This window comes from Rissa tridactyla, chromosome 12, assembly GCF_028500815.1.
Source record: "Rissa tridactyla isolate bRisTri1 chromosome 12, bRisTri1.patW.cur.20221130, whole genome shotgun sequence".
In the NCBI taxonomy this organism is placed as follows: Eukaryota; Metazoa; Chordata; class Aves; order Charadriiformes; family Laridae; genus Rissa; species Rissa tridactyla.
In genome coordinates this window covers 12,936,753-13,189,634 of record NC_071477.1, presented here as the reverse complement: position 1 = coordinate 13,189,634, position 252,882 = coordinate 12,936,753, and the positions used below count along the sequence as shown (strand labels likewise).

Genomic DNA, 252,882 nt, shown 5'->3' with positions numbered 1-252,882 from the left:
CTTTTAAGATTCAGCTGGACAGAGTGCTGGGCCATCTTGTCTAGTCTATGCTTTTGCCAAGAAAGGTTGGACCAGATGATCCTTGAGGTCCCTTCCAACCAGGTATTCCATGTTTCTGTGTTTCTATGAACCCCACTTCTGCCTCCTGCGTGCCCCTCCTCTGGCTCCACGCTCCCTGCCCTGGGGCACACATACACAGCAACAAGCATCTGAGCAGCCGACGAGGACCAAGCCCCAGGGACACATGAGAGCTGAGCCCAGAGGAGCCCTTCTTGGAGCCAAAATCTAGTGCACTCCATCCATGCCCTCCACCATTTTCTCCCTGTTCCTCTCCCTTCCCTTCTGCAGGGGTCACTTCATCTCTGTGTGGGTGGGTGCCCAAGTAACGGTTTGATGGTTGAACATGCTGGTGGAGTCACTGCTGGTCGCTGGTGGAGCCTCCAGCTCCTCACCCAAAATACAAACTTCACGCGTACAGGGTGTTTTCTGATTATGGAGGAGGGTTTCTTTCACCCTCAAAAGCCCTTTTGCTCCTGCCCCTCTCGTGGGAGTGGACCACGATGTCATTGGTTGATAGGTCCCACAGCTCTGAGAAGAGAGGAATGGCAGCAGAGTTCCTCCAGCATTTGTCAAGCTACTGACCTCTCGCCGTCGGCGTGTGCCTGTCCCAGCCAGGCGTGTGGATCCCAAAGCAGAAAGGAGAAAGAAAAAGGGTCACTGGAGAGGGGGGCCATTGCAAAAGCAAAGGGGTGAGCTGAGGTGGGATTTGAGTACACAGATGGGTACAAAGATGTAGGTGGAGAACATCGATGCTGCCATCAAAATAAGCTTTTTCTGAAACAGTCTGGAATATGTGATGTGGAGCATCCAAGGTTCATGAGGCCGAGACAGCCAGCTGTGGCCACAGCCAAGGTCTCTGTCTCCATGAGCGTGGGGAGAAGGCAGTGCCATACCTGCCCCTCTCTGAGCTCCGGCACCAGCAGCAGCACGTGGAGAGGAGCAGGCTCAGCCCTCACCTCGCTCCGGCTCCCACTGATGTCTCGTGGGGTGGCACGGCGGTCCCATTGGGTGACATGGCAGTCCCATGGGGTGGCACAGCCATGCGGGTGCATGAGGATAACAGACATTTGACATTGCCCTCATGTCTCAGGGAACAGACCCAAATAGAGGTCCCCATTGTACTTGAGGAACCATAAAGACACAGAGAGAGAAATAAATCTGTTCCCTGGTGGTGCAGAGGGGGCCTTTGTTTGCCTCGGTTTCAGAATGAGAAGGTTTAGAGGATTGCTGCAGCACATGACCAGAAGCTACGAAGCTGCAGACAAAAGCCATTTGGAGCAGAGCTCAGACTTTGCCACGGCGCTGGCTTTTCAGAAGATTTCTGCTTTGTCCACGTTAAACCTGCTGCTCTTTGGGCATTTATTTTGCTCACTCCGCTGCATCCCCTGCTTTAAAGGCTGCACATCTCCCACGACACTGGGTCGACGTCCGCTTCCAGTAGCACCAGCACAGCATCAAAATGTCTGCTGCGGCAGGCTGGAGGGGGCCGCCTGCCTTTCAAGCCCATGTCACAAGGATTGCACCAACAGCCACGCTCGTTCCAGCCCCGGACAAGTTTAGAGGGCAAAGCCTCGGTTTCTCGCTCGGCTTTGCTGAGCGGGCTCGTTTCGCAGGCTCGTGGCACGGCAGCCGCCAGCCTGCATCGGCAGAAACGCGCAGGGAAGCGCTTGAGCAGAACTGACAGCGAGACAAAGCCCGTTGGGGCTCTCTGGATCATCGCTGGCTTCACCGCGGATGAAAACCACGGCCAGCCAGATGCTGGGATGCCCTGTCGTCCCTGCGCAGCCTGCTGCCAGGCGTCACGGGGGAGGCAGAAATGCCAGGCACAGTCCCTGCTCCCCGGGAAGCTGGGGCTTGGAGGGGCTGTGCCTGGGCAGGACTGGGGGATTTGAGGTGCAGGGGCTCAGAGCACGCTCTGCTCCTGCAGCCCTGCTCTGCACCCTGCGGGACCAGGGCAAGGAGCCCTTGGCTGCCCTGACTTTCCCCTCATTGTCACAAAAAAAGGCACAAATCGTCTTACAGCCTCAAATATACTCAAGCAGGAGCTGTTTCTGTTCACAAGGGCCGGGGGGGGAAATGCTGAATTACATTTAAAATCTCTGCAAAGTTAAAGCTTCATAAAACGGTTTCCTTCATCATGTGCCCTGAACCAGAGAAGCTTTGGCCCCTGAAAAACACAAAGACAGAGGACAGCTCGGTCTGTGAGCATCCCGCATCCGCGCGCAGGCAGCTGCCCGCAACGAGAGGCGAGCAAGGAGCGCGCTGCGCTGCCGCTGCGGCATGGCAGCCGTCCGGGCTGCCTCCGTTGGCGTCCTGCCATCCCGATGGGCAACACGGAGGGGGAAAGGACCCTAAAATCACCGCCTGAGAAGCGGATGCGAACCACAGACGCGTTGACCTCGCAGGGCTCCTCAGCTCCCTACTTTCTCCCAGGATCCCAGGGGTTCTCTCATCCCACACGGGGCAGGGAGAACACGGGCTGGATCTCCTCCCGAGCTGGTCCCTTCCCAGCTCCCTGGGGAGAAACCTGGAGCAGAGAGCTGCCGGCACAAGAAAAGCAGCAGGTAGCCACGAAGGAGCGGCTCCTCGCCCAGCTCTACCGGCCGGGCGGGCTCCCCGCAGGCCGGGCCGGGCCGCGCCGTCGGGCGAGGGCGCTGCGCCGCCGCCGGGAGCCGGGCTGTGCCGGGGGGCGGGTACGGGGCGGGGAGGGGCGGAGCGGGCTGCGGTGTCTGCGGGCGGGGCGGGGATCGCGGGACACCTGCACCGGGACGGGGATGGGAGTGAGGATGAGGATGGGTGTGGGGATGAGGATGGAGATGGGGGTGAGGATAAGGATGGGGATGGGGATGAGGATGAAGATGAATGGGGATGGGAGCGAGGATGAGGATGGAGATGGGGATGAGGATGGAGATGGGGGTGAGGATAAGAATGGGGATGGGGATGAGCATGAGGATGGAGATGGGGTGGCGATGAAGATGAATGGGGATGGGGGTGAGGATGAGGGTGAGGATGAGGATAGGGATGGAAATGAGGATGAGAATGGGGCTGGGGATGAAGATGAATGGGGATGGAGGTGAGGATGGATATGGACATGGATATGGGGATGGGGATGAGGAAGAAGATGGATGGGATGGGGGTGAAGATGATGGTGAGGATGAGGATGGGAACGAGGATGAGGATGGGGCTGGGGATGAAGATGGGGATGGGTGTGAATATAGTGATAGGGAACTATAGGGATAGGGAAGGGTTGGGTTGGGAATGAGGATGAAGATGGGGCTGGGGATGAAGATGGGGATGGGGACAGGGACGGGTGTGAGGATAGGGATAGGGATGGGGGATGAGGAGGGGGATGAGGATGGAGATGGAGACAGGGCGCAGCTGCATCCCCCCAGAAAAGGGGGCCAGCATGGAGGGAAACACGACTCATCGTGGGGGGCACGATGCCCCCCACCCCCACCCATGACACCACATGTCCCTGCCCCTACGTGTAATAAGCCCCACAGCTCCCCTGCGCTTTCCTTTCGGAAGCTTCCCAGGAAACCACCCAAAATACTGTTCTCACTGGGAAAGCATCACCCCCCTCCTGCCCGCAGCCCCTTTCCCCGGCTTGTGCTAAACGCCCCCCCCGCTCCTCCCCGGTACCGCATTGCGGAACTGCCCGTTACCATCGGGGGCGAGGAGGGGAGTCCCAAGGTGGGGGTCGACACCATTTGGGGGCAATAAGAGGAACCCCGCGGGGACCTCTGCTGTGCCCGGGCTGCCGGTGGGCATCATGAGTCCCCCCTCTATATCCATCTCCATCATCTCCATCTCCATCTCCATCCCCATCCCGATCCCCTCTGTACAGTGGTAACGGGTGGGCAACGAATTAGTTGTTGGGGCTTTTAAATTGGTGTAAATGGAGGTGGTTTTAGTCACAGGTGCAGAGCGGAATGAGTTTAATTCAAGCCAGGGGGGACCCCTAGCCCATAATTTCGTTTATTTCCCCTCCCCTCCCCTGCATTTTTTTGTTTGAAAAGATTCCCCCTCCTTTTTCACAAGAACCTCCCCCTGCCCATCTCCTCCGAGCGCCCCCCTCCACGAACCAAGCCAGCCTCGTCCGACTATGTTTTCTCTTTATTGTTCGATATATTTATGTACCACATTATATGTTAAAGATAGAATTATTTTTTTTTTCTGATATACATTTTTTTTTCATCTTATTTACCACAATGACACCACACGTACATTGGAAACAGCTCCACGGATCTGGTAGATTGCACAGAATGAATTGTGTCGTAGTTTTGTTCCTGTATCCTGAACGACGTCAAATCCAACAATATATTAATTATTTGTTATATATTTTTTTCTTTTAACTTTTCATAATTTAGAAGTAACGATCGTTAAAACAAAACAAAAGTCACCGAGAAGCGGACTCCCCGGGTTTTCCATGCCAACCAGAGGCAAAATCGTTGTAATCGATGGGAAGCGCCGTTCCTCGGTGGGAATCCGGATGGAAGAATTAAGCAGTCCTGACATCTATGTGACTACGGTGTAAACATTGCATGTAACTGGCATCGCTGGTCATCAGCCGCTGCTCGGACTTGTTGGGCTGGTCGTACAATCTAGGTCTCACCTACATCCATCTCACACAGTGTAAAAACGAAGGTCCCTGCTCCCAGCACCCACAGCTGGTTGGCTTCCCTCTGTGGGCGCGGTAACCCAATCCCATGGGATCGGCACCTGTGTTTCAGCTCCTGAAACACTGAATTGCATATCTGTAAGGAGTAGTGAAAACTGCGACTGTTTCCCAACAGGTCATTCGCGGGGGAGCCAAGCTTCAGGCAACAAGTGAGGAGATAAGGGTGGGCCACCGGATAATTTCCTTCAAAAAATTCTAAATAACAAAAAAATATATTTAACTCTCAGCTTATTTAAAAAGACACTAGGGCGAACAATTTCATCTCTTCTTATTTCCTTTAATTTGCAGATTCTATGACATAGAATTTGTTGGATGCACATAACGAAAATAATGACTCTTTCCATTAAAGGGATGCAGAATTATTTGGCTATGCGGATGTTCGATGCGATTCTCCTACTGCAACCAGCTCTGGCCTCTCCTTAGTCTTCAGCGTTGGTTCTGAAGGCCTCTATGAGGCCTTCTAAAGAGTGGATGAACCCAGAGACGCTGCAGATACCGCCTATAACGAAAATGGCGACATCGAAGAAGACGTGGTGCCACAAGAGCTTCCTCCACAAGAGTTTGAGGTGGAAAAGACTGGGGAGCAGGAAACAGAGCCCTGCGCCTGTGAGGCTCCCAGTAAGACCCATCAAGAGGGCAAAATGTGGGACATAGATAGCCATGAGCAGGGTGAAAACTACCAGGGCACATCTGAGGGTGAGTCCCCAGGATTTGAGACGCCCGTCACCCCCATAGCAGTTGGGGAAGAACGCCCTGTTTCCATCTTGGAAAAGGGACCGCTCCAGGACTTCCACGGCCGCAAAGAACGGCAAGGGGTACGATAGCAAGGCTTTGGCCACTAAGAAAATGTTGACTACTGCCCTAATGGTGGATGGCAAGTTGTCTGTAATGACTTCCTTGGTCTCATCAGCCCAGGTCAGATAGGCGACCAAGGCAAAGAGTCCCTTAAGGATACAAGCTGCTATGTGAGTCCAGTTCATCATGCAATGAAACTCCTTGGGGTTCTGCATGTTCCCCTCCAAGGAAGGCAGAAAGATCTGGGAGGTGTAGCTGAAGACAATGATGCCAATGGAGATGGGAAACTTCTTCACATCAATGTAAAACTTGACTTTGTCCCAGGCCCAGTCACGTGCCCTGGAGAGGCAGTAGGCAATCACCAAGATGTTGATCACAAAATGGGCTAAGGTGCAGAGCAAGCTGAACTTGGAGACTGCCTTGAGGTTCTTCAAGAATGCACAAGGCAGGAGCACTGCCGTGGCAATGATGGACCACGACTTCTGGGAGACGGGCAAGTTGGGGAAGCTGTTGTACATCAGGTTCCCACTGACCACCACATAAAGAATGCAGGTCATGACCAGTTCAATGATCTGAGCCACGTTCACAATTCTGCCTCCGAGGGTGGGGAAGCGAGGCGCGCAGCACGCGTTTGCTATGTCCACGTAGGAGTCTCTCACCCTGACTATCTCCCCATCCTCATTCTCTTCATAAAGACAGGCAATTAGGATTTTCCCAGTGTAGCAGCAAACCACTGCAGCGAAAATTATTAAAAAGAGTCCTAGGTATCCACCATGAAGGATGGCATAGGGCAGGCCCAGAACAAACATCCCCTAGAAAGAGACAAAATGGAAACCGTGTTGCTCGTCTGACGGAGGGGCCGGAGCAGGCACCCGTACCCCGGCATACGCAGTCGCGCAGTGGCAGTCGCATGCCCGCACTCGCTGTCTCGCTTGCACACCATCACACCCACGCAATCGGTCACACAGTCACGCCATGCAATCACAGCCACACACCATTACACACACCCCCCGCCATTTCTCTCTGACGTAGCACCCACACACACACAATCACACCCCCGCAATCACACCCGCACACTCACGCACACCCGCATAATCTCACCCTGGAGCACCCAGAACAAGTGAGACAATTTCGGCACCTGAGCTTTGTCCCAGTCTCTGCCCTCTCTGTCCCCAGACTCCCAAGACCCCCAAGAACCAGTGGGGGGCCGGCCATGGCCCACCCTGGCGCAGCACCCCCCCGGGGTCTCCCCTCGCCCCTGGCACATATGGGGGGGCAGCCCCATGGGGTGGGGGGGACACCCGCCAGCCCGTCCCCATGGGGAGCAGCAGGACAGGGCTTGGGGCCCAGCGACCCTCCCTGGCTCTGCGCCATACTCTGGGGGTGGGGGGTGGGCAAAGCAGAGAGCCAGGTTTGGGGTTTTTCCTTTCCTTTTTTAAATCTTTTTTTTCTTTATAATTTCCCCCCCTTTTTTTTTTAGTTTTTCTGTCTTTCCCCTACTTTTTTTTCCTTCTCCCCCTTTTTTCCCCTCTTTTTTCTTCTATTTTTCCGTATTTCCCCCCTATTTTTTCTTTCTTTTTCCCCCTTTTTCTCTTTTTTCTTCTATTTTTCTCCATCTTTTCCCTATTTTTTCTTTCCTTTTTCTCCTCCCCCCCTCCCCTTTTTTTTTTTTTCCCCTTTTTTCCCCCAATGGCTTTGCGATCTCCCGGGCGCTACGGGCGCGACAGGCGGGGAGCGGGGAGCGGGGACGGTCGCGGGGCGGGGGGGGGGGGGGGCGGTCGCGCTCCGCGGTGCCCGCGGGTGGCGGCGCGGCGGGGGTCGTACCTGGATGGCGTTGGTGACATTCCAACCCGCCTCCCAGGCCGTGATCTTGGGCTTGCCCTGCCCGGAGAGCTCGGAGCAGACCCCCCCTTCCTTGGAGGCGGAGGGCGGCAGGGGGCCGGTGCCGTCCCGCTGGTAGTGGATGTCCCCTTCCAGGGGGGGCTCGGCGCCCTCCTCCCCGCCGTCGGACTTGAGGATGTCCATCTGCAGCCCCTGCCGGTGCTCCATGTCCAGGTCGTCGCAGTGGGCGAACCCCACCGCCTCCTCGTCGGTGGCCGCCTGGAAGCCCATCCTGGCGAACATGCCGCTCATCTTCGCCTGGGACTTGTTGGACACCGAGGTGGCCACGTTGGAAAGCTTGCTGCGGAGGAGGGTGGCCATGGTGGCAGCTGGGCTGGCTCCGCGGCTGGGCGATGGAGAGACCCGACGGGGCGGGGAAGCGGCGGGGTGGCGGAGGGGGGTTCAGCGCCCGCCGAGGGTCGGTGGCCGCTGCGGGGGGGTGTAAGGAGGGGGCTGCTCCGAGCCGCTACCTCCGTGTCCCGGCGCAGTGCGAGCGGCTCCCCGCCGGGCTGCCCAGGGGCATGACACCGCTGCGGGGGGCTGCGGGCCCCGCCGCCCGCTCCGCGCTGCTCCGCGCCGCTCCGCGCCGCTCCCCGCGGCGGGATGGGGTGGTGGGGTGGGGGTTGGGGGGGGGGGGCGAGTTCGGGCGGGGATGGGCGAGTGGGGGGCTGTCAGCAGCCGGTGGCTGTCACCAGACGGGCAGCGCAAGCCCCTGGCAGAGCGCTCGGCGTCTCCATCGCAGTGCGCCCACCTCGCGGAGAGAAGAGGGAGAGGGGAGAGAATTGCTGCATTTCTGGGGGAGGTACCAGCCTCCCCGGCCAAGCCCAGCCTTCCCCCCCCCTCCCCGATATCCACCCCCCCCGCCCCACCCACGCCCGCCGGGCCCCGCCGGCAGCGCTGCAGAGCGGACCCCCCCTCCTCTTGGGCTCCGCAGCCCCCTGCGCTGCCCACCCTGCCCCATACCCGGCCCCACAGCCTGCCCCACAGCCGCGCCGCCGGCCCCCGGCCTCCAGCCCCGTCCCCACGGCGAAACAAAAGAGTCCCACCGAAGGGGCGGACAACCCGCTCTCCACCGGGGCTTAACGCAATTTTCCTCCCCGCACCCCTTCCTTTTTCTTTTTTCTCCCCCTCCCCCCCAAAAAAGCCCCATTCGGAGGCTGGGGACAGCAGCGAGTCCGGCCATGGCTGCGGAGCGCAGCGGTGTACGTGGAAATCCGCGCACAGGGAAGAAGATTTCGGGGTCTCTAACGACTCCTGTGATCTCCGAGCCCCGAAACCGGAGGGAAACGGATTCCCGGTCCCGGCCGGGGCTCGCAGCCCGGCGGCAGCGCCTCTGCTCCGCCGGGTGGCTCCGGGCCCCCCCGTGGCTGCGGGACACCGGCGCCCTGCGGGGATGCCGGGCTGCAGGCTTCTCCCCTGGGTCCCCGCCACCTAATGTAGACATTCTCCCTTCTTTAAAAAAACAATACCGCTATTTTCGTTTTGCTTCCAAATACTTCTACTCGTTTGTAATTCAAAAGCCCTACGAGTTTTTCTTTATTTAAAATATTTCCCAGGTGAGCTGCCAACAACGGCAAAAAACGAGAAATGCCTGTCCCGCCCTGTGGCAGACAAGTGCAGGGTGGCAGGGGGAGCGGTGGCATTTTGGGGCAGTGTGTGTGCCAGCACGTCCCCCTCCGCTGCGGGGGGAATGTTTGAATCGTTGTTTAAAAAAAATAAATAGATATTTCTTAAAGGGCGGGGGGGGGGGGGGCGGAATCTGTATTTCGTTTGCCGCTTTAGCAAGTAAAAAAAAAGGACATTTTTTTTATCTACAGATGGGCGGAAAAGCCAGCGCTAAATTATTTCCTAATATCGTTGTTGAGGGAGCGGGGAGGGAGCGCTCGGGCGGCGGTTGCAGGTGGGATGCGGCACCGAGCAGAGGTGGGGAACGAATTCCCCACCGCCCTCCCCCCCCGCGCCGGGTCCTAGGAAAAAAGCCTTTAGACACCTGTATTTTTATTTTTTTTTTTTCTACCAGAATCCAAAAGGAATTTGGGTGCAAAGCGGCTGAAATGCGTCCAAAAAAAATTTAAAATATATGTATCCCCGGTGAGGGCTTTACCCCTAAGGAGAAGCCCAGGCCGGCGGGGCTGCTGCGGCAGGTGCCTCCTCCCCCCCGCAAAAAAAGGGGCTTTTTTTACAGAACCGCTCCTCCGCGAGGGGAGGAAGGCGGCTAAACGAGGCGCATCCTTGGCTTTGCGGAGGAATTATTACATATCAGTGCACAAATAGGTCGAGAAGCCGCTGCTTTCGCCCCGGGTTCAGCAGCGTCCTGCCCGCGGCCGGGGCCGGGCTTGAACCGGGGAAAATTAACATCCAGCGGGGCAGGACGCGGGGGGCTGGGGGCCATCACCGCTGCCCTCGGCTGCCGCAGCGTCGGCTGGAAAACGACTTTCCAGTCCTGGAAAACGACTGCTACGATGAACACCTCGGGGGGTTAATTCAACCATTTCTTCCCCCCCTCCCCTTTGTTTTGCTTTCCTTTTTTCAATTTTTTATTTTATTTCATTAATTTAGCCTAAGACAAGTTCATTGTGAAAGAAGACGCGAAGGAGACCTATTTCTGGAGGCTGCAGGGGGCATCAGGGAGGAAGGAACGAAAATTCACCCAAACCGCTGTCTGGTACGTGAATATTTCCTAAAATCCTCCCGGCACATCCCCCCCCCCCCCGCCCCGGCACCCCCAAACCCGGGTCCTGCCCCGGCTGGGAGCCGTCGGGGCACAACAGCGGCCCTCAGTAGCCCCAATGCCTGTCCCCCCCCCCTCAACTCCAGCACCCCTCGATGCCGGGGAGGAGAAGGGGGTCCCAGCCACCGGCATCATTCCAAGGGTGGGGGAGACGGGCTTTGGGCTGCTCGTTGAGCATCCAGAGTGTTAGGGATGTGCCGGGCTCGGGAGACACCTCTTAGGTTAAAAAAAAAAAAAAAACAAACAACAAAACAATAAAAACAAAACAAAAATCCCCAATCCAAATTAAAAAGCCCCCCAAAACCAAACGAAGAAAAAAAAACCAACAACGCCCCCCCCCCCAAAACTACAGGGAGATTAAAAATAAGCCCCGCTTCGCCGAGAAGCGTGACCCGAGGGAGGGGATCCCCGCGCGGGCCGTGGGACCCCCCCGTCCCCGCCTGCCCGAGGGACCCCTCAGCCTGACACCCCCGGCAAAGCACCGACTGCCTGCCGAGCCTTGGCGGACACCGGGGGGGGAATGGGATATGGGGGGGGTGCAGGGGATGCCAGGGGGATGCGGGGGATGCTGAGGAGCTCGGGGGGGTGCAGGGGATGCTGGAGATGGGGGAGTGGGGGGTGTCGGGGGTGCCTCTCGGGAATCCCACGCCCCGTTCTAACGCTGGGAAGCTGAGCCCGTACCCGCCGCCTCCGCCCGCCGCTGGTGGGGGGCACTTCGGAGCCGCCCCCCGCCCCGGCAGCACCCTGCCTGGCCAGAAACACCTCCCCGGGGATCCCGCTGCCCCCGGGACGGCGGCTCGCTCCCGTCCCCATTCCAGAGGAGGAAGAAAAAGACTTTTTGCAGCAGCGGCTGGGGAAAAAAGATTAAAAAAAAAGACCCCCATAATTTCTACCGGCGGCTAAAAGCGGGGATAAAGCACACCGAGAAAGCGGGGGAGGGGAGGAAGGGGGGATGGGGGGAATAAAGGAAAGAGGCAAAGGAAGAAAGGAGAGAGAAGCCCGGAGAGAGGGAGAGGAGGGTCGGGGCATTTACCTCTGCTTCTCTCCCCATCGCCGCCCGCAGCGCGCCGCTCCGCCGGGGAGCCGGAGTGGAGAGAGCAGGGGGGAGGCTGGAGGGGCGGGTGGAGGGATGGATGGGATGGATGGATGGATGGGATGGATGGGATGGAGGGATGGATGGGATGGAGGCAGCCGCGTCACTCCTGGGCTCCCCCTAACTCCTAATTAACCCAAGCAGGATAACGGTGCCAAACCTTATCCAAAGGTTAGCTGCTCTCAGGGGGGCGTTTGAGCTGCAAATCATTTCAGATGAAGCTAAAAAGGAGAGAGTGCGCTTGCTAACGAGACGGACCCCCCCCCCCCCCCCCCAACCTCTGCCCGGGGCTGACGCTGGGGGTTTCTGGCACTAACTGCTCTCTCTGCAGCCGCTCTCTGGGGCGGCCGGAGGGTCTCATGTCCCCCCCCGCCCCGCCCCGGACAGCTCTGGCAGGGCTCGGGGGGTGCAGCCCTGCTCCTGCGGGGAACGGCTCGCCCAGACCCCCCCCATCCTCCCCAGGCACCAGTAGATCCAGCCAGAGGAGCGACTCTGCCTTATCTCTTCTGAGCAGGCTCGGGGGGGGGGGGCGCGGAGGGGGTTGTGGTTGGATCTTCTGATTAATAAAGTGAGGGAAAAGAGCTATTCAGGCTTAAAAATCATTTAAGGCAGGCAGGAAAGGTCAAGCCCGGGTGGGCTGCCTTTCTGCAGCCCCTCTCCAGGCTGCTGGGCTGCAGAGTGCAGCAGCAGTTGCATGAAGGTGGGATTATTTGGGAGTGGGACAAGCACCATTCCCAAAGGTGTAATTATTTGGGAGCGGGACAAGCATCAGGCTCCCAAACCCCAAAGGATTTGATTTTCACGGGCTTCGGTGGGCTGTGAACTGCCTCAAACACACTGTCCTGCAAATCGTGTCTGTACGAAAAAGGGGACTTGCAATTGCCCCTCTGTAATACTCACGACAAGCGTGGGCGTCCGAATGCAGGTGAGCATCCCCCCAGTTCCCGCGCAGCCTCCTTGCTCGTGCCACAATATTTCCCCACACCCCTAAACCCCACTGCCAGCCACCATCAGAGCTGCCAGCTGCAGAGAGGGAAAGGCTGGGGAGGGCACCTTCTGTCTGACCATCCGAGAAGCTTCCCCGGCCACATCTGCCCAAGGACCAGCCTGCCCAGAGCAGACCTAACGCACGTCAGCCCAGTCGCTCGCTCTTGGAGAAGCAGCCACCCCTCCCGGACACATAATGCCTACGTAGAGATGTGATGGCAGGAGTCAGAAGCGGTCCACCTTGCCCCCAGCCCTTGCTAAAAGCACCTCCTGGGTTTATTTATTGCCCAGGCCCTGACCGTTGCCGCAGCATCCGAGGTGCACAAGCTCGTCCTCCTCTCTCGGCCGCGCCGCAGCGAGCTTCATCCCGGCTCTGCCTCCCTGTCCCCCCTCCGGCACCGCGCAGGGCAACGCTGACAGGATAATAAAGAGTTGCACAATATACTATAAAAAGGCAATTAGCTAAACTGCTGGATTGGGACCAGCTCCCGTGACCTAGTTAATAGCTCTGGGAATTTGGGGAGGGGAGGGAGGGAAAAGGCAGCGGTGTCAGTCGGCGGTGCAGGGTTTTGGAGGGAGGAAGGGCTCCGGGAACACCCCGAAAAAGCACCCCCCAGAGCGTAGCAAACATCCCTGCCTTGGCTTACACCTTCTTCTTGCCCATGGTTAGAGCTCGCCATCAGCATTCAGGGTATAAAGCGAAAACGCTGGATATAGAGTCCAGTCTCCCACAAGCTGCTGTTCGGTTCGTGCCCTGGATGTCGAGGCTGAACTCACACACAGCGTGGTGTTCAAGACAAAGACAGCGGTAGCCAGAATCGCAGATACTGTGCACTAAGATCACCATAACGGAGTAAATTCCAAAAGCAAAGTCTCCAGGAGAAAGCCCGCAATAGATGTCCCCTCCTTATTTCATTTTTTTTTTTTTTTTAACTGAACACAAAATGGCTGCCTAAATTATAGAGACATAAAACAAAGAGCATATAAAAGGCTGGGAGTATCATAATTTTAGATTAACATGTGTTGCAGTAAGAAAATTCACCTGAAGAATACATGAAAACTAAATAAAGGCTTCTGGATTTAACCTCACTGTTCCTAAAATAGATGATTTCAGATCTGTAATTTGGGAGACGGTTCGTACACAGATTTCTGTGATTTTCATTTCTCAGAAGGGAAGAGCCCTGATAAACCATTATCGTCTATAAACTAGAAATTCATTTGCAATTTCACCAGGAACGTGTTTTCAAATATGCTTCCACTAAGTTGGAATTAAATTTAACTCCGAGTTTGTCTTTATTGTCGACATAAAAATTAAGTGATAGCCATTGGTTACTTGCGATGCCAAATTCCCAGCTCGCTGTGCAAGTAGCATTGTTCCCACGAGCTTAACAGCATTTTCATTGACTTAATATATAAAGCTTCATCACTGTCAAATTAAATATTCATATATGTACATGCTCTTGTATTTCATAGGAAACGATTACGGACCAGGGAAGCCAAGCGCTTGCTTGCTACATGCCAAGCTTTTTAAGGTCAACTTGCAAAATAGAAAGCCCTTCTCTCCTGCTACAGCTGTACAGACCAAGGGCTGCTTTTTAAAATTAGATTGTTGTGTTCTCCAGCCCCAGATTATCTGCTTTCCTCCAGCATAAAGTTATTTTTTGGTTGTATTTTTTCCTTTTTCTTCGTGATTTTAAACAAAACGGGTGGCAGAGAACTGAGCGTTACGGATAGCTACGGGATGCACAGCAGCATCCCTGCCTGTCTCCCCCAGTGCAGCCCGGCGTATTCCCAGCTGAAGCAGGGACCGGCAGCCTGCCCGGGAGGGCACGTGTGTGGCCACTGGGCTCGGTCAAGGGGCAAGCGCTTACGTTGTCCCTTGCTTGCTCTGCTGACCCCGGCCCGGCTCCCTGCCGTGAGCTCGGCTCCTCGCACAGCCGCCTCCGGGCCCAGCCACCGCTGCTGCATCCCGCCCGCCGCCTCCTGCTCCCACCCCTGCTCCAATCCTGGCTGGGAAATGATGCTTCAGAGCATGGAAAAAAACACTGCTGTAATGAGTGGTGACTGGTCTCTACAGGAAATTTCTCCTTAAGCAGCCTGCGGTCAGGTGATGCCCCAGTACTGGAGAGTTTTTATATCATATGTAGGTTTTTTTTTTTTCTTATGTTTTTTCTACTTTTTTTTTTTAAAATGATTTTTTCTTAATTTTTTTAATCAGAGCAGGCCTTTTAATCAGAGCAGGAAGGGCCTCTCGGAGCAGAGGGACGGCGCCAGCAGCCAGCTCGCCTTTGGGGTGTTTCTTGTCAGAAGGGCTCAATCTCAGCCGGCTCCATCCCCATCTGCCCCTTTTCCTTCCCCGTTTTGTGTCCCTTTTCTGACGAAGGCGAGTCGATGACACAGAGCGTTGCTGACACCTCTTGCAAACATCTCCCAGCCCCGTGCAAAAGCCACAACCGGCCCATTGGGAAAACCTGGCCCCGGCTTTGCGATATTCCTGGCAATTCAGCCATGGCTAACAAGGCAGCAGGCTCAGGCTTGTGTATCTTCCTTTACCAGGACCTTGCTCAGTATTTGGGAGTGACTTACACCTAAGCCAGGCTCTGGTGGTACCGGCAAAATTGCAGTCGGGTCTCTGAACCCAGCCCCTGCATCGCTCTGCGGAGCCTGGCAGGAAGGATGCTATTCCCAGAGGCAGGATTGGGATGCGCAGCCTCTGCCTGCTGATATCATCAGTTAGTTTGTTGGGTTTGTTTGTTTTTTTTTTTTTCTCGCCAGGGGCCAAAAATAAAAGCCACGTAAAGGATACAGTCAAAATCTGAGCCGAGAAAAATGCCGCGCGAGGCTGTTGCGGTGTTGTAAGGAAAACCAAAGGGCGAAGTGAGGTACGTCATTGCTAGAGCCGAAGGGAATAGATGGCTCAGCCCACTGCAACGCTCCCAGCGCCGCTGCGTCCGCTGCTGGGGAGGACGGGACGGAAAACCTCACCTCGTGCTGGTGTTTGGGAGTCCTCTGCATGCCCACGGCCGGCAACTGAGACACGGGTGCTCGCGGGCGAGGACGGGGCGCTGCCTTTGCTCAGCAGGGCGGGCACAGTCCTGCTCTTAAACAAAATAACAATAAAGCAAAGGGGGGGGGGGGGGGGGGGAAGAAAACCTTTTTTTTTCTTTTTTTTTTTCAGAAAGGCTGCACACGCATCGTTCTCTTTCATCCCACACGTACCAGTGTGAGCACTGCGATGCACAGCGCTGGGAAAACAGCCCAGGGAGGGGGAGAGTCCCAAAGGGACTTCTTCCCTGGGGCTACTGGTGTAACTGGGGGTAAAGGCAAGGAAATAGGGTTTACCCACGTCTAACGCAAACAATAGAGAACCTGCTTCTTTCTCACACGGCTCAAAGAGACCAGCTAATCACGGCGTCTCAGTTTGCCATTGCATCCTGCCTCCGGCCAGCGTCTAATCCTCAGCACGGCGGAGCAGCCCGTCATCCCACGCCACAGCCGGCTCCTCCGCGCTGCCTCCCGACCCGGGCACAGCACGGGTTCAGTACGGTGTAAATGTAGCATTTCTATACAGTTTATCAAATACCCTGGCCTGGAAATCTTTCCTGCCAGCACTTGCGATTAGGAAAACTGGGACGGGGGAATATTCATCGTCCTTACAAGCAGGCGAGCAGTGAGCCACGCTGCGGGAGCCGCTCCAAAGGGCACCGACGGAATCCAGCCAGCACCAGGGGGCTCAGCATCAACCCCACATACAGGGAAGACCGGACCATTGCAGAGAGTCTCCTCTTCTTTCATCTAGTGTAACGCACAGAAAAAAACCCCAGCTATTGGGATGTGATTGAAATTATCCCTTGCCAGGAGACAAGAAGGAGGGAACAGACCACGAGCTGTGAATCACAGCTGTAGCAGAGGATGTATTTTTTTCGGTGACTCAGCAGCACGCACACCGTGCGGCTCACATTGACCCGCAGCAAATAGTTCACCAAAATAGACATTTCACCTCTTACCACTGCTGAAAACCCCGCGGGAGGTTCGCTGCCAGGCTTCCAGGCGAGATGCCCCGCAGCGGGGAGAGGCCAAAACGGTCCCAGGAGCGTGCGAGGTGCAGGCAGGACGGTCCTCCCCAGGGGTCGGCTGCCAGGAGCCCAAAGGTACCCGGGTTAATGTATGTTACAAGGTCAACTTTGTGCCCTTTCATGAATTTACCTTAAACCTTTGAATTAAGAGAAGGCAAACAGGATTTAAAAAAATACTTACAAATAGTAGTGCTTGGCACCCTCCCCCCATTCAAAAATATCAGATATATCTATAAATGTGCATACACAGGCATATATATACCCATCGTGACACGTACCTCCTTGCACATGCAAAACCAGGCAAAACCTCTCCTATTGCCATCAAGAAAGTTAAAAACCCAAGAACTCGCACCCGGGGGATGCTGATTCCCGGCTCTCTGGCCCCGTCCTGTGCTGGCTCTGCCCAGAGGTGTTTTTTCGGCCCCCACCCCAGCGCTGCCCGGGCGTTTCACGGGGACGCTGCATCGTGCTGCCGGCGCTGCCATGTGGGAGGGAAGCACTATTATTCTGCCTTTCAGACGCGATAAATGGAGGCATGAAGAGACAGGTACAGCGGGTACACACGCATCGAACTCCCACATTCCCCCCTGCAGAAAACTGCAGTTAAGCACTTCATTATGTATATACATTTTGGCCTAAATTACTAGTACAGACAGAGTAACTTTTTTCCCCTGATGCCAGACATCACACTAATAACGTCTGAATCCCAAGCCTGTGCCTTTGTCACAGAAGCACCCACTTCAGCCATTGGCTCTGATTCCTTTTTTATATGCCCTCCTTTTCCACAGCCTGAAAAAACGTTTTTAAAAAACTATTTTTTGTTTGTTTGTTTGTTTTTTGCATTTTCTTTCTATTGCATTGACCCTATTTTAGCTTTAAAACCCCATCGTGGCAAACAGCCCGCTGGAGCAGTGGTCACACAGTAGCCTGGGCTACCTTCTGCGCACCTCAGCAGCATTTCTGCTCGCTCTCTCCATCCCTGCTGGCGAGCACAGGGTGGCTGCCCGAGGCTCAGAGATGCTCGTGGTGCCACTGAGGCCACTGTCACCCCTCCACTGAGCAGACCAGGAGCCCAGCCCAGCGCGGTCCATCCGTTCGGGACACTCCACAGGTTTTGGAGAGGGTTTTACCCTCCCGTGCTGCTGCTCTTCCATCTTACCCCGCGCTGCAGGCTCAAACGCTGGGGAATCTTGCCGCGCTGATTTGCTGTTCTCCCCCACTGCACTCTCCCTGGGGAAGCTCCCGATAGAAACAGGGGGACACGCTGCTTCGTGAAGGGCATCGTGTGTCCCATGAAAGAGTCCATGAGTGCACCAGCCGGGCTCACTGCCTTCGTGGCTCAGGAGCTTTCCAAAGCCACTCGGGACCACGACCCTGCAGGTGTCCGCACGGCTGCAGACAGCAATTCAGGATCAGTTATGGCTGTCCAGACAATTCCTGTTGATAACTGCCCTGTGAAGAGCAGCAGGCTCTTGGGTTCTCAATGACCATGGAGCTTTAAGGCTAAACGGGACTGAGATTCCCTCTCAGAGCGTATTTTAGAGGACCGTAAGGCCCATCACCCTGAATTTATTCAAACGCTGCTAATGCTCGGGTGACCAGACTGGCTTGTGTGGTTTCCTTGGCACAGTTCCTGGAGGAGAAAACAGTTTTCCAGCCCCTTTGAGTCTCCAGTTCTGCTGGAAACCCCAAAGGGAAGCAGGGGTAGGAATTTATGGACTGCTCCATCTCTCCAGCATCTCAAGTGATGTCTCCATCACAAAACAGAATGAAAGGCAGAGATCCCAAAGTACTAAAGGCCCAAAGTCATAAGTCCAAAAACCAGAGCTTTGACTTACCAGTGCGTGCCACTGTGGTCTAACCACGTCAACCCACCCCAGAAGCAGGTCTGGTGAGGTGTTGCACTGGGCTGAAACCATGCCGTATAAACACCGGAATTAAAGCTGCATTTGATTTGATCCAAAACGTTATCGTCCCGTCAATGAATGCCCATCAAGACTCCAGTTACCACTCCTGCTCTGCACAGGGATCCAAGGGTCTTCAGCAAATACAGTAACCAATCTTTTAGCCACCTTTATAAATTTTCACCTATTTGTACCTCAGTTTATACCTCTGTAAATGGAGAAATATTACTTTCACAAGGGAGTCTTAAGCATGGTCAAAGCCTTTAAACTTTGAAGAGGAGATAGCTGCTCGTAAACTCAAAGTATTACTATTAAACAGACAATTCTCATAGTAAACCTTTTGGCATCATAACACTATCTTATTTTAATAGAAAAGTACTTCTTAAGCAATTTAGTTAATTTGATTTATGAAAAAAGAAAATTTGGAGAGTGGAAAACCTCAGGAAAAGAACAGCAGGGAAGGGAGCTCTGTGATTACCTCCCCCTGCACACATGTAAACTGTGGCTGAGATAAATTAATGATGAGACTTAAAGTTACTACTTCTCCACGGAGCACGTCAGAAAACAGAGTGAAAGATGACTGCAAGCCTGGGAAAGATGAGGGCTGTGAGGTCTTGTCCTGGCCTGAGTGCAGGACCGTGATGCAGGAACTCTCTTCCAATACCGAACCACCTAATCTTATGATTAACTTATTGATTAAACTATTTTGGTGATAGCTAATTAAACTTATTTTGGCGATTGCATGGGGTAGAAGACCTTCAGAACTTGTTCCTCAAGACTTGCAGGTGTTGTTAGACTTAGAGCTGAGGACGGCACCCACTCAACATCTTCAGGAGGAGCTGGCAACCTTCTCACCATGTCAGGTCTGGGGCTGATAAAACTGGAGGCTTCGTTTTACCAAAAACTGCTTTACGTGTTACGAACCCCCAGTGGGGAAGGGGCCACCTGGGATCCCAGACTCAGCCAGCTTGTACCGATTTCCCTCTGATATTCCCTCTAACCTCTGGCTGGCTGCCATCCCAAACAGAGCCCTCCGCAGGGATCCCCACCTCGCCCAACAGTTCCGCCTGGCTCAACCACTAGCCGTGCTGGAGGCTTGTGCCCATCCCAGTTCATCCTCCCCCTCCCACTGTCACATCTGCTCTGCCCCAGGAGGTATCATCCATGATGTCCCCACTCCTAACACACGTGAGGTGACCTGAGTGATACTGCTAAACTAGAGGGGCCAAAGGCAATGTTGACTTGTTCTCATTAACAGGTAATTACTGAGGGGTCTGAAGCTGACAGATCGGATACATGGACATTAAAATATTCCTGATCTTCTTTCATTTTTCCAGTTTCGTTCAGAACAGGGCTCTGCTCACTGAGTCCCAGCCTGGGAGGACTGAGGGTTACCTTATAAGTCCCCATATCACGGATGAAAGCTTGAAGTAACACCTCCTCTTGCTCTGAGTCAAACCTAATATCTGTTCAGATCATCACCCATGGTTTCTCAGTTGTGTTTGTACCCATCAGTCAAATCGTTCTGAGAAAATGCAATCTTTAAAATGATTTTCCCATTAACCTTCACCACAGAAAGCCACCTGAAAGAGCAGTAAAACCTTTGAAACTGGCTCTCAGGGCAACCAAACGGCTGTGATGTGGCATCTCCCTGGGGCAACGTGAGAGGCTACAGCAGCCAAAAAGTGACCATTACTGAAAAAAACTTCTTGAAAGCACAGTTGTGAAGCGGGGAGGAGTTCAGAGCAGATACGTCCATGTCCCCAGGAGTTCAGGTGTTGCCCCACGAGGAGACAAGGGTGTCCGCAGAACCATCGCTAGGGCTGAAAGCAGGGACATAAGTCAATAATGGTGTAATCAGCGGCATCTTACTTTTTTTAAAATGAACCTGTAGGAAGAGGATTTCCCCCAGTGCCCTTCCTCTCCTCTTTTTCCAGAGCTCATCTTTCACTTTGTCATGCAATTCCCAGCTGGCCGGCTGCAGCCTGCCTCGCTCCCTTTCCCATTACACACTCGGCTGAGCTGAGGATGAAAGGGCCCCTGGATTCCAGCGAGAAGGTAATTAATTGACTTTCTGCTCTCGTTGCTATGCGGCAAAGGTGGAAGCCGCAGCAGCCACAGTTCATTTTTAATCCTGGAAGATTAGTCACAAATAGCATCATTACGGAGACGATGAGCTGCCCGCAATAAAGACGCTGGCTCGACGAAGGGGTGCTCTCAGGACAAGAAGGGACGTAACGAAGAGACCGGGAGCTGTGAGTAACGCGCGCCCTGTTAGCCCATCAGCCAGGTATTGGTATTTCCAGCTCCTCTCCTGGGCAGTCTTTCTCCTTTTCATCTTAAACCTCTCCTTAAGCTCTGGGTTGGGCAGAGATCAGAGCCACCGCCGCTTTGGTGGCTGGTGTCACCCCCCAGCCGTGCACTACAGGTCAGAGCAAAAAATATCACCTTTTGGAGCTGTAGGTGAAATAAGTGGCGGATTCTGCACCGTGCCCAGCTGAGGTGAGCGCCTTTCCCCACTGTAAGAGCAGTGCCGTGCCCACAGACATCCCCAAGATCAGCTGCTTAGCGCGATGCAACTGAGGATTCCACTGAAGTTTGTTAAGAAGATCATTTTTCAGCTGAAAATACCAAAAACTATCCCATAGCCTGAGCCAGCAGGACCCCTCACACGCAGAAAATTACACATATGCTGAAAATATGTTTGAATTTCAACTCTGGGCTCACACTGGAAATGAATTCCTCTCTCTTCAGCAGCAATGAGTAACAGCAAAAATAAAACCATTTTGCTGCTGGAAGGAAAACTGCTAACCCAGGGGGATGCTTCCATCCTAAGCTTTAAAAAGTTTCTAGTAAACCTGAATAAGAGCAATTGTCTTGTTAATTGTGCAAAAGATCTTACTCTTCAAGAGTTACGCATTTGCCTGATGGTTTTCACCTAAGCTGCTCTTCCCTATCTGCTAAGTCACTGTTTAAGCACTTGATCAGCAACCGCGTTCCAGATTTAAAGCAATTTGATAAGGAAGTCCCCTGGGGCAGGGGACTGGGGACACTCCGGCATCACAGGGATGCCCAAAACTCTTCCTGATGGTGTCTCCAACCCGCGCCAGCACCTCTCCTCCCGCAGCCAAAGCCAGGTGGGGAACGATGGCTTCTTTGGCCAGACCTCACTCAAAATCCAAGGGGGTTATTTGGGCACGTTCATCCAGATAAGGCCTTCTCACTGCGCTGGAATTTGGGGAATTCATCATGCCCGCGCTGAGCAATCAGCTGCTGCTCCACAGCCCTCTCCGGCTTGCAGTGATTTCTCAGGTCCCCTCAGGGTCTGGAGCGCTATTTGCCTGAGAAGGTCAGCAGCAGAACAAATATTTGCCCTTCCTGCGTCTCATTCAAGGGTTTATAAGAATTAAAGTTTTATTTTATGATCAAAATCTGTATCTCTTTTTTTTTTTCTTTTTTTTTTTTTCTGGTTCCCTGTTACTCTGGGACCTTTTCCTTTGATTTTCAGTTAATACCAATGCCTTTTTTGCCACCACACGCAAAAACTTGACAAGCATTTTGTTAACCTAATAGTTCGGGATGTCAGCATCAGCCTAAGAGTTGAGCCCTAAATGCAGCTTTTATGGCCTGAACTCGAAGCAAACCTGCTTAAGTAGCAGCATTTAAGCGCACGAATGCATGCTGAGACAACGGCAACGTTACAAAGGAGGAGTGAGGGGTGTCAGGTCAGACCGAAGAAGTCACACTATGGACAGATGATGGCAGTAAGTGGGTTACGAGAGCAAAGTTACCACCCATCACCCAAACCTCAGCAGCCAGCTGGGCAGCCAGCCCCAGCCTATTCCTGTTGCACAACAAACCCTGTTGGCTTCAGCCATCACGGCTGGAGACCTGATGGTTCAAAAGCACCTGCAGGTGCCTTCAAGCCACCCCAGAGAGCTCTCTGCAGGGTGTTCCCCACATGCAACCAGACCCCACACTCACATCAATAACCGCAGAAAGGCTTTTTCTACTTGTGTGCCTTGTCCTCAACAGCAGGTTCAGCCTCTTCCACTCACCAGTGTCCCGAGACAGACTTGTTGGTCAACCTTTCTGGTCAACCTCTGCAGCCCGGCGTGAGGAGCGTGCAGGGGTTCCCGTGGAATGAGCTGAGGAAGGATGGAGGGATGGAGGGGAGGATGGAGGGATGGAGGGAGGGAGGGAGGAAGGGAGGGTTTACCAGCCACGAGGTGAAATCTGTCACTGGAAACAAGGCAGGGATCCTCCTCTTGTTTCTGCTCGGGGCCATCACCAAATTTACAACGCCTGTAAAAGCGCAAGGCTGGCTCCCCTGCCAGCCATCTCATTTCGCCGAGGTGACAACTGCTCTCCCACATGGACCTGAGCACAAACATCGCACACGGGGAGCTGCGGAGGGGTCTCAGCTGCAACAACACCAGGAGTAAAAGCACATTGTTAAAGGTGTCAGTTTACAGCATATGGCTGGGTCGAGGCAGAGATTCATTTTCACCTTTCTGAAATCGTTGCAAAGCCTAAAAGTAATCTCCTTCGCTATTCTTTGAGCATCGTGAACTGCTGCCTTCATCCCTGTATGGTGTTTACCCTGAAACTTAATGAGGGTGACCTGTATGTCCAAGTTACTTGCAAACAGCTGTTTTTCTGGACTCCTCACAAACCATGTGGCTGCATAATCAGTGGTTCAGCAGCAGGAAAGTGTGCAGAGAGCAGCAGCATCTCAGGAAGGTACCTTCAGATGGTCCCAACCCCCCTATCCATCACCACGTCCAAGGGATTTCTGCTTGTGTCATCAATAGCATTAATATACTTACCTGCATCATCGCTGTGCTTCCCCCGTCTCCTCCCCAGCACTCTGCTATCAGAAACCGGAGAACAGCTCTGAGGTGTTCTCTAGAGTGATACTGAAAAAATACTGAAAAAAATTCAGAGCTAAAATGCGCTTTGCTGTTTGAACGTTTATCGCCTCACACAGGTCTCATCAGCTTTGAATCTCCAACCCACTGCACGTTTCCCATGCTTGAACAGACATGCCGTGAGTTGTGGTTTGCATCCAGCTGCCCGACCGGAGCGTTTCGCTGTGCCCGCGGTGAGACGGGTGGAATGGCTGTGCCGTGTCTCCAGGTGTGATTTGCATCAGCCAAAAACGATGCCTGAGGCTGTAAAGAGGCGTTTCTGAACGGGCACGCACCCTCCGGCAGAGCACCGCCTTATGAAAGAAGCAAGTTTATTGCCTGAGACGTAATAAAATGAATTGTCTTTTAAAACATGGAGGTGGTGAAATGTAGGGGTATGCCCTGTGGGTAGACGTAACTGCGGTATATATGAGAATACTTTGCGTACAGCGGGTCAGCTTTTTTCCCCATGGAGTTACGGTAGGGTACGATGCAGTTCATTTGTCTGATGCCCTTAGATTCTCTCCAGGGTGCTTCTCTGTAGGTTACCGGGCAGATACTGGAGGCACAGCTACTCATTACCATCCATCCATCCTTACTCCAGTTGTCCCTTTGCTCAAGGAATTACGTGGCTCTTTGGGGGCCCATAACAGAGGAGCAGCCAGAGCCAACCCATGTCGTTCAAAACAGTTGAGCTGAGCCGATTCCGAGTGACGAGCCCAGAACATTTTGTTGTGCTGCTGATACGCCACACCGGTATTGTTGTGAGGGACCGCCAAATGCTCGGCGTACACAGATGGAGGGGCTGCGATGGTGTAGATAGGAGGCCCGAAGCAGCAGGAGGCAAAGGGGAATTATTCCTTGCCTTATCTCCTCCATTCAGCGTACGTCATCATTTCTGCCGTTCCCCGATCTGGCAGGTCCCAGAAGGACTCATCTGCCACTGCTGCTCTCCTGATAAGGGAAGCTCCATCACGTACATTTGTAGTTTCTTTCCTTGCATACTCTGCATAGACACAACTGTTATTCTGTGTTTCTTACGTCTAAGGAGATTTAGAAGGAAACATGTGCAACTGATTCTAATTAAAATGTGTATATTGGCTGCTGGTGTCACAGCATTCACAGTGGAGACCAGACCTGGAGACCTGAGAGTTGCACGTCACAGCGTTACACGTACCTTTATGCCGAATGTCGTGATATTTGGTGGGAAGCAATACGGTAATTACTCCAGAAAAAAAACGGTCTGCACAAAAAGGCGTGGGGCTCATTCCCCTCCCTGTCTCCCCCTTCCCCTTACTTTAACAGCAGAGATGAGATTTAGCGTAGGCGTTTTGAGATGCCCCGTACAGAGCAGCCCATCCCCACGGGCACCATTTTCCCTGCCCAGCCTGCAGCACCCACCCCAGTCTGAGCAGGGGCCTCTGGTTTCCTCCTGCAGTTGGGGTACGCTGTCAATAACAAGCAGAGCATTTTAAGGTACCGTAACCTCTTCCCCAGCACATTCCTATGACTGGGGACCACTGGTCTCCATCACCACTGACTCTGACATCGAAACCAAAAAGCAAGCTACAAAACAGGTCAAATATTTATAGTTACGGACATATAGAATCCTTATCCTATGTACATAGTGCACGGGAATATCTACCTACTTACCCAGGGGTATTTACTTGCCCACGGCCATCAAATTACCCCCGGCTACAGGGGATCTGCAGTGCCCCGCGGGGGGACGCTCTCAGCCAGGGCCAATTGTGACCATACCCAGTGAAGATGTCCATCTTGCACCAGTCGGGATCTGTATTTTGAAGGGTCCCTCTTTCGCCCTGAGCTACAGAATATCCAGGAAAAAAAAAATAAATAAGGGGTGTCAACCTGCGATATCTCCTCAGCTGGAAAAGAGAGAGACTGGCAAAGAAGTTTCCATCAGCTCATTTAATGGCCAACACCTGATTCACAAGAGTGGCTCTTCTCGGGCTGAAGCCCCTAATTAGTAAATGCTGTACGTATCGAAGTCAACATCCACAGTGTCAGACTCCCACGGCGCCCATCAGCTCTTGTGCTTCCTTTATAAAAGGAGCCCAGGGTGAAAACGGGACAATAGCATGGGAAGTGAGATGTCCAGGTCTCGTTGGCTGGGGAAATGCACACCACAGAACAGCAGGATATTTTCTGCCTTTTTGTTGGAAATGGACTAAAAGCAACTTCTAGACATCAAATTAGGAAAGGAAAAACTCTGGACAAATAAGATGTGCCTAGTTACTCTATTCATAGATAAGAAAAAGTCCATATTCGCTCACTTTAGAAAAACCTGGCAAAACACCTTACATCTTTTTCTATGCCTCAGCATGCCATTTCAAGGAAAGGCAACACTAAACCTTATTTTATTCACAGGTTTTGGGGAAGATAAATATTGTGATCTCTACCGTTAAATCACCATGCCCTCGGTATTTCTTTCCCTGCTCCCTCCTCTGGTCCCACTACAAGAGGTGGGAGAATTTCCGTTGCTTCCAGGGGGAGACGGATCAGGCCCATGGGGGATTGCAGACCTTGTCTCTTTTCTGCATTTCAGGCGCGTGCGTTTAAGAATTGGCTTATTGTCGAGCCTGCTAATGTTTTCAATTATGTGAAGCCCAATTCAATGTCTCTACCTGATTGGGAGGCAGCAGGAGTTGGCTTTTTGTGTTCTCTGACCTAGAGCTGACTCCATTTGCTGCCTATCTGACTAACTAGTGAAGCAGAAAATGCACACAATACAGCACAATTAATGACAGAGTCTGAAAAACACACCAGATCCCAGCGGAGAGGAAGAAATTAGGCTCTTGCACAGTGAAGGAGTTTGTTGATGATGGTTTTCTATTTATAACATTTTAAAGGGCGGGGGGGTGAGCTAGGCTTAGTGGAAAATCCTGACTATTTATTTTTTTTTCTAAAATTAGCTCAATTTTTTTTTTTAATTGAAGATTGTAATATTAAAATTCACACCAGCTGTGTGGCCCTGCGGAGTGCCAAGAGAGGGAGAGAGGCTTTCTGGCCTTCAACAATCTGTCTCCCTTGGCAAATATGGCAAAGTGTCTAAATCTACATAAAGAGAAAAATACTCTTTAAAAATAACTGTGAAGTGGTATAATTTGCTCCTCTACCATGTTGCTATACTACCATTAAACAGGCTTGTATGGCAAAGATATATATGAAATACATGGTAGTTTGACCCTTTACTTTTTTTTGGCACATCCAAAGAGAACTACAAAGTCAGATCTACTTTCGTCCTAAACACTGTGTTTGTTGTGCCATATTGGCGTCAGCCGACTGTTTGTCATTATGAACCCTAGCAAAATGGCAAACCTGGCACTGATTTTGTTCTGCTGAGTTACACACGTGCAGCCAGCCCTTGGCCAGATACAAGAAGAGATGTGGGCAACAGCTACCTGCCATCAGCACATCTTCAGCTAAGACCTGGACTGTAAACACCTCAGTTTGTAGGAAAACACTTACACTGTGTTAACAATCACTAATCCCATTAATTTCACTAATGGGATGGGCCTTTGTAACCACCCGGTCTTTAGCTCTTACATACAAGATGCCTTTGGATGCTGTGAAAGAACCAGTACGAGCAGCATAAGCTTGTTAATGTGACGATAACCGAGTGAACAGGACCCAAGGTATCAAAATGAGGTGTGCCAAAGGGAAAGGGCAGACAGACGGAGCTCTCTCAAGACATCACCCTTTGTAAATCAGGAATGTACTGACGTATTTACTCCGCCCTTCTTTTCAGGCTACTTTATGAGGAGTAAATCCTATTTCTGCAGATGTCAGTGGGACACAGATAGTCCTTACCCATCTTTTTTAAACACTGGCTGCCACGTTTAAATATCCAACCTAGATTTTTAGATAATTTTATGTCCCCACCCTGGAAAACTGCCACATGCCCTGCACTCTCCCACAGTGAGGGTTTCCTTAGCGGGGCTGTTCCCACGCTCCCTTGTCCTCACCCCCCACCTGCGATGTGTTTACCACAGCACACAACATTTAGAGGTGACACAGCTGGCACAGGATACCGTGGGTTGCAACAGCACCTAATCTCTGCTCCTGTTGGCTCCAGTGTAGCAGCAGCAGCATCGAGGTCCAGAAGCTGAAAACTTCTCTGCAGCATCTTCGTCAGTTATCCTAGAATGGTTTGGGTTGTGAGGGACATTAAAGCTCATCCAGCTCCACCCCCCTGCCCTGGGCAGGGACACCTCCCACCAGCCCAGGTTGCTCCAAGCCCCGTCCAACCTGGCCTTGAACCCCTCCAGGGATGGGGCAGCCACAGCTTCTCTGGGCAACCTGGGCCAGTGTCTCACCACCCTCACAGCAAAGAATTTCTTCCTGATATCTAACCTAAATCTCCCCTCTTTCAGTTTGAAACCATTACCCCTTATCCTATCCCAAGGCGCGATGATATGTTCACCAGATCTACAGCATTCATATTACTTTCTGAAATAGAAATGCTTTTAAAAAAACACTGCACCACGTCAAAGTTATATGGAGCCGAGATCTCACACAGCATTAGAATTATTAAATAGTGGCTGCGCTGCCTCCTGAATAACCACACCGACGCGCTGCCCGTTGGCTCTCACAAGGGATGGCAAACCAAGACCAGTACAATTGTCTCTCTAAAGGCAATGAAGTACACCAGACCACAATCGCAGCAGTTGGTGGCCATTGCAAAATGAAGCGCGCAGGAGACCAAAAGCATCCGAGTTGAACTGCTCCCTACAACCTTAATTCAGCATCTTTAAGCAGATCCAAAATTCGGCCTTCCAATCAACACACTTCTTTATGGGTCCGGCTTCACATCACACATGGAAAGGGTGACGCCCCAGGAGAGAATCAATAGCAACATTTTCATTTATTTTCACTATTCACTACGTGGCCACAAGCTTCATTCATTGCATAGAGGTAGACACGACTCTGAACGTACAAGTATTTGTTTCCCCCCAGGCCATTTTCATGGCCAGCAGAGCAACCAGATTTTTCAAGCACTAACAGATGTATCTGCACAACAATGCAGTAGGACACAGCAGCATTACTCCCTTCTTACCCGTGAAGTACGGTGCTTAATTGTATAGTTAGCTTGAAACACACAGGATCTCACATTTTTTTCCAATGGAATTTAATACTCTACCACAACTGGTACATTCAAAATCCAAACCCTGTTGGCTTTAGGTTGGAAGAGCTGTACTACTGAAAAATCAGGTCTTGGGGTTGTGAAACAGTTGTGAAATATTACCATAGCTCCGCGTGTGTTCTTTAATGAAGAGTTTTTGAAAAATAAATATTCTTCACAGCTTGACAACATTTATTTTAATGCAAATATCTTTTGTTCCTCCTCTCTGGGGAACAAACAGCGCAAGTGACAAGCAGGAATGTGTCATTTGTCCCCTTCGAATTTTGCAGCATTTGCATATTTTGGCACTGAATTTCTAATTCTCTCCTCTTTACAAGAGCCATGGAAGTTTGGGGTTTTGTTTGTTTGTCTTTAATGCTAAATTAGTAATAAATTGTTTGGTTTGGTACGAAAAAAAATTGAAAATACTTCAGAAATTTCCCCTACCAAAGACCACTCCTGCTTTTCTGCACTTTCCAGCTGTTTATTAGGGAGACTTCGCACTGGATCCAAGTGGCAATACAGGGCCTCAAGAGAGCTCACAAATGGATTCTAAATTGATGTTTAAAAGCCTTTTTTTTTTCTACATGGGAGAGGCTAATGAGTATTAATTCCTTGGAAGGTCAGCTACTTCAACAAAAAGGGATTTTTCTATTACTAGCAAGTCTGGTTTACTTATTTATGTATGTCCTGACCAAAAAGCATTTGATTAAGGCTGTGTTTTGTTATTCAAGAAATTACATGGAGTGCTGCCGGAGCAGCTTGTACTCTGTAAACATTCAAAAGGAAGGATAGGTGGAATGCAATAAATATAGTTGCCGAAGGCCAAAATTTGAGCATTCCTACCAGCACCTTGGTATAGAAGCAATTTTCATATGCTCCGAGCACTAAAAAGCCCCACAGAGTGGCTTAGGAACTACATGAACCACCGCAGCTAGGTCTTGCTCCCACACTAAAGCCAAAAATAAAATTTTAGATTTCAATACACAACTTGGTCTCTTTACCTGGGCGTTACCATGTCTGCCCATGGTCTGGGTTTGCAAACCTCACATTAATATCCAGCTCCGTCAAGATTCTGCTGCAAACCATTCCAATGAACATCACTAAGTAAGGGAACACCAGAGGAGAAGGCAACTTCAGGGGGACGGGGCACATGGCCCCTGATTCTCCCTGAATATTTCGAAGTTGGACAGTCCTATTCCTTATTGCTTAAAAACACGAAGCCAGAAAAATGAATGTTCCCACTAACATTTAGCTAGGCAAAGGGATTCCTGATGCCTACGGAGTGGAGGAGCTCTTAACTGCTGCTTTCTCCATGGAGATCTTGCAGCCGTTGCAAATGACTTGCTGTTCTGCCCCAGAATAAAAAGGTGACACTACTTCTTGGAGGAGTTGTGTATCTCTGTTCAGCCATACACCAGCCAGGGGAGAATAAGTTATTTCACTGCTTTCCTCCCTCCAGCCTGGAGAGAATCGTTCTCCCTCATCTTCAGTCCCATCCTTTGTAGAAAAGGATCCCAAAGGTGACAAAAATTTTCCCAGTTTCAAGAACAGAAAAAAAATATATATTTCTGCCTCTTGCCACCTCCCCTGGGAGGGAACCTGCAATGCCAAGTAAATGGGTAGAAGAAGAATGGAAAAACCTGCTGTCCTCCTTAAGGAACAGTGTACACTGGAACATGGTTTGGTGGTCTGGACAGATTTCAGCTGCTGATGGAGCACAGGAGAGCCCCAAAGAGCACTGGAGGGGAGGCTGAAGCCCTTGATAATATACCAGCAGGAGCAGAAAAGAAAAAAAAAAGGACAGACGTGAGGCAAGGATGATAAACCTGTGCTGGAGCCCATGAACCCAGGGGATGTCCCCCACTGGAACTCCCTCTTGACAAACATGGTCCAAGTGTGGTCCACGCAAAGCAGCAAAGCTTTGACGCTCCCTCCCAGGCACGCTGTAGGAAGAACGGCATGAGACAAGAAGCTTTGCTTTCTGGTCCCTGTGTCCCCAAAGGGCAACGCTCCAGAGGTAGGTAGAGGGAATGGAAAACTCTGGAAGAGACTAACCGTGGAGGGATGACACGACACCTCTCCCACCAATGCTCACCGCACGACTGCTGCGCTCAGCGTCTCACGGCCGTGGTGCTGCCCGGTGAGGACCCCCCACGCAGGGACAAGGGGGTCTGCTGGGTGCCATCCCCTTCCTTGCATAACTGAGGAGCTGCAGGGGAGAAAACCAAAACTAGAAGCCTCAGGAGTGAGATTTATTGCTTGGTTAATAACATCCTTCCCTTCCCAATGACCCCAGTGAAGAAAGGAAGGGCTGAGTGGCTTTATCTTTATTCAGTGCCATGGTCCTTCTGGGACACTTGAACGTGATTGCATCATTTTCAGTGTCAGACTTGATAAGACGCTGATTGTGTTTCCGCGATTTTCCGTGGCGGAGGACTCCCCCGGCAGCCTGGATGGTTAATGGGAACTGACTGGCTCTCCATGCGCGTCAGCGCGGCTCCCTTTGGCTTCCTGCTGTAGCACATTAACACAACAAATTAACATTGTAATTGCCTTTTAACTGTTTATCACTGTGGAAAAGGGGAAAAAAAAAAAAAAAAGGAAAAAAGGAAGATGACAGGCGACGACCCAAGAGATATCTTCAGAAGGCAGGTCTCTGTCTGCACCTCCCTTTATTTCTATTTATAGCCAGCCATTAAGTTATGCTAATAAACAGCCAACTGCACGGTACGGCAAATCCCTTGCTCAGGCACAGAAAAAGCACCGCGTTAAATCTATTCGGCTTACCCAGCTCACAGGAGCGGTGTGACAGCTACTGAAACCACGGGGATCTAACAGCAGCTTCAGCAGCTTTCACTTGGATCTCTTGACGCAGCAGAGCCACTGCAAGAGCACGTACGTTTGGCACATATATGTATGTAAATCAGGCACATGATAAATAAAACGAGGAAATTCAAACAAAATACCCAGTATTAGTGACTCAGACCTAATCAATTGTTTTGGCAAAGGGCAATTCACTGCAGTTCATAAACTGATTCATCTGGGAGAAAACAGCCCTTTTATCCAAATAGCGGCATAACGCATCTGCCACCAATTTCTCCAGAGCAATTGCACCAAGAATAGCATTTATTGTAAATCTCCTTCGCCTATAATTGGTTGTTATGCCATTTTCAGGTATATGCAGCAGTTTCTAAAGGGGATTGCATCAGGTCCTCGCATAACCTATATATTTAATCAGATTATCCAATTAAATAATACAGCTTTAAATGAAAAGTCTGATATTCCCTGGAGCATTTCTAGGAAAGCTTTCATTGCTTGTTCTTGTACTTAAAATGTACTAGGAGCACTGTCTTCCACAGCTATTTTTAGGTATCCAGACATCTGTAAAGCACCCATCCCTAATTTCTAGATGCCGATACTTTGTTTTCCTCATTGAATTACAGCAGTCGGAAATGTCACGTTAATCTGTGAAGTCACAGAGACCACAAAAATAACTTGATCTTTTCTGACTGCGAGCAAGCACAGGATGAAAGAGCAATTGCTGACCACGGAGTTTTTGTGGAGAAAGGAGGGGAATCCCACCAGGGTGATGTGACTGCCGTCCCCCGCGGGGCTGAGGCTCGTGCCAGCCCACGTGCTGCGAAAGGTGCCAGCGGAGGAAAGGTACCTGGTGGAGCAGCAGCCAGGGATCCTGGGCAACCTCTGGGATTCCCTACGGCTTCTCCCGTGGCTGTCCTGATGAGATGTTGTGTGATGGATTCAGTTCTTGAGGCGACTCATCCCTGGCCACCCCATCCTGGCCTTGGGACCGCACCAGCCCTGCTGCGGGGGGCAGGAGCCAGAGCTGGGTCATCCTTCTCTGGGGCAGAACCTCCAGATTGGAATCTTTCTGCAGCCTTTGAAGCAAGGATATACAGGCAGGGAAAGGCCTTTTATCAACCCTGAGTGGGAAGTGCTGGAGTTTGCAAATCTTTCCTGGAGGATTTCACACGTGGAAGGCCATTGCAGAGCTCTGCTACAGAGATCATAGAATGATTTAGGTTGGAAGGGACCTTAAAGACCATCCAATTCCACCCCCCTGCCCTGGGCAGGCACACCTCCCACTAGACCAGGTTGCTCCAAGCCCCGTCCAGCCTGGCCTTGAACCCCTCCAGGGATGGGGCAGCCACAGCTTCCCTGGGCAACCTGTTCCAGTGCCTCACCACCCTCACAGCAAAGAATTTCTTCCTGATATCTAACCTAAATCTACCCTCTTTCAGTCTGAAACCACTACTCCTCATCCCATCATTACACTCCGTGATAAAGAGTCCCTCCCCATCCTTCCTGTAAGATAACTTCTTCCAGCAGTAAACCCTATGAGGACAGTAACGCCTCTGGTTATTTTGCCTCTCAGTCCCCATATCTGTTACGGTTGAATCCAACGTCTCCAAATCATTTATTTTAGCAGTGATTAAATAGGTCAGAAAATCCTGCCGGGAGAAAGGCTGGGAGGTGTTAGAGCACAGCGGCCTCCGGAGCAGCGGGGGAAGCAACGTGGCGGTGCAGCACCGTGGTTAAGTGAACACAAACACCAAGTGTTATAACACGGTGTTTTCCCAAGGGCAAAAATCAGGTAAAAGTGACAAATTCAATCTAGATGGAGCACAGCAAGCAGACTGGTTGACCAGACTCTGCCAGCTACCCCAGCACCCAGGTCCCTCCAAAAACCAGTGGCAAGCTCCAGGGATGCCCGTGCAAGCAGCTCCGCTGGGATGCCGCAGCAGGACTCCCCCCGTCCAAGCTGTGATGGAGAGCAGTTGGTGCTCAGGGATTTCTGCTGGTCTGGCTCTCACATGCTGCCCAGGCTTGGGCAGATTTGTCTGTGCTGGTCAGAGCCCCAAAACACGTTCCTTGTTCGTGTGGTTTTGGTGCAACTGGTGCCTGAACAGAATCAGTTGCCTGTGTACGGCACTACCGAGTAGAACAAACAATTCCCTGGCCACTTTTCTCCATCCCTGACACTAAAAGGCAATTAAAAAAAAAATATTTAATTTGGTTAATCAAAATATCAGTCCTATTTCTTTTTTCCTCCCTACACCACACCCCCCAGTAAAGCAGGTGAGAGCCATTCACCCCTGTGCCGGCTCTTGGACATTCCCCAACTTCCCAACCCTCTCTTTCCCCCAGAGGGAAATCAGGTGGAAAGGGGGATAATTTTGCAGTCATTAAAAATCCCTTCTATTTTTAAACCAGACGCACTGCCCTTTCAAAAGCTCCCCGGTGAGAAGGGGGCTGTCGGTCCGGGGCGGGGAGCGCGGGGGCCGGTGGGGATGCAGGAGGCAGTTTAAGGCAGCAATTGTGGGAGCGGCGGCGATGCTGTGGGCTCGGGGAGGGCTCGGCTGCTTGCCAGCCTGCTCCAAAAAAAATAGCAAAGCTAATAACCTCAATTACAGCCCAGCCTCTCTTGGGGGTAGCTGATGATGCCTTTGTTTATCTGAATCCCAACGTGAAAGCAAAGATTGTTTTCTCTCTGCAGGGGCATACGTTGTACAGACACTAGAGAAATAAGCGGTCCACATAAGGGAAAGAAAGGGCAGCTATACTTACTTTCTTCCAAAATTCACCTTAGATAGGTGACAGATTTAATTCTGGCTCCTTTGGGCTCACAAATATTTCACTTTGGCAACAACAAGGTAATAAGTCACCCGGAAGGTGGCTATTGATGATTCAGCTTTGTCTGAAACAGGGATGGGCTTTCACCCCCTCCCACTGCGGCTGTACCACAGCCTGCACTTCCACCGTGGCACCCATCGCAAAAACAGGTCTTATGGCTTTTTAAAGACTCTTGGAGCTGTTCTGTAACAGTATGCGGGGGCTGATTACCAAAATATTTCTTTCATGCACCTATTAGTTAGATAGGGATGCCTAGAAGGAACAGGCAGGAAGAACACAGCCATGCCTGTTGAGATGCAGCTGTTGAGCTATATCTTAAAGACTATTTGAGTCTTAAGCAACATTATTAGGCTTCTTGCAATTTTCCTTCTTGGTTACAAATCTAATCTACATTCAGCAAAGCTGGAAGGATCAGGTAGAGAAACCACTACCTTCATCATCAGACACGGGACCAGAAAATGGAGTACACAGCATCTGTGTTGTAGAGGCGAGGTCTGCCTGTATCACCCTGAAAAAAAAAAAACTAACTACAATAGATTTCATAGGAGATGACTGTCACTATAAAAACCTTTGTCGTATTTAAGCACTGTTCCTGCTGATACAATGACCAATGCTTTGGTTTACGCATGGTTTCCCTCCGTGTGTCACTGGCCAGTGAGCCCTGCAGGCTCAGCGATTCAGTTGGGTCTGCCAGATGGTCCATACGGATGGTCCTACATTGCAGCTTTGACACCGTTTACTGTGCTGCATCTTCATTTTCTTTTCATATGAAAAGCCGTATAAAGAGTAAGGCTTCTCCAGACCAGCAAAGCCTGTGGTGTTACTCAGTTGCAGGTTCCCTTCAGCCCGTCAGCACACCCAGACCTGCCACCTAAAGGTGCCTGCAGCAATATGCCTTCATGCCTTCAGGGTGCAGCTGTATAAATCTCAACGCGGGTGGACTTACGCAACGGCAGTTAAATTTTCTCAATTCCCTTAGGAAGCAGAGGCAACCAGCCAGCACTCACGGCCATGTCGCAAGCCAAGTCCATGCCCCATATAAACACACGAGAAACACAAGCCTTGTTCATCTGCAGTGGCAGAAACCTGAAAAAGACATCTAATAATTCCCAGTTCCCACTCACCAGATACAGAGAGAGAAACCACTTCTCCCTGGTACAGGTCAGTAAAAGCGTACCGTGCCACCCATTCTTTGGTAGCCCAAAATTGGACGGGCTACGGATAACATGTTACCAGGGTGTGTTAGATCAGGTTTACGCAGATTGACTAAAACCCACCACTCCTCGCAGCACAGAAGGATAGGGAGGTTATGCTGTCAATACGTTCTGCCTATGAAAAACCAGAATCTAACAAGCAATTTTACAGCTCAGGTTAGATACTCCTGCCTCAGGCAAAGAGCGAAATCTCTCCTTGGCTAAGGGAGTCTTGCAATTTAACCTCCGCCTGATCTCACACGACTGGCTCTTAAAAAAATTACAGCAGAAGAACTGTGAAAAAAGGAGGACGAGTTATTGTGCCTTTGACCTTGTTTGCTCACATTAAATAAGAAAACACAGAAGGGTGGAGGGCTGGGGTCTGGCACAGCCAGGCTAAACCTCACCGTGGCCACATGCTGGTTTTCATTAGCCACAAAGGGGCATTGGAAAATTCATAGGAAGCAGTCATATAAGACCCGTAAAACAAAGCAGATGTCATTGCCTTGTCCTCATTACGTAGCTGAGGATCACCAGACCGCAGGTCTCCGACCGCACCACACCAGTGCTGCGCTGCCCACCGGTGCCTGGAGCCTACACCCCAACACCTCGGGCTCTGCCTTCTGGCTTCAAATCATTTTTCCTCCTTTAAAGCCAGTAAAAGTTGCACAGAACTTAGAGCTGGAGGTTTACCCTGCACGTATTACCTGATTTTTCAGTAAAACCACAGAAACCTCAAACACATGCTTAGGTTCATTAGCCAAACTCTCCCTAGACACCATCTCCCCTCCCAGGACCCCACGGCCTCTTCTGCCCCGACACTCCTGCAGAAGCACTTGCTATTCCTGCCACATTTTGGCAACGCGATGACAACTGTGATATTAACGGCCCAGGCAAAGGCAGCCAGAGCGGCAGAAGAAATAGGAGTGGTGACAGGAATGCTGAAAGAAAAGCTGGGTTTTGTTCATGTGGGTTTTTAACTAAATAATCCAAGGAACATCAAGGTCAATGGAGGCTTGAAAGGGTGCACCCAGCACAGGTTAGGTACTCCAGTTCAAAACGCCTGCCTGGGTGATGGAGCAAATTACAATTTGGCCTATCCTGTAGATGTGGTTCTCGCTACAGTGTCTTTACTCTCGTCCTTCGCTGAGGAATTACAGTTTTTCACACCGGACCCTTGGCACCTGCAGAGCTGCTGACCGAGCTCCACGGGACACCCGCACCCCAGAACCGGGTCACCAAATAAGTATTCTGCACTAACAGGGAAGGTGACCCAGAGGTGACACCAAGCAGCCAACGGCCAGCCTGGGCCTCCAAGGGAACAGGACTCGCAGCACGTCCCCTAAAGTGGTGACAAAGCCAGGCTGGAAAGGGGGCTCCACCAGCCAGCACCACGGCGCAAGCGCTAGCGCTGGCGTTACTGGTGCCAGAGGGAGAACTGACCTTACCATTTGGAGACTGAGCAGATAACTACGTGCCCCGTAACTCCAAATTTAAGTAGCTCTGTGCTTAAAAAAAAATAAATTAAGGCTTAGCTAAATGTCAACGTCCCAACTTAATGAGCATAATAAATTGTGCTTCAATTTTTAAGCTTAGGGAAATTACAGGCAGTAAAGGATGCTTCCCCCTCAGTGCGTTGAGAAGGGAAGAAAGCAGAATGTAGATACTGTTGATGTTTCTGGGAGATCCGTGCGCTCGGGGTTGATCAGCAGTTGACAGGGTCCTTTCTGTGTCAGGAGAAGATAAGCCGGGAGCAGAACACTGCAGGCAGCCGATGGCAGCCATTCCCAGATCAAGGCTCGTCGGGGGCTGAGGATGCGGAGCAGGGAAGATTTCCCGGAGAAAATGACTTGTGATGCTGAATGGTTCTGAAGTTTGTGGAAAGTGCCTTGAGCCTACTAAATAAAAACATGTCACCGAAATCTTCTTCTCATCCCTACGGAAAACAGCTTTGTTTTAAATAGAAAGCAGTATCTCCCCAATTCAAGCCCAGATATGTTTCAAATGTAATTAAATTTGCCAAATAACAACTCCTCAGCCGTCACTTACAACCCTAACTACTTAAAAACACACAAGTTCATTCTTGAAAAACATCATAAATCTTGCACTGCCTCCCCATACGCTACCCTCCATCAATAAAGGGACACAAATTTCATTATAACCAAAAAAAAAAAAATCAGTTTTAAAACAAAGTAGTCATGCGCTGTCTTGAGGTTTACATGAGAGTGTAAGTGACCGTAAGGACCTATAGGTATTTGGGGGTTTTAGCCTTTTTTTTTTTTTTTCTTTAGGAAAAAAAAAGCTTCAGTGTGAAGTTTTTAAGTAAAATCAAGCATTTTATTTGTAGACCCACACCACTGTACAGGGGTGCAGAGTACACGCTGGTAACTTCCAGATGACTCTGAAGGTCTCTATCGCCGTCTGTGTTTCTTTCCAAGGATGCTGTACACATTATTCTATCTTATTACAGTCCAGAAAGTTGAAACAAATCTGATTTGAACCAAATCCTTTATAAACACACATACTCCTGCAAAATATCCTATTAACTGCACTCACCAAAATACACCAAAGGAATATTACACTATCCTATTCTAGACATGATATCAGAGACGCTGAGAGGGCCGGTGACGTGTTCAAGGTTGTAATGATGTTTATAATAAAATGAAACGAAGTCCAACCCTTGCAGCTCGTCAGCCTCATCCCATTCACTCAGCACGCGGCTCTGCTCCCTGGTCTTCCTGGGGTCTGAGCTGTGTCAGACTTTGGGTTCTTCCCCTTCCCCTGACTTGGTATTTCTGAGCTTTTCAAGGGAAGCAACAATTCAGATAATGCGAGTCCTAGACCTACAGAGTGCTCGGGTGCGAAGGCACCAGCTCTGCGCCACAGACTGGGGAGAGACAGGTAACTCGGGAAGGGGTTTGGTTGGCCCCAGGGATGTAACTCCTCTCCTCTATCAAACATGTTCACCACCGCCAAAAGGACAAAGAAGCAGCCCTAGCAGCTCCTCGGTCTCGCAAAGTACTACAAACTCTTAGTTGTTAAGGAAAATAAAGAGATGGAGAGTTTCCAAGCCCCAGGCAGGACCGGTCTCCCCCGGCCAGCTGGGCAGTGGAGGGGCTCTGCATTTCAGACAGACCATCAAGCTCATTTCTGTCTAATAGCCCTATAATTTAGACATCAAGCCCAGGCCAATGAGGGCTCAGCAGCCACAATCACCGCGTTTTTAGCCAGCCAGCCAACCTAGCACAGAAACCCTTCTGTAATCCCCTTTTCCTAGCACATTATCTTTAATCATAGGCATAATAGAGATTCAATTTGAGCCCTCAGCTGCATTTTCTTCCTTATTATTCACAGTGCTGTATTTTCCTCGGCAATAAACAATTTTCCCCCATTCCGCTTTGCATTGATCTGCCTCAAAGTTCAAAGAGAGTCTTTTAAGGTTTTTATAGCTCCGCGTGGAAGCTCCTGGCCAGTAATGAAGATAGAAAAACTCAGGGCTTTTACCCAGAAAATTGAATTGCACAAAGCAACTGCCAGGAGAGCACCCGCTTTCTTTGTTCTCCTTCAGATAACATCCCTGGAAATTTGACAATTATTTGCAGCCATTTGCCAGCACCCATTTTTTTCATCCAAGAGCCCAAATCCCACCATCAAGGGCTGCTCCAACATGTGCAACGTGTGGCTGCTCGGTCTGTCCCACTCCCAGAGCAACGTGTCCACCTAAAGGCTTTGTTGCCAGAGGTCTGTGCTTCATCTCCTTCCTCTGGTACCTTCTCCGGTACTTTCTGAAAAAGCAACCTCTTTAAGCAATATCAGTAGTCTCAACTGTTTAAAAAGAAAGTTGCCAAAACATGAAATTAATCCAGGCTGTGTAAATACACAGCTTCCCCTTAATTGACTCTTTAAATGCACCTGTGTCAATGCAGGCACCCCAGCGATGTATCAGCTTGCAAGACTGAAAGGTCTGTTCCCCCCTAGAGGCATCTGGGCTAACATTTCATAAATTACAATCATGTTTTCCTTTTCTGTTAATATTTTCATTCCAAAGGTCATTTACCACACACACGCATGCACTCACAAAACAGGGGAAGGTGATGGAAGCTGCTTGATACCCAGACTCGGGGAATCACAGTCGCTCCATTAGCGATGCAAATCTACAGCCTTACTACAAAGATACATCTATCTACAGCCAGCGTACTCACCTAGAAAAAGCTCTGTTGTTCAGATCTGCATGTTTATGAAGACCCAGGCTATGGGATCAGGTGTCACACAGGTGACGTCTCTTCTTCCCCGTGGTGCAGAAAAGACCAGGCTCCACAGCAGCAAAAGAGGGACCCCAAAGGTGACCGGGGTACCGAGTCTGACCTATTGCCCCGGTATGAACTGGGGTCTCTGACAAGGGATGCTCGAGCCCAGCAAACCAGCCGTTGCCTGAGCAGCATTTGGGTGCAGAGAACATTGTTTATATACACATGTCTGGAAGCCTGCCATGAACGGTTAATTCACTTTCTGAAACATCTGAGGAACAGTACAATTTCTCTTATCATATTAGCCTGCGAAGGTTTGCGTGCCCCGTCCTAGAGGGTGTCAGAAGCTTAATATTAATTAAAATAGCAGATTTAAGGTTATTTCTCATAATCACAGCTGTGATCTGAATTATTGGTTGATGATATTCCACTTTTGCCCGCTTGCTGCTTTTGATTGATTATTTGCATTTGCTGGTTTATAATGTCCGTGTATTGCTTCGAACAGAGGCATCTTTTTTGATTCTAACTGCATTACATTCTCTGGTCAGATGATGGATTGGACTTTCGAGCATACCATAAACACCAGCCGGTTCTTGCCAGCATGATATGTATCTATATTCCATATTCACTCTTCAGTGTATCCTGTATTCAATCATCCTTATATTCATTTCTCCTGATATTATTATTATTAGCCTTGGGGAACTTGTTTTATAGGCTATTTAGTTTGAATTAAGCATGTATGTCAGTCATTTCTTGTTTCTAAAACAACACAGATGATAAATGATAGGATTTACGCCTAGACTCAGCTTTGGACTAGTTTCCATCTTTACCTATATCTAAGTATTATTACAATTAGTTAAACAACTGGATTCTTTATCAAAGCCTTCCCCGCATGCATTTTCACAGGCTTTTTAGTAGATTCATTAGGCACAACTGGAAATTGCTTTTTCTTTCTACCAACTTTCTGGTTTAATCAGATACAGTCTCAAGAGAAAAAGGTCTTCTGCCATTTTTTTTCCCCTGTAAGGCTCACTGCCGCTTCCCAAAAATAAATTCAAGGATTAATCAAGATATTGATCGTATTTCAAACCACGTTTCATCTTAATTTTAAGCTGTTTATACATTGAGACGTACAGAAATTTCTTTTTTTTTTTTTAATTAACACACCTGGTCATCTACAGAAACAAGCAAATGTGTAGACGCTTAGTCTGGATAACAAGATCAAATGAGTGTACTGTTAGTGTCAATTGATACGCACAGAGAGGCAAAAGACCCCGTGTGAAAGTTATAATGAAATATTCAGACGTTCCCCCACGCTCCTCTTGATGAGGCTTCGTTAGATTTTAATGCTTTATCCCCTTCCCACAAGTTTTGTAGCAAAAAGCATGCCTCAGATGACACGATGCTCAAATTGTTCCCCCCATCATCCCCGTACTTTCGCCACCCACAAATGACTCATGGAACGGTCTCGGGGGATTTCTCGAGTAGCTGGCATCCTTCGCGAGGGCGGGCAACGCGCTGCTGCCTGCGGCTCTGCATCCCTTGGAGCAGGAGTGAGTCGCCGTACCCCGGTTTGGCTCAAAGCCCACAGATCCCTCTAACACTACTGAGAATGGTCATGGTGCAGTCGGAGAGCACGGGGAACGTCCCTGCTCTGCTCTTGCCCTGGTTACTACCCAAACTCACTGACTTCTACTCACTGTTGTATTTATTCATAATAGATATTGACTATCTATGTATCCATACAAAGTTTTTCAGGGTGCTATCCATGGGGTTTTTTTGTGCCTTTTTGCCTCAGGTTTCCAACTCATACTAAAAATCACAACGATGCCTTTACAACACACCCACTTTCTGGAGGCGTTTGCCCTTTGACTTCGCCAGTGCGGTTGTGTCACATTCCATCGGACAAAGCTATATGTTAGTCATCCACCGATCTCCAGGAACAGAAGTGAGCAGCCTAATGCGCGGAAGGGGATTATGAAACTATTTTGTCACATCTGCACTGGAAGATTAAAAGCTGTCAAATGATTATCATCATGGAAATGGGTTCCTGAGCAAGGTGAAGATTGGAAACAGCTGGGACGCCACCACCAGAGCTGAACACTGTTAAAACTGGCAGACTGACTGCTTTCTCTATCATTTCTACATATGCTTTCAGCTACCTGACCAGAGATTAAGGCAGGGAAACCTTAAACCAGGTACAATTTTTCAGATAGAATTTTTCCCCAGCCATCAGCATGCAGCAGACAGGATATTTGGGAAGGAAAGGCAGACAAAGAAGTCTTATCCCTCCAAATATGGTCAGAAAGCAAAGAACGCGTGAGCCAAAACATGAACAGAAGAGAAAAACATCAGCACCCACAATCAGAGGCTGTGCCTGAAAATACTACAAACGACTGAAATGACAATTCTTTCTCTTTCCAACTCCGTAAGTAGTGTATCTAAACAAAATGAATGCCCACGCACTGGCAGAATGCCTTTAAATCAAAGGAATAAAAAAAGAAGGCAAGGAGGAGTCAGCAATGCGCGCTGCCGGTCGGCTGATGTAACAGCAGGCATCCCTTGGTGGCACGCTGCGATGCGACCCTTGGACTATGCTGGGGACTTAGTCAATGCCCCTGCAGCCAAATCCATCAAGCGATGACTCAGAAATGGCTTTGAGAGCAGAGACATCCTTGCGGATAGGGCTGCGGGAGGACGAGGCATAACGCATTCTTTCCGTTTAATCCTTGCCAGCGTAAGCAGGCTGTAGGACTCAACTTATTATGGCAGATGTAAAAAAAAATAAAATCCTTTAGCCACCAGAGAAGCGATATTTGTCCCTGTGTATTGCGTCTGCATCCTGCTGTAGATACTCACGCGTGCGTATGCCCATGCCCAAGGCGGTGCGGGCAGAGCAGGAGGAACAGCGTGCGCTGAGCAGGAGCGGTGCAGGGGATGCAAGTTAAGATTAATTCAGTTTCTGTCTCATTAGCCTGCCAGCACTCTGATGGCAGAGATACTCGCCAAGAGTCCTGGTTCGTTGGGTCATTGAGATCACGGACTTTAGGACAGAGGGGAGGAAGAAGGCTGGGGGTATTTTTTAATGGTTTATTTTTATGCCTGACCTTTCTCAGAAGGTCAGGAGTTAAGGGTTTGTTTCTTTAAAGATCCGGGTCTCGACCTCAGAAACAGCCTTACTGAAATGCTGCAGCACTGAGAGACAGCATCTGTAGGTACCCACACCCGCAAGGTAAGGACACACCAAGTGTCACAGGCACATCCCTGTCCAATACAAAAACCATTATTTGTAGTAACATAAAATCATGAACAGGCAGTGAGGGACCTAACTAGAAATTCTCAGTAGCTCTTGCAGACATATTTTTGGATTTGGTTGTACCATTATCCACAGCATCACTGGAGACAGAGCCACCCATAGCTCCAGTGTCACCCCGGCCACCACTGAAGCCCATCTCAAATAACAAACTCCACATGTAAGGTCATCAGCAGACAAAAGACCCCAAGATTTTGGCACAGCTCTTCCTGCCAAGCTGCAGAAGGGCAAGGTCTGTGTGGGAAGCCTGTTCAGAAACAGTACATCTACCCAGGACCTGCAGCCTGCTGTTGTGGGCTTTATTTAAAGTACAAGATACATAAAACATCTCATGAATTCCTGGGGATTCACAGTGGGAGCTTCTAATAAGTAAGCACTCAGGAACATTACGAAAGTTAGGACTCTTAAACAAACATTCATGCTGGGCACCTGATTTATACATTTACTGTTCAACCAAAATAAAAGCAGAGCCAGCCCACCTCCCCGGCCAGCCACCGGGAAACCTCCCAGCTGGGGGCATAACTCATGGCAGGAACAACCTCCCTGCCCAGGTACTCACTAAAGTTAGCAAACAGATACATCTTATTAGTCAGATCGATAACGCTTTAATCAAACTTAATATTTTGATTAGCAAGGAACAATCCCCAGCGCTTCACAGTCCAGACAGAAGAGAGGGGGGTATCCTTCTGCCAAGGACTAATCAGAAAGGAAACTTCACAACAGAAGCCTGTTTCCCAATCCCTGTATATTAACAACAATCTGGCTATTCCATCTTTTTGCAGCTTATTTACATTTTTACCCTGCTACCCTGAACACGGCAGATGCAGAAGAAAAGACCCTCCTGAGCTGGAGAGCCCAAAGTTTCCATAGTGGAGCAGGACACAAAGCAAATCAGATGAGCTTGGTTCTTCAGCATCATCCGTGCTCCAAAGGGGGATAACACAACTTAAACCCACCAACATCCCTGCTTGAATATCCATAGAGGGAAGCAGGAGATAGGTGAATGTAGTTACACATTCCAGTTGACCTGCTTAGTGTCCCACATGGTTTGTAAAAGGTGTTTTCAACAAATAGTATTAACTCACTTTGTTTCCTACAAGATACTGATTTCCAATATTTTTAACAACTCCTTTGAAACACCCTGTGATGTGTGTATTTATTGCTTGACTGGGTCTGAGGTCTCAGGTGCAAAAGGCTGCCTGGGGCTACACACTTCTCTCCACCGCGAACTCGATTAAAGGAAAAAAGCAGACCCATACGCAGAAGAACAGTTTTACGGTTACAAGAAACAAAACTGTTTGAATGAGAGAGGAGCAGGATTTTTTTTTTTTTGCCATATACATCTCCGAGTGTTCACTTACCGCCAATAGTTCAGCAGGAAAATATTGATTATAAGATTTGGTTTCTCAAATGAGCCTTTCATTTGGCAGGCCTAAAAGCCACATTATTCTCTGCACTCCTGACTGAACTTGCCTGTGTTCCTTTCTTTGAAATAAGCTCTCTTCCATGCAAAATCTGCCAGGCTGCCTTATTTATTATTGACCCGTCACAGTTTGGAAACATAGCTTAAAATAAATGAGCCTGAATGCCACGGCTGTAGAGTTATTAAATTGCCTGGCATTGAGGAAATTGCTTTTCATAAACATCCTGAGCTCCTATGTTTTTTTTCCTTAAAGTGTTTAATACAGTGAGAGTCCAAGTTAATCTGAATCAGTCTGCAGAGTGAATTGCTAATGACAAGGGAAGATGTATTATTGTTCAATATTGAAAAAACTAGAGTTAGAGGACAGAGCAAAGAAAGGAGTTTCACGATATACAAATCATATCCTTTTTACTCACTGTCACTTGATGCACCAGCTAATCAGCGAAAGAAAATGCTTCCATCTTCTCAGTAGGCGAGAGCACATCGAGGATGTTCATTTCAGGTCTCCTCCATCACAGATCCCAAATCTCACTGCCAATACCAGCACCCTTCCGCCGTTATCTGCAGACCCTGCCAATACAGATGTAAACAGGTGAACCAAAAAAAACCCAAAAAACAGTGATTTCCACATTACTGTACACAGCCTTAGAAGTGTACAATAAATATTCTGTAGTAGTTAATTCCTTATTTAATATCTTCCCTTGGTAGCACTCAGGCATTCCCTTTCTGTGCCAGCCCCGTCTCAGGCACCCAGAGAGGGGTGTACGAGGGTGGGTGCTCCAGTCCGGCCCAGTTTGTCTGGAAAGCCAGATACATTGTCCAGATGAACATGGACAGCATGCTTCCTAGTTACCAAACCTAGACAGATTCCTTAGGGATGCCCACACGATGTCTCAGCAGCCCGGTTCCCCTCTCAGGGTGGAACGCCTCTACCCCGCTGCTGTTATTACACAACACACACCAAAGCTGAAGTTTGAAAAAGCTCTTTGCGCCCCTTCTGTGTGAAACAGCTAGAGCTGCAGCAGGACAAGGAGACAATGGGATGCTTTGTCCTACCTCCACCCTTGGCAATCCCACTCCTTAGTGCTGGAACCCATTTCTTACTTGTGCCACCTAATCATGTTACCCTTCAAAACAATCCTGGACAGTCTCCGCTCACCTCAACCTCACCATTTAGGATTCCAGACAAGAAGTGAGGTGGTGAATCTATTTCCTATCCATACATCCAATGCTCCTTAGCAGCCTGAAAGGTATTGCAGATTCAAAGGGGCTCAGAAGCCTGACCACTTCCCCAGCCTGACATGGAGATGTAGACACAGAACCACCCTGCTTCTGTGCCTTACTCCCTAAACAGGGCTCGGAGGAAAGAGGGAATACCATCACCCTTCTCATCTGTAATAATAAACGTGATATCAGGGAGGGCTCCCTGGAGATGCCTTTACATCATGTCTGAAAGGAGAGATGAAATTTCCAGTCCTCATCCCACTTTGAGACCCAGCAGGACAAAGGGATGAAAAACAGCAACTGAAAACACAAACAAAACCTGGAGCATCCCAGGTTCATTCAACTTGTGAGTTTGCACCTACGCGATACTAACACGAGGCCACCACCGCCTGCCATCTCTTTACGAGATGCAAAACCTAAGTGAATCCTTTGTCAATAATGAATTCCTGTTTGCAATGCCTCTAAATTGAAGAAAATGAGTATTTCTTTTTCCTCTCGGAAAAGCAGCGCGGTACCCCAATCGGGGTTGCTACGCAACCGCCTCCTGCACATGGCTGATAACACTCACGGCATTATTTCCCCGCCTGACTGCGCCATCAGAACAAAGCCCGGCTAATGAAGCTTTCAAATGCTCTTGGTTCTGCCTTTGACGGTTCAACACGGGCTTTCCTTGCATGTATGTGACAGTTACAGCAGCAACTCGACGTCCCCTCCAGCCAGGGATGTCTCCGGAGCCGGATGGAGGAAAACGCCTGATGGAGAGCAATGGACACGAGCGGAGGAGAGCGGCAAAATGCCCAAAAGATGCAACCAGCCTCCAAAACAGAGGGCAGCCAGGCACACCACGAAACAAGGCAGTGATGATGAGACCCCCTGAAACATAGAGCCATCGGCATTGCAGACCAAGCCAGACATCCTCCGGTGCTCATTTATCCATCAGATGGAACACCCTCATCACAGCGCAGCTGCTGCCCGCCTGCCTGTGGGTACGGGTACAGCAAGGATAAACCCCCCCACTGGCATACGCAAAAAGGGACAGGACAAAGACAACTCTCCAGGTTAAGCAGGTCCCATCCCTTGAAGTACTTACAGGTTATTTATTTTTTTTAATGATCTGTTGAAATAAATTTGCTTGTAATTCTTACACGGCACGTGTAAGCAAACCTGCCTTCTGCTAGTGAGTAGGCATAGCAGGAACCACTGTCATTGGCAAGGAGCACCAGCTTCCCCCATAGACATCTTCATCCCCCTGTAATGGCAACCAGCTGATGCTGAAGCAGTCCCATTTTGTAACATTCTCTCCCTCCATCTCTGCCAGATCTGCCCTTCATGGATTCAGTCACAGGGACAGCGCCAGTTCTCAGAGAAGACACACAGTTACCCTCCTCATCTTCATGCTGATGGCCACCGTTGGTTTCTTCTTCCATAGCAGATCTACCTTTCACCAGTTCATTTCACAGGGCAGCAAAATACAGTGAAGTGGAGAGCATCTCCTTGGCCCTCCAGTGTCCTGTCTACTTAACGGCACCACCTTAAATACATTTGTGGATGCCACACAATCGTGGAGCAATAAGGCAGCAAGGATGGGCTGACAGCACACGCAGGGTGAGCTTGCCAGCATGCACAAATGTACCCCAAAAGCTTAAAGAGGGACAAATCCCAGTAGATGAATGCTTTCTAGACAGCATGTGGCTCCAAGTATTGTTTTCATTAGGAAACTACCATGAACTAAGTCAGGGCAGGAATCCAACGCCCAGTGACTATTCCGCACCCCGTGCTATTTCAGCACATTGGGGATGTGCTAGGTGCAGCCCAAGAGATGCCAGCGTAAGGCAGGTTCCTGCAAAACAGCAGCTCCAGAAGAGTTATTTAAACTCCTTTCCTATGTGAGCAACTGGTAGCAGGTACCGATTACCTGGAAGAAGAACTGGGGACAAGCTCTTCCCACCCCAGGGAGGTGGGAGGGCTGGCCGGGGCTGGAAGCGCCTCCACCCTCGGGCAGCAAAGCGGTACGAGGAGCAGCAGCTGGGGAGCTGGAGCAGGCAACATCTGTCAGCCATAAGACAACCCGAGGGATTAATCTGGCTCTCAAAGATGTAAGTTCTGCAAACAACCAGATACGAGTCACAAGAGAGTGCGGCACTCAGGGAATCCAGCCCACCCCCCTCCAGGTTTAGGTTATAATAAAACAACCCACCTGGCTACTCACCCGCCGGGACTCTCGCCTTGCTGGGCTGAGCCGAAGAAAGCGCAGCGTGAGGGCTTTTTGTTAGAGACAAAATTACCTAACAAGAGACAATTATGTGACATTACCATTAAAAGCAGCGTGTTTTAAAAAAAAAAAAAAAAAAAAGCGTTAAGCCTGTGTATCCTGATGTCTACAAACCCCTTTCTCTACCATGGTACTAAATAGGTCTCATTTAGCCCATTTGTCCTGTCCCAGCCAGGCAAAGTTAAAGTAGGGTTGATCGATTTGTTAATTACAGTAATTTTATCTTAAATACAGACAGCTGAGTGTTCATCAAGTCACAAATTCGCCTGTTACTGAGAGACCTCCCCCCTGCTAAATAATTAGGGATAATAAGTGGCTCATAATAAATGCAACCCACAACAACACGCACCAAGAGCGCAGAGCAGAATCAGGAGGGCTATTAGGGAACCCCGAGGTCTATTTCTCCTTTTGAAGACAACAATGCAATATCTTTAATTGTCTCACTTGAAACCCTGAGCCAGCTCTGCTGGTTTGTTATAAGTGAAAGGCAATTATTCCACTTTCTGACTGCCTCTTGTGTCCAGAGAAGGCTTACTACAGAGTCATCAGCACAGATAAGAGCAACTTTCTCTGCCTGCACCCACTCGGCACATAGAAAGAGCTGAGACAGGAGGTAACACAGGTGGGTTACGTATAACCACGTTCCTCAAGACTTTTAAAACTCTGTGCGAGGCTCAAAAGATTCAGTTTCAACCCAAGTCACAAGTTGTCCATGCGCAGCTTGGAGCATCCATCCACACGCGTGGACCAATGCGAAGCACGTTCGGAACTGAAGGCTCACATCACCGTCTCGGCACAGAAAGGGCAGGCTGGCAAAAGCCAAAGGCAAGGGAAACCAGCCTTTGATTTTCAGCCTGGAAAGGATGGGGAACCACTGGAGCAGGTTTCTACTGCAGCCTGCCAAGAACAAGGTTTGGGATGAGAGAGGAGAGAACAGCAGCGCTCGTGTGCATCAGCATCTCTTCCAACCCCTGCAAAACAAACAAAAAGCCAAACAACTCCCCACAGGTATACCGACACCCTCTATTTCTGTTGGTATCTTTCCTTTTTCCTCCTTTATCCCCTAGTTAATTATTCCTTCAACTTCACTAGCCAGGCAAATAGGGACAGACAAGAGGGTCAGAGAGGTGAAAACATCACTACTTCAAGTTTCCTTCCAAGATTAAGGATAAAAAGAATTCCTTCCCACCCTCACCTTCTTTAGGCCAGCCCTTGGATAGAGCTACATAACAGAACATAAGTGGGGAAAAAAGTTGCAGCCCCTTGAGCTCAGTAGATCCTGCCAGGTCCAGACGCTGGGGAGCAGCTCCTCGGCAGGTGAGGTCACCCCGTCCCCTGGACAAGGAGGTGCTGGGAAGGGACAGCCAACACAAAGCTGCTTCAAGAAAGAGTTTGTCACCACACACACACAGATCCATACAAGCCTGAGCTCGTAGGGAGTAGAAATGGCTGGGGAAGACTATAGGAACTGATCCCACCATGACCATTTCCTAGATGATAAGTCAGCGCAGCTGCACGTTTTCTTTTCTAGCAACCTAAAATGTCGAACTACAGCCTCTTATTTTCTTGCCCCAAGGTGCAGACATATGCAATCCTCATGTGCAATCAAGACCAGACAGGATTTGAAGAGAACTTTAAAGTGGCATTCTCTCATCAGTTGTCTTGTTTTCAACGCTGGGGAGTGCACCAGAGGAAAGAAACAGACTTAATCAAATACAACTGTATTTTTGCCATCATTTACTTACTTTGCTCCAGGAAGTATATTTTGTTGTTTTCCTACAGCATTTCCCTCCAAGGTTTGAAGCTTCATTTGTTCTTATGAAGACCCTGTATTGCTGTAAAGCTTCCCCCCACCCAAAGCAAATTATTTTTTTTTTAATATGTGGTATTTGTGGATGAAGTGGAACTGAAATATGTTTAACCAGCATTTGCAAGATTCTTTTATGCTGTGTCCTGTTATCTCGGCACACCCGACTTTAAGTTGCATTCAGAATAAATACTGGGCTTTTCTTCTGAGCAGGGGAGATAGCCGTGTAATGATCAATCAAAAAACGCCCATGGGGATGGGAGAGATTAGCACTTTGATACTACTGAAGATGAATGGGTGAAATGAGTTTGATAAACTGGTGTTTTCCTCAGATAATTGCTCTGAAAGCTTTCTAAAGCTGCTTAGATCCTCCCTTTCCCTTTGTTTCTGGATAGGGTAGCAAGTCCTGCTTCTCTCTCAGTAGCACTGGACAGGCGGCTGCTGTTACTGTTTTTAAACAAATAGCAGTGGATTTATGCCACGTTTCATCACTGACTGTTGAACACTGAAATATTAGTCACAGTTTACCAGAGATTCGGGCTGGATTCCTATTATTCTTGGCCAACTTGGCTAGTCCTGCCAGCAAGTACGTCACTGAGCATGGGACCGAGGAGGTAGGTATGGGACTTCTCATGGGACATGGCCATCTTTCCTCAAGCTCAAATCTTTAACAGCCTCTCTTCTTCCTTCAGAAGTCACTAATCCTTGGTGCTCGCAAACTTCAGCCCCCTGTCAACCTTTCTCTGGGCTGTCTATACCCAACACTGACCTCCTCTTCCTCCTCCTGGATCATTCCTTCACACCAAACCCACGGGATCCTCTGAAAAGGAACTTCTGAAGCCGTAATATGGAACTCTTGCCACACTCACTTAGACCCCAGACACATCCTTCTTCAGGCACGAGGCAAATCCTGCTGGTATTCACGGATGCGGTGCCAGTTCCTGTGCTAACTTATTCTCAGCTGCTAATGAAATTGAAGCCAAAAGATTTTACTAGATTTTTATTGTTTCATTGAATAAATGAATTTTAAATACAGAATTCATAATTTGTAAAAATAGTTATTAAAAGCCAGCATTCAGAAGTAGGTTGCACATCAGTGACTGGTACAAAGATAGGAAAGAAAAATAAAAAAGCATATTCATCGTCTGGAAAGAGATGATTTGGGTTTTTTTATGTTTCCTTTCATATTTGAGAACTGATATTTGTCTCATGAGATCTCACCCCAACCTTGTTTTTCACAGCACTGATTCACATTATTTGCTGATGAAAAAAACTGCTTTGTTGACAGAAGCAGTGATGTAGCATTTCCCCCTCATACGTATGGAAGCCAGTATGTTTAATAAAACATCCGGTATATAAGGGGTGGAAAAACTGCAGCGTGATATGATTTGCAGGGATGCAATTTAGATCGCAAAGCAACTCTGAGCGGTCACACGTTCTTCTGTCTCTCCCACCAATACCTTTGCGAATTATGTATTTCTCACAGTATGAGATCTCTGGCATTTGCTCTTTGCTAAGCTCCATCACTGCAAGGAAGATTTCCAGGAGCGACGAGTGCATAGGTACCTTTGATTTTTAATGCCCAATTTTAAAGCAGCTTGATATTTCAAGAGACACAGAGCACCCAATCTCAAGGATAAGAATCAGTCCCTTTTAAGCACAGTTTAAGCCCTATAAAACTGAGGCACCTAAAGAAGTCTTGACATCGAGGTTCTGGATTAGGGTTGGGAGGTGGGGTTTCTTCTGCAAGTTTCTATCAGAGCTTCTTAAAGAGACAACTATGAAGATGATCCCACCAGTCAGTGCCTCTGCATCATCTCAACCAAGAAAAGCAGACAGACTCTCTAATATATGCATCATTTCAAGACATCAGCACCATGCACACAGTATTCACAACAGGTTAGAAAGGATACGGACTATGGCTCGCCTGTTCCTCAAGGATCTTAACCACCAAGAGGATTTAACCTTGCAGACAAACCACAGAATGAAGTGCCCTCAAAATAGCAAGTAGGACTTTGAGATAATGAATAGGGATAGCTACACATCAGCCTGGGGGAAAAAAAAAAAAACAGAGGAGGGAAAAGTTCAGACTGCAATGGAAACAAATTCAGTCAAACAAAAGAAATAATACTGGAGATTGTCGCTAGTGCAGCTAGGACTCGGCAAATGAAATACTTTGAGTATACACTTGCAGGGCAGCCCTGCTTCTGCCACATGAATAAATATCCAACAGCGTCTAAAAACGGTATATAAAAAAAGATGTCAGGATTTTCAGAAACAGTGCATGTTCCATCCCATGTAACTGCATAGTAGGTTCCCTCACATGAGGTATTTCAGCATCACTGGAAAGGAAAACAACACTTCTGCACTCCTCTTCCACAAGCACAGTCTTGTTTGAGCTGAGGGTGTACGACGATGGCGCAGCAACGCGAGGGGCGAGCCTTCTGCTCCACCCTTGTCTTCGCAGACCACAGTGACCACACCATGCTGTGTGGGATGAAAATGTGCCATCAAAGCGGTAAAGGCTCGATTCGGTACCCACTGTGTGACCAGATACAGGCATGGACCTCTTATTTCAGCCACTGCACATCTTGGTTGCGATTGTGTGTTTGTTTTTTTTAACCAGACATGTTCATACAGAGTCTTCCAAAAGGAAGTTTAGTTCATGTGGCCAGGTCAGATTACTAACCTCAAATTAACTTCAGAATATTTCCTTGGTTATCCATTGAGATATAAGTTGTCCAGCAAAATAAATGTATGTTTTCCCCATCATCAGTGGCAACTTGTACATTTTGCATTACTGTATGGGACAGGCATGTCTCCTATCAAACTGTACACTTGAAAGGCTGCTCTCCATCCCATACGTTTTTCCAAGGAAAGTTTTCTTGTGTTGCATATATGTATTTAACTGTAGTCATTAAATGCTAGATGTTGGCTTCAGATCCCATCTGGCCTTTCTGGAAGCATCCTTTTTCACTTTTCAAAGAAAATAACAGCATCATGTTAGTGAAACCCAGGTTCACAACTTTTTCTGGTGATGTGCGACAGTCAATAGTAGATCTTACCAAAGGGACCTCATTAGTACCTCCACAGCATTTGACTGTCTCTCCTCCAAAACGTGGATGTGATCAGAAGAAAGCAAATCCAGAAGAAACAGATGTCTTCTACCACCTTCAAGAAGACATTTCTCCTTTTACGTTCCATCTTTGTTGCGCAGTCACTGTAGCTTTGTTTGCAGAGTTTGTTTTGGGGAGGCTATTTTGTTTACAAGTAATTATACCCCCTGCAAATTCTGCTACATAATAATGGCTGCTTGTTATCAACACCCCTGTTAGCATGTAGGCTCATGTACTCTCCCCATGGAAGTAGTAAATAAAGCTTTTTTTCCTTCAGACACAAGCATTGTCCAGTCTGTGACTATACCAGGAACATCTCCATAGCTTTTCCGTGTCTTCCAAAAACTGCCACCAAACGTTTTGTTTTGCTCATGCTTTCCTTAGAACATCCGAGGACAAGATGGGTTTTGCTTAATTATCCACTCAGCATGGGGATTGATGTGGTACAAGTCTAAGAGGTAAGTGTCTGGGTCCAGGCAATGTTCACCTACCAAAACAAGAGATTCAGAAAAAAAAAAAGCATTTCTTATATCTTTAGTCCTATAGTTGCTAGATGGAGTTTTTTTCCCCCCTAAAAACTGGTATTTTTTCACATTAATTTCAATATCATAACCATTCAGAAGAGTTTCCACAAATCCGGAAAGTTCTAATTATTTATGTTAAAAATGAACGTATTTTCCTTAAAACTATACTAAACCCAAGCTTTGACCTTTGTGGAGAGCTACTCTAATTTTAATACCCAATAACTTTAGCACTTGAAAACCATCATGAAACACGTTAGTGGTGAAATCCAGAGACTGAATTGTTTCCAATGCTTTTCTTCTACAGATGCTGCTATGAGAAATACTAAGAGGCAGCCAAAGCACTCCAGTGACCGACAGTCTCCATAACCAGCTGTAACAGAGCTAAGAATTCCTTTCCATTGTCAGACACCCCTAATCTGCTGCTGCAATCGTATTATTCAAGTCTCTTCTCCATCTGATGACATTACCCTATTGACGAGTGGAAATCAGTTACTAACAAACATCAACAACTTGTTCAACTATATGGCTTGAGAAGCTTCCACCCAAGGTAGTACAGGTTCTTTTGTCAGAGAGCTGATGAAGGCAGACAGAATTCACACCTGGAGCTGGCCATCGTTAGTACAGATGCCATGTGCCAGCACACCATATTTAGTTAGAGCCCAGAAAAGAAGCCCACAATTAAAAGCCAATAGTAGTACAGGATGAAGTTGCCCTTTACTTAGATAAATGTAGTTTATGGTTTTAAGCCCTACACTTAATTCCAAGCACAAATCTTTATTGATGAGGGAACAGGGAATTTAACATGGTACATTTCACTGAATGGGAGGTTTGTTTGTTTTTAAGATGGACAGAGTTGTGCATGTCTCTGTCCTCCAGACTTTTGGACTCTTGAGTTTCTACCTTTCTTGACAGGCAGCTTCTGAATAAGATCCATTAGTGTTATGTATTTTTTGAAGTACAGGCTTCAACCTTCCCACATACGTGCACGATCAAGGCTTTGCAGTGGTGGCTGGAAGATACAGGAGCTTTGACAGGTACTCTTTGCTACGGGTGAGGTTAACCCACACTTGTTCACCTCTCAACTTTTGGACCCCCCTCCAAATCTCACCCTTTTGTTTTTAACTCCCTCCTAAGACAAGTTAAGCAAAAAAAAAAAAACCTGGACATCAGAGTCCTTACTTTCAGTTACCACCCAGACTTACCAATATTGCCTCCCACTTCATACAGGAGCAAGCTTGTGCACTCCGTTGAGTTGTTACTGCAGAAAGAAAAACACATTGAAGTTAATAAAGCTCTGCAAAAGGCAGGTTGTGTAGTTTAGTAATATTTCCTCTCAAAAACTGCTTATAGTTCAGTAATGGTCAAGGATGCTACAAGGCCATGGTACAGCTGTTGAAAGTGACAGACAAAATTGGAAAAAAGAAAATAAGGCAGATATTCCTCACTGCCAACGAGAAGCATACCACATGCAAACATTAACTTTCCAATAGGATGACAACAGGCGTAAATACCAAAGTTCATTGGCAGCTTTTCTCTAGAACTGATGGCCTGTTGCAGAGAAGCTCATGTGCAGGAAGACTTCAGCAGCTGTACTGCTTCTTAGTGAGATACCAGTTCCCAGTTGACCCACATTCAACTAACTTCCCACCTACCCTCCTTGTCTAGATATCTCCTGCCCAGGGACGCAGTCAGGAGATGCACTAACACTTACCTACTAAATACAGTCTGCAGGAATGGTGACAGAGGGAGCAGGAAATTTTTTTTTTTTTTTAATTATTTCAGCAATTGACTGCTGGGCCATAGGAGAGAATTTCAGGGTCAATGTTATTCCACTTTCCCTTCCCTCCAGCAAGGCTGCTAAAATTCACATGCCGTCCAGCAAACCCGAGGGGACTACCTGACCTCCTGACAGCCTGAGCACAGGGACAGTACCGCTCAGCTGAACTAATGTTTGCTTGCCCCATCCAACACACGGTTTCCAAAGCTGAGAGTAGAGGAGCAGAGAACAGTCTTCTAACAGCTCACTGCGCCACCACATCAGCTCTGCCAGAAGACAGAAACCAGCAACTAGACCACCTGGTTGTTTTTTTTGTTTGTTTGGTTTTTGGTTTTTTTTTTTTTTTTTTTTTCTTTTTAAGCAGAGAAAAAGCCATTTACCACTTGAGGAGGTTGACAGTGTTGACAATATTCCAACCATTCTGGCACAGGTTCTTCTGAAACTGCCTCAAGACATCAGCAACCCTGGTTGCATTGTTCAAATGCACCTCTAGCGAATCCTTCAGGAGAAGCGAGGCATGGACTTTCACAATCTTGGAAGGCTGAACAAGGCAGGTAGAGAGGAAAAAAGATGAAAGTGCTTAAAGAACAACTTTCTTATGAGCTAAAAAATCCAGTTTCAAAATAGACTGGAGAGTGTGAAGAATTAAACCTATCCAGCCAGCTGTTCAGAGAATTTAGGTTTGTTTCTTATCCCACATATACTACAGACAGGAAGCTTAAAGAAGCATCAAGGTGACCATTATAAACAAATCATCTGTGCTCCGGTGCTGTGGCTGGGGAGAACAGCACCGCTCTCCATCAGCGTGCGTTGGTGCTCTCTACTGTTCAAATACAGCACTGGCACTATAAACAAACTGATGAAACTAGGATTTGTCACAATAAATTTTGACAAACTGTTTTGCACAAGTCTGATAGACTTCTCCTGAATTCATTTAAACTACCGAAAAAGGAGTTTAGACAGCTGAATTGCAGACCACTGAATTTCAGGAAGGTAGTTTCAAAATAGGAAGCGCAGAGTTCAAGTGCTATTTTCTCAAGATTGTTTTCATCAGCTCTTTCACGAAGTAACCTCCCAGAACTTTTGTGGAGAACACTGAACTGTTCTAATGGGGTCTGATTTGCAGCAAGTTAATTTTGCAATCCTGAACCTTCTGCAAAGACAGCGCTGAGCACCGAGACCATTAGGAAGTAGTACTAGCACTGTCCTAAGCATCGGGGCGTCCGTTTGACTGCCTACACGGTAGTTGCCCTCTCTGAAATGTGGCACCTTCAAGTGACATACAGCCTTAACCAGCCAAATTTTAGGCAGACAGAGCCCAACCGGTATAGAAAGGGGGATGTACTGACTTGTGAGAACACAACCTTTTCTTCAGGTATGCAGATTTAAGCTTTCAGCGCATTATTCCTACCTGCAGACTCCACCTAGCTTGTGTCCTTAGAGCATCCCAGTTGCACCACCAGTGCTATGCAACACTTAACATCCAGGACTGCATGATGTGACCCAGCTGCCACAGACCTACACTTATTCAACTAACAGTGGCAACCAAAAAAAGGCAGAATGGTTCCAAGGATCTTTTCCCAACTTCAATACACAAATAGATCTGATAGTAACATCTGTTTAAAAAAGTCTCCGTCTGCACCGACACAAGGAGGAGGAGAGACATTTCATTTACCAGGGAAGTTAATTTTCTTCTTTGAAGTGGCAAGAACCTTGTCCTCAAACGTCCCAATACAGATCAGCAGCATCATGGAGCAAAAAAGAGATACAAAAACGTAGTCTTACACTACAGTAATAGCCTCCATTTTTGCTTTAAGTTCACAAAAATAAGTCTGCCTTTATCACATCAGACACATCTCTATAAACACATGGGGCACCTACAGCCATGTGAATTCTGCTCTTCACATAAGGTAGCAGCATTTCTGCTTCTGGTCTCTTCCCCCTTCTCCTGCAACAAGGCAGCATCTTAACCAAGTGTTTTGTAGCCTGAAATTTTAGTGCACTTGCTGCTGTGATCGGTGTTTGCCACAACCTGGCCAAAAGGGTCTGGGAAGCTGTTTCTCATGCATCTGCAGATTTTTCTCCCTCTTGCTCTGTAAGGAGCATCACTCCTTACAGTTTTTCCAAGTTCTCACGAAAGCATGCACAATGAGAAAGTATTTGCCACTGTTATGAAAGGGCCTAGTTTTTCCAAGCCCTAACTCACCTCTGCCTGGTTCTTTTCCACTTTGTCTTTATCAGCATGAATCTTACGCAACAAATTTTTAATTCGCTTGTCACAGAACTGGTACCTTTTGCTATTGCTCTCATTCAGCTTTCTCACTTGAGCTACCAGAAAAGAGGAAACCTGAGAAAGGAAGAAAGAAGAAGATGGGAATTAAATCAAGCAGAGATAAGGACACCTTTTAAGAACCTAAACATCACTTTATGAAGCTCCTTGAATAGACAAAACACCCATATACCTTGAAAACAGGTAGTCTTGGAACTCAGCCAGAGGTTTTGCCTACAGACATTTAACTCCCCTGAAATTTCCAAGGCTATCCCTTCCCCTATTCCAGTTCTAGGCAGACCAAGACGCTGCCCCACCATACTGCAAGACACCGGTGCAACTTACTGTCCAGAGCAAATCCTGGTAATGGATCATCATCCGCACGACATCAGCTGCCCCCTCTGCCAGCTGTTTCTCCTTTCCTTCAGGGATCTTGTTTGGCAGCCCCTTGTGCATGAAGAGGTTTGGGGCCATGACCGTGGAAACGTTCCAGAGGTTCATTTTGTTGTTGTTCTCCCTGGCAACCACTTTGCTGAGAAATTCAAGTAGAGCCTAAACAGAGAGAGAGAGATTCTGTACAAGAGGGACATAGAAGCGCTGGAGCGTGTCCAGAGGAGAGCTACCAGGCTGGTGAGGGGTCTGGAGACCAGGTCATATGAGGAGAGGCTGAGGGAGCTGGGCACGTTCAGCTTGGAGAAGAGGAGGCTGAGGGGAGACCTCATTGCCCTCTACAACTACCTGAAAGGAGGGTGCAGAGAGGTGGGTGTTGGCCTCTTCTCCCAGGTGAATAATGACAGGACCAGAGGAAATGGTCTGAAGTTGCGGCAGGGGAGGTTTAGATTAGATATTAGGAAGAATTACTTTACTGAAAGAGTGGTCAGGCACTGGAACAGCCTGCCCAGAGAGGTGGTTGAGTCACCATCCCATCCCTAGAGGTACTTAAGAAACGTGCAGATTTGGCACTTCAGGGCATGCTCTAGTGGCAGAGATTGTAGGGGTTTTTTTGTGTGTGTATGGTTGGACTCGATGGTCTCAAAGGTCCTTTCCAACCATGAAGATTTTATGATTCGATGATAAGACATACATTACTAATAGTCCTCAAGAAACTACTGTGGCAATTGCTGGAGACATCATTTAATTAGCATTTTTTTCTTGATATCCACGAGCAAATCCTGTTTCTCCAGTCAGGAAGTTCAGCAATAAGTTTCAATACTAAAATAGCAACAAATAAGCATACCAAGCAGAGAGACATTTCGTCCAGCATTCACAAATCAGGAGAGACAGTCTGTGTGGGAAGTAGATGAGCTCTTACTCCTTGGCAGGTGGCAATTTACAAAGTCTGGTCGTAAAAGTTACAGAATCCAAAAGTGACACCTCTCCTTCTCCCAGTATCCCCTCAAAGCTATTCCCAGATGGGGAAAAATAAACCCTTTTGGAAGATCTCTTCTGCCTCACACCTCCACCAAAGCTGTGACACATGACAGATCATCTCTGACTGGATTATGTATTCCTGCACTCTCAATAGAGTTTGCAGGGTGCTAAGTCAGCCTTGCCTTTATTACCTGGAAGCTGAACTAGTCAGGAGAGGAAAAAAAAAAGAGCTACAGCAACAACCTCCACAGTTATTACAAAGCACAGAGAGGCAGAGGTTGTGAACTGCCTGGAAAGCTGATCCCATCGGCGTTTATTCTTTCAAAAAGTAGTAGGTGAAAGGACTTTAAACGCCTTCTGATCAGAAAAGGGTAGGAAGTTATAAGTTTAGTAGCTTTTTAAATATTTATTTTAAATAGAAACTATCCTTCATAGATGATGACAATACCACAAACCATGAATCAAAAGACTGAATTTCTTTCCCTTTATCTTAGTGTGTCCACAGACAACGTAAGATGTAGACATCTTTCACTCCATAGTGAATTGCTTTAACACTCCAAAGAGGAAGAGCACATTTCTAAACGGGATGTTCCAAGACCACATGGCTTCCTACTGCTCTGAAGTTTGTACCCAAAAGGCAGGCTGTGCCTACAGCTTACGTTCACTGCACAGCCTTGAGGTCTGCTGTGAACTTGAGGTTTGCAGCCTTGCCTGCTCCTCCCATCATGGGTTTCCATTTGCAAGTCAGTGAAATACAACCAAACAGCATGATGTACGATATTTACAAAAGCTGATAGAGTCCCTGAATAAAAACCTGGAATGAGATAGTGTTTTTCCAGTTAAATACAGACTGGTAGTTACCTTTAGGGTGTTTCTGTTGGGCTCTGGGAGAATAAGGATCAGGAGGTTTAGAGCTTGCAATCTTTGCTTCAGGTCTGGAATATCTAGAGAGGGAGAGTGACAACAGGACAAAGGATTCAGACTCCTGACACTGTTCTTTTTGACCATGTGAATCCCCCAAGGAATAAGGCAATTGTTTATTGTTGTGTTTGTTATCTAGGATTTGAGATCTTGTTTTACAGAAGTAAATCAAGCTCATACAGCCCTTATGAAGTGAACTACCTATGTTTTAGAACACTGGCTGATTTGTTTCAGCGTATACAGTTTACCAGCGAGCCTGAGGCCCTTGAAGGGCATCAAAACACCCCATTATTCCCCATCTCTTGAACAAAAAAAAGCCGTGCACTTAAACAGCTTAACACATTCAAGACATCTATTGAGGCACAAACCTCCAAAGAAGGCACTTGCAGAACATTGCATTACCCGCAAACAGGGCAAGACTGGGCACCCTGGCCAGTTGCCACAGCTCAGCCTGCAGGTCATTATTTATCAAGTTGTCCTCATTCATGGTAGCAACCCTGCAGCCTCAAATGACACAATATGATTCAAGACTCCAGGATGGTGTTCCTACACAAAGATGTGTGCAACCAAGCACCAGGGACTACAACTCTCAGGCTGACACGTAGCAGTACATATAGCACCCAGCACATGGAGTTTGGCTATAGTTCCTATCCTGCTCTGTATTCCCAGGGAATATACAGGCTCCCAACACACCTGAGGGGAGAGCCCAAGACCAGCAGAGCTTTGTCAGAATAGCACAAACCAGCAAACTGATGCTAAACAGCCAAAGCAGGGACTCACTTTGCACAGCAGCAAAAGCAGGGAGGTACTCTGCTGTCAGCAGCGGGGCTGGCAGCTCTCTTATGAATCTCTTCAGTAGCCCAGATACATCATTCTGGTGGACTTCATCCCAGCGGAAAAGGCCAGTATAGAAGTCCCTTTCTAGCTTCTGTTCCAGACTCTACAAAGAAGATGAAAGTTATTTCATGCTTTAATAAGCAAACACAAGGGAAATTCTGTAGCTGAGCACTAGGAGGCCAACCCATCAAGTCAAAAGAGCGCAGAGACCCTCACAGTAGACACTCCCAGATTTCCCAGTAATAGGCGTTTTGAGTTGTACTAGGAAGGGAGATGAGACAATTCAGGTTATTTAGATATTTGCTTCGGCAACATGCTCTCTGATCACCTCCGATACTTTCAAACACTACTAAAGAGATCATACCTTGATTCTGGTCTGGGACCCAGAAACTCTCAAAATGCCCTCTGTTTCAAGTCCTCTCTTTTCCAAGCAGGACAGCAGCTATTAAAAGGGTAAAAAAAAGAAAGCTCTTAGGCATAGAGGATGAGAAGTCAGCCCTTCCTCATCACAGACTTCCTGAGTCTGAGGATCAGAGGTGGGAATGAAACCAGAAGAGAACTTACTGCCTGGAGTAACAGGGGGACCTTGGTGTTAGGGAGAAGTTTTTGGTCATTTTCCAACAGGGTGTTGAGTGGAACTCCGAAGAGTCTTTTCTCTACAAAAGAAACAAAACGTTATAAATCTATCTCCGCTAATACAGATGTCAGGGATATATCCACCACTGCAGACTAAGAGGGTACATTTTATAAGTGTAGATATTGGAGAAAGAGAGAGGAACACTCAGCAGAACAAGTGCATTTGATAGCCAGAGATAAACATGCTGCTAAGTCTTGATGTTATGATCCACTGACTTCCGGGAGAAATACTGACAAAGGAAAAACACACCTGTCACAAGGTCTCTTATCAAAGACCTTCTCTGTCCTAACATTTTAAACACAAACCTATGAGAAGATCAAAGTGAAAAATGCACTCAAAAAATAATCAAGAAGAAACACAGCTAACCTGCTGTTTTCAGTTTTGCTGCCTTGTTTCTCTTCAGCTCAAAGCCCAGAACATCACAGAGAGCTGTTAGTTCAATAAGGGCCAGTGTGGGGATCTTCTTCATGTCCTGAGCAGATAGATCTCCAATCCTAGTCACTCCTAGTCTACCCTTGGGGATCCTAAATTTCTAAGGGGAAAAACATACACACAAGGTTCAGCACAAGCATGATTCCCAATCCCACTGGTATCAAGTTTTGCTGCATTTTTATCATTCCTTACCATAGCCAGGCATCTATTCATTCTCTTGTTCTCAACACCAGACAAATGCCCCAAGCTACTCCTACTTCTACTCAACCCACAGCTGAATAAATATTTTCCCTTTTCAGCATTGCTCTCTAACTGTATTGGAGATCCCAATTTATCTAAATTAAAGACAGTCTGATGCCCACCCTAATCTACTTGAACTTTGGAAGCAGTCCAGTACATTTGCGGGGTAGAAAACTGTTAAAATACGAGTAAGAAAGACCAGTTATTCTCCTCTTTTCAGTGGAAGTGACCCAGACTCATATCAAAGTAACTAGTTTCACACACAAGTACAAGTTCTTTTGGCCCTCCACTATACAACAGTTATCTTTGCCCAACACCACCAGGCATTTTGGGCATTACCTGCCCAAAAATATCTACCTAATATAGACCTGTTCCAACACTATGCCTAGAGGACATTTCTAAGAGCTGATCATACAGTTGAATCAAGTACCTTGTACCCATCTCAACAAGAGCAGGGGTACAATAAGCTAATATGTTCTAACAGGAAAAGATCCTTCAGTGCTTACAGTTAGGGCGTTTCCATCCTTCAACCTCCTAGATTCAGACAGGAATGAACCCTTGAGCAGGACAGCTGCTTGCTCCGAGTAGGCAACATCCATGTTGAACACCTCCTCTTTTCCAGGATTTCGAACTGTGCAGGAGTAATCCTGGGTTTCTGCTACAGAGGAGAAAACATCTGGAATTTCAGGAAGCCAAAAGGGTGAAGCTTAGAACACAAGTGTGCTAAAAGAGCAGTTTGAGACATATTTGGGCACCACCACTTTTTAATAACAAACTATATTAACATTTGAAAAGAGCGTTGTCATAGCACAGTCCTGAGACTGGTAGGTTAAGATTAGCTTAAAGTCATAACATTATAGCTACAATCACCAGATCACCCGTAAGACATCAGCATGCCCATGAATTATAGGACATACCTATGGGTAACTTCTCTTCACACAATTCCATATGGTGTTTGTGGGATCTCACCATATCTCTGCTAGTGTGATTTTTGTTTGCGTCTTCCAATTGCTTTCTTGAGAGCTACAGGAACTGTTGCTCAAACCGGTAACTAACAACACTAGAGCCTGGAAAAGTTTACTAAATCCACAACTGTGGATAACCACGTATTTAAAAACAAAACCAAAAAGCCACAAACAAGTCCAATGTTTCAGAGCACCTTCCACTCCTACTCTACCTTTAAAGACTTCCTTCTTACAGTTCTGTACATTTGAAGTCCGTAGATTGTGCCACAACTGATCTGGGCTGGACTCCTCTTTCTCTGCTGCTGTCTCCTGAAAAATAAACCAGAACATGTTTACCTACACAAAACAGATGTTATTATAAGACAACACAATTTTGGCAGAAAACACACACCTGACATTGTCTGCTAGTCTAAGAAAACACTGCTCAAGCTCAGGGCTACAAGACTGCTCTAATATTAAGAATCATAATTAGAGGATTTGTCAGGCAGATGGAAAACAGATGACTATTTCATAGACAGTATTTATGATAAATTTGCACATCCTTAAGCCAGTTCTTCATTTCACACAATCATTAGCCAATCTCCCCCTTTTAGTTCATGCATCGAGGGGCTAACAAACAGCGGACCAACCAAGCTGCACAGGATGTACCCATTGCCTGTGATCACAAGATCTTTCACAGGAAAGAACACACTAAGTTGACATCAGCACCTAAAAGCTTCCCTTCATGGGCTTCACAGGAACCTACCTCTTCCCGTATAGGGAGAGAAGTTAATCTCTAAAAGCATGAGGAGGCACGTGGAAGGCAGTTCTGTTAACAAGAACCTTACTTTTCCTAGCACTAATTAGACTACAGGAAAGCTTATTCTATTACCAAAAGCTAGCAACTTTCTAAGAACCTGCTTATGACATCGAGTTGTGGACAGAGACTGAAAGTTAAAAGGAACCTGTGTAAAGTCATTGCAAATGGAAAAAACAGTCTGCATGGAAAACATACTATATCTTTAGAGTATGCACAAAGCTGATGAGCTTGCCATGAAAGCAGAACCAATTCATTTAGCATCGGGCTTAATCACACATCATACACTGCGGCCAGAGCACCTTCAGATCCAGCTGCTGTGTAAACAGGCCAGACTGAACGGTAACATAAGGGAAGTAGGTAGAAAGGTTCTGACAGAAACGCCAACAGCTTTGATGCCCGAGAGTTGCTCTTGACAGGAGGTGAACTGCAAATCCATCTTGAAACACTGATGGAAATAAAAATCCAAACAACTGACACAGCACTGCCTGCACTTATACAGCCCAAACTGCTTCCAATCAAGTCACAGCTGAACTGAATCAGCTTTAAGCTTGATTTGCTGAACAAGTTTTTTTCCACAGATAGAGCCCATTCAAATGTTCTGCTCCCAGTGTACCAAGAGAGCAGTCAGTAGTGGGAAGCATCCAAAAGCTGATTGAGCGGTAAAGGCACAGATACTGGATCTGGGTTCCAATTCCAGGGACTGTAGCGGAAAAGCGAAAAAAAACAACAACCACTTTACCTTTCTGCATATCTGTTTCCTTGCTTACAAAGTGGAGATTTCAAATATCGTTTTGTGCTGAATACATCCTTCAGAGCCCCAAAATTGTGCTTGGTACTGGGATGACACAGCAAACCAGTGTGGAAAATTAACCAAAAAGCCTGCTTCCCCCTGGGATTGCTCCAGGAATTACTCAAAGGTAACGCACTACTTCTACTTAATGCCTACACACAGTGTCATGTCCTAACATCTCAGTAGTTTACCATTTTACATTGAAATCACCCTCAATTTGCCTAAGCTGAGCATCAGTCGCTTCCCAGGAAATAAAGAGGGCAAACACTGCCCCTTGCGTACACTGTAAGAGTCAAGCAAGAAATACAGAGGTTAAGCTCCTGGCCACTCAGCAAAGAAGGAACAAACAGTCAAATTTTAAATACATTTTATTACCTTCATTAAAAAGAACAATGGTTTTTGTTTCACTGACCTTCACTAGAACTGTAGACCTGAAGCAACTGCAAAGCTTTAAAAATATATTAAACCAAAGCAAACACGAATACTTCCAGCAGAGTTATTGGAAAAGAGTGCAGTGATCTTGCCCAAAGTAAGAAATAAGGAAAATGTTCCACTTCCAATTAAATTAAGGTGATTTAAACAGGCAGCTTTACCATCTTTGTACGTGCTTTCATTCTGCCAAAGTGTCACTTTAAAATATCAGATTTGATCTCAGTTGCTTATCAAATGCAAATTATCAAATACAAATATTAGTGACCTAGTGAGTGGACAAATAAGATTAAGAGCTTAAAAATATCCATTCCTATGCAGCAGAAAGTAAAATTATTTTAAGTGATGTAACAGGTTTCTATTTAATCTGCAAGTTTTAAAACTTGATGAGCTTCAATTCAGGCACTTAAGAAGAACTTGCAGCATTATTGCTTTCAGAAACATCATCATTTTGTCACCCATTTGTGCAGGAATGCAAACAATGCTCTACAAAAGCAAATCAACCACGACTGTCTCAGTGAAATTCACAGTATGGAAGCAACCTGCACCTCAGCACTGGGCAGCTCTAGAGAACACAACCACAGCAGTTTCCAGCGATGCTGCAGACTGGTAGTATCATTCCCTTAAGGCATTCAATGGATTATCTGGGTATAATTCATCTCGTTACAGGAGAAGATGTTTCAAAGATGCTTAGGGCTGAGGAAAATGCGTATTCAGTTCTGGTAGACAGCAAGGGTCCCAAGGCAGATCTCCGTTAAACTCAATGCCTTCTGACTAGACACTTGACCGAGTAGAAAAAGTCACAAGGAGCCCTGATCAGGGCACTTTCCAGCAGCCCCTATAAAAAAATACAGATACTCCACCTTGTGGCCACAGCGAAGAGAGAAGCAGCACAGTAGAAAGCAGCTGAAAAGCTGAAGGTCATGCATTCTCTAGCCAAAAAAAAAACCAAAAAGAAAACCAGCGGCTATTCTTTCTCTAGAATTACTAGCTGTGCAAGATCAGCTGATCAGAAATGAATTTCTGAAGTTCTCTCTTTTTTTGGTTAACGATTTAACACAACACTGGAATAAAGAAGACACAAGAGGGCTCCAAACGACGCCAGTGCTCCAGGAGGCTGCAGCGCTGTAGGCACTATACAGAAGTCTTTCAGCAGTCTCTAGGAAATTTATGAATCTACAGGTTTTGTAGCGATTGCTCAACACTGCGACCTGGATACAGAATTTCTACAATCTCAGCTTCATTTCAGCTCAAAAGATGAAGTCGTCTATTTGGAAGTGAAAGTAGCCGTAGACCCAGAAAGCCAAGTAAGTTATCACAATGCAACAAAGCCTTTCAGGAGATGCCACTAATTCAACATACCTCAGAGTTGACCACTCCAAAAATGTCCCGGACATCACGCACAGGATGCTTGTTCTTCCTCCTCCGAGATCGGGAGTAGGTGTCCAAGCGTCGCTGCACAGCAGCAGCCTGGGTCTTGGTCAGGGTGGAGAGCAGCACGATGTTATCGTTTTCCGAGGCACGGTCCCCGAGGAGGTCGGACAGACCAGCGTCCTGGAGCCACTCAGCTTCAGCTTCTCCCTCTGGGAGGCAAGGGATGAGACAGGCAAGCGAGAAGAGAAAGGATAACAGCAATTAGAGTGCTTGAAACACTTCAGGGGCAGAAAACCAGACGCCTGAGCGTTCCCCTTTCGGGGCAGCAGTGGGACATCACTGGAAGGGAGCCGCATCTTTGTTAGGAAGCTATGGGTATTCTCAAAATCTTAGCCCTACTCCCAGCTACCCAGCTGGGTGGCAGGGGGAAACCAGAGGAGACAGAGAACTTTAGGCAGCTATAAGTGCCCACATACTCCTTTCTCCTCACCCTAGGTGAGGAAAGAGAGAAGAAAAAACTAGGGAGGTATGGATAATGCCAGGAACTCAGGCTCCCTCAGAAGCTGGGCAACAAGTGTGACTGCATGCTATTTAGCACAAAGATTGCAACCGAATGGAACCCAGTGGGGGATTTCACAGGACACACGAAGAAAGTCAGATGCACTTGCTTAAATCTGCCTTTACACAGGCTGCCTGTGCAAAGGGGAGCTCCGGCTGTGGCCAATAGCACACAGCAAGCTCGGAATGAATGGCGGTGCCTCCCTCCGCAGCACACCCGATCCTCTGACAGCTTTGAGAATGGACAAAAGGTCTGTGGGAAGCCACAACATACAACACTGCACATTTGACTTTCGTAATCTTCCAAATTATTTGGCTATTTCTTTTAAGTTTTATTTATCTATGTACATGCCTATGTATCAACAACTTTTTCTTCTTTTTTTAATATCCGGACACTGATCTGGTAGATTCAAATGCACCATCCCTATTCTTTACCTTTTTAAGTGTATTGCTACGCATACAGTCATTCAACAAAAGCAAGAAATGTTATTCTTACTCTGTGCATTTGCTTTATGTCTATGCCTATTCAAAACATCACTCAAATTAAAGACCATTCCAGCTCCAGAATGAAGTGTGACAAGCCTGGAGATAGTACCAGCAGCGTTACTCAAACAAGCTCAGTTCCACTTCATTCTTCAATATATATAAAGCTGCACTTCAAACACAGAAGACAATTTTTTCCTTATGGGGTGAGCCCTTTGTGCAAGTGAGAAAGTGCCCTGAGCAAGGCAGCTACTTCAAATCCAAGGATAAAAGAAGCAATTTAAGAGGTGGCTTCAACTTGAATACAGTGAACACCACAAAGACTTTACCTTTTCAATTCTACGTATCGCATTAATTCACTGTGGGCAGCTCCAACAGAACTCTACCAAAGGTTATACTGGGAAAAAAGAAAAGTCACAACTGAACTGACTGAAACAGAACAGTTCGTTCCCACTCTTCCTTTCTGATGCAAACCAGTATCTTCTCAGTTATCACAGCTGCTCAAAGTTTTATTATTGCTGCATCAATAATAAAAAAGCCATGCAGCTCTTCTTGAAAGATTAAATAATTTTTCTGGGGAAGCTTCTGTGTTCGTGTAACTTGCAAAACCATATTGTGACTCCATTAAAACCCTTTTCAGAGCATGCTCTGTTTTCTTAGGTGCTGTAACGAAACAGAACTTTTTTCAGCATTCACACCACAATAAGAAGAGTTGGACCTAAAGCAAAGTGTTTCCTCGAACGAATCTTCTAGCCAACTAGCTAGCTTTCCTACGTGGTTTTAAGTTTTGGTCATTTCCCATGTCTGGTTGTAGAGAAGCAAAGAGGTAAGAGCATCCTCCGGTACCCCTGGCTTGGTCACAGCTGCTCAGGCACTCGGGGTCCCCTTCATGGCTCCTGGTGGTACAGCTCTTTGTCCTACATCCGTGGTTTCACAGCAGCACACCGCACATGACTTCTGGTTTATTTTGTCTTTAGGAACCAAAGGAAGTTAAGCATACTGCTTGCAAATTTTGAAAATACCCAATTCCAGTCATAACAGGAAACTAATCTAACACACAATACTAAACAGCAGGCCCTAAATCGGACATCCGTGTGAGCCTATGGCCCCATCTGATGCCAAAGAACCAGATTTTAATTCCTCTATTTTTGGCACACTTATGTTTGCCAGGAACGCAAAAGGAAACCAGCAAAATAGGTTATTTAAGGGGAGAAGGAGGAAATCTGAAAGAATCATGTCAGAACTGAGAAGGCCACAGAAGCTGAGCTGCAGGTATAAACTTAGAGAGCTGCTACAATTTGCCTCATGAATTCCAGACAAGCAGCATTTCCGGGGCACAACTGGGAATAAATGTGCAAAACTAAAGAACACCAGTTCCAGAAGCTTACTTGAAACATAAGCTAGCCAAAACCAGCATTCATAATAAAGCATTTAGTTTCAAACAAACCCCTAAAGGACAGCTAAGCATCCTACAATTTCAGGCTAAACATTCAGTACATCTTTCTATGTAGTTTTTGAAGGTAGAGGAGAATCACTCTTTGCAGACACGTCTCAGCCATGATTACATGCTCTAAGGACACTAGCAGATATTTTAGCGGGACTACTGCACAGAATGCATACGTTATCAGCCTGCTCTGCAGTCAGACCTTGGAGAGAGCTGGATAAACAGCAGAGAGCAAAGAAAGGACAACGCTGCTTACATTTCCAGAAAAAGCTACTTTCTGCCCCCTTGAACCGTTAGTGAGGTCACAAGCATCATCAGCGCCTTTCCGTTGACCCAGTTCTCCTGCGAAGTCCCACGCTGGCCTCCCAGGACACCAGGTCACAAGCAGCTTCCCATTGTGCCATCCCTTGCACAGGAGACCAGCGTTCTCCAACTGGGTCAGCATTTTTGCAATGCCTTATCTACACGTAGCCTCCACACTGTCCCCGTACTGCGATTACAATCAGCTATTTGGCAGGTTGAGCCACGCCATCCCCAGGCAGAGCTGTCAGCCCCTGCCCAAGCACAGCTTCTTAGGCTTTATGCAAAGAACGATGGTGCCTTTGGCTCCGAGGAGCCCTGAAGCTGCATTGCCACCTCGCGGTGCTCCAACCATAAATTGCAGAGACATGAAAGCCAAGAGGCACCAGTCAAGTCCAGCTTCCTGCATCCGCACCATCTGAAGTTTCCCCTTGCTCCTGATGCTTCCAGCACAACACTTATTTGACTAAGCTCCTTCACAGAAGGCAGCAGGAGGCTGAGCATGCCGCACCTCCTTCCCCAGCCTGCTGGGAAGGCTTCACTACTCCGAGCATCATTTCAAGTCTGTCTGGTTTCAAAGGCCAATTAAGCAGTCAGCTCTTGCCTGCTAGATTAATAAACAGCATTAAAAGACACTTTTCCTTGTATCCCTGCCTACACACAGTAATCAAATTGCCTCTAGCATATCAGTGTTTCGGCTATCCCAGACAGCCTTTCATCTCATGGCATGGCATCTTTTCCAGAGTCTCCTTCCTGGTGCACTCATTTTCTGAGTCACTTTTGCATCTCTTACAATTCTAAAAACCAAACTTATGTCCTTTATGCAGGGGCACTAACAGCTTAATGACCTGGATGATCTTCCCACCCTGCTCTCCGGAGCCCCCTCTTTGCTATTCACTCTTCCCAAGCACGGCAGCAGATGGGGACTGTCACTCAAACATCTCCCCATCACATACACAGATCCTTCTCACTATCGGGCCAGCACAAGAGCTGTGGGCTGCACAGGCTGCAAACCCAACCATTCAAAAGGATGTACTTCCCAACTAAATCACATTCTTCAACAAGGACCCAGAAAATCTGTGATGCTGATCTGCGGGATCGCTGGGCGCTTATCACCGTTTGTCATCCCTCCAGCGCCCGAGGATATTGTACCTCCCATGTCAAAAAGCAATTGACCCAGGTCCCAGTTATTCCAGAATACTGGATAACAGCAGTGCTACAGAAAGTCCATTAAAAGCAGCCCATACACATGAAGCAGTCTTCAAAAGAAAGAGGAAAAAAAAATAAATAAAAGGAGGCATAAATGAAAAACCTTGTATGGATAGACTCAAGTCATTCTGGATGTTTCTTATGGTTTCTTGAATAGAAAATTAGAGGTGGGAATAGTCTGCCTTCCACAAACGCAGCTCATGAAAGCCACTATGATGAAGTCTCAGAACCACATACACAAACAAACCTTCGAAAACACCATCAGCTGTCACAGTGTGTTTACCATACAGCCACCTGCCTGGGGAGCAAGAGCACCCACACTTAGTGGGGGAGGTTTGAAAAAATCTGGAGCCTCAAACATACTCCTGCCTGACCTTTAGAGCCAGCTTTATTTCAGAAGCTGAAGCCAGGCCAGGCTAGCACCCCCCTTCTGCAAGGCGTTAGCCACCACCCAATGAAAAAAAAATCTCTCTATCTATATGTATTTATCTGATTTGTCCGGTAATATCCTAACCATATTCCAACATGCTTCTAAATCATTCAGGCACATAAGCAAGTTTTCTAAGGTGTTCATCATCTTCCCCTCACTCCCAGCAGTTTTGGCAACCTACCCTCTTGTGTTTTGACATCTGCAAGGCTGCATTCCTCTTGCTCGGCTTCAGCGCTCTGTTTAATGTTTTCTACTTCCAGCCAAAAACTGTCCATTGACAAGTTGTCCAAAGATTCTACCCTGGAATTCGTGCCCTCTGACACTGGGGATGCCAAAGAACTCTTCGGAGGAAGCTGGCTCATTTTGCAAGGGCAATTTCTGGTACTGAGAGAGGAAGAGATAAGGAGAGAGATATTAAGCTACATGTATTCACATACGGCATTCACAATAGAGTGGTCTTCATTGATTAATGACTGCAATAAAAGCCAAACAGAGGTAAGTGCTAGACTTCCTTTGGTTAGTGTTTAGCAATAACAGGCAAGGTTGGGATCAAATCCCCTGGGCACAGGGGAAAGCCTGCTGTCCAAACATGCAAGAGAGCACAGTACCAACACGGGTTTCCCGATGCTGTCCTTCCAGCGACCTCCAAGATACCACCTACCATTCCCGCACTTGCTTCCGAGTCTCCCTTGCAAATTTGCACAGATATCCTCTACATTTACAAACAACCAAGATGTTTCAAGCCTGGTGCACGTGTGCTCTGACTATCTGACATGTACTGCAAGCCCAACAGCTCCCAGCTACAGCAGACTGAATCCCGTAGCCTTGTCCTCCGTATGCAAAAACCGGCACAGCTCCGTCTCCTGCACTTCAGCTCATGCAATAAACAACTCAGATGTTTGAGGCCCTCTTTTCCTGCCCAGACCAGGTTTTTCAGCTGTAAAACAGCACAAGTGTCCTGGGAAACCCAAACTACAGAATTTTCTTACCAGCCTGCTGATTAATTCATGGGCAGTCAAAGTCCCAGACTGGCCTTGTTCAGCTTTCAACGTCTCTGCAGAAAGCCGTGAGGTTCTCATCGGTTCAGAAAATAATGCCTCTCCTAAAATGAATTTTAATTTTCTTCAAAGGGTTACAAGCCATTTAAACCTTGCTGTACATCTTTTTAAAGACTTAAAAAAATTGGGATAAGTGGAATCTACTTATGAACACACCTCAACGGTTCAATTTATGAATACAAAATTAAAGAGATTGCACACTACGCCGACTCTGGATGGTTTGCAAAACACCTGTGAGCAGCCACCACCACCAAACCCAGATCAAAATCACCTTCTAGTTTCACCACAAGAAAAGCTGATTGAGTCTTACGCCTTGAAAACCATGACAACAAAACATCCACAAAATGCAATTTAGCCTCCTAACCCTAGAAGGATTTAAGAAGTTATAGATGGCAAAATATCTGGAAAGTTTTAGTTTCTTCCATTCCAGAAAGCCATTATTAGCACTTCTGGCACTAACTTGCTTCTGTTATAAGAAGTGTTTCAAGTCACGAAGGGCTAAATTTGAAGATCTAACAACTAAGAGGCATATGTTGTAGGATATTCTTCACTTTTATTTACACATGTGCAGGCATATTATGCTCATGCCTTTTTCTAACACACACATAGGCAACCCTTCTCTTCTAAAGGTCAAAACTAAAGCAATAACCATCATTCCAGGAACATCTGGAGCCAGAAACAGCACTGAGAACAAGAATAAGAAGGTTTTTGTTTGTTTTACAGGAACACAAAGATTGAAAAGAGCTATTAGGCCACCCAGTCTGCCTCTGACAAGGGCAGAGGTGATCTGCTTGTTTACTGCCCATGCCCACCTTACCCCCAACCTCCTTTCCTACTCCTGTATATCCAAGTAACAGGCCTCCAGTTGAGGTGCCACCTCACAGCCTGGTACAGCATTTGAATAGTCAATCCAAGATTTATTTATTTTTTTAATTTTTTTTTTAACCTTCATAGTTCATGTCCATCTCAGTTCTAGTACAGATTACAGCTACCATCTCAAACAATTATTTCCCCCTTTCAACCTTTTACTTATATCTTTACCCATTAGGAGTTAAAAATTTAGATCACATCTCTCACATTAACTCTTCATCTTTAGTACTCTTCTCCATTTTCTCACATTTGCTGACAGCCTTCTCTTAAAAGTATTAGATTTAAATAAAGCCACCTTGCTAGCATCAAAAAGACTGTTTAATACCTCGCCATGATATCTCACTAGAATTCTATTACATGCCAGTCAACAGAAATCATCACTTGCAACATGAAACTAAAAGGAGGATTTTAAGTTATTTTGAGGGACTTGGTTTTGGTCATCTCAGTGCTAGAAGTTGAACTTGTACTAAACAGCAGTCTCCCAATGCACAACCCTACACAGGCTAAAGAACCATCTTACAGGCTCTCCTAATTACTCTACTAAAGGCATTCAGCAGGCACACAACTATTATTCTTGCCCTAAGTTACTGCTCAATAGTACTGTGGGATCTAGGTTATATATCTCAAAGCAGCTCTGAAATGTACCTTTGCTTCATGTTCAGCCTAGCGTAGGGCAGGCTCATCCAGCATCCCAGAAATCTCTGTGGATTCACACCAAAGCACCACTTATAACCAGGGTTGCGGATCCAGCAGAACCTACCCGAGACCCAAGCAGCAGCTTGCACCCAGCACATGCGCTCTGCGGCAAGCCTGTGTCACACATAGCTATGACAATCCCTTCCCCACACCTGCCACAGGCCTGCCTGGAAAAAAACCACAACATTTTAAGCCAACATAAATACAGTCTTCAGATCTTTCAAAAGGGTGACTCTTGACTTCGATGTTCTGTGCGACTTAGCCAGATGCCAGATTCTGAATCCAAGTTTTAGTCCAGGAGAGACTACAACCAAGTGGAGTGATACTTATCTAAAGCATTAGGGCAGATTCCCCGTGTACATCTAAGAAGGGTCACAACATCCTTAGAGCCCAGATTTCAGGCTACAGCCTTACCAGCAGCTCTTTTTGATCTACCAGCACCTTCAGTCCACATCAAGACAACATAGTACTGGTGCAAGAATATAGTTTTGCCAGGCAACAGAGAACTGCTGTATCCCTGTCCCACTCCAGCTTGTGCTTCTGCACCACCCACAGTTATTTTGCTTCCTTCCAGAGCTGGAAATGCTGATGGTCTAGCAGTGCTTGCACCAAAAAAGCTCCACCGTCACTCACACTATATGCCTACTCTAGGAGAGCCATATTTGACCTAATTGTGCATCAAACAGCCCAAAAGCCATCCTAACTTCTTGTCTCAAGAACCTCACAGGCTAAGGCACAAAATCCTATTTGAGCAAGGTGCAGGATGCTAACGTCACATAGCAGCTCTACACAGCAGTAGCAGGACCCAAAGCCCAGCTCTACAAATCCCAAGCTACTGCTGTTGTTCCTGTGTTACAGGAAAACACCGAAGTCAGGCCTTTAAATTTAGAAAGTGTTTTATTTTCTGGTCTAAATACTTTTTTTTTCTTGAACACACTGCACAGTGGTTTACAAATCCAACGACCTGGGTGGAAGGTTAATTTTAGATTCAGTGCACCTAGGAGATTGTTCTTCCTCATTGCATTCCCAAGTCAACGGAGGGCAATCTGTGACGTATAAACATAGCAACAGTTTAGATTGAAAGTGTAGATTGTTGGCTTAAAATGTTAATCACTCAGTTGCAACTGGGCAAAGAGTAGACGGAATAATCAAGTTCACTCAGTTGCACTGCCAACATAACAAAAAGCTTAAGATTAAAAAGTTTTAAAAATTAACTCAACAAAAAGCAAACTTGCAGAAAGATCTCAGTAAGGACAACCATAAAAAATGACCCTGTGGAAAGACTGACCATCCTAATGCAACCTCCTCCTCTTGTTTAAGAGCACGGACAGTTTTAACGGGGCTTGAGATTCATTCAGCTGACTCCCCTAACGCCTTCAGTCTAACCCTGACTTAACAACATTAATAGCAGATTTATGAGAAATTAGACCAGCGCGGACCTCATATGATTCATTTTCTTATTATTTCTTCTATAAATCCTCTTCACATAGAGCACTGGTAGCCCTGAGCAAGATCTGCATGCCTGCATAGCACTGACTGAATGCTGGTGGCTCACCGGTCCTGGGCTAGAATATGAAGTCTCAGAGTAGTTTCTGATCTGTTCCTAGATACTGTCAACACACGGCAAAGATATTGCAAACACTCATGCAACTCCTGGCCCTTCTGAATATCAAAATAAAATAAACACCGTTGCTATGCATTTGTTCATTCCAGGCTTGAATCATTCCCGTCAGAGAGCTTCTCAAAGGATCTGTAGCTGCCTAGACTACTTCACTGCTTGCTCAACATCCTTCCCTCATTGAAATACCTCTCCAGCAGATGAACAAATAAAGTTTCTTCTTAAGCATTTTAAACAGAACAGGAGGGCACAAGTGTAAGCCAAGAAAATCAAATTCCTTTAATACTGTTTCCAGAAAAACTAAGAAGAGAAAACGGCAACAAGAACAGAAGAATTAAGCTATTCAAGGCATTCCTTACACACAAGCACCTAGTTTTTAAAGACATTTCCAAATATCTGGAACAAGCACAAAGGCACACATGAAACAAAGAAACAGATGTAAGAAGTCGGAGTTAACCTCAAGAGCAAGTTCGGAGCCGCACACCAACTTACAGCATCATAGCAATTCAGAGTGCTAGCATGAAACACAAGCTCTTCTGACAGGGAAAAAGAGGAAGAAATTAGTCTATCAACTGGTTGCAGTATTTTGACAGATAAAGACACTAAGTCAGAGAACAAAAATACATTAGCGTCACAACATACGCACATCTTACCGGCTTTCAGTTTACTTCAAGGTCAAACACAATCAATGGGTACAAAAGCACAAGATTGAAAGAAACAAATGAAAACGGCCATGCAGGAAAAAGCCACTCTTCACTTTGATTCCAAGTTCCTACCCTGAGCCAGCAGCTTAAACTCAAATGAAGAGCTGTGTAGGTAATTCTGAAGAAAAAGAATCACCTCAAGATTAGCCTAGCACGGGTTTTCTTGTTTAAAATCGTGTAGTAGGGTAAAGGCATCCAGAAACAGATACAAGTATTCAAAAACCTGGAGAAAAATCCTAAAGCAGCAAGTCACATATCTATATCTACACAAAATATAGATATATTTTGCTTACTGAAACTATTGGAAGTTTAAGCCTCAGTCTTTCAAAGGTATCGACGTTAATATAAGCACAATTTCTTGCATGAAGGAAGTCAATCTACTTACCAGAATTTTAGCTTAAATACTCATAATCAGTTATTTTATTCAGACGCAGAGAATTACACAAAACTCCATTCCCAACACACACAGCAAATTTATCCAGGAGATGCCTTGTGGACGCAAGCTCCACAAGTTTTCTATCAGAAGTCCAAATCAAAAGCAAGCTTTACTCCAAATCTTTAAAGCCTGTCTTCATTACTCCTACAATTCTCCAAATTTTGTACACAAAGTACAAACACTGCAGACTACCAATTCCCTCCTCCTCCCTAGTTTAGGCCCCTAGTAAGGGTCTAAACAGGCAGCAAAAAGCAATCTTAGGAGAAAACTAAAAGCACATGGCTGTTTCAAATTCCTTGGACCAGACCATAAAAGCAAAGACAGACTAATTATCAAATTACTGTGGCAGCGATGAACGGTAATTTACCCAATACACTCTTGCCACACTTTACTTTCCCTGGCTTAACTAAACGAAAGCACCTAAAGAGGCAGAATTAAAACGATCTTAGAGGCAGGCTGCCGCTGCTGACACGCACCTTTACATATCTCTAACCGTAGGGGATTTGCTCCCATACCTAGTAGTTTCATTCAGAGCATCCCCTACAAGAAGTCACAGTGCCTCTAGCCCAGGCTATTTTATATAGCTCTGCTGCCAGTCACCACTTATGTCCACATTAAGGGATTTTACCAAGGACTTCGCACCCATGGGACAGCACACTTGAAGCTCTGCCTCTCTAGCACCAGCACGAATAGCTCAGATGTCACTACTACAATTTGCTAATAAGATTACAGCTTGTTTTCAGTAACACAGCGATCAGTTCATCAAGATCTTCCATTATGCAAGCAGCTCAGGGAGCCACGTCATTTAAGGTTGTTTTGAAGAAGCCTGTTCTGCAAGTGATAAAGAGGACGTTCCAGAGAGCTCTGCGTGCGTGGAGTATTTCATACCAGACCCAGCTTTCCCTCCCCCCAGCAACAAGAAGGCACTCCCCAGCTCCTGTCCTGGAATGCCCAGCGACACCAGAAAGACAACACAGTGATCCTTTGCCCAGTGCTACGTGGATGAGAGACTTGAATCCTGACACTTGGGTGTAACACGCTGCCTTAGCTTAGCGCCTCCGTCGCTTTCCATGATGGACCTGAACTCCAGAGGTTACCTCCACCACAGCACTGGGAGCTTTAAATAAAGCACAGGTTATAATTTACAATAAATGTTTCGATCAAAGTATTTAAGGGCAAAGAAACTCCATCTCAGTATCTGTGTCTCAGGCCTTCATTGGGAGCAGGCCTGTCTCCACTCTGTCTAGTAAGGGTCTAAACAAGCAAGCTAAGGAATAGTGAAATTTGCCTGTAATTACAGACCTGCCTGGAGGTGTCTGAGACCGAAACTCAGAGCAGAACAAACACCAGATTGATAAATGCATGCAGATACAGCCAAATTAAAAATATTCAAAGCCATGTTTAGTTTAGTCTATTAGCTGGGTGTCTGTCCCATCACGCTAGAGTTTGTTTTGGCCTCAGAAGACATAATCCATGCTCTCTGTATGTGGGTTTTTTTGTTTCACTGTAAGGTCACTGCAGACGAGCCCGTTGTTCACTTTCCCTGCGCTAGCACGGTAAGCCAAACAGGAAGGGCCTTTCATTGACACGGAAATCCGGCCGCGAGAAAGGGGTACCTGGCCAAAACAAAGCTTTAGGAGTACTGTGATCTTTAATGGAACTGTGAATTGATAAGCCTGATCTACCAGATGATTATAGGAGAATCATTTATTAAAAGGTGGCATTTACATCCATATGTCCAACTTCACACACTCCACCGAAACCACTTCATCTAAACACACAAGCAGCTTTGTCTGTCCAGCAGCCACAAAGGTCCATTCTGCCACTCAGGTTCCACCTATCAGCATGACACCAGGATGGCAAGCCCCACCAACCAGTGAGGACGGGGTGGCAAGCCCCACAGACTAGTGGCGCTGGCTACAGACAGGAGCTCCCACATCCTTGTCCTCACCCATCGCCCCATTCCCAGTACAGCCGCTGCCCCAGGCTCCCTCCGGCTGCCACAAGGCTGAGCCTCTGCACGGGATTCCCATGAAGCGGATGGCACAGACTCACCACCCTTCGGTGACTTGGCTGTCACAGCCCTATGGCACACATGCCAGGGATCTTACTGAGGCCAGAATGAGTCAATACCTCCCAGTTACTGAACACATCCTCAACACATGCTACCGTTACGTCAGACAGGACATCCTTACTTTATTTCCATCACTGCCATGACTTTAGGCAAGATGCTCAACCTCCACATACCTCAGCTGCCCAGCTTAGGGACAAAGGGGATGAAGAACCACATGGCTTTCAGAGGAAAGACTGCTAGCGTGTTTGAATCCTGTATAAAAAGGCTGTGAACTTATTTTTTGTGTGATCATTCATTAACACAAAGGATTTTTACCAAAGCAGATTCAAACATACTAAATATTTGTCCTACAACTTCTTTAGCATTAAACTTAGAGTAAATCAGGATGATAGAACTCATTTCTTCTTGTAGCCCATTCTACCAGCTGTACCTACATCACAGCAGAGAATGAGTAATTGTAAGTTGTAGCTCACATGTATGGGAACAGGCAAGAGACTTTGAAGAGGTCACCAGAGTAACCTGCTGGCCAGCACAAAGTAAGGAGGGGGTGAGAGGTGTGCTGGAATCCTGCTATGCTTCACGCGTGAGGGGTTTAGGGATGTGGGAAGACAGGAAGGACAGTCACGAGCTCCGTGCTTGGATTTCCCAGGTAAGAGTTATTAGACATAAGACAAAGTGCTTTGCTACTACATTGCCATGAAAAACCTCCCCCCCAGCTGAGATTTATAACTAATTCTCTAAGAGCTGGAATGCTGTCTGTAAGCCCAGGGCCATTGTCCCCAGCCACCCCACGTACAACGCCGAGGGGAGGAGGAGGAGGCAGGGAGAGCTGGCTCGGCAATGGCTTTGTCTCAGCAGTGCTTTGGAGGCACGACATCCCCATCACCAGGTAAGCTGGCAGGTGTCTTTATGGGAACCAACAAGCATACCACAGTCACTGCTGCAAAAATAAACAGTCATTAATGTCAATTAATTAGAAAACCAGGATGGTTGGCGTATCATCACCTTATTGTATAGGCGTGTTTTAGGTCAATCCTAGCAGAGCAGGACATACGGGACGCGTTTCACCTGCTAGTGAGTGCCAAATGAACCGACATGAATTGCCACTTGCTAGGAGTTAAGTGTTTTGGTCAAAGTTAGTGAGCAAATTTGGGGTTCCTGCTGTAGCACCTCTTCAGACCTGACCCCCGAGGTGTTCTGGCATCAGTTCAAACACTCAACTAACTTGTTCAGCAAAAACTGTAAGTTGTTACTGAATATTTTGATTTTTATCAAAGAAACTCTGCAATACTCAAGGTGCCAGTCTAGTGCTCTTACGCATGGGTAATTTTAAAGTAATTTACCATATTATTCCTGTGTCATTCCCCCTAATACTATTATTAATATATTTTTTAATATCTCAAATTTTGCCTGCAATCTTTTAAAGATTTCCCTTCTTGCTTCTACACACAAGGTCAAAGCAGACTAGGAAAAATGAGAAGTCAGACAGAAACATGAAAACTTGAGCTTTGGTTAGAAATAAAATCACCATGAATTCACACAAAACCAACAGGTTTCAATTACTGCAGCAGGGAGACATTCTGAAACTTTGTGCAAACTTCTAAGATGAAGTCTTCAGTCATTTAAGCACGCAAACAGTACAGTGTTTGTCAAGCAAAGTAGTTCAATGTTCAGTTGTATCCTTTAGGACTTGTGCTTTGCGCAATATTTGTAAGTATGCAGTTCTTACCTTCATGCAGTTCTACAAATCACTGAACAGCCCTCAAACGCCGCAGGCTGCCACGACAGTGTTACCACTGAATCACAAGGAAACACACAGTCTGCATTTCAGCCCCCCCAGCCACACACGCACCCCCAGGTCCCACCTCCATAGCTTGCTGCACTCAGTTATTGAGTTAACACCCAAAAAAAGGTGTGTTTTAATAGGTTTCATTTTATGATCAAGGCAGTCAGAGCACAGCTTTAAAGAGCATACTACAGCCTGCTCACCTCTAGAAATTTACCTTGTTTCCACCTATCCTGCCCCAGGTATTGCCCTACCTCTACACCCTGCCTTCGGGAGGAAGGAGAGCAGCCATCACCCCGTACCGCACAACCACGCTCCGTACCTGCCGAGGCTGGCCAGCCGGCCAGGCACCAATGCCACTCGGGGCCTGGGGATCCCAATTCTGGTGGCCCCAGAGCCACACATGCCGTGCTTATCCATGTCCAGATCGGAAGGAGAGCAGCAGTCAGTCCATCCGTACCACTCTGCTGCTGAGCCTGATAACGAAGAGCCGTTCTTCATCACCCATGAGGTGCCGGCTGGGTGGCCGCGAGCATCCTCTCCTCCCTCCCCGCATCCACCCGCCCGGGCGGAGCAAGCAGAAGTCACAGCAAATCCACCTGCGCCTTCAAGGCAGCAGTGCCCGAGGCTGAGCCGCCCACGCCTGGGACGCAGGCTGAAGGACACAGCCCCCAGCCAGCATCCAGCCCTCAGAGCAACCAGAAAACAGCAAGGAGTTATTTCCAAGCCCAGGCTGAAGCTAAGCCTTGCTAAATATTAACTCAAGCCTCAGCCGCGTGAAAAGGTAACTCCCACAGGCAGCACTGGGAGGGAGGAGTCAAACAGCATATTTGCTCCTCAAAATTGTACTTCTCTGAAGCAAGAAAAGCATGAAGTATCTGCCTAGGGATTCAGGGAGGGCAGCAAACAATCCGAGCACTTATTAAAAAAGCAAATTCAGCATTTACTGACATAGTTGAGCAGTGAGTAAATCCCAGCTGGATGGAAGATGCTGGTATTGAAAGAGCAGCGTAAACCCGTAACACCCACAGAGAATATTTTGCAAGATCCAGATCCTTCTTTAAAAATCTCATCAACAAGCGACACACGAGCGAGTGAAGGGTTAAAGCAATCAAATTTCCGTCTCCTCGCCATCCTAACAGGTTTTGTTCTTTCCTTGTTATTCTCTCCACCAAACCTCCTTTCACAGTGTTTCTGTAACTTCCCTTTCCTCTAACATTTACCATTTATAATCCTGAAGTTAAAGGGACAAACAAGTCATTTATGTAAAGTTTCCTTAACGAAGACACGCAAAGCTTCTCCAGCACAAGTAATAACCCCGCTCCTTGTTTCCAATACTCCCAGTAAGACGATCTATGGCTCAGCCTGCTTTGCCTGCAACAGCTTAAAGGGCAGCAGCAGCAGCTATTTTAGAGACAATCCCTCATAAAAGCAAGCAGAGGCCCTCTCAGTTTTGTTCCTTACCCATGAATACAGCTATTTATCCAGCCGCTTTCACCCCACCTTGCAAACACACAGCCGATTTGTCGCAGGAGGAACAGTGCCCAAATTCCACCGTGCTCCCCTGCGCAGAGCAGGATCAGCCCACACTCTGGCCCAAGCCTACCCGCCAGCAGAGCCCTGGCTACGTCCAAGAAGGATCTCTGATTAACACCCTCTGCACTACGTTAAATGACATCAGTTTTCCATGGTTTAGGCACAACCCCAGCCCGCAGCCTTGGGCTCTACCCCAGCACAGCTTCAGTCCCCAGGGAGGCAGAGAGAAGGTAATCTGGTCTGGGACTCGCAACTCCCCACACTAAGTATGCAAAAATATTCATGGGATTTTTCCCCTCCATTCTACTTACCTGAAATTCCTGCAAGATTTTATTCCTCCCCCCAAAGTTTAGACCACTGTGCTGAAGATGGGTCTTTCTCCAGGTAACTGAAGGTGCCCGTGGGAAAGCTCTTGTGTACCGCTGGAGTTAGAGCGGGCTTCCCCGGCTCGCTCCTGTTCCTGATAGGCCAGCAGGCCTTGCATATACATTGTGTGTTATACTTCTTGTTTAGCTTATTCACTGCAAGCGATCCTAATAAGAATCATAAGGGATCAAATTCAAAACTCGGTTATCCACATAGCTTCTCCTCCACCAGCTCCAAACCAAGATAAACCCCAGCATGTACCAGTCTGGGAGAATCTCAGCTTGTGAAATTCAGTTATAACAAAAGCCCATCCATGAGCCACAGCTTTTACAACAGCACTGAATCATACGTAGGCAGCATATTACTAAAAAACGCATGCAATAATAAAGACCTTAGCAATGCACAAGAAGTAAAAGAAAGCATTTCTGATGCTTCTATTCTGGCACACGGGCAGCGGTTGCTTCATAGGACAGACACATACACCATCTTATGTGGACACACAAACTGCCCAGGGTTTGAGAGACAGGAGGGGAGAGCAAGGAGGGGACAACAACAAAAACATGTACGTGAGGAGATGTGGCTGCTGTAAGCTTCACTGTTTGTACAAACTCAGGAAAACGTTATTTCTCGCCAGGGAGCACCCAGCCTTTCCAAAAGGCTTCCCACCAAGCGCACCATGCCCTGAAACAAGTGGTTGGGGTTCAGGCCATTCCTTCTCCTGTATGCAAAAGCACATGTAAGCTGCCAGTACTGCAAGTAGGTGGGGACAACAGCCCACAACTATATTTCTTTTATCTCTCAGCTATGTTCCTTCTCATTACATTGCTTTTAATAACTTCAGCCATCTGGTTGTCCTTTTTGACCAGCAGATACTCAGACAGGCAGGCTGCCAGTCCCTTGTACAAGCGAGCTTCATCATGGCAGGTTTCTAACGCAGCAGTAATAAGTCAGCCAGCCTTGTTGCACAACTGAGGCAAATTTAAAGCATCCAGAGTGAAAACAGAATTCCTTAATAATACACTCATCTTTGATTACTCATATAAAGCAGTACACAAGCATTACTGAAAGTTTCAGATCTCTGTGGATAATAACAGTGGCACTACCATCTACAGCCTTTCACATACTCACTCCTGTCTGGACTTTGATTATTCATGGCATTTGAAAGGAATAATCAGCAGGTTTATTTCCTAGCTTGTGAGAAAAGAGGTGGAAGAAGAGAACATGAGGCCAGCTGAGTCTGCACTTTCAGACAAAGCGAATCAAGATAAATATTACAACTCCAGTTTGAGCTCTCCAGCATGTTTCATGCTCCAGGACAGTCTTTCTAGCGTCATCAGAGATGAGCCAAGCTCACTAGGAAGAGATCATCTGGATCACAGGAGCTGAATCTGACTCCAACATGGAGACAAAGAGACATACCAATGCTCTCAGCAGTCAATTAGTTCAAATGAATCACTGGTACAGACCCAGCACAGTTACTGTCACAGCTTTCGTGCACAAGTTATTTCTGAAGGTATCTACACATCCTGCCAAACTGACACAACTTGGCTCGCTCAGTAAACCTGATTTTTTCAGGACCAAAAAGGAGAGGGGAAAACATCCAACGTGCTCTTGGATAATTGGGAATTCCAGCTGGGCAAAGCACGTGCAGGCCAGAGACCTAAAGACGACAGGAATCCTCTGCCAGACCGCAGGGACCCCACCAGCCTGGGAGACTGATCTCTGAGCGCTGCCTGACAGAGCTCAACGGCAGTGCCTTCAGGTCAGCTTGAACCCAATGGTCATGAGCTGCATCGCAAGATCTTATGGCAGCATTACATTTTTCAAGCATCCCCAAAGTAATTTGTTACCGTGAAAATCAAATGCAAGTGAAAGACACTGCGATGTGAAGCAAAGTGGAAAAACCGGACCATACCTGAAATCCGTAACACACAATCCTTTTTTTTCCAGCAGGTTTATTTTTACAGAGTATGTAATATTAGGAAAGCCTGAAGATAATTTATCCCCCCTCCACCCCATCACATATTAAGAAAATCCTCAAGCAGTGTTAGCTATCCATCACGTGGCCCCATTAAGATTAAGAGATTATTACAGTTTCTGGAGTCACCAAGGCGGTGAGATTATCCAAGCCCGAGCTTGTTCCCAGCCTGCCAAGGAGGCAGCACCCAGGCTGTGGCTCGGGGCGAAGCACTGAGTTGCAATCACGTCTGGGTAACCAGCTACCAGCAGCCAGCCTCACAACACCCGCTGGCTCTGCACTGGCCTGGGAGATCAAACAAGCATCTCTCAGCTCAAGAGCTGACAAGAAACAGCAACGCTCGGACCCTACAAAGTGCTTCTGCTCGTGACTTTACTTCCTGAGACGAGACCTAATTTGTCATTCTACTGTGAGAGATACCAGCATGCCCACGGGAGTATCATCCCAGTGCAAGTGGAGAGGTACAGCATCACCTTCCTCAACCACCCAGCATCACCCCCTCAACCCTCCCTGCTCCACCCACACTTAGGGCGGCTCAGACTCGATGATGAACGATCAGACCCTCCTTACTGTAAAACTCCACCTGCCTGCAGCCACAAACTGTATGTCAGAGCACATAATCTGCTTTACTGCACCCAAGACTTGTGATAAACAGAGGATTAGGACTTCAAGAGTGGACAAACAGCAAGAACAGATGCTTCCTAAGCTGAGATCGTTTGCATGCAGATGGCTATTAATCTCACACTTAAAAAAAAAACACTGGGCAAAGTAGGAAGCCCTGGTATCTGGTGGGATGCGATGCTGTAGTAGAGGAAGACCAGCTGGCTGGCAATTGAAGCCAGAGCCACTTCATCACGATGCCATCAGCAGCAGCAGCTCTGAGCAGAGATCTCCACCAGACACGGGCCAGTGGTTGGGTACATGACTGCCTCCAGCTGCCCACCCTGGTTTATAACGTCATGGCTTTGAGGAGTGAAGGAGAACAAAAAAAAAAAAATCACACGCTCTTTAAACACAGATGTATATTTAGATAAGCAAACTGCAAAGTTGCTTAAACCTAATTACTACTGTAAAGGTAATTTAAACCACCAAAACATTTCCACTGCTCAAGGAAGAGCTGTAACAATGGGAGGAAGCGCTAAGACATAGCAGCTATTCTTAATGCACAAAAACACTTATTCTGATGAATAACCAAGACTTACTGATTTAAATCGAATATGTTTCTGCCTCCTGGGCATTTTCAGACTGTATAAAATTAGAAGTCTTAGCTGGTTACTGAGGATGACCTTGTTTGCCTCCCTATTCAAACACGTGCCTGACATCTACTGGGTGCTGTGCTTTGCAAAAACCGTGTCTTTCCTACTGGACACTAAAGGCAGAAAGAAGTGACAGGGACCAGATTAATAACCACCAAGCTGCTTGTTCACTTCCTTCAAACACAGGGACCTATTATCACTGCAACCAGCTGACAATGCTACGCATCATTTCTAAGGTGTGATCAAAGAGGGGCAGATGGGACAGAGGATCAGCAATCAGCTCCCTCTCTCTCTGCAGTGAGTAACCACCATTTCCCACCAGCCCAGCCGTGTCTGTCGGGCTCACACAGGACCAGAGTCCACACTGCAGAGCTCGCCCTCAGCACCACCTTCATGGATCACTTTCCACCTCCTTAATTTTCATAAAAAACGAATATGCAAGAGCTCAAATTCCCAAGCTCACGTCCCAGCCCGTTTCACAAACCTCATTTTGATTTTTGCCAGTTGAATTTTCTGTTCCCTTCTGGGAAAGGGATGAGGCAACAGAGCTACAAAGAGAGTGTCAGAAATGAACTACCTTAATCTGCTCCCCCAGTTCTCAGCCCAAAGACGTGATAGATTAGGTTGTCATCTTGTTTATTTCCTGCACCATAATCACAAGCAGCGGGATGGGCTCCGTGGGCTGAACTCAACCATGAGTCAGTGCGTTTTTGGGCATCCCATAGGAGTAACTGCCCAAAGAATGCCAAACATCCACTCTTGAAAGAGCAGAAGTCATGCACGTGGCACGGCCCCACGATCACATTAGAAGCAAATGGTTCAGAGCTACCAAGGTTATGAGACAGCTAAACAATAGCTACTGATAGCTTGGCTCAGATAAGCTAGAGTTTTAGCAAGGATGGTAAGAGAAGAGGAGGAGAAAAGTAGGAGTGACCCGATCATAGCTACACAACTAAGCTAATTATTAAGATTAAAAATGAAACACCTGAAGACCAGAGCGTGGACTAAGTACAAATGTAGTTTTCAAAAGCTGTGTTTTGTTTAGGGGTTTTTTGATATATTTTAGTATCTTATAGTTTTAAAAATCTCCCCAGCAGTTTTTACATTGGGTCAGATTAGCTGAAACTACTTCAGAGATTAAGCTAGAACCCCCTCTGTGTTATTGAAGCTTGTCTTATTGAATGATTACAATAAAAACTAAATCCACTTACCTAAATGCTCCAAATTCAAGGTCCAGAGAAAAATACTTACCAAATAGATCCACGCACATTGTCCCTACACACGTGGATACAGGGCATTTACTTGGGAATGAAATGCCACTGAGCTCATTTGTGGGTAGGACATCCATCAGCCTCTCAGCAAGGGAACAGAATGAACCGCCCCCCCCCCCCTCAAAGGGAGCAGCATTTTTAGAGATCCTGATTGCTCAATCAATTATTTCCAAAATAAAGAGAAAATTTAATACAGCCTAGTAGCAGAAGTTCTTTTTTAGCTGTCAGGCAATAGTAAGTGCCAATTATTCCACTCCTAAGTAACAGTTGTGCTTGTACTCAAGAGTGCCATCATTCATCCTAACAGGCTTCTGTTCTACTTTGTCATCTCTTTAGCAGTAACAGGTCCATCAGGACGAATCCAAACTCCTCTGTGTGTGCAGAGATTACAAGTGGCCCATAATTTATATTTATGGGCATTTTCTTCATTTGTCCTGTGGACGAGAGCCGGGACAGAAACAGAACTGGGCTGCTGCTTTATAGGCTCAGAAGTTTAAAACAAACAAAAGTCAGCTGTCACTATTTTTGCTATGCTGGCACCCTGCTCTGAAGTCACCACGCAGAGCTTGTTTGTACTAGTTTCATCTATAAACGATGCAACAGCTGGAACAAAACTGGTTGAGATGCCGAACCTGATTGCACAACACAGCTCACAGCTCCTACAGAGCTATTAGTAAAGAGTTTGTTAACTCATTAGGAGAGGGCTTGTTTTTCCAAAATATTCATGACAAAGTTTAATTACCAGGAGTCTTTATGAAACCCAGAATCATCAGATTGCAGGCATGATCCAAGACTGAGGGGCCAACGCAGGGAATGGAAGAGCTTGCCACCAACATTTCCAAACTCCGTAGCACAGGATTTAAAGGAAGAGGAACACAGGGCAGGTGAGGTTAACGGTGAAGATCATCTCAAAGGTCAGTCAGAGACTAGATCAGTGCCTATAAATCCCCACATGCTGTTTGCTTTTGTATAAAAATCCACTGCTCTAACTGCAGGGCCAAACAGGAGATCAGACATATGAAGTCTCAGGTATCAACATCAAGTGATGTTACAAAAGAGACTTTGGTTCTTCAGTTTGCACCCAGTGTGCAAATTCAGGGTAACACAGTGCTATTGCAAACACAAAAAGAAGACATCACACAGATGACCCACAGAATAAGCGCTGTCGAATCCAATAGGCTAAAGAAACAAATTCAATTCAGACTTGCAAGTGAGTTGAAAACTACAAAGATTTCATAAGAGACATACACATAAGCAGAGAAACTACAGCAACCATGCTTTACCACACAGCTCTAGCAAGTCTGATGAACTCTTACAACCAAACTGACATTCAGGATGGTATATTTCAACCAGGCTGGTCTAAGCAACCAAGCATTTGTACAATGAACATTTTCTGACACAGGCATCACTGGACAGTGGCTGCTGACTTGACTCCTGCTCAGGTTTTGGCCAAACACACAGCTCAGATACAGCTCAGCCTGATCTATGCTGGGAGCAACACCACTGGGCTAGAGCAAGAGGGACACATATGCCAGCTACAAAGGAGAGGAGGAGATAAGACCTGCTGTCCTTGCAGCTGTGCAAAAGCAACTGTTGGGCAGTTTCTGATAAGACTGAAACTCTTCAGAAATAACTGGAACAACCCACAGGAATGGCAGAACCACACGTCCATGATGGAAGGTGTAAGTACATCACCTTACCCAAAAAAGCTTTGAAGCTGACCCATCAGCATTCACACTGCTGAGGCTCCCAGGCTTCCCACTGTCATACTGGGACGCCTGCACATTACCCCAGCCCATTGAAAGGGCACTGAGACCTTGTTTGATTTTTACCCAATGAGCTCACGTAATAAAGTTGGATTCACAGGATACATCCTCCTGTGACCTTGAGAGGTCCAAATGAACCATGACACTTGACTCAGTACTATTGTCAGAAAAAGCACTTGTATAGGGTTAAATGATATTCATAGATCCCCAGCTAGCAACCAAGCAGCAGCTTCTTGACCTTTACAAAGACTAGTTTTTCTTTGCCATCGGCTTTGCTGTCAATGAGGTAATGCTAATCCATTACAAAACTCCACAGACCTCACTACCAGAGTTCACAGGAACAACTTAAAGAAGCAATACCTTGGTCCTATTACAGATTTGCCCTCCAGTTAGGTTTTCTTCCAGATAACACATTGTTGCAGCTTCACAAAAAGCTATTCTCCAAAAAGCTTTTTCCACGATGCGTGCTGGTATTTAATAAAGCCTTGAATTCTCCCAACTGACCTGGCAGCTCTGTGCTTGCTCCAAACTCTTCCTGGCCTGGAAACATCCAGCAGCTTCACGCCTCCTTTACACTGGCCAAGAGAGCGTAGGAAGCACGAAGTGAATGAACTCTGAAACTTTTGGATTAGAGATATCGTTAGAAGGATTGCTCCCAGGAGGTATCCTTCCTCTCCCATTAGTCAAAGGAAATACCGCATCTAAATACAGCTGTTACCTTTATCTACTTTTACCCTTCTTATGCACAAGCTGGAGTGAGTCCAGGATTCTGGAATATTTGACCAAAACAACCGTATCACAGATCAGCTGCAGGGATGTATATATTGCAGCCTCATGTCTACCTTCCGCTACGAGGCATGCAAGGATTTCCTTCCACTGTGTTATCCCTGCTGTTTTCAAACAGTAACATTGTCTGAGCTTTACCTTGACCGAGAAAAACAACTTTCATCAGCAAAGCTGTATTTATTTGTTGCCTAAAGAGGATATCCTTCCAGTTCCATTATATATTGGCCACCTGCTATGGACCTTGCAAGAGTCACAGGCTCCTGTTCACTCAAGAGCCTACATGCACCCTCAAGGCAAGAAACACTGCTTTCATTTCCAGTGTCGGTCACTTGGTTAGGGTTGGCAGGAGAAATGGGGGTTCAAGCACTGGCAGCATGCTCAATTATGCACATATGGAGATGCTGAGAAATCTGAGCTCCCAGGACTCCAGCATAACTGTTAATTTGGCAGCAGCAGTGAAAAAGTGTGAGTTCACAGCAGTTGAATGGCAACCACCATTAGCAAGACAGCCTCGCACAAACCAGCAGCACTACAAGAAAACCCTTCAAACGCCCCAGCACCCCACCAGGACAACTTCCCTTCCTCGTGCGTATGCTCTCCATGTCCACTACAGGCTAAGCCCAGTGAAGGTTCACCCAGAATTGAAGATTAAGGAAAAACACATCTGTCATGCCACCTCCTCCAGGAAACAGGCACTTAACTGACCTCAACTAATTAGCCTCAACTAATTCATAAATAAGACTCTTCAGAGAGGAGTGCAGAGTTACTTAGTTACAATGATGTCTCTCCCGTGCTTCATTAGGGGACCCAGGCAGGGATAACTGGGAAGTACAAAATGGTAACTTTTGCTCAGGAGCCTGCTGTCACTACTGCTGAACCATCAGCGTATAATGGTCCAGCAGGCTCTTGCCATTGCCCTCAGCACCTCCTTGGCAGTCCCTTCCCTTATACATGTAACAGTAACACGTGTCAGTACCAGCCTCCACTGCTGGCAAAGTCCATCATCCTAGAAGGGACCTTCCGAAAAGCGCAAAACAGGACAAAGGGTTAAGTACGTTTAGTGCCACAAAAACCAACAAACAGGACTTCACGCACTAGAAGTGTGCTTGGGTCTCAGCCAAGCTGTTTACTGAAACGCTAAGGTCTCAACTATACGTTGCATTCGGTATCCTTTCCTGTGTTCAGGCTCCACCATATGATGGCAGCATGGACATCTCCCAGACCATAAACCACAGTATTCAATTCAAGGAGCCAGGGACATTGCAAGTTATCACAGATGGACAAAGATTCATATTATATAAAAACTAAACAACTCCCAGACAACTAGTGAATTAACAATAGGCTTGCAAGAAAATTTGAGGGTCCCAAAACTTCTCCCTCTAAAAATTTGAAAGGACATGAAAGACAGACAAGAATATTGTTTATTTTAAAAGGTCCCCCAGTGGGTGTTGCCCTATTACTTTTTTCCTGTATGTTCCCTTCATACAGGCAAACACAGAGAATTTAGTGAGAAATACCCTGATTTTTACAAGACACCCGAATTTTGCAGACAGCTCAACAGTCCAGGCACTAGCAGCCTAGGGGCTGATGGAATAAGCTATGCAGATGGAAACAATTATTTAGGAGGGGAAGAACTCCTGCATGCATGGAGCAACATCTCACTAAAACTGAAGCCTCCCACCAACACATTCCAGACTCTTGGAGTAATCTACTTTGGGGAATATGCTTTAAGCTACATCAGCTTTTGTATTTCTTTCTCCAAACTTCTTTGCAATCACAAAGCATACTCCCCTGCAAACTGACCTAACGGTCTTACCAAACAGCAACAAATACCAGAAAGTATGATAAACATCTGAATCTAAAACCTAGTTAAAGATATAACTTTTCAAGCAACAGGTTCTGATTTCAGACAAGCTTTTCCACTACAGAACACACCTGGAGGGACTTACCCACATGATTAACAATGCTGCAGCGAATGACCTCTACCTAAGGTCCGTGGCATAAAATAATGAATAAATCATACAGGCCACATTTGGTATGTAGAATATCAGATATAAGTGCCCTCAAAATCCCGTTCCTTAGAAAGGAACAGCATTACAGAAAGGAATATCACTAACTGATTAGAGATACCTAATTAAGGGTAGGCCTTTTAAGCCAGCTGCATAAAGACTATTTCATATAGTATGTTGCAGGAGAAAAATAACTCCAGCAGGTTTCAATTAAGACTCACTGCCATATGGATTTTACATCTGCAGCAGGAAGGCTCAAACACCATGTCACAACTAAGACATTTTTATGTCTCCAACTGAAAGCACTTCAACTGCTTGGAATAGAAGCATATGGGCCATAACATCCTCAATTAAGCAAACATTTTGCTGAACTGAGAGCCTAAAAGATATATGAACCTAGAATATACTGTATTCTTGGTCACACATTGTAGCCTCTAACTTTTAAAGGAAAAAAAAAAAACAAATTAAAACTACGGGCATATAGCATGTAACCTTTAGTTCCCTCCCTACCCAGGCAAAGCAGAACCCAGTAAAAGTCACACGGGGATTTTTAACAAGGCACTAAAGGACAGGGGGTGCCGAAGGGCACTGTTTCCCAGAGCAGTTTACACACACTATCACATGTACACTGGAAGGGCTCCTCAGGTCACCACCTCATCCACCCTCCTGCTTAAAGCAGTGTCAAAACAGAAGCCCGCCCAGGATGGTAATGGCTTTGGCCAGTTGGGTCTTGTAAAGGACTGAGATGCCACGACCTCTGTAGGCCCCCATTTCAACACTCTTCTGTACTCGCAGGGAGTGATATTTTTCCTTAAGGCAAGCTGGACACTGACCCGTTTCAACTCACAAAGCTTTGTTAAGTGACACACTTCTCCATCCAACTAATCAAAGATGCTATGAAGTGGAAAACATTTATGAGTTTTTACTCTCAGCATCAGAAACACCATCTCAAAACAACGTCTGGATTAAACCAAGAGCTACGCTGCTGCTGTTGCGCCCTCTTGGGGCACAAAGGACAATGAGCCAAATCTTGAGCGTTATTTTTCTACATGCAGCTGGACCCAAGAACCCCAATTCCTCTTTACTAAAAACAGATGTCGGCCAAGTTAAATCATTCCACGACTCCTCCAGGAGAAGGATGTAAACAGCCACATCTCACCCAGATGTTACCAAGAGAGGCCCCGCTTACAAGTTAGGAATCCCAACATGCTGCAAAACCTTATCCCAAAGTGCTTTGGATGTGTTTATCACTGAAATACATGAAAACACATTAGGTTACTTGAGTTTATACTAGATTAGAGTTTGGGTCTTTTATCAACTTCTTCCAGAGTTTTGAGCTCCGAGGAGAAAGAAACCAATATCTATGTTTTTTCAATGTACAATGCTTCCCAATGGAGTCTTAGTATTTAACAAACCCCACCCCTGTAACATGCCTGCAAAGTAAATATTTTATAAATAAGAAGGAGGAAAAGAAGAGATTAAGTAATGTGCAAAAGGTCATAAAACATCTACAGTACAGTTTGGTATATAGAAATGCAGGCTTCCATCTCCCAGGAAGATTAACCTCAGTCAAAAGAAACTACCAATCTACGGCTGAGGGAAGAAACTTTCACTAATGCTGTGCTCCAAAGCGTTCAATCCAGATTTTTGTATCAAACTTTTTCAGCTAAGAAAACTACATACTTTCTGCAATATAGAAAGGCCCTGGAAAGAAGGCTGCTGATTGCATACAAGAAAAGATGCTTTGCCCCAGGTGAACAAGAGACTTTACAGGTGAATTAAATCCAAAACTACAGAAAAGCCTTCATTTTTTAAAAAGCATTTATTTGAAATCACTGTAAACAATCACATTGAAAGGAGCTCTACTACAATATATAAATCCGCTCAGCTACAACACATAAGCTCTAATGATCCTGCTGATGACCAGAAAACAGCTTTTGCACACAACAGCAAAGGGGAAATTAAAGCACAAATTCACTGATGCTAATCGAGTGCTTGCAGACTATGAAGCAGATGAGAGGTCACACTACATTCACACTGTGAACTCCAAATGATCAGCAAAGATAGGCATGCGGGCAGGCGTTGCAGCTAGATTCAGGGTAAGAAAGATTTTAACACAGGTGGACCGCGACACAAAGTCTACGGGGTTCAAACCAAGTCCCCACATCTGTAGGTCTGGGCCCCTTCTCCAGATGAGGTTCACACATCATCAGCCTCTTCCAAGAAGCACAGATCCACAGCAGAGCCAAAATGGCCTTTCCATACTACTTTTAGCCAAATCCCCACATAAAAGTTTTATTCTTACTACCCAAATATTTAGTTGTGCAGTATTTCTCATAGCTCAGGGACAGGAAAACCAGGTATAAGCCACTCCTGCCATCGGCATAGCTGTGGTACTGGGGAACTCCACAGGAACTAGTAATCCTCATAGTAGGTTTCTCAAGCAGGTTTTGCATGCTGGCACCAACCTCCCTCCTATTACAGTGGCGTTGCAAGCGACAGCCAGCCCAGCCAAGCTAACGCTATTCCGAGTGTATTTACACGGACTAAAAACTACCCAAAGCATATACTTTGGTATCACCAGGCTTTAAAACAACACCATGCAATACAAGAAACAGCAACATTCTACTAGAGCTTTAGAGAGTTTACCTAACTCACCTCAGTTCGTCTACATCTTGCAGTGATAATCACAGTAAAACTTTTTTTAACTTGAATTGTAGCAGTTTGGCAACTGCCTCAAGATAATAAGGTTTCTTAGAGAACTGAGGTTAACAAGAGTCCAATGTATTGAAGAAGCCTAAACAAGTGAAATCCCATAGAGACAGGAGGCATCCCCAGGGATTCAGCTGCAACATTAAGTCCTTCTTGCCAATATGGTTTTAAATGCGCATAGATTAGATGGAAAACAGAAAAACCTTGAGACTGCCAGAAAATATTCTTGCTAGCTCAGGGAAGATAGCTTTGAGGTGTCATTTGGGGCGGCTGTAGCTGAAACAATAACCCCATTCCCCAACAGAACAGGAGAAGCCAAATTCTGCAGGAAAACCAGCAATTTAGCACTGAATCACAGCATCTCAAGCAACAGAAACCCCACACCTCTGGGGCAGAGCCGGAGTCTCCCTACCAGTACCGAGCATCAGCCTACCTGGGCAGGTCAGCGCTGCAGACAATAGCGGCCGAGCCAGCGAAGAGAAAGAGCGGAGGAGAGCCGGGAGCTCTCCCGGCAGCCGGACCGCCCCGCACCGCCCCGCGGCAGCCCCGGACACCGCACCCTTACACGGGCTCGCCGGCCCGAAGTCGCCCCCGGGAGAGGCACGGTGCCCCCGTCCCTCCGCAGCCCGCGGGGAGCCCCGCCGCCCGGCCAGGCACGGCACGGCCCCTGCGCCGGCTGCGGGAGAGGCGGGACCGGGGCGGACCCCATGCGGGAGCGCGGCCCCAGCTCGCCCCGCACCGCCCCCGCCGACAGCAGCGGCCGGAACCGGTCCCTCAGCATCCACCTTCACCACCGACACCGGGCATCCCTAAAGGAGACGTACCCCAGCACAGGTCACACTCTGGGCAGAGGGGGACACAGAAAATTCCTCAGCAAACAGTCGTGTCGTTCCCCCCCCCCCCCCCCCCAAATAAAGGGCCTGCAAAAAAAAGACACAGGCAAACAAGTTTTATTTACGAGCATACTGCTCTGGACAAATATTTGGACATGCGGGGTTCAGGGGATAGGGAGGGAAAGAAAACTAACCATCAACAAGGCATGCTTCATAATTAGCGCAGGTCAGTGTAAGTGTTACACTGTCTGCCCATGCAAGACTCTGGAGAGACACAGTTATTTCACACCAGGAGCAGAGACAAGCATTTTTCACAAGTGGCAATGTGCTCTTTGTGATGCAACTTCCTAATTCAGGGCTTCTCTAAAAAAGAGAGTTTGTTGAACGTGTGCATCAACACACAGGAGCAAACAGCTGCTCCGTTCATAGCCTGACAACTGGATAAACCCTTCGGCCACAAAATTATGGCTCATCCCAGCCCCACCAACCTCTTTGTGGTCCCACCAACTGCTTAAATCAAGTTGTTGGCAAGTGCCTCTTTGGGCTGTAATCTAACTTTTTATCAGCCTGTCAGCTGTGCTGAAAAGCATATCCTGAACAGAAATGAAGGAAATGCATGCTCAGTATCTGCTAAGGGCTTAATTATTTCTTGTTAATTAGAGGTAGGGTTGTTTCATTTGTTAGTCCTGACTGTTGAAAATCTGTCTCTTTGAGAGCTCACAAGCTGGAGATCAGAGGAGTGCTAATTGCAGTCTGAGTAAAATAATCACTGGGCTGTACTGCATTTAAGCTCCAGTAAGAACTGCTACTGAGAGCTATTGGCCTTGATCTTATTTGAAATCAAAGATTAGTTGTGGTGAACAGAGTATCACTGGTGCCAGCATAGTGTTTGGTCCTTATAAAAAAAGGAAGTGATCCCTCTCTACAGTGGGAGGGGAGCAGGGTACGCACCCAAGCACAGGACAAGAGTCTGGGTGCTGTCATCCATTTCCTATTTAGCCAGTCAATACTGTTCAATCTGAAAGCAGCTTTTGTGACCCAGATGGAAACCTAGTCAAGACTGAGGTGACACTTTTCAGAGACTTAACCTCCCTCTGCCATGCTACAGTAGCTCTCACTGGTGCTGACTGGGATTGCTGCTAATGGTGGTGGGACTACCTGCTTTATTTCCACCCTGAGGTGGTTCTCTGAGCTTCATCAATCTGTTCCAGTTCACTTATATCTCCTCCCCAAGACTGAAGCCTACAGCCTTCTGCTTTCCAGTCTCAGGGACCCCAGGATTCTCAGAACTTTTTCACCCAGCAAAACAAACAGCTGAGCCATGTAGATAATCAGAGAAGATGGCAGCAGTAGAATCCTCAGGACATTAGAGATCTGGAGCAACTGGCAGACAAAGTTCCAGGTGAGAGAAGAAAGCATGGTGCACAAGAGCTGGTGAAAAGGAAGAAGAGAGTTGTCAAGGCAATGACGTTTTCAGAAGAGGTTCAATTTTCAGTGGGATATAAATGTTGTAAGACCGTGAATCCTTGTTCCCTTCCTTCACCCACACAACACAACTAACAAGCCTTTCAGTGTAAGTATTATGTCCTACAAGAGACAAGCTTAAACCCCAGTTCTTCAAACCACTCTGTTCACATCAATACTTGTACATACAAAGAGCTCTAGGAGAAACAAATGGTACCCTAGATAAGGCCAAACTCATTCTTAGCATTGTTTCTCTAGCCTTTGAACAACAACAATTAAAAAAAGTTACTATGCTGACTTAGTATTGCCTTGGTGGTGTTAACATTGTCAAAAATACTCTGACTGATTCCACACTAAAGCTCAGTTTCAGGGTGTGGTGGTCAAACAACTGCAACAATTTAAGATGATACCAGTCCTTAGCTATTCTAGCCTAACAAAGTTTACTGCTCCAGCAAAGCTGGTGGAAGCAAACGTGCACAAGTACCTCAGCTCCACAATTCAAAAATCCCAGCAGAGCGAGTAGAGAGGAGTGTGAATAGTAACAGTGGAGGCACAAACCAGCTTTCCCTCTGAGACCCTGCTGCAAAGGAACATACAGTCAAGGCACAGGGAAAGAGAAGACATACAAGACACTAATCTCTTCCACTACCTCAAATATATCTTTCAGGATTTGAATAAAGCTTAAGAGGATTGGGACTGCTGTGTTTGCAAAGAGACTTCTGGCTTCAGCTCTTATCAAGCAAGGGAAATAAGTCTAGTTTTTAGTCACTTACTCCACTGTAAGAAATATGAAGCAGCTTTTAAAAATACATATCAGCCATATATACCAGGAGTTTCTATATACAGTTGAGCTAAACTTCTTATCTCAGAGGAATAGGTAGTAGTTTTCACTGTTTGAAATTCAATTCTCAAGGACTTTTTAAATACATATACATGTCTTTAAATATATATATACACATAGTTATACAGTACAGATATATGATAGTTATTCTGTACAATTTTGTGTTACTTTTACCTTATCTACAACAGGAGTCACTCCAAATAGGAAAGACAGAAAAAGATTCCTTGTTAGTCATTAACCAAGCAGAAACCCATCTTGCAGCTTTCTCTTACCCAAGAGGCAAGGAAATCAGGTAGAGGTGAAAAAAAAAAAAAAAAATCAGAGCTAAGACACAAAAGCAGTAGATAAGCAAAGAGGTGACCTGATCATGCTACTCACCATTACAATGTTGCAGAGATCAGTCTTCTCACCAGGAGAAGGTCTTATCTTCTGGCTCTGAGACCAGCTGTCTAAGATTACAGCAAAAAGACTTTGCTTTTGGCTTTTTGGTTTTGAACTCAGATAAGCAGGTTTGGGCCTCGGTTTACCCAGAGATCCCCTGGATTGTGTCTCCTCTCGCATTTCTGTACTGGATCTACTAGTCTGGCTTTCTTCCTCTGTTAGTTCATCCTCAAATTTTGAGTCAGAATCAGGCTCATCAGCAGATTGTTTCTCTGTTTCTTCTGCACTAGGCACCTGTGCTAGAAATAGGTTTAAAAAGAACACATAAAATACCTGTAATGTGAATTTTTCTTCCTAGCTACAAGCCTTACACATTCCATCTACGAGCTGAGCAAAGCTCTTCTGAATCTTTTTCAGCTGAACTAAAGGATTTCCAAGCCCAACTTATTGTAGAGGCAATTAAGAGGCCTGTACAAGTGTTTGATTTTAACCAATTGGCTCGTAATCAGCAACTATATTAAAGGAGGATCTGAAAGATACAATGCTTTTTACTTGTTCAGCATAAAATAAGTGGGTATGACTGTATTAGTCAGGAAGATATTTAAAAGAATGCCTTTGTTTTACTCTTTTAAGAGTAGTTAAGAAGTACTTTAATGCTCCAGTCCTGCAAACACACAAATATGGAAAAAATTAGTAATGTGTGTAGTCATGTTTCTTAAAATGGAATTTAGACCAATTGTGTAAATCCTTGGAGGCCTGGTGCTAACAACAGTCACCTTAGGGCCAGAAATTGTGAAGGTGAATAGAGTACGTATAACCTGAGAATCTCATTCAAGGTGTTCTAGAGTTACTCTGTCCAGGCAAAAAGCTGATACTCAACCTAAGTGTAAATATATGGCACAGCTACTCTTTACCTATGCAAAATAGATGTTTTATTCTGCTCTTCAGGCAGCAGCAGCAAGTTATGCCTATGCTGCTCAGGGTAGCTTCTACCATTGTCACAGCCTCTTACAACCTGTGCTTTTAATTACTATGATCGATTACCCGCAAGAGTATACTTGAGCGTGTGGAGGGAAGATACTACTGCAGCAAGCAGAGCCTGTTATGAACATCAGCCTGTGCTAAGCCTGCAGAATGGGAGATGAAAGTAGAAAATACAGCGTGCACCCACATGCCGGACAGGAAAGGAGGGAGGAGTACAAGTCTCTGCTGTGGTGAGTATCTCCCGTTCCTCTGCTGTGTGTGGGTCCAAAGGAATCATCTCGTTGGTGTTACTCCTGTGGGATCTATTATAGGACTGGATACCACATTATTAAGGAACAGAGGGCACCAGATAAAAGCTTGCTGAAGTCAAATTTTGTTCTTATGTTCCTTCCTACAGCTGTTCTGCAAAGGCAGAATCACTGCTTTTGAATTTATGATTGATTCCTCAGCTGGGATTGCTTATGCAATCCGAACAAACTAGCAAGGCTTTATCCTCAGGAGCACATCAGCAAGCCTATTACTAGCCTAAACCAAAGCCTGTTATTAGTTACTGACATGTTAGAAATAAGAATCAGTGATGGAAAGAGGAGCAAAATACACAAATAAATTAAAATGTATGTCCTGCTCACTTCAAAAATTTTCTATCAGCCTTAGCATTGATAAAAGACTCCCTTAACAGCTCCCCAGTAACACCCTCCCATCCCAAAAAAAGACATGTACGAGAACCATAATGCCAGAGTTTGAAAGTGTGCAAAATTAGAGTTAGGTTTGCTCTCTGAGGGATCTTTTATAGAAATTTACAAAAATTACTTGTCCTTTGCCTTCCTTAAATTAAATTACCTCTGAGAAAAAGGGATAGGGTAAGGAAGAACAGCTGGCAGCAGCTCGTCTTATAAGCATTTTTTAACAGAATAGCATATTAATTTGAGTTTGATTTTCCGTATGCTACCAATAGTACTAAAAAAACCTTTAGTTTCCTTCTGTGACAGGTAGCATTAGCCTAAAAATAACTAGCCGAGTGCTTTAAAGATGAAGCTAATAGATAAAGCTTTTATGCAGGAGCATTTTATCTGATCAACTGTAGAACTTACCTTCATTAAGTAGAAGTTGTAGCCAGATAATGATTATGATCAACAGCATTACAAATGGCAAACAAAGCCAGAAGAAAAGAAGATGAAAGGTCAGATCATTCACCAAAGGAACCAGAGGGTACTTCATTGCTTGCTTCAGGTTACACTAAGTTTAGAACAGCTCGCCTGCTCTGCTTTACTAACTACCTTTTAATAACCCTCATTGCATCACTGTGTAAATCACAAGAAGACCGCTGATATACTCAGCATGGTTGGCAAAAAGGATAGCCCTGTGCTATGGAGGGAGGGAGTAATAAGGATTAAACATGGGATAAGAAGAAATGAGAAAACATCTGATTTGACTGTCCTTCCTTCAGTTGCTATTTAAAGGATAAATACAAGTTAGGAAGCTTTCAAGGCTTATGTTAAAGCAATAGTTAAAGGACGTTTTCAGATACAGGGGAGATAACCAAGAACTCGGTAGCCAAGTTTATGTTTGAGAAATCAATAAAACAGAATCAACCCTGCAGAAATGTGTAGAGGATGACTAGCTAAAAATTAGTTCTCCCAGGCTTTCTTATTTGACACAGAGCACAAATATCTCCCATGTTAACATGGACTCTATTTTTAGCCTGCTGTCTATGTTTCTATCTATTAGTCAATCCATTAGGAAAATAAACCTTTGTATTTTCATTGCCTATCTGCCTTCCCTCCAAGAAAGGCAAGCTAGCATGTTTCATAGGATATGTGTCTATAAATGTATTACTTAATAGTAAAGGAGTTCAGTGGTGATCAAAGTAGGAACAGCTATGTGACTCTGGTAACTTGATATTCATCACACTGTGCGTTTCTCCTTCAATAAAATAAAACCATTATCTATCACTTACCACACAGGGGGTTGTTTAGCTACGGTAATTGTTTGTGTAGCTCTCAGCAAACCTTAGACAAGAGCAGCTATGTAAGTGCACATTATGAATGATTGCATGCATTTAACGTTCTCGCTTGTGTGCATGTGTTTGTTTTTATGCAGTAACAGCCCCTTGAAATGAGCCTTTTAATCCCAAGATCTAAATGAACTTTGCAAATTCTTATTAATTCACGTTAATAACAACGCTGCGTGATAAAAGAAAGCTATTATCCCTACTTTGTGCACTGGGTAAACAAGTGAGAAAAGTCATTAATGACCTGAGCTTCAAGGATGCTAAATATTTGCAGTCACCATTTCCCACAGCGGGTTGGTGGCACTTCTGAAAACCAGGCTGTTGGTGGTTTGTCCACGAAGGTACCGACAGGAGTGATGGGAAGGAGCCGATCCCAGAAGTTGTGACCTCTTCAGTTTTCATGAAGTGTTTCCCTTAGTCATGTCACAGGGACCTCTCGGGGTCCATCCTGCCTCTCCCCAGAGCTGAGCTGGTGTCTGGGTTGGGCAGGCGGCCTGTCCTTCCCTCCACCGCCATGGTGGGATGGCTCCCACCTGCTGTGCCCGTCTCCCATCTGGCACACGCCCGTGGAAAAGGCCAGGACATCTCCACCGCGACTGGCACCTCTTTTCATCAGGGAGATGAGCATGCTGAGCGCTGCGGCAGCCTTGAGGAAGCAGCCACTGTGTGGGGGACCCCCCAGGCTGGTCTGGCACAGGCCAGTGCCACGGCGTTTCTCTCCCACGTCGCTCACGGACACCAGGGGGGGTCTCAAGGTTCGAGTTTAACTCACAGTGACAGAGGCCGCGGGTGTCCCTGCGTGAGAGGGGGGCTGGGGGAGGACAGGCCCCGCCGCGTCCCGGAACGTATGTCGGTGCCCGTGTTGCCGGCCGGAGGCGGCCGGGGCGGGCACAAAATGGCGGCAGCCTCACGAGTGTTCGCCTTCCGCGACGCGCGCTGGGCCCCCGACCCGGTGCTGGAGCCTGGCGCGGCCGTGCGGACGCCGCAGCCGGTGCCGCTGGTGATCGACAACGGCTCCTTCCAGACGCGGGCGGGCTGGGCCTCCCCCGACCCCGCCGTCCCCGCGGAGCCCCTGCTGCGGTTCCGCTCGCTGGCGGCGCGTAGCCGCGGGGCCCGCGGCGGGGCCGGCGCCGAAACCCAGGTGGGCAACGACCTGGGGAGCCCCGAGCCCCTGCGCTGGCTGCTCCGCTCGCCCTTCGACCGCAACGTGCCCGTCCAGCTGGAGCTGCAGGAGCTGCTCTTTGACCACGTCTTCCAGCGCCTCGGCGTCGCCTCGCAGGTACCGCCGGGCGGGGAGGTGGCGGGGGGACGCTGGGCCGGGGCCCTGAGGCCGCCGGTGAGACCAGGCCCGGCCCTGAGGGGGTCTTGGGTGGAGGGGGAGGTTATGCTGGGTGTGTGGTGGGAATGAGGGGTCCGGCATCGCCCCTGGTTGACCCCCGCCTCGCAGGAACTCATGGCCCAGGTGGACGGGCTCTGAGGAAGCTGCTGTAGTGACCCTGGCCTGGCCAGGTGCTCCCCAGGGGTGTCTCTTGAACCCCGCTGATCTCCTCATTTCTTCCTAGTTTTGTGGTGAGATGAAAGCGGGAGGACACAGCTGCAGGGCGGGAGGACACAGCTGCAGGGCGAGAAGTTTGGACTGCAGCGTGTTGTCAGGCTGTGGCTGAGAACTAGTGCCCAGGATGGGTTTTTGAGAAAGTGCCATTTGAGACAGTGCCATTACTAGCAGTGCTCATTGTTCTGGATACCCGGCTGAGCGGAGGGTTCCTCCTCAGACCATGAAGCCTTTTACCTGAGTGACAGCACCAGTTTGAAAGCTTTACCAAGCGCTGAACTAAACTTTCACCAGTTTTCACTCACACTTCACCTCCTCATAACCTCCAAGATTTTGGTTATTTAGATTTTTAATAGTTCATATATGCTTTTAAAAATCCATTCTCCTTCACCCTTAGGAGTTTATTCTTTGTTTGAATTAACGTTGGGAGCCCAGTTGTAGACAAGACTTCTTTTTTACCCCCTTAAGCGTTAGATATAATTTATCTTGCATGATTAATAGCTTGCACATAGAGTGCTTTCTCATTGCTGTTTTGGAGGAATTCTTGATGAAGGTCAAAAGAAGAAGTATCCCTGGATACTTTATTATTTTTTTATTTTTCTTTTTATTTTTTATTTTTAAATTTTATATTTTTATTATTTTTCTTTTCTCTTATCTCTTACAGGGTTGTGTTGATCATCCAATTGTTTTGACAGAAGCGGTGTGCAATCCTCTTTATTCAAGACAAATGATGTCAGAGCTGCTTTTTGAGTGTTACCAAGTGCCAAAAGTGTCCTATGGCGTAGATAGCTTGTACAGTTTTTACCACAACAGAAGGCAGAACTGGCCCTGCAGTGGTTTGGTAATATCTTCGGGTTATCAGTGTACGCACATTTTGCCAGTCTTAGAAGGCAGGTGAGTTCTTGGCGTCTTAAGAACGGTGCAGCCTCTTTTTGTCAGTCATTGACATTTCAGTGATGCCAATACCAATTTCTCTAGCATTCAGTATTCCAGCTACTGCAGTATAAGCTCTTTCAGGTCTTAATTTATACTGATGAGTTAAAACTAGGTCTGTAGATTTTGCTAAGTTCTGTTGAATTTTGAATTGAAGAAGCAGTGCTGTCCTTATGCATATTTTTAGTTACTATTTGTGTGTAGATCTGTACTTTCAAAAGTAGAAGGGGATATCTGCCCCAAGTAAGGTCAGGCATTAAAAGACGTATGTTAAGTTTTAAAGCAGCTGTAGGACAAAAGAACGTGCTCTGTGAGATTTCTCCAGTTCTTGAGGCTTTTGTCATACTGATTATGCTGCATGTTGCTCTACTTTTTTATTTCTTTTCTTTTTTTAAAACCTTACTGCAGGAAATGGCTTTATTATATCTGGTAGATGCTTCAAATTTTGGAGGGTTACATCTGACCAACTGTGAAATGTTACAAAGGTTAAAGGAACTACTTTTAGCTCCACTAACCATCACTTCCCTTCTTAAAGTAGAACATTTCCTTGCTGTAGCGAAAATTATTATTTTATTTTTTTATATAGCAGAACAGAGCCTTTCAGAAAGTATCTGCAAAAAAACAAAGCAGTGATTATGCTTATTTATTGTCTGAGAAAAGCAGATGTGTTAGATTCTCTATAACTGAATCTTGAAATGTGAGTATTCACCTGTCTACTTGACCATATCAGAAATTAAGTAATACTGGGGAAACTAGGCAGTCGGTTTTAGGCTGAACTTGTGGATCTCTCCAATCTCAGTTGTGTCTCTTTGCATTTTCAGGTTGGATGCTAAAAACTGCAAACGTATTAATCTTGGAGGGTGTCAAGCAGCTGTGTATCTCCAACGTCTCCTTCAGCTGAAATACCCCGGACATTTTGCTGCCATCACTCTCAGTCGCATGGAGGAAATACTACATGAGCATAGCTACATTGCAGAGGACTACATAGAAGGTAAAACCAGCTGCAGTTTACTACTAGGTAGTATTCATCCAAACTTAGCTTTGTCCTCTCTATCCCTTGTCAAACTGGCTGGGATTCTGGCAGGAGTATTTTGCTTTCTTCATAGCTGTCTTTCTGGTAATCTACCTCATGGGAAATGCTTGACAACTGTTTTGAATTTAACATTGAGGTAGAAACAAAATTAAATCACACACACAAAAAAATTGTATCAGTTCAAATTTCTCTGTGAATAAAAAAATTGTATTATTTCAGAGGAAAAGAATTTAAAATGTGTTTATTAGTTACTTTATACTTCCCAGAAAATATTAAATTGGTTAGGATGATTTCTGTATCTGGCCATGTTTCTTACCTGCTTTAAGTTTTCTAAAATTGCAGAGGACACTTCTGATGACTTTTTGTGAATTAAAGAAGTTTTAAATTTCCATGATAAATGTCATCTTAAGTAGTGGCTGAAGAAAAGTGTTTTCTTAAATTTGTCACTCGTGAAAGAGCCTGCAGGAGTCCTTAGAAATGTGTGAGAACTCTCCCTTACCTTGGGAAGAGAGAAGAGACATTAGTGTGCGCTTCCCACTTCTCAGTACTTTGTGCTTCCTGCATGCTGTAGAGCAGAGCACTGAGACCCGTGTGCACGGAGTATGTGACTGGAAGGTAGTGCTCTCAGTGGGTAGCTAAATATGGGGGCAGCTGCCAAGAGGTGGGCAGAAACTTGGTCTGTACTGTTGCCTTCTCTCTTCTAAGTCTGAACTTAGCGTGAAGTGCATACAACATACGAATCATTGTTTTCAGCCTGGCAAAACAGTTATTTTGCTTTCAAAACATACAGAGCTACAGAAGTGGCGGTCCCCAGAGTACTACGAGAACAACATGCACAAGATGCAGTTGCCTTTTTCTAACAAGCTACTGGGAAGCACTCTGACATCAGAGGAAAAGCAGGAGAGGCGGCAGCAGCAGCTACGTCGACTTCAAGAACTCAATGCACGTCGTCGAGAAGAGAAGCTCCAGCTTGACCAAGAGAGGCTGGACAGGTTACTATACGTACAGGTAATCCAGGCAAAGTTTTCTGTGTGATCCTTTTGGAGCGAGGCTGGCTTTATCGGAAGGTCAGGCATCACTGTGAAGAAGCTATGATCGTCCTGTGTGTTTTCTGATAGGAGCTTTTTAAGGTTACTTGCAAGATAAAAGGGAGAAATTAATGATACAGAAGACACGTCCAGGTTGTGGACAGTATTTTTGTGAAATATTTTGAATGCTGATGAAGCGTGTACATCAGGATATCTAGTAATGAAGGCAAAGTATCTGTACATGTACAGTTGACACATAGTTGATTACCCTGTACTGTTCATCACAGCTAACTCCGATCTGTCTGTAGGAACTTTTAGAAGACGGTCAAATGGATCAATTCCACAAAGCTTTGGTGGAGCTGAACATGGACTCTGCAGAAGAACTTCAGTCCTACATCAATAAATTGAGTCTGTCCGTTGAACAAACGAAGCAGAAAATCCTACAGGCAGAAGTCAATATTGAAGTAGATGTTGTGGACAGCAAGCCAGAGGTATAATGTTTTCACCAAGTTAATCCTCCTCTTATCTCTGAGAAAATTAAGTTTCTATGCTTGAAAATGTACCCCTTCAGACTTTTATTGATGAACTAAGCTTTTCCTTTAATACACTGCAACTCATTGGTAATTTGGTAACTGCTTCTCTCTTCCCAGCTTTCCTATGCAGCTGGGAGGTTTGATCTGAGGAGAAAGAGAGAGGTTTGATTTCATAGAGTATACCTGAAATCAGTAACCCTTATTGTGCTGCTCTGCACTGTGCTCTGGGACATATCTTACAGTTTGATTCCATATAGTTCTAAGTGTAATCTCTAGGATTCCTGACAGTAGTAGAAGTATACAGTTATATGAAATCAGTAAGTTTCCTGAAAAGTTTCTTGCACATCTTTAAGAAGTTGGAGAACAAGAAAACAGCCCTAATGTGTCAGAGGAAGTACCACTGAAGATGCTACTGCTTCCCTTTGTACTTACTCCTGCCAGAGTACGCCAGCCACCGTCCTTAAGGCTGACTTGCTTAGAGGGCTGTAATTGCAGCAGCTAACGTAATGATTTTGTTCATACTTTAAACCAACCTCTAACTTTGCTTTTGCATTAATTTTGGTGAAGTAAGTGTTCCTGGTATGCTAAAGATAATATTTTTTTTCAGTGTTTGACAATTAAATGACATGGAGTTTTAAGTACTTAAATCTCAGGTGGTTTTAATCCTAAAACAACAGTCCTTAAATGCTTCTAGTATTGTATTAAAGGTATAGAAGATCCTATCAAGCTTTTTGTTAAAAACAGTATTTGTTTTCCTTTCTGTTCTTCCCTTTCAGGTGCAGAGAACTTTATGGTAAACGACTAACCCTTTGCCTTCATTTTGGCTATCTTTTTTTGGTGCAGTTAAGCAGTATGTTCTATTTTGTTTACTTAACAATGGAAGATTAATTGCTACACTTGGTTGTTAGAGTTTTCTTCAAGACAAGAAGCTTATTTGCCTGCTTTGCCAGACTAATACAGGCCCAGCACATAGCAGCTATTTTTAAGAGATGGTTTAAGTCCGTTTGTGCATTTACGTGTAGTTGCCTTTCAAGTCACATAAGATAGAGTTCTTTTAGTTATATCAGTCTTTGCTCAGGAAAAGGTAGAGAGAAAAACAGAAAATTGAAGCATAGAGGAGAGCGGGGGCAGATACAGGAGTTCTTGTGTCTTATGTGGAGCTTGAGATGTGGCCAAAACTAGCAGGTGAACTGATATCTTCTAGGTGTTACATTTTGCCTGTTCTTACCAGCAAAGCTTGTGTAAGAATCAGAATGACTGCCTTAGAGTGAAATTGAGATAGATGATGGGCTTACCATTGTGGTAAAGAATCTTTCTGCCTTCTGGCAAAATAAATTATTCTAGGAAAAGGTAATTGAAAGACTATCAGCTTCTTGTAACTTTGCTGAAGTTATGACTGTCCGTCATGGATCGCACACTTTGCCAGGTGAAGTCTCAGACCTTGGAATGAATCCACAAGCCTTTTTGTTTGGTCTGTGCTTTGTGAGAGTACCTACAATTATCACCGCATCCGTTTGTGAAGATAGGCCATCCCTCTGTGGCTGTGTAAGGGAGTTTAAAAGCTAATTATGTTGTCCCAGGGTCTGTGCCAAGTCTTCAGCTGCGTTCTGTGTTCCTTTCTGTTGCTGTTTGTTCTTTTTAGACATAAAAAGAAATGGATTTAAGAAAGCATAAATGTTGGAGATAACTTAAGGTGACTATCATTTGTTTGCTGTAACAATGAACATTGCTTAAACTTCAGTATGAGTAATTGCTTGTGTTTTAAATGGATGTAAGCTAGATACTTAAGAATGTTTAAATGATTTAGCTTTATCTCATCCTGGTATTGCTTGCTAGACATTGCAACAAATCTTTCAAGTTTAAAATAACAAAACCAAACCTTTAGCAACAAAATCCCAAAGGTAACAATGGAACACAAAAATAAAGGAGAGAATTAAAAAGCTGCTCCTAGGATTTTGAGTGATGCTTTTTATTAGGAACGGGTTTTGGCAGCACCTTCACATCTGTATGAAATATAATGGCTTTTGGTATATCCCCTGTGCAAATGCTAGGCAGTTGAAACTGTGGCAGCTTTGTAGCCAGCAAATATTTGTTTTCCAGTCCCACACAGGCAAGGCAGGGAATTTATGGTAATTATAGAGCAGTTAGAAGTGCTGTGAGTGCACCAATTTTTAACCGATTTAAAAAGCTATTTTAAAAAGTTTTAGTATGTTGTTATATTTAGGACATGGGTGGCTAGGATCCTGGCAGTCAGACTGTTGACTAAGGCCTTTAATTTCTGAGCTGGCATTGCAATAAATTTATTGAAAGTGTTTGATTTTTATGCTTTGAGTGAATGTCTGTCTGAACTTCTGTTTTCTGAGTTGTTCACCATTTTGATTTTTGTCCTCAGTGCTGCAGAACAGTGTATTTTGTTTCAGGCGTGTTAAAGAGTTGAGATTTGAGGAAATCTGCATTGAATTTTCCAAATGTGTCACCAGAATTGAAGTCATGTATGTGCATAGCACATCTGAGCTAACCTACCATAATATACTTTCTCTGTTTCCAGACTCCTGATTTGGATCCGTTAGGCAGTGAACAGTCACTGGAGGATGTGGAAAGCATTAATGAGTTTGAACCTTTATTTGCTGAGGAACAGCCTGAAGCTGAGAAGCCTGTTGCTGCAGTGCAGGTTTGATTTCTATGTCTGTACCTTGTGTTAGAGGTTGCTGCCTCCCAATTGTCCAGCTAGTCTGCTAACATTTCTCCAAATGCAAACATTGTTTGCCTGCTCTTGGAAGAGATATTTAAACTATCTGAACACAACATCAAGCGAGAAGTCCTTGCAGTATTAGCTGATGATTTAGAACATGAATATACACGCTTGGCTCACTCTGCAGGCAGTGCCTGTTGTAGCACCGCCACATTATTAGGGAAAAAAAGTCCTGCTCAAGTTTTTTTGTGTGATCCATAGCCCAATATCACATCCCAGTGGACACAGCTTTCAACTTGTGAGGTTGAGCCTTAGGATTGAGTGGCACCAAACAGAGTAAAGTATAGGAAAAGTCCAGGTTCCTTGGCCTTTTGGAACTTTTTACAGCAGGGCCCTTTCTTTGCGAGAGCATTACCATCTGGGTTTTGTACAGAATTGTTTGGAAACTCTGCTTATTCTAGAATATTACTGTTCTTTAACACAATTTCCCACTGCTTCTCAATCTCATCTTTTTAAAGCCCGTGTTTAACCTGGCAGAGTACCACCAGCTTTTCCTTGGCACTGAAAGAATCAGGGCTCCAGAGATTGTCTTCCAGCCCTCCCTGATAGGAGAAGACCAGTCTGGTATAGCAGAAACCATGCAGTATGTCCTTGAGAGGTGAGTTTACAAAACTACTTGTCACTTTCTTAAATAAGCTAGTCTTGTTTTGATAGCAGCTTTTGCAATACTGGTTACTTAACAATAATATGAGAAAATATGTTTGAATAGTTCTTCTGGGTGGGGTTGAGCATTGCAGGTTAGACATGTCTTCCTATTACGAAAACCACATGTAACTGCTTAAGTCAGTGGTCTCCAAACTTTTTTGATCAATTAACCCATCAGTAAAAAATTTGTGGCCACACACCTCCAGTATATGTTTATTTATAAATTACATACAGATACTACTGAGCTAGTATATTATGTACATTTAAAACCATACACAAAAGTAGAAATTAAAAAATGTTGAGATAAAGGTGAAATAAATGCTATCGTAACTTATTTATTAATGGTACAAAAAATACCTTCTTCCTGCACCCCGGTGGATTGCCCTGAATGCGTCCCACTTCAGAGACTCCTGGTCCAACTTGTTATACAGGGAAACAACAAACCCTTGTAAATACCCATCCCTTGAAAGAATGAGCTGGCAGTCTCTGTTTTTGTAAGACCAAAATCAGAGGTGACATTTTTAAGTTATGATGTAGGCACGCTTGCTGTGAACAACTATTTCCAGACAACTTAGCATTAACAAAATGTCACTCCTGAACTGTGTGAACATACGAGATTGCATTTTCTGAAATGTAAGAATTCCAACTCTATGGAGTTGTTGATTTGTGGGGTACAGTGCACAGAGTGCTTTAAGGATTTTCTTCTGCCACCCCCTGAATTTCCAACAAACAAATGAGCACAGAGGGAAGTGAAGGAAGTTTCTCAGAGTGAATCCTGAAGACAAGGTATCACCTCAGTTCATAGGGAGAGATGTCCTTGAGAAAGACTGATATTGGGTTTTGTTCCTTGTAGGTATCCAAAGGAGCAACAGGCTATTCTTGTGCAGAATGTTTTTCTCACTGGTGGAAATACAATGTACCCTGGACTGAAAGCCAGAGTTCAGAAGGAACTCCTTGAAATGAGGCCGTTCCAGTCGTCTTTTCAGGTACATGTATTGACATGATGGTTCCGTGAACAGTCTGTTCGTTGGTGTTCAAAAGGAATTCAGGTTGGGAGAGGTACAGAGTGGGTGTACTTAGAGCATGGGAATGGAGAGTGGTTTATGACAAGACACTGAAAACAGCTGTTTTGACCTGAGAGAAATGAAAGTTAAGCAAAGATACCATTGCTCCTTCTGAAGGCTTCAGGGAGAGTAGGGTATATGCCTTGGAAAAGGAAAACTTGCTTCAGCTAAAGGACCATGCACACACAAGCACATTTGGCTGGAAATTTGCAGATTGATTTCTTAAGTTTGGGACAGTTACTCTCTGGAACAAGTAACAGCTAGGAGTAGTTGCTGGGAAAATCTATGCTTACTTCAAAACTAAGTCACATGTTCAGATTGTTACATGTAATGACTGTCTGGGACAGCAGCAAAAGAGATTAATTTGAGTATCTTCCAAACCTGTGATCCCCTGCTACGTTTTTAGTAGCAGGCACAGTACAAGCTGGGCAAGTCCCAGAGTCTGCCATGCATTTTGTAAGGAGACTTGCAAGAGTCTCCCTGGCTGTTCTGAAACCACCTTGTCTTCTCAAATCTAATAACTTCTTGAATAGAAAATCAAGGAGAGAAAAAAAAAAAAAAACAAAACACAGTGCAAATATAATTTTGTGATTCCACAACCCTTGTTTTGTAAAGTTATTGTACATAGCTGTGAGCCAGGTGTGACTGACAGAAGCTTAGTTACAGCCGTATACTTGGTAGTTTTAGGAAGGATATTGCTTGCTAAGTTGTGTGTAACTTGTGTCTATAGGAAGAAAATGAGCATATTTTCCTCTCTTTCTAAGGTTGCTGCTTGTAACTGAATAAGAGCTTCTTTCTTTCCATTAAAATGCAGTCTGTAGTGTGGTCCTGTCAGGAATCTGTCACTTCATAGGTAGCACACGTGGGATTTATGTGGTGTCTAGTCTAGCAAGTCCATAGCTGAACCAGGAAAGTAACAGAAATAACTTAAAGGGAAGTATGAATCTACAGCAGTGGAAAGAGTACACGTGGTCCTTTCCCATATACAGCGATTTCTTAGCCTGCGGTATTGCTCCCTGCTACTTCAAGCAGGGAGGAAGTTTTGCTGGCACACTTTATACTTGTTTTTCAGTACCACCAAACTCTTCTAGCTGTGAGGGCTGTTGGTTGTGAATGTGATACACCCATGTGCTTTCTCAACCTGTAGAAACACAGCAGGCTCGTGGAAGAATTGATCTCAAGGTGAAAACACACTTCAAACCCATTCCTAGCATTACTTTTCCCCAGAGGCACTGAATAATCAGTTCAGACTCATGAAATTCAGTGGTTTGTGTCATATACTAGTGTAATCGGGGTAAAAAAGGCTTTTCTCTCCTGTGTTGAATCGACATCATTCTATTTTCCTTCCATCCAGGTTCACCTTGCTTCCAGTCCTGTTTTAGATGCCTGGTATGGGGCCAGGGATTGGGCAGTGGAATACATGACCCGCGAGGAAGGCTGGATAACCAGAAAAGACTATGAAGAAAAAGGAGGAGAATACCTCAAGGAACATTGTGCTTCAAATGTCTATGTTCCCATTCGCCTTCCAAAGCAGGCCCCGCGGACAACGGAGGCATTAGCACCTAGCAGAGCGCTGACATCCAGCACAGGCAATCCTTCTGAGCAGGCATAGCACCGCGCCTTTGTCATAGACCCTCGAATGGAGATAACGGTGCAGAGGAAAGAAGAGTTACTGGGTTGCAGTGTGAGCTGTGCATGGAGTGCAGGCCTCATCTAGCCTTGCTGGCAGCTCAGAGAGCGCTAAGCATCTCATCCAGTTACTTGAATGAGGAGGACGAGCCACGCTGGGGAGGCAGCGGGAATGGTCAGAGCACTTGCAGTGCTCGTGCATAGCCCAGGAGCGTGTGTGTCAGCAAGGAGGAACGCAACAGCAGCACATTCAGAGAAAAATACCATCTTATAAACTTTCATAGTAAGACTCAGGGGTTTTTGAAGAGTATATGATTTACATTTTTTTTATTTAATTAAAATGTACTGGTTATTGCATATTGCTGTTATTGCATGATCCAGAAGTTGGATCAAGGCTTGTATCAAGCGAGTCAGTCCAGCAGGCGTCCCCCTCGCTTGTCACAGCGAGCGTTTGTCGGGGCATGGATGCCTTGTGCTGCTGGAGGCAGGAGGCGCTCATCTGTGCCTTTCCTCCCGAGGCCTCCTGCACTCGCATCTTGTTTGATTTCCTTCCTGCTACACACTTTCTGCTAAACCATCGCCGAATAAGCAGTGAGATTTCAGATGCTTTTTTATTTCATTTATGTCAGTAATATCGATGTCTTGGTTGAAACTGGAGACCTGGTCACGTAAAGCACTGTCCAGCTCTAAAGACAGAACCCTCCATAAAGGGTAGTCTAGAAGGACTGCCAAATCTTGTGCAGTCCTTCAGTGGTTTAGCAAGAGCGGTGGCTGAGCAAGGCAGCTCTTGACTGATGTGACTTTTTTATCAAAAGTTGTTTTAGCAATAAAGCAAACTTTTTGCTTTACCACTAGCTTCTGTGTTTTGGTGATTTGACCTCTTTGATTGTACCTTGATGAAAAATGCAGGTTTGCAGCCAGGGCCCTGTCCTGCTGCACAGCGTACTCTAGCTTGAATTTCACCGGGGATTCAGTTCTTGCACTGAGCAACTCGTTATTGCTTTCCCAAAAGAATAATCAATATTAAATGCTGAACTGAAACCAAAGCATACTCCATCAGTTTGGCAAGAGCTGTAAACCATTAGGCAAGACTATGAGGAAAATATTCAGACCATAACTGGTATAAAGCAGGTGAAGAGCTGGTGGCATGCTGTCCCCAGGGGCCACAAAGCCTCAAGATAAATTGTCATCTGGCAGATTCAAAAGGACATGAGGTGCCTGTTGGTTTTGAAGTGAGGAGTTTCTTGCCACAGGATGTGATACACACATTTCTGGATTCAAAAAAGTATTACCCAGATCTATGATTTTAAAAAACCTGCTGTCAAACACGGAGGTCTCACCTGTGTGTAGGAGGTCCTGCAGTTGTGTGCTCCTTGGCGAGCGTATGAAGGAAGCGTTGTTACAGACCTCTCTTACACCGTTCCTGTGGCACCCAGCACTGGTCGCTCTCGGGTGGGATACAGCTCTTGGTGGACCTTTGGCACGGTCCTAACAGGCTGTTGGGCAGGGGGAGGAGGAGAAGGGAGCTTGCTGCCTTCAGGTAACCTCAGATTTGGACTATTGACCCTCTCCCTAGCTGCCTGGAGGTGTACTAATTTTCAGGACCATTAAGGCAATTCTATGGGTGGTAAAGAATGTGGAAAAACGTGCTGTGCTGAAACAGGCAAAGTTACACCCCAAAGAAGTGTCTTTTCTGATCTCAGTTTGTATCAGCGACCAGGAGTAGAGTATATGATGTGCCATTGCTATTTAACCCCTTTCTGACGTGTCTTTAGCTATAATGGCAGAGTGGGCACTCGAGATACAGAAATGCGTTCCGATACTTGGTGTTGGTTCCTAAATAGATAAGTAGATAAGTGTTGTGCATAAAACTGTTCCAGAATGAACTCCTAAAAGGGTCTCTGTAGTGGATGGTTATATTACTTTTAAATGTTTGGCCAAATTGTGCCAATCACTTGAATTAATTCGAAGCAGAGCTGCCTAATTCTGTACAGAGATGCCAGATCAGCTGCTTAAACAGTTTCAAGGAAGCATAATTTTATAATCTCCTAAATATTAGCTATTAATTTGTTACTTTATCCCCACAATAGCTGTAGTAACTGATGAACTTGGACAACGTGATCACAGTCCCAGGCTGTTCTCAATGTGCTGGTGGGCATTCGGTTGCTTGGAGTAGCACCATGAAAAGTGTGAACATTGCAAAACAGGATTAATTTTACCCATTTAAATTCAGTTCCCCTGATACGATTTGCTGTGAGCATTAGTGCTGGCAGGAGTAAAATGGAAGGAGCGTGTGGTATTGAGGGCAGGAGGATGCAACGGCATTAATTCTGACAGTAGCGTTGGTTGGAGGCCTTGTGGAGCTCCACCATTGTGACACTTGTGGCAAGGTTTTCCTCATACCCATGTGCAGAATTTGGTTGTTTTCCATATAATTGGCACGGGGCTCGTCAAACGCAGAAGGGGCTTGGACTGTGTCTTCTGTGTGTTGGCGTATGCCACCCAGGAGGGGAGCAGGCCGACAAGGCACCTGCTTGGCTCCTTTTTAATGGGACTTCTGGTTCTGTGAGGGGCAGTAGGAGGAATTGTTACGAGAAAACTGTTTATTGTGAAGGAAAAAAAAAAAGGTTAAAAAAAAAAAAAAAGATCATTCTGTGGACAGGAAACTTGAGCTGACACTGTGAGGGCCTTTGCCAAGTGATCGTAGGGCTGCTGTTGAGTGAGCTGCTGTGCAAGCAACCTCAAAACCTGGAGTGTGTTTATCCTGGCGGGTGTCCTGCGAGCTGACAAAGTGCAATTGCCAGTTCAGAGAGGGTCAAGTGGTTCCCATTTGCTCCTCAGTATATTAAGTTCAAAGCAACCTGTAACCTTATTATACAATTCAGTTATCACCTAATTCAGGTCAAAGAATACAAAAGTACGAGTTGCAATTTAACAGGCGTGGTGAGCTTGGTCTATTTAATCTAAAAGAGAGCTCAAACTGGGTTCCACCTTTCACAGGGTCCCTAAGACCTGCTCCGAGTGGAAACACCACGTCAGTGAGAAGCCCTGGAGACTAAACATAGACCACGTGTTTAATGTCCCAGATTTCCGTTAGAGCTGCATACGAGCCTTGCTTTCGGTCTTCAAGGCTTCTTATGTTTCCTGTGCCATAGCGACTTCAAACACTAGCCGTTCTTTGCTAAATCTCCGCTAGGACACCAAGATTAGAACTCTTTGCTCCAGTTATTAATCTCCGAAATACTTAATGTGCTGTGTAAGACAGCGTTTCAGAGGAAAGAGAAGATGCCCATGAACTGTCACTTGAAATTTAGGATTATCCCTCCAGAGACAGCCTGCAATGATCCTCCAGCAGCCAGTCATAAACCAGAAGTTTTGAAGCTTGTGTGGGATGAGCAGGGGAGGGGAGAACGCTGTAATGGATTTAACATTATCCCCACAGTCATATGGTGGGATTTCCACCCCGGTTTGATATGTCAGGCACAGAGCAGCTGCGCTGATTCCCCTTGCTCACTCCCACTGCTTTGTGCAGATAGCGAGCCGTTCCCTGAGCATCAGCTTCAACAAAACTTTGCAGTTTTAAATGGCTCAAACCCCTGGCATGGTTTGCCAAGAGTTCTTCAGGCTCCTTTCACTCCTTCTTTTCAGGTGCTCAGTTTCCTATATTTAGTTGACAAACACCTTTTCCCCACCTTGTTCATCACACATCCCCAGCAAAGTGCCATAGTTTTGAGTTTGGGTGTTGAGGTTTTTTTAGTTGTATTCGGTTTTTTTTATATCCTTAGGGATCTTTTCTTCCTCTTTTTGAGCAGTGGGCTTGGTTTCCATTTCCTAATGCAGCAGAGACCGTGGTGGGAGTCCTGCGCCGATAGTCAGGAGACCTGGAACCATTTTCGTGCCCGTTTACGCAGGACAAGCCATGGCTGTTTGCTCTGACCTCCGTTCTGTGCCTCAGCATCTGCAACGGTAAAGCCAACCCGAGAATGGTGCTGGCAGAGGGTGAGTAATGACTGTAGGAGACAGTAAGGGTGGTGGGAAGGCTGGAAAGGGGTTTGTGGGGAAGGAGCGGAGGTCAAGTAAAATCATGGAGCCCCAAAAGCCTCATAGCTGCTGTGGTGGCACATGGAGGTGCCACATGGGGCTGCTCTGTAGGCACTTTCCCGAGTTCCCTGATGCTGAGGAGGGGTGGGTGGCTGTTGGCTGCAGCTGAGGCTGATTTTCCTCCTCTTCTCTTTATCACCCTGTTTCTGCAGCTCTTCCTGGAGTGTCATCCATGCTCCTAAATGGCTCCGTATGCCCAGGAGGAAAACTGTCCCGTACGGGCATGGGAGGCTGGGGGCTCGCTACCTTGTCTGAGGCTTGCTTGGAGGCGAGTTTGAGTCTGTGCAAACAGATTGTGGGTAGTCTTATCTTTCCACTAAAGATTTTGATGTGGAGATTTTGTTCTGCAGGGTGTTACTGCTCTCTTCAAAGGAGAATACTAATAAAATAAGAAAAAAACGAGCCTGCCTTACTGACGCTTGTTTCTGCATTTGAACAGCCGCCCAACCGCGTCCCGGTAAGAAACAATCCTGTTGGTCTGATCTTCCTCCTCTGCTTTGGGGGCTAGCAGGGACTTTAACAGGGCTCCTCTGCACAATTTTAGAAATAAGTTCAGCTACTGCTAGAATAACCAGAAGTCCCCTGGGGGGGCACATGGGCCCTTGTTCCTTGGGGGTGACCTCCCCTGTCACCTCTCTCACCTTGAGCACCAGCTGTCTTCCAGCGTTTCGTCTGCTACACTTAGATAAATCCACCTGATCTAGAAGCCGTCAACTAATAAGCTGTCAGCACTCCAGAGGTAAAATGCCTTAAGAAGGTCCCAAACTGTTTTCTTAGATGTATCCACCATGACATGCCCCTGGGATTGCATCACGCGCATGAGGAGGGCTGTCACAAGGTAGATGCCATCTGCCAGCACTGAGTTTGAGATATTAGTAAGCTTCTTGCATAACATCTTGCGTAGCTTGTTTAGTATTAGGAAAAGCACCTCTGATTTTTGAATGTTGCAGGCTTGGGGGGTTTTTTGTCATCTTTAAACTTATTTTTGTGTCCCTTGGGACGCATGCTCCCCTAGCATGATGCTCCTGGCTGGCTTTGCTTCTCAGCACTGGGAAATGTATTTCAAATCCTGATCCTTAGATCAAAATTTTTTTTCTTCCACACAACAGCTTGGTTAAAATATACCCCACTCCTCCTCTCACCCCAGATTCCTGCCACATACCTGGCATTCCTTCATTCTTAATGAGATGAAGGAGTGGGGGATTTCGCCCTCCTGGAATTTTAGAGGAATACTAAGTGGATTTCTCATGAAAAGCCCCATTTAGGGTACAAATCTCCCCGAAAGATATTCCCTGCATGGCAAACCTTGCTTTTGCTGGTAATGGTGAACAGAGGTTTTAGTTCCTTGTTCAATAGCTACTTTCTGCCTGAGCCTTATTGTAAGTATTGCCATTGATGGAGACCACGTTGGAGCAAGCTCCTGATGCTGTAGATGAAGTTTTACCAGTCGCAGTGTGGACAAACTCTCTGTATAGACAAGGCAACATAGAGGTTGTTAAGTCAAAATAGTTTTATTCCAGGCTCAGTCATTAATTTACCCTAGTAAACATAAAGCTGAATTGGATCAAAGGTTCCTCCAGCCTGGTCCTGGCAGTGACCTCCAGGAGGTGTCGAGAGAGGAGTATAAGAACCGGAGCAGCAGCATTGTGTGTGTAAAACAGGAAGAAGATTGTAAATAGTTAGAGCTGGCTTGTACTACGCGGCCAGGGAGACATGTGAACCCAGTGCTCCTGGAGTCTATCTTTACATGGGATCCATCGCAGGACGCTGCCCTCTTGCATGCATTGAAAGGACAGGTTAAGGTACCCAAACTGCAGAGCTCCACAAGGACGTGGGTTTCGGAGTAGCGACACCAGGCTGGACTGTGAACACCTGCTTCGGAGGCGCTGTGCTGTGGATGTCCTGAGCCTGCAGCGAAGCTGCTGTGACAGCCCCAAGCCGTGCTCCAGCGGTGAAGGGCCGGGACAGGACACTGTGTCTGGCCAGTGAGCCTGGCTCTACCTCCTGCTTTGGGAGAGGGCTTTACTGCAGCTCCACGGGCAGATACAAAGGCAGCGAGAGCCCTGGGTCCTGTCGTGCGGGGGCCTGGCTTGCTTTCATCCAGCTCCACGGTGGCAGAGGGCCATGGGCTGTTCTTGCTGCTACTGAGGAAACAATGGAGAGGAAAGCTTTGATTTCACCAGTGATGGACACCCTCCTGCTCAAGGGCGGTGCAGATGGAAGGAACTGGGGGCTGGAGGCTCATTTTTTTTGCTTTTATCCTTTGTTAACGGCTGGTGATTTCTTGTTGTAGGAACTGCTGTGACTTCTCTTTAGGTTTTGTTTATGCGCTGTGGACGACATTGTTTGCAGCAGACCTTTGATATTCAGCCCTGAGAGCATCCTCTGGCCTGGGAATGGGAAGAGTTGAGCCTGGCTGCCCGCAGGCACCCTCCAGCCTGAGAAGAAGGTGGTGGCTCTGTGCAGCGATGGACCTCTCCATCACCTGGGGAAGACAACTGTGTTAGGTGGTGTTATGGACTGTCCCCAAGTTGATGACTCGCGCCCAGCACCCCCCCTCCTTTGCCACGGCAGTGTCCCATGTCAGCATCAGACACGGCCGGTAGCTCTTGCTGGGGCAGGAGCAGTTGATGGTGCTGCACTGCCAGCAGGTGGAGAAAATGCAAAGAAGAATGTGGTGTTTGTGGGAATTTGTTGTGTTTTTCTAAGAAGAGAAGAACTAGGAGGTTGCGGAGCTTTTGTACTCGGTTCAGGCTGGAGATCCAGGCCTGGAAGGGCCAGGAGATGCCCAACATGTGTGGTCTGGGGGAGCTTTGCTCAGACCTCCAGTCCACGGTGTCCTGGGGGTGTGATGGCCACTCCACCCACTCCTCTCATCAGGGTGAATTGCACCTGGAAGGGACAATTCCCTAGCTCCTGGGGGCTCGACTTCCCAATGTTCTGTAAAACTTACACTTCCATACCTTTCACAGTAATTCCTCTTCACAGGAGGCTTTGCTTCTGTCCCTTGCGTCCCAGATCCGTTTGTCTGGGTGTGGAACGAAAACATCTTTTCTAATGATGCAAAAATGGAGGAGATAATTAATATTTATGCTACCCCGAGCCCATCCTCTTGAACACATTTTAAAAATCCCAATAAATGCTGTTTTTTCACAACACAACACGTTCCCCAGGCACCAAAGACAATTCCCAGGAGCGGTAAAACCTTTGAGTGTGTTTACGCAACTCAAAATGCACTTTGTAATATTATGTCACCTTCAACCTACTCCGCTATTCTACATGCTGGGATCTGAAATACGTATAAGCGCTGGTTGTGCTGTGTGCCCTACGGAGAGATTGGGAACGAGTCGTTAGTGTCAAATTTAGCGAGCTATGGGTGGCAGTTTTTACAAGCAGTCATCGTTTCAATCACAGGAGCCAGCAGTCACAAGCCATTGATTTTATCAGGTATCAAAGTACACCCTTACAATCTGGGAAGCCGGGATCAGCAAGAGGGGTTTTTATCTCGAGCTCCGGGCTTTATGGCGAAGGGTTAAGTAGACGGTCACTGTTTCAAGGAGAACTTTAACTTCCAAGTACCTCCCTGGCCCGGCAGCAGCAGGATTGGGCTGCACAGAGCCACTCGGGAGGTGGAGCTGGTTCACGTGTGAATTTACCTCTTCTGCAAGAAGTGGATATTAAGAAAATGAATCAAAAAATACCCCCCCAAAACCCCACTGTTCTTATTTTGAACCCAAAATAGCAATTTGGTCTTTCCCACAGAAGGAAACCCCCTGTCCTGACTTGTTCTGAGCAGCTACACTGACAATTGTCCTATTTTTCTTCCTTCTAGAAGGGCGACGGAGCAGCTCCAGCTCCTGAATTGAAGGAAGTCTTTCCCTGAACTGCGGACAGAAATGCTCCAGGGTTTTCTGGCTCAGGAAATCAGTCCTCAAACCTGAGGCCAATCTCTTTGGAGCCACAGTCACCAGAAGTCCCCACCAGGCTGGTAGAAACCCAGCCAGTCAGTTCCTGCCAGAAGTGACAATTTCCTCTGCTCCAGCTTTGCAGAATTCAAAGGAATTGAAGTCCAAGGAATATTTTTCCTTCACAGGCTTTATCAGAAGATGCTCAACCAGGCTCCTCCTTCCCTTTTAAAGAAGTCACCATGGTTTAAATCTAGGCAAAAAAAAATATAAAAAAAATCTAGTTTTGTTTCATAGGCGTCCGAAGGACTTTCTTGAAATTAAAGCAAAAGTGTGTATATTTTGAAAGGGTTTTGCTGCTTCATGTTTCTACTTGAAAATAAAAAGGTTGTAGGTCTCTGTATGTGGCATCGGTTTCTTCCGAGACATATAATTTAAACATTTTGAACTTTTCAGTGCAAGCCTTTAATGTCATAATTTCTTAATACCGATGCCACAACTGTTTAGACATATAAGTCATTTGATTATAGTTTTATGTTAAACAAGGAACCATAATTAATACGATCATGTTCAATTTCTTCCTTACCAAACATAAAGATAGAATAATTTCTCCAGAGAAAAAAAAAAGTTTCCTCAAATGACTAAATGGAAAGATTTTTTAAATAATTTAGCTTGAAGTTTAAGATAGATAGGATCGAAGCAAGATATAAAATGCAAAATGCCTTGTTTGATGTGGAGGGAGAATCCTGGGGAGCCTCGTGTCGTGTCTGCAGCATCCCCCTTCCCCGGGTGCAGGGGGAGCAGCAGAATTTTCCCAAATCATCCCCTTTCCTCCTCCCAGCTCTGTTTCATGGAAAACACAGAATAAAACACCTTTGGTTGTCAGAGCTCTCCAGAAGACATGCTCCGTTTTTTGCTACTCTCTCCCATTTTTGCCTAGGCTACATTTACTAGCCATTTGGGGAAGCAAAAACTTCGTAGAGATGTAGAAATGGCCCTGCTGGCATGCCCGGCCCCTCGGCGGATTCTTTTCAGAGCGGCTCGGAGCTGCTCCTCATGCACCACCTCGGCGAAGGCTTGTGAAAGGTGGGAGCCGGAGCGCAGGGAGACGTTCTCGCCCGCCCCCGGGTACCTGCACATCAGCGCCAAGCACGCCGGTGTGGCCATCTGAATCGGGGATGCTCTGGGAAGGTGCCTTGGTGCATCTTTACAGTTTGCTCTTGCAAAAGCCGGGGAGATCCTCAGTGCCAGCCCCCCTGCCGCGGGTGAAGCAACCGCTGCAGCCCCCGCCACCGCCCGGCCCTGCAAAGCCCCCACGGGGTTCACAGTCCCAGCAATGGTACCCCGTCCCTTTATCTTCCCTGTATCTTCTGCACAGCACGTCCTCTGCCATCAAGTCCTCGAGCCGGGGAGCGTTTATCTTCTCCCAGTGGAAATTCATCACTAATGACTTCAGCAGGAGCAGAGTTACGCAGCTGGAACGTGCTTCATCCGCACCTTGATATGATGTGCCGTAGCTTTGTCTGCCCATCGCCGGTTCCCTTCCGAGCCCCGTAAATACATTTGTGCCTTTTCCTTCTGCGTAGCTGCGCGCTGACACCCACTTGTCCACCTCCCCGGAGGAAACGGCCACTATTACACTCGTGTTCGGCCCTCGGGAGGATACAGCCAGGCAGGGCGTCATCGAGAGGGTGTTGAAACAACTTGTGCTTTAGAATACGACCTTCAGATTATTTGCTTAAGACTTCTGAATGCAGGGGGAGGAGAGCGTACTTCAAGCTATCTCTTTCTGCAGGGCTGAAAGAAGAAATCAGTGCTTCTTTCTGCCTGCAGTTGCTCCCCGAGCTGATTCTCCAGGAGGACTCTGGTTTTAAGTATCCCTCCCAGGTCTCTGCTGACATTATTAGCAGCAGTGCTCAATGAGGTGTACCGGGGAGGGAGGGAGAGGGACAAAGAGAGATGTCGACTGTTAGCGCTAGCAGGACAAAAGAAAATGAATGTTTGCTGAGCAGAAAGGATTTAAGACCCTAGCAGGGAAGGAAGGAGAAGGAAAGACTATAAGCCTCTAAAGAATGAACTATAGAAAATTTAACGATGCTTTTTTAGGGCTTGCCAAACAAGCAAAACGCATTATAACACTTTCACCTGCCAGCTCACAGGGATTTGGCTTTTCATTCTCGATTATACACTGGGCTTTGCAGCCCAGGTTTTAAGCGGGGCCTGAAGGTAAGTGGATCCAGGGGCCATTGTATTGTTGGGGAGAGGAATGTGGGTTTGTGCTCTCCATGGAGGTGGGAATTTGCAGCAGGTCAGGCCCGGGCTGCTGAGGGATTAGGTCAGTACGAGCTCTCAGTGCTGCCTTAAGGCAAATTGAATTTTTCACAGACAAGGGAAAGATGAAGATAAAAAAAAAAAAAAAAACAAACACCTCTGCAACTTAACTAATCACCTGCCACGAAATAAGGCAGTATGAGCTGTTCACCACCTCCACCTTGCTTTATAACATTACTGCGGTAATTACCTGGCACGTTTGATTGGAGCAGTTCTAATCCTCGCAGAATAAAAGTGATTCTGCCCAGCTGTGACTTGGTGGATCTGGTGGCTCTGAGGGTTGGGTGATGGGGTCAGTTACTGGGTGAGGTGTGCTCAGCTCAGGGGGGGGTGGGTTTTAGCACGGGGAAAATGAGTCTGGGGGGTGTCCAGCTGAGCATCACAGCTTTATCTCACAGGGGGTTTATTCTTAATTGTGTGATTTCAGAAGTTCTGGCTCTGTTGGTGTGTTTTTGCTGATGGCTTCTGTTGGAGGGGTAGGAAGCAGGCTGTCTCATCTGAAACGGGTTCTGGCCCCCTCTGTCACTTACTGCTTTTCCTTCTGTGCTGGTGTAACCCCAGGGACGTCCTACCCCAGGTGCTCACAAGGAGGGCTCTAACTCCTGTTAAACCCCTGGCTCAAATCCCTGATTGGCTTCAGCTTTGTGGGATGGTGGCTCTGGGTAGGTGGCTCTGGTCCCTGTCTTCTAGTGAGCAGAGCTGCTTGCAGAAACCCTGCAATGGCCACAGGCTCCTTCTGCTTTACTCGCTGGAGGCTCGCTCTAGGTGGAAGACATGTGCTTCCAGACAGTAAACAACAGGAAAGAAAGCTGCAGACAGGTTGAAGCCAATGTTCTTGTAACTCTTGAATTAAGTGAGGGCTTAATGATGACTCTCAGACAGCGTTTCCTACTGTAGCTCCTCAGAAGAGCTCCCAAGAGATAGGGAGGGGAAGCATCTCACCAGGGATCACAGCACCAGAGCAACTGTTTCCCTGGCTCTCACCTGGCTGAAAATAACATGTAGCATGGAGTCTCCTGTGAGGTGCTTTGCTGCTCCGAATGCTGTTGATCTTCGCCCCCAGAAACCCCCAGATCTTCACCCCCAGAAACACTCTTGCCGCAGCTGCGTGGGGCCAGGCTGAGTGCTGGAGGTGGTTACGGCTAATAAAATGGAAGGAAAAAAAGCCAGAGAGCTGCTGCAGCTTTGCCTTCTCCTCTTGCTTTGACAGATGTGTCACAGTGTGGCTAACAGCGTGGTGGCCCCATAGAGAATTAATGTCTCTATCGCGACAGTGTTGGCAGCGCTGCTGAAGGCACCGGTGAAACCAGTGCCAAGGGCTCGGTGCCAGGCGGTGCTCGGAGGTCAGGGACCTGTCTGCTCGTGGTGGTGTGGGTATGTTAAAGCTCAGGCTTTAAAAGCAGAGTATTCAGGTCGAACAAGTTGAGTCAGGTGTGCCAGCGACCTGGGTGCTTTCCTTTATGGTCCTGCTGCCTTTGCTGAGGACGCGCTGAGCCGCAGGCTGGCACTGGCCCTGCTGGCCACCGCTGCTGCAGGGAAGGGACCGTCGTCTTGCATGGGTGCGTGTGAAGGGGGCACACGGTAGAGGACACAAATGAACTATTCAAGTCATTTTTCTGCTAGCGATGCCCTGTGTTCTGGATGCTGGGCTGATCTATGCTGGTGTGTCTGGTCATGGGAATTTTTGATGGCACTCACAAATCTGATTTGATGGTTGTATCGACGCGTCGTGGAAGGCACCGGATGGTTGGATTTTAAGGAGGGGAAGTGGATGATTCCCTCAATGGATAAGAAGTGGAAGGGTGTTGGCTGAGTTCTTGAGAGGTTTAGGCTGCTGAGGCTTGATTATGTTATGTGCAATGCACTCAGAGCCTTGAATAGGAGTTTTTTTGGTTATTTTTAAATTCACAGCACACAGAGGTTTCCTGTTGCACCCGGATGAGGTGGTCAGAGGGCAAATAAGTCTGTGAGCCTGCGGCCAACCAGGTACACACCTCCAGTGTGTCTTCATCTGGGGTTTCTGCTGGTTCACTCTGTGTTCTTGCAGCCCCTGCAGGCAGGGCAGGTCTCCTGAAATTACAGGGGACCTGTGCTTTCAAGAGCTCTTGGTTATCGCTAAATTGGGTCTCCCCCAGGCTGTAGTGCCACTTGCCGTAGATGTGTGAGAGCCAAAGGAAACCACACTAACTTCTCTCTCGCAATGCTGTTCCATGCCTCTGTCGAGCAGAGACAGAGAAAGCATCAGCTTTCCAGTAATAAGGAATTTATAGCAACCCATTAACTCCAGTTCCCGTCTTCAGAAATGAAACAAGAGCTGCCTGCGTGGATTAGTAAAACGAAGCAGGAGAGGATTTTTCTAGAGCCCTCCCTACGCCTTTTACTTGACAATCGCCCACCCCAACGCTGCAGTCCCTGTGCTCCCAGGGGAGCTCTGCAGCATCTCCCCAGCTTCGGGCTGGGCTCTGCCCGGCGCCTTCCAGGGCTTTGGCCACCTACTGAGGCATGACGCCACCACACCACCATGCCAGGAGGTGTGACCAAGCCAGTCTCAATATCTGTGCATTCATGACAGCTGCAAACTGTGACTTTCTGCTGGTTTGTTGTTTTTTTTTGTTTTTTGTTTTTTTTTTAAGAAAGTGAAACCTAAAAGTTCTGTTACACTCCGTGGGTATATGCATGTTTATATACATACACACACCTGACTGAGGAGTTAAAACCTACCACATACAGCAAAAAGCAAGACTTTTGCCCCTTGCCTCAGCAGAGTTGATATGTCAGGACTGGGCATTACTAGGGGATTTGTAAGTGCTCAGTCTGATAACGAGACAAGGCTTCTGTCGATATCCGTGGGACGAGACTTAAACTAATATTCATTGCTTTTTGGAAGCCTTTCTTCCCACTTTATTTCAGATTTAGGTATTTTTTTTCCCACTGCTTCATGGTCAGGGATAGAAATATCTCCTTGACACAAGGCACCAATATTTTAACATCAGACCGCTGTGGTCCAGGTGTCACAATTATTTCTTGGAGTGTGATATAAGGCACAGCCAAGAAAACGATTTTACTGCAAATACTCACCACAGCTGTGAGACTTACTGGATATAAATCTGTATTTCTGGTGGCTTCTCTGATGCCTCCCTCTCTGTATGCCTCTAAAACACCGTCACCAAGAAAATTTAAGACCTTACCAAAGAAGCTTAGCTATGGTGTTTTGTGTTATATGTTATTTAATGTCCCGAAATGCTGAGTAGGGGCTTCTGAGGAGGAGCTGGGTGGTTTAATCCACCACACCTGAAGGCTTCAGGGCTGTTTTTTGAGAGTCTTCATGCCAAGCTGGCAAACCTGGCTGTAGGGGTCCATTGGCACAAGGCAGACCACCAGTCTCCCACTGCAAGTGCCCCTTGGGAATAGCTTGACACGGATGCCAAAGCATCTTATCAGACCGCGGAACACCTTGCCCACGGTGAGACAGCAGTCCCAAATCCTTCTGAAGCTCTCGCTAGAGGATCTGCAGAGTCGTGATTCTCTGAGGTATGAAAATATTGTAAATGCTTAAGAAATTAAGACTGCTCAGATTAAGCATCACAAGTTGCCCCTTCTTTCCTTCTCCTCCAGAGTAATCCTTCTCAAAATCCCTGAGAAAACGAGTGGGTTTGGGGTAGGTAGCCAGGCTGGCAGAGCACTGGGGGCAACCAGGTGCTGGTGTGAGCTGAACCCTTCCCTTCGGGAGGTGTTTAGTGCCGCAAGTCCCCAGTTCGAGTCCTGCCGGTAACCAGCACTGAGTCATCACACCATTAACTCCGCTGGGATTCTGCACTGAGAGTTCAAGACAAGGCTTATTTAAAAATTCAGGGCTTTATTCCTTTGCCCGTGGGTGGAATTAGAAAAAAAGAAATTAAATGCTAAGCAGTTATCAAAATTTAGAAGTGTCTCATGTGCTTTGTGATAACTTTATCCAATGTCCCTTTATATTTCTATAGTGCCCTCTTCCCTTCTACGTGTCTGTTTTCCTGGGCTCTCGAGCCGTGTGGTAGCTCTCTGTTTGTGTCCTTGCTAATGAGCCAACACCCCTAACGCTTTCAGACCGAAAGAGGTGTTTATGCTGCAGATGTTCATGTAATGTAAATGGTGTGAGTGTTCATGCATACAGTCACCTTCACAGCAGCTGGATAACTGCACGGTTCAACTCTGCTGTTATTAAACCAGCAGCAGGGAAGAGGAGACACGGGGCGTCTATTAAAAACTCAAAGCGAAGCCCTCTGGTCTGCCTGATCAAACAGCAAATCTTCTAATTGGAACTAGGAAGTCACGGTTTTATTTCTTAGGAAACAGAGGAGTATGTGAACAAAACTCATCCGTGAAACAGCCATCATCTTGCTCTTTGCTCCTTTTTTTTTCTCAGTATTTATGTTTCCCGTATGTTCATCCTTGTGTCAAAACATATTAGAAAGACAAACTCTGGAGAGTAATGTCCGTTATCAGCCCAGCTGGTACCACTGGGAACCAGATACTTAATAAGCCCTCAAGCGCTCAGAGTAGGAAACTTCCCATTAATATTGATTAGAAATAATTTTTCTCATTGTAAGTACTGTAGCACAGTCTACATTGTCATCAGCACTTTTCTTGTTAGAGCTGCCGTCTTGATTTTTGTTTACTCATTAGGATCTCAATGGAAAGATGGTCTTTCATTTATTCTATAACATTAACAAAGCCTCTTTACTGGAACACATATGAAAGCAATTAGAAAAATCTTGACCTGTGACAGATGCAGAGCCAGGCCCGGACTGACTGCCGCATGCACTGAGACAGGAGAAAACATTCATCCGCCTCGCTCAAAGCTCAGTAAAAATGGGAAAAGTCTGGGATGCTGCAAAATAAAACCCAGGTTTGCGGCAGGAGTGACTTGTGAGTTCCCATAAGCGTTTATGCACAAGGTTTGTTCTGCGTATGTTCTCCTGCTCTGTTAAGTTGTCTTGATACATCATTAAACCAGGTCTCAGTAGCCTCAGGGGGGAAAACAGAAATCCCGGTGTTGCTTTTAGTGCTGTGCAAGTTGTGTAATACCGAATATACAATTAAGGCTAGATACCTTAACCTTGAGGCTGTGTTTCTAGTGTCGAGTAACTTTGGTAAAGGGCTGAGCTTCTGGTGCCTCCTGATGTGTCTGTTGGTGTTGCTTAGTTCTCGCTGTTCTTAATTGCTGATTATTTAAATGTTCATTTATGGGTTTAAAGAGCAAAGGCATTGTATCCTCATTTGGAAACACTGTGTGTGTGCGCGACGGGCCGGACTCTGCTGCTGCGGAGAACATAACCCTGGTTATCCGAGTGCTGCTGCGACAAGTCTCTTGTGTCTGTAACATCACTATCAGGGCACCTGACCAGTAAAGCCACCCTTCTTATGGAGCAGAAAGTCCTAAACATGGAATATGCGCGTTTAACTCCCTATAACCCGGTTGCTGATTCTCACAGCTCTATGTCCCAGATGGAGCTTTCTTTGCCTGTAGCTGCTCGGACCCGGAGTCCAGTCCTGCTAAAGCTAATGGGAGGACTTTCATTAACTGTAGAAACTAGATCTGACCCTGAAAGATGGACAAAGGCTTCTAACACTCTTGCTGCTGCTGAGGCTTTTATGCCTTCAGCTATCAAATGTGTGCTCGGCTGAGCAGCATCATTAAAGATGCACGAGCTCTCAGGATCTCAGTTTCCCGGCGGGGCAGGCGCGTGTTGCCCAGGGCTCTGAGTGGCGGCTCTGGCATTAAAAGTCTCTTTGTGATCTTTTACTTCAAAGATAGTCGAGACCTGGTGAACTTGGAGCACCTCTGAAGTCAGGCCAGCCGGGTACAGCTCTCTGGTATGCTGATGGAAGGACTTACTCAGAGTCAAGGGAGGGTGATGCTGGCCATTGAGGGGCTGCTCTTTGGGCTGCTGGTCCAGGAAACCATCACCGTAATCACTCTCAGGACCCGAGTGAAAGCCCCAGAGCTGTGGGAACAGATGGAGAGAAACTCCCCAGGAATTCACTCCTCTGGAAAGCAGAAGGTGAATCTCCTCAGGCAGCAGAACCAGGGGATTGAGTTGGCTTCAAGACGTAACATGGCTCAAGGGTTACGTGCTGCAAGTGCCGGCCCAAGCCGAGGGCTTGGGGTTAGGATGCAGGAAACCTGTTTGCAGCTTCCCTGTTCCAAAGGGCTCTGAGGCCAAGTTTTTCCCTGATGATTGGATCCGTAAACACATTAAACAGTTGCAGATCTAAACAGAAATGCCAGGCACACCCTGAAACACTTCAGTTTGTCAAATACCTGAATGCTGCAGAGGATTTTATGGCTAAACATTCTGTGCACTTAGTGTAAATCAGATTATTGTACCATATTTGCTTAAAGTGGGGAGAAAGCTCACAGATGATAACAAAGCACTGATGAGTTTCAAGTGCAGTGCACAGGAGATATTTGAATTAATTCCCAATCAAGGGGTGTCCAATAGAAAATGGAAGGCTGCTTAATGGGACCAGTATGTGATAGTTGGGTAGAAAACGTCAGGTTTCTCCTCTGGTAGTGCTCTGACCTTCCCTCTAACCACCACAATCCTCTGCAAAATTGATGTTTGCTTTCAAAATCAGTGTCGCTGTCTCTATTTATCACCAGACTTAATAAAGCTGCCATGTCCCTGTGACCTAGGGGTATATCTTTGGGTCTGGGCTATCTCCACAAATTTACTACTTTTAACAGACGAAAGAAGCCAGAGCTTGGAGAAACCTGTAGCACTTCAGGGGCTTCTTAGGCAGGTGTAGACCGCGTTTTGCTGATGAACCAAACTTGCCCACACGGGTCTGCGCTGGGTTTCTGTGCAAGTCTCTGCGTTCTGTAGGTGTAGCCCCCAGGCTGCAGAACAGGAGCGTGGCAGTTATTTTCCAAATTTCTGTCAGCTTTTTGAAATATAGGCGAAGGATCACCCCGGTTCCACAAGTGAATTATAGGCTGGATGATTTCTTCAGGGCCAGAAAGAGAGAAATTCAAGGACACCATCAGGAGTGATGGCTTTTTTCAGTCAAGGGAAGGGAGTGGAGAGGACTGCCAATAAAATAGCATTATTTTATCTAAAAGCTAAAACATCCGTCAGTAAAATCCAGCGCCAAGGTGTTTTAGAGGAACACCTTGCTTTGCCTAATGGGATCTGTTCTTTCTTAAAGCCTTCCACACTGACCCTAGGGCTGTCCAGAAATGCCTGTTTTCAGGTGGCCGGAGTATCTTCCTTCTGATTGAAAGCCCTTTTGGAGGGTGTTTTTTGGGGTTCCCCTCCTCATGCGTTGCTGTCACGTTTAAACTCCCTAAGGTAGCATCTATTGCTAATACGTTAGCCCGAGGAGCTTGTGCAGCACCAGAAGCCTGCCATGCTTTTATGCCTTGACTGTAGGTTGTGTCTAGCCCTTAAAACAGCTTCCCCTCAAAGCTTCTCACAGGCACAGAGATACCGGGTTAAATCAGCTTATTTCTGACCTTCAGAATTTCCAGCCAGATGCAGAGTTTGCACCTTGAGACAATCTTTCTAATTAATCTTCCCAACCTGCTGTGAAGAAGGTAAGTAACAGGCATTAACTGCGGTCTGAGGATTGGAGGAAAGAAACAAGATGCAGAGTTATGATAATGGAAAAGGTTTTCGGCCCCCAAAACCGTAGGCAGAAAGAAATGTTGCGCTGCCTGGGTGGTCTTCATCCAGAACCTGCTGGAGATGGCACCTACCCCACACATTTCTCTGCTGCGGCAGGAGGGAGGTCACTACGGGGGACATTAAGCATTAGAAAAGATGTAGGGATTACTTATGAGATTAAAGCCGCTGTTACTGAAGATCTGCTGCATCTTTGGTGGGCTCTGCTCTGCTTGTTATTGCAGCGTCTGTGCAGAGTTGGGAGGAGGAAACCACGACCAAAGCAACGCCCCCAAAAGCAAGCCCCTGTAGGACTTCATGCCAAGCACCCAAGTGACCTTATGGGCACGCTCACCTGAGGCAAGGGCACTGGAATTGCCTCTAACGAAAGCTCTCAGTACAGGCGCCAGTGACGAGGTGGGGCAAGAGGTGCCCGTTCCTCAAGGCGGAGGACGAGGAGGAGCGTGCCATTAATAACGGGAAGGCAGTTTCACGCTCAGTGCTGGGCGGGCGGCCAGCTCCTAACCACAGGGATTTTAACTCACAACCTTGCAAGCCGTGGATCTTTGCCCACCAGCCTGTAATATTTCTTTCCTGTCACGGCATGAAATCTTCCATAGGTCGACCTGGTCCAGGCTGATCAAAGGGCTGGAGCACCTCTCCTATGAAGACAGGCTGAGAGAGCTGGGGTTCTTCAGCCTGGAGAAGAGAAGGCTCTGGGGAGACCTTATGGGGACCTTTGTGTACCTGAAGGGGGCCTTCAAAAAAGCTGGGGAGGGGCTGTTTGCAAGGGCATGTAGCGATAGGACGAGGGGCAATGGTTTTAAACTAGAGCAGGGCAAGTTTAGATTAGATATTGGGAAGAAGTTCATCACAATGAGGGTGGTGAGACCCTGGCCCAAGTTGCCCAGAGAGGTGGTGGAGGCCCCATCCCTGGAGACATTCAAGGCCAGGCTTGATGAGGCTCTGAGCAACCTGATCTAGTTAAAGATGTCCCTGCTCACTGCAGGGGGTTGGACTAGGTGACTTTTAAAGGTCCCTTCCAACCCAGCACGTTCTGTGATTCTTTACGCGTGTGGAGAGGTTTGCTCTCCAAACCTGCTCCCGGCTTTTGCATCTGCAAATGGCTCTTCTTCTGGGGAAGTCCTGGGTGGTGACACTGCAGCGTTGCTGTGGGCCAGTGCTGCTGCCGGAGCTGGTACTGAACGCTTTGCTCGTAGAGAATTGGCCTTTGTGCCTACGGAAAAGAGGAGAAATTAGTGGCAGCTTTTAGTGAGGGCAAGTTGTACAAATATTGAGAGTTGATCAATTAATCTTATTTCTTCTTTTGGTATGTTTACAAGGTACAAACCGTCATTGGCACCATCCTGAGTCTTAATTTTTCTGTAGCGGTGAGGATACGCTTGGATAACTTGTTGGACTGCTGGGAATTCGTTGTGCCAGTTCACTGGCTCCTGCCCAGTTTGGCGTAGGCTTTCCTAGTGGAGATGGAGTACTGCTCCTCAAGGTCAGGGTGCCTTCTGCCAGCATTTGCAAATATGTGTTTTTACTGATTTGGTGCTCAAATATGAAAGATGAGTTACTTTTGACTTTTGCTGCTGCACTGTACCACACTGGAGCCAGATCTGTGCACCCTTTTGTTTTGCCTCCTGGTTTATTCTTTGTCTAATCTTTGATTTCCTCTCATGGCTTCTCATGGCCTATCCCAGATCTAACCCTCCATCTCTTTTAGTCCCACGTTTCTGCTGCCACTTTCAGCTTTCCCTCAGTGTCCTCCTGTGCCCTCTTCTCTTACCAATTTCAGCACTTTCCAAGCCCTTGAATCTGTTGTTTTTTTGCTTGTTGTTTGTTTTCTACGGAGAACAACTAATGTCAAGGTTTTTGCTCATATATCTTTCTCTAAGATAGTGTTTCACCACTGGCAACCCCCGAGTTTGAGCATTGTTTCCTCTTCTTGTCCCTCGTTGCTTCCTTCTAGACACCCCACACCCTGCAGCTGAATCTCTCCTCCCCTGCCCCGCCATTCCCCTCGCGCCGCACCACTGACTTCCTCCCGTTATCTCAGATTGAAGCCTCTTACCCTCACCATTAAGACTGCGAGATCGCCCATTTCCTTCTGTTTCCCCACCTCCATCTCTCCCACCCTCATCTCCTGCAGCCTCCCAGTGCTTTCCGTGCCTCCCCTGCCCAGTTGGCCTTACCTCCTGCACGGGGCAAGCCCCAGAGCTCGAAGCAGCCTGTGTTCACCGACTGTGACCAACTTCTGCCTTCACTTCTTGTCTCGTGGCTACTTTCTTCTCCCCAGCCCTTTCTGTGCTGCCAGATGTTGCCCATGAGCATCGCCACACTGGAGAGTGGGTTGCTCCCCTGCTTTGCAGAGGCTCGGGCTCGTTTGCGGTGGGTGTAAGTATGGACATGGTCTACTTGCTTGCCATCAGCCTTGCTTCTTAGCGACAGCACCTCTTAGCTGGAGTGAAATACATCAGGTGACCTTTAAAGATCATGAAAATAAAACTCTGCCAGGGAACTAAAACTGTAGAGATGGAAGCGTAGATTGAAGAGGAGAGGGGGACGACGGGGCAGCGCCTTCATCTCGTGCACGGAGCTGCTGGCACAGCTCCTCCTACGGCGCTCGGCTCCCGCTGCACCTACCTACGCTCAGCCGCTTTCTGCTTTGACAAGCTGTCACCACGCGAGCGTACGATGAAGCAGCAATCACAACCACACGCGCTCTCTGTGCCTGCAGAACAAGGACACGACTTTTGCTGTCCCCTCACTTCTACATTTTTTAACTCAGCACAGCCCCAAGACCAGCAGATCCTTCTGTGCCTCTGAGTTAGGGGGTCTGCTCAGCGTCCTTCAATCACTGCAGCTTTCTACCTCTCTTGTTAATCCAGAAAGCTCGGTTGTTGCCAGCGTCTAGTGTGACCCCTGAGTGTGTTGCCCAGAGAGGTGGCGGATGCCCCATCCCTGGAAACATTCAAGGTCAGGTTGGACGCGGCTCTGAGCGACCCGATCTAGTTGAAGATGTCCCTGCTCATTGCAGGGGGGTTGGACTAGATGGCCTTTAAAGGTCCCTTCCCACCCAAAGTATTCTATGATTCTATAATGTATGTGTTATAAAAGCACGAGAGAAAAACCCTCCCCTTAGAGCCGGGTGAAATCTTTCCAGCAAACAGTGAACTTGCTAAAGAAAGGAATTTGAGGGACCAAAACTAGGTGTGAAATTGGATTGAACGCTGGATGAGATAGAGATGCTGGGAACTGGGTCTTTGAAAATGCTGGATGTTTTAGTAGTGCTTTTTAAGAAACCTCACTTTTGAAATAACTGGTTGTTCGTTTGTGTTTTTTTTAAACTGAAATCTCTATAATATTTTTAAGTCGTACAAGAAAGAAAACTTGATGCACTGAATTTTGACTGCATTAGGAAACAAACAGATTGTATTTCTATTCTAGCTCTAAATCTTTGTATTGGCACCCGAACCAAGAGCTTTGATTTGCCGGCAGAGCGGAGGATGATGCAGATGCCTGCGGGCTCTCTCCGGCGTGCTCACCCCTCCCTCTGCCCTCAGGATCTCCAGCTACTCCATTCCTGGGCTCTGGGCACCGCAAGAGCCTGCTGACGTGGTAGCTGGCCTTCTGTCTTCCCAATCACAATGCTCGTACCCAAATTTGAACAGAAAAGGAGCCCTTTTTTTTTTTTTTTTTTTTTTTTTTTTTTTTTTTTTGATCCTCTAACTGTTAAGATGCGTTTCGGCTCCTCACGCTGACTCACTGGTGTGGCACGGCGCCAGCATACGTATGTGACTCCCCCCGTCATTACCATACGTGCCTCCCAGAGCAGCTGTGCTTACAACACACTTTAAATAAACAGACAACTGAATTATGGACTTCAGAGACTGGTCCGAAGTTGCTCGGCTCTCCAGCGCCCTGGGCTAAGGCTCCGGCTGCCAGACTCGCTCCTTGGAAAACCTGCACAACCCAGGGCTGCCGAGGTCTCTGGCTGGTGAGGATCTAAGTCTAGTCCCAGATCCATAATTAACCTTTAACGTGGCTAAAAATTTTCCCATTTCTCCCATCCTGTGCCTGCACCTCTGCATTCCACAAGGAAGACATGGATGTACTTTCTTCTCATCAGTTTTGTTTTCCAGATTTTTGCATGTACAAATGCAGTAATAAGGCAAGTTTGTACGGTTAAGGCATGTCTCCGTGTGTCACTGGGTGACTCTTAAAACATGGTTCTGCCATGTTGCAGCAGGAGTATTTGAAATCTGGGTAGAGCTCCCAGACGCTCATCAGGGCAAATTCCCACCTTAAACAGATCCTCACGCTCTGGATGATCCCTCACAATCAGGTACAGCTACAAAGATCCAGGTTTATTACCCATAAATACCAACCCGCACACTGCCCTGTTCAAAGGAGCGAGTCACATTTCAAACCCAAAGGCGTTGGTTGGGGTAGAACGTTTTGGTGAAACCCCACAGCTCGATGCTCAGAGCTGTCTCCTCGTTCATCTGTTAGATCTGGGTGGGGGCCATTTCCCAAGGAGAAACAGGGCCGATGGTGATTAATTCTCCAAACCTTCTGAAACCTATTTCACCTCGGAAAAGGTGACCCGTCCCAGACACAATATCTGACAGCAGCATGAGGCATCCTCTCTGCTCCGCTCCCAGACGGTGCAGGGGTGAGTGTGGGCTCCCGAGAGCTGCTCCCTGGCCCAGGCGGCTTCTTGGCTTCTCTCCCAGCTCCGGTGACTGGCTTTGACTCCGGGCAAAGACTCTTACCTTCCTCTCTTTATCCATAAAATGGGCATGAGGAATCCTTCAGGAATGGAAGTTGTTTTGGGCATCAATCACCCAGCTTTTAAAGCTTGCCATGTATGTTACTTTAGGGGTGGCTTTTAGTTTCTCCTAAAAAAAATGCTCTGGGACCCCGTCCCTAGCGTCGACTCGCTGTGTGGCAAACAGGAACCTGCTGCCGGGCTGGGCTATTTACACCGCAAAGGAAAAAAAAAAAAAAAAAAAAAAAAAAAGAAAATAAAGGCAAAACATTTTCTAACCCGGATATCCTCCCCAGACCTTCCAACTTCAGCACAGGCAGCAGCATCCCGCATCCCAGCCAGCGGTCAGGACAAATCCTCTCGATGAGCAGGAAGGCCGCCACCTTCCACCAAAACTTGAAGACCTTCTTTTTTTTTTTTTTTTTTTTCTTAAATTAAAAAAAAAAATAATAAAAAAAAAATATTCATTTTAATTACCCCCTTTCCCAGCCACATCCCGATCCCGATGCGGACAAACCCTCGTTTTTCCCAGGGTCCACCCTGCGCCGCGGGAGGGGGAGGACCCTCCGCGATGTCCCCCGGATGGGGGGCGCGGAGCGGGGGAGCATCCCGCGGGAGGCGGGGGCGCGGAGCGGCGGAACCGCCGCTCCGCGCCCCCGCCTCCCGCGGGATGCTCCCCCGCTCCGCGCTTTTCCACCTGCCGGGAGAGGCCGGGCTGCGCCGCCCCGGCTCCGCGCCCCCCCCGCGCTTCCGCGGCCGCGCCCCCTCCGCGGCTCCACCTCGGGGAGGAGCCGGAGCCGGAGCCGGAGCCGGAGGCGGGCGGGGACCGGGGTTTACGCGGCGCCGCTGCCGGCCGGGGCGGCGGGCCCCGGGTGCGCCTGTGCGGAGCCACCGCGGGTGAGTGCGGAGACGGGTGCGGGGGGATGCAGCGGGCGGGGCGGTGGGGTTCGGCGTTCTCCTTCCCCCGGGGATCCCGGGTGTGTGTGTCCCCTCCGCGTCCGTGTGTCCCCTCCGCGGGTCCGCGGATGTTCCGCGGGGTCTCCGCAGCCTCCAGGGCAGCGGCTGCAATCACGCCGCGGAGTTTGGGTAACTCCAAGCCCTGACCTGGGGCTGGCGAGAGACACCGAAATCAGGTAGCCCCGCTGCCTGCCTTCCCCTGGGTGGCATCTCGGGCACCCGGCGAGTCCCCCAGTAAATTTGGCTAATCTTATCTTGGGCGCGTTTAATGATGAGGATGCAATTAGCTCTGTAAGGCAGTTTTTACTCCGTTGATTGGCGTTGGTGTTTAAATACACGTTTGTACCCTGGGTCATCATGCAGAACCCAAGAGGATGAAGATGTGAACGTCTCGTGTGTGCTCGTGAGTGGCTTTTCCGTATTGCATTTAGAAGCGCTCTCCCTTTTGGCGTGATCGGGGTGGGGAAGAAATATACGGGAGGCAGCATAAATATAAGCAACCGTAATTCCTGAAATGGCATCAGGATTGCAAGGGCTGGTTTCTGTGGGAGATGAAGGTCTTTCTCAGAGAGAGTCTCCTTCAGTTTGCAGCCCAGGAGAACTTCAGCCCCAACTTCAGCCCCTTCTCCAGCTCCAGGGTCTGAGGTGTCTGTGCTGGTAGAGGTGCTTTCAGTTGACTCTGACGAGCCAACAAGTTCACGTTTATAGCTTAGTTATCGTGAAAAGATCTTTTCTGCACTGTGATAACTGCTGGAGGAGGAGGGTGCTTCAAGCTACAATGGAGCAGCAGAGAAAGTGGCTTCTCAAATTGCCAAGGAAAGCAGAGGGCTCACAAATCTTGGGCGGGGGGGGGGGAACCCTAATGGTTTGAGCCCTCCTGTGTTCCCTAAGAAACGCTCGGGGAACCTCGGGAGAAGCGGCTGCCTGGGCTGCCCTCGCTGTCACCTTGACCCAGCCTTCCTTGCCCCAGGTGCCCTGAGCCCCGCCGTTACTGTTAACTGCTTTTTCACACATGGAAGGGCCAAACGCTGTTAGGGCAGAAGGGGTTCTTCTGGCTGGGACTGAATGTAGTCTGGCGGGGCATCGCGTTCGTTGTGAAAGACGTAATGTATTAAACCCTGAATGTGAAGAATACTTTTTCATTTATGTTTTCCCCTTCCTTGTTTAATCTCTACGCTATGGGTTGGGCCAAAAACTGCCGATGATATTGAAAATACTCTTATTACATTATTTATATGGGGTTTGCTTCATGTCCTGAGATCCCTCATGAGGTTTTAAAAAAAAAAAAAAGTGCTTATTTTCCTTCTGACTGGAAAACATAAGTGACTATTTAATAAGAAAAATAAGGTTTAAAGTGTTGAACTTCAGATATCTGTGGTGGATGTGATGAAATGCAGAGATACCGCGTCTTCTCTTTGCCATCAGGACCACGTGTCCGGGCTGCCCCTTTCTAACAATGTCTTCTTGTTGAGTCTGTCGTTGCAGGAAAAATGACTCTGTGTGAGCGTGCTGGTACCAATTGTACCGGCCCCTTGGTGCTTCTGCAGCCACTTTGTTGGAACCTTATTTTCCCTTGGTTTAATAATTTATAAAACGCCTGTTGCCTCTAGGCACATTTCATCCAGTAAGAAGAAAAACATCAACCAGTGTTTACTGGTTGTGGAGCCGGAGGTTGACAAATAATGAAGCTTTTGTAGATGAGGGGATGCCACACTTTTTATCTCATATAAACTCACAAAAACGCAGGGTTTGTGCTAAAAGTCTTCCCGGGGTGTTACTCCTTTCTTATCCCCATCCTTAAAAAGGTCTCTTGCCCGCTGGTGACAAGGTGGGTCTTCCCTGTGACCTTCCTTAAGCTGTTCTTGGGTCTGCTTCTCTTTTCTGCTTTTACCTCTGTCTGACTCGAGCTTGGCAGCTCTTGGGTATTTAATGGTCATAGAGAAAGATGGCACAATCAGGCCCTACATCTTCGCAGGCTGAGCTGCTTTGGCATGAAAGAGGTCAGTCTCTTTTGGGGCAATAAATTGCCCTCTCGAATCCTCTGCCAGATACTTATGAGCCACTATCATTAACTGCGCTTTGAATCACTCATTGAGCTGGAGGGGGCAAACTGGCCTCCAGTTCTTCTTGTCTCCTTTGAAACTGCTAAATGATGATTCAGTGACCTTAGTGGGCAAATCAGATCATCAGCTAATTGGCCCAAGAAGCAAAACTTGCTTGATATCAAACAAACTGATTGATGCTGGTCTTCATCCTGAAACCCTCCGCTGTCCCAGGTGATATCCCCAGTTTCAGATACTTACAGGGTTTTCTTGTGGCACTGGGAAGGGGGCATGGTAAGCTCTTTCTGTTAGCCATGCCTGTGCGTGGCATCCCATCCACCTTCAGCAGCTTTGGAAGGTATTGAGGGAAAAAAAAAAAAAAAAAGCATCAGAAACTTAACATTTCAAGCTTGCCTTCCTCTGTGGACAGCCCTCTCCTCTGCCTCTGAGGCGGGTGAAACCGTTCACTGGCATGAAATGTTTTTGGAGGACTTGGCTCTGCCGGGGATCCCAGAGCTGAGTTGAGGGAGGGGGTGAGAGCGTGACGCCGGGCCCCAGCTCATCACCTTGCCGTCCTCGTCCTTGCTTTGGCAAAGCCCTTTTCAGGAGCGATGTGCCTCTCCCCAGACGTGCCTGGCAGATTTGTGGCCCGACACTGGGAACGTGGGTCAGGATTAGCCCCGGCGTGGGCAAGGAAAGGTGCTGCACGGCTGGCCAGGGCCGGGGCAAGCGGGACGGTGCGCTCCGCCGGCGCTAATGGTCGGCCTGACCTCGCTGCTCGCTTGCTGGCTGAAACTAATTCAGGCTGGCGGCGTCTCTGCAAGGAGGGCTGTAATTGCAGGCAAGTGCCGGTGTAGAAGCATCCAGGCTCTGCACGTTCATCGCTCCTTGCTCTGGGAGCCACAGGAGCGAGCGGGGATGTGTGAAAGGGGTCAGCTGGTGGCTTTTTGCAAGGCTCTTAGTCGAGTGACACCACCTCCCAGCATGGCCTTGCCAGCTGGCTCATCCTTTAGGGAAGTTTAAAGAGGCTTATTGCAATCTTACTAGAAATCTGTCGTCTTCTATTAATCTACTTGTCTCTCCTCATCTCCTTTCCACGTGCTCCTTTGCTCATTCATCTCAGCTGCTGCCGGTTGACACCGGCTGTGCCGCTTGCCAAAGTGCTGCTGGTTGGGACACGGTCATCTGTAGGCTGTCATGTTTGCAGTCCAAGATGTTTTTTCTTAGTATATCACAGAATCACAGAATGATGGGGGTTGGAAGGGACCTCTGGAGATCATCTAGTCCAACCCCCTGCCAGAGCAGGGTCACCCAGAGCAGGTGGCACAGGAACGCGTCAAGGAGGGTTTTGAATGTCTCCAGAGACGGAGACTCCACCACCTCTCTGGGCAGCCTGTGCCAGGGCTCTGCCACCATCAAAGTAAAGAAGTTCCTCCCCATGTTTAGGTGGAACTTCCTATGTTCGAGTTTGTGCCCGTTACCTCTTGTCCTGTCACTGGGCACCACTGAAAAGAGCCTGACCCCATCCTCCTGACACCCACCCTTTCAGTATTTATAAGCATTGATGAGATCCCCCCTCAGTCATCTTTTTTCCAGACTAAAAATGACCCAAATCCCTCAGCCTTTCCTCCTAAGAGAGGTGTTCCAGTCCCCTAATCATCTTGGTAGCCCTTTGCTGTCCCCTCTCCAGCAGTTCCCTGTCCTTCTGGAACCGGGGAGCCCAGAACTGGACACAGTAAAATATATATATATAGATACTATATTTTTAATATTTTTTTTTGAAGGTGGATGGGCAGCAGAGCCTGGGTGCTTTGCTGGCGGGGGTGGAGGTGCAGGGGAGCCGTGGTACCTGGGAGCAATCGGGCTCCAGCTCCGAGTAAGCCAAAGCCCTCTCCCACGCCAGGTCCTGCTCAGCGCGGAGCACAGCGTGCCTTGCAGCAGCGTAAGGGACTGCTAATTGCAAACGTTAATCACCAGCTGCCTGCACCTTCCCCTCCAAAATCAGGATGGTTCCCACGTCGGGGGGCTAGCGCTGTGCTTGGCGCCAGCGAACAGTGCGGACGAAAGGCAGCAGGAAAAAATGTCAAATTTTGGGAGGGAAGGGAGGTGAAGGGGGTGAACGCTGTGCAATAATTCTCACAATAAAGCAGGAAGGCATTCCTCGGTGGGAGCTGGTGGTGCTGGACCGCGTCTGAACTCGGTGGCACCCCTCGGCACCGCTGCTGGCTGGGGAAATGGCGCTTTGGGAGTAACGCGGTTCTTCCTGCTGGACGTTTTCCTTGCAGGTCTCACAGAAGCGTGTCGCTGCTGGGGTTAACAGCCACAGAGGCACCAAGGGAAAAAAAATGAATAGCTTGAGGAAGGCTAAGCCTTAATACCCATACAAAGCAAATAAATGGTGTATCATTTGATGTGGATCAGGTGAGCTAGGAAATCTCTGGCTCTAGAAGGCCGGGTAGGAAATGCAAAGCTTTTGACAAAGGTGGCGTGGCTGTCCCTGCTCCCAGAGCCAGCATCCCTGTGCCAGTACTGGTGCTGCCGGGAGCCGCCTGTCTGCCGCTCCCCTCGGCTTCCACAGGGATGTGCTTTCCCCTGCACAGCACCGTGTTTGCTATCCTTGAACGTTGCTAGCTGGCGGGGAAAGAGATCAGTGCGGGTTTTTTCCAGAATAGTCAGCTGACTTCATCCCATGGGAAAGTGGTTGAAAAGCAGGAGACAGGTGGGTTGGCATTCCTGCTTCGTAGCCTTCCCTAATTCCAGCAGGAGAAGGATAAACGGAGAAGTGCAGTTGCTGGGTCCTTTTCTATGTTTGCATTTGAAAGAGCGTGATAGGCTGTGATTAATGAGGCTAAATGGAAGCTTGATAAATGGTAAATTCAAGTGAACCTCAAACAAAAATGGCTTTATGAGAAGGCTTTTGCTTGCGTGCAAAGCGCGGGCTGTGGGTTTCATCTGGTGCTGTGTGGTTTGCGGGTGGCACGGGCTGTCCCCCTGCCCAGGTATGTCCCCATAGCTGCCGTGCAGCAGGTCCTGCCCCAGCCGTGTCCCAGCCGCCCCTCCTGCAGGCCCTTGGTTCTTTCCTGGTTTAGGTGAGTAGAATGTTTCCAAATTCTGGCTGTGGGATCTGCATCCTGGAGCCCTCCATGTCCCCATACCCAGGCCCTAATTAAGGATGCTCTAAAAGCAGCAGGCCAGCTACCATGGCCTTGCAGATCAGAACCATTGGCCTAATCTATTTTTAAAGTGAATTAAACTAGAAAAAGGTACTGCCACCCTAGAATAAGAAGCCACCTGGGGAGTTAACCCAGAATAGTTGTTCTGCTTTGAATTCGCACCCTATCTCCCTTCAAAATAACTTTCCTTTCCATATATGCAGGCACCGTAAGCACAGAATACAGGGCAGGACTTAAGCAAGATCATCCAACAGAGCTAGGAAAACATCGTATTTTTCCCAAGGTCTTCCCTGCATCACCTCCCGGCAAATCCACACACGCTTCTCAACTTAGACATCCTTTTCCGTAATAAATCCGCCTTGTTTCTTGCTCGATCCGCGGCAGAGATCTGCACTCCTTTCCCACCCCCATCCCTGTGGTTTGCTGTAGCACCCTGACCCCCAGCTCCCCGCAGCCCCCTCTGCTCTCCTCTATCCAGCTTTTGCGCTGGTCACACACCATGAAACCAGCATTCCAGGCGCTCACCTCCCCAGATTTCCACGGCAAGGTTGCCCAAAGATCTTGTTTTAGGCTGGATGGGACCTTATCACCTCTCTCGGCGTGAGCACTAGGTAAGAGGCAGCATCAGGTGCCTTTTTCTGAGCTGGGGCTGATAACCCGAGCTGGGCATAGGTGGCAGGCGTAAATTATTTGCAGCGGCCAACCTGGGCGCTGCTCTGGGGCCGCTCTCGTCTTGCCTTGGCTGGGAGGAGGAGTGGGGATATCTGCACCGTGTTTTGAGTTGTGCTGAGACACTCTGCTGTGACACCGCTCCTTCAGATTTGTCAAGCTCAAGTTAAATGTATATAATTTTAACATCTCATGATTCCTTGGGGGCTGACTCATGTTTTTTTGGCCTGAATGAATCATAGCTCTTGAACACCATTGCTAAATTCATTATGCAACAATTACAGGGTTGGAAATGCCACCCTAAGTGCACACAAACAAGCTGGCAGCAATTTTCCCCTCCTTTTCTCTTGCCCCGTGTTGCCAAGAGACCTCCCTTGGGAGTTTGCTCATTAGCTCTTGCCTCTGCCCTGGGGGTGAGGGGCTGCGCCTTGGGGCTTTGCCCTTGGGCTGGAAGGGGCAGGAGGTGCAGTTGGGTGTTTCTAGAAGAGCAGAGAGGGGACAGCCTAGGAGGGAAAGCTGGAGATGCGCAGTTTTGCTCATCAGTGCCGGTTGCCTTCGTTTTGCCCCAAGCGCTCCATGTGAGGTTATGATGTAGTCATGGCACCTCTAATGATCCGTATGGGAAAGCCCCAGGTATGAGGCGTTGCTCTACGGTGGCTCCGTGTGGCAATATTGGATGTTGTCAGCGTTCCACAGGCACAAATTCTGCTTGATTCCTTGCTCAGCAGCTCAAAGGCCAAATACGCATCGGAGGAGAAAGCCTGAGGAAGATGTGAGCCCCATGCTGGCTGTGAAGTCTCCAGTAATGGCCACCATCATTTTCTCTGCTTCGTGGTGCTAAGCTGAGATCTGGGGATTTGTGTAGGGCTTGGCTGTTTATTACTGAGGTCTTGAGCAAGGGTTCATCCGGTATGTGAAATTAAGAGGGGCTTTGTACTGGGTGGGCTTTGCTTGCAGACGTGCTTAACCCACCCAAGCAGCTGGTGGGAGCTGTGCTATAGGCTGGCGGGCTGCAGAAAGGACCATCTCCACCATCTGCAGGATCAGATCAGATTTCTGGCTTTAACATGCCCCTGCGACCTGAATTCGACTTTCGCTACCAGAACACTGATTTTTCCGCCATCCAAATAAAACTGCTTCTCAGAACAAATATTCAGCTGAGGTATATACGGAATGGCGGGGTGGGTACCTGTGCCTGGGAAGCCCTCCAGAAAGTCTCCCTTAAGAGCAGCCGTTCTTCCCAGCTGAGTTCTGGCCCTTAAATCTTGATGTCTTTGGGAAGAGTTTCTCCCCTGGGCAGGTCTGGCTGTTGGCATATCCAGGCATGCCTGCACATGGAGACGGTGGAGAGGGATGGCTAAACCTTGTGCTCATGGGTGGACGAGGTTCTCCTTGGTTCTACTTGGCTTGTGGCAGCAGGACTTGTAATCCCAGAAATGCAGGAACGAAGTCAGAACTAGACTGACGAGGAGGAGAGCAGAACCAGCAATTCTGGTACCATGTCATAGTCAATTTAAGGTGAAGTACCCAAAATCATATTTTTGAACTAAGAAGTGATAAATATTTGATGAAACTGAATGTCAGAGCAACTGTATTGTCAGAGCAGCAAGTCAAGCCAACGTACCATCTCTGACTGCGGCCAAGAGGAGATGCAGAAAACATGGAAAGTAGGGCATGTATGGTGACGTGCGGGTTGATAACTGCGCCTAAAAATAAGGTACTTTAGAAACATAAAATCTGCCTCGCAAGCAAGGCAGTGGCAAGCTGCTCTGAGTGCCTGATTTAAGACTGAAACTGGTGATGTTGGCACCGCAGAAAGCTGCGCTAACGTTTTGTTAGCGTTTAGCTAGCAAAACATTTTGCTTCAATCTGATGGTTTGCATCTAAGATGAGGCAAGTTACTCCAGAGCTGTGCTTGGGCAGAGGTGGGAGCGAGAGGCGGTGGTGGGGCTCTTGGTGGAGATGCTTTTCCTCAGCCAAGCCCCGCCGGCGGCAGCCTACTTCCCGTGCAGGATTTCTGCTGGTCTGCGTTTTAAGGAGCCTTTGTCCTCTTGAAATATTATGGTTCAACTTTCTAGAAGATGCACTTAATAATATTGCTGCAGGCTTCAAGGGGAAACGGTCTTGATGGCCCTGCGGTAGCGGTGTCTGATCCTTGCTGCCGTTGTGGATGGGCTGGTAGCGGTACCCTGCAGAAACTGTTATGGTGCTGCCCGTCGGAGCGTTGCAGGGAAGCCTGACCCGCTGTGCTGGAGGTCTGATAGCATCAGATCAGCCTCAGGAGCCCCTTCTTGCGTGCTGGTGGCCGACCTCGCCCTGCAGAGGCTAGGTGGACAGCAGGATGAATTTTTTGGAGTGGAGGGGTGATGTGCGCGTGGTGTAGCAGTGGAATAAGTAAGGCATTGAGGAGTCCACCAAGGTATAAGGGTCATGCCTTAGACAATAAATCTAGGTGTTTGAGCGGTATGGAACAAAACATCTTGCACTGTAGCGTGGATAATTCATTTTTCCTAAAGTCTCACCTTTTTACTCTTCCAGCAGAGCCCATGGGCACCCCGCTGGTCCCCCCCACAGCAGAGGCAGGTGGGCAACACCATCCTAAGTAGAAGTTTGGGCTCCCTGATGGATGCAGGATGGGTCAGAGGGCACCTTTTTGTGTTATTTTGTTAAGATCTTTTGAGGATTATTGAAATGGTTATAGAAGTGCTCAATAATGTCCATAAGCATTAGAGTTGAAAGCATTTTGTTAGCAATAATTAAACACAACTGCTATTTAAAAAAGAATAAATCAGATTGTTGGGAAGAGCATCCTCTCTTAAATCTCCCACAGAATCGATACTCCTCCTGTCGGGTGTGTAGCAGACACTTTCAAATCCTGTCGGTTGTATTCAAGCCCACCACAAAGCAGCGCTTCTTAGCAGTCTCCCAAAACCCCTCTTCGTGCCATGGCGAGCTGGTTGGCATGTTTGGCTCTGGCACCTGGGTGGCTGTGCCCAGCTGGTGGCATCTGTCCCATTGCCGGGGGCAAATGGCCTTGCTCCCGTGGTCTGGTAGTCTGGGGACCTCTCCTACCTTCTGCACAAGCTGATGCGTCCCGCTGGACCTGACCTTGGATCACTCTGTGCCGTGGTCTGGGTGTCCAGCTTGGAAGTAGTTATTATCTCTTGATGTCAATGTTGGTATAGCAAACTCCAGCGTGGATGTGCAGAGACAAGTCTCCTCCTGCACACCAGCATCATCTCGCAGCCTGAACCCAGCATGTGTTGTCCCATCTGATTGTGGTTGTGGTGTCTTTGTTGGCTGCTGTTTTTGTCACCAAGGTACCATAAAGCTGCCAGAATCAAGCCTTTGCCTTGGAAAGAGAAGAACAAGGCAGGACTCTCTTCTGGTGGCAAAGAAACCAGAAAAAAATTAAAAATAGAGGAACGTAGTCCCATCGGATGGTAACTCCCTGGGATGATGCTGTGTCCCCCAGTGCTGCACAGACGCACAGCCACCGGGGGCTGCGTAGTTGTATGGGGGGGCACGTGGGATGCCCGCTCTCCCTGTCACCTCTGTGTGATGCACCTCTGGGAGAGCGGACATCCCTTGGGAAAGGTGCGTCCCGTCAATAGCTGAGAGCCCGCAAAAGCCCTGTCGCTGAAACATCCTGTGTTGGCATGGCTCGAGGTGCCTAGGAGCTGCAAATGGAAAATCCAGGCACTTATCTAGCTTGTTGCTGTGCCAGAATAAGGCTGTTTCCAGGATTTTTTTTTTTTTTTCCATGGACCAAAACGTGTGTAAGTGGCGTTAAACAATGGAAGGATTTCTGTTAAAAAGACTGGGCTGCAGGCGAATAGGGCTTTAATTTGTATCTTAAGGGAAGGGTGTGGGCTCTTGCAATGGTGTTTTTTGAGATTCTGTTGGAAATTAGCTTTGTTTTTTTTCCCATGTCTTTTTTTAAAGCCTGTTTGGGGGGGGAAAATTGCTGTCGTTTTTCAAATTGCGGATCTCCAAATACGTAGTTTAAAATGTCAGGAAGGGGGCTGCAGTTTTGGAAGACTCCACACATCTGTCTGTTGCAGGGCTGATAAAAAATGGAAGCTTTAACCAGAAAAACAAATAAAAAGAGGTAATACCACTGTCACAGATGGGTCGGGCTGCGTTCCCAGCAGGTGTCTGCATTGCAACCCACACTCATATAATGTGCTGTGGAAAAAATAAATGGAGAGCCGAATCGGAGACTTATGCCCTCAATTAATTTTTGTTCCACATAATCGGAGCTGCTGCACGCCTTTCCTTCAATATTTAACTGCCTGCCTCAGAAGATGGGGCCGCTCTCATGCGAGGGCAGTTGGGATTCGGTTCGTGTTTGCACAGAAATCCCGTTCTGATCTCTCTCTCTTTGCCTAAGGGCAGGAATCCTGCTGCTCCTCTGATGCTAGAGATAAATTTTGTTAGCAGATACTTTTCTTTGGGAGAGCAAAGGGGAGAGAGGGGAGTGGTATGTAATGAATTCTTGAAGGAATAAAATTTCCTTGTCTTCGAGCATCATCTTTCTCCAGAGTCCAGCGTGCTGCCCAGAGCCCGTGTCTGCGCTGTCTCGGGTGCAGCCCGTGGGGAGCAGAGGGGAGAGCTTTGCTTGGGGTTTGATGTTATACAGCCCTCATCTAAGGGGAAAGAAAAAAAAAAAAAAAAAAGAATCGGTACAATTAGTGCGTGCCCTCTGTGGATTTACAGGCTGTTGAATAGTTTTTTCTCTATTGCGCTAGGTTAAAAAGGGAACGGCTTGTTTTGGTGTGTAGTTTGAAATTGAGCCCCGAACTCCGTTTCTGATTTTCATTTATTTTTATTTTTTTTTAACTCAATTCAAAATCGCGGATGGATTTTTCAAGTTCAAACTGACCGAAATGTCCCTCTCCCTTCTCCGCGTGGCGGACTGCTGGCCAAGAGCCCGGGCTGTCTCTTTACTGATTCACCCACCGCCCTGACAGCAGGAGGCAAACCCCAGGTTTCACCCTGGGAAAGAAAAAGGGGGGGGCTGAGCAGTTTCTGCAGCCCCAAGGCACCCTCAAAAGTGCACCCCACGTCCAGTCCGGAGCTACCCCTCAAACTGGAGCTGGGCGAGGAGCCGGCTCTGCCCGTGGATGTGGAGGCAGAGCGGAGGGCGGCTGCTTCGCCTTGGGTGGGAATAAAAACGGAGAGGGGAGGGAAAACCCCGAACTTGTAGTGAACGTAAAAACTATCCACGTTAAAAGTTCTGGATTTGAAAATCTACCCAGCCAAGGACAGTTTAATGCAGAAAAGTGGCAGCCTTGAGAGCTCTTTGTGGAGCAGGTGTAGAGCATTTGATCTACTGACCTTCGAGATGAAGGTTTTCTAAAAGGCCTCCGAGCCCTGCTGGGCTTCAGGAGCAGCTCTGCACCAGAACCACGTTGGGGCAAGGAGGCGCTGAGTTGGTTTAGCTTTAATGCTCTGGCTTCCTCCTAAATCATGGGCTTGTGTCCTGCTAAAGCAAAGTCCTCTGCGGCCTTGGCCGTGTCCAAAGAACCCAAAGACCCAGCTATTGATAGGAGCTTAATGGCCAGCATATATACATCTGGGGACCACCATGGGATTTGTTCTGCTCGTCACTGAGGTGCCGCTGGAAAGAGCAGCATGTTTCCAAGCCTGCTGATGCGGGGGAGGATTGCTTGGCACAGAAGGTCTTTTTCTAAGGAAGCCCACGTTTGAAATATTGATAGGAAAAAGAATGTATGTTGTGCTGTGTTGAGTGTTTACTGGAAATATTTAGTGAAAATACTGAGGGGCTTTCCTCAAACGACTACCAATATTGTTAGGAGTGGAACAGTTGGGCGGAGAAAAGAATGAGGCACTTAGAGTTTTCTATTACCAGCATTGGCTCCAAAGAGATCTTTTTGACTTCTTATTTTGCTTTTTCTTCTTGCTCGTATTTCATTCCCACTGCTAGGAAGGAGCTCATTGAAGAGGGAGAGATTATCTGGAACTAGAGATAAAGAGGCCAAACCAAAATGTTTTTAATTCTCTGGGGAAGAATTTATCTTTAAATTTTGAGCTTTCCATTAAGCTAGAAAAATAACTTGCGTTGACGCACCTTCACCACCAAACTTAGCTTTGCATCAAGCAGCAATGCAGCTTCCTTTGCTGCTGATGGGTAAAACAGTATCTTCACTTTAAGAAGGTAATTGGGGCACAGATTAAGTTACTTACTTTGCATACAAGAAACCTGTGGGGAAGCCAAGAATCTCTCCCGAAACTCCCGATTTCTGATGAGATCTCTCACCCAGAAGACTTGTGTACCTGCTTCTCCTCACCAGCACTCTGGGGCAGGCTGTAGGAGTTGTGTTCCCTAAGGGGTCTTGGCTGAATGATGTCTTTTTTTTTTGTCTTTTTTTTTTTTTTTTTTAAGTGATGTTTCCTGCCACTTTCCCCTTCATTCCTTCCGGAGGAACCATTCCTTTGGTAGCGCTGAGCATCTGCTGCTTAAAATGCTGCAGAAGGCCTGAGTGAGGAAAGGAGCTGTTTGCTTCTGAGATACCAGTGAAATTAAATCATGCAGCAACAATTTTCATAATTTTCACTCCTCCGTGTGGTTAACCCGCGGGTGCTGTGGGGCTCGCAGCTCGGTGCAGGGAGAATCACACGGTGCCTGCGAGAAGAATTTGCTACCAGCAGCAATAGCCAGGGCTGGTGGAGTAGCACCGAGGGACGAGTAGGGTTTCGCCGGTGCCTCATGGCTGGAGCACGGGACTAGAAATAATAATCCTGGAGTGCTGGTGTGGCTTTTGCAGTGAGTTTTCTGCGTGAAGTCAGGCAAGTGACCTTCTGTGTACATGTGTTCATCAGGGGATGCTCTTGACCTCTGGAGAAGGGTTTGTTGCGTATTATTTGGAAAGTACTGGCCTAGGTGTATGTCAAGCTGTTGTTTAACGGGCTGCGCTCAGGGCACGTGTGTCACCAGCAGCTGGTTTCTGCCTTCAGCTTTGCCATCAGCCCTGACATCCCGGAGGAGATGGTGGTCAGTGCCCACCTGCACCGCAGTCGTGGCACAGAGATCCAGACCAGGGAGGTGGTACCACCTGTCTGGCAGGGTGTGAGATTAGAGAAATAAAAATTTTGGTTTCAGAAAAGAAAGGAAACCCTTCAGGAGGCTGGAAATAACTGCATTTTGAATTACTTACCAGCCTTTCCCTGCGGGCGTTCTCTCCTCCTCCTCTGGGCTTTGTTGGAAACGTGACTGTCCTGTAGCATTGCAAGCGAAAACAAGTGTTTTGGGGCTGATGTTCCTTGGAAGGGCGAGAGTGTCCCTTGTGGTTTGAAGTTCCCTTCCCAGTTTGCGGTATGGTCGCTGTTGGTATCTGACTCTCTGTCTGTCTTCATGTGGAAGACCCGGTGGCCGAGTCCCCTGTCACAGTGTGTAAGGCTATAACAGTTTGGGTAGTTGGGTGGTAGGGCTTGATGCAGCGTCCTTGTTGACGACGCTCTAATGAAATGTTTTTCCAAAAGGCAGGAGGCAAGGGAAGCGGTTATAATAAGGAAAGAAACCCTGGTTCTAGGCTATGGTGGTCTTGGCACAAAAGACCCTCTTGTTTTGATGCACCCTATACTAATTAAAAAAAAAAATCTTGCAACCCTACAAGCCCCAAGAGCTCTTGATCCAGCGCAGGGCTCCCCATTCCCACCAGCAGGACAGAAGAGGGGTTTGGTGTCCCATCTTCCTGAAGGTACAGCAGGCTGCTGCAGGGAGCAGCCCGTCCAACGGCGGTGGGGTGGGGAGCGCTTGGCAGAGCCGGCGCCGTTACGTGCTTGGCGGTGACATGGTCTAGGAAATGACTTTGGGGAGGGTGGGAGGGGGACGCTGCTGCCCTTCTCACCCCTGCTCTGGGCTGCGGGGAGGGAGGGAATGGACCTCGGCTCTTCATGTATGGTCAGCCCCACGGCACATCCACACTTTGGGCAGCCCACTGTGCCCCTCACCTTGTTCTCCCTTGGGGACAGTTGGACTTCTGTGTCTGTCTGTCTTTCTCTGCTGCTCCTGCCTGTCCCTCAATCTGTCACCTCCTGCTCTGGGTGGCTTTCTGGCTGTCTCCGGGCAGCATTATGGCTGCTGGGCTCCCAGTGAGCTCTTCCCCTCATCAGGCAGCAAGCGATGAAGAGCTGCTCTGCTGCTTCCCCCAAACCTTGGGGAGATGCTGGCCAACAGCAGAAACAGCAATACAGAACATGCCTCTTGGGCCGCTTTGTATCACCCAGCAGTGATGATCCTGAGAGTGATGCCCGAAAGAGAAACTTGTGAATTCTTCATTAGTGCTCACTGCCGGAGGATGGGCTCAGTAAAAGGGCTGTGATGGGCCGGTCATCTTGTGTTTCGTGGGGCAGGAACAGCACAGGTTGGCCTTGGCCCTCGTAGGAAGCCGAAGGGGTAAATTCGGTGATTCCTCACCTTGCCGTGGTGCAGGAGTTGACACTAATGAAATAAATAAATGAATCGGGCAGCCACCTCCTCTGCGGGCTGTTTATGCGCTCAGATCCCTGCTATAGGCTTTCGCGCCTGGTTTCCAATTCCAGCTGAGACATTAGCATGGGGTGGGTAGGAGGGGGCTGTTTCTGTCCCTCTTCATGCCGCTGACTTGACTTTACGCTGCAAACGCAGATGCTTCACCTCCTCGGCTGGGCCCAATCCTGCAGGTGCCTCCCCGCAAGCAATCCGGTGAATGGGAATGATCCCCTTGACTTTGGAAGCGGCTGCTCACGTGCCTGGCTCTTGAATTTTTTACCTTTGCTTGAAAGAGGCACGAGTTAGTTCAGCAACCAGAGAATTCTATTTCATTTTAAAGTGTCGGGTTGCTCTTCCATGGTTTGTGTTTATTTCTTTATAAGTGGAATAAAACCGAAGTCAGTTGATGACACTTAAGTGAAGGGCTCTTGCAGGTGTTTGTGTTCTGCTTCGGTGTCACACTGTGCTTTAAGTAGTGCCTTGTGGAGATGTGGCGGAGGATTTGCAGGTCTGAGCTCCAGCATCATCGTCTGGCGGGGAGATGAGGGGGCTCTCCGGTATCTCCCAGCACTGTGACTATTTTAATGGATCCAGCTCCAACCTCAGCGATATTACAGCAAAGTGTCTCCAAGTGGAAGGCTTTGTAGGAAGGTGGAGAAGGGCAGCTCTGAGTGTGTGTTGGAACAAAAAAGTAAATGGACTCAATTTTCTCCTTTGCTGGGATGTAAATGTCAACCTCAAAATGTGAAATGAGAAGAAGTGTGTGTGTAGGAGATGCAGGACCCCTGCAGGCAGGGTTGGTGGTACGGGGCAGGCAGCTTGTTGCACCCACTGACTCAGGAAACTCTCACTTCATAGAATCGCCACCTTTTGTATTGCACGTGAGTAACCAGCACCCTGAAAGTCCTTTTGAGCTTAGTGAGGTGGATCTTGTGCTAAGGTGAGACAAAATGTACAGAAAATGCAAACTTATTTAAACACAATGACGCGTGCCCTTTGTAGGGGCTGGTCTTTGACACGGCTGGAGCGGGTCTTTGCCACGGCGCTGAGAGGATGGCAGCGGCACGGGCGCAGTACAATAGCAAGCATCCCAGTTTCCTTCTGGCCCCTGAAATAGTCGCCCGTTGTCCCCGCGGGGCCGGGGGCCGTGTGTGTCTGGCAGGATGTCCTCAGCATGGCGGCAGGCAGATCTGCTGAGCTCATGGAAACGCAGCTCGGTCGAACACGAGGAACGGCACTTTTTTTTTTTTTTTTTTCTTTAAATAAAACAGAAACCAAAATGCGATGCCTTGCAAACCACAGACACCCACACAGCCAGCTTCTCTGTCGCTTTGCAGGTAAACAAATGCTGGGGCCTGGGACTGCGCTGTAGTTAGACTGGCCAGTTTGTGCAATGAGGAGTCAATGTGCCACTTCTTTGGTACCTGGAAGAAAATAGATCATTGGAAAACAGTCAGCCGGGGTGATGGAGCCAGAGTCTTTCTGAGGCTCTGGGGTCTGCGGAGGGTGCTAGGGGACTTGGAACTAAGTCTGGGAGAAGCTGAGCTGTGTCCCCTTCAGGAAGACCTCTCAGGGTGACCTCTCTGCTCCTTTAGAGGTTCATTTGCTGGTTGGTTTGAGGAGAGGCTGCTGTCTGGTACTTCCAGAAGATGTATCTTGGTGTTCCTTGCTTTCCCCTCCCCATTTCCTTCCCCTCTGTAGGCCGCTCCTATCTCCCTTTTGTTCTGTTGTGAGCTGCTGGAGGACCATGTGCGTGCAGGAAAGCTGAAACACGAACAAGCAGAGCAAGCCACGCTTCTCCTCTCCTTATAAATCAAATCCTGTTGCTCTTTCCAAGGTGCAGTCCTAATACCACCGAGAAAGCTTCCAGCTTTTTTTCAAGGAAACAGGGAAACACTGAAATAAGGTTTCTTTGCTTTAATAAGCCTGCAGAATGAGCTCCTCGCTTCTACTTCAGGTGTGTTTTGGAAAATATTTGTTCATCTTTCAGCGAACAATGGCAGAAGTGGCCTGGAAAAGCAGCGGGGTGGGAGTGCCGCGTGTGGTATGCCGAGAGGCATTTCCTGCCCTTATCTCCCCTCCGTCGGGGTATTGTGAACGGGGCTTCAGATCTGCAGCCGGTGTTACTGGAGCGGAGATCGCCAAAAAAGATACCTCCCCAGGAACGCCCGCGAGGGGAGCGGAGTTCACCAGAGGTGGCGAAGAGCTTTCCAGCCAAGTGCCTGCGCTTGGGAAATGCGTCCGCCCCACGATAAAGCTTTCTGGGAAGCAGGCTGCATTTACGCCGCTCTTGTCAGCAGGGTTTGTGGGGGCCGCGGTGAGTCCCAGCTGGTGGGGGCTGCGGGCAGGGGCCGGGGAGAGCTGCGCGGGGCTCTCGTGTCATGGAGGAGCTGTGGTGGCACTCTTCCCTCGCATCCCAGTGGCCGGCTAAACTCCTGAGTTGATGTCTTCCATCCTGGGCAAGTGTTTGGATGTCTAGGAAGTATGTCTCTTATGAAAAACTTTTGCAAGGATTTGGGTTAGTCTAATTTTGGAACTAAAGCATTTTTTTGCAATCTTAAGTTCTTATGGGATGGAAGAGGGGCTTTTATATTCAGGTCGCTCCTGAAACCCTCAAAATAAGCTTTGCAGGTTCTGCTGAAGCTGCCCTTGGCCTTCTGTTGGCCATTTACTGGATAAAGCGAGTGCCCGGGACCTGCCTGTGTGGTCTGGCTGAGTTTGTTTGTTTTCAGTTCTCAAACCAATTATCTCGCGGAGGAAATGGCGTGCCCCGCTGTCAGTCTGCCCAGATATTTATAGGTAAGGTCAAACCCCCATGGAAGGTCTCTAGCAATGTTTGGAAGGAGTAGATGTCTCAGCCTTGCGCAATTCACGGGGACGTGGTGGATGTGCTGCATGGCATGGACGTCTCCCTGCAGCTCCTCCGAATAATCTTCCACGATTTGGGCTGTTCGCCCTCTGAGGAGGGACGAATGGTGGCTCTTCCTGGCTTGGGTGGATGGGGTAAGGTTTGGTACCCTCACCACGTCTCCCACCTAGGTCTAGTGCCCTTTCTTCTGCTGCTATTTTTCCCACAGATGCTTTGCATCCACTGCGTACAAGACTGTTGCTTCCTCTCTTTTGGAGCAGGAGAGTTGAGCAAGGCATGGCTTCAGCTGCCCTGTTGGGGCTTTCTCAGGTGCTTGTGAATACTTAAGCTCTCCGTGGTCTCCCTTCCCCATCAACCTATTTTTTATTTTTTTTTTCCTTCCCCTCTCCAAGCCAGCTGAACCGTGAGAGCTCTCATCTCCTGCGTGGTTATTTGCGGCTTACCTCCATTTGGCAGGCTCACCTTGCCATTCGATGTGCTTTGCACGGGTCTTTTTGCAAAGGACTCGTTCAATGTGCTCGTGACATTGGCTGTAGTTCAAATGCACCTTTCCCTGTCGGACCGCTCCTTAACTCTGTGACACATTTCCTCCTCCTGCGCAGAAGGTGATGGGGTTGCTGGCCATGGGTTGATTCCCCCGGCCGATCGCCCTGCGGGTAGTGCTGCTCTCTGAGGTCTCTGATCGTCATGGTCATACTGAGAGTCCGGGGCTGTGATTTAACTGCTCTCACTGCTATGCTTGTGAAGCCCGTATGGCAAAACCAGAATAAGCTAGTGTGTGGTGGGGGAAAAAAAAAAAGCCAACCCAAAACGAAAAACACAACCTAAAGAGAGAAATGAACACAAAACCCCATGTCTTAGTAGTTGAGGCAGTTTAAGTGTTAGTAATACCTCCCTGGGAGCCATGTCCTATCCGTCTGTCCTTGGCTAGGGCTGGGGTGAGAAGGGACTTACGGATGAAGTAGAAGAGTGCAGATGATGCTCCTGGTGGGTAGAGCTCCTCTGGGAAAACCTGCCTGGCCTCGGGGTGCCAGATGGGTGGCCCCATGCATTTCCAGCCTCTGGGTTGTTTGTGCTGGGATGGCCTTGTCTGGTGTCCATGGCTTCCCTGGGCTCTGCCGCTGCAGTCTTGGTCCCCTCTGCCCTGTGCTTTGCTGCTCAGACCAAAATGCTTCAGGGGGGCAGCTGCTGGTGTGCATCAGTCCTGGCTGCGGTATTGGGGATGCCTGTAACGAGGGGTGATGGTTGCACTGGAAGGGACCAGCTGGAGGGGAGGATTTGGCTCCGTACTCAAATCTCCTGAGTTGTCTGAGGCATGATATGAAATATTATGGAAGATCTTTGCTCATTAAGACTTTCTTCTGCTCATAGGAGAGGGCTAACTTGAACTGTAGAGGTGAATGAATTGCACGCTAAAACTACTGCTTAGTCAAGAAGGTTTTGCTTGGCTCTTTGGAGTGGGTGAGGGGTAGAATCACAACAACGAACCAATTAAAGCACAATGAAGCGAGCTATCTTTGGAGATGGTAAGTATTGCCTGTCGCGTTTTCCAGTGGGCTGGTCTTAGTTGCTTGTCTGCACCGAATGATGAGACTCGATCCCTCACACTTTCCTCCTCTTTTCAGGTTTCCACCGTATTCTCATCAGGCACTGCAATGGGCCCTTCCCACCTCAGCCTCAAGATGCTGGTATAGCAGCAGGCGGCTGTGATCCAGAGGACCTGCGGTGGGACGTCGTTTCCCACTGGGACATCCTTCATCCCCGCTATCTCAGCAGAAGCGATGGATGCCCACGTGGACCTTCTGACAGAGCTGCAGCTGCTGGATAAGGTGCCCACGCTGGAGAGGCTGCGGGCGGCCCAGAAGCGGAGGGCTCAGCAGCTGAAGAAATGGGCGCAGTACGAGAAGGAGATGCAGCACAAGAAGCGGAAGCACGAAAAGAAGAGAAATGCTGTTAACCGAAAGAAAGTGTCTTTTGAAGCCAGCGTTGCTCTGCTGGAGGCTTCTCTGAGGAACGACTTGGAGGAAGGTACGGCACTTGTATCTGGTGATTTCTTTGTCTGGCTATGTGTGAGGTCCGTAGTGCCGTGGTGTGCGGAGACATCCATGGACTGGACTACCCTGGATGTGATGTTGGTCTCCAGAGTGTTGCCATCTGTGATATAGCTATGGGGGTCCCAAAGCCCTGTGTGACACCAGCGTTACCTACATTGACCTCAGGAGTGGACGCAGGAATGCCAGGATAGGGCAGGAGTTATGGCTGAGATATGGGGAAAGGGAGGCAGCTTTCATCTTTTTCCTTTTCACACTTTCTACTTACAGAAGGCGTGAAACACTTCTTTGCCTTCTGGGTGTGCCTCTTTTAGTGGTTTTATAGAAGTCTGTTGCAGGGATTTACATGTCAGTGTAAATCTCTTCAGCTTCCCTGCTCGGGGGGATGGGTTGAGAGTTAGGTGGATGTATGAATTCTTTCCCTCTTCAAAATACTGAAAAACGTGGCTTTGCTTAATGCATCCTATAGAAGAGAACTGCAAATTGTTCAGAAATTGGTTTAATTGCACCATTTCAACGTGGATGAAAACGCTTTGCTTTTGCTTCAAAAACTGAAAGGAGCAAAAAAAAATAACGTCTAAAGTCAATCGCCATTAGCTTCAGCGCAGCACGGTGGGAAACCTGGGAGCTGTGGGGAGCCAGGGCTCTGGTAGTGGCTTGGAAATGGGGCAGCTGAGCTGAGCTTTGGAGCTTCCACCAGCACTGCTGCCGGGCCGGGGGGGCTCCTCAGCCCTGCCAAAAGGACCCCAGAAGCGGCCTTCGCTACTCTCCCAAGTGAGAGAATTGGGCTTCTCTTCCTACAATGAACACTGGAATTCTCCTATGGTTTTTATGAATGACATGCAGAACACTTCCCTGCCAACGCAGTGATCCTTTTTTATAAGTTTTCTCTGGGAAGAGAGCTTGGGTCACCTATTTTCCCATTCCTGCCACTATAAGCAGTGGGCAGCCATTTGGTTTCCCACTGCTGAGGATATCTGTAAGAGATATAAATCCATCTGCTCCCCTCTTCTTAAATGGTTTGGGGTTTAGCGCCATCCTTGCCTGGTTTCCAGCCAACCCAATCACGCTGTACCACTACTCATAAAGTCCATGTCAAGATAGCGGGCTCAACCCTACTGTGAAATAAGGGCAAATTCTTAGCAGAGAAGTAAAAGCATTTCTTGTAGGAGACCTGGAGCAGCCTTTGGGGTTGCCACTCTGCCAGGTAGTGAAACTGGTGTGATCTTCCTCGTCCCTTGGCATGGCAGAGACAAGAGGAGATGCTTAGAAAACCTGTCCTCTTGACTTGCATCTCCGCTGGTGAACGTTGCTCTGGTTTCCAGCATCCTTTACAAGAAGCAGTATATACTTGCCTGGTACGTGGGTGGAAGGCAAGAACCTCATCTTGTCTTGTGAGGAATCTTCCCAAAGTCATGTCCCGTTTTGAGAAGGCCTTTTGTGCACCGTAACTTGTCCTCATCTCCTACCAGTGCATGTTTTGCATCAGTGGTGCCTGCCTGGGCGGTGTGTTGGGAGCGTTTGCCAAGCCCTGCTGTGTGTCTGTGCTGTTGTGTGCGTTTGTAGCCTCTCTCCAGGAGAGCAGGCCTGTGATAATGCCCTGGAAACTGCAGGCTTTTACTTGTTTCTTCCTTACTTTAAAGGTTTAACAGTTGCTCGCAGCTCTTTGCTCCAGTGAACTGGTGTTTCTCTCTCTGGGCTGCTCTAGGAGAGCCCCAGCAGCGAAGGCAACTAGAGCCCTACTGTGAAATTGTGTCTGGCATTGCCTGAGATGACAGATTTATGACTTCTGTCGCCTCTGCCTGCGCTGGCAGATGCTTGGCGGGGTATGGCTTTGGGTTTCGTACCCAGCTGCCCACCTGTAAGTGACAGGTCGCTGTGTTGGGGTGAAAAACGAGTGTTTCATTGTTCTCCTCTTCGTGCAGCAGTGGTGCCTCTGCTCAGCGCTTGGTTTGGGGGGTGCGATGGGGCCAGTGAGTCTGCGAGAAGCCCAACCTCGTAATTCTGCTTTCTGCATCTTCTGGTTTTGGATTTGGGCCAGGGGGTTAGTTTGGAAGGAGAAAAACGGCTTCGTTGTCTGCCTTAAAAATGCTTTTTTATTTTGTGTGAGACGCACAAGTAGCAGAGGCGTTTTGCAAACACGGCACCGGGGGAGATGGTTGCGCACCCCGATGGCAGTGCGCAGGCAGGGCTGGTGTGTGCAGGCACCAGCATTGATGTGCTGGTGTCAGAGCTCCTGTGGACCACGGTCTCGCACTGCACGTGGACACGGATACTTTGCCGTTGAGGGTGCAGGAGTCGAGCTTTCAGCTCACAGCTTCACTCTTTTCCTCCTATAAGGGAAAATCCGTCACTGCAGGTCTCCTTTGGTGCTGTAATCGCGTTGACCTCTTTCCGTAGGGGAGCCAGGTAGTGGGCTTTAACCATCGGTCAGATGCGATGCTGGTTACACCAAATGTGATCAAGGCATTTCCCTGCGCGGTGGAAAATCAGCCTCTCCACCCTCCGAAGAGGGCAGGGGCAGTATCCCCGGCGCCACAGGCGCTTCCCCTGCGTAGCTGGATTTTTCAGATGCATCGAGTGTTTAAATTAAATTTGTGGTCAATAATTTAAGTCCTAAAAATAGTGTGTGGGCAGATTCTGTCCCTGCTGTGCCCCCTCCGTGCTGTGGGACCAGAATAAAGGGGAGGGAGGAGGGGACAGAGTCAAACCCAGATGCCAAAGTGGGGAAATTCCTTATCGGGTGCACTAGGCCAAAGTGAGGGAATTCGTGGGCTTTTGGAGGTGCCGGGTGATTATTTTGGTGTATGAATCATCTTTTGTTTCCATGTGGGAAGTGGAGGGGGAGGTGAAATATAAATGGTGAAGGAGTTGAGAAGTTAGCGTGAGGAAGGTTAGGGAGCCGGGGGTGCAGCTGGCACGCGTCACCTCCGAGCGGGTGTGCCCTTTCCAGCCTTTGTCACTTTTCTGTACTTTTGTATTTATTTTTAACATTCTCCCTCCTGAGGTGGGAGAGGGGATGGTAGTAGGCGCTGTGCAATGAAATTGGCGGGGAAAAGAGAGCGGAGTTGGATAGCGAGTTGGCTTTTTGCCCGGGAGGGGTCCTCTAGTGTCACCCCCCTGACGGAAGTGGTGGGTCAAGCCCTGTGGGATGGAATCGGTGGGTTCAAAACCCTGCCCTGCCCTTCAGGGAGCAGCCCTGCGTCCCTGGGGACCTGGACGTGCTGGCTTCACTTGCCCGGGTGTAATTGAAAGAGCAGCGCTTGTTTTGCTCGGCTCCCGTGCGCCTGTGGGTATCTGCAGCACCTTCCCTCGTCCCCATGGATGGCCACCAGGCTGAGCCACCCCAGCTTCCCACCTAGCTTGTGACCTCTCTGGCTGTGCAAACATGATGGCCTGAGAGAAGAGGACTTCTTTCCCATGTAAGAAATCCAGGTTTGTCTATGGCCGAGTCCAGGGGTGGCTGGGTGTGTTGTCTCTCGGCGTGGTGGTGAAGCAGGACTGAAGGCAAGGGCTCCTGGGGAGCATCAGCCCTGGCGTGGGCAGGAGCTGCAGAGGGGTGACGGCGCCTGCCTGCTCGTTCCTTGCATCTTCTGCAACAGATCTGTCAAAATATCCCAGGTTTAACAAACAACCTGCTATTAAAAGCTCCTTTGGATCTCTGCTGACAGAACCAGGGTAGGGAGCGTGCCACAAACACGCTGGTGGCAGATGCGAGCAGACAGTCATGCTGGGGAGAAGTAGGTGATGGGCAATGATCCCAGACGGAGGGCAGCCGTCCCCCTGGGCTGCAGCGTGCTGGCTGGGACCTGTGGTTTGGAAAGCTGAAATATCTACAGAGGGTTCATGGGTGAGCTCCGAGGTGACAGCAGAGCGCTCCCAGTTGCGGTACTGGACCTCAGCAGAGCACCCCCACGGAGGCGCCGGGCAGGGCAGGCTGTGGAGGGGCATCACAGTCACCGGTTTGAGTGGAAATATGTTCAAGCTCCCAGCCAGCTCTAGGCAGGATCTGCCGTGGTTGCAGGAGGACGGTGCAAAGGGGAGGACGTAGCGGTATGGGCAGAGGTGATGGTGAGCGGCCGTGTTGCGTACAACCTCCGGGCTGCTCTAACGGCTGCGAAGGAGAGCTGCTTTACAACGCAACAAAGCAATGCTTTATAAGCTACCGTACTGATTATAAATAAACTGTGAGGGCTGTTGAAGGTTGTGGCCCTTCGAGGCTGTCCTGCAAGGTGATGGACCGAAACGGTGGGGAGGAGGCTGGTACCGCCATTCCCAGGCAGCACCTCATCCCCGAAAGCATCCCCCGCTGCGGCAGGGCTGTCGTGTCCGAGTCTTTCTACATCGCTGAGCTCCTGTAAAAGCAGCCCCCGGGCGCGGGGAGAGGAGCTGGCGTTCTGTAAGTTGACAAAAGAGATCCCAGAGGTGGGTAAAGTGGCTGCCTCTACAGACGTGTGGCATTTGCTGCCTGGAAGTCCCTTTGCACACCCGGCCCGTTTGCAGGGGGAGCTCCCGCTTGAGTGGCAGAAGGTGCAGGTGTTTGCATTAGGTTGGGGGTAAGCTGTGTTCCCTTCGTCAAACCAATGGAGAAATAAAGCCCCTGAAGGACCGAGTCACCTTCCAGCAGCACTGGAGGTGCCCTGGTTTCTCCCGCTCTGGGATGGGAGTTGTCTCCCCGCAGGCACCGGCCATGGCTCCGGGAGAGCATCCCTGCAAAGTCCTTCAGCTCCCACCTTCTGGCACTTCATCCTGCAAGCAGAACTTTTGTCAGAGCCAGAGTGTTGCATAAAGCAGCGTTTCTGCAGCAGTTTAACCGTGCAGATCCGTACGGCTGGTGAGCCAGCAAGTGAATGAAGTCTTGGATTTGCTGACCTTGGACTTGGCATCCAGCGGAACGGTCCCCGTCAGCAGAGCAGCGGGCATAAGCTTGGGGCTCGCCAGGTCCTGTGCCGGTGTGGAGATTTCCCTGGGGAGGGTATAAGCATTGCACAGCTTATTCATATACATACATCCCCCCGTTTCCCTTCATGCCGACCCTTAAATCTCCTGTAAGTGTTGGTAACGACGAGCGTGGCAGAACCCCCCCAAGGAGCCGTCCCCAGGCAGCTCCCACCGCGCTCCCTTTGCACCTTTCTGGAATAAACCCAACCTTGTCATTTGCAAAGGCACTTTAAAAAGAGGCCCTAATTAGTGTCTATAAATTGCTTTCTTTAACCTTTCCAAGTTGATGTGATCTGTTCCCTTGTTACTAAAAACCTTTTATGAGGTGCCTTAATTTTCCACCCACATTATTAGTCTCCTGAAGCTTTTTACATGGGGCTCCTGTGTCCGAGTCTACGAGCGAGTGCATTTATCTGTCTGAGAGGATTTTTCTCCTGGGTGTTGTGCCCTTTGAAGGGCTCTAAAAAGAAAATATCTCTTTTATCACCAGCGGTCTGAGTGTATATCTGGGTATTTGGGGAATGACTCGAGTCAGAAATGAAAAGTTTCTGTTAAATAACAAAGGCGTTTCTTGAGTTTTGAACTCCATAGGTGTGGAAATGAAACCCGTCCTCTTCAGGAAGCTGCGTGTGGGAGCTCTTGGCAACCATGGATTTTGTTAATTTTGTTAATGGTGGTTGGTATGTCTTCCAAAAGCAGATTCACATATTTGGCCACGTTTAACTTGGCTTTTTTATGCAATCTGGATGCGATGCCAACGCGGGGTGGCTTGCATATGGCAGCTAACTAGATGGCATCTAGGAGCACGAGCAGTATTGAATATGCAACTGTCTCTGTTGTCATAACAAGTAAATAATCTTTTTTTTTTTTTTTCCCCTCTTACTTCCTGAAATTGCAATCAAGTGGGAAAATTATTTCCATTTGCATAAGAGCTTGAAATGCCAACTTTTCTTTTTGGATGTTGATGCTGAAAGTCCATCTCAGGTTTTTACTGGGGTGAGGCCCTCCTCCCCCAAATCTGCAGGCAACCTAAACGTTTTGTTGCAAACCCTTTCTCGAAACAAAAAAGTTTGATCAGAAATACTTTTTTTAAAAAATTATTTTTTTAAATAACAAAATGAAGTATTTCCTTAACTTCAGATGAGATTTATAAAATGTGACCCCAGCTTTGGTTTCAGTGGGTCAAGCCCCTTTGTAATCCCTTTCCGAAGGATCCCAGGGTGTCTGTTCTTGAGGCGCTGGCTGTTGCGTGCACTGAGCATCGCTGCTGGTTGTTTCCAGATGTGCGAGTTGAGAAACAGGCTCTTTCCTTGCCTACAGACCAGAAATTCTGCGTCTTTTGAGTTTCTCGATTCACAGCAAGGCTCATCGCCCAAGCCATTGCTTGCAAGCAATTGCTTTTCTTGACTAAAACAAGAACTGAAACCCCGCGCGCGAATGCGCTCTGACTGTCCTTGCTAGGAAACAGTGATGGAGGGATCCTGGCTGGAATTTTTTTTGATCAAAATTGGAACACACACCTCCACCCCCAGACCCGGCTGCCCGCCCCCGCCTCCATGGGCACATCTTTCGGCTCCCACCTTGTTTCGGCAGAGCGCGTGTTCTCAGCTCGCGTGATGGAAATGGGTTAATTTTGCACCGTTTCTGTTTCTCGCGTGTGCCAGATTCCACCATTTCCGATACCGCTGACAATATTTCTTATGTATCTTGTAGGAGCACTACAAGACAATGAGTAAACATTGGATTCAATCTACTCATCCCTTCAGTAAAGATGGTCTATTTGGGTTCAAGGTGTTTTAAATCAAACAGGGGTTGTTCAATGACTGTTGCCAATCCCAGATTTTGTTTCTTACGAGAAGTGGCTTAAATCGCTTAGTTGGCTTCTAAAATTTGTCCACAATGTGTTTTGGAGGAGAAACTCAGAACCAGTGTCTCCTTGGTTGCATGTACCCCTAAATGCAAACTGGGCGTTTCTGTGGTTCATTAGTATTGTTGCTGGTTGTTTCTCTAACACAACCGTGAGTAAGCAGTGCTCCCTTTCAAAAGGAGATCTGGGCGATGGGGAGTGAAGGCTGAAGCTCTTAGGGCTGTGCATGCGAGGTGCAGCAGGTGGGATATGTAAGGTCACCATCTGCTCTGCAAAACCTGCCTGGCCAAATCACAGCAGGGAGGGCTCAGGATGCCACGGCCGCCTTCGCCGGGAGCGTCGGGGCTTTTGTCAGCTGAAGGCAGATTATCGATGGGACCTTAATTCAACCAGGTGCCCAGAGATGTTCGTACGTACAACCAAGTGCTAAATCGCTGGCATTTAACCTTTCCCTTCCCTGTCCTGGCTGCTCGGCTTCCAATGACGTGGAGGTGGCCTTGGATGGCTGCTTATTTACTGATATCCACAGGCTGCCAAATGTCGAAGCCAGAACTTCCTGATCTGAGCCTGATACTTGCTGATATATCGGTGGCTTTTTCTAGCCAGTAACTTCCCAGCTTGGTTGTCCTTGTGATTTTCCCCAGGGGGTGATGACTGCCTGCCATCCGCCCAAGGGGGACCAAAGGATGGAAATGCAGCGATGGCCATGGATATGGGTCGGATGAAGCACTGCAAGCAGCACGTCTGGCTGCCTGCTCGGTGGGATAACGGCATGGAAGGGCTGACGCTACAGCCCAGCCAGCTCCTCACCCCGGGGGGCTTTGGTACTTCAGGGCATGCTCTGAAGCGCAGAGATTGTAGGTTGTCAGGGGGTTTTTTTGGTGGTGGTTTTTTTGGTGTTTTTTTTTTTTGTGTGTGTGTGTATGGTTGGACTCAATGATCTCAAAGGTCCTTTCCAACCATGAAGATTCTATGATTCTGTGACATGGGGTTTCTTGCAAGCAACGTGTTTCTCGCCTGCCTGGCTGCCTTCCAGGTGTGTGCTGCTTCCTACGCTCCCATTAACTGCGTGCTTTGTCCCACTCCAATAACAAGGAACCAGAGAGCATAAATAGCAGCCCAGTGGGGGGCCTCTGGTATCTTCTCCGTAAGAAGCAGCAGCGACCCGGAGTGAAATGTCGTCTGTCTTCCCACCTTGGCTGTGACCACTGACAGAAGAGGCTCTGCCTCGCCGCGGTGCTGTGTTGTGATATCTAATCCAATTCTGCCAAAAGCACGTAAGACGTTATCTTGATCATGCTCCAGAGCTTGCTGGTACCTGGAGGTTTGCAGCATCGCCGTGTTTTCAAATGTATTTTGGGAAAAGAAAGAAAAACAAAAACAACCAAACATAAACCAATCCAAAAAACCCCTAAAACCCAAACCCCCCTCTTCTTTGCAAATGAATATTGGTGGGGAAATGAATATTTTTGGAGGTGAAGCCTTCTTGCAGGGCTAAACCTCACGTGGCTGCTTTGCCCTGATGCAGTTGAAAACGCAGTGGTTGAATGTAGTTTCCAGGCAGGAAGAACTTGGCTGCGGGGTCCGCTTTCTGCCCCTGATCCTGGTCAAGAAAAACTTGAAAGTGGATTAAATCTATTTTTTATTTTTTTTTCCAGATTTAAATTCCTGCCTTTCTGGATTCGGGTCAGCTCAGCTGGTGTAGATTTCTTCCTCCTAGAATCATGGAAAATAGAGGTTGAGAGGGCCTCGGGAGGTCATGTAATCCACCTCCTGCCCCAAGGCGGGATCAACTGTATCTAAAATGCTTGCTAATGAGGTTGGAGTTAGGTGTCTTAGTGTATTTATAGGCATCTCCGCAACACGAAAGCAGATACCTGTGCGAGCGGCCCTGCTTCTTGTTCACTTCTCCATATTTTTCCCACTTGCTTATATTTATCCCCCCTTTATTTTGCTTTGCATGCCATCCTTACGTTTATTGACTGCGAGTTTTCCTACTTCCGTGAAGAGTGCTCTAATTCTTTCTTTAATAGCAGTTGCTATGGCAGCTGCTTCAGGCGGTGCCTTATAACCTCGTGCAGAGCTGCTTTTACATACACTTTCACTGCTTGTTTTTTCCTCTGGAGCCCGGCCAGATCTTTGAGAAACCTTATCACCCACTGCAAACGTCTTAACAAAAAATAAAATTAAAAAAAAAAAAAAATTAAAATCAGATTCTGGCACAGCTCTTAAAAACATCTCCTCAGCCTTGCCTACCCTCTAACCCGTCACCTAAATGATGCTAAATAGGCCAGGAAGCGAACTGTTTAATTCTGTCTGCTGATGCCTTTGTAATCAAGAGCCAAGATGCAATCAAGCACCCTGCGCTCCTTGTAATTCGGGGAACAAGAGCCCATGTGCAGCTCCTAGCGAGCGGATGCAGTTTCCACTGAGGCCCCTGCAATTTGCAACTGCTTATTGCCGAATTTGGCCTCCGGATTCCCCGGATAGCGTGAGGCAGACGGGCTGTAAATGTTACTCCTGTAGGAAACTGGCTGTTGTTGCTCGGTTGTGTTTCTCGTGCTCCGTATACATTTTAGAACAGTTTGCGGCATCTGTCGGTTTGGCCAAGGATGTCAAGCTAGATCTCAGTTCCCTTTTTCCTGGTGGTCTCCTCTGCCCTGCCTGGATTTGCTTTGAAGGTGGCACAATGGAGTGGTCCCTGCCTTGAGTGCAAGAGCACCAAGCTCTGAATTTGTGTAGCGAATTTTCACATTCTCACTTCAATTTGTGTGCCTTTACCTGGGCTGACAAGAGAGAGCCTATTAATAAGGAAAAAACCCACCATAACCAGCCACCAAATGAGAAAAAACACTTTTTTTTTTTTCCTCCTAAAGACTACTGCTGTAATGTTCACCTCTAAAAGGGAAGACTAGAGCAGGAATTAACCTGAAAGTCATTCTCACACCATTCTCACTGGTTGCACCAGCCATGTTTTAACCCAGTTGGCAGCTCATGGTTTCCACAGTAGAGCAGCGTTATCTGCACACAGGTTGTATTTTGTCCTGGGTTACAGCTGCATCTGCCTGGAAACATCCACCCTTTTGAGTGGGTGGGGGAGATTCTGGCGCCTTCAAAGTTATTTCCACTCTGGTCTGATACAGAGCAGCAAAGGTTGGAGATCAAGTGCTGATACTTGCATGCTTCTGGTTGAAATGGTAAGGCTTGAACGTAGTGAGACATGATGGCTTGGTGTAGTCAAAGTCTTTCAAATTGGGGCCTACAGGAAGGATGGGGAGGGACTCTTTATTAGGGAGTGTTATGATAGGACACGGGGTAATGGCGTCAAACTGAAAGAGGGGAGATTTAGATTGGATATCAGGAAGAAATTCTTTATTGTGAGGGTGGTGAGCCCCTGTCCCAGGTTGCCCAGTGAAGCTGTGGCTGCCCCATCCCTGGAGGGGTTCAAGGCCAGGTTGGATGGGGCTTTGAGCAACCTGGTCTGGTGGGAGGTGTCCCTGCCCAGGGCAGGGGGTGGCACTGGATGGTCTTTAATGTCCCTTCCAACCCAAACCATTCTGTGATTCTGTAAGTTACCCAATCTGAAGGATCCCATGGGTAGAAAAGCATGTACTTAAATAAAAGGAAAATTTTACCAGCAGAATATTCTGGAATGAAAACATGAAGTCCTTGGACAGGGATGGAGCAGCTCTGTTGTGCTGAGGTTTCTGCAGGATATCTAGGGTCTGCCCAACGGCTTGGGGCAAGGAAGTCCATACCAGCTCTCAGTCTCTTGGAGCTGGAAAGGAGCAATGCCCCTGCTGTGAAGGACAGCCATTTCACTGCGTAAAGGACGTCGAGAGATGAGCGCTTTCTGCATCTGACCACCAATGCTGGGTTCCATTCTCGTGTGTTGTCACTGGAGACAGGTGAGATCGAAACTGGGATGCTGTGATTAACCCTCTGGAGAGTCTGTCAGCTCTACAGAGACCAGGTTCTGACTTAGAAACCTGGGGCTGGACAACGTATGGCGCTCCTGCAGGGAGCGAGCTTCAACCTACTTAGGAGCTCAGACTCTTTCTGTGACTCTCGAACTTTTCAGACCTGGTTTATTTTTTCACGTCGGATCTTGTCAGTTTGTCTTTAATGAGCAAGGCCAGAGCAGGACTCCTCGGGAACTTAAATGGGACTCTTCTTTTAATTAAAATTTTGGTTTGGTAGCCTGAAATAGTAGGCATTAGAAAGAGCCAGAGCTCCAGTGAAGGAGGACAGTCCCCGTGGATCTGCAGTGACATCCTCCTGGTTTGTCAGGCAGTTGATCACAGGGTTTTCTTTCCTCCTAAAGCTGATGCTGTCAAAACAACGATGCGAGTCCTGAATGTGATATGAAGCTTCAGTCCAGACTGTAACCGGTCCACTTCCAACCTGCTGCTGGATGCTGTGCCAGAATCACAACGTATCTGGGTTGGTAGGTGACAGCAGACCATGGAGGGATGCTGGCAGTCCATTTTGCTTTTATTAGAAGGGCCAGTGAGTTTAAAATTTCATCTTAAAGGGCATCTAAGCAAGATTCCCTGTGTGCTTTCACAGGAAACTTATTCTACCATAACTTTAATCATGTGGTTGTGAAATAGCGATGAACAAGCTGCCGCTCTGCCCCCTGACCCAAATTATTCTCATCGGTGGCAATTTTCCATCACTCCTCAGAGAAAAGAAAATTGTCATTTCAGGACTGGTCAGCATCGAATCTGTAGCAGGGGTTGAAGATTCGGGTTGTCATTGTGTTGTATCACTCAGTGCTCTGACATTTCCCACGTGTTTAGTAACGGGGAATGTTTGCAGCGTTGATCTGTCCAGTTATCCTTAGGGGAACAAGACAACAGGGAATATTTCTTGTTTCACTTACATTCAAAGACTTGTCTTCTAGCTGAAGGGCAATATTTGTTGACTGATTTCCTCCTGTGGAGTGGGACTGACAGCGAGAGGTGGAAGGAGCCGTGCCCGGAGCAAGGCAAGGGTGACGAGACAGAGGTCTGGCCATCTGGCTTTGCTTGATCCTCGTATCAGTCTCTTGGGTTTGAAAGCTTCCAGAAACACGTTGCTCATTCAGCCTTTCTAGACCAAGCTCTGACAGGAGCACATTCGGCTGCCATTAACTGGGGGCTTCTTGTGTATCCCTAAGGATTTTGGCACAGCTCTCTAAACACGTTTGGATATTTTAACTTCTACTGAAGTCAGTTTGGTTTGGTCACCCAATGCATTTGTGCTCCTTAAGAATACAGAGTCCATCTGAAAAATGCTCAGCTCCTTTCTGTTGGATGCTGGTGTAAAGACCACCCAGTTAAGGACTCCTACCCCACACTATTAGAATATACTGACACGGCATTTTGTCCCCCTTGGGGGTTGCCCCGATCAGCACCAGGAGTGCCCAGCAGCAGTGGGAGCATCATCTCGTCTCTTTGCTGTGGGGAGCAGTGGTTCCCTCTGGCAGCCATTACCCAGTTGTGGAAACCAGCCCTGGTGCCATGGGCTCCCCACCCTCCTCCTTCCCCTCCCAGAGGAAGGGGCTGTGGCTTTTCCAGCTGTGGAACAGGAAAGAAACGGGGGATCCTGTTTACCTACCCACTGAGCTGCTCACATCTATTTTAAAACTCCTCCTTACGACACGCTGTTTATTGCTGTGGCACCTTGTTTGCCAGCTCTCCTGTCTCTGCCGTGCCCGCTGGAAGCAGCTCCTCCATGGAGCATCGCCTGCGGAGGTCCTGGGATGTCACAGCTGGGATGCTGGAGAGGGTTTCAAAACCCAGCGGGCCGATTGGAGGGGGTGAGACATGAGGCACCAGCACTGGTTGCTGTGTAACGGGGAGAGGAAAATAACAGCTTTGTCACCCACAGGCCACGGCGTCTTGGGACTTGGGGGGCAAGAGATATTTATTCACACTGCAGAGGGAAAAGTTGGCCTTGCAGTTTTGCCCTGTCCCAAACAGTTTCTGTCTTACATCCTAATAACATCCAACTTGCTGTCAGCCCCTTGGGAGGTCTCAGACCTGTCTGACCTGTTCATGAGCATGGAGGTTTGATGAGACTCAGGCAAAGCCTTGGCTACGTTTATTCTCTCTCACTAAAATACGAGAGAACGTTAGGCACTGGCTGTTTTGTTGCAGAAACCCGTTTGCTCTTGTTGAGAGGTCTGAATTCTCCGCAGCTGCGGTAAAAGCCTGATGGATGGGAGGTCACCTTCCCATGGTGGACAGGAGGTGGCTCTGAAGCAGGAGAAGCAGGAGTGTCTCCTGCACACAGGGCCTGGGAGTGCTCCGTGTGTTCCCGATGCTATGGGAGGTTCTCGCTTCTGCACGAGAGCGACTTGTCTCATCGTTAGAGCTCCGAGGGCTGTTAGCAAAGGGTTTGCTGGTGGAAATGCTTGTGGGGTGGGTGAAGGGAAGGCTGGAGGTCTTGCCAGAGCAGGATACCCCCCACGCAGGAGTGGTGCAGCCTGCCCCTGGCACTGGGACAGCCTCCTGGAGCCATGAAAACCTCTTTAGATTTGGCACCATTGGCAGCGTACAGAGTGATAGTGTAAAATGCTGACTTGTGGGCTCAGGCATTTAACCTGAGCAAAAATGTCACGGGCCGGGGGAAAGCAAACGTGTACATGTGCTTGTGCATCCACCTGGGATGCGCACAGCTCCGGAAACAGCGGGACTGGCAGGAGCGTGCAGGGAAACGGCCAGGGAAGCCTTCTCCAAGCTTTTGGCTCCATCATCACCCCTGCGGAGCAAGTTGTTCCCGTGGGGTTGGGGAGGGTGGGTGTGCGAGGGGCTCTGTGGGGTGTCCCACCGTGCCAGCCTGGCTGCGTCCTGCTCCAAAGGCACTTGCACCAGCTGGCCCCGTAGTCAATGAGAAGCCCCGTAGCCGTGCTGTGCGTGGCAGAGGGTTTTCAGGTAGCAGTTAACAAATGACCAGTGGAGCAGGAGTCCAGGCACCCAGCAAGTTGCCGAGTGGCCACATTTAACTAAAAGTCGCCCTTTGTAAGCGGTGGTGGCAGCTGTGCATAACAGGGAGCTAATCTCGCGGGGGAGAGGATTTGCTGGAGGAGGTGATGGCTCCCAGGTGCCCCGGGTGATGCAGGTACTGGGATCCGTGATCCATATTGGGATTCCCTTGGGAAGGCAGGCATGGTGCCCCTGGGGTGTGCGTGCATTGTGTTTCTGCAAGTCCCGGCGCTGCGAGCATCCCGGGGGGAGCACCCACATGCCCTGCCTTAGTCCCAACGCCGGTTTGTATCAGGGACCACGTAACCACAGCGGCGTGCATCCTCGGAGCGGGATGCCTGAGGACACACGATGCTCCATGAAGGAGCTCCTTCCAGATGGGCACAGCCAGTGATTGAACCAAGTCCCTCCAGCGTGGCCCTTCTGCTGGCTGAACCGGGCTGAGCCAAGAGCCTTGGTCTGGCAACGCGGCTTCGACCTGCCCGTAATGAGGACAAGCTACCGGTGCAGGGAGAACAGCACTGCCAACAGGCAATGAGCATCGCTTACTCTATTTAATTAAATTTTGGGGGGCTTTTTTTTATGGCCTCTTTTTTTTTTTTTTTTTTGTTTGGCAGCTGCTTAACTGGGAAAGTAAGCTGGGGGCAGGGAAGTGTCCTTATTTCAAAGGGTCTACCTGTAAATCTGGGCCAGATCCGCTGGTACACGCTGGCTGCTTTGTGCGACCCTGGTAAGGAAAGCAGCCATAAATGTCACTTGATAGCTGTTCTGCTTTGCTCGATGAATCTGGATCAGTGTCTCTCTCCTTCCTAATAGGGTTAGTTTTCTTTTGATCTACCCCTGTTAGGGGAAACGTAAACTGATTTAGCTGCTCCCAGCCATTTTCCATTTGCCTGATGGCTCTTTCCACAAGGCTGTCTCTGCTCTACCCTAATTACTGTTAAATTGTCTGATTCTGTAGCAGGTGACACTCTGGTATATAACTTCGTAAATCTTAGCCAATATTCACTGGGAATCTTTTGCCAGATGTTTTGTTTCATTTTTGGACAGATTAGTTTTAAATTGGCAAATGCACTAGATGTAAGGAGAAGACAATTGCTACTAGCTGTCAAAAAGAAAACACTAATTATCAATCATGTTTTATTGAGCCTCTGTTGAACTGATTTGCTGTAGAAAACATCATTTTCTTGTACTCTGTCTTCAGGAAATCGGATTTTTGTGGGTTCTGCTCTCCCAATAATGGTGATGTATGCTAGAGCGTGGAAGAGAGGAAAAACTAGCTCAGGGTTAAAATCTGTGACACCCTGGAATCTAAATCACCTGTTTCCAGGAGCACAAAACCATTATCCATGCTGGTGTTCCATAAAATCATTGCAGATGCAAGTTCCTCGTCGCTTCTGTGTGTAAACCCTGCCTGTGTGTGTGATTTACGGCCCTTTCCCGGCCGCCGCGGGGTTTAGCGACTGCAGCAGCGGCTTGTTTGTTTGCTCTGAACGGGCCCTGGTCTTGAAAAGGAGCCTGGTGTTACTGTGAGAGAAGATAAGAATAGTTGGGGGGGGAAATTTCCGTGTTCCTGCCCCGCGCCGGGGCTCGGCCGCAGCGCTTCCCGTGACGCAGAGCGGCAGCGAGGCACCCGCGTCCTCTGAAATCACCTGGGTTTCGCAGAGCTGCCGCTACGGTCGTTAAGTTAATTAGGTTTTTAGTGAGTTATCCTCCTCTGTGGCTGGACGCGATGTCTAAAATATCTCTCGCTGTGCTCCTGTTGTTCTTTACGGCGCTCGGCTGTCTGGAAAGGCAGGTGGAGGCGGAGGAGCATCTCCCAAAGGGGCTCCTGTAGCCCCTTCCTGACCCCTAACTGGCTTCGTTTCTCTCCTGCGATAAGTCGAGCAGGGGTCAGCAGTTTTTATCATGCTGTTTTTCTCGTGAAAAGGGAAGCGTTATCTGTGAGGGGAGATACGGTACCCTGGGTGACGTGGACTGGTGGGAGCTGGTGCAGAAACGTGGCCAAATAGGACCTGTCAGTGGGTCTGCGTAGCCTGGCCCCTGTCTCTCGCTGCTGGGTTAGTCCTGGGGGATGGGCTTCCTCAGCAACAAATTCCTCCTTCATTCCAGCAAGAGTACTGGAAAGGAAGGGACTGCCCGCCAGGAAGTTGAGGAAACCTTGTCATTCAAATCTAGTCCACTATCTGAAGAAACTCCTTGATTTAAATACTCTGGGGTGGAGGAAGGAGGGACCAGATGGTTGCAAAGCATCCCAAACCTGCTGGCAATGTGAGGAGCTCTTTATGAGAGCTCCTGCTTCTCCCACGGTTCCTTGAAGAAGCTCTTTCTAATGCTCTTGGGTTCTTACTGTGGATTAGAAATCCGAGGGAGGGTTTTCACGTCTTGCCCAGCTGCCCTGGGGCTCCCGTCTGTCTGAGCTCCCATCTGCCTGGGGCTCTCCTGACTGGTGCTGGGGTGGAGGAGGTGGCATTGCCTCACGTCTTGTCCCCTTGCCACGGTGACTCTTCAGATCACAGCTGCCATGATTTGTTCCTCTCTGCCTGCAGCGGGGATGGCCTTGCCTGCACCTCGCCTGCGTGTGCTGAGCGTTCACCTCCGCTTTTATGGCAGTTTCATTTGGTAGACATCCCGGGTGCGTATGTTCTCCTTTTCAGTCTCTTCGATGCTGTTGGTGCATTCCAGGCACAAAACACCTCAAACCAATTTGGTTTGTTGGGGCTGTCTAGAGGAACAGTCCTCTCGGCGGAGTGCGGCTTCAGCAGTGAAGAGGTTAACACGGTCTGTCCCGAAAACTATCCGTGCCTCGTGCCAAGCCTGATTGTCATCTTGCTCCTTTTAGCCCCCGCAGTTGTTCTGTCCCCAGAGCACCGAACGTGGCCATTTGATCTGCGAGGGATGCGTGTTTGTTGGGAACCCGTCCCTTGCTTCCGTGCTCCCAGTGCCCTGTTAGGTGGAAGAGGTCGCGCCAGAGCCTGCTGTTCCTTTTTGTGTTCTTCAACCGAAGGCACGTGGTGATGCATGGAGATCTTGGCCAGCAAAACACGCTCCGTCCCTTAGTAATAGGTTGCACAGATTATCCAACTTGTGCAACCAGGGCCCATTTTAACTTGCGTTTTGCTGGCGATCCCCTTCTTCCCAGGTGTGCTGGATGGAGGAAAGGCAATGGTCCTGTCGGAGTGCGGAGCCAAGCCAGAGGTTATGGCTCTAAGAGCTGGCAGCAGCAGGGCAGGAGAAGCGTGCAGCTTTCACACGCTGCCTTTTCAAAGGAGAACAGCTAGAATTTGGCTCAAGATTTGTAGGTCAGGTTTCCATTATACAACTGAACTGGTTGCAGCTGCTCATGTGAGATCCTGACCTCGTTGGATGCTCCTGGTCTGGTGGGCTCCTTTCCTCAGGAATTACTCTTTATGATGAGATGTAGAGAAATGAAGAGGATTTCTCTGTTGTAGCACTAACTGGGGTGGTAATGGAGGCTTGGAGTAGGATTGGCTTCAGTCTGGGAAATGTGGGAAACATCCCAGAAGCATTTGTTACAAACAGCTGCTTGGAAAGTAGTCAATTTTTTTAAGACTCTGTTTTTTTACAGACAAAGGTAGGACCAAAAACAGTTGAGGAGAGATCTTATAATTGACCACAGACCTAGTAGTGAGGATCAGATCTCCTGCATCTCCCAAAACATGTGCTCTTGGCACAAGTCGCACTGAGCTGTGGATCCCTGCCCGTGTTTGAAGGACAGGACTGCTTGTCTGAGGAAGGTTGTACCCCTGGTTTAGTGAGTGAGAGTGTGACCCTCCCATTTCATTTCACGAGGGATAAAATGGTCCATGGCATCTCCAGGAACCAGAGTGCTTTGATTCCTGTCCTCGCAATGGTCTGTAAGGGCCTGGTCACCTGCTCCCGTCCTTGAAGGACTTGCTCTTGAAAAAGATGCTATGGACCTCTTCTGCTGGGTGTTGGTAAGCAGAAAAAGATGTATTCTTTCACCAAAGTTGCTCAGTTGTACTTGGCGCTGGAGAACCTGAATTTTGTGTTTAGTAGCAGGAAAAAGCAGGGGAGGGCTGGATGTGGCCCAAGTGGTTGCATGGGGCTGCACGTCTTCCCGGTACCGTGCACGAGCCTCAAACCAGCTCCTGGTTCCCCGTGCTGTCACCGGGATCCACCTCTGCAACCTGTAATTAGTGCTGTCAGCAGAGCAGTGTAAGCAGCCACTTAAGCATTAATTACTTTAATGAACTTACTAAGGTGGGTTTAGCTACCAGAGCATTTTGTTGTTACTATAGATTTTAAAGTCAAAATATTGGAGGGTGGAATCGATGGGAGATGACGCAAAGCTCGAGCCTGGCTTTCCTCTTGTCTTAATGTTGCAAGTGTGGGGTTTTTTTAGCTCTTTTCTCCTCCATTGCACGGAAGCAGCCATAGCAGGAGGGCGCGAGGGGGCTCGTCTCTCCCCGACGGCAAATACAGAGGTGTAAGGGACGCAGTGAGCACAGGGCCACCTGCCATTCAAACCCAGACGATGGAAGTCGCCTTTCTTGGGTTGTGACAGCTAAAAGGCGGCCTGTGACGCTTGGGCTCTTGTAGTGTTAAATATGTAATGAAAAACTCCCTGCTGTGAGGGATCTGCTGGTGGGAGAGCTCTCTTATAAGCGAACAGGATGGAATAAAATGCTTCATTAACAAAACCAGGTTTAATACAGAAGTAAGCAGAGTTTTCACCATGGTGGAGAGGACGAATGGTCCTGCCCTTGCTAATGGCGAAACTTAATGGGGAATTTTAACGGCTGTTAATTATTTTGAAAACGGCAGTTTTCTTGGGAAATGCAATATACTTTGGCAAACTGAAGCTTTTCTCCACTGTTGCGGAAAGGAAAACTATAATTCCTCTGAGCTGACTCTTGCTGAAGAGGGTATGGGAGGCATTAGACTTGCAATACTGACGTGGAGACTTGGGCAGGGCCTTTCATCCCGGGACAAGAGATGGTGACAAGAGATCAAAGGGATGAAGGGAGACAAGTGGGATATATTGCTCGCTCTCTGCTGTTGCCTGCAACTCCTTGTTCCCAGCATCAAGGAGTTACGTCTTCAATGTTCAGAGATACTGCTCTGATAAATGGGATGCTTTAAACCCATGTAAGCCCTGTAGGAATTATGTTTTATTTTTTAATTTGGTGGTTTAAACTATGTATTTTGTTAGTATTAATAAGCTCAGCATGTAAATACAAAGCAAAATAAATTTAAAAAAAAAAAAATCACTGTACATGCTGAGACTAAAGTGCTCATCTCAGACGGAGGATGAAACATCAGTGACCTGCTCTGAAGCACCAGGGCAAAGCATGTTCTGCAGAATTTCAGTTCCACTTTACATTAAGTATTCACCAACGAGGCCAGAGACCCCTAGACTGCCCCCGAAGGCTGTTAGAGCAGTCTTGTAAGTGTTGGGAGTCTTGAGCTCCATCCCCGGTGTGAGCTGCGCCTCTGGGTTTGGAGGTTTGGACCCCAGACCTCCTGTGGGGAGCATCCCCGCCCCTCTGCCACGACGGACACCGCTCCTCTGCAGTTTGTCAAAGGGTTTTCGCTCTTTTCCCTCATCTGATCTGAAGGGGTTTTCTGAATTCAAGTCATATTCTGTAGATCAAAGTGCTTTAAGCTGAGTGAGATAGCTTCTGAAAGCGAAGGAGCCACTCGCTGACAACGACCCCGTGTGCAGTTTCTTTCTTTATGGCATCCAAGCACAGGAAGCTCGGTGGAGGAGAGCTGTCAGCAAAAGCCCTCTCGGTTTGTGTTGGCGTGGAGCGGGTGCTTTGGTGTCTGAGGATGTGGCAGGGATCGGTGAAGGCAAAAAGTTGGACCTTTCTTTTTTCTTTCTGAAAAATCTAAATGTTCTCTCAAGCTGCTTCCCCAGCTCCCAGCAACCACAAAGCTATATTTGCATCGTTACTTATCTTCTACTACTTGAGGTGGTGGGAAGCAGAAATCACGTAGAACTTGTGGGAGAAGAAGTTTGAGAGAGTTGTCAACATCGTGTGATGGGGCAGGTGACATAAGTATTATGCGAGGTATATACAAAGTACTTGACAGTCAGGTTAGATCATCCCAGGTTGTATCATTGCGTGCCCACTTGTTTTGACCTAATTTAAAGTCTTTTGTGCAGTCTTTGAGGAGTCATGGAATGGGGTCTCAGACCTTCTTCAATGAAATGAAGAAATGTTAAGGAAATGAACTGTTTGACCACTATTCTTGATAATAATAAAAAAAAAATATTTTTTTTTTTAACTTGGATGCTCAAGATAATGCATCTTAAATTTGGATTGCATGGCTAGCAACCTGCAGCAAGCTTATGCCGTGATCTTCATTGAGCAGGCCATCCTCAACTGGATCAGGCCCAGGGCCCACGAGGTGGACGGTCTCCAGCTTCAGCCCCTGGCTGGGGGGACTAGCGTCCTCTGCACACAGCAGCCATCACACAGACTTCTTTATATACCTTCTGTCAGGCCTGTCTCATTGATTATAGGTATTACCGCAGCCGTGAAAAAACTACATTTCTGCCAAGCTCAGGTGCTAACTTCTGATTCAACTCTTAAACGGTTTCCATGCAGCGCTGAATACCTTTGATGCTCAGGGATAAACTCTCTTGACGTTTCTGCCAAGGCTTTGCTGGTTGCCGAGGGCTGGGAGAGCAGTCCCTGCGGCTCTCTAATCGGCTTGGTTGTGTTGAAAACAACTTTGCAGCACGGAGAGCTGGGGTGCACAGGTGTTTCTTGGAAATGCCCCCGCTTGCTGTGTGGTGGTGGTACAAGGATCTAGGCTGGGTCCCACCAAGGGACAGTGTCCCGCTGGCTGTGGGACTTGGTGGCCCGTGACAGCTGCTTGTTGCCTCTGCGTCACGTGCCCGCATCGGGCTGACACGAGGGTGACGCTCGGCATTGGGGATTGCTTTGGGATTGGAGGTGTTTGACCTGGAGAGCAAACTGAATGCGCCTTTTGTTAATACAAAAGAGCAGTTCTTGACTGTGTGATTTGTCTGTGTGTGGTCGGTGCTGAGATGAAGAGTGAAAGTGGTTTGAAACTCTGGGGGAAAAGCAGGATTTGATCAGGGCTGAAAACTTGCAAACTTCTTGGGCTTGCAGGAGGGGAGGTATGAACGAGGTTGTCCTGGCTGGGTTCCTGGTGAAGATGAGGGATGGTTGTGAAATGTAGACTCGGTGACCAAATGTGCCTCGTTCTCCGTCTTGGTGATGGCATCGTTCCTCATGTGTAATTAAACGAAGCATGCTGCTGCACCACAAGCCCTTTGGATGACCTTGCTCCCCCACCTCTTGCAACTCGCTCTCCTGGCCCAGCCCAGGTCCCCGATGTGGCCAGCAAACAGGTCCGAGCCGAGCGGTGGAGACCCTCCTGAGGGAGCGAAACCAGCCGAGAGCTGCTGCCGAGCCACAGCGTCGGCTTCTCTTTTTCAAATACCCATGGATGGAATTACTTAACTCTACCAAATGCAAGGTTCACCCCAGGGTCTGGGTGCCATCGAAGCTGTTAGTGTTGAGGACGCTTCATCTGCTTTGCCCAGTTCTTGGCTGAACAACTGGGAGGACGGGGGAGAGGAATGGAGTTTTCTTGTGCTTAAAGGGCAGAGCTGGGTCCTGGGACTCAAGGGCACTGTCACAGCTGTGCCGTGGACTGTCACTGTGACCTTGGCAAAGAAACCTGAGCCTCCAGAGTCTTGGTCTAACTCGCGCTGAGATGTCACATCTGTGAAACGAGGCAAATTCTGATTGTAAAATCCTGGGAGACAGCCTGGAGCTTGCTCTGCTAACGGCGGTGGCGCTTTCGGGGATCTCTGGATGAAAGGCTCTCTTGAAATTCAAATCTCTGAGTCGTGTAAAAATTGCTGCTGAATAATTACAGGTTGCAAAAACAGAAGGGCTGCTGAGGATCAGCCGGTGCTTCTTTGGTAAAGTTCAGGTTGCTGCTAGACTTGCCTGAAAGATTTCTTTCCGTAGCGTTTGCTTTTTAAAAGGAAACCACAATCTCTTTTCATGTGACCAAAAAAAAAAGCAAGGGGAGAACTTTCTGTGTGTGCGGACATTTCCCTTCCAGCACTGCTCAGCGTTTCCAGTAAGAAAGGGCGCTGGTGAGCTGGGGGGGTGATGTTTTAGCAGATTACACTTTAACTCCTGGTGTTCCACCTGCGGTTTCCCGTGCGGGAGATGGTGTGGGACACATCTGGGCTGGCGGTGACCTGGGGGCTGGCACCGGCTCCTGCCGCTGCCCCGTGGCACCAGGCTGGTTTTGAGAGGGCTGAGTGGCAGAACGTGTCCCACCTTCTGCCTCACACAGGCGTTCAGACCGTGGCTACGTGGCACCCTGTTTCAGGACTGCGGTGACCCGTGGGAGCAGAGCTGAGGATGTGGTTTGGTCCTGCATCTTTTAAAGATTTTCCTCCCCAACGTACTCATCCTAAACTAAAGGGAGATAAAATTGGAGGGGTGGGGGGGAAAACCCAAACATGCAGATCAAAGTCAGAGTGGATGCTGCTGAGGGTGGAGAAGGTACCGAAACACCCAGAGCGGTTGGAGCTTCTCTGAAGACCAGGACAAGGATAGAGATGCACAAAAGGGTCTCTGGAGTGGGGCAGGCTGAGGGGCAGAGAAGGGGAGAACTCCTGGGCTGCAGCCAGCAGGCTGTCACTGCGGGGAATGGTTTGGAATTCATTCAGGGCAGCTTGAAAAGCAGATAAATATTTCCCCACCCCTCCACCAAAACCTCTTTTCCGTTACTCTAAATAGAAAGTTTCCTGTTTTATAATTGAGACTCTTAAAAACATTCGTGTGGTTCAGGTCAACGTACAGCTGCTTAGCTGAGGCCATGGGATGTCTGAAACACGAGCTGGGGCAGAGGCTGTTGACTCTGGAACCTAATAACACTTTCAAATGGCAATATGAACTATTTCCTGCTATACAGAGCGTATTAGAGTATCCTCTTGCAAATATGGGCAGGCTGGCTCCGCGTGGAGCTTGGGGGGGTATCGCAATTCTGCTCCTCGGGCACTGGTCGCATATTATTATTGTGTTAATGCAAATGGGGAAGCTCTTCATGTACTCGGAGAGCTGCAAAAGTTTACCTCCTGATACCATTGCTCCTTTTTATCTGAACACTTCTTAAGCTGTAATTTCTATTAAAGCCAATTATTTTGGTTTTTTGCTGCATTTCCTTTTTGGTGCCCTGAAAGATTTATTTCCTAGCGGGCTTAATATAAACATCACAGGTGATGCCTGCTGCAAGTCTCAGTAGGCAGGTTTTGGTCCAGTACATCAAAAGTAGTTTTTGAACAGGTATGTAAGTGGGATCCTCTGTACTACTCAGATAAAAGGCTTTGATGTTGTGTTGTCTGAATGGATTTGCCTGTGTTGTCAGGACTTCCAAGAAGAGCTTTTTGTAGAAAGAAAGCTGGAAGTAGCCAGAGCACTAGGAGAACAGCAGGTCCTGGTCGAGGATTTACTGACTTTGTAGGTGCTCTTTGTCGACCTCTGCCTGAAGCATGAAGGGAAGCGAGTGGAGCGATAGGACAAGGGGGAACGGTTTTAAATTGAGAGAGGGGAGATATACATTAGATACCAGGAAGAAATTCTTTCCTGTGAGGGTGGTGAGCCCCTGGCCCGGGTTACCCAGAGAAGCTGTGGCTGCCCCATCCCTGGGGGTGTTCAAGGCCAGGCTGGATGGGGCTTGGAGCAACCTGGCCTGGTGGGAGGTGTCCCTGCCCAGGGTAGGGGGCTGGAACTAGATGGTCTTTAAGGTCCTTTCTAACCCAAACCATTCTACGATTCTCTGTGTTGCTCGCCTGCTTGCACCCACCCAACCCAACATTTCAGGTGCTAACTCAAGAGACGGGGGATGCAGGTTCCTATCGAACCGCTGCTGGAGGACGTGGCTGTCCCTCGTCTCTCGCTTCCCCTTGGTGTTCCCTGCTCAGGTTGCTGGATCCGACCGCAACGGGATGATTCCCTCTGCTTGTTGGCAGTGCCTTCTGCTGATCACCATCGCACCCTATAAGCCAGCACTGCTCTGCGCATCGCTACGGCTTCTGAGTTGGGAAACTTGGCCTGGGTCTCCTCGGTCCATACCTCCACAAGTCAGGCTTAAATAATTATTTTTTTTTTAGTACTCTTTAAATACCTAGTCCAAAATGCCTTTTAGAGAGAGAAGGGGCTCTTTGGCAGCCCAGGTGTCACTGTCGCAATGATAGCGGGGAATCCACTTTCCTGGCTCCCTGCCCACAGAAATCCTGCTGAAGGCAGCTGAGCCCGAAGGTTATATAAAACACTTATCCCTTTTAAAGCCCGTCATCTGTTTAAAAACCATACCCAAATGATTTCGTTATTTATTCCAATAACAGATTGAGGAATGGGAAACCAAGAAAGTAATCTCTGACTTTAGTTTTCCATTATGTATTTGGTATCTCCTGCGTGGACCAATTTCACTGTTAGTCTGAGTAGGAGGAGAGGATGAGGATGCATTTGAACATGATGCTACATCCTTAGGAAAGCTTTTCAGATGGCGGCATCCTCTAATTTTTATTTTCCCTATTGAAATGAGTTTGGCTTTGTTGCTGCTGTGCCCTTTGAGCGATGCTGGTTGCAGAGGGGTAACTTGCACACTGTTACTCATCTGAGTAATCCCCAGCGGATGGCAGCCGTTAAAGAAAGATGCTTTAGCATCGCTAGCGCTAAGTGGATTATTGGAGCCTGAAGTCCTATCGATGCAGACCAAGAGAACTGCGGGATGCAGGAGGGTTTGGGTGCCTGGCTGTGGCCCGTTCATCCAAGACGCAGCTGTAGGTGACTGTCCCCTTATAGTGTTCTTCTTGGCGCTCTGGTACTACAAAGATGGATCGGGGTCCAAGCATAAAGCAAAAATTGATTGAAATAGACACAAAGAGGGAGAAAAAAAGAATTGGACCCTGTGCATTAACTAAATGTGTGAGCTGTTGACAGCTCTCACTTGCTGTCAGAATAAAACCTGCGTATGAACTGCGCCCCAAGCTCTGCCGTGGGAAGCGTGCTCCCTGGGGCTAAGGAAGGGGATGCCCTCTTAAGCCAGAAGCATCAAAATCAGAAATAGGTTTTCCTGGAGAGAAGCAGCACCTGGGCTGAGTGTAGCTGCATGAAATGTCCCTGCCCCTGTGAATGTGGCACAAAGCGGATGGGGCTCTGCTGGCCTCTTCCCAAACTTCACAGGTTTTGTGGGTGTATGAGAAGGAATGTGTGTGCCCAGCCATAAAACTAGGTGGGAAGTGTCTTAGCGGGCTTTGAACCTTCCCGAGAAAGCTTGGCGATCAGTCATGATGGGATGTCTCAGTTGCTAGCTCAGCAGGCAAACTGGGCCATATTTATTTTTAGCTGTACTAAATGTCTGAAGCCGTCTGAGTTCGGGGGGGCGGGTGGGTTCTATGTGGTGGTTTTTTTGTCTTTCGAAAAGCTTTAGGGAGCTGCAGAGTTGATCAATGGACCAACATGGGCTATCAGTTGTGTGTTGCAGGAGGATAAGGCTGAGTAAGTTCATCCTGTCATTGCTCAGGGTTTAGATACGCTCTTAAATGTGGCTAGTATAGTATGCTGTGTTAAGAAGCTGGATGCTTCGCCGGCAGAGCGCTCGTCGCTTCAATGCTGTTTTCCTGGCAACGTTTCTCCTGTGTAATAAATACCCCTGCAAAACCATAGCAGTAAGAGGTGAGCCCATCCGTCGGACCGAGCCTGGCAGGCTGGGGGTCGGTCCTTCTAGACCTTTGCCACCGCACCTCAGTGGCACAGGCACCACCGGCATCTTGCTACAGGTAACGCTGGGAGGAGTTTCTTCTGCTCCACTGTGGTTTTGGCTCCAGCTATGGTTGGGTGGAAGTGACTTCTAGCAACGTGTAAAAGCGTGCATCTTAATCCAAGTGAAACTTCATTTTATTCAGTGAAATCAGGTGTAAACAGACAAGAATTATTCTACCACCGTGGAGACCTCAGTGCAATAGTAGCTTCTAAAGGCAGCCTGAGAACCAGAAAGTGAACTAGAAGAGTTTAAATATTTTCAAAAAGAAATCGTTGAGTGCAAAGGATCAAGATAAACCTGGATTTTTAAAAACTAATGGCCTGTGTGTGTCTGTAAACTCGGAGCACACAGGTAAGCCTGCCTGCCAGTACGGACAGTTTGCCAGTGTATATATTTTGGGAGGAATCGGGGTCTCCTATCAGAAGGGTGTTTGGGGTCCCCCCGCCCCTGGAATCCGTATCAGTTTCAGTTGGCTTTTTCTCTCATGAGTTATTAATACATGAGGTATGCAAAAGCTGGGTGTAGATGGGAGTGTAATAGTATCCAGAGTTTTATGGTGTAGCTTATTGACTTAGGGGGAACTGCCCTGACAAAGGCATTTTTTCCTCCATGGAAAAGTCTTCATCTGGTTTAGGAACTCTTCTGGAAAAGCTGCTTCTAGCGTAAACTCAGTGGGAAGTAACGTCGATGAAAAATAATAGCGCTGTAATATCTCTTCAGGTGAGAGAGACGATTACCCCACATTGAATTTTCCTTAGAGGGCCTTTGCAGTGTTGTGGGGTTTATTGTCGTTCCCCTGATTTATGGCTTTTGGGGAGAATAAGCGAGGTTGGACATGCTTGGGAGGAGAAGGAGCTCCTGAGAAGTGGGTTTGTTGTGTTCGGGGAGGAGAATCTGTCTGAGGCTGCCCTAGGACATGTGATGGAGGGTGACTTAAAACCTAGGATGTATTTTCACAGCTGCTGAGGGAGCTTTTTCCATTTAACACAGCACAGATGTGAATGATAAAATATAAATTGAAGATTAATGTACACCATCTTGGCGCGTGAGAGGTTCAATTATAGGCAGAGCAAGCAGAATAATGGAAAATACATTTGAGTGATTGTTCAGTTAATATAATTTGCAATGAATTATTCACAACAATTTGTTCACCCTGCTCTTATTGTAATCATTTTCATTCCTTCCTTTGGTATGCGTTTGAAACCGCTTCCCACAACTTGTGCTTGACAGGTAATAAAGTATATCCACGCATCCAGCCCCTTCTCCCCACCTGCCCCCCCCCGCCTACGGGCGAAGGAGGACAGATTTTAAGGAGCTCAGCACTGGAGGCACGGAGCTCTCTTTAAGAAGGTAAGCATTAAAGAGGAGGCTGCCGCCTGCTGAACCTGCCAAAGTGACCCACAAAAGCCCATTCTCTGGGCTCGGAGTGACCTGAGCTCGCAGAGGGGCTTGCAGAGGACCCATTTCCATGCTCTCCCTCGTGCTTATGGGGGGGATCTTCCTCTCACGAGGGGTCTGCTGAGGCTTGAGCCAACAGAAGGCGATCAGCTGGCGTCGGGTGGTTAATCTGTGTCCTTGTGAGCTGAAGCGTGCACTTTCCTACTTGTGCGGCATCATTCCTGCCTGGAGGTGGGAGGAGAAGGTGTTGCAGCGAGGCATGTGGCGCCGGCAGGCTTGAAGAGAAGCTTTTTACTTGCTCAGGTCCCTGTCCCTTATGTCACGCATTAAGCAGTGGAGCGGGTTGGTGGCAATGCCACAGCCCTGGAGCTGAAGGTTGTGCCGTTGTGTGTCGTCCCCCCCCGACCCTTTCCTATTCTTCAGGCACTGGCAAACCGACAAATGCACATTTCTCCTGAAGTTTGTCAGAAAGGAGGACTTGTTCTTCCCAGCCATGTGGGAGGGGCTGTTCCTGGGTAGCGGGCATGGGGAAGATCATAGAATCACAGAATGGTTCGGCTTAGGAGGGAGCTTAAAGATCATCTTGTCCAACCCCCTGCCCTGGGCAGGGACACCTCCCACCAGACCACATTACTCAAAGCCCCGTCCAACCTGGCCTTGAACACCTCCAGGGATGGGGCAGCCACAGCTTATCTGGGCCACCTGGACCAGTGTCTCATCGCCCTCACAGGAAAGAACTTTTTCCTAATATCTAATCTAAATCTCCCCTCTTTCAGTTTAAAACCATTACCCCGTGTCCTATCATTACACTCCCTGATCAAGAGTCCTTCCCCAGCTTTCCCGTAGGCCCCCTTTAGGTACCGGAAGGCTGTCCATGTCCAGGAGGATGTCCACATCCTCCCTCCACATCCCTCTGCAGCTCTGCCCGCAGGGAGCCGGGGGTGATGAAGCTGCTCTTTGTCGCCCCGTGCCCCGCTGCTGGGGGTGCTGGTAGGAATCGGGGCTGCGTTCTGCTATGAGCTTGGTGGGACACTGGGTAAATCCCCTCGTATGTAATAGGAAACTGCAGTTCTTGGAGATTTCTGCCTAGCTGTTGGGATCTGTTGTCTGGAGCATGAGGAATCCCAAAGGCAACATCCCTCTGGCTTCAGAGAAAAGAGGCAGGACTCGTTGCTGCCCAGCCCTGCGCTCCCCTGCCGAACCCTGAGGTGCAAATTCAGCTTAGGACTGGTTGGAAAGGAGTTTGATGTCTTCTTCAATGTTTGCCTGGACTCATTGTTCCCACATCCCTATCTGGCTTCATTACCTGGCTTTTCTGTGCTCTTTTCTGGTGTCTTGTGATTGTTGGTCTTCAGCGTGTTGGGAGATACTGTGAAATGTTTTGAGGGCTGTGGTGAGCCGGTCCCGAGGGCAGAGGGGAGCCAAGGGGAGGTACGCTGTGCGCATGAGGGCTGCTGCAGGGGTTAGTGGAGAATTCAAAGCTGCTTTAGGGTGAGATAAGTCCTTCTCTGAATCTTAACCCTTCAAGGACTCTTACAAGCTCGGTCAAGCCACGATCGCAGAGCCTTCAATGCAAAACCCCCCATACTCCATAACAAGCTGGGATTTATGCTACTGCTTCTTCCCATGGAGGGCCAGCGCTTCTGAGGTTAATCTGCCAGCATCGACTTGTCCAAATCTCCATAATCAGGCAAAACATGATTATGGAGCTGCAAGTCATTAGGGCACAATGGCTCTTAAATGACTGAGATTGAATTAAAACCCTAATGGCAGAGCATCCAAAGTAAATAAGAGACAACCAGATCCGCTGGCGAATGACTCGCCTATCGCTCAGCTTGGATTAGGAGAGCAGGAGCTTGGGGCTGGCCAGAAACAGTAGAAGCGCGGTGATTAAATTGGATATACTGGCTGGGGCTCAGCGCTGTTATTACTGTCAAGCATGCAAGTGTCGGGGGTGTGAGCTGAGTGTAGGCGTGGGCTTCCTGCGCCGGCCTTTGAGCTGGAAAAAACTCCCCCTTTGGACTCGCCGCGGTGGGGGATGAGTTTTGGTCTTTGTTGTGTTCTGCTTTTTTGTATCAGTTTCATCGGGGAGGTGTCAATGCCTTGAAATTATTTCCAGCAAATGTAAATTCCAGCATTCATTTTGGGTCGGGTGAAACAATCCTGTGCTAGAAAGTGTTCCATTTCACTTCTGTCTGGTTTTGCCTTCCTTTTTGATACCATCAGGCCGGTGGCTTCCAAACAAAATTTCGCTTTGGTTTCGATTTGCTTTTCTTGTGAGTGCATTTTCCAGATCTTTTGAACAACACTTCATAAATCAACATTGTTGTCGTCATGGACATGTTTTCCATGTTCTGCTTTGGATGCCAGAAGTGCTCTGTGCCCAGGGGCAGCCCTGATGTGCCAGGGAAGCAGCTCCCTCCGGACAATGGGACAGCCATCCGTCGGGAGCAGAGCCCGCAGGGTGCTTTGGGAGTGACCAGCCTTGCGGTCGTTTTGATTGCCAGCTCTGAAGATGGTTATTGCCCTTCTAGCTTTGTTATCGTTCCTTATTTTGCAGTTCTGGTTACGCTTAGTGGTTGCATCCTTGACAACAAATAAGATGGGACTTGAATATCTGTTGCTACCCTGGCCCCGGGGAGATGGTTATGAACCTTGGGCTTGTGCCTGCGTTGTCAGTGACATTTGAGGTGGGAAAAGCATGAGGTAGTGAAATCTCCGGAGAAAAAGCAGGGAATGAGCAAGTAAACAACAGAAGATGGGTATAGATCATCAAGATCTGTCAGCAGTGTTGAAGAGTTCCTGGTGTTGCTATTAATTTACTTCCTCTGCCAGACTTATTGCCCCGTGCAAGATCTGCATCTCAGAGCAAACTTTATCTTTTACCTAGGGGCTTATGGCTTTTCATCCGTTTCAGAAATTTGCATTTTAATGGAATAAATCTTATCCGTTCCCTCCAAAGCAGTAATAAAAAAAAAAAATAAAGCCTCTGGGAAGCTTTCTTCAAATACCCAACAGCTCATGTGAAGTGTCCAAAGCAATACTGGTGTATTTTTGATGCACCGGCCCCCTGAATGTGTTTGACTTCTCATCCCAGATTGATAACTTCTTGAGGCAAGAGCTCATCCCCTGCACAGCGAGATCTCTCTTACGGTTTTACATCAGGACCCCAAAATCCCCGATTGCTGTTGCGCTCTCCTGGGCCGTGGCGTGCAGAGGTTGCACTCAGGTGTTGCAAAGCGCAGGATAAAAATGTGGATTGTTCCAGCACAGCCGAAAATGATAGCTCTAATAGCAAAGCCTCCTTTGGAAGGAAGTTGGGGGAAAATTGTATGCTGGTGCTCTCTGCTGGATAAAACCAAGAAGGCTTTTTCCTCGCCAGCACTGCGGTGACTGCGGGTTCACCCCAAGTGTTGGGCTCTTGGCCGTGGGGTCTCCTGCAGCTCTGCCCGTGCCGGGACACCCTGACGGTGCCAGTTGCCTTTGGCTTGAAGCGGCCAGGGCTAGCTGAGAGCAAGGGATGCGTCAGGATCGCTGATCTGACTCCTTTCCTCCTGTCTCCTTCCCTTACAGTGTGTTACTTGCTGAAGAGCAACATCAGCCCAGACCTGTGCAATGAGGATGGATTAACTGCACTGCATCAGGTGAGGCGGGGGAGGAGGTCACCGCTCCCTGCCGCTCCGTGTCTGCCCCCTGCTCTCAGCAGACCTGCCGGCAGAACGGAGAAAGCTCTTGATATTTCATTTTGTTGCTCAGTTAAAGCTGTGAAACGTCACCATGCTTTGCTGGCGATCCTGTTTCTTGGGGAGCAAACTGAGATCAGACCCTTCTCTGGTTGTATCCCAGACTTCGTCCAGTGATAATAAGAGCTGGGGCTGGGTTTTCTCCCACCCTTTAATCTTTGGGAACATCTCTCCCACCCTTTAATCTTTGCAGGGCTGGGCTGGAAATTCTTAAAGCGGATTAACTCAAATTTAGAGACTTTGGCAACACACGAGTTTTGAAACTGGTTTAAATTAATGATGCACGGGATGTTTGGAGAGCCTGCTGCTGCTCTCAGTGGGCTCAGGGACTTCTAAAAATCTGTATGAGATGGCAGCAGCCGATCACCGGTAAAATACAGACTTGCCGTAGCGGTGTGTAAGTCTGTGTCCTTCCTCAGAGCCTCTGCGCGAGTGCCACGAGGGTTTTTGTATTCTTCTTCCTAAGGCCCTCATCCCCCCCGCCTCCTCGTGAGCACTGATTTTCAGTGGGAGAGCGTGAGGAGAGCCAGCCCGCAGAAGGCCCGCGGGACTCGCCCTGCCCGGCAGCTGCCACCCCCGTGGCCACAACACAGTGGCACGCTTGTCACACTCGCTCCGCGGGCGGAATGGGGACTCGTGGTGTTCTCCCCATTAGTCCCTGCTCTAAATGCTCCCGTTGACTTGGGATTTTGGATTCTTCTGCAAGTTCACCGGCTCTCTTCAAAGCTGGCTGGATTAAAAATTGAACAAGCTGGATTTGCTTAAAAATGCAAACTGGCTTCTAAAAGAATAAAAGGCCCCCACCGCCACCTCTCCAAAGAGCTGTTACTCTGCACATGGAGGAATCCTGGCAGCCTCATTGCTTTCCCCACTAGCTGTTGAAGCCATGGAGAATCCCACCTTGGCCACTGAAGGATCACTTATTGTAAAAGTGCCTTTGGGAGCTGAGGTAGGATCTTTGAATCCTTTAGAATTAATTCTAACCCCTGAGCAGAGAGAAGCTCCGAAGTGAACTCTCTTGCCCATTAGCTTCCAGTGAAGGATGCAGTTACACTTCTGTGATAGCTCGGCTTGTGACAGGCATGGTTTTAACCTCATTTCCATATACAAATAGTAAACAGAAATAGAAATACATAGAGGGCCCTTGTCACTCAGCTGCTAAACTGCTTTCTGTGGGCTGTAATTCAGCCCCGTTACAAGCCCCTGCTGCAGTGCTGAGCTGCGAGTCTCCTGCGTGGGTGTGCAGAAATGTGTAGATCACGAGCAGGCTTCTTGCACAAGAATGAATCTTATTTCAGTTCCTATATTCATGCCAAGAAGTGAACGCGAGGTGGATCAAAGAGTGAGTTCCACCTTCCCCGGAGGAAAGCAGTTGAGGCCATTCTTGCAGGCGGCCCCTGGGGCTGTGGTGTAAATGTGTGGAGGATGCTGATTTTCTTCAGGAAATGAAAGGTGCCCTGTCAAGTACCTCATAATTCTGAGAGTCCAACTTGCATCTCTTCAGATAACCGTAGTAGGTAGCGTGAGCTGCTGGGAAGACTTTTACAGAAGACTTTTACTCATCACATGCCAGCGTGTGGGATTTTTCCCTAAGAAAAGGGAATGTCAGCTTGTCAGCTCATCCCTTGGTATGTGGTTATACTGGTTACGTTGAATTTCTGCTATGTTTGCTCTTGAATATGAAAGACCCAGTAGAACAGGAGCTGTGCACATATTTGCTATTGTTCCCTACTGGTTCTGCCCCCAAACCAGAAGGCTCTATAAAACACCAGTGACCTTCAGTCTGTCCAGCGTAGGTGTTCCGCATGGTGCCCTTCTGACCTGCTTGTGCTCAATTTGGCATTTAACTCTGTTGGAGATGCTTGTTGTCAAACACTGCAGGATAAAGTAGGTCTCCACATCCAAGTACAGCTGAGCAGGTATTACCTTCCTCAAATTTAAAAAAATAAATGTCTGCATCCCTTCCTCACCAGTGCTGCATAGACAACTACGAAGAGATAGTCAAGCTTCTCCTCAACCATGGGGCCAATGTCAACGCGAAGGACAACGAGCTGTGGACTCCATTGCATGCAGCAGCTACCTGTGGTCATATCAACCTGGTGAAGATCCTCATCCAGCAGTAGGTGGCTTTTTGTGTCTCTCCCTTTCTGCAGATCTGATTCTACCCACAGCTTCTGTGGATGGAAACCGAGACTGCTTAGTACCTTGCAAGACAGCAGCAATGGTGATTATTCCCTGCTTTCAGGCTATTCATGGGATTCCCTCCTACATGGGGGAAAAGGGGGATGGAGGTTGAACCGTGCTCGCTGGGTGGGTAGAAACAGGAGCAGCCAGCAGGATGCACCCTCACACTCTTCAACACGACTTCAGGTCTTCTAGCCACAGCCAAAGAGACACTGATGTAGGAGGACAGTGGCATGTTTGTATAGCTCAAATGCTTGGGTGAACTGGGCGACCTGTCTTACTGGGTCTTAATTAGTAACTAGTTAGCTTCTTGTAATAAATTTGTTCCCCAGTGGTGTGACACAGGGTGCTTGCCCTGGACCTTCCACTTGCCTTTACCAAGGCCCTAAAGCTCAAGTCTTTCCTAGACTTGCCGGCAAGGAGGAGGAAGCCAGGATGTATTTTGAGCTGTACCATGTGCAGCATTTAATGAGCACCCGCTGTGAATCCTGCCTGGAGCAGATAGTCCTGACTCTGTATGGAGCCTTCATCTCCATCTCCCAGAGTGACGGTGTGGAGGGCAGAGTGTGCTTTGGGGGTGTTAACATGCTGCCTTGCACAGCAGTGTCTGCTGCTTCTGCCTCAGGGAGGGAGACTTCTCCCTGTGTTGCTGTCATCTGGGAGACTAGCATTGAAAATCTGGCCCTTCTTCTTTGGCCAGACAATGAAGGAAGTGGAGTAGAGGATGCAAAGAACCGTCTCTTGGAGGACCTTCCCACTTGGGTTAGGAAATGTTTGGATGGGGAGCATAAAAATGGAGCAAACATGTTGAACAATGTAGTGCATTCCTGACTTTTAATTGCAGATGAGGGAATGTCATGGGGATGGGTGGCAAGGTGAGGAACTGGAGTTTATGTCCCTAGTTGTCATAGACTGCCCCGTGTTGAGTAGCTGCCAGCAAATTTGGACACTAGTAACCTAATGTCACGGTCCCATGCTCAGAAACAGTCTTCCCCTGGACTTTTGAGGAATGGAGTGATTGTTTTTTTCCTACAATCAAAGTTGTCCTGTACAGGAGGGGTCACATCTGGTTAAACTGGTTAAACACTGCCTTTGAAGGCAGCGTTACTGATGATGGGACCTGGAAACCTTGGAGACCATCAGAGGAAGTAGCCCACAAAAGCTGTCCAGTTTCTTGGGGTTTTATTTTCTGATTAAACTAATGCTAATACTTTGCAAATGTGAATTTCAATGTAGTTTGCTCTGCTCAGGCAGAGGGAGAAAAAAAATAAAGAAAGAAACAGGAATCTAAATGCAAGTGGATACTGTCTGCTGTCCTTCCGTGGCTGGTAACTGTCAAGGTAGATTAGAATCCAGCAGAAACTGTTTAACAGCTGGCAAAAATGGCACAGTTCAGAAGGTGCTGGAAACTTTCTACTATGTGGGAACATGGGGACAGCAATCAACTTAGTTGGCAATTTTACTTCCAAATAATGACCTCCTGGAGGTCACTAAAGCACTTAGAGAAGTGCTATCGGACAATCAGAAAGGAAAAACTCACCACTTGACAGGATATTTTTTTTATTACTATTTTTCGTCATTGTACCCTTGGCTAGACAGAAGGCTCCCTCCACCATTCAGCCGGTATCTTTCCCAGCTTTTCTGGTCCTTGCAAACTTTTCATTGAAGGACTGACAGATGCCCGGATAACAAGAACCTGATAGTATCCAGAAATTCAGCAAATAAATAATTTCTATCACTGAGAAGCTGACAGTCTGTCCAGTGCCAGGATCAGGAGAGGACAGGAACGGTTCAGTGGCTCATGTGCCCCGCAGCCCATGAAGGAGGCGTAAGGTGCTGCCTTTTGTCCACTTCTGGAATTTATCTTCCCCATTCATAGCTCCATGGCTTTGCTTCAAATCTTCATGACATCTGGGCAACTATTAAACCGTAGTTAGTTTTTGCTAAGCATTTCTCCCAGTGTTTGGCACCATCTGCTCTAAGATGTCTGAGGTCCTTTCTTGTGTAACTCAGCTTTCTCCTTGCAGTGGAGCTGACTTGTTGGCAGTAAATGCGGATGGCAACATGCCGTATGACCTCTGTGAAGATGAGCCAACTCTGGATGTCATTGAGACTTGCATGGCCTATCAAGGTAAGGAGACTGAGTTCACGTAAAATACAAAAATGGGTCAATCAATGGGTCAAAAAAAAAATTACCTTCTTTCTCAGCTCTTGATTTGACTCTGGAGAAAAGCAGAGAGCTGCTGCCTGGCATAATTTCTTGGAACCTGACTCTGTCTAGTTTCTCTGATTCCTAAATAACGATGAGGGTGAAGGACAGCTCTCAGTCCCCTCAGCTACATGGCCTCTGAAAAGGATGTGAGGTCATATCAGCCAGGAATCAAGCCTAATTTTGCTCAACCCTTTCCAACTCTTCTCTCTATAACTGGAATTTTAACAGGAATTACACAGGAAAGGATCAATGAGATGCGAGCTGCTCCAGAGCAGGTCATGATCTGTGACATTCATGACATACTTGCAACTGGACAAGACCTGAACAGGACCGATGCCCAAGGTGCTACGCTGGTGAGTGAAACTGCTGCAGCTTCGCTTTTGCCTTCCTTCCGCCCGTGGGTTACGAAACCTGCCCTGTGGCAGGAGTTATACAAAATCAACACATATAAGTCACTGAGAGGAGCGAGGAAGCTATTTTGATCTTTTTCCCTGTTTCATTTTATTGTCACGTAGGAACAGGCTGTGTCCATGAGTACAGCTGACACGACTTCGTGTCCAACCCTGCGCTTTTTGAAGCGAATCCCTTGTTCATGTGAGCTCCGATGGTTGTCCAGCAGCTTAGGTCCTGCAGCAAGGCTGCTGAGCTCCTGGGTTCTGTCTGACAGGGGCTGGTACCAAAGAAAGGTGCAAGAAATCCCATGATGAAGAGTTGCAGAACATAGCACTTGTGCTGACCTCCGAGGAAATGGGACCGAAAGACCTCCCAGTAATGTTTTGCTTCTCACTAGTCCTGTAGCGGACTAGCGAGACTTCTCCTCTTCTAGAAGAGGACTTCTCCTCTTCACAGTTGAAATAGGATGAGCTCTGAGAGGAGTTCATACCTTCAGAGTGGTGCATAGGTCAATATTTTGCTCAGAGATGCAGCAGCAGACCACAATTATGAAAATCTTCAGAGACATGGAGTATTGTGGGGGACTAACCTGACTCCCACGGAGGAGACGTGCGAGTTCTCTGGTTTTCATGGGAGCATGATCTGGTGTTGGGCACCCTGGAGACACTCTGCCTCCTCCTCTCTCTGCTTTGCATGGCATCTGGCTCAGGCAGAGTCAACGGAGGATGTTTATTCACGTAGGATGGCATCTGCCCCTGGGCAAAGGAGAGCACCAGCACAAACGTACAGCACACAGCAAGGCGGCATCTGATTGACTGGACAGAGACCGAGAAGGCTGAACAATCCTAGTCCTGTTCTCTTCTTCTTCATCTGCAAACCTGTGTCTTAAACCCTCGCTTACAGCAGTCCCGAGTGACGTTCAGCAGTGCTGTCATACGTGTTGGGGACTTTCATACAACCTTGATCATTTGGTGCTGGGGTCCAGACATAACTGATATCCAGGCCACTTGGTGTAATCTGTTTGATGGCCAGACCATGGCAGTGCATTCACGTTTCTTTATCTAAATTGTCACCCATAGCATATACCAGAAGCGTAAGGGGAGGGCAGGCTCCCTGCAAGATAAACTTGGATGAGTGAAGCTTTTATTGCAGCTTATTTTTTTAACATGTTTTTCCCTTTAACAAGGATTATAGACATAAATTTAAGCAACCCTCTTGACTTTTTATATCACCCCCAAGTGATTCCTTGTTAATTCATATGGCCACTAGAGGGTATGGCCCAGTGCCATAAAACTTAGGTAGAAATTAACTGAATTGCCAGAAAGCACCATAATTTATTTCCAGATGAGGGTTTAACTTTGTGTGGTGGAATCCACGTGGAAATTTTTGAAAAGAAGCTTTAATTCTTCTCTTCACAATTGAACTCTTTACTCTACTCTTTAACTCTTCACAGTTGAAACAGGATGATCTCTGAGTGGAGTTCATACCTTCAGAGCGGTGCGTAGGTCAGTGTTTTGCTCAGAGACGCAGCAGCAGATCACAATTATGAAAATCTTCAGAGACATGGAGTGTTGTGGGGGACTAAGGGAGACTATTATTGATGCTTCCAAAGTGATGGCCATAGTTGGAAGCCACTATCTGAAAAATCAGATTCCCTTAACTAAAATTAGCCAAGGATTAAAACGTTTTTGATTTTCAAATGGTGAAAATAATTATAGCGTGAGTGAAAATGCACTTGCATGAAGGGAATCCTGACTAAAGCAGGCTGAAATTTTGATCCAAAAAATCGCATCCACAGCATTTAAGTGGGGAAGAGGAGACATTCTTCTGGCATGAGGAATGCAGAGTTTTCAGTGGATGATGTTCTCCACTGCAGGCTTGCGTTTTGATGGTGCTGTTTCCCTACAGAGTGGGAGCCACTTGAAAGCCCTTGATTTAAAATGTGAAAACATTATTTTTCTAACCCATATATGTGAGTTATTTTAAGAACCGTTAAGCAGTTTCCTCTCCAAACAGAATTATATGCAGATAATATTGAGTTTTAGTAACAGCAACAACCTGCTTTTGACCTCATGGCATCTGCCAAGCGTGAAAAGGGCTGCCCGTCTGCATCTAGGCTCAGATAGCCAAGAAATTCCACTGCAACTTGATGTATAAAAGCATTCGTGGTCCTTGCAGGTGGCTCATGCTCTGTTCCTTGTCTCCTAGCTGCATATAGCTGCAGCCAATGGTTATCTGCATGCAGCTGAAGTCCTTCTTGACCAGGGGGCAAGCCTGGATGTTAAGGACTGGGATGGCTGGGAACCTCTTCATGCTGCTGCTTTCTGGGGACAGGTAATGATTTTGTTGCAAATGTCATGTATGAGGGGGGCATTTCTTTCTGCCTGGACGAGTTGTGAAGTACTCTGCAAATGGAAGAAACCTGTGCTAGGGCTGGACTCACTGGATGGTGTCAGGTGAGGTCCTGGGGCCTCCAAAAAGAAGCTGTTGCTGAGAAAGTTTGGGGAGAGTGTGTCTGTGCAGTTGAATGGTAGGAACTTCGTTTAACATCACACGTGTACCAGAATGATTTGAGGCAAGTTAAGCATGTGTGCCATTGCTTCTTATCTTATTCTAGCTTTTCAGCTTTGAGGAGGAAAGCAATTGCCTAAAATACCTCTATCAACTTGGCTTTGTTTCCCTTTCTTTAGATGCAGATGGCTGAGTTGCTTGTGTCCCATGGGGCTAGTTTGAGTGCCAGGACATCTTTGGATGAGATGCCAATAGGTGAGTTTACTAAGCTTAAAAAAAAAAAAAAAAAAAAAAAAGAAAAAAAAAAAAGAAAAAGAGATCGCTGAGAAAAGCTTCTCCCCCTAAGCGTGCTGGAGTCTTCACATGGAGCTTTCAGAAGCATTAACTTCAAACTGAAGGAGGGTAGATTTAGATTGGATGTTAGGAAGAAATTCTTTCCTGTGAGGCTGAGGGTGGTGAGGCACTGGAACAGGTTTCCCAGAGAAGCTGTGGCTGCCCCATCCCTGGAGGGGTTCAAGGCCAGGTTGGACGGGGCTTGGAGCAACCTGGTCTGGTGGGAGGTGTCCCTGCCCAGGGAAGGGGGGTGGGACTGAATGATCTTTAAGGTCCCTTCCAACCTAAACCATTCTATGATTCTATGATTTTCATTTTTCAGGTGTCTTTAGAATCAAAGTTGCAGTTACTTTAACTGGGACTAAAGTTTTAAAATGCCTACTTTGTTCTGAAAACACTTCTTCCTGCTCATAAAAACAAGGGAGAAGGAATTGCTCAAGCACCAAGTCTTTCTCCCGTGTGTTTCCACTCATGTACCTGTACCTGTGCTTGGGAGTCTCCCTGCTCTCACGCTATAGTCTTGGACCTGAGCAGCTGTTGAGTGCAGCCCTAAGACTCGGGTGTCTTACTTGGCTTTGATGCAATGAAGTGTGATAAACGATAAGGGATTGGAAGGGAAAGAGAAAGCACACACAAATCTTGGAACAGATTGGAAGGAAAAATGCCAAAGTGCTAACGTCTGACCATGCAGAGTATAACCTTGTGCCACGTTTTCTTTTGGCAAAAGGTTTTCTGAGCCTTAATTGAAAAATCTGTGCATCGTCTTTTTGAAACTTCTTGTCTTCTACACTCATCTGCTTTGCTTTTGTCTATACTCTTTTTCGTTTTGGAGGCTTAAGTGAAATGCTGTATTCGGGGGAACTGCAGTCTGGTAATTTTAGACATTTGTTTTCCTCCCATCTTGAAGCATTGATACAGTGGTCACTATATCTCTCACCCTTTCATGGGTAAAGGCACAGCATGCTCCAGATGGGACAAAGCCCAGCCGAACAGCTGGATCGGCAGAAAGTTGAGCCCCCGTCACAATCAGCAGCTCTTGTTTATGTGTCCAAACCATTCTGCCTCCCCTGATTTGTTTGGAAATTAATGTGCCTAAGCATATTCTGCTTAAATTTCCCTTCTCTTCCTGCTAGCATTTGTAGTTGTGTATACGAGGAAGGCGCAGTTAGTAACGTGGTGTTAATGGTACCGCATTTGAACCGTCTGATTAATGGCTTGGTTTGTGTGTGCCACAGATCTGTGTGAAGAGGAGGAATTCAAAGTATTACTTCTAGAGTTGAAACACAAACACGATGTGATCATGAAGTCTCAGCTGAGGCATAAATCCTCCCTGAGTCGAAGGACCTCCAGCACTGGCAGCCGGGGGTGAGTGCGTTGTCCCCTGCAGGTCACCGGTGCGTTAGGGTGGTCGCTCAGGTGTGGCTGCAGAGCACCCTGTGGTCGGCAGGTGGAGGACAACCCGCCTGTCCTTTCTGAACGAACTCTGAAAGGCAGAAGCTGGCTTTTGGTTGCTGAAGGCAGAGCTCCTTTGAAGGGTGGTTCTTTCGTAGCAAGAGGTGGCGTTTCTTGGGAGGAAGATGGCTTTGTGGTTTAAGAACTGCTCTGAGTAGAGGGCCAAGTGGTGAGAATTTACCCTGTTAAACCACTGACACCGGTGTCGGAGAATCGGTGCTTCAAATGGGTTTACTTGAGCTTCTCAATAACATGTCTCATGGCCAAGATACTGTGCTGAGACACAGTTTGCACAGGTCTCTTTATAGGATGTTTACTAGACGCCAAAGCAGTCGGGCAGACCACAAAACTCCATAAACAGCCCGTGGGCCCTTTCCCTCTACATTTACTCTGCTGGTTGCAGAGCAGATCCATTTGGTGACCTGTATGAGATCTAACCCAGATTTGCAATACTACTTTAAAACTCCTTAAAATTCCTCCCGCCTTTAATATCCGCACTAGTGCCTTTGCTTTGCGTGGGTGCCAGGAAGCTAAATTCACGTTCCATTCCAGTGGGAGAGGCTGTGAAGCGCAAGGAGGAGGTGAGAACAGCTACAGGGTAAGAGGAAATGTCATGTCCTGCTCACAGCCTTGATGTCCCTTGTCCCTGACCTGCAGGAAGGTGGTGAGGAGGGCCAGCCTTTCGGACCGAACAAACCTGTACAGAAAGGAGTGCGAGAAAGAAGCCATCGTCTGGCAGCAGCTGGGAGCGTCAGAAGAAGGAAGAAACTCGGGTCTCATGGGAGAAATGGGGGAGACTCGTTCTGACCAGGAGAACACAGACCCCGTAAGGAATCTCTTCTGTATTGTGGGAAGTCACCAAGGAGGGCTGGTAGCGCAGGTTCAATAGCAATGGCTGCCCTGGGATGGAAGGTGGCTGAAAAATTTGTAAACCTCATCCATCAGATGTAAGCCGAATTCTCATTTGGTATAAACTGGGATATCCCACTCACGTGGAAAGCCTGGTTTGGATTTACAGCTGCGTAGTTTTGAGATATGGCTAACAAACTGCTAATCACAAAAGAACTGTAATCTTGTTTTGCAGGTTTTTTTGTTTTTAATTCAGTTATTGTCATGCATTATTAATAAGCTTATCTATCTATTTTTATTTTTTTTTTTAAAGTGAGTCCTTCTGAGTTAATGTTACGTGTTTCTGGATGCGAACCAGCTCCTGGTTGGGGCTCACAGCATTGTAGGGTCCTCTTAGTGGGTGAACTCAATGTTTGCACTGCAGTACCTGTCTGGTGGAAGGGCTGAGTGTGAGCAGGCTTAGGAAGTTGTCACAGGGATGAACTGTGTTGTGAGGGACAGGGCAAGATGCTCTTCTTTCATGTCTTCTTGTTACAGAATTCAGTGCTGGAGAACTCTTCCCTCCTTCCGGAGCTGGCAAACAAAAGCACCCAGTGTGACTCTGAAATCCCCCTCCAGAATGGACTCATGGCGTCTGCCAGCACTTACCAGTACACCTTTTCCAATGGGGACGTTTGGAGTATGCACGCTGACCCTGAGAGTAATCCAGGCCACATGCTGCCCTACGGCAACCCTGGGCTCCCTGAGACGCAGCAGTTCTGGGGTGCCTACAAGGAGCACAACCATCAAACGCTCTCCGAACTGAAGCGGCAGCGGGCTGCGGCCAAACTCCTCAACCACCCTTTCCTCAGCACCCACTTCGGCAGTGGCGTGGGAGGAGTTGCTGAGAACGGGGGGGAGGCCAAGTCGCACCTAATCGGCCCCAGGACTTCTCCCTACAGCACCAATGGCACCTCAGTGTATTACACAGTGTCCAGTGGTGATCCACCCCTCTTGAAATTCAAAGCCCCCATGGAGGAAATGGAAGAGAAGGTGCACGGGTGCTGCAGAATTTCCTAGTCTCATCTGTTTCTCACCCCAGAGGAAACGAGACGCGGGTGGGCTGGTTGGATCTATTGCAGCGGCCGGGTTGTTTGCATTCCAAAGGGAGAATTTGGTTATGGACATCCTGACTGCAGCGGCCTTGTTCATCTTGAATTGTATTCTACCTTTACCCTGCCAATTACTTCCATTGCAGCTCAATGAGTAATGCAGGTGGAGCAAGGCTCTTAGGAGAGGAAAGGATGCGCATCAGGATGATGTAAAAAAAAAAAAAAAAAAAAGGGTCACCCTCATCATGCTCCCTGGGGAAGAAGGTATGGTGCACTGCCTCCTCATCCTTGGGAAGTCATGAGATGCCTTGGAAAGGAGAAATGATCTGAATTAAAATCTTTGCATCTGAGCCTCTTGCTGTAAGCCACCAAGCTTCTGGAAGGTGACAGTTCAGACCTGAATTTTCACTCTTGGCTGATGGATATATCCTGGAGCGGAGGTCAACCCCCACACGGGGTTTGCAAGAGCGGACAGAGCTGTATTCCGTACAGCTGGATCCAGCACGTACAGGGGCCGAGCAACAAGCAAGCGGAGGTGCCGCGCTTGCTTTAGGGAGTTCGCAAGGTGTGTGACGGCTCACCATCAACAACTGTGCGCTGGCTGGGTCCTGTTCTGCTCCTGTAAACGCATTGCCGCAGACTGCCATCGGGTTTAAAGCAGAACCTCTCCTGGAACAGGCTTCACTCAATAGGCTTTAAAACTGATGTTGCAATAAGGGGCCCTGGCAATAGAATTTTACTGCAATAAAATACTGACAAAGGTCTATATTGGGATAAGTAATTTAAAAAACTTATTTGTACTATTTAGACTCTTAATTTGTTAAAACTAAAAAGACTTTTACTGATCTTACTTTCCTATTGATTCTGTTTGTTTACTCTGTACGCACAACACAGACCCTAGGGGCAGCATGCTTTGTGTGCAGATGGTTCTGGATTTCCAGAACCACAGTGCTTGGGCGGGATGAGGAGGAAAGGCTTGCCGACACTCATCTAGAAACATCGGGGCAGCGTTTCTAATCTCCCTAGATGTTACGACACTTGCGTTAACCTGCAGTCTTTGGCTGATGAATAACTGTTAAACCATTGCTTTGGTAGCTGAACATTGCAGCACAACAAATTTTTTTTTTTTTGGTCTGTTTTTCCAGCTCCCACGCTGAAGTCAGCAGTGGTTAGTAGCCATCAGAAGAAGGCTTAAATGCCTCTGTGTATAAGGGAGTTGCCTAGCACCATAGCAAAGCCTCTCTGCTGTAGAGTGATTGGCACACCAACAGCGGAATTTTTGTGTAATTCATGTTAGCTCTGAGAGACTACCTGAGAAACACTAGCACGGGGTAGCCGGGGGGTTTGGCACCGGCTCTTCAGTGAGTTAAGGCTTGGCATACCTGGGGAGGTGAAAGGAGAGCACCCCGTGGGAGACCGCGCTGAGGAACCGGCTGCAGTCGAGTTAATAAGTTGTATCTGTAGAAGTAACTAAATCTTCAAACCTTTTTTCTGCACAGAGGGGCTATCACACACATAACTATTTGCCTGCATGAATATGTGTCTTCTCGGGCAGTTTAAGTTCCCCACTCTGAAAACGTAAGCCTGTTGGGGTCTCTGTAAGCCATCAGTGGATTATCCAGCTCACATAGTTGTGCTTCAGCCAAGCAATAGCAAATGCAGCTTCCAGCCACCTTCCTTTTACCTGGCAGCTGTTAGACATCACACACACACCTTTTTTTTGAGGCTATAAAAAGTTGACTCAGGCTGCCAGTGACCGTTAAGTGCTACCCTCCACTCCCCATCAAATCTAGCCCATCGCTGGGGTTGGGTGTTCCATGATCCAGGGCTCTGGGCTCCTCGGGGCAGCAGGGGTGGCCGTGTGTCACCACCACAACCATGCCGTGCAGGAAATGCTTTTGGACCTGTGAGGTTATTACCAGGCTGGCAATTTACTCTTTTGAACTCTAAAGATACAATTCTCTTCCCTTACCAGTTTTAGGAACAAATTAGAAAATGGTAGCAGTTGATCCGATTGTTTTTTTAAAACCTCAGTTCAGTTAAAGGCAGGGCGTTCTTTGTTTTGAAACATTCAGAGAAGTTGGGCTTCCTCCACTATTGAAACGCGCGTGCTAAATATAAGACTAGAAAATACTTCTTGTGCTTGACTTAACCTTAAGGGATTTTAAAAGTCATTCCCTAGTAGAAAGAAGATGATGACTTGGTAGCGGGACAGACTTTACCCCATCTGTGTGTGGTTAACAGTGGGTCTTCTGATTACCTCGAGAAAATTCTTCTGGGATAAGACCAAGTGTGGCCTGGGTATTCCTGAACGGGGGCAGATGATCTTTCAGGTGCCTGTTTTCCCTCCACTTCCATCCTAATGAGAATTCTGGACTCTATAATGAATTCTGGTGCCGGTATCCACTAGGTTGTAAGTGGTGCAAAACTGGGATGCAGCTGATGACTTCCCACCCAGGGAAGGAGCCGTCGGACTCTTTTCCTTCTCAGACCAATTTTGTGCTATTGAGCATATTGAATCCTTCCAAACTCCGAGCAAATGAAAAGGAGGCCACCGAATGCAGTAGTGTTAAGTGGTGTGAGGCTTGCTTTCACTGGGAGTTGTTAACACGTTAAAACTGCAGGAAGCCAGTCCATTTAAGACAAACAGCTTTTTGGTATTTCACTCTGTTTATACGTAAGAGTCCAGGAACTCCTAACTCTAGATGTGATCTTCAGCAAGCCAACAATTGATTTACTCTCAGGCAAAAGATATTACAAGATATTACATCCCACTAATTGGACTTCGCATTGTAATTGTAAAATTGGCTGTAATACAGCTCTTCTGGCTTTATCGCTAAGCTAACGTGCTCACTGAAGTCTAGTGGTGTCTGATCAAATCTAATCAATTCTTGTGCAGACCAGAGAGTCGCTAATCGATAAATCTTCCAGGGTACGTTTCACAGTCACGCGAAGTATCCGCAGTCATGCAAAGTACTTATCTACCGCGGGCCTTGGGCTGAAGTTCCATCAGAGTGGGGCTTGTGAAGGCTGTTGGAAGAGTGACTTAAAACGGATTCATGCTTATGTGTTGGTGACATTCTGGGTGTAACGGTCACTGCCTGTGGGGCACTGGGAAATGCACTCAGGGAAGGAGCTGGCAGTTTATGCTGCATGCAGAGTTGTTGGTTGTAGGTCTGGGATGAGCAATTCTGTAACCGGGATATTTAACCTTCTAGTAAGCTGTTTTGTAGAGATAAACAGGCTTTTGGGGGATTAATAAACACACAGATGCTCTTCTATGTGCATTGTAGGAGCCCGCCTCTAGGAATGGGGCTTTTTATTATAAAATTTAGCAACGTTACAACAATAGTGGGGTTTTATATCTCTGTGTTTTAAAGGCCATCCCAGTGGGAAGCTCTGAGGTACGCAGCAGAAGGCACTTGGCTATTCCATTGGATCTTAATATTACTAAAAAACTGTAGAAACTAGAAATCATGTTGTGATTGGCATATCTAGCACTTGGCTTGTTAGAGGAAGATTTGGGTGTTGTTTTTTTTATGCTATATTCTGTGGTTTTAGGCTCGATCAACATCTAAGTACAGATTCAAGGTCAGATTAGAGTCCCGCTTCTGTTAGCAGTAAGCCAAAGATTGTAGTTGTTCATGCAGACTACGCAAAGATTTGGGAATGTGGATGTATTGACGGGTCTATTGTAGGCAGAGCTGCACGTGAGAACAACCCTTCTGCCTGCAAAATCTTCCTCTATGCCGAACTCATACTGTTTCTAGCAAACTAACTGGCTGATGAGAGCAGCTTTACTTTCCACGTGGACAGACTTTTTTTAGGGGAAAAGAAGTTGTCTCTCAATAAGTGTCTCTGCTTTACTGAGCTCAACCAAGAAAGTCCCAGCGCTGAAATGTTAGATAAGGGGTTAAGTACCATTGCTGGGATCTGTTTGATGTCAGACCTGGGTCTGTATTTCACGTACCAAGCGATGCGATTTAAACCCACTTAGTCTCACTTAGTGGTGTTCCAACATCTTAAAACCCTCCCAATTTTGGGAAGAACTGACTCTAGCTGATGTGATTCTGTACCATCTTGCAGGTGTGGATGAAGGACCACATGGATGAGGTACTCCTGGTAGGGAAGGAGAAGAGCATGGCAGGGCAATAGCAATAATGAATCAGTGCAATACTCGGTGGAGGCGGGGAATTCTCGAGTTTATTGACCAGGGTCTTATTTCATAGGGTTGAAGGCACTTGCAATCTCACAAACGGCATTACAACTTCTCTTTGGTGTCCTTTAGTTTTAATCTTGGAGCTCTGTTTACCCAAATCTCTGCTGAAACTAAATCAGCAATACTATTAAATAGGAATATGTTAACCGAGGAAGCAATAGCACTGGTCTCCAGTGAGCCATAGATGAACTGCTGTCCATCAGCTGGAAGGTGTTCTCCCAACGTCTGGATATTTCTGTGCCTTATCATACTCGTGAAAGGTAACTCGGTAACTAGTTGGAAGGTTTGTGGTAACTATACAGTGCTGTTCTTTAGCTCGGAGACTATTTTGCAAGGGGGTAACAGTTCAGAGCATACCAGATTTCGAAGTTTCTATTTGCTCTTGCAGTTTCTCTCACGATCGCCGTTTCTCTCCGCCTAAATACACAGAAGGGAAATGTGCAGAGTGTTCATTCTAATTTAACAAATCACATTGACTTACTTTGTTATAGCAGTTCTCTACAGGGAGAGTCCAGAACATGTTTGTAGCAGGGAGGTCTAGCCTCTTGCTACAGAACACGGCTAGTATTTACATTTTTGTTTTGTTTTGCCTGTGGCTGTAGAACAGAATTTGTTGTCCCTGGTTGTTCTTCAGCTTTATTCTGCTGTTTTCACGTTGGCCAAACTGGTAATGGAATTCTCAGTCCCTCCACGCAATTTGAATACCTCTGGGTTCTTCAGGCAACATCTCCCACAGCACAATTACGACCTAGAATATTTGGCGGTATTGCAACTGCGGAAGCTGTAGTAGGGGAGACTCTGTTCAAGATACTTATTCCCAAGCCTACAGCAATGCAATTATCTCCACCCGCAGCTGGAGGGGAGATACAGGTTTTTAAACAGCATGGATACAGTCTTAGTATTGCCACCTCTGCGTCTTCAGCCTCTGGATTGCAATGTGAGAAGGGACTGCAGGAGTGTTGGTGACCCTGCTCCAGCCCGGGGTGACTGCTGCGTGTACAGGGTATTAACAAACGATGGCAAGCCTTCTGCAATAATTCCTAATTCCATCGATCAATAGTAAATGACGTACAAATAAAAATCAATGAGATGTATTTTATGTGAAAAAAAAAGATAATAATGTAAGAACTGTATATTGTATTAGCAGCTTTGTGTATAAAATGGCATTTTGGCAATCAGAGTCTAATATATTTAAAACTTTTTTTTAAAAAAGGATATTTGATATTGTACGGAATTGACTTTATTGCTACTATAAGTATGAAAAGATGGTTTCTTAACATGTTGAAGCAATGCATAAAATCTTAAATTGTATGTAAAACTCATGCCAAAAGGGTATGTCTGACAGTATTAGCACCTGACTCAGTGTCTTTAATAGAGATTGAATTTTTTAATTTAAAAATTATATTAAATTTCTTTTAATAATACAAAAAATGCCACTGAGTTTTATTTAATCGGGTTACATTGGGAACTGCCTCATTATCTGTCTCTGCCTCCCCTACATCCATCAAATACAGCCAGGAATTGTCTGAAAGAGTAAATCTAGCTGGTCAGTAGGTGCAACTCGTTATTTTTCAGCAGGTAGCAGGAATTCGTGATGGGGACAAGCGCGAAGGCCAAAACCCTGACTGCCTTTACCAGATTCTGTCATATCCGAGGCATTATGCCCAGCATTCGTTAACGGGCTTCGTTAAGAGGGTTCTTCTCGGGAGGGTGATTCGGGCCTAGGCGAAGCACCCTCACCCTCGCAGGGACAGCGGGACACGAAGGGGGACGGGAACAGCCAGGGCCGGGGCCTCATGGGGCAGGTCTGTGTCAGGCCTTGAAGAGGAGGGAGTTCGGCCCGGCTGCGTGAAATGGCGCCTCAGCCAGGGCCTGAGGGAAGTGGGCCGGGGCGAGCGGCCTCCGGGCCCGGGCACTAACGGGAGTGCGCCGTTCCCCCGGCCCCGACACAGCGGTGAACGGCTCCGCCGCTTCACCCCCTCGGGCCGCCGCGGCTGCAGCGGGGCCGGGCCGCCTCGGCCGCAGCCAACCGGGGCGCGGGGCGGGACGCGGCTCCGCCACTGGCGGCGGTGGCGCGGGGCTGTTTGGATTCAAAGCCGCTATAAAGGCGGCGGCGAGTGCGGCCGCTCCGCCGCTCCCGCTCGCCATGGCCAACCCGTCGCAGTGCCTGGAGGAGGGCGGCGGGCGCTGGCCGCCGCGGCCGCCCGGGCCGTACAGCGAGGCGCAGCGGCTGGCGCTGGAGGAGCTGGTGGCGGGCGGCCCCGAGGCGCTGCGGGCCTTCCTGCGGCGGGAGCGGCTGCCGCCCTTCCTCTCGGAGCCCGAGGTGCAGGCCATCGCGCGGGGCGCGCTGCCGCCCGCCGCGGGCCCGGAGCCGGCGGGCGAGGCCTCGCTCGGCGCCTCCCTCGACGCCTCCTCGCTCACCTACTTCCCCGAGCGCTCGGACCTGGAGCCGCCGGCGCTGGAGCTGGGCTGGCCGGGCTTCGCCAGCGGCGCCTTCCGCGGGCTGACGCGGGTGGAGGCCCACTTCCAGCCCGGCTGCGGGGAGACCATCTACGGCTGCAAGGAGGCGGTGCGGCGCCAGATCCGCTCCGCGCGGCAGGTGAGTGGGCGCCGGGGAGAGGCTGGGGGTCCCGGGGCCCTTCTGCAGCGGGTCTGCAGACCCCAGCAAAAAATCATCAGTGCTCTCCATGACCATCTCCTTCATCTGGCACTAGGCAAGGCCGAGCGGCTTTAAAACACCTGTCGAGCAAAGAGAGTCTCATTAGGAGGAGGGGTGGTAAATGCCCAAGGAGGGGTACTCACCCTGACAGGGGGCATTTGTGTGCTGCACCCCTGAGTGAAATCTCGCCTTCCGAGTTGTGGTGCTCCAAAGGTCGTGGGACAAGAGTTCCCCGTCCCCCAGCGCTGCCTGCAGAACTGATGTTGCTGTTCATGGCCAAACCACCCACTGGTTTCATAGAACAGTTTAGGTTGGAAGGGACCTTAAAAAGGCCATCCAGTTCCACCCCCCTGCCATAGGCAGGGACACCTCCCACCAGACCAGGTTGCTCAAAGCCCCGTCCAGCCTGGCCTTGAACCCCTCCAGGGATGGGGCAGCCAGAGCTTCTCCGGGCAACCTGGGCCAGGGGCTCACCACACTCACAGTAAAGAATTTCTTCCTGATATCTCATCTAAATCTCCCTTCTTTCAGTTTAAAACTGTTCCCCCTTGTTCTATGGCTCCATTCCCTGCTAAAAAGTCCCTCCCCATCTCTCCTGTAGCCCCTTTAGGGACTGGAAGGGGCTATAAGTTGTCCCCGGAGCTTTCTCTTCAAGCTGTTTTCAGCTGATCTTGCTCTTATTCAAAGCAGAAGGCTTCCCGTTCCAGGTTCCTTACTGATGTGCTCTGCAAGCCAGATTCGCAGAAACCTCCTACTGTCCTTTAAAGGATATGACACAAAAAAAGGCCTCTTGTAAAAGAAGGCTGTCTACAGAGATAATCCTATGATTCTGTCTCCCTTCTTCATCTCATTAATTGCCCCTAAGTAATGTGCAGACCTGCTTTTAGCAGGACTTCCTTCCTACAGGACTGGATGGTTTTGATCTGTGCAGAGTATGGCTTAAAAATCATGCGGGCGTAGTAACTTCTAACTGTTCTCTGTAACTCATTATGTTACCTGAGTTTATAGCCTCCAACTGTAATCCCTAGAAAGGAACCACCCTTCTTGTTAGCTGCCATTCAATTGGCTTAGCTAAAATTTAAATGTATAGCTTCCTCTTCGGGAGGCCAGGTGAAGCAACCCCTGGATCTGTGTGTAATGTGCTCGCACATGGCACACCCTGAATCAGCCACTGAGCTTAGTCCCTGCCCGCTTCCAAAAGCAGAAGCACAGGGCGTGTGTGAGGATGACATGGTCTATGGGCTTCTTGCCAGAAACGGTCCCAGAGGAAGCTCTGTTCTCAAAGGCTCCTTATCAGGTAGATGAGGCCAGTCTGGTGGCTCGGGTAAACTCCATGAAAACATCTGTTTCTCAAAAGAGCTGTGTGTGTTTGTAGTGTTCTTGCTTGTAGCATCCTGCCAAAAGTCTTCCCTTGCACCAAGCTGAGAGCCAGGCAAGCTGGTCCTGCACTGCTGTGTATGTGCCCAATCCAGGGGGTGTTTCTGTGGACATGGAATGGACAGAAATTTTGACACCCTGTAATTTACTGAGTATCAGATCCTGTGTGATATTGCTCAGTCATGTCTGAGTTCTTCGGGTTAATACGAGGAACAGGAGAACTTCAGGTGCGGTGTAGTTTCTTCTCAGCTCGCTGCAATGCATTTAGCTTGAGTGGCTAAAGGAGAGACTGTTGCTATCTTGCCTCTGCGGTCCTGAATGGATGAGTGTAGAGAAAAGGTTTGTCTCTCTCTCTCTCTCTCTCTCCTCTAAACATAATTGTACTTTTGCTCATTTTGAGTAAAAGTGTATTTCTTTTTCAGCTGCTAATGCTGGGATTAGAACTCAAATGTGCTGCTAATTGAGTAGTCATTTGAAGGCACTGGTGTTTTCGAGGGGTTTAGTGTGAATTGTTCTGTTTTCAGGGGTTTTCTTCTTACTCATCTGGTCTTTTCAAAACTATCTTATTTTTCACTATCTTCCTTTGACACATAGACAAGTGGTTGGATGGAGAAGAGCACAGGAAACAGGAGGCACTAGCATAAACTAACTTTATATAGAAATACCAATGTGCCTGTGTGTGTTACAATATATAAGAACTCACCCTTAGGGAGCGGAGCAGAGGTGGGAATGCAGAGCTTAGCCTGTTCTTGTGGGAAATGTTTCTTCTGAGTACAGGCAATGCCACACACAGAGCGGCTGTTGCATGTGTATAAGCCTTGGGTGTGTTGCAGCAGTGTGTGGATGCCTCATGTGTCTGATAAGGGCAGGTGCCAGGTACCCACATCGGTTCTATAATCGTTGTCCTTGATACTGGTCTAATAGAAACAGAATAGAAAAGTAAGTTGTGAAGCCAAATCCTTTATGCCTTTGTGTTCCCACACGGATGTGCATTCCTGGTTTTGAAGGGTGAGAATTCTAGCACCGCAACAGTGTGCCGTGCGGCTCTGAATTAGCTGGAGAGATTGTAAATGGAGGACTGTTGTCTTCAGCCCATTGAGAGAAAATCTTACAATTTTAGGATTTGTCTTTTGTAAAGAACTGTTGAGTTGAGTGAGTAGAAGGATTTCTTGTGAAGGTATGGGATGGAAACTTGGAAGATATCTATTAAGATTCTAGAAATAGTATATTCAGTTTTTATGTTGTCACAGAACTAGTTTATCTCTTGGTCACTTACGTATGGACAGCATTGCCTTCCTGCCACACAAAGAGAAATCAGTCGGGGTTTGTGAGGTGCTCATCTGTGACAGTGAGGAGGCCGTTCAAGCTAATTCTCTGGCCGGCAGTGGGTACGTGTAGCAGATATGCCCCACTGGAAGCACAGGAGTGAAGATAGCTTGTCTGGATTCCTGATTCTGCTGTGATAGCTTCCTCGATGTTACCAAAAGGCCATTTTACAGCAGACTATGTAGGGAAGTCAGCAGCAGACGTGAGGGAAAGACATCTTCAGGCTTATGCTTTCCATTCCAGGGCACAGTGAATTTACAGAAACATTGTGAGAATATAGAAATCTTCTCCAACCTGCCAGGGCCTATGCAGCAGGCCAACGAAATGTGCCTCTGGCCTTGATGACAGCAGCAGGAGAAATGGCTGGGGCAGGCAGTGATCTGGCCTTGTGTAAAATAAAACCCTTGAACAAATGTTGTCACTTTTTTCTTTTTTGCAGGTGATTGCCCTTGTGATGGATTGCTTCACAGATATTGATATCTTTGGTGACCTTCAGGATGCATATAACAACCGCAGAGTCCCTGTCTATATCCTTCTTGACCAGGACTTTCTACCCCATTTCTTGGAAATGTGCAAGAACTTAGGAGTTTGTCCAGAGCAGGAAAGTGTAAGTACAAAATATGGGTGGGTGTAGTTTGTGTTATTTTTTGGGGTGTGGTTTATAGTTACAGATACCAAAGATACCCTTCTCTAAAACATCAGACTCTTGAAAGCCTAAAGCATAGAGTCTGCTTGGTAACTGATATAAAAGGGGGTTTTCTGAAATGTTTCTCGGCTCCTGAAGAACAAGGCTCAATATCATGTGGTTTCAGTACAGTTTCTAATCCAACACGTGAAACTGCTCACGCACTCAGCAAAAACCATGCAGAAAAGGCACATCTACTCCTACCCTGTGCTACCTGTGTGTAGGAGCTACAGCCATGATATGCAACAACCTGGTGTGCTGGGTGGAGTGCGCACTGAGCCCTATCCTGAGAAAGCAATTTTCAAGCATTTTGCAAGATCTAAGTAGCTTTATTCTTTGGCTCAAGGAACTGCTTGCTAAGGAAAACAGAAACACAGGAAGCCCAAGGGTGGTATAGCTTTGGTAACATCTCATTTCTTCTCTAAGGTATAGTTGTTTCCTTTTAAAAGATTTGGATGATGTGACTCAGGTGGTTTACTTAATTCCTCTGAATATAAGCTGATATGACTGTCATGTCATTGGACAGGCTTATGTTCACCCTAGTAAGAGTTTCTCTGGATGGGGAGCACTCCTCACTTTATGGGCAGTAATTAATTGGAATGAGCTGTTCTCTCCAGCTTGACTCTCCTAATGTAACAGAAAATAAGCACCGTGTAACTAATAAGACTCACACACAGCCAATGTAAGGAAGTTCAGTTCATTCCCATCTTCTGCAGTGTGTGTAGCTGCTTTTAAGTAGAATTGCTAATCAAAACTTCTTGGAAGTTAACTTCAATCTAATGTTACTTTTTCCTTCTGAAACAGATGATGAGAGTTCGAACTCTCACTGGGAACACATACTACATGAGGTCGGGTGCCAAAATTGTTGGGAAAGTCCATGAGAAGTTCATGTTAATTGATGGCATTAGAGTGACAACAGGCTCCTACAGGCAAGTATTGGGGTCTGCTGGTGCCTGATGAAGCTATGGAAAGGGGGAGTTTCTGCAAGAAGGATGTATTAACTTTGCTTTGTGCCTGGTATTAATACATGCCAATGGCAAGTGGACTAGCTGAGTCCAAGTGTGACTAATACAGAACTGGAAGCAGCTTTGGCAAACTGGTTTATACAACTTGTTGCTGGCAAAGCACTTGGCCATGGTTAAATAGAGTTCTTCCTGAAGAAGAGAGTGAATTGTCTGGCGACTTTATACCTTCCTTATGCCCAGCACTTCTAAGCTGAGTCTTGCTGTCTGTAGCCGTATGTGTTGAAACACACTGGAGATTAACTCTGAATCTTGGTTTGTTTTCAACAGTTTCACGTGGTCCGACGGGAAGCTGAACAGCAGTAACTTGCTGCTATTGTCAGGTCAAGTGGTTGAACAGTTTGACCTCCAGTTCAGGATTCTTTATGCCCAGTCGATGCCCATCAGCCCGAAGTGGCCACCCAGCTGCAGGAACAGCGGGATATTTGATCACCTGGCAAGCAGAATAGAGTCCCTTAAAGAATATACTGTGGAAGGCAACTTGAGAGCAGAATTTGCCAGATTGTCTAGTACTCCAAAGAAATTGTTGAAAGAACTAGATCAGGCTGAGGATTCTCCTGCAGGAAAGCTTTGTAACCTGGGGCATTCTTTCCTCTGTGAAGAGGAGTGGCTCCGCGATCAAGAGGCCATAGTGGAACGGAAAAGTGCATCGACTCAAACTGGCCCATGGGATGAGAAGGCTGTAGTGACCGTGTGTAATGCTGCCACACAGACCAGTGCTGGAACGGCAGAAACTGGCACTCAGACTTCTGTCGCTGCTAGAATGACGGGCACTCAGACTTCAGTTTTGCTGAAGACTGCAGTGACGCAGACAAAGGAAGGTGAGTACACAGAAACACCCCTGCTCCACAGAAAGTTGTCAAAAGAAGGACCTCCTCTGCTTGGAAAGGCTGTATCAAGTTCTAGTCTGCGATCACTGTCTTCATCATCATCCCAGTGCTCCCTTAGCTCTACCGGCTCACTGTCTTCTCTCCGGTCCTTTGAATATTCCACCAGTCACAGGGCAGAATATTTCCAAAAACTGCATAAAGAGAGGCAATTCCACTACTCCACTATCAGGTCGAAGCTTAGCCACATGGTGGATATCCTGTCCCGCAGGGGACGCGTGCCTGAAAACTACATGACCCAATACACCGGAAGATGCAACCTAAAACAGAGGCGTGACATCAGTGCCAGCCTGCGCAGCCTCCGGGACGTGTCGCTCTTTTCCCTGAATAAATGATGACTGCACTGAACACAGAGCACAAAAGCTCCGGTCTCAAACTGCAATCACTTTGTACCTGCCGATTTTTTTTTTTTCCACTTCCTCCCAGCACTTTTACTTTTTTAATACATGTGTACATCACTCTCCAGCACTTTGTTTTGTACTATGGAATTTAAGAAATAAAAAAGGAGGGCTTTACTTATACTGTAACTACTCGCATATTCTTCATATATGTGTTAGTGGTGAAGGTTCATTTTAATTCTGGATGTTTAACCTGAAACGTGAACTTGGTACTGCTTTCTAGGATTGCTAATGCTCTGGCTTTAATTTATGTAACCTTGGAAAAATCTGAGTTAGACTGATCTTGCTCAGAGTGGCTTTGGAGATTTAGCTTACATCAAGGTATACTCTTTTTTTTTTTTCTTTTTAGTATTGGCTTTTATTTCTACTTTATCTTTGGCATGAGGGGAGACAATTTTTATAAAGAGCCATAAAGCGAATTTTATTCCAAGTGTGACTTCAGCAATATATACGTTACTCTTCCACTAAAGTTGTGAAGGGTCTGTTGGAGCAGTTGGCGGTTCTTGTCTTCAGCTGTATCCTTGTTTAAGCCTTCCGAAATGGACTGAGCTAACTACCCCTTCAGTCCGATTAGCCTCTCGTGCCATTGTGTAGAGAGAGATATATATAAAGTGCGTGTGGTGTACGTATCCTCAGAAGAGCATCTTTTTAAAACCAAGACCAGGAAGTAGCAACTTAACACTCCAAGATAGCTGTACCCATTTTAGGTACAGCCCTGATGTAAATGTTTCTAGTATTTGGAACTAAAAGCTAGATATGTTGGACCTGTAAGAATATTGATGGGAATGTATTACTGGATTGTTGGGGTTTTGTGTGTGAGATGTGATACCTGGAGTTCAGTGTCTTGCTGCTGCATACCTGTTGTACTTCTCTTTTGGGATGACTTCAAAGAACTTTGTCTCTAGTGCAACTTGTGAAACAGAACTAAGACTTTTAGTCTAAGCACTGTAAGAGGAGCTTCCAGTTCCGGCTTGGTCTAGGAATGTCTGAACCATCCTGCTTCCGTCAAGAGACCTGTAAACACCTTCCTCCTCTGGAGCCAACTTGGAGGTGAGACAATCACGGAGAGCACATGACAAAGCTCCTGCTCAAAAGTAAACTGACAAATGCACTACAAAATGTTATGGGTTATGTTTAAATATTATGGGTTATGTTGGCTAATATTGTTGTACAAGTAAGTGTAAGAGTGGAAAAAAACCAACATGTTTTTCTCTTTAGCCTGTCCTGTCTGAAATATTCTGTGTTTCCTGCTCTGTTTATCCACTACTAGGTTTGAGGAGCTGAAGTGCCACTCTAGTCTTTGAAAATACTCTGCTCTCAATATTAAATGGACCTTAGGTTAAGTTGGTTATTTGTTAGCAGCATTCTGTGCGTGTGTCTGTACTTGTTGGATCGCCTACCTGAGCAGTGTGTGGCTTGTCTCTCTCAGCTCTGACCTGCACTGTTATTCTTTACACCTGCATCCCAGCCCCTTAGTAACCAGCCAGACTGGATTCATTTTCTTATTTATGAGGCACATGTGTCCAGTAGATGGCACATTTCAGCTGTTGTCTTGAATAATGCTGTAAACAGTGATTGAATGAGTTTCTTTCTTGTTGCAGAGTAAAAACTTCATTCTACTAACTTTGACGTTTCTGTCTCTGAAATCTATGTGGGCAAAGAGACTTTCATTGCTCTGCTTTCAGAGCAGCCACTCCCTGCAGCTGTAAAGCGGGGGCACAAAGAGGTGCATGTGGGGGGAAAAAATCTCTGTCTGCACTTGTTTAAAAAGATAAGAGACTCTTGCATGGCCCCTGGAGCTGGAACACTGGGAGAGAAGCAAGTCACAGAGAGGCAGCCAAGGTAAACCTTCAAGGCCAATCTTGAGTGGTATTTTTAAGAGCCCATGTTCTGCCGTGCTTGGGTGTATGTAAAATCAGCTTGTTTGCTTTATGTGCTTTTTATCTTTATTACACTGTGCAGCTGCTTTGGTGCTCTCACAGGAACAAGAACCACTTTACAAATAAACTCCTTTCGCCACGGGGGTTTTCACCTGGTCGTCGCTGAGCTTTGTTTCCTCTTTGTTTTCCATCCGAACTGGGGTGACTAACGCAGCGCTCGCCCTGTGGCCGGTGCCCTCCCGCTGCCCCGGGCGAGCGGCGCCGCCTGGGACGGAGCCCTTCGCCCTCTCACTTTCGGAGCAGCCGTTTGACCCAGGGCAGCGCTTCATTAACTCGGGGTTCGCTTCTCCTGCGGCTGCTCCCCGAAGCGGGGGGGACGCCAGCCGGCTCCGCAACCCGTGGGCGCCGCCGCTCCGCCGCGCCCCCCCGGGGCCGGGCGGGAGGCGGGGCCGAACCGCTATAAAGGCGGCGGCGAGTGCGGCCGCTCTCCCGCTCGCCATGGCCAACCCGTCGCAGTGCCTGGAGGAGGGCGGCGGGCGCTGGCCGCCGCGGCCGCCCGGGCCGTACAGCGAGGCGCAGCGGCTGGCGCTGGAGGAGCTGGTGGCGGGCGGCCCCGAGGCGCTGCGGGCCTTCCTGCGGCGGGAGCGGCTGCCGCCCTTCCTCTCGGAGCCCGAGGTGCAGGCCATCGCGCGGGGCGCGCTGCCGCCCGCCGCGGGCCCGGAGCCGGCGGGCGAGGCCTCGCTCGGCGCCTCCCTCGACGCCTCCTCGCTCACCTACTTCCCCGAGCGCTCGGACCTGGAGCCGCCGGCGCTGGAGCTGGGCTGGCCGGGCTTCGCCAGCGGCGCCTTCCGCGGGCTGACGCGGGTGGAGGCCCACTTCCAGCCCGGCTGCGGGGAGACCATCTACGGCTGCAAGGAGGCGGTGCGGCGCCAGATCCGCTCCGCGCGGCAGGTGGGTCCCGCTCCCGCACGGTCCCCGGCGCCCGCCCCGGCCTCCCCCACCTCGTTCGCTTCTAAATCAGCTTTTACTTTACTATGCTCTTCCGGCGTTGCTTTGTTCCTTCCCCCCCATCTTTTGTATTTATCTTTTTTTAGGTTCATTATTTTCGAACTTTTTCCCCCCCTGTATTGATGAAAATTGAATCTAGCCACCCCATCCTTCCCCCCTTCTTTTACTTCAAAATCAACACCTGATTTTATTTACTATGTTCTTTCAGCATTGCATCTTCCCCCCTTCTTTTGTGTTTATCTTTTCAACAGGTTCATTATTTTTGAGCTTTTTTCCCCCCCATATTGATGAAAACTGAGTCCAGCCACCCCATCCTTTCCCTCTTCCTTTACTTCTATAAAAACTCCCGATTTTACTCACTATGCTGTTTTGTTATTGCATTATTCCCCCCCCATTTTGTATGTATCTTTTTATCAGGTTCACTATTTTCAAGCTTTCCCCCCTATATTGGTGAAAACTGAATCCACCCACCCCATCCTTCCTCTCTTCTTTTACTTCTGTATAAACTCCTGATTTTATGTCCTATGCTATTTCGTTATTGCCTTATCCCCCCCCCCTTTCTTTTGTATTTGTCTTTTTAACAATTCCATTCTTTTCAATCATTTTTCACCTCACATTGGTGAAACCCGAGCCTGTGCTATCGGGGCCTCTCTGAGTTCACTCAAAGAATTGACACCTGTGGGCGCTGTGTCCCAAACACGCCTGTTTCCAGCTCTTTTAAGTGGTCGTTGCTTCCACTCGGCATGGCGGGTACACAGCAAACTTGGGGATCAGCCCATGGGACGGATTGGCGAGGGCAGTCGCTGGCTCAAGGGAGGTTTTACTCAAGGAGCCTGGGTGAATAATCAGGTCTTTTCTTGAAGTATCATAAGAATCTGAATTAAAAGTTGAAGACGAACCTCATTTTTGTCTTAAATACGGAGGTGAAGTGTAAAGAGCAGTTGGACACAGGTGAACTTTTTTTTACTGTTTCTTCTCATATTTGAAAAGTCTGAAAGACTCTGGAAAACTAAGTTCTGTAAATAAGCTCACCTTATTCTTCAGGCAGTGCTTTTGAGGAAAAGACGTCAGTTCTTAGGGGGAAAAAACCAACCCTCTTGCCTAGGAATCAGCAACCAAATTTGTCTAATATAGAACCAGATCCCCTGTTTTTGCCATATCTGAGGGTGAGGAAGAAACTTGAAGGAACACGTTTATTTTTCCACTGTACTGGTTCTTCGCAGATGTTCTCAGCGCCCTCAAACATCTCCACAATCAACTCTGTGCTCCAGTGACACCGAAAGTTACTGGTGTAGCTGAAGAAGACTGACAGCAAAATGTCTTTCTTTTCCTCATGCAAAATAGTTGCTTTATCAGCTCTCTTTGGGTGTTTGGAGAGGTGTCAAGTCTCCCTCTGCCTTCGTAGGTCTTGGCACCACTCTAGAGGTGGGCGGAAAGGACAAAATGCTCAGATTTCTGTAAATCTTTTTCTTGAAGGTGAATTTATGTTGTAAAAAAAGGAAGGGTTTAGTACAACCTTAATTAAAAACTGAGTAATGCGCTACTGAACAGATGCGGGAGCTATCGCTGCTGCTAATTAGTGATGAACTCTGATTTTTAAATAGAGAAAAGCTGTCTTTCCACAATAGGCTTTCAGGCTAGGTTGGTCACACCTAATCAACCATAAAAGATACAGATCCTGGCAAAAGAAACTTCAATGTCTGCTGCTGAAATTACAGTAAAAACAAAACTCTACAATGAAATGATAAAAATCTTAAATGATGTTATCTGCTATAAATCAGTCAAGTGACAACAAGATTGAGGCAAATAATCTTTAACAACATTTTCTGTCCGTAAATTCAATTTTTTTTTTCTATTTAACTATACAGGCACATGAATAAGTGATCATAGTGAAGGAGCGAGGTATATTGTGTCTCCTGTACCTCAGTGTACTGCACTCGGTAATCACCTTTACCAAAATACCATTCTCTTCACAGAACTTTATTCTGATCAGAGTTATTTTTCCCTTTCTCTTATATCTGTTAAATATTTTGGCAGTCCTGTGAACAACATACTGTGTCACAGAAGGCTGCACCATGTTCCATAACCATCAGGAAAAAAATGAGCGGGGGGGATATTTAATTTGAAAATCAAATTCCTCATGTGCCGTCTCTCTTGCTGTGGGATGCTGTGGAAACAGCCTAATGATTTCTCCTGAAACTTGTTGCAGATGATTGCCCTGGTGATGGATTCCTTCACAGATACTGATATCTTCAAAGACCTCTTGGAAGCTTGTAGCCAGCGGCAAGTTAAAGCGTATATTCTTCTAGATCAGTCTTCGTTTCCCCACTTTCTGAAAATGTGCAAGGATCTGGGAGTTGACCTCGAACAGGAAAAGGTGAGCCTTGTCATATTTATAGGGATAGAGAGTTGATCCTCTTAGGACTGAAATCTTTGAGCTATCAAAAGACAGAACTATTATGCCTGCTGCCGCAATTTAAAATGGGGTTTATGTAGCTCTAGCTCTTTCATTCTCACATAAGAAGGCAATTAACAGAAAAACTGAAATCTTTAGAAGCGGATGTTACAGTTGCTTTCTGAGCGCAAATACTAATTGAATATTCAAGGAATGCAGGAGGAATGTCCAGTTCCCAAAGCATGACTGGAGTTGCTCAGGCTCGCTGAGGCTTTGAAGGCTGATGGAGAAGCAGGTTCTCAGGAATCTGTGGAGTTCAGGTCCCTCCAAGATGTGGTGACAGGAGTTTTTACAGTCACATTTTGCTCGATCAGTTTGTGGATCTGCTCCTTAATGCCACCTCTTTGCCTACTAAAACAAGACAAAAATTATCATTTGGTTCCTAGAAGGTGAATCTTGTGCCACTCCACAGCAGGCTTTGCTAGTTCATCGGTGATCGTTATTGTGTGTTACTACTTTAAATGCAATTGTTGAACTTTGAAATCCTCATAACGCTTGCCGTATCTTTAACAGTTGATGAGAGTTCGAACTCTCACTGGGAACACATACTACACGAGGTCGGGTGCCAAAATTGTTGGAAAAGTCCGTGAAAAGTTCATGTTAATCGATGGCATTAGAGTGACAACAGGCTCCTACAGGCAAGTGCCAATTTCCTTCTGGTGCTTTACATGATTTCTTTACATGGGAAGGAAAAGCGTAGCCCACGCTGCAAAACTGCTTTCCTTGTCACAGTTTACTTGTGAAGTTTGTCCTAAAAATAGCATGCTGCTCATCGTTTGGGTTATAAGAATGATTCAACTACATGTGATGAAAGGGAATTTTCAGTTAATGCTTTGTTTACTATTTGTCTTGAATTAACTCAGAATTTTCTCATTCTTCCTTTGCTAGTTTTACGTGGACAGATGGGAAGCTGAACAGCAGTAACATTTTGATCCTGTCAGGCCCTGCAGTTGCACACTTTGACCTGGAATTTCGGATTCTTTATGCACGGTCAAAGCCTATCAACCTCAAAGAGTTACCCAGCTTCCAGAAGAGCAAGGTGTTGGACCAGCTGCTCAGGATAACAGTGTCGTCCAGAGACTTGACCAGAGAAAACTTCCTGAGAATGGAGTTTTTGTATCTTAGAGCATTTGTAGGAAATCTGAAAAGGAAGCGAAGCTGGCTGCATACCTCGAGGGAGGCAGTCTACGTGTCGAGTAATGCGCTGCATGCCTCTCCTCCACTGACTAAGAGGAATGGCTCTCTGGTTATGAGGCCACACTGGATCATAGAGAGATGAATTGCACGTTCGCTCGGAGGCGAGCAGCAGAACCTCAGGAGCCATGTCCAGCCATCCTTGCCCAGTACTGCCTTACAGCACGTTTGTGAGAGAACAAACCTCGAACTGAGGGGAATCGATACTGGAATTGTGGTTTCATTTGAAGACCACTATAATGCAGATCAACAGACACAGTTATGGTATTGTCTTAGCTCAGATGTGTTTTAAAAAAAACCAGCTCTTAACACCTGGGAAGCCATTATTGACTTCTAGTATTCTGTCAGATTTTCATTTTTCAACCTATTCTTACATGTTTCAAGCTGATGGGTTAGCAGTGTCTTAGCTCAGTAACTCAAGTCTCATTTTTTAAGGAATCTATGTATAGAAAAATAATATTCCTTAAAGGTCTTCCAGAGATGAATAGCAGGACTGCTGCATGGCTCTGAAATCAGTCTAAGCTTAGTCTTGTGTTGCACAAACTCTCCACAAACTGTTTCATGACACACAACTGAAGTGGAGTAGCCGTAATCTAGAAACTAGTAGATCAGTACTGGGCTACTAATCCTCACATGTTACACTTTCTTTACACAAAGCTGTGCTGCTAGGCAGAATGAGCTAAAGAGTCAGGCAAACAAGGCTTTTGCAATGATTGAATTTCAAATGACCTTTTTTTATAGTTACAGGAATACTTGGACTGTTGGACATCATGCAATAAATGCATGCAAGGGATAGTATTCCTAAGAACCTACTATGTTTGTAGTAAAGACAAATGAGACCATTTTGTTGGCATTACTATATATACTTTTTGGTTTCCTTATGGTTGCTTCTGCTGTCCGATCTTAGGGGAGAAGTTGAGCAGATCTGAAATCTGTGAAGCTGCTGCTACTTCTCAAAAGCCTTAGTTCTGCCAAACGTGCAATAACACAAAAGTCAGAAATAGAACCATTTCTTTTTAAGGTTTCATGCAAGCTTGATTTAAAAAAAAAATAAATACATCCATTATTGGAGAAGACCAAATAAACCCCAAATGAATGAACTATCCTCCCAAACAGCTGTATATTGAGGCGCTGAAGTCCCAGCAGCTGGCCAGTGCAGAAACTCTTGTTAGTCCAACCACAGCAGCTGTGGCAAAAGTGCACCATTTCTCAAAATGTTGTTGAGGCTCTTGCTACTGCAGAAAACTCGGGTATGTGCTTGTGTGAGTGAGTGTCTTGTGCGTCCTGGCCTTCAAAGGGGAAGGTTAAAACTTAGCTGAGGAATTTCATATGGGTCTCTGCCACACGTCAGCAGGACAACATTACATTGGACATGCAGAGCTTACAGAAATGGTCTTTGCGGGCAATGCAATAATGTACCGATTAGGATATAACTAGTCTGCACCCTTTTCTTTCCTGTGCTTACAATCATGGAAATGTAATAATTGTGACTCTCCTAACCTGTAAATGTTCAATAGTTTATAGTTCAATAGTCTTAACTTTTATCCAGATGTAAAGAAGTTTGAAACATGAATTTTTATTCTCAACTGTAGTTTCCATAAGCACAAAAACCCCTCAGTGTTGTACTCTATGCAAAATATTGATTGTGCAATCTTATTTTCACAATTATTTTCTGTATATGTTTTCTCAAATACAAAATTTTAACTTTGTTATTTATCTCATTACTTTAATAGGCAACTCTTTCCATGTACCATTAGCTAGCAGAGCTTTTTCTCACCAGTTGCTAATATATCGATGATACGAAATACTGTGGGTAAGAGTTGTTTATTTTTGATAGAGTGGACTTAATCTGAAAAGCACGTTGAAATAAATCGCTAAATTTTTAAGAATGTCTTTAATTATAACTGAATAACCTCTTTTAGATATGGTTACCTAGAGACTTAGCTTAATGAGTGACCGTGGAGGTACAGCGGTGTGGAGTCTGTGCGAATCACCATGTGGCTAGCGTGTCAAGTTACTAATGAAGAATGAGAATGATTAATAAGAATGTAAAATGTGATTAGATCTTTTTCCATAAGCATGAATTTCTTTGCTTTTTATTTTTTTTACTCCAGCCTATACTTAACTAATTCAAATTCTTCATTAAATGTGATTCAGTAATACCTTTAATGGGCTGTAATGAGCCTGTGGTAGGGTGCCGTTGTATCTATTAACTATTACTGTACTTGTTTTCTTTCTAGTCCTGCAGCTGCCTGGTGTGAAGTGCAACACCTGTGGTGCACATAGGTGGAGGTATCCTTCATGTGGAGAAGGGACGCCATTAGCTTTACTTAATTAGTGAGACAAGGACTTTCTGGAGGTGATCTTTCAACCCCATTGAATCCCAGGTTCTCCCTAATGTTATACACTTCATTTTAGTAACAGGAGTAGTATCTGGAGGGCTGTGTTACGTGTATTTCACTCTTTCTTTTGGCTTGGAGGCAAAGGGTGGGTTTCAGTCTCACTTAAAGACGATCAGCTGGGCTTCCTCAGCAGCGTCGCTTCTGTGTGTCTGAGTAACAGTGTGGATGAACTGGGAGCCATTTTTGCTGTTAAAATAACGAAATGTCCAAAGCTTCAGCACTTAAAATCATAGAATCAGCTAGGTTGGAAGGGACCTATAAGATCATCAAGGCCAACCACACCCAAACACTGTCAAGTCCCCCACTAAACCATGTCCCTCAGCACCATGTCTACCCGTCTTTTAAATACCTCCAGGAATGGAGATTCCACTGCTTCCCTGGGCAGCCTGTTCCAGTGTTTGACAACCCTTTCAGTGAAGAATTTTTTCATAATATCTGATCTAAATCTCCCCTGGCGCAACTTGAGGCCGTTTCCTCTTGTGCCATTGCTTTTTCCTTGGGAGAAGAGACCGACCCCCCCCGGCTACCCCCTCCTTTCAGGGAGCTGTAGAGAGCGAGAAGGTCTCCCCTCAGCCGCCTTTTCTCCAGGCTGAACACCCCCAGCTCCCTCAGCCGCCCCTCATGAGGCTTGTGCTCCAGACCGCTCAGCCTCTTCCTTGCCCTTCTCCGGACTCGGTGCTTCCCTCCACCAGCTCCGCCGTCGGTGACAGACGGAGCCCTTCGCCAGGGAAGCGGGCCCGGCACCGGTCACCATGGCAACGGGCGGCGCGTCACGTGGGCCCTGCCGCCGCTTCCGCTTGCCCTCTCACCCCAAGATGGCGGCGCCCGTGGGACCGGTGAAGTTTTGGAAGCCGGGTGAGGGGGAGCGGTGGTCCCGGGAGGTTGGGGGCGTGTGAGGGGGCTGCTTCCTGAGCTGTCCGCGGCGAGGGCCGGAGCGATCGCCGCGGCGGTGCCGTCGGCAGCCGTCGACTGTTGGGGGTTGCGCGAATTTTAGGCGCCGAGGGGCAGTGGGGAAAGGCGGCCTGGCGGGGGGCGAGGTCTCTGACTCCAGCCGGGCGCTGCCCGGTACCGGGGGCGGCAGAGGAGGGGACGGAGCCCGCTCTCAGCCAGCTGGGGTGGATGGTTGGCCGAGTGGGGGTGCTGCCCTTCGGGGGGATGGAGAAGCGTGCAGGGGAACCCCAAGAAGTCTACGAAAGGGCGGTGAGAAGTCCAGCCCCTGAGAGGGAACAGCCCCAGGTGCCAGACAGCGGGGAGAGCTGCTCAGTGGGGAAGAATCTTGGGCTCCTGTGGGCTGTGAGCGTGAGCCGTTGATGAGCCTGGGCAGCAGCAGAAGGTCACCCACATCCCGGGCTGCGTGAGGAGGAGCATTGTTGTGAGGCTGAGGGAGATGAACCTTTCCCTCAGCACTAGGAAGGCCATATTGGGGTGCTGTGGGGACTCCCTAGTGCCAGAAGGATGTGGACTTCCTGCAGGAGGTCCACAAAGTGAAGGGATACAAAGACGGTTGAGAGATTGGAGCACGTGACATGCAAGGGGAGGCTGAGAGAGGTGGGACTGTGCAGCCTGGAGGAGTCTCAGGGGGATGTTTTTGATGTGCATAAATACCCAACATGGGGGTATGAAGAAGATGGAGCCAGGCTCTTCTTAGTAGTGCCTACTGACAGTACAAGAGGCAATGGGCATGAGCTGAAATGTGAGACGGTCAGCTTAAACATGAGAAAAACCTTTTCTACTCTGGGTGTGATCGGGTTCTGGAACAAGCCATCAGGCATGTTGTGGCGTCTCCAACCCGACTGAACGAGGACCTGAGCAGCCCACTGTAAGTGACCCTGTGGTAGGCAAGATGTTGGACTAGAAGGTGTCCAGAAGTCTCTCCCAGCCTCCACTGTGCTGTGACTCTGTGATTTTTTTCCCTCAGGAGTTGTGCAGTGGGTACCTTCCCATTCATTTATCCCAAAGCGGAGCTTGGTGGGTCTGAGTTTGGCAATTTTTTTTTTTAAATTGGTCACTGCATTGTGTTGTACTATCCTTTGCAAAGCTATTCCAGGGTCAAGATTAGTTTAGCAAACAGCTTCTTAATAATTTGAATATTATAGTAATGTGTGTGCATATACAATATGTATGTATATAGCAATATGTTGACAGTAGTGTATTAAAAAAACAAACACAGAAAATGCTGTGAAAGAAAAGCAGTGGGTGATGAGAAGCAATATCTGTTAGCTTCATTGATTTGTCAAGATCCAGATATTCAAGTTCTGGTTCTTAATATCCCCATCAGTCCTGGGGAGTGAATAGTTATTGGAATTGTTGCTAATCACTCTTAAAATTGGATCAATTTGCTGTAAAACTTGCTTGGCAGCTTTGAATAGGGACTAACTGTTTTTAAACTGTGGAAAAACTGGGAAAAGCCCAAACAAGCAAATCCTACAAAACAGGGGAATCGTTCTCTTTGCTCTCAGACTTTCCCAGTTGAATCTGCAGCTGGAAATGACATATTCTGTTATTGAGATGAGGTTTTGTTTCTAGTTCACTTGCATGATTCAGCGTTTTCAGTTGTCAATTGTTTTATGGTAACCTGCAGGAGGAATAAATCAAGTTTTAGCTATTGACATAAATTCAGATCTGAAGTGAGAGGCATATCTTATAAGCACGCAAGGTTGAATGTTTATACAGATTGATGTTAGTCCAGGGAAATTCTGTTACATGTCTGGCTGGCTGGCTTAAAATCCATGGAAATAATTCTGTGAAGGATATTGAAGATGTATCTGAACTGTTGCACAGAAAAAGAAGGAAGTTCCCAAGATCTTGCTATATATTTTTCCTAAGTGCTTTTTTTCCTCCTTTATCTTATTTTAAAAATTCAAATACTTATTCGCATTAGTTGGGTGGGGTTTGTTTGTTTGTTTGTTTTGGTTTTGTTTTTTTTTTTTTAACCAGCAGGAGACATATATTTAATTTGAAAGAATTTCTGCATGTTTACTGTTAGTTAATATTTCGATTATTTTCATAGAAAAGTTAGTCTTTTGATATATGCTGCTACCCATGATTACTCCTTGTAAGGAACATATTTACTTTAGTTGTGTTGTGATACCCTAGGCAAAAGTGTATTCTTCTACTTAAAATTAACCTATGTCATCTAGGCACAGAAGGTCCTGGTGTCAGTGTCTCAGAGGAGAGACAGAGTCCCGCTGAGAGTAGTGGCATAACCGTCGTCTATAATCCTTATGCTTCCCTTTCTATTGAACAACAAAGACAAAAGCTGCCTGTTTTTAAGGTACAGAAGTCCTTTTTGTTGTATTAAATCTGTTGTGTGATATCTGGCGCTTATGTCTTTTTTTGAAAGAGCAGTATAGAATCACTTTACGACATAAAATTATAATTTTATGGCCTTGTTCTCTTTATTTGTTGGAATTGATTGTCCTGTTTGACAACTGTTACTGACAGTTTTACAGGCTTTGTAGATTTATCTCATTTGTTATATGTTGTACATGTCACTTAAAGATTTTAAGGAATCATTAGCTTTTGGCAGTAAAATCTGTCTAAAGTGAATTTACTGTGTCTGTTAGATATGTAAATATTGTCATTTAAATTATTTTCCTATTTTTGTACACATCTGCTTTTGATACTTAAATGTTGTCTTCTCTTTCAGCTAAGAAATCACATACTTTATCTAGTGGAGAATTATCAAACTCTGGTGATTGTTGGGGAAACAGGTTGTGGGAAATCAACGCAGATTCCGCAAGTAAGTGTCTGTTTAACTTGGTAAAATGAGGGGACTTTACATGAAACATTAAACCAGCAGCACAGAACTGCACTGTGAGAATGGAATTCACCTATGCTCGTGTGTATGACCAAAAGGAGACAAATATAAGGTTTCATATTAGATAGCAGGAGCTGGTGTATCTGTATATAAAATCTTCTGTTACAGGAAAAGACCATACACAACAAATGGGTTTATGCTGGTACAAATAGTAGTCACTGTGCTGTATTAGCTGTTTATTGCTCTATCAGAATCATGTTTAAAATTTTGTTGAGAATATGTTTTTAAGAAGGAAAAAAGGTATGCTTTTCATACAAGCTTTCCTCTTGGAAATTTTTAGAATATTGTATATTTTTGTGGTTTTGTAAAATTGTATCTTTTTTGACAGGAATGAAATAGGTCTGAGAATGTTTCAAAGTTATTTCCTGATTTTAACTTAAATTGCAAACTAGTGAAGACTGTCATCTGCTTCAGTGTGAGAGCTGAATTTGTGCTGCTTAGCTTTGTTTCTTAAAGGGGTTATAAACTAAAGGAAAGAAGAGAAAAAAATGTAGTAGTTCACAAATGCTTGAGACTCAAAGAACTTCTCTTAGATGCTTTCTGAAATCTTACGTGCTTAGAAAGCAGGTATTGTACTATATTAGTTTTAATGGTGAGAATAATGCACAAAATCTCTAAGTAACTGAGAACTGACGCCTTGCTGTAATCGCAGCATGACCAATTAATTTCTTATCCTCTGTATTTGTTTGCAGTACCTAGCAGAAGCTGGCTGGACAGCCGAAGGAAGAGTTGTTGGAGTGACACAGCCTCGTCGGGTTGCTGCTGTTTCAGTGAGTTTTTCTGTGTCCAATTTTTCCTGGTTTGTTGTCGTTATAACCTCCAGTTTATTAGCAGGTTTTGCTGAATAGCGGGAATCACAACTGCATGAGCTCCTGAATGACGTTTCTGCTTATCTTCCTCACAGAATTGCTGGTACTATATGCTGAATTCAACCTGATTAGTAGTTCTTGCCAAAGATTCCAAGTCCAGAAGTGCAGATGTAGAAGCTTTGAAATAAAATTGCATGGTATCAGCAGAGCCGAGTATGGAAATTAGGGCTGTGCAGGGTTGAGCTATGATTGACTTTGGACTGCAGCAGTGCTTGTGTGACCCTTAACGTCTTTCACAAAGCAAAAGTAGGGATGTAAATCTGTGTATAATAAAATAGCCAGTGGAAGAAAGTGGAGGTTGTGTACTTCTTTCTAGCAATTCACATCTATTTTTCTTGAATCTCTTTTTTCAGTGTGTTTTGGTTTTTTGTTTTGGTTTGGTTTTTTTTGTTGTTGTTGTTAATGTTGTTGTGTGTGGTTTTGTTTGTGTTTTCCCCTTGTAAGAGCATCAGGGAAAAGAAGAAACAACTTTGTTGTGAGAAATCTTTTCATATACGTAGTATGTCTAGGAGAGCATAACGTCAGCTAGATGTACTATGAGAGGAAGGAGGAGGGATGCTGAGGGCAAAAACTTGTACTCTTTGGTAACAGCCTGCACAGAAAGCATCTAGTGCTCCTTCTCTTCATAACTGCTACCGAATGCTGACTTGGTGGGCTGAAGTTTCTGCTGCAGCATTCTTTTTGTACAGAAAACTGAGGTGCCATTTTGGAACCTTCATTTTGCCTGTTCTTTATAATGTATTAAACTGTACCTGCAACAAATAAGCGCCTGGTAAAAATGAAGTAGACGGAACAGCTGTACAACTTTCTGTTTCATCTCGTCCAGTATTCTTTGACCAGATCTGACATGGTTAAGGGGACAGTTTCTAGCAGCAATTTGCATCTTGTGCTTTAGGCAGCCTGCCTGCAGTGTCCTCCCGTTTCTCCTTCATAGGACATCCAGCAGACAGTGCACAGTTCTACAGGAGATTGTGTGTATACTGCAATGATTTCTCATGACAAACTTACTTCTTTTTTCCCTTTCATGTCTTAACACATCATTTTTAAGCCTAAAATTAAAAGATTGTTCAAGTAGGGCTTAGTGTATAGATAAAGCAGAATTTTTCTTCGAGGATGTTGTTGCAAACTGCCTGGACTGTATGACAGTTGCAGGGAGATTAGAGATATAGTGGGTGATTTATTGCTTTGCCTTGAACTGAAAGTCATCTTTTATTTTAATAGGTGTGCTTATCTGCTTTCCTATCTAGAGTATGGGGGTTGTCAGAAGTAAAGATAGGTAGTTGCAGAGGCATAAGGCACAGTTTTGAAATTCCTGAACTTCTGGTTGCATTACCCTAAATGCTTGGGCTGAAAGTGATGGAGTGATAAAATTTCAAGTGAAATCAGGAATTCGCTGCCTGTTGGTGTGGTTTAGAATGTCACTCAAATGACTGAAAGTAGCTTACTCTTGAAATTCTACTGGGACTAATGTATGTATTGTGGGGTTTTATTGTATCTTTAGCTATTAAATTTCTTTGTAGGTTGCTGAAACCATGGCCTGATAATACCTAATATTCCGTAGAATAAGTCTGAATAACTCATGACTTTTAGCTAAAGGGGTTCTTGGCTTAAAACTGACCCAGGATAGTACTGTTCCAAAAACTGTTGCTTCTTTAATTGTTCTGCTTGTTCTCTGTTTTATGCATAGAGGATTCTGTATTATGAAAAGTACAATAGCATCTTTATTTAAAAAACAAAACAAAACAACACAACAAACCTGAGTAAGTTCAGGGACAGATCAGTTTATCTGATAACTCTTTTCTGCATGCCATATACCTGCCTTCATTCCCTTTTTGCATGCCAACTGTGTTCTTAAATTTCTGGTATGTGGTCCTTCCCCAGCGTTGTGACTGGTTGAGTGCCTGCCTTTGTAGGTCTGTTAAGACTTCTTATCGCGGAAAGGTACCTCTGTAGCTTTCATGAGTAGAAGCTGTGTGAAACAAATATATTAAGTTACACTAAAACATTTTAAAAGTATTTACTTACATGTTCAGTTTGTGCTGTTATGTTGAACCGAATTTTGTGTTTGAACAAGAACAAATCATTCTTTTGGAAGCACTAGCTCTGTTCCTGTTTTGATGCTAATTCTCTGTGGGCAAAATAATGATACGATGGCGAAGTGTGCTGTGAGCTGTCTCTTATTTACAAGAATCTCTTTTCTCAGGTTGCAGGCCGAGTTGCTGATGAAAGAGGTGCAGTGTTGGGTCATGAAGTTGGATATTGTATTCGGTTTGATGATTGCACGGATCCACAGGCTACCAGAATTAAGGTGAAATATGAACAGTAGGTGGTTACTCTGAAAGGGTTAGCTGAAACTCTTCAAGTACTTTTGCAAAATTAATGAGAATCTTGTGCTGCCAGTGAAAAGAATAGATAGCATTTCAGTTTTCCAGGTGGGTACTCCAAAAGTGTGCTGTGGCTATGCAAACCTTAATAAGATGAGTACGTGTTCTATTCTGCTAGTCTGGCAGCCACCATTTTAAAACTAAAGGAGATTTTCAAGGTAGTTACGGACAGATATTGGTACCGTGCTGGTGTGACCTGATACGTCACTCTGTCATAGTGAAAAGCTGCAGTGAATCACAGCTAAAGTATCCTCACCATCCTAAAAATAGTTTTTGATAAAAAGTGCAGATAAAACATAAGATGAGTAGGCTAACTGAGAGTAATTTGATGTGGATTAAATAGCAAGCTTTGCAGCTGTTCTTCAGTGATGTGAGCAATATTAATGTTGCTTGTGTTGTGTACAGAGGAGAGTTTGCTCTAGTTATGCTGGAATAGCAATGGTGATGAATGAGACAATTTACTTTTTCTTTTTTTTTTTTTTCTGAGGCTGGTAGCCCTTTTAAAGTGAAATAAATCGACATGTTTGTACATTAAATGCAGCTGAAATAATCTTTTTTTTTTAAGTGGGATGATGAATCATTTGTTATAAACTTGAAGGTTTTTACTTTGTGTGACAGGGATTGCCCAGTTCAAGGCCACAGTCCCAGCTCAAACAGCTGTTTAATGGCTACATAAAGCTGTTGGGTTTCCACTGGTTAGTAGGAAGAAAGTATATAAATTAAAATGTCACGTTTTGTTGAAATGTTAAGGTTTGTATTCTGGTCAGAAGTGTGTGATAGATATTAAGTAGCCTACTTTGAGAGGGTCAAGTCTGGATTGACACATAGGATGTTACTGATAGAGCAAATTTAGCCATGTTACAGACAAGAGTGAAGAAACTTCTATCGCCATGTTCCAGTGCTGCCAATCTGTTCTTTTTTTTCAGTACAAAAATAACTAATTTTAAAAAATTCATTACTGATTAAAAAACAATCACTCTGCTTATCTCTGGCTTAGCACTCAGAAATACATACTTGGCTTCCATAGCTGAAAATCGATCAATTTAATAGATCATTAGAAAACTAAAGGCAAGGAAAAATTCAGGCAAAAACTTAGAAAATCATCGTGAAAAACGCATCAAGACTACCTGATAGGTTTTTGGGGTTTTTTACGTATTTCTTTGCTTTCACTTTTAGTTTCTAACTGATGGTATGCTGGTGAGGGAGATGATGGCTGATCCTTTATTAACAAGATACAGGTAAGGAAATACGAAATTAATGCTTACTGAAGTGTAATTTGCATATTTATGGTTTGGGTTTTTTTAGACAGAGATCTGGTTGTTATAAATTAAATACTAAAAGATCCAAAAATTATTTTAGGAGATTGACTTCTTTATGTTGTAAAAACTGTTAGAGAATCAGATGATCATTGCAATCCCAAACCCATTAGGATTTGGTGCTGTGGTTTTGGAACAAAAGCTAAATAGGCCTCATGGAGTCTGAATCATTTCATCTACTAGTTTTAAATTTGCTTTCTCTTTTCTGATGCTAATCAAAGAAAAAAAAAATCAACAGCGAACGCAGTCTATTCTGGTATCCAGAAAACCTGTGCAGTACAGTAAAGACAGACCTTTTTTCTCCCACCCCTTTCCAAAAGCTATGTATGTACCACCTGGTGTTATCTACATTCTTCTCCTTACTTCGTCGCTGCGCTTCTTTTTAACTTCCACAGTTTTTTAAGGGGATATAAACAGTCCAGCAGCAGATTTAAAATAATGATATTTCTAGAAGACAAGAAGACTCTGATTCTAGTGTCAATCAAACCATTTCTGAAATCTTCTCTTTCTGCTTTAATCACAGTGTCCTCATGCTGGATGAAGCCCATGAAAGGACTCTTTATACAGATATTGCCATTGGCTTGCTAAAAAAGGTTATTTATTTATTTTTAATGTTCTCTGTAGCTGTTTTCATTTTCATCCCTGTGGTTAAACTTCTGATCCTGATTAGTGAACCTATTTGAGAGAGGGTGATTTGATTTCTCATTTATCCTCCAGCCTGTTGTACATCTCCAACTATTTACTTTAGTTATCTGACACTTGGGATTCTCCATTTCCTCCCCCGATGCTGAAATTTCTCCTTAGATGTTATAAGCAAAAAGGTAGTCTTATTCTGCTGATGATGATCATGTGAAGTGATCTGATGGAGGGTTGTTGTTGACTTTCAACCTACGATACCTCTGACTCCCACCAGAAATTAAGAGTAAGCTATAGTGATTACAGACTGAATGCCCTTAAAATGAATATATAAAATGCCAAACAGTCATCAGGTTGTTACGATGTTATGGGCTATTATGAGGTGATATGGGTGCCTCAGTTCATCAGCTGTCTTATAGTACTGAAGTATTTTTAAAGAGAAGTTACTGGTAATCTGGATGCTCTAAAACTTGGTTCTAGCCTTATATATCAGAAAATGATTTTTACTCTGGATGTTCTTGGTCTCTGTCCTAGGTTCAAAAGAAGCGTGGGGATCTTCGACTGATTGTGGCTTCAGCCACCTTGGATGCAGAGGTAAAGCTCACAGATTTGGTTTGAAATGAAGTGACCTTAAGTGGCAGCTCCGCTTCTATTTATATACAGCTTATCCTCTCTGCTGCTTGCTTCTTATGAAGCAGTACTGCTCTTTGGTGAAAAAGAGAGGAAGGATTGCAGGAAAAGAATCTGCTGTAGTTAAATTGCTGTGCTTGGCTTTCATTTTGTATTAGAAAACTCTTTTGGAAGTGAATTTAAATATGAATCTGCTTTGCATATATTTATGCCTTTTTTCCCCTTGTTGGTAGTGTATAAAAAGATGTTCTCTTGGCTTCCTCTAGTCTAGTAAGAGACATTGGTTTAGCTCTGTTTTGCTGATAGCAATAATTTAAGACAGCCACAGACCAGTAAAAATAAGTGATAAATGAGTAGATTTCATTTCAGTGAGATCTTACTAGTTCCCTGATTGACTTGTGGCCTGTGGAAACTTATGTAACGTACTAAAAAGATCATTAATTTAATTTTGAGTAGGAACAGAAGAAATGCTGTCTTAGATCAGGGCAGTGTTTGATCCAGCCCGGTGGTCTGTCTGTAGCAGCAGCAGCAATAGGAGATGCTGTTTGGGGAGAGCATATGAGCCTGTCCACCTGCTGTGGCTCCATTCTCTTTGAGCTGTTGCAGCATCTGCAAAGGTTGTAATAGAGATATTAGACAGTACATTCCTGCTGTTTCCTTCTAGTATGTGTTTACGGACCTGCTGCTTGTTAATTTATCTTTGAATCTGCTTGGTGAAGCTGTAAGTCTCCAGGACATCATGTGAGAGCAATTTTCAGAAGTTTGCCACCTGCTATATAATGAAGTACTTTTATTTAATTTCTTTTAAACCTGCTAATTTCATCAAGGACCTCTAGAAGTGTGGGATTTGTTTGTTGTTTTGGTTTTTTTTAAAATCAAACAAACAAAACCAGTTTTACATTGACTTTATCTGTCACCTCTGATTCTGTAACTCAACCTTCTGCTCCCCAAGCAGAGCCCCAGCTTTTTCAGTCTCCCCTCAGAAGGCAGCAACTCCATCTCCTTTATCATGTTTGTTGCTTTTCTCTGTACTTTTCCTAACTCCGCTGTGTCCTTCGTGAGATGTGGTGGTGAGAGCTTGCACGTAGCACTGAAGATGTAGGTGTACTGAGATTTCCTTCGATGGCAAATATAATATGCCATAAATCTTGATAGTATGCTGTGCTTTGGTAGTACTTCCACTACTATGTATTCTGTATGTTACATTAGATAACATTACAATACTTTGCCTTTGCAAAATTTTAACTGCCAAAAATCAGATGTTTCAAATAGTTTATAGTTAATGTAAAAGTAAGTTAATAGGAGGAAAATGATTAGTATGACAATATAAACATTTGTTTAAATACAGAAAGTTTATGGTATCTCTATAACGGTTGTAAAAGTTGATATAGATTATTTGGGTTCTTAATGTTCATTCTTTTGCTATTATGTATTTAAAATATGTCATGGCACTAAATCTAAATTTATGAAGGTGTCTCGCAACACATAAATCAAAAACTTACATAAATCAGCCTAACTCTGCTTTTACAAAGTGGGGTTTTGGTGTTCAGTAAGAGCTGTAAAATTTACTTACTCATCCAAAAATGAATGACAGTATGGAAGCCCTACATGAAACTTTTAGGACGAATCATTTCTAAGTTATTCTTAGCTTTGAGTTTGCTACTGTTATAGATCCAATAAAAAGTTTATATATCTGCTTTTTCTAACTGTGTCAGCTGATCTAATTCATTTTATTACTTCTTTTCAATCTTTGCTTCTCAAAGTAACGAACATGCAAGACAGTGCATTTGTGCTAAATGCCTGAACTACAGACAGAATAGAAGGGAACAAAATCAAACTTTAAAAGTTTTAAATTGGAACTGCCAAATGTGTGAGGAAAACATCCAAGTTGTAGTAATTTAACTTCTTCATGTCTTTAGGTTTCTCCCTCAATTCTTTGAAGTGTCAAAGTGAAAGTCTTTGTTTTTATTTTATTGTAGAAATTCAAGGATTTCTTTAATCAGAACGATACTGGTGACCCCAGCAAAGATACCAGTGTGATCCTTACTGTCGAGGGCAGAACGTTTCCCGTGGACATCTTTTACATCCAGAGGTGTGTTCCTGGTTGATCTCATCGGTGGTGATTAGGAGAGTGTGCAACTGTGGTATCATTTTGTCTAAGTTGGAGCTTAGAAATTCCCAGACCAATGGTAAGGAGGTGTAGCATTCAATTTGGGAAACATTTGGATATTGCTTATAGCGGCAGACATGTTTTTAAGCTTACTGTAGCGTAAAGGAAACAAATTTATTGTTGAAGGCTGATTCCCAAGGATACATCATGAACTAAATGTGGTATGGCCAATAAATAGTGTCCAAAAGCTATCTCTCTGTTTGTTCCTTATGGAAGTGAGGTGCCTATATCTATTTTGCTGCTAATATCTCTGCTGTTTTCTCTCCCCATAGTCCTGTTCCAGACTATATAAAATCAACTGTGGAAACTGCAATGAAAATTCACCAGATGGAGAATGATGGTGATATACTGGCATTTTTAACTGGCCAGGTATAGACATAAGCTTTTTTTTTTGCTTTACAGTGCTGTATTGAGGGCTTTGCAAAGCTGCCTCAGTCTCATTCTTTCCTTAGCCATGTTTACTTTAATCTCATTAAAGATGACAAATATTTCTGCATTGATGGGAGCAGAAGTAGGCCAGTCTGAAAGACTTAGAAAATGTAATTATGGTCTGGATTTATCGAAGCTAGTGATGGATGATAGTTTTTCTCATTTAATGCTGTATGCTTTCGTCCTTGTTAACAAGTGGAACAGTATGTGGTTTTTTGGTGCTAGTCACACCTATGAAGTTGACAGTGAGTCATCATTAATAGTTAAGGCAAAAGGAATTTACATTTGTTAGGCTTAACATCTGAAGTCTTTGACAGAAAAACAAATTGCCATGAGATAAAAATTTACTACTCTCTTCTGCTCTATTTATGCCTGTCAGCTGACTTCGCAGCCGAGAAGAGTAAATGGGAGGTAGCTCGTAATTTTTCCAGTGAGGAGCTACCTTGAAGAGCTTCAATAACATATTGCATATTTTCAGAATAAATTCTTCATCCCCATTATTGATTTCACTTTGAAAGAGCTTATTGGGTATCTGACAAGGCAAAGTCTGAACGTTTTGTTGTCTGTGTTTTTTAAGAATGAGGTGCCACAGTTGATCTCTGAGATTAAATGTGAAGTTGAGCAATAACTGTTAATACTGTTACTGTGTCATTCCCAATCAAGACCCACAGCATTCTACACAGTCAAAATAGATTGGCCTCCCATTTTGCTCTCACAAGTTGAGATACATGGGAAAATAAGCCTGCTTCCTCCTGAACTTTGTTCAGTCATTCCCTTGTGATTTTTCTCATGTATTTGTGACATTGTCTCAAATAACAATGAACATAAATATTTGCATATATATTTATTATGAATAACAATTTGTGTAAGAATATTACAGAATTGAGGGAGCTAGTAAAAGGTCCTGGAGTTCGAACGACTAAAAATATATTGGGGTTATTTTGGTGCATTTTTTGTATATAGGTGGCAGCTATGTGATATTGAAGTGGAACCTCTTATTCTGTCCCTTCTCTTGCTCTGTCTCTAGGAGGAGGTGGAGACTGTTGTTTCTATGCTTATAGAACAGGCTCGAGCCCTTTCTCGCACTGGAATGAAAAAGCACCTCCGTGTTCTTCCCATGTATGCTGGGCTGCCTTCTCCTGAGCAAATGAAAGTGTTTGAGAGAGTTTCTCACAGTGTCAGGAAGGTAAGGCAGTTGCGTATGTCTCAGTTTCTACCACCAATTTCTCAATTTCTACCACCCAGAAGGAGTTCACATCATGAGACTATTGCAGACGATTACCGAGGGAGACTTTCTGCATCTCCTAACACTGCCTGTCTGTTTTCAGACTGTGAATCAAGAACTTCCCTTTTCATCTTTGATCAGTCCTAGACATTTTGGTTCAAACCCTCTTGTCTTTCTCATCAGCTTCTCAATTTAAGAGTCTTTGTACAACCTTGTATTTGTTTGTGTCCAGTTGCAGTTTCTTATACTCTGAAGTCCTCTACTTTTACCTGGTTTCATTTCTTTTTGTGGTCTAAGTGCCTATGGCTGTTTTCTACCAGTAAAGAAAAAATTAGTGACAGAGTGGGTAGTGCTGTATTTTCACCTAAGAAATGAGTTAAAACTTGCTTTGTTTAATAGAAAAAAAAGCTTTGTTTTGACTTCTGCAAGTCTTGTTCAGATATTTAATGTCACAGAGCTACCTAATAGGTCATGATTAGTGCTTTCTGCTTAGGCAGAGCCTGTGTTGCAGCTGAGATAGATAAGCTGACAGAATTACACAGGGGTAACTTCTTATAATTCTTGTGCCTGCTGGAGTCTAGCAAGTAAAATTGTTCATCTGGTGTTGGAGAATGTTGAGTATAAATACTTCTTTTCTCTCCAGGATATGACATTAGTCAATTAACTTCCAAGATTTACTTTTTTAATTTCAGGTGAAATAAGGATGAAATTTCCCTCTGTCATCTGGGAACAATTATTTTTTAATATTTTAGGACATGTATATCTCTTCAGGAATACTGAACATGGAGTGCTTAATCAGCTCTGTTCCTCTGCTATCCTCTGCTCCATTCCAGTGTTACAAGTAACAGCTCAATATAACTGAGAAGCAGAAAGAAAATATTTTTAGTTCACTCCATGAAAACATTTGATTTACAGTCAGTTAATGTTTTTCTTGGCAAACACTGCCAAGTTCGTCTACTTTTATGAAGAGAGAATAAATTTGAATAAGAAAGTGACTGTGAAACTGTAAAAACTGGGCTTATTTCAAGCTGACAAGCTCTTTCTGCTGCATGTACTTTGTACTCTAGAGTGTGTTTACTGGAACTGTCACATCTGACGTCTCTCAAGTGGCATTTATTGGAGTCTTGGTGCACTGATGCTAGGGCTTGATAGTGTATTTGGGATTGGGGTGTTCACACTATCCTCTTTGTGCCTGTATCTGTAGGTGATAGTAGCCACCAACATTGCTGAGACCTCCATCACAATTCACGGCATTGCGTTCGTAATTGATTGTGGTTTTGTGAAGCTTCGGGCCTATAACCCCAAAACAGCCATCGAATGCCTTGTGGTGGTACCAGTATCTAAAGCTTCTGCTAATCAGAGGGCAGGGCGTGCAGGACGGAACCGCTCTGGAAAATGTTACAGACTCTATACAGGTCAGTAAGTTGATGTGTGGGGCAGGTGAACTTGCTGGTGTGACTTGCATTTTGTTTTATGGTGCTTTTAGTATTAGATAAAGAAGAACAAAACTGTATTTTTTTTCTCTAAGTGAGAGATAGAAATTTGCCTTCATTATTCCTCTGGCTGATTTAGAAATACACTGTTCATATGTGCTAAGTGTTGGACACTGGATGCTTTTATGAAACAGAAACACAAACTGAGCAGGGTAAGTGCTCCGAGACTGTTAGCAATTGCAAACCTTTAATGTTAATGCAGCTCTGGTGAGTCTACTAGGAGGTTTATCTTTTGATAATCTTGGTTTCCGAGCAGTTGCTTCAATTTATAATACCCATCTATGATGCTCTCTTCTGTGACTAAAGTCTCCTTTAGACTGTGCATCTAACAAAGGGCTCCAGAAATCCTTTAGATAACTGAGGGAAAACTTCTTTGTGTCTCCTTTTTCGTAGGAATAGTTGCCAACCCCAAATGCTTCTCTTGAATCAATCACCCTGGCACTGTACAAAAATTACTGTTACAAATAAATCTGTTGGCCACGTAGCAGCGTTCAGAAAGCCGCAGTCCAGCTGCCTCTGTTCTCAGCTGCTTAAAGAGAAAAGGCATTGCAGTTGAGCGCTGCCATTGCTTATGTGCCTCAGGTTCCCTCTAGTTTTACTGGAGCTTTGAGACTTAGAGAGAGCAAGCGTAATCTTTTAAAATGTGTGTGTGCTTGCCAGCAGTTGCCACATTAAACAAAGACATGATTTATTCTCTGAATTTGTGCGTCCAATAAGAATCAGGAGAGAATGTCTGCTGCATAATATACCAAGCTTACATAGCTTTTTAAGTATTTTACTGGAGAAACACAACTACACTGAAGTTATTTTTGTGTGCTCAAGAGCTGGCCTAACGAGTGCTTTAAGAAACATTTTAAAGGAGAGAAAAGAAAAAAGAAAAGAAAAGAAGAAACTGCACTGAGTGGACAAAAGTAGAGAAAACATAAACTATCTTTGTCTTAAGGAAGGTCTGAGATAGACCAGAGATACAGAAGAGGGTTCTGTCTAGAAATTAAAACAATTCAGATGAAAAGAATGCATTTTTTATCTTGATTTGGAGTTTTAGATCAACATGATCAACATAGGGATGAATGTGCCTTTTTCTTTGCTGCAGAAGAGTTGGTTAAAGGAAGGTGCAGGGATTTTGACCTTATATGAAGTATTTTTCGAGATTTAAACTTTATAACAAATGTGCTTTTAAAAAGGCATTGTTAAATAATTTTTTTTTTGATTCTTGGTCTTTATTTTAAATATGCTTTTGAAACCTCCTTTTGTTTGAGTATTTACTAAAAATAGTGTTCTTATACTGAAAGCATGCTGGTTTTGAACTTTTCCATGTCCCTTCCTTAAAAATGCTTTTTTTGTAGTATTGCACCCTGCCTTTTATGTTCTGATAAAAATATTAAACAGAAGACAAAGCATTTCCAGATTTCCGTGAAGAACTTATAACGTTTCAAATTGAAATATAGATGGATCAACTACAGAATCAGCAGTGTAGCCAAAACCATTGAATTTTCTGTTTAAAGTATCTTAAAATACAGTAATTGGAGAAAGATCATCTTTGAGTTTGAGTTCTTTTAACATCTGTTACATATTCATACTTGATAATTTTAAGTTGAAATGGGTATGATTTTATCATGTTGATTGCACAGAGTGGGAGTTGAAACTCGGTCCCAAATGGCTTTGTTTTCTTCCACAACAGAGGAGGACTTTGAGAAGCTGCCGAAGTCCACTGTTCCTGAGATGCAGCGCAGTAACCTTGCTCCTGTCATCTTGCAGCTGAAGGCTTTGGGAATCGACAACGTGCTCAGGTTCCCCTTTCTTTCGGTGAGTCCTAGGCTGGAAAGTCTGTCATCTTTCTTTGGTGTGAAGAAAGATCACTAGATGACTTGTTGAGAACCCAGAGAACCGTTAACCAGTAACCATTCCCCTGTTAATTTGGAAAGCATACCTTATTGCCCACTATCGGGCAGCATAGTATGTTTTTGGGAATCAACTAGTGCAAGTCATTTGTGTGACAACTGAGAAATCGCTGTTTGTATTCCACAGTTTGCTGTTTTAAGTGTTGAGAAGTCAAGAAAGGCCTAGAAAGACAAACTCTTGAGATTCTGCGAAACTGTAACTGTAGTCCATTTGCACTGAATTTATGAAGAAAAGGGGGGGAAAAAATATTCTACAGAACTAAACCTATGCTTGTCTGTCATCTTAAAAAGAGCAGCACCAATTTTTAGATTTGCTTTCTGTAAAGTTTCTAGCTACTCTTGTATTGATGTGAAAAACCAATATGGTACCGTTAGAAGAGAAAGTTAAGTAATTGTTCTGCTCACCGCTGGCATTGCTGTTGGACAAAGCAGGTATGCCTTTTTCAGCTGAGATCTTGAGAGCATCGTAGTGACGGTGCTGAACTATTGAGGTGGTTTTGACTCGCAGCACCAGTGGTCGGTGGAAGGGTGACAGGAGGAGTCTGAGAGGTCTTCCTTCATTTTGCATAAGTAGAAAGGTAGGTAGTTAGAACTTAAGCATTTTGCAGAAGAGGAAGGTCTAAGAATTTTTGTGAAAACTTATGTATTCTATGATGATGACTTTAAAAAATACTCATTTTTTTTCTCCACAGCCACCTCCTGCACAGTCAATGGTGCAAGCTTTAGAACTGCTGTATGCTTTAGGAGGTGAGAATATTATGCTTTGCTTTATTTATAGCTATGTTACAGGAGTCATGAAAAAAAGTTGCTAATTTGGATTTTGTGATTGGGTGGACGTTAATCAGATTTTCATTTGAGAACTGAGAAAGAGAAAATGCAGCCTTGACTGGTGGAAGCTTTTTGTTGGTGTGTACCAACAGTCTCCTCTGAACTTCCTTTCTTTTCCTCTGGTTATTTCAGACATGTGAGCATGCAAAAGGTGGCAATAACTTTCTGGGAGGGACTAGAAATCTATTGCATAGAGTGTAAACTAGAATTTAACTGTTTAGATTGGGGAAACGCATATTTTGCAGCTATTTTCTGTGTATTTCCTTGCACCTTCATGGGAGGAACGACCCTTTGTCCTTGCTAGATCAGCGCTCTGAGCTGATGAGGTTGTCGACGTGATTCTCTCAGGCAGATCCTCTGTTTGGGTTTCTTTAGTCCTTACAGCGTGGTATGAAGATACAAATGGAGTTTGGACACTAATTAGACCAGGACATGACTTAGACACTAAATTTACCTGCATCCAATTAGCTAGGCTGTTAGATACTTAAGCTCTTAGTGCAGTGATCTTTCATTTTGTGTTACTGTGCCAGTGATGGAAACATGTACCACTTGCAAGTATAAACAAAAAAAAGTTGAAAGTAAAGTTTTGACATCTCTTTAAAGATCAGGCTGATCGTAATAACCTAGAATTTTAGCAAGCTTAATGTAATTGCTACTTTGTTTATTCCTTGGTCAGATTTTAAAAAGCATAGTTGTATCTATTTTAACTTTTTCTGTTAGCATGTTACATTCATTATCTGATCTTGCCCTGTGTGCAGGAACTCTGTCTAAACATTGTAAGTAAAATCTGGTGCTTGAATTTGTGAGAGGCCAGTCACAGGAGACTGGAATTAAACCCGCTAGTGTGCTTCCCAATAGCTTAGCAAAGCAACTGTGTTAGTTTTCAGACCTTATCATTGATGCGATTTTGAAGGTATGATTGACAAAAGTTATTAAGAGCTAATCGAGTTATAATTTTAAAAATGAGTTCTAGTCCGTGTCTCTGCTCTGACCGTAGTATGGCGTATGGCTAACAGACTGCACCTTGAATTTACTGCTGTTGGTCCTGCAGCTGAGACAAAGTTCAAACCTGCAGCGAGTCAGACTGCTCTGATTTTATTAGCTGTGACTATATGATGCAACCACTAAAAACCCCCTGATCGTTCCTAAAGGGAACACACTTCCTCCTGGATGGATTGGAACTCCGTTTCTCACGCTCGGTGTCTGTGTGTCCCTGCACAGCCTGCCTGCTTTTCATGCTTTTAAATGCACAGGAGCTCGTTTGCATCAGCTCCTCCCAAAGAGAGTTTGCTCTGGTTTTAGTATTGAACTTTCTGGTTATGGACAAACGAACAGATACACACAAACTTCTATTGAAAAGAAGAGAAAGCTAACAGACCCTGAAAGCATAACTGAAAGTACTTTTCCACTCTTTAGCTACTTAGTAGAATTTTTTTTTTTATTAAGTTCTCTGAATTACTAATCACAGCTTGTTCTTAAATGCTGTAGAGTCTGAACCAACGCTCATAGTCAGATGGTTTAGTTTCAGGTAGTTGTGTGAGGAGCAGAGAGTAGAATGTGATGACCCTTATGGGTTCCTTCCAACTTGAGCTATTCTGTGATTCTAAATGTGTCCATTTTGGGTTTATTCATTGTGCCGCTGTTGAATACCTATAACATTCAAATCACACTTCAGTAATATTTTTATACATAGTTTTCAATTCCTTTTTCTTGTGGTGAGTGGAATGTATGCTGTCTAATTTTGTTGATAGGAAGAACTGTTATGTTGTTGGGTTTTTTGACAGCTATTTAATCTTTTTCAATGCAACAAACTTAAACAAAACAGAAACTTGACACAAGAACAAGTAATCAAAACAAAACTTTGTTTGACTTCGACTCAGTGTTTGTGGTTAACTCAAAGTTAACAATATTTGCTCCATAATGTAAACATGAGGAAAAGGGTAGTGTAAAGGAGATCGTGTAAGTTCTGGAAGCTTCCAGAGGTTTGTGGCTGTTTTTTACATCTCTTACAAATGCTGTGTTGTAACTTGTGGCTCTCTTTTTATTCTCCTGGAGCTGTAACTCCCTTCCTGACCGTGATTTTGCTCTCTGCTGATTCAGTTCCATCTTGCAAAGGAGGGTTGCACTTAAGGCACTTGGTTCTTGGCAACCATTTCCAGCTTGGAACAAGGACCTTCGCAGTGGCTCAGATGTTGCAAGGATGAATTCACAGCCAAAACCACCTTAGGGAAATGGAGAGGAAAGGTCAATAAACTCACTGATTAGCTGGTTGATGTTTTGGCAAAAGAGTTTTGCTCATGGTAGCTTCACAGAGAAGTACAGAACTGTTTCTCTCTTGGCTGCCCAGCTTTTGTAGCAAAGCAGAGAAGTGCTGATGTTGGTGTTTAAGATGGAAAGGAAAGTGTGTGCATGTGTGTGATATACGGATTTGCTTTCAGCTTTTGCTGAAGTTTAAGGGTTTAGGTGGTTTATTATGGAGATTTTGTATAAGTTGCAGAGGTGAAGCTGCCCAAGCGTTTGCGGGTGCAGTAAGGATGAAATTTCTCTTGTGCAAGTATGAACACGTATTTCATCATTTGCATCGTAATAGCATGCAAATGTGCAGTTTAGGGTCAGGACCCTACGGTGCCAGTGCGGTGCCAACAGAGAAACTTGTGCAGAGCAGACGCTCCTAAGGTCGAGATAGTTCTGTTGAATAAACACATCACTGTTTTTAGACTGATTATTTTTACAGCGATGCAAACTGATTACATCAGGAGTATCTCTTCTCAGCCTTCTCCTTTGATGCCCCTTTGAAAGTCTGAGTTGTCAGTTGAAGTTTATTGTTTTTAAGCATAATTTAGGAGATAAATAAGCAGGTAAAAAGTGGCTTTATTTTTTAGCTTTATTTCAGATCCAAGATTTTGTTGAAGGCTTGTTTGTAAGTTGTCTCCTCTCAGAAACAGCCACTCTACTGAAGTTTAAAATAGAGTACTTTAATCCCCCAGCCTGTCCCATGCTAGTGGTTGTTACTTGAAACTGTTTAGTGCCACAGGTCTTGAATAATCTCTCCTGAGCATGTTCAGTAAAAATCTTTGCAGTACCTTTTTCTAAAATATCCAATTTCCTGTATATATATATGGATACAGTGGTTGCTTTCAAGATTATGTCAAGGAAACTTCTACCTATTCCAAACCAGTATCCATTGCAGGCCTTTTGTGTATATTCAGGTTTACTGCTACAAAGACATCTGTGCACAAGCTATATGTATCTATGCAAAATTGCATTGAGATTTGTAGGATTCAGCGGAAGCCAAAGGATTTCAGCTTGATGCACCCGTAGAAAGTTAAAAAGATGGTGATTTTTCCTTTCTCCTACTTAGGAATGCAGTTAACTTAAACTTCACAGATTGCACTGGTCAAATGAAAGCTATCATACCTTAATTTTTGCAGTTTCTATGACTTTGTGTTTTAATGTCACTTCATTATTTCACATAAGCCTCCTTTTATACCTGTTTCTGAGGAAAATATTATGACATTATGTGACATTCCGATTAGGTTTTGTTGAGCAGCGTAGGGGTGTGGTGAATGAATTACTATATTGTCATAATAAGTGAGATGATAGCATATCAAATAATAAAGGAAAGTAAACACTTGATAGAGGTATCTGTGGTTTTAGATATGCTGACATGAGTTATAGGAGATCTCGTTCCTTGACTTGATTTGTGGTTTTGCCTTTCTCTGTGAAACACAGCTGAAGTACAACTGTGGGTTTTTGCCACCGCAAAGTGTGTCAAATAATATGTTTATATAAAGCGTGGGCCACAGTTGTGCTTCCTTAGTCTACTCTGCTGTGGTTATTTATGCAATCTACAGTGCCCCAGAGTCCTATCTTGGGCTCTTGTTCGTCCCTCCTTGTGTCGCTTTTCTCTTGTGCTTGGCCTCCTTGCTGTACCTCCTACAACTTGGCTTACTTGCAGTTTTCTTTGCTATTTCAGTTCTCACTCTTTGCTGCCTTTCTTACCGAGCTCCCTTCTTCTTACTCTTTCCTATGTCTGTATTCTTTTTTTTTTTTATTATTCTATTTCCTATGTCTTCTTGCAAGGGGAATGCTTTTCCTTTTAGATGATTCCCTGAAATTTCAGCATAGAGCTCTGGATTAGAACGTGATCCAGTGGTTTGCCTGGGTAAACCTTGCTGCAGGTGTTTGACTGTAGGAAGCCGTACAACTGAAATAGCACATGTGCAGTGTGGCTCAGTGAGAACTGGGGATCGAAAAGCAAGCTGCTGTGCCTCCCTCCTGTACCATCTCCAGTAAAAAGGTTGGAACATGGCTGACAGTTTAGTTATTGATGCATGAGGCATCAACTGTAGAGAATCTTCCATCAGCTGTACATTTCTAGTTTAGATTATATTAAAGTTAAATTATTTTTGTCCGTGACCTAAGCAGATGTGCTCAGAAAAATGACACCCTACCTATATATTTTAGCTCGTAATTCTGCTTTTCAGTGCACATTAAATTCTTAAAGAAGACTTTCTGTGCTGCTTTTGCCTGTATCATAGCTACATTTATTAATATGCTGCAGGTTTGGATATGCACTGCCGTTTAACAGAGCCTCTTGGAATGAGAATAGCAGAGTTTCCTTTGAATCCTATGTTTGCAAAGATGCTTCTGGAATCAGGTAGGAGGAAAAAAATCAGATTTTCTTCATAGTCTTTTGATGAGACCGCCTCTTGTAATTGTAGTGTAGCATTAGGCATTTGCTAAACTTGAAACAAAACTGTAAGCTTCATCTTGGTGTGGTGTTTAGTGAAAAGAATTGGTTAGGCTCATGGACCTCTCAAATAATAAGTGTAACACATTTAACATGTTAACAAGTCTAACACATTTGTCTTTTAATTTTTCCATTAAAAATATTCATTGTTATACTAAAAAAAACAGGCGTTTAGGTGTTTTGGTTTTATATACTACAAAAATATATTCTGCTGCTTTTCCTTTTTATTCTATATGGGGGTAAGTTGAATGGAAGAGGATTTCCTTGACTGAATTTCTCCCCTTACTCCTCAGGAAATTTTGGCTGCTCGCAGGAGATTTTGACAATTGCTGCCATGATGCAGATTCAAAACATTTTTGTGATCCCTCCAAATCAAAAAACTCAGGCTGTAAGTTCAGTCATGTCTCATTTTCTTTTTGTTAGTTCCACATTTCTGGATTTCTGCCGAGTATGTTATTCATACCCATTACAGACTGCAAGTTTGTATGAAAATCAAGGAAGGTCTTCAACTGTACCTGTTGGGTATAAGTAAAAGAAGAAACCGAGTAACGGTGGGAACCTTTTAACACTTTACTAGTGTTAAAAGCCCCCTTCTAAGGGCCAGAAACACAACAGGTTATAAACCAGTACTGCTCAGCATAAGGGTTTGACAAAAAAACAAACCTCCCCAAACACCGCTTCCTTTGAAGACGAACAAAAAAGAAAGTATTAGGATGTAGCAAATTCTTAATAGGTAGCAGGAGCCTAATTTTAATGCATCCCTCTCTTGGATTTTGGAGGTTCATTTTCATTTCATTTTTCTAATTTCAGTTTTAGAAGTGCTCCTGAATATAGGTGGGCTAGGGGAATATTGCTGTTGTCTAGAGAAACTGTCCTATATGGTAAGAATTTTAATAGTCACCAGGAAATATGGAAAAGATGGGAACTGAGTGTATTAGACATGATTTTTGCAAAAATCAGTCTGCCTGTGAAAATATATTTCTTCTTCTCCAGGCCAGGCAACACAGAAAGTTTGCTGTGGAAGAAGGTGATCATCTCACGATGCTTAATGTTTATGAAGCCTTTGTCAAAGTAAGTCAGTTCAAATGTATGTGGATTTGCAGGAGTGGGAAACACTTGGGGTCCTCTGTTCTGATTCCATAAGCTCTGGATATAGTATCCTCAAAGCTGAGGACTTACCAAGTCTGTTAAGTGATAATTCTGCTTTAAAAGATATTCTGGTCATGTTTTGCCACAGATCTTCTGTAGTTCTTCTGAACAGGGAATAGAAAGAATTTGGTTTGGGTACAGCATGGAAGTCTTATGGGTAGACAACTGTATTTTCAAGGAGACTGGGATTTTTGAAAGGGCCTAGGCATCCAAATTCTAAATGAAATTCATATTCTCTCATCTTTTCTTTAGGTGTATCTGAATTGTACTCTTTATAAACTGCATCTAAATCTAGTGATCTTTTTTGTTTGTTTTTTTCTTAAATTGCCTCATTGATCATCATATCCTCTTTTTCATTGACCTTTAACACCAATCCTAATATTTCTCTATAAGCTGAGGTTTTACTTAACAGTTTTGAAGTGCTATACCTTTTTAGGAGAAGTATATTTTGCTGGTATAAAGCACTTCTGTAATAATGTATTTGCAACAGTGTTGAGTTGAAGCAGTATAACCACTCAGATGTTTAAATATGACTTCCCTCTCCCCAGCCCAAAGCAATCAGACAGGCACCAACTAAAATTTTGCCCTTTAAATTTTGTATCTGCATAATTCTCTTAGAAACTGCCAAATGCAGAGGCTCTTGGACTAAGTGCTGGCTTCTGGAGAAAGAGTTCTTTGCGTAGAGAAGACCAGTGAAAACAGTGTACAGAAAAGGTTTTTTACATTTTGAGATTGAAAACAGACTAGTTTATGATATGACGCATTTGTGTGTGAGAATGGAACGACTGGTGCTATTCTCTTTCACCACATATGAAGAAATAAAGCACATCTGTTTGAAAATACCCCATAGCATTTGTTTTACTGTCGTTTAGGAGTTGTTTGAAACATGTTTTGTAGTTATTGGTGCTATGTACCTTTGTTAATTGCTATGTAAATAGGTGATTTTCAGGGAAAGCCACAGTAAATATGTTGTAGGAGACATAAGAAAAACAGAACAAGGCTATGTGATCCAAAAGAGATTGGGTTTTGTTTTGCTGATGGTATCTCATTGTAATTTTTTCTATTCTTCTCACTGTGCAGCACAGCAAGAGCTCTCAGTGGTGTCAGGAACACTTTCTGAACTACAAAGGGCTTGTAAGAGCTTCTGTTGTAAGGGAGCAGCTGAAAAAGCTTCTCGTCCGCTTTAAAGTGCCAAAGAAGTCCAGTGAAGGTGAAAAAAAATTTTTTTTTCCCCTGTTGTCCAAAACATATTGAAGGTAGTCTCCAAATGGTCAGTTTGCTTCCTGCTTTTCTTGTAGCCTTTGAAGTATTTTCTCCCTGTCCTAAAAATAATGTCAATTGAAACCAGATTTTTTTTCCTAGAAATAACTGCAGATGAGCGTTTTAGCCCATTTTTACAATTAACATTTAGTCCAGTCTTCATTAGTTAAGTTTCACAGCAAGAGATTATACCACTGATAATATATTTAATGGACAGATTTACCAAAAGAGTCATAAATAGATCACCCTGTTCCCTCTTGACTTTTCAAAAAGCAGTTTTTCTAGTATGGCCAAAATTATGTACAGTCATTGGGATCCGATTTCCGGCAGCGCTGTGTGCTCATGGATGCCATGACTAGTTCTCAGCACTTGTCTCTAACTGCTCTGAAAAATCAGACTTTGTTGCGTAGCTGTCACACAAGGTTGCTCTAAGGACTGTGAAACCATCTGCCTGGAGAAACTAGTGGCAACACTAGTTTTTAACGTATTAATTTTGATTTGCTGTGAAATTGAAGTCAAAAGAGATTGCAGGGTTTGTCTGCCTTCAAGCCTTTGCCATCAAAGCCTGATGCAGTGTGAAAAGTTGTTTGAGATGATTAAGTAGTATTTTAGGGATTTTTGCCATTTCATTCACTCACTTTACATAAGAAAAATATCTCTTCTTCAGGTGATCCAGATCCTGTTTTGAGATGTATAGTTTCTGGATTCTTTGCTAATGCAGCTAAATTTCACTCCACTGGAGCTTACAGGTAAATATAAATATATAAATATAAATAAATATATATATGTGTGTGTGTATATATGTAGCTTCATTACAACTGTTCCTTAGTTTAAAAGCTTCTTTAACTGGATACATCTAAGTATAATCAACAAATGCTTCTTTAGACACTTGCCATAAGAAGCACATAGTGGTTGTTTTACTAAATATTTGAAGTTATGTATCTTCAAACTGCTTCAATGTTTCTCTCTCCTTTTTGGCAAATACAAATACTTAGAGTTATTGATAGTGGGAAGCTGTTACTAATAGTGATTAGCTTGTGTTAATAGAAGCAAGTACAGTGCTCTGTTGTAGCACTCCCAGTGCACTGCACAAAAGCCTGAGACACTACTTTTCCGTTTAATGTAGATAGAACTATTTTAGGACATTAAATTATCATTTCTTCTTTTGTCCAAGATTTAAGCCTGGTTTCATCTGAAAGCCTGTTCATTAAATGCAAATGTTTTTAATTTGCTCCAGCTCTTTCATTGTTGCCTTTTATTAAGTGTTCTTACTGGGGATGAAAGGAACTGAATGTTAAGCAATAAATAGGTGCACGGTCTGAAATAGTATCTTGCTTTCAAGGACTATCCGTGATGACCATGAACTTCATATCCACCCCACTTCAGTGTTGTATGCAGAGAAACCTCCGCGCTGGTAAGTTCAGCTGCTTTCACTGGCTTTGGGATCTTTACAAGACATTCTCAGCATCCAGACATTTTCATGAACGACTTTTCTCCATCAGTGGAGGAATAAATGTAGAAGGTCATGGTTCCCACAGAGAGAATTCGATTGGTATTTCCTTTGCAACTTTTTGTAGGCAATATCCAAATAAATCAGGGAAATAGAGTGATGTTTAACTGTCAAAAAACTTGCAAAAGTTGGAAAGCGGGGTAAGGTGACCCTTTTTCAATAGGCATCATATCTTGCACTGCAAATTGCTCCAGTGAATAGATAGAAATAGGATTAATTTGCTTTTATTAAGCCTGTTAAGTAAATGTGCTGTCAAATAGGTGCTGCAATAATTGCAAATGGCTTGCCAGGAGTCAAAATGTATATGTCAAATGCAGGATGCAAAAAGCTTGAGAGAAGTTATGGTTGTCTGGCAGATTGGGGAAAGAAGTGCTTGTACTTTGCTTCTGAGACCAAAATACCAATTAGTGAGAGACCACAAACCTTGTGGGTTTGCAGCTGTACTGTATATAGAAGGCAGATAACGACTTAAGGTTTTGGTGACTAACCCTTCAGTGCGTGGGTTTGCGCTTCCTTGGTAAAAACGTCTTTCCCTACTGAAGGGTGACTTCAGAAATAGGTTGCCCGTGGTGGCAGCAGGGATTGAGTCCACATGGCTGGCTGTTTCTAAATCTCTTACCGGGAGGTGTTCTGGTGGTAGTTAAAGCCGATTTCTTTCTCTAATCCTTATCTTCCTTGTCTGCAGACAGGCACCAGGGATAGTCATGCTGTGATTTGTGCCCTGCTTATTATGGGTCCAGGATTTTGGTGCTTTTGGCATCCTTCCTCATGATATCGCAAGCCAACTAATATTTTCTCTTTCAAAGCATCTGTTCTGAGTCCTCCTTGGCCCCATTATAAGAAATATTCTTTCTTTTATATCTTGCATCCATGTGTCCTGGTAGTATGTGAAGGTGGTTTTAATGGCAGTCTAAAGGTTGTCTTAATGTAGGGTACTCTGAATAACCAGAGGAAAAGAGGTGAGAGGCTGCATTATAACTTAAAGACTCTCTTGTCGCTCTGTAAATACTACCTCTGGCAGCATGTATGTGAAACTGTCTAAAGATGCCGTTAATCATCTCTTTCCCTCATTGCTTTATAGTAACTTTTTTTTTTTTTTTTTTATTCCTTTCTCCTAGGGTAGTCTACAATGAAGTCATACAGACTGCTAAATACTACATGAGAGATGTGACTGCCGTTGAATCTGCTTGGCTCTTGGAACTGGCACCTCATTTTTACCAGCAAGGAACGGTACGGAATCGGCATAAAGCCCAAACGGTACCATTGCTGTATTAGCAGCTCTTGTATCTGAACTCTTTAAGTGTTCATGTTTTGTTGTTGTCTATGTAATGGTACAAAAATTAATTTGGTTTTTTTCATTGTAGTGGTTAGCATAAAGAAAGAGGATAATGAATTTGATGCATGCAAGCTTTTTCCCTATTATCCAGCCAACAGACTTGATCTCAAAGTTACAAATTAGTGTATCACTCTGGTAAATGAAGTCTTCAGCCATTTTACACTTAAATATAGGCACTTGGTAGCAATTTTCTGAACAGCAATATAGCTAGGCAATGTTCATATTTTGCACAAAAATAATTTTAGAGGAGTCTTTGTATGCTTTGCAAATGTTTGTGCAAATCATGAGCCTTTTTTTTGAGCATTAATTGTTTACTGTGAAAAAGTGAGCTCTGATCTGTTCAAACTTGAAATGGCAAGGAACAGATGCTATTTGTGCAAACCTTTATTGCAAATTCTGTTGTGGGTGATATACATACATTTTCTTTACAAGTATCTTTTAATAGTTGTCACCATCCTTTATCAACTCAGTCTTATGTGAATCCATCAATCTAGACTTTCCTCACTGGTCATTCTGAGAACTGGATTAGTATTTAATATTATCTAAATGTTAGTTATGCTGGAGCTGTTGATACCACATTGCATGTAAATACTGTACAGGCAAGATTGCCCGGTTGATCTTGCATGTGAATTTCCCATGGGAGATTAATAACTACTGAGGTTTATATCCTAAATTAGTGAAGTATTTTTAAAATACTAACTGAAAAAACACATTTGCATATCAGACCCATGCAAAATAAGAGATCTGTTCGTGCAGATGAGCAGCCACGTTGCAAAAATGACTGTTTCTGATTTATAGATCTGCTAAGCTATTTGGCTTTTCTGAGAATCTGATGTCTGTTTTCTTTCACTTTCTGGGGTTTTTGGAAAAAAGAAAAGCAGAGTGTGGTGCATGGAGCACCTAAGGACATACCTCTGTGGTTACAGTGCACAGCACCGCTGGTGTCTGTCCATGTAATTGACTTGAGAGGGTTGGGGTTTTTTTAACGTTGAGCTTGGATAATTCATCTCAGTTATCCAGACACTTACCATCTGTAAATGCACTTACTAAGTAGCTGAATATCTTCTGCCTTTTTTGCTGTAACGCATTTGACAAAGGCAGTGATGACCCCTGAGTCTTTAGCTAGTGTTAGACATTCTGCAAGCATGGTGTAAAAAGGAGATGAGCCAACGTTCCAGTTGTATCAAACCTGCTCCTGGAATAATTAGTCCTTTTGACTCACATATTTACATGTTGTAACATCCCCTACACAACATAACATCCCATTATGGGATGACCTCTCCACAGGCTCAGTTTTGGGGGTGAGGTTTTCCTTTAGGTAGGTGGTGTTGGGGAATGTGACTCAATGACTGGTTCAGGCAAAACTTGAGTTGCTGTTCGTAACTGAAGAAAGTTTGTCTTGAATAGCACTGCCTACCTGACTGAGCGGTTTTCACGGTAGTACTACTACTGTTGTAGATATTCCATTAAATTACATCAGAACCTAATTTTTACCATTGCCATCATTTTGATTGGGTAGAACTCAGTTTGCAGCATGACCTAAGCGTTGCTTTCATCCTAAAATAAATGGAAGCTCTGTAGGATAGTGCTGGTTTTGAGGAAAATTATCTTTTCCAGTTTGGGCAGTTATCCTTATCAACCAAAAGGCTTGGGTGTCTTTATAAAGTCTTTAAAAATTAGAATTATTCCTGTTGTGTAAAGCTTTGAGTTACACATGTAAATTTTGAATAAGCAAGACATTGCAAGACACACAAATTTATGCTGATTTACAGACATTCAAACCCTTTTTCTGCTGAAGGATACATCTTTGTGCTAATAAGAGATTCTGAAATACGAGAATTTTTATTCCTGTATCAAATTAAAAACAAATTACAACTGAATAGGACTCTGTGTTAAAAGACTTTTTTTTTTACTTTTTTTTTTTTTTACAGCTCGATCATGGTCTTAGTCAATTATGTCTCCTTCCGAATTTTGCAGGACTTCCTTTGTGCTTTCATTCCACGTTTTTATAGGCCTTTTTCTTTAAGCACACAGACGTTCAAAGGTCTAATGCAACCGTAGCTGCAGTCTTAAAACGTTAGTTAAAATCTTGTACTTCTTGTAGGTACTCCTAGTGTTTATGCACATGTGTTGTTGGGAGCACATGTCCCTTTCTGTGCATTTTTACAAGCTGGCACTTTGCTCCCAGTGGGAAATTGTTCCTATGCTTGCAGTTAGTACTGAAGTACTAGAAGATGATATTTTATACCAAGCCAGAATATCATCTTTCGGATACATGTGGGTTTTTTTATTTCATAGGTTTATTTTAGATATATCAGTAACAAGCAGAGCTTGGGAAGGGTGGTCTTTGATATTTGTCTAAGAATTTATTTAATTTGGGATTGAAGACTGAAAGCATTTTAGTTGAACACTTTTCTAATTGTGTATATCCTAAGCAATTTTTCTTTTCTTTTCTTTTCTTGCAGCATCTTTCCTTGAAAGCAAAAAGGGCTAAAGTAGATGACCACTGATTTGACATGACCTAAGTCTTGTGACATCAGGTGCAGAACCTACCAGTGATTTCAAGCTGGCTACAGTCCATTCAGCAGTCAGTTCATTAGCAATTTGATGTTACATCAACTTAAATGTTTAAATGCCTGCCAGGATCTGTAGGGGTTTATGCATGACCAGTACACTGTAAACCTATGTAGAGCTTGCATTGTGGATATTTTATTCTTTGCCTACTTGACTACTGTTGTTAATCCGGGCATGTTGCTCCTTTTAAATAGGTAGAAAAACAATTTAAAAAATAAGAGGACATAAAGGACCACAAAAAACCGAAACCTTCAAGAAGGAAACTGATTTCCTGGAGTGGTACGGCTGCCTTATGAGAGTGGGGAATAGGGTACCCTGCCTCCTATTACCTAGAGCACTGTGACTACTACCGGCCAAACTGAGACTGACTCCTGCCAGCAGGAGCTCAGGGCAATGAGCTGGCCCTTGAAATGCAAGGGGCTGCCATGGAAACATTGATTTCATGTTGGACCATCCCGAACTGGTGCAGCTTGTGCTCCCAAGCAGTGAAAGTCTCCGGCCTGAGGTCGAGCTGCCCCTGGCTCCCTGTGCTGTAACAGCCCTTCTGTAGGCAGCATTGCATTCAGATGTCTTGTTTCCATACATCAGAGTTGCTGTTTAGGGAGGGGGAGGAAGAGTAGCTCAGTATTTTTAAGAAGCATTAATTTTTTTGCTCAATCAGGGGACTATACACGTATGTTCACAAACAATCAAATCCACAGATGGGACTTGACTTTGCTTTTTTTTTTTCCAAACAAGAGAAAAAGTGTTAGCCTCTCAGTGTTTGGAAATACCAGAAATCTTCAGCAGGGGTATATCATGGAACACTGGGTTTTAGCCTCTGTCATTCAGCTAAGATGAAAATGTTCTGTACTTTCCTAGAAGGAACACAATCCTATATATTTCTTTTATTAAGAATCTGTTCTTTGCTGCTTGGGACTCTTCTTCACGTGCGACTGTACGAGAAGGATGCTCTGAACAGTTGCTGCTTTAATTGGGACTCCATGGCTACTTTTCAGTAAGGAACGATATACCTTTTTGTGTTTTATCAAGATAGGTTGGACACGTGTATTTATTTTTTTTCAACCCTTTTGATATTTATTTTAGAAACACATTGTTTGAAAATCTTATTTTTGTACGGCAACTGATTTGATGAATATGGTTTTGGCATGTTAACTATAATTTTATTTTCTTTTTTTAGAAAGAAAAGTATGTAAATAGGCAAAAATTTCTACATAGAACAAATGCCTTCCTTGTCACAGGACTGCCTTGAAAACTTTCTTGAAAGCTTCTTTACCTTCTCCCTTCCAAACACCTGCAGAGAGAACGTGTTCCGGCGCGTGCAATGTGTGGTCTGTTCAGTGTCTGCGTACTGACTGCCAGCACAAAAAGATGTACCAGTCCCCATGTATGGCACCAGCAGCATGACAAACCCTGCCACCTTCCTCCTTGTTTTCCCTGGGAACCTCACCTTTGTATTACTCTCTCCTAGAATGGAAGCTCTTTGGGGCAGGGGCTGTCTCCTCGCCAGAGCTGAGCGCGTTGGTGGTACTTAATAATAAGATTCAATTTGTGGCATTTTTTTTTCTCTTAAAGGATTGGAGAAAGAGCTGAATATGAAGACTTGTGAAATATTCGTGTCTCTCTGTCCTCTGGAAATATTCTTAAGAAAAATAAAACCATTGAATCAAGGGAGCTTGAGAATGCATCACTTCTGCTGGGTAACGGGTGATTTCCCGACGTACTGGGTGGTTGGACTGTGCTGGTCTCAATTGTGATGGGCTGTCAGTGGGTGGCCACTTCATTTGCCGGTTCTGAGAACTGCGGGTGTTTCTGTGGAACTCTCTCCTCCAGATGTACTTGTACCTGGCTGTACAGCTGCAAAAGTTTGTCTTGGAATGATTGTTAAGAACCCAGCAACCTGAAAGCTTTGTAACACGCTGCAAGCAATTGTACTTTTCTAAGAATGAGCACAATAGGTCTTTGTAAAAAAAAACAGAAATTGAGACTTATTTTTTAGGTAGTTTTACAAACTATTGAGGTATTTCCAGAGGTGCAGAACAGGCAGACTTTATACTAGGGATGCAAGCTAAGAATAAGTGGGTTTAGTATCCAGATTAAGGTTACCTTTAGAGAGAAAGCGCTGCTTACATCTGAAATGTGGACCCTTTGAAGGTGTTTGAAGACAGAGACTCAAAACTTGAAAGACCTGAAAATCTCTTTACTTTGCAAAATTTTGGCCTACAGCTCTCTGCTAGATTTGTACATAGCATTGTGCTTTAAATAACTTTGGTTAAGGAGATGGGCAGCTGTGCCTTGTTGTTGGCTCTTTGCTGCATAAACAGTCTGTGTGCTGTTTTGGCGGGGTTGGAGTCATTTGAAGGTGTTTGTAAAGGAGTTTACGAAGCAGTGTAAGGATTTTAAACGTGACTTTTAGAGAACGAGGTTAAAATATTTGGCTCTTGAATTAAAACGTTGCTTGAAATAGAAGTCATGCCACCACTGGCAAGGAGATAGATTTTTTTTTTTTTAAATTAATTTACAATCCATTAATGTCAAATTACTGGAGGTGGGGGAGGGATGGGTAAAGAAGCTATACTCCTGAGGTCCACCAGAAAGTGAGAAAGTGCTCTCAGTGTTTCTACTCGTGACTTTAGTATTGTCAGTTATAGAATAAGATGAAGCTAACCTGGAAAAAAAATTCAGCCAAGACAATATTAATTGAAATACGTTTCTTATCTTGTAGATCAAAAGTGATAAACTGATGGAAAATTGTCACAACTCTTCCTGGTTAATTTGAAGAAAGAGACCAGTCATTAAAAGAATAAAATTTAAAAAGGGAAATAAATAAGGGAGAGGTAACTGCCATTTCTTCTCAGTGCTTTATGATAAAAGTGCCTGTGTAACAGGATATATAATTGAGCCATGCACACAGCGATGTTCTCTAAAGGCACATCAAGGTAACGTGATGCAGCTTATTTTTAAGCAGAGTTAATTCTATATATGTGTTACAATAAGCACATTACAGACAGGCATCAGGAAGAAGTGGAAAGTCAGGTTGCATGTGTCTTTAAACAAAACCAAAAAAAAAGTAATTTATCAGAATCAGATATCTGTGTGACTCTTTCTAGATCTGGTGGTTCAGATCGTTTCTGGCTCCTGGGCAAGTGCAAACAGGGAATAGTTTCCTGTTGCAGCAAATGGAAAAACAGGACAGAGCTGCTCACACGGGGAGAGCTCTGGAGCAGCGTTTCTGCAGGAGGGACGGCAGGGCTGTAAGACACTGGAAACATTTCAGTAATTCCAGCCACATTCTGCAAAGACATTTCTGATTATGGGGGAGGGCTGAGCTTCTCTGATTCTGTTGGGAGCCTTGTTCCGAGAGAAGGAGGGTGGGAAAAGAGCAGAGAAGCAGGGAGTTATCAGCAGGGAGTGCGCAGGGTTTCTCCATCGCTGGTTCACAGGGTGACTCACGGCAGCGCTTGCCTCGTTTGCTCCCCATCGCTGCTGAGCGGGTGGTTACTGGGCTGCTGGCTTGGCTGCTGGGAAACTAAACTTCCAGAAGCCGATTGGGAGTTAATTAGCTGAGCCAGTATTGCTGTGCTTGTCCCCTTTGTGTGACTTTTGCGATGAATCCCCTGACTGCCAGCCCTGGAGTGGAGATCCAGGCTGCGTGTTGGAGAGGTGGGCAGCGGCTGAGGCAGGAGCGCAGGCACCAGGACTGTGGTTCCCCTGGCCATGCCGGGGGTGAAAACCACCGAGACAATACACCATCTCTGGGTTTGAAAGGTGATTCTGTTCTGAAATGTAGCTGTCAAAATAATTCCTTATGTTTCAGCTGCTTTCTTCACCAAGGAAAATCAACTGTATCTGTGTTTTCCACTGGCCCTTCAGAACCCCCTCGTTTGGGAGCATCAGTGTGCACCGGTGACTGTTGTCACCCTGTCACTCTGGTAAGTGTCACTTACTAGACTAGTTCATCACTTTTGAACAATTCCATTGAAGGCAACTTGGAACCAGGGTTTAATACTGTAATTTCATAATTATGCTATTCCCTACCAAGTGGACATACTATCAACTATCGGCAGAGACAGCGAACAACACAACTCGGCATTTAGAGTAAGTTCCTCTGCTGGGACCTGCAACAAACAAGTTGTAAGATGAACATAAGTGGCATATGGGAAAACTGTCCTTAAATCCGGTTTCTGATCTGTTCTTAGGCTTGCAGAGCTTTTTTCCTTGAGAGCTTGGACAGTATTTTTCTTCTGTTAATTAATAACTGTATCTTTCTCTGTAAGATTTCTCAGAGATGTGCTTCTTTGGTTTCAAACTGACTGCATTTTGAGAAAGGTGCCAGTAGATGGCAGCCATCAGTTTCAAGTACTAGTATCTTAAGAAACAAATAATTAGCCAATTCTTAAAAGTTTTACTTATTCTTCAATTTTAACATTAAATTAGTTTAGTGATAAGTGGGATGAGGAAGGGTAAAGGGAAAAGCTATCGGTGGCTGTGGGATAAAGTCAGTATTTGAAGTGTAGAGATTAGTGAAAAAGCCTGGAGTACTTTGTGCCCCACTGGTTTAAAAACAAACAAGATGCCCCCAAAACCAAAAAATCCCAACCAATAAATTCAATAGTGGTTTTCTCAGTTACACACCGACTCATAAAAAGGCACCTTCACCGTCAGCCGTAGCTGGAGGTGTGGCCGGGTGTGCTGGGTGGGGGGTGTTAACACTGCAAGGGGACTGACGGTGTTTGTTACGGGCTTTTAGACTTGGCTTCTCCAGGTCACCAGCCCGAGTTGAAATTAAAAGATGTCTTTTTCACTTTTTTTGTAACTACTTCTGGCTACAGCTCGTAGTTTTTCAATATACGAAATTTTGCAGCCTTCTTGGCTAATAGAAATATTTTCGTAATAACAAAATGAAGAGTTAATAGAGTCTTTCAAGTCCAAAATTCCTGCACGTGGGCTCGCTGCATCCACAGAGTTCCTCCTGTGGAATCAAAGCCTGAGGCTGGAGCAATGGGCCCCGCTGACCGAAGGTGTTCCCTGGGGGGTTACCGAAGCGTCAGTCCAAGGCTGCAGGTCGTCTTGGTTACTTAGACCTTTCTTCTTTCCCCACACGGGTGTTCTTTTCATCTCCCAGTTTGCGACTAAGTAAGTTAGGTGTGCTGAAATGCTCTTCTAGTGTTCAGTTAGTGAAGCTGTCTTGGTTGAAAGCTAGCGTTAACGGTGATTTTCCTCTGTGAAATACTGATAAACTGGCCAAGTGCCTCCTTCCAGCAAAACTTTGTAAAACTGAAAACCTTGGAGGGAAGCCACCCAAGCACTGGGGCCAGTTCTGCTTACAGATGTACACGGGGAGCTCTGGAGACCTGAACAAGGCTCAGAGCGGCACAAGGACCAGAAGTCCGTGGCCCATATTC

At 46.4% G+C, this 252,882-nt stretch overlaps 8 protein-coding genes across 26 annotated transcripts; 5 read left to right on the top strand and 3 right to left on the bottom strand.

Moving 5' to 3' along the window:
* Positions 1 to 4,206: 4,206 nt before the first annotated feature.
* Positions 4,207 to 7,796, bottom strand: SLC32A1 (solute carrier family 32 member 1). Its single transcript, XM_054218451.1, has 2 exons — positions 7,361 to 7,796; positions 4,207 to 6,348 (listed from the first exon to the last, which is right to left on the bottom strand). Exons 1-2 carry the CDS (start codon positions 7,736 to 7,738, stop codon positions 5,161 to 5,163), a joined length of 1,566 nt encoding a protein of 521 aa, XP_054074426.1. The 5' UTR covers positions 7,739 to 7,796; the 3' UTR covers positions 4,207 to 5,160.
* Positions 7,797 to 50,380: 42,584 nt separating this feature from the next.
* ARHGAP40 (Rho GTPase activating protein 40) lies at positions 50,381 to 93,794 on the bottom strand. 7 transcript variants are annotated; one of them, XM_054218172.1, is made up of 16 exons: positions 85,930 to 85,969; positions 75,000 to 75,078; positions 70,482 to 70,684; positions 65,865 to 66,085; positions 62,697 to 62,793; positions 62,026 to 62,177; positions 61,214 to 61,379; positions 60,775 to 60,866; positions 60,575 to 60,652; positions 60,154 to 60,313; positions 59,314 to 59,396; positions 57,427 to 57,633; positions 57,019 to 57,159; positions 55,193 to 55,353; positions 54,238 to 54,293; positions 50,381 to 52,998 (listed from the first exon to the last, which is right to left on the bottom strand). In XM_054218172.1, exons 1-16 carry the CDS (start codon positions 85,946 to 85,948, stop codon positions 52,892 to 52,894), a joined length of 2,022 nt encoding a protein of 673 aa, XP_054074147.1. In that variant the 5' UTR covers positions 85,949 to 85,969; the 3' UTR covers positions 50,381 to 52,891. The 7 variants fall into 7 exon arrangements, with proteins under 7 accessions (XP_054074147.1, XP_054074150.1, XP_054074148.1 ...); XM_054218175.1 differs by lacking the exons at positions 75,000 to 75,078; positions 85,930 to 85,969 and adding an exon at positions 93,656 to 93,794; XM_054218173.1 differs by lacking the exon at positions 75,000 to 75,078 and having other exon boundaries at positions 85,930 to 85,991.
* Positions 93,795 to 94,165: 371 nt separating this feature from the next.
* Positions 94,166 to 100,521, bottom strand: ADIG (adipogenin). Of its 4 annotated transcripts, none has more exons than XM_054218179.1 (4): positions 98,817 to 100,521; positions 96,739 to 97,040; positions 96,004 to 96,099; positions 94,166 to 95,486 (listed from the first exon to the last, which is right to left on the bottom strand). In XM_054218179.1, exons 1-4 carry the CDS (start codon positions 98,941 to 98,943, stop codon positions 95,298 to 95,300), a joined length of 714 nt encoding a protein of 237 aa, XP_054074154.1. In that variant the 5' UTR covers positions 98,944 to 100,521; the 3' UTR covers positions 94,166 to 95,297. The 4 variants fall into 4 exon arrangements, with proteins under 4 accessions (XP_054074154.1, XP_054074155.1, XP_054074156.1 ...); XM_054218180.1 differs by having other exon boundaries at positions 96,004 to 96,096; XM_054218181.1 differs by lacking the exon at positions 98,817 to 100,521 and adding an exon at positions 97,913 to 98,797 and having other exon boundaries at positions 96,739 to 97,035.
* A 47-nt stretch (positions 100,522 to 100,568) lies between these two features.
* ACTR5 (actin related protein 5) lies at positions 100,569 to 119,259 on the top strand. 4 transcript variants are annotated; one of them, XR_008468972.1, is made up of 10 exons: positions 100,569 to 101,015; positions 101,953 to 102,182; positions 103,043 to 103,212; positions 104,045 to 104,262; positions 104,591 to 104,773; positions 107,364 to 107,486; positions 108,026 to 108,165; positions 109,066 to 109,198; positions 110,631 to 111,188; positions 114,746 to 119,259. XR_008468972.1 is itself a non-coding variant. In XM_054218178.1 (9 exons), exons 1-9 carry the CDS (start codon positions 100,584 to 100,586, stop codon positions 110,886 to 110,888), a joined length of 1,887 nt encoding a protein of 628 aa, XP_054074153.1. In that variant the 5' UTR covers positions 100,569 to 100,583; the 3' UTR covers positions 110,889 to 111,759. The 4 variants fall into 4 exon arrangements, 1 of the variants encoding a protein (XP_054074153.1); XR_008468971.1 differs by having other exon boundaries at positions 114,718 to 119,259; XR_008468973.1 differs by having other exon boundaries at positions 114,691 to 119,259.
* A 15,232-nt stretch (positions 119,260 to 134,491) lies between these two features.
* On the top strand, positions 134,492 to 197,389 carry PPP1R16B (protein phosphatase 1 regulatory subunit 16B). 5 transcript variants are annotated; one of them, XM_054218660.1, is made up of 11 exons: positions 134,492 to 134,562; positions 153,498 to 153,900; positions 184,488 to 184,558; positions 186,631 to 186,776; positions 188,869 to 188,972; positions 189,282 to 189,406; positions 191,655 to 191,780; positions 192,137 to 192,212; positions 193,526 to 193,655; positions 194,400 to 194,568; positions 195,129 to 197,389. In XM_054218660.1, the coding sequence occupies exons 2-11, from the start codon at positions 153,654 to 153,656 to the stop codon at positions 195,648 to 195,650; spliced, it is 1,716 nt and encodes a 571-aa protein (XP_054074635.1). In that variant the 5' UTR covers positions 134,492 to 134,562; positions 153,498 to 153,653; the 3' UTR covers positions 195,651 to 197,389. The 5 variants fall into 5 exon arrangements, with proteins under 5 accessions (XP_054074635.1, XP_054074634.1, XP_054074637.1 ...); XM_054218659.1 differs by lacking the exon at positions 134,492 to 134,562 and adding an exon at positions 134,887 to 135,025; XM_054218662.1 differs by lacking the exon at positions 134,492 to 134,562 and adding an exon at positions 150,302 to 150,340.
* A 4,655-nt stretch (positions 197,390 to 202,044) lies between these two features.
* Positions 202,045 to 210,233, top strand: LOC128916724 (protein FAM83D-B-like). Its single transcript, XM_054218740.1, has 4 exons — positions 202,045 to 202,500; positions 205,703 to 205,870; positions 206,753 to 206,877; positions 207,241 to 210,233. The coding sequence occupies exons 1-4, from the start codon at positions 202,048 to 202,050 to the stop codon at positions 208,190 to 208,192; spliced, it is 1,698 nt and encodes a 565-aa protein (XP_054074715.1). The 5' UTR covers positions 202,045 to 202,047; the 3' UTR covers positions 208,193 to 210,233.
* A 389-nt stretch (positions 210,234 to 210,622) lies between these two features.
* On the top strand, positions 210,623 to 216,907 carry LOC128916725 (protein FAM83D-A-like). The gene is made up of 4 exons (XM_054218741.1): positions 210,623 to 211,086; positions 213,353 to 213,520; positions 214,112 to 214,236; positions 214,487 to 216,907. Exons 1-4 carry the CDS (start codon positions 210,634 to 210,636, stop codon positions 214,875 to 214,877), a joined length of 1,137 nt encoding a protein of 378 aa, XP_054074716.1. The 5' UTR covers positions 210,623 to 210,633; the 3' UTR covers positions 214,878 to 216,907.
* Positions 216,908 to 217,970: 1,063 nt separating this feature from the next.
* Positions 217,971 to 249,148, top strand: DHX35 (DEAH-box helicase 35). 3 transcript variants are annotated; one of them, XM_054218670.1, is made up of 22 exons: positions 217,971 to 218,049; positions 220,335 to 220,468; positions 220,844 to 220,936; positions 221,707 to 221,784; positions 224,087 to 224,191; positions 225,444 to 225,505; positions 226,107 to 226,176; positions 226,754 to 226,813; positions 228,829 to 228,941; positions 229,292 to 229,388; positions 230,476 to 230,634; positions 231,878 to 232,088; positions 233,848 to 233,972; positions 234,760 to 234,814; positions 239,460 to 239,555; positions 239,942 to 240,036; positions 240,642 to 240,719; positions 241,878 to 242,007; positions 242,725 to 242,806; positions 243,400 to 243,471; positions 244,686 to 244,824; positions 247,369 to 249,148. In XM_054218670.1, exons 1-22 carry the CDS (start codon positions 218,010 to 218,012, stop codon positions 247,411 to 247,413), a joined length of 2,139 nt encoding a protein of 712 aa, XP_054074645.1. In that variant the 5' UTR covers positions 217,971 to 218,009; the 3' UTR covers positions 247,414 to 249,148. The 3 variants fall into 3 exon arrangements, with proteins under 3 accessions (XP_054074645.1, XP_054074647.1, XP_054074646.1); XM_054218672.1 differs by having other exon boundaries at positions 217,995 to 218,049; positions 244,686 to 244,797; positions 249,053 to 249,148; XM_054218671.1 differs by having other exon boundaries at positions 217,995 to 218,049; positions 244,686 to 244,797.
* The last annotated feature ends 3,734 nt before the right edge of the window (positions 249,149 to 252,882 follow it).

Excerpts from the sequence above, each read along its gene's own strand:
- SLC32A1 (XM_054218451.1), bottom strand. The coding sequence starts at position 7,738 with ATGGCCACCCTCCTCCGCAGCAAGCTTTCCAACGTGGCCACCTCGGTG. Across the intron at positions 6,349-7,360 it reads ATGTCACCAACGCCATCCAG|GGGATGTTTGTTCTGGGCCT; the intron begins GTACGACCCCCG and ends GTCTCTTTCTAG.
- ARHGAP40 (XM_054218170.1), bottom strand. The coding sequence starts at position 75,190 with ATGTGCGTATGTTGTGACGCTAATGTATTTTTGTTCTCTGACTTAGTG. Across the intron at positions 62,794-65,864 it reads TTGGAGTGGTCAACTCTGAG|GAGACAGCAGCAGAGAAAGA; the intron begins GTATGTTGAATT and ends TTTATTTTTCAG. Across the intron at positions 61,380-62,025 it reads AGGATGGAAACGCCCTAACT|AAATTTAGGATCCCCAAGGG; the intron begins GTAAGCACTGAA and ends TTTTCCCCTTAG.
- ADIG (XM_054218179.1), bottom strand. The coding sequence starts at position 98,943 with ATGAAGTACCCTCTGGTTCCTTTGGTGAATGATCTGACCTTTCATCTT. Across the intron at positions 97,041-98,816 it reads ACAACTTCTACTTAATGAAG|CACAGGTGCCTAGTGCAGAA; the intron begins GTAAGTTCTACA and ends ACCTATTTCTAG. Across the intron at positions 96,100-96,738 it reads ATCTCTGCAACATTGTAATG|CAGGGTCTCAGAGGGAAAGC; the intron begins GTGAGTAGCATG and ends GTTCCTTTGCAG.
- ACTR5 (XM_054218178.1), top strand. The coding sequence starts at position 100,584 with ATGTCGGTGCCCGTGTTGCCGGCCGGAGGCGGCCGGGGCGGGCACAAA. Across the intron at positions 104,774-107,363 it reads TTGTGGACAGCAAGCCAGAG|ACTCCTGATTTGGATCCGTT; the intron begins GTATAATGTTTT and ends CTCTGTTTCCAG. Across the intron at positions 109,199-110,630 it reads CGTTCCAGTCGTCTTTTCAG|GTTCACCTTGCTTCCAGTCC; the intron begins GTACATGTATTG and ends CCTTCCATCCAG.
- PPP1R16B (XM_054218660.1), top strand. The coding sequence starts at position 153,654 with ATGGATGCCCACGTGGACCTTCTGACAGAGCTGCAGCTGCTGGATAAG. Across the intron at positions 192,213-193,525 it reads TTTGGATGAGATGCCAATAG|ATCTGTGTGAAGAGGAGGAA; the intron begins GTGAGTTTACTA and ends TGTGTGCCACAG. Across the intron at positions 193,656-194,399 it reads TCCAGCACTGGCAGCCGGGG|GAAGGTGGTGAGGAGGGCCA; the intron begins GTGAGTGCGTTG and ends CCTGACCTGCAG.
- LOC128916724 (XM_054218740.1), top strand. The coding sequence starts at position 202,048 with ATGGCCAACCCGTCGCAGTGCCTGGAGGAGGGCGGCGGGCGCTGGCCG. Across the intron at positions 205,871-206,752 it reads TTTGTCCAGAGCAGGAAAGT|ATGATGAGAGTTCGAACTCT; the intron begins GTAAGTACAAAA and ends CTTCTGAAACAG. Across the intron at positions 206,878-207,240 it reads GTGACAACAGGCTCCTACAG|TTTCACGTGGTCCGACGGGA; the intron begins GCAAGTATTGGG and ends TGTTTTCAACAG.
- LOC128916725 (XM_054218741.1), top strand. The coding sequence starts at position 210,634 with ATGGCCAACCCGTCGCAGTGCCTGGAGGAGGGCGGCGGGCGCTGGCCG. Across the intron at positions 211,087-213,352 it reads AGATCCGCTCCGCGCGGCAG|ATGATTGCCCTGGTGATGGA; the intron begins GTGGGTCCCGCT and ends AACTTGTTGCAG. Across the intron at positions 214,237-214,486 it reads GTGACAACAGGCTCCTACAG|TTTTACGTGGACAGATGGGA; the intron begins GCAAGTGCCAAT and ends TTCCTTTGCTAG.
- DHX35 (XM_054218670.1), top strand. The coding sequence starts at position 218,010 with ATGGCGGCGCCCGTGGGACCGGTGAAGTTTTGGAAGCCGG. Across the intron at positions 224,192-225,443 it reads CACAGGCTACCAGAATTAAG|TTTCTAACTGATGGTATGCT; the intron begins GTGAAATATGAA and ends TTTCACTTTTAG. Across the intron at positions 228,942-229,291 it reads GACATCTTTTACATCCAGAG|TCCTGTTCCAGACTATATAA; the intron begins GTGTGTTCCTGG and ends CTCTCCCCATAG.